This window comes from Vulpes lagopus, chromosome 13, assembly GCF_018345385.1.
Source record: "Vulpes lagopus strain Blue_001 chromosome 13, ASM1834538v1, whole genome shotgun sequence".
Classification (NCBI taxonomy): domain Eukaryota; kingdom Metazoa; phylum Chordata; class Mammalia; order Carnivora; family Canidae; genus Vulpes; species Vulpes lagopus.
Window position 1 is genome coordinate 47,163,126 of NC_054836.1, and position 247,914 is coordinate 47,411,039.

Consider the following 247,914-nt stretch of genomic DNA (forward strand, 5'->3'; position numbering starts at 1 on the left):
AGCCACCCAGGGATCCCCGTGTCCAGTCATAATTTGATTCTCTCCACCCACTGCTCTCTTTCACCAATATCTGAATGAAGGATCACAAACACGCTTCCTGGTCAAAATGCACTTGGTGCTGAATTAATCAAGACTCTGTGGTTGCAAGAAACTGAAACCCAGATCAAACTAGCTACAAACAAACAGTAAATGAAGATGAAAGAAAAAAGAAGGAAAGGTGGAGGAAGGAGTGCACTTATTATTTATTGGTTTATTATTTATTTGCTTCTTGCAATGGGAAGTCTAGGAGGAGCAGACCTCACGTGATTACAGGCATTTAGCAAGGCAGACAGATCTCTCTCTCTCTCTCTCTCTCTCTCTCCTTTTCATCTCTCTGCTCTGTTCACTTTCTCTCTACTGCGGATGGGCTTGCTCTACCTTGCTGCAGAGAGGAAATGGAGCATGGTTTAGGCGGTTCTTGGTTATATCATCTCAGTCTAGTGACACCAGCTTCCTGCTCCAAAGCTGGATATAAAGTCCCAGAGAAAGACTAGTTGGCTCAACCCAATGTCTAAACACATTTCTAGCCAATCACTGTGGCCAGTTAGATAAACTCTATGGTTGGCCATGTCTGGGTCTCAAACCACTGAACTGGTTTGGCAGCCCACTAAAACTACAAGGAGAAGGTGTGGATCATCTTACCCCAAATGAGATGAGGCATTATTGTGCCAAAAGAAGATGGGGGAGGGGATGCTAACAGGCACAGCTGACAGGTGTCCTTTATAAATCCTTTGTGTCTCAAGGTCTTGTTTGGTTTTCAAATGAATGTCTCTGAAAATAGAGACTTATAATTGCAAAGAAAAAGTTTTGTTGACAGAAAGAGGAGAAAATGCACAGAAGACAGGAGATGGGTAAATAAGGCTGTCATTAAAACTCTTTGGAAGAGGGGCTCCTGGTGGCTCAGTCGATTAAACGTCCAGCTCTTGATTTCGGCTCAGATCATATCTCAGGGCCATGAGATGGAACCTGCTTAAGATTCTCTCCATCTCCCTCTACCCCCCCTCACCCAGCACACATGCACGCTCTCTCTCTCTCAAAACAAGCAAACAAACCGAAAAAACTCATTGGAAGAGTGTGTCATTTCTTTATGACTTCAGGTATTTGATCTCTGGGAGTATGACTCACCTATCTCCTTTTACCAGCCCCTAATTCCAGTCCCTAATCCTCAGGGGGTAAAAGTATCACCTACCTTACAAGGGTTCTGTGAGATTTATATGAATTAATGCAAGCAAAACATGTAATACAAAGCCCGATGCACAGAAATCTATTTTATGAATAAAAATACAATTTGTGTATATTCATATACCACCTGTATTCTTACTACATACTGAGGACTTCTTACTTCAAATACCTGCATTTCTCTGCTTAGGCCCAGACAGACCCATTCAGAGAATTAATGCCCCCAATTTAATTCTCACCCACCAGGAGTTAGTGGACAGATGCACGAGCTCCGAGTCCCCCAGCCTGACTGCATTCCAACGGTCTCATTTGAGAACATGCCCTTTTCTTGGGCTTCCTTTCCTCTGTGTCTTATTACTTCTGCTCCCCTGTCAGTGTTTCCTGGAATCACCTCCTAAATAAACTACTTCCACTTGAATCTCAGGACTCGCCTCTAGAGAACCTAAAACTAGGACAAAACATTTGCAAAAAAAAAAAAAAAAAGAAAGAAAGAAAAAAGCAAGACGAAAGAAAATGCAAAAAAAAAAAAAAAAGAAAGAAAATGCACTGGAAGTCTCACCATCATTTCAAGACTGGTGGAACTGTAAATGATTTTCCTATTTATTATCTATATTTATTTTTTTTAAGATTTTATTTATTCATGAGAGACACACACAGAGAGAGAAGCAGGCTCCCTGCAGGGACACCAATGTGGGACTCGACCTTGGGACTCCAGGATCATGACCTGGGCCAAAGGCAGATGCCCAACCAACAGAACCACCCAGGTGCCCCTATTATCTATATTTAAAACCATTTCCACACATATGAACATGGATAGCACCTAATTATTACAGAAACAGTCTAACAGCCTGGTGGTTAGTCTCTGCAGGACTTCACCACCTTAGTCTTCTATCTGCTTCAAACTCTACATACTTTATAAACAAGTTTTACTTTTGCACCCTCTGAGTCCATCTCTAGTCGCATGCCTTCACTCAGCACTTTTTATTAATCCTACCACTTCCATGAGGCCTCCCGATTCCTTCCAGCCCATGAGGCCATCTTTAAAAATTATTTTAAAAAAATCTATTTGAGAGAGAGAGAGCAACGAGTGAGAGAGAGAGAGCACCAGACATGGAGAGGGGTGGAAGAGAAGGAGAAGAAGACTCCCCTCTAAGGAGGGAGCCCGACCTGGGGCTGGATCCCAGACCCCGGAATCATGACCTGAGCTGAAGGCAGATGCTTAAACCCATTGAGCCCCCCAGGTGCCCGTCCCCCATGATGCCATTTTATGTCCATTTTTTCCGTGAATCATTTCATTGGCATTATCTGCATGCCCTACATTATTTGAAAGATACACCTAAAGTACTTCTTTGGTATGGGTCTCTCCACTTTCTGGGATATTTGCATCACAGTAGAACTATTTCCAACGTGAAACCAGCTGAAACCAGCGTTGGGTCAATTCAAGATGAAATACTCCCTCTCCCCAAAATTATTTAAGATAATATCTGAGCTGCATCTGCTGTTTCAGTCTTTCACAAAGTGTCTTTTTCACTGGACGGCAGCAATGGGGGAAGAAAAGGAAAGAAACAGAAGCTGGCTCTCATGCACTCATTCCACCACCCATAAATGATCTTTTCATGAGGACACAGCCGATAAGGAGAGAAGGAAAGACAAAAAGCATTCTTGACTTGGGAATGGAATAGCAGCTCCCCCTCTGTGTCTGATTCAGTTACTCAGAATGGCTTTCTTATGGCTGCGCCTCTGGTGAATTATGAGTCTCTCTCTCTCTTTCTCTTCCCCCCAGGCTTCATATTAAAGACAAGACGCAGCTGCCAGGGACTCCAGAGATTTCCCAGCAGTCTACTATGGTGAAATAAAATACCATGTTATGCTGGAAAACTCACCAGTCCTTTCTTCACATGGGCTGTGCTATCTCATGGCCGGGATAAAAGATTCCAGGCCTGGACACTGACTGCTCCTTCTGAGATTTGTCACGTCGTCTTCTAGACAGTACTTAGATCTTTTTTGCACTCCAGCTTCCCAGCATGCTACTGATAATTATCTTCTAAAGGGCTCATATATGTTTGTACAATACAAGTATACTCTACCTTCTTGAAATACTGTCCCGAAGTGGGGCATTTAGTTACCCTTAGAACAACTGCTTTACTTCCAAGGAGAGGGAGTCTCTGTGGCCCGGTTGCCACAGATGATTCGGGACATTAGCAGCCTTGTGATCTTCCCTATTTGTATCTCTCGTGTCATTACTACCAGAAGGGTTGCATTATACAAATGGGCTGAGGTTTATACATAATGATTGGTTGAACTGCTTGTGATGTTGCAATCTCAGCTTTATCTGCCCCAGAGGAGAATGGAGCCAGCTAAACTAGGTCTGTAACTCTGCATGGAGACTTGGAGTACACTACTGCAATGTTGGGAAAGTATCATATTGGAGACTATCTCTAGTTAAACAGTTTAAACCTTATTAGAGACTGAAGATAAAAGTAAACATGATGCCCCATCCTCATATCGGCTTTCAATCTTTAAATAATAGGATAGGCAGGGGCGCCTGGGTGGCTCAGCGGCTTAAACATCTGCCTTTGGCTCAGTCATGATATCAGGGTCCTGGGATCCAGCCCCTCATTGGGCTTCCTGCACAGCGGGGAGTCTACTTGCCCTTGCCCTCCTTCTCCCCGCCCCCAACTCACTTGTGCTCTCTCTCAAATAAATAACATCTTTAAAAATAAAAAATAAATAATAGGACAGGCTTGAAATCCCAGCAAAAGCTTGGGTGAGCCTATAGCAAAAGAGAAGGAATAATGTGAGATATTACTGAGTTCTTGCTCATAGCAGTAGCTCTCCAAGAGTCAACAGATCATCCTCTCTACACCCTCCTTTCTCCCTCTCCCATTTTACTCCACTTACTGGCTAGCAGAGGATAAAGGAAGATCCCCCTTTCTGTCAGAATGACCTGGTATTCAGAAGTCTTTACCAGAATAAAATCAGATACTAAGAATTGAATTTCTTTCCGACCTCTCTGTGAGGTGTACGCGGAAGAAGAGGTGAAGATCCAATTCATGATACAAATGTTCCTTTGTATATTCCATCAGACAAACAGGTCCCTTTGGGAGTACACAAGTACAGTCTGAACGTAGCTCAGTTTACCAACCGAGGGGCAAAGGTGAAGTCTTCATTGTCTATCTTTTTTGTCATAGCTGATCAATAAATATAGTTGAGTTGAATCATTAAATCAAAAACAACTGTGCCCATTTTGAAGAACGTAATTTGAAAGCAAATTACCAAATGTGATACAGATATGAATTATACTTTGAGCCCCTTCTCTGCTTTTCAATTGTGAGATTAACATGCTTACCAAGTTTAACTTGTTAATTTTTATCAGTCCTAAGAATCCCTGAAGGAAAGGTGTAACAATCAGTATCATTCTGTTTACAGACCTGAAGAATAAGGTGTGAGTCAAGGAGTCACGCTCAGCCTGACCCTAGTGAACTCAGGTCGAATGAAAGAATGAATGGATGATAATTTGTGACTCCCATTTTGGCGTTCAAACAATTAATTCAAATTTCTTAAAATGGTACAGTTGGCCCCATTCAGAAGAGAAAAAAGCCCCCCCCCCCCCATCACTTATCTGCAATTGTTCTTTCAAAAACCACAGTGAGACTCTCACCAGGTTGATAAGGGACCATATGCATTTGGTGCTAGTGATGCCCTTTTCTAATTAAGCAAATACCTAAGCACATACACAATAAACACAAACGCCATATATGAGGAAGGAAGGGTCTTCATTTTGTCATAAAGTGAGAACGCTGTAAGACAGTACTTCCACTGGACTGTTTTTCAACTCATTACCTTGTTCAATCTTCACAGAAACTTTTTGAGATGAGTGATCTTTTTTCGTTCCTTTTTATAGATAAGGAGAGAAGTGAGGTAACTTGCCCAGAATCATACAGCTTTTGCAAATGAGAATTTAAAGCCTATTCTGCTTGAATCCACAGCCTGATATCTCACTGCCAATCTCTGGTTCTTCCATCCACTTTAGCTTCTTGACTCCTCTCCTCCTTCTCTTTCTTCTCTTTTTTTTTCCCTCTCTCTCCCCGTGTCCCCCTCCTTCTCTCTGCCCGTGTCTCTCTCTCCCCTTTCTACCACGTATGTTTATCTATGCATAGCTTTCCTCACATTCTCCAAGAGGGCCATAATTTAGAGAAGTGTCATTGCCAGAGTGCCTTGCCAGTACTGGATTTAAAGGCCAAGCAGGACGTCTGATATTCCATCCACCAGGCCACTGCCTGAGGTCACTGCCCAGCTGCTAAGCACATCCCAGCCTCACAGACTCTGCCTCGGCTGGGGCTGTCCACACATTTTGTACTTGGAAACGGCAATTATTAATTTTAGAAGCAGTGTTTAGAAGTGGCTGTCACTTAAATGTTGTCGACTAATTGGTATAAACATCTGCTATCAATATAAATAATTTGCATCAGAGATTTGCTTGGGTTCTTCTGGAGAAACCCTCTTCGCGCTCCAGAAATTCTGAAGGTCAAAAGACTATCCAAGCAGCAGTTAAACTTCTTCCTTGGATTCAACACATAGATATGTACTTCTAATAGCTCACATTTTGAGTAATGACTCTTTACAAACAACAACAACAACAACAACAACAACCAAATACACACTAAGAGGTCTACATACATTATCATATTTGACCAAGGCTTATAGGGGTTAAACCATCGCCCAACTGTCACTTCGCAGTATGTGGCAGAGCCAGCTTCCCAACAGAAGTGGGCCTCAAGTCAGGGCCTGAGCTCTCAACCCTTCTGCTCCCACTGACAAGCCCTGGGCCGTCTCTGCAGAAGACAAAGATGAAAACAGCCTAGCAAGGAACTTGGAATCCAGCAGCAGAGATTTTTAAAGCTTCACGAATGTAATAATAAAGAGCAGAACACAGTCTACTATCATCTTCTTGGTCCAACAGGTAAGGAGCAGTAAGGATTTCTTAAAAAGAACAAGCCTTTAATTTGTGTGTGATGCTTTTTTAAAGAGCTTGGAGAAAAGAGGAAACCACAGATCATGCTCTGAGACGGGCTGCCTTCCAAACATCACAATTACTTCTGTGGAAAAGCAGAGCTAAGACTGAGGAGGTAAAAGTCCAGAAAGCCAGTGGCCCGGAGTGGGTTTAAAACTTATGTGCATCTGGAGATAAAGAAGTCAGAGGGGCCAGGAGAGATTAGAGTTAATGACCCACATGGCAGTCACCCCCTGATACTGGCGTGGTGGCTGTTACCATCAGAAGAGCACAGACACCGAGAACGTAAGAATTAGCCGCTAATACTGGAAGGTCTTTGGAGGCCAAGACTTTTTCTTGGTTTATTTTACTTTGCTATAAATCATTTACTAAATACACTGTAGTTCTTAGGGTAGTACACACTGTATTAATTTGGGACCATTATCGAGTTGAGAGAAAACACAGTTTGTATACAAAAGAAAAAAGAGGGAAAAAAATTCCCCAAATTGTTTTCTTTAGATGCATGGCTGTGTGTGTGTGTGTGGGGGGGGATTAATGCCAAGACTCATTTTTGAAGGGTTGTCTAAACTCCAAAAGTTTTAAACTGATTCCAAACCCCAGTCAAATTGGCAATGGAATGGTCTACCCCGCTGAAATTCTACTTTTTATAATGTCTATCCATTTTGACTTTAAAACATATTTATTTAAAGGTTTTGAAAGATTGCAGAGGTAAATAATTCAGTAGTTTGGTGGGGGAATCACAATAACATCACCCGCTTCAATATCTGTTCATCAAGGACTCTGTTTTTTCAACACGAGGACATTTTTTCTACTAACTCATTTTCTGCCTGCAATCATATCTCTTAGTTGAGGTGCTGCCTGGAATAGTAAAAAAAAAAAAAAAAAAAAAAAAAAAAGCTGTAATGCAACCATTTCTCAGAAAAAATTAAGTTTGTTTCTGCTACATTCACTCTTTAAGGGTTATCTGATTGCAATTATCTTTCTCTAAAAAAAAGTCTTGCTGGAACTTGCAAAGTTCTAACAGAAATTGGAATGAAGCAGTCAGGCAATGGCAAGTCCAGGAGGGAAAAAAAACAGTGAGTCCAGACTTTGAAAAGTATTTACATACATTCCAGCACATTCCAAGCACATAAAGACTAAACTGAACAGGGAAAGGCATTCCATGCCCCAAATCGAATCTTTGTTAAAGAACTTTATGTTACTGCTCCACATAGAGAAACAGAGTAGAAATTGTAGGCCCAAAGGAAGTGTTTGTGCAAGATTTGTGAGGGAGAAGGACAAACATACACCAAGGAGATGCTTCTCATAAGGACATGCTTTGCAATTTGAGCATTTTTGAGCTTGCAATGGAATTTTAAAGCCATCCAGAAACAACAGATGTTTGAACCCAAATGATCCAACTTCTTGATGCCAAAATTAGGGCTCTGAAGAGCAACTTAGAATTGTAACATATGAAGAACAACGTCACTAACTCTTTTCCAGGCAACAGTTGAAAGAGATTTATTCTGTGGCTTGCTGACCCTACCCTTTTATCTGTGCCCATTTATATTCTCAGCGATAAAAATTTCTGTCAAGTGGAAATATTACTAACTGAAATGTAAGCCTCTTTTCTAGGTCTCACTTGGATCTCCTCTCTCTTTTGAGCACTCAGTCTCTAAATGGAATTATGAAACCAGGAGGAGGACCCTTCTGAATATTACTTATCCCTAAATTTGCACATGGGAAAACCAATAACACGTTGTGGTTGAAGCTACACAGTGCAGAATCATCTAGCAAATGTTGCCCTTGTAAGCAGCCAGATATTACAAGCAAGGAAACAAAAACCAACCATTATCAACTCCCACCAACGATAAATAAGCAAAGCTCCTTTTTTTTCCCCCCAGAGTAAATAGATAACAGATAAATGCCAAATCCCTCTTTACTTGGTTTAAAGGATATCGAAGGTTGTTCATTTCCAAAACAAGGTTGTTTCTTCATTAGTTTGAAGGATTAACTCCCACCCCCCCCATCTTGAGGTTAAATAAATAAATGAATGCGACTTAGACATCAAATCACTTTATTCAGCTTTCAAAGAAACTTCTTGTACCTCTTCGTTCACCAAATAAACTTCCCAGCAAGGTGGCAAGGGTTATTGGTTTCCAGAAGGATGTTAGCATAAAGATGTTTCTTCTTTCAGCCACATACATACTGTAAAATAGCACCGATGAGAAGAAAGTGGCAGTATGGTCCTGGTTCTAAAAGGAAGCCAGGAACTCTAACTGTAACTGCATTTTAAAAATAGCACAGCAGCGATGATTATAATTTAGCTCCACAGCACATAAGCGTGGTATGAACAGGAAATGGGAGTACATCTTCTGAGTCTGATAAGATTCTCTAATGTAAGACATATGCTCTGTTTCTTAGCTAGAGAGCTAGGCCGAGGCCGAAAGAAGAAAAGCATATATGTTTGGCGTTCATTTATGAACCCAAAAATCAAACTTACGAATCTTGGAAGATTTTTTTTTCTTAATTTTTATTGAATTAAGGGATGAAGTCAAGAAATGTGCAGCATGGGTTCTAAGGAGAAAAAATTGGTTTATTAGAAAAATAAAAATTTGAAGTAACTTCCAGAGGAAAATGAATTGAGTGAGCTATACTGTCTCAGGGCAGCCTCTGCAGGGCAGAGCCACTCCTCAGGGAAGTCAGTGCTAGTGAAGGGGACATTCCTGAGAAAAGAATCTCTGTGGTCAAAAAAAGGTCAAAGTTGAATTCACTCAAGACTGTACGTCTTAAGAACACTCTACAATGATGATTATTCATAATTCTACTTACGACAAATAGTAATGTGACAAAATGCCCTTGGGATTACTTTTATATTCTAGGAAGAAACTGATGGTTTATGTGTTTCCAGATTAGCGTTTAAGAGAGAGGATCAGATAGGGCAACACAGCTCAGCATTGGCTACGTGACAGTACATAAAAGTCCAGACGGACTAATCACATCTCCCAATTTTATAGTCCACGTTAGGGCCAACGAAAAGGAGATGATATCAGCGCCTATCATCAAAATACAAATTGGATTTATTATCCCTTGACACAGATGATTGTAAGGAAAACTTGTAACATCTGGAAAAGAAATCAAAAAAGTAGTTTAGTTTCTAGGCTCTCTTCCTTTACAAACAGAAAGCAAGGGAGATTTTTCTTGTTATTCAGAAGAAGAATAAGTTCACTCATTCAACAAGTATTTCCTAAGTGTCTCTCATGCATGAGGCACTGTTGTAATTGCCAGGGATACAGCAGTGGGAAAGACAGACAAGGAGCTTACATTCTAGTAGGAAATGTAAGTCAATAAATACATAAACAAGAGAACTTCAAGGATAATTAATGCTATTAAGGGAATGAAAGGGTGACATGTAGAGAAAAACCAAAAAAATGGAAACCACTTTAAATAAGATGGTCAAGGAAAAGTGCTTGAGCTGAGGCCAGAATAATGAGAAGAAGCCAATGGATGGATACACAGGACAATGTGCTAAGGGTAGAAATGAAAGCTGGTACAAAGGTCCTGAGGTTGGAACAAGCTTGACTTCTTCAAGAACAGGAAAAAAAAAAAAAAACCAATGTGGTCAGAACATGATGATTGATGGAGAAATAGGAAGAGATGAAATTAGAGAGATAGTGAGGCTCAGGTTATATAGGACCTGTTGTATCTTGGTAAGAGGTTTGGATTTGTTTTAAAGAACAATGAAAAAAGAAAAAGAATAATGAGAAGTCACTGGAGAATTTTCTGTGACTTTGATCTCATTTTTATGTTTTTTAAATTATAAAATATCTCAGGCACCCAAGAATGTATAGATAACATTAAAATGAATACCTCGAGAAATTGTTTTCTTGAAATCTCCATGTTACCCTTCTCTACCTTATTCCCTTCCCCCTTTAAAAATAACTCCTATTTTGGGGTACGTGGGTGGCTCAGCTGGTTAAGCCACTGACTCTTGATTTGGCTCAGGTCATGATTCAGGGTCAGGAGAGGGAGCCCTGCATTGGGCTCTGTGCTGGGTGGGGACCCTGCTTGGGATTCTCTCTCTCTCCCTCTCTGTCTGACCCTCTACTCCCCCTCTACAGTGTGCACACACACGGACATGTACTGTCTCTCTTTCTCACAGAAAAAGATAGCCCCTATTCTGAATTTTATAATTCCCATGCATGTTTTTGTGCTTTTTAAAAAAGATATGTTTATTTATTCATGAGAGACACACAGAGAAAGGCAGAGACACAGGCAGAGGGAGAAGTAGGCTCCCTGCAGGGAGCCCAATGTGGGACTCGATCCCAGGACTCCAGGATCACGCCCTGAGCCAAAGGCAGATGCTCAACCACTGAGCCAACCAGGTGTCCCATGTTTTTGTGTTTTTAACACGCACACTCATACATATCCGTGAATAATATATGTAACACTGCTCTACATTTTTTATTGAGATATAATTGACACTGCACATTTTAAAATTTGATATGAATGGTACCAACCTGTACACATTCTTCCACAATTTGCTCTTTTCCCACTCTAATATATTTTTTGAGATTTATCCAGGCTGCTATGGAGAGTTCTTAGTCATTAATTTTTAACAAATGTTTAGTATTTTCTTATATTAAAATACCACAATTTATCCATTCTTTGGTTAATGGGCATTTCTGTGGTTTTCAATGTTTTTGTTCACATCTCCCTGACAGGTAATGGGATATGGAAAGATGAGAATGGAAATACAAAAACCATTTGGAAGGCTCACTGGTAGCACAGCAGAAAGCCAGTGGTGGCTAAGTATAGGATGAGATGAGGATAAATGGAGAAATTTGAAGATGTGACTGATTTAGACTTGAGGATGGCTTTGACAAAGAGGAGGGGTTGCTGAGAAAAGGTGAGAAATTGAGGATGACTCCTGTCTTTAGGTCCTCAGCAATTTTTGAGGCATCTAATGGCCCAAGTCTTAGAATTTTAAAAGGTACCAAGTGATGTGAAATTTTAATTTCTTAAGGTTACTAAAAATCTTATTTATAGTGCCTTACAAAATATAATATTAGGTATATCATAAAATTTTAATAAATAAATAGACAATTGAATAAATAACAGACTTTACAATTGGTTCTCTAGGGTACACTGGGATTACACTTAGATTCAGTTACATGACAATCTCGAGTATTTTCAGATGAAATGAAATGATGCTGGGTTTTGTTAAAAGAATAGGAAGGGGAATGTGTGTGTTTGGGGATTATTAACAAAATGAGATTGGCTCTATGTTGAACATTTTCAAAGCTGAGTGATAGATATATAAGGGTTATACTCCGTGAATGTTTAAAAAATAATAAGAAAAAATTTTTAGTCCTCTTCCCATCAGGTTAAGAACTGCCCCACTGATGCCTGGGTGGCTCAGTCTGCCTTTGGCTTAGGGCATGACCCCGGGGTCTTGAGATCGAGTCCCATATCGGGCTCCCCTCAGGGACCCTGCTTTTCCCTCTGCCTGTGGCTCTGCCTCTCTCTCTGTGTCTCTCATGAATAAACAAAAAATTTTAAAACATGAATAAATGGATAGAATCTTAAAAAAGAAAGAACTGCCCCAATTAGTCTCTTCAAATAAACAGCCAAATAATAACCACTTCAAGTAAATAGGTTGCCAGAGAATTTAAAAAGTCCAGTCAGAGTTCTTAACCTCTTTGGGTTTACAAACTTCACGAGTAGCTGATGTATACACAATTTTGCATAAATATATCAGGATTTTTAAAAAAATCTTTTTTGAAAGGGATCCCTGGGTGGCGCAGCGGTTTGGCACCTGCCTTTGGCCCAGGGCACGATCCTGGAGACCCGGGATCAAATCCCACGTCGGGCTCCCGGTGCATGGAGCCTGCTTTTCCCTCTGCCTGTGTCTCTGCCTCTCTCTCTCTCTCTCTCTCTCTCTCTCTCTCTCTCTCTCTGACTATCATAAATAAATAAAAATTTAAAAAAAAAAATCTTTTTTGAAGCTGGTGTCACAGACCTGGTTAAGAAATCCAGATAGATTCAGTTTAAGATCTCATTGAAGGTCTGCCTCAGTACTGCGAGTTCTCAGGTAATTTATTAATATGGAATTTTGTCACATTAGTTTTTAATATTCTGCTTCCCACAGTCGGTACTTATATTCCAACCTAGAGTTTGCAGCTGGATGATTGGGGTTTGAGTTTTGTTTTTGTCACTTTTAAGCTACATGACCTTGGAAAGTCACCTAGCTATTCTTAGCCTCAGCTTTTTAATCTGTAAGTTTGGAATAGTAATACACCAGTCTATTGGTGATAAAAATAAACTAATACAGTTGGAAACGTTTATAATATTTAAAGAATACTATAAATTGATAGTAAATTTTTTCACTTATTATATGCTAATTACTCTTCTAAATGCTTCTAGTACTACTGTTAACCTCATTTGGACTCATGTGATGAAACTGGAACCCAGAGAAGTTAAGTAACTTGCCTAATGCCTACATGGTGGAGCTAGAATTTGAACCCTGACTCTAGATGGTCAGAATGCTGTGGATTATATTGTTATTCACCCTAAATATAACACCCCTTTACTGCTCTATGATATAACGTTGTGATTACCTGATGAATACTGTCAACTTAGCACTGAGAGGAAAATTGTAATTCAAGTAGCAGCCAAGTCCTAAGGAGAAAAAAGAATCATGCCACCTTTATCTATGTTCAACCTTGTCTCCTATTTTTTAATTATTAAAATTAAAGTTGTATTTTTAAAAGAAAATTTTAAACCTAAAATTTTAATTTATGTTTAAAATTTTTTTCCATGTTTAACATTCATACTGTAAGATTGTTTTATTTTATTTTAGAATTTTTTTGAGAAGTGGTTAGATCCAGGGCTGGGGCAGGAAAAAATACAAGGTGAATCTGGAGCATCTTGTGATACCAAAAAAGTAAGGAAGCTGTTTTTTGCTCAAAAAACAATGTCAGCTTGTCAAAAGAAGCTCCCAGTGACCAAAGCTGGAACAATCTGAACGAAAAATAAATAACAATTGCATTGGGTTATAATCCATAGAATAAAATAAATATCCATAAATCATACTGAGATGAACAAATAATTAAATTTAAAAATACATAGGAGAGAAGAGACAGCCTATCTTACATAAAAATTCCAATTAATAAATATGGAAGAAATGAGAAAAATAAAAAACTGAAAACAGAACACCACAGTAATATTTGTCACAGGCAAGATTCATCAATGGATGCTAAAATCAGTGGAAGAGAGGGGCACCTGGGCGGCTCAGTGGTTGAGTGTCTGCTTTTGACTCAGGTCATGATCCCGGCATCCTGGGATCGAGTCCCACATCAGGCTCCTCCCAGGGAGCCTGCTTCTCCCTCTGTCTATGTCTCTGCCTCTCTCTATATGTGTCTCATGAATAAATAAATTAAATCTTTAAAAAAAATAAAATCAATGGACTAGAAAAACAGAATATTTTCATAATCTCAAAATGTCTCCCCCAAATATTTACTAACTACAAAAGTAAAAACAGTAACTTTATAGTGGAGAAACCTGGCAAATAGCCCTCTAACCAAATGATGGGAATGAACACCACTAGTAATAAGACGTCAGCATTATGAACTCCTGGATTATGATGTCCTGTGAAAGCCACATCACTTTTGTATATTCTGATTTTTTAAATATATGCATAAACTCAACTTAGTCATGAGAAAACAGCAGACATAGCAAAACTGAAGCACATTCTGCAAAAACTTAGCTAGTACTCTTCAAAAGTACCAAAGTTGCAGAAGACAAGAAAAGACTGAGGAATAGTCCACATTGTCAAGAATAAGGAGCTCTGACAGTTAAATGCAATGGGAGACCCTTGATGGGACTATAGAAAAGGATGTTAGGGAAAACAGGGAATTCCAATAGTCTGTAGATTAGTTAATAATGGCATTATGCCAACGTTCATTTTTTAGTTTTGATCATTGCACGATGGTCATAGAACATAATGTTGGGGCACCTGGGAGGCTCAGTCAGTTAAGCATCTGTCTCTTGATTTTGGCTCAGGTCATGATCTCCGGGTCATGAGACCCACATGGGACTCTGCTGGGCATGGAGCATGCTTAAGATTCTCCCTCTCCCAACCCACCCCTCCCCCACTCCTGCACAAGTGCTCTCTCATTTTCTCTCTCTCTCTCTCTCATACTTCCTTCCCCATGTACTTAATACCACTATCACCTGGATCATTATTTACTTACTGCTTGTTGAAAATGGACTCCATTTATTTTAAACTTTAAAAAAAACCAATAATTAAACAAAACAATAAGCTATTTTTTTTAAGATTTATATTTATTTATTCATGAGAGACACAGAGAGAGAGGCAGAGACACAGGCAGAGGGAGAAGCAGGCTCCATGCAGGGAGCCCGACGAGGGTCTCGATACCGGGACCCCAGGATCAGGCCCTGGGCTGAAGGCGGTGCTAAACCACTGAGCCATCCAGGGATCCCCAACAATAAGCTATTCTATAAGGTTCTCAGGGCAGGGATTTTTGTCTTATCCACTGATGTACTGCAAGTTCATTGAAGAGTGCCTGGCACACAGAAAGTACTCAATAAGCATTTATTGAATGAATAAATGAAAATGTTTACATCACAACTGGAAATGGAAAGCCAGCATTATTTGCCAGGAATAGAAAGTAATCTTCAAAATAAATACAATGTAAATAACACATTAAGTGCTATTGCTTCCTGGATGCTTTGAACCTGAGGCCCAAGATCTCTATATTTTAAAAGTAATGCAAGCATTTGAAGATATGAAAGAGGATACCGGTTACTAACAGACCTTTTCCTTAATTTAATCAGAAGGATTCAAAGAGAATAATTTCTTGAGTAAAGCAATTTAAAGGCGTATCAGTATTGCCACCTACAATCATCCCACAAATGACCAAGGTAGATGCCATTCTCTGGGGAAGATGTCCTATTCTAAAGAATCAATTGAGTCACAGCTCATGTAGGATTGGATCGCTCAGTCTCTCAATCTTCTCACCTCTTAAATGTCATCTCTTCTCTTCTGTAATCTCCTACCTCCTCTTACTAACCTCTCATTCCCATCTCCAGTTCCCTGTAGAATGATTTGTAGTCCCTGTAACAGTCTGTTGTGCATACCTCTTTTAGCACTTAAAACACAAATTCATAACTATTTTTCTCCAAATCTTTCTCTCATTTAAATTATAGGTGTAGAGGACATCAGGGACTGTGTCACACCATTTTTATCTCCCTAGAGCTCTTACCAGGATCTAAAAAGATGATAAGCCCATGATAAATGGCTGAATTGTTAAATTAAGAAAATTACAGAAATTAGAGGAAAAGAAAGAACTGCATGACTTGAGCCTATCCTTAAAGCTGTGATTTTGTGATCACCTGTGCTTGAAAAGCTTATTCTTGAGATCATTTATGAGCTTGCCCCAAACACACATGAGGGTTCTCTATGGAGATGAAAAAGTAGATAGCAATCCTTTTTTTCAAAATCTTTCAGAATTAATTTGCTTCCTAGAGCAATTAATCATTCTTCGTTTGCAGAATAAATGCAAAAACCTGGAGGATGGGGATCCCTGGGTGGCTCAGCGCCTGCCTTTGGCCCAGGGCGCGATCCCCGAGTCCCGGGATCGAGTCCCACGTCGGGCTCCCAGTGCATGGAGCCTGTTTCTCCCTATGCCTGTGTCTCTGCCTCTCTCTCTCTCTCTCTCTCTCTCTCTCTCTGTGACTATCATGAATAAATAAATAAAACCTTTAAAAAACCTGGAGGATGCCTCCATTGTAGACATTACAGCTCCATTTTTGTGGCTGGCTGATAAAGACAGGAGTAGTACTGAGGTCAGTTTTCTACGACCTAGGTGATGATCTCTGCTCTCCACAGAAAGGCCAATACAGTTCCTAGCTGACAATAAGTTTAAAAGGTACAGGATGGCAGAGGCACCTGGGTGGCTCAGTCATTTGGGCATTGGATTCTTGATTTAGGCTCAGGTCTTGATCTTGGGATCTTGAGTTCAAGCCCCACATTGGGCTCCACGCTAGCTACCTGTGGAGCCTACATTTAAGAAGAAAAGTACAGGATGTAAAGGAAACACTACAGAACAACATTCTTACAAGAAGTCAGAATGAACCTTCCTTGGACAACCCTTGAGATGGACAGCAACAGTTCCTTAGGAGTATGTAACTATATCTAAGTAGGAACCAGCCTGCTGACGACTATTGCATTTGAGAACAGGATTCAAACCCTTAGACCGGGAATAGGAATCCTATTTCCGGTCTAAGGGTTACATGCATAGATCTAACATGGAAGTGCATGGCAAGCATCCTTGAGATACTGAGCTGAAATTATCTCTACATTATCAAATTATTATGCAGAAATCAATAGCTTTCATATACATGACAAAAGTGCTTAGGAAATACAGTGAAAGCAAAGAATCTATTTTTAACAAGCAATAGCATATGTAAAATTCTTCTTTCTCATTCATAATAAATGTTATTAAAAGTTTTAAACCATCCTGGTACCAATTTCTTCTATCAGGTAAAAATACAAAAGTTTTACAACACACTCTGTTGGCAAAGCGGTCCAGAAACACTACTCTCATATATACAGTACAAAGTGACACCGTCCTTGTGGAAGGCAATTTGCCAATAGTGTCAAAATTATAAATACACTTACTCTTTAACTTGCCAATGCCATGTCTAGGAATTTACTCTCTATACCAGCAGCATGTGAAGTAGCTGATACGCACTGTTACTCATCGCAGCATAGTTTATAGTGGCAAACATTTGGGGGTTGGGGTGGGAAAGAAGCATTCATCAAAAGATTTTTTTGTACAAACATAAGTTATATGAATCTCAGTGGAGACATTTTGCAAAATACCTAACCAGTGCTCCTCAACACTATCAAGGTCAACAAAACCAAGGAAAGTCTAAGAAACTGTCATAGTCAAAAGGAGCCTAAGGAGACATGATGACTAAATGTAATATGATCTCCTGAAACAGAAACAGGAAAACTAAAGAAATCTGAACGAAATGTAGACTTTAGTTAATAATGTATCAGTATTGGTTCCAAAATTGTAACAAATATACCAAGTGAAAGTAGAATGTGAGTAATAGAAGGGCATATAGGAATTCTCCATACCATCTACACAATTCTTAAAAAATATATGACTGTTGTTAAGGCATGAAAGTTATTGATAAAAACAAATTATAGGACAGTCGTACAATGTTTGGTTTTCTATGTAATGTTCAAGAAGGAATAAAGAAGCTTTATCTGAACTGATAAGGAAAGATCTCCAAGGCTGTTAGAAAGTGATAAAAGCAGTCATATAAGAATTTGAATCTGCCTAGAAGAACCCTGCATGCACATACAAGTACTTAATAACAGCAGTCATCTGTCAGGGATACAGTAGGAAAAACAGAGAGGATACAGAATAAGGTGGAAAGAAAAAATACAGACACACACACACACACACATTAATGATGTGAGCTAGAACACCCGATTTAACTAATTTTGTCAGCTGCTGACTATAGTACCTTCTATGAATAAACAATGTTGAGTAAACTGTGATTATTGTTAAGAAGCCACCTCCCCTCCTGAATGATGAATCTTTCTACACCTTGCATTTCTGTGGATTCATTTTAAAAAAACAAGTACAAAATGAAAACCCAACTGATTTGAGCCTGACAAACTTCTATGAACCAAAACTCCTTAAAGGCTTTGCTTAAAAGATTGCATTGTCCTCCTGTAGTATCCTCACTTTCTTTTTCTGTAAAGTGAGGGTAAGCTTAAGTCAAAGTTTCTGTTTTTAAAAATTTGTGTGATTGAAAGAGATAATTTATGGATGGGGAAAGAAGGGGGTGAGTGTAGAATGGCAGATCTATAAAAAATGACTTAAAGTGAAGAGCAAGCTATAAAAGTTTTTTTTCTAAAGAGATTAACAAAGTGAAGTTCTACCTCTAGTAAGATATTCCTTCACTGAATATTCCAACAACAGATATATGAGAGACAGAATAATTTGAAATTGGAAGTTATTCACTTAAAAAAATAGTGACTTGAAGAGTAAGATTCATTTTGCATTTTTTCAAAGAGCTGTTAGAAAGCACAGTCCAAATGGAAAGGGATTTCATCATATGAGGTCCACAATGACATCATCCTCAAATCGGGTCTGCCTTCCAACATATCAGGGAGTCCAGAGCAAAAGTATATATTAAAGTCAATATTTATATATTTAAATATTTTTAAGTTATAAATCAAGGGAGCAAATTGTTAAATAAATATTTAAATCCTCCTACCTTGACATCTGCATAACAACCTAAACAATTAGATCTGAATTTAGATTTCTTAGACTGATGTTCAGAGTTCCATGCCAGGAGATAGTAGGAAGAAGGAGGAAGAGAGCTGATATGTAGTCCCAACCCTTGGCCTACCCAGCCTTGTGAGCACAGAGGTTGGGAAGAAGCCATGGATGTTGTTTGGACCATGTGAGCTTGGAATTCCTCTGTCCAGGCCACCCCAAATATGGTCTGGTTGAGGGCATACAGGCTCTGAGCATGTAGGTCCCCTTGACAACACAGACCCCCTCACCACATGGGGAGAAGCATGGCCAAAGGAGAGCAAGAGTAGGACCTTCAAAAGCTTGGGGTTCAGAGTCAGGGACTTTTCTCATCCTGGTCTAAGGGTGAAACTATTTCAGGTATTTCTTAGTGGTTAGTCATCAGATGAGGGAATAAAGAGTAAAGCTTCCATTCTTCTGGACCCTTCGAAATGTCACCTTGAAACAGATTTTTGTTATGATGATATTAACGGAGAAAAATTAAAAGATGTAATGATTCATCTTCAGGCATCATGCAACACTGGGATTTTCTGAAATTCAAGGTCATGTGTAAAATAAAGTGAAGCTGGTTGATTTGTATTATTTAGCACAGTTTTTACGTAGTATGTGATTCAAAAGACTATCTCTAGAGAGGAGGAATGGGGAATAGGGAGAATGGAGTAGACTTTTACTCTTCAGTTGATACTATTCTTAACTGTTGAATTTTTTATTTTTATCATGTAGATATAATACATTTACATTTGAACAGCAACAAAAAAATAAAGATCTTCCAATGGTCTCTTAAGCAAATATAGAAGTTTGAATGTTGAATTTAATTATCAGGCATAAGTCTTTTGGTCCCCAGATGAAGCATTGCCAACACAACATATTAGGTAATGTGATAAATACAGAAACTCTATTTTTTCTTAATGGCAACATTCACATTTGAATCAAGCTGTCAGTAGCAAACAGCTTTGCCTGAGTTGCCTGGTTTAGCAGATGTCTTTGTTAGGAATGTGACAATTATCACCATTATTTATTTCACTGAATATCAAGTGGTACAGAGGGAAGCCAAGTCTTCATCAATAGTGCACATGGTTAATTACATCATGCTATCTCCTCACATGCCTTATTCTTTGCTACTTGCTTTTGAAATTATCCTAAAAACACATATCTGACTGACTTAAAACTGAATGCGGTTCAAAGTTACTATCAGCTGTCACGCAAAACTGTGGACTACGTGGGATAAAGGACATTATTTTTTCCAGCTACTTTATTTGATGTATAATAATATTAGATAACATTTGCCAAGTGCTTACTCTGTACCAGATAAAGAGTAAGCACTTTACATATATTCTTTCAACTACAATCAGAAACTCCCCTGACACTTGCATATATTCTTTCACTTGCACTGTGTCTTCCTTTTAACACTTGCTTTTATATGATGAATGTCATGATTTATTTTTTGTCCATTGAATAATTCCTACTATAGAAGTTCTATATAAATGGAAGAAATTTATATTATAATAAAGACCAAGTCATTGAGGTAAACAAAATAAATGCTTTACCAAATAAGTGAATTTTATTCCTTTTTTAAAAAAATATTTTATTTGGGGGACCTGGGTGGCTCAGTGGTTGAGCGTCTACCTTTGGCTTACTTAGGTCGTGATCCCAGGGTCCTGGGATCGAGTTCTGCATCAGGCTCCCCAAAGGGAGCCTCTTCTCCCTCTGCCTATGTCTCTGCCTCTCCCTCTCTGTGTGTCTTTCATGAATAAATAAATAAAATATATTTTTTAAAAAGAGTGACTCCTTCAAAGAGGTCTTTAAAAATATTTTATTTATTTATTTGACAAAGAGGGATAGTACAAGCAAGGGGAATGGGAGGTAGAGGCAAAGCGAGACAGAGGGAGAGGGAGAAGCAAGCTCCCTGCTCAGCAGGGAGCTTGATGTGGGGCTTGATCCCAGGATGCTGGGATCATGACCTGAGTGGAAGGCAGACACTTAAATGACTGAGCCACCCAGGCACCCCTGAATTTTATTCTTAATTTTACAAATTAAATTAAGGCAACTCTTGCTATAGAATTCAATAAATGAGAAATCACCTACTATAGGAGTGCTCCTTAATCATTGGGTTGGATACAAAAACGAATTAGACTGTCCCTCTCTTCTAAGTGTATGGTCTAACAGAGAGGAACAAGAAACAATTGGATGCCGAGAAAGATAGTGGTAAATCCTGTTACAGATATCAACCAAGTATTTAATAATGTGGAGAGGCTCTTGTTCTGACTTTGGTGATAGGGAGATAGCATTTTGGAGGAGGAGGATTTGGAGTGGGCTTTGAGAACAGATAACTTACAAAAGCTCATCTGAAAGGAAGGACACCTGAGAGAGGTAATACATAATTTAGGAAAAAGCAACTGAGCATAGGAGGACTTGTCACAGACCAGGCTGCAAGAGTTGAGTGTGAGATAAGGCTAGAATAATGGATTTGGACCAAATCATAGAGGGCTTTGACTATAGAAGGCAATGTTAGAAAAGGAAGGTCTTTGAACTCAAAGGCACATGCCCAGATCTAAACCTGTGGAGGAAGACTCTAGCAATGTGCAAAAAAGCAAACACTAAAGGTATTGATGGGGAAAGATAATTAAACGAGTCAAAGAATGGGAGAGAGTCTTTTAAAAACTTTAACATGTGAAGTAACAAATTTGATTTGCTATTTTCCTACTAAACAAAGGAAAAACAAATTGAAACCAGGGAGACCATTTAGGAAAAATATGCAGTGGTTTCAGCAAGAGTTAATGAGTTCTGAAGAAGGGTGGGGAACAAAAGATTGATTAGAAAGATAATGGTGGAAGGAGACCATTGGATTGATTGGCTAAGATCAAAGACATAGGAGTGAAAAGCGATGAATTTAATTTAGATCAGAGTTTAAGGTGTCTACAACACGTCAGTGTGGATGTTCAGAGTATAGTGAGGGACAGGGTCTGGTTAGGGGAAGACAGATGAGGGTAAACAGGCAGGGCTGGGAATCATTCTCATAACAGGGAGAGCTAGATAGAGCTGTAAGATAGGATGAAATTACCAAGGGACTGTCAAGAGTTAAAACAGAGGGCCTGAGAGTGGACCTTCTAAAAGCTTGCATTTAAAGAGTTTGTTTCAAGAGAAAGGGGAAGGGATAAAAAATCCTGTAAGGAAACTGAACAGAGGCAGTCTGGGAGGGAGGAAAGCCAGAAGAATGTCCCATGGGCTCTGGCAGGAATGAAAGTTCTAGTAAGGAAAAGCTTGTAATTCTGCTGAAAACGGAATTTGAGCAGAGGATCTATAAAGAGGTTTCGGCTTTAGGAGTTTCCATAGGCTGATGGTGCTAAGGATCAAGAAGGAGAAGAAACTAAGGTGGATAAAGTCTGTAGTTGAAGAAGCATGAGAGAGACAGAAATACCATACACAGAAATTAGAAAATTAGAATCAAGAGAGCATAAAGGCCAGGAGAAAAAGGTGTGTTATATATCTAGGGGGATTGGGGAGGGGGGGATGAGAAGGAAGGGAGATCCAGCAAAAGAAAGAGGAAGGCAAGTAAAGTCAAGAACGATATGGGGGAGAGAGAAAAGAAAAGGACAGGGGGACACCCTGGCTTTAGAAGGAAACCATGATCATCCTTCAGAGACTAAAAAAAAGATAAAGGGATTGGGTAATAACTTGGACAAAATGCAATTTATATAGGATTCATAATAGATGACCTCCAGCTTCTCATAAGCAGGTAGGTGTAGAAGCCCAACAGGAGCGCAGAAGTCTGAAACAACAGCTCTGTGTATTTTAAGAGTAGATTGGTGAGAGATGAGAAAAAGAATCCCCAGTGTTGTTGACTTCCCCGATTGGAAGGAATACAGTTTAGAGCATCCAGTCAGTCTGCTCCTAATACTTTCTCCAGAAATGCTTTCTACAGTCCGTGAACCCAGACCTCCAGCCTCTCTCACGGCATCTCCCTCTGGATTGTCACTAGACTAGCTTGGCGGTGGTGCAATTGGAGCTATCGAATGCAAGAACCACGGCAAACTGGGCTCACTGGTCCTTTGTACTCCAGATGGGGACACAACCACAATTTTCTAAGGTTCTAAAAATAAATAAGTTGTTTTTTTAGAGACAAGTACAGTGACTCTATTATACACACTCACCAGGAGATTGTGCGGAGTTTGGGATGTTGTAATCCTCTAACTCAAAGAGGAATTGTTAGCCAGATGTCGAAAAATATATGTAAATGGGCTCTGGGAGTACACGCTATCTCTAAATCTTTTCAAAGAATGTTGACCTAGTCCTAAAGCATTTATTTACACATTCTTTTCAAACAATCTTTTAAGTAAACTCGGAAGCACTATTTTGTATCACATAGGTTAGTCCAATATAGACAAAATGTTGATCATTGTTGCAGCTGTGTGACAGAGATGAGAATTTATTATACACTTCTCTCTACTTGGTATATGTTTAAAATTTTTCATAATAAAAAAGGAAAAGGAAAACAAGAAAAAAAAAAGGAGATGAGGGTTTTTATTGTGCCTATATAGCTAGAAGCAATGAGACGCCTTTCTTGCTTTTCTCCTTCCAGCTGACATACACTATATCCTTTGAGAAGTGGTTTACCCTAGTTTCTTTTTCTCCAGAACAAATTAGAATGTACTGGCCCTGAGATTTGGATGATATACCATCATTATTATTCCACATATTCCTTCACACTTCATAAAACTCTTTCATGTGCTGTCATTTCATTTACTTCCGTGGAATTTCTGTACTCACAGACATTCTTCCAAATAGCTGCCCTCCCAAAATCCATCCCAAAAGAAAACAGGCTTTAATCACTGGGGAGCCAATCTTTATTGAACAACTAGTATGGGCTATTACTTTAAAGTTATTTTAAAACTCCATGGCTAAAACATCTTTGTAAGGAAAAAAGTAACACTTAATAGAAAGTCTTCATTTGCTCAATACACATTTATTAAGCAACCACTATCTGCAGAGCTGTTGCCAAGGTCTTGGTAACACAGCATTCTGCGAACTTCTGCACGCAGGCAAGAATGGGTGAAGACTTGTGAATGGCCCTTGCAGTGAGGGAAGGGGAGCTTTTAAAAAAAATGCAGATCCCCAGACTCTGCAACCAAGGTGTTCAGGTCTGGGGTGGCCTCAGGAAGGATGGAAAAGCACTGGTCTAAATCCTCACCAGGTCTATGGGGGACCAGAGCAGACTGAAGCTGGCATTGCCATCCATGGAGTGTAGTTGATGAGTGTAAGGAAAGCAGGATCCCTGCTAGAAGTTGCATCTCGATGCCAGAAATGATGTGAAAACAGGGTGTAAGCCTAGAGAAAGGATTCAGCAGGATTTGGCAAAGCGAGAAGTACTTGGCTCACTAGGTTTAGGTTCAAGCCTGGCCTTCGGTCCTGGTGGAGTTCTCCACAGGGACCTAGAAAGGACTGATTGCATAGTGGATCCCTTTTGTGTAGCCAGCACTGTACCAAGCTCTTTAACTTATGTAATCTCATTTCATCCTCATGACAGCCCCACGAGCTAGGTTGATTGGCCCAAGGTCTGGTGAACAGTAAGTCAATAAGTTGTATTTGAACCTAACTCTATTCTTTTTTTTTTTTTTTTAAGATTTTATTTATTTATTTGACAGAGAGGGAGAGAGACCATGCATAAGCAGGGGGAGCAGCTGAGGAAGAGGGAGAAGCAGGCTCCCCACTGAGCAGGGAGCCCAACGATCCCAGGATCCCGGGATCATGACCTGAGTTGAAGGCCAATGTCCTACAGACGGGGCCACCTGGGTGCCTGGAACCTAACTATTCTGATCGAAAGCCTATATTCTTTCTGTCCCTCTACGGTACCTCCAGGAACAGGGGCAAAGGCTTGTCAGGCTCACTGAGGGCGATAGCTCAGAACACTGCGTGAATATAAGAGGCTCTGCTCACACAAGGCATCAGGCAGCTATTTCTACACTCCACTCACTGGTGGGTAAAATAAATTCCTGGTGACTCCTGACTGACAGGGTTCTGGTTATTCCCAGCATTATGTCTTAGGCAACAAAGGAAAATCGGCAGGTTTGTCTTTGTGGCCCCAATACTGTCCCCTCACCAATTTTACCCGTTTCTTCCCCAATCCCTGATGCAGGGCCTATTGTCCTCATGTTCTTCATCTCCATTCACACCAATAATACATGACTGAGATATGAAAATGTGGTGCTTTGGGGACCTACTGTTTGAAACAAAGAGCAGGACTTTAGAGCAATGAATTTAGTATCAGAGGCAGGAGCTAGCAAGGATTTGGCTTCTCTGAAGTCACGATCATAGATAGGCCATCATAGATAGGCCGTATGTAGCACATTCAAAGGGATCCCATTGCTATCTGAAGAGAAATGATAGGAATGTCAGGAGATGAGGTCATCAAGAGTCCTGCTGCTTCAGAGATTCCCTCGAAGCACTTTTCATACCGCTCTACCAGCGAATCTGTACAAAGTCCTCATTTTCATGGGGAACAATACGTATGTGTGTGTTTCTCACAGAGACAGTAAGCAGTGGGCATAATTCATCAGAGCCTCTTTCTTTTGATAACTAAAGTTATAGACCTAGACATTGCTTTATTAGCATTTCAAACACCAGCACTGCCCTACCCTGCAACAACCAGAATAAACAAGAGTGGCTCTCCTGGCACACCCCCATCCACATCTCCTGATCATCATACAATGAGGGCTCAAGTCATGGGATTTTCCTCTACTTATCAAAAATCACTTGTGAGTTCAAAATTGTTGTGGCAAATACTTGAGATTAGTGGTTATAAAATGTCGATGGGTGGATAGATAGATATTGATTTAGACTTAGACTAGAGGTGGTAATTTATTTGTTGAGAGAATACAGTGATGACCTGTAAATGTGATACTAAGATAACATCAAGCTGGATTGTAATTGTCTGTATCCTGTGTAACAACAGAAGAAAGTAATTTTACAAGGCAGCATGAGAAAGTAGACCAAAGACCTGGCTTTGTGACTTACCAACTGCGCAGTTTTTATAAATTACTTGTTTGAACCTTGTTTTCTGGACTGATAAGATCAAAATAGCAAGACTTTTTGTGAGAATTAGGTGTAATATATGCAAATTGCCTAACAATGTCTGGGACGTAGGGGCTCAGGAATATTTGTTGAATGCATAAATAATAGATGTTCAATAAAGGTAGATAGTGTTTATTATTTATTACAATGTTCATCAAACTTTATAGGCTTTATACCTGCCTACTTCATGTTCCTCAGGAATAATAAAAAAAATTAATGGTTTCATTTTTAATTATAAGAGCAAACACATCTGTTGCAAAAATTGATATTACATAAGCGTATTTTTAAAAAGTGAGAGGCTCTACTCCAAAGCCCATACCTTAGAGGTAACCACTGTTTACAGTTCAATATATGTCCTTTCAGATCTTTTTCTAGGCCTGTGCAAATATATGATATAATTTCTAAACATGAAGTTATTCAATTATTGGACTATACACGGTGTTCTATTACTTAAGTTTTTGATGTAACATCTTGGACATCTTTCCAGACCTAGTATTCTATTCGTATAGTCAGACTTTAATTTATGATGCAAATACCCTACTAATGGAAAATTAGGTTATTTACTATTTTTTGCTGTTTTAACTGTGCTGTAAGGAGCATCCTTATGTAAATATCATTTTGGCATACATACTAGCTATTTTTTCTAGGCTAAACTTCAGAGGAACGGCCAAGTTAAAGGGTCCATATATTAACTAGACTCTGCCATGTTGAAGGGAGAGAGTATTATGGGCTGAATTGTGCCCCCACAAAATTCATACATTGAAGCCCTAACCCTCAGAATGTGACTTTATTTGGAGAAAGGGCCATTAACAGGAGTACTGAAGTTGATGAGGCCATTAGGGTGGCCTCTAATCCAATCTGATTGGTGTCCTTATAAGAAGAGGGAGATTGGATGCACAAAAAGACACCAGGGATGTGCACGCAAAGAGGAAAGACCATGTGAAGACATAGAGAGAAGGGAGTGAGCTCGAGGAGAGAGATCTCATGAGAACCCAAACCTGCTAATACCTGTTAATACCTTCATTTGGACTTCTAGCCATAGAACCAATAAAAAACAAATTTCTGTTGTGTAAGCTACCCAGGCTGTAGTATTTTGTTATGGCAGCCCTAGCAAACTAATACAGAGGTGTTATTCTCAAAGTGTTGGTGGCCCTTCTGCTTTGAGCTGAGGTCCAGGTGGTGTGAGCAAGCTGTTCTAGTCACTATTCCCTACTTTCTTGATCTCATGCTCTCACGGTCTCTTCCTTCATTGTCCTTACCCTCCTTCTTATCGCAGTTTATTTAGTAAGGGAGCATTTATTATGAACCTGGGGGTATCTCAAGAGTTTGGGATGTTTGTAAATAATTTGCTTTTTTTTTTTTTTTAAATAATTTGCTTTTTAAAAAAGATTTTATTTATGGAGGAAGTGAGCCAGCACAAGTGGGGGAGGGGAAGTAGGAGAGGGAGAAGTAGACTCCAGGCTGCATGGGGGAACCCAAAGAGGGGCTCCATCCCAGGACCCTGCGATCATGACCTAAGCCAAAGGCAAATGCTTAAATGACTAAGCCACCCAGACAGCCCGATAATTTGTTTTTTGATATGTCTCATTCTGGCATGGCATTAAGATAAGAGGAAGTACTTATGAGGTATTTTCCCACCGAATTATCCTCTTTTTTATTATATGAACTATGAAACAAAGAGAAGAAAATTTTTCTTATATAATTTCCTCCACATTTCTTCCTCTAATGAGAGTAAATAGCTCCCACTTTATAGATTACTTTAAATTCATTAGTCAAATCTTTAGATTTAGATAATGAAATCACCCTATATCAACTTGGTGGCCAGGTAGGGGTAACATACCCTTGAAACACATTCCCTCTCCCTGACCAACCTTCCTTCCTCAATCTTCATTACATCTGGGGTGTGTGCTTCTGCAAGAAAGAGACAGGAAGGCAACTTGAAATTACTGGAAGATCCACATTCTGCTCTGTAACCATCCTCAGTAACCTCCCCATATTTGACGTTCCTTTGATTTCCTGAAGAAGAGTGACTCACCCCGCATTATGTGGCCACAGTAGAGGGAAAAATTGGTCTCAGGGTCTCCTAATATTTATTTCTTCCTTCAGCAACTCTCTTTACTTGTAAAGTGAAAGATCATTTTGCTGGAGACTATTGCATGTTGGTGACAAGAGGAAAGGAAAAGGGAAAGTATCTGCCTGTGATTGATCTCACTTTCCTTTGTGAACTCTTCCTTCCCTGATCTTTCTTTTTTCTTTCTTTCTTTCTTTCTTTTTCTTTCTTTCTTTCTTTCTTTCTTTCTTTCTTTCTTTCTTTTCTTTCTTTCTTTCTCTTTCTTCTTTCCTTTCTTTCTCTTTCTTTCTTTCTTTCTTTCTTTCTTTCTTTCTTTCTTTCTTTCTTTCTTTCTTTCATTTTATTTTTTCATTTGACAGAGAGTGAAAGAGAACAAGCAGGGGGAGCGCTGGGCAGAGGGAGAGGGAGGAGCAGGCTCCTGGCCAAGCAGGGAGCCTGATGCCGGGCTAATTCCCAGGACCCTGGGATGATGATCTGAGCCAAAGGCAGACACTTAACCTACTAAGCCACCCAGTCACCCCTCCCTGGTTTATTTTCAGTGTTCATTTTGGTTGCCTAAGCATCATAGGTCTGAGAAGCTTGTGCTTAATTTTCCCTAACAGTTTAGTATATCTTGGGAAATTAAGAGTCAGGCCTGCCTCTTTTCTAGCACTGATCTAGAGAAAAAGAGAAGGGCAAGAAGGAGCGGGGCTGGGAGAAGTAAAGATGGGCCGGTCCTCTTGGCCCAATCTTGCCAATGGCAGTGTCAATTGTGCCTCTCATTTGACTGACGAGGAGATGTCAAAAAACCCAAACCAAACCAACACAAAAGCCTCATGGTGATGCTAAAAACAAAATACACACACAAAATCCCAAAACCAACCACCCAATTAAACACAGAAATCTCTGCCATTTGAAATCTGGGGGAAAATTGTGTAAAAAAGCCCCCCCGCCCCCAATGTGTTTATATGTGTATGCAGCTGAAGTTGGGATAAGTTAAAGAGCAAATATGAAGATAATAGTCTCTTCCTTTTTTTTTAAGGATTTTATTTATTTATTCATGAGAGACAGAGAGAGAGCGGCAGAGACATAGGCAGAGGGAGAAGCAGGCTCTCTGCAGGAGCCCAATGTGGGACTCAATCCCAAGACCCCGGGATCGCGCCCTGAGTCAAAGGCAGAGAGATACTCAACCGCTGAGCCACCCAGGTGTCCCTAATAATCTCTTCCTAATTGCAACACTCAAGTTCTATTTTATTTTTGCCCCTTTTGGGTGTTGCTTTTTCTTTTTTTTTTTTTTTTTTTTTAAGGATTTTATTTATTTATTCATGAGAGACACACACAGAGAGAGAGAGAGAGAGAGAGAGAGAAAGAAAGAGAGGGGCCAGAGACACAGGTAGAGGGAGAAGCAGGCTCCATGCAGGGAGCCCAACGTGGGACTCGATCCTGGGTCTCCAGGATCAGGCCCTGGGCCAAAGGCGGCGCTAAGCCACCGAGCCACCCAGGCTGCCCAGGTGTTGCTTTTTCTATTCTATTCTATTCAGTTTCCTAAACCATATATGATCCCTAAAGGTATGTGAAACTATTTCCAAAAAATATTTGGGTGCCTACTATGGGCAAGGCTAGATGTGTACAAAATGAAAATAGAGCTAATATTTAGTCTATCCTCAGGCTCTGCGGTTTCATAGCAAAAGTAATTCATAATCATGTTTGCTTACAGATTTGCAAAAACAGTAACTTTTACAAGAGAAACCATTTTAATTGCCTTGCATTCCTTGATAACATTTAAATGTCATTGACATTTAGCTCAAACCAAAAACGTAATTTGAAATAATAAGCAATTAAATGAACACTTTGATCACAAACATGGATTTTAGAAGAATTGGCTTACTTATGTGTTATAAATTGTAAAAGGGAAAGAAAGAGTTACACCCATGCCACATGTGAACTGAACTATGGGGCTATAAAATAATATATCATCTGTAAGACATCTGCTTCATTTAATTCAAACTCGAACATTTATAGTTTCAATAGTTGGTACTGTGGTCTTACACATGACATGAAAAAAATAATATTTGAACAAGTTCTTGAATTTGGTAGGTGGCTGTTTAGAGTTACAATGTGTCTTCCAACTCTTAAGTTGGAACTCTTAATATCCAACTCTTCCAACTCTTAATATCCAACTCTTAAGATATTAGATTCTATTATGACACAAATGTAGCCTTTAGAATAGAACTCGAGGGAAATATCTATAGTTCAATACTAGTGTTTAACGCTGCATTACTACGATTTTGGATGCTAAAGATGGCCATTATTTTGGTTTCATAAAATCTGTTTATCTGTTTACAGCGATTGACTGGCAAAATGTTATCACTTACTGCCAAATTTCTGGAAGCAAATCAGGGAAAAAAAGAGTATTAACTAAAAACCATAAATAGATTTCAATCATGATTCCTTCCATGAAATGGATCAAATCATGGGCAACAATCACAAACAGATGCTATTTTTTATCAAATGTTTAACTATCTCCCTAAAATAGGATCCAAACAACGTCAAATGATTAGAGGTATAGTATAGAAAGAGTGCAAGTTGTCGGGAGTCTCACAAAGGAAGGAAGAAATGACACACTATTTTAACTATTACTAAGCATCTGTCCTCCGCCCGTCAGTCTCCATGGTAATCCAGTACAATTGCTCCACATAAAATAAGCACATTAGTCTGGCACAGGCATTTGCTTCCTCCCTGAATTTCCTGTTTTCCTAGATATGAGGTCTGTGAGGTGTGCCTTCAGGAAATAGTCACTCACTCAGAGGTCTGCTAGGAAGAGTGATTTGGAGAGGGTAGGTTCCTACTGCTTGCTAAAATGATAGCTTTATTCTAACCTAACACGCTCCATCTACACAAACTTAAGTTCAATTGAATTCACTTTCACTAACCTCTTATATAGCAGGAGACCTCAATCATTGCCAAAGTCATTATATTAAGTCTAGCTGTTGAAGGCAGCTGCTTTATCATAGAACCATGTTTCCCTACCCCCCCTAGATCAGTTAGCTGATGATTCAGTGGTAGGAAATGCCAAAAGGAGCTGGCAACTGTGGCCTTTTCCACTTACAATAGATTTTCTTTTATGCACTTTGGATTTTTCTCCAGTACTGTGCTCAATGGTATTTCTACCGTGTAATCAGATCGGATGGCTCCACAAGGTGCTGATTGGCAAGAAAACATGGAGGTAAATGGTTTCCTCTCTTCCTGCAGCCCCAGGGGCAACTGTGATGCCAGTCTATTACCAGGGACTTCCCCAGAGGGAAGTGGGGCTCTCATCTGCAATTGGAATGAAGCTTCCAGGAGAGCTTTGGAATTTGAAAATTCCTTGAGCCTCCACTGATAAGTTGAGATAAATTAGGCCTCCTGGGGCAGCCTGGGTTCAGACATCCTATTTCTGTGCTTTCTCCTCCACTCCTCCTTGGCTGGTGGGAAAAAGGAAAACTCCTTTTTCTAAGATAAAGAATTTAAGAATGGGAGCTATTTGCTGTTTAGACAGCTATTTTGCTGTTTGTTTAAATCTCCGGTCTTCAAGTTGCGTGGTTCTTTCATTTTCTTCTGTTTTGTTATTACTACTGTGTCTTTTGGCTTCTCTTCCTCTGTGGGGTAAAGTTTGATCTTCACAAAGGAAGAGGAAGTACGAGGCTTGATGTTTTCTAATTTTTGTTCATTAGTTGTATAACCTTGCAAGTGTCATCTGACTTCCTGTACAATATGGATGCTTAAGTCTATAAAAGGGCTTGTCAATATCTATTCCCTTTCATTTGCAGAACATTAACACTGTCAATTTTTAGTTGGATTGATCTCAACAGAACTTTTCTCTAATATCTATGCTATTTAATCAAGAATTTAACACTAGGATGAATACACTAGGATATTAGTTTTCAAATATTTAAAAGTTAAGTACAAAATTTTAAACCATACTTACCTTTATTCCCTGTGTTTGTATTTCATGATACTTAAATGAGGTTTTGTGGATGGCAGAGTATTTCTCCTGAGGGATATCTTGAATTATGAGGTTTCATATTCTAAGTTTAATTTGAACAAAATATATTCCCATAATCATTCATATGAAACTAAATTAGTTTCAACTTCTGCAAATAAGTTATATGTCTTTAATTTTCACAAGAAATAAAGTTTTACTTAATCAAAGGCTCCCCCCCCCAAAAAAAAATCATTTCTTAATCCTCTTCTACTGTCCTTCAAAGGAGGAATAAAAAGCACTCAAGGGTTTTTGGATATTGGATACTACTGTTAATGGGGAATATTGCAAATTGCCTAACCTACTTCACAAAACACACAACTGAAATCTCAAGCTCCACCCCTACCACCTAACCTGACTATGTTTGCTAAGTTTTGGCAATACTGAGAAGTGTTATCTCCCTGACGCTGTCATGTTCTGAGTTGGCTTCAAGAAAAACCTTCATATATAGATCTAATACCATTGGCTTCTTTTTGTTTTTAAGATCTTGTTTATTTACTCATGGGAGATGCAGAGAGAGAGGCAGAGACATAGGCAGAGGGAGAAACAGGCTCCCCATGGGGTGCCCGATGTGGGACTCAATCCCGGCACTCCAGGATCATGACCTGAGCCAAAGGCAGATGCTCAACCACTGAGCCACCCAGGTGCTCCTACTTAACTTCTCTAAACATTGGTTTCCTCATTTAAGAAATGGGAGTAGTACCTATTTCACCAAGCCATTATGTAGATTAAATTAGATTGATGTGAAATGACAGACTATAAAAATTCTCATTTTCAAGTCAACCATCAGAATATTATAAGTAGTCCTGGTTACAAAATTGGCCCATATTCATCATAGATAGCTACCAAAACAATGATATTTCCCTAGTTTACAAAGCACAGTCAAGTTAAGAAAATTTTCATTTATAGATACTCAGATATTAATCCGGGTTTGTGTGTGTGTGCACGTGCGTGTGCGCCTATTTAGACATTAATTCTGGGCATTTTGGGGAAGCTTTGATTAAGAAACATTAAGCAGCTGTGTGCTAGAATTTTGGCAAACTGACTTTTATTAATTATTTAGCACATCTACATCGAACACATATAATATGTGCTAGTGCAGCATTTCCAAACTTTTAAGAAGGACCTCATTACATTCTTACAAATGTTGAGGACCCCAGAAACTTTTTCTTTATGTGGAATATATATATGGATATTTACTCTCCTAAAAATTAAAACTGGGAAAGTTTAAAAAATATTACTCATTCATTAAAAAATGACAATAAACCGATTACATGTTAACATAAATGTTTTTATGAAAAATAACCATATCCTTCAAAAAATTAATTTGAAGACTCATTGTTTTATATTTCTGCAAATGTCTTTCATGTCTGGCTTAATATTAGACAGTATTGGATTACTTAAGTGTTTTTGCATTCGATCAGTGGCAATTATCACACTTCACATAGTCCCTGGAAAACTCCTCTATATGCTTGTGTTAGAATGAAAATGAAAAAAAATATAAAAAATACTTAGTATTATAACTAAAATAATTTTGACCTCATGGATACTCTTGCACTTCAGGGGACCTCCTGAATGATTCCATACATCAAGCACTGTGCTAGTGCCTTGTACCCAGTTTTGACTCACGAAATATTTGTTGAATGAAGTGATGAATATCATACCCTGTACCATGTGCTGGGGTTACACGAATGAACAAGACAAGAGCCACTGCCCTTACGAAGCTTAGACTCCAATAGAAGAGACACATGTTTACAATACTTTGCTATTAGGACCACTCTAGGTGTGGTCACTCAAGATACTGTGGAGGATAAGAGGGCACCTTGCCCAATCTTGGGAGATCAGGAAAGGCTTTTAGAGAAAATGATGGCTATGCTGAAACCTTGAGAAGCCAGGTGAGGAAAGCAAGCATAAAATGAGAATGAAAAAAAAACAAAACAAACAAACAAAAAAACCAGAGAAAACAGCAAGGCTTGCTAGAGTTTAGAGGGCAAGGCATGGTAGGTTGGCCAGAAATGAGGAACTGTATGACTTGTTTCCTGAGGGAAAGTTTGAAGACTTTAAACAGGGTAGTGACATAGTTAAAGTTTAGAAAGGTTACTTTGCATACAATATGAAAAATGAGATGGAGTTGAACAAGGCACCAGGTAGAAAGGCTACTGCAGAGAGTTGAGGCAGGAGATGATGTTGGCCTAGGCAGATCAGTAGTAGTGGAGATGGAGAGAAATGGAGAGATTGGAGGTTTATGAGAAGTAAAAACAGACAGGACTTTCTGATGGCTCTAGGAGATGACAGGGAAAGAGGGTGGGGCTGAGTATAACACTCCTATATCTGGGTTAGGCATTGAGTTGATGATACCATTTAGAAATAGGGAACATAAAAGTAAGTATAATGAAAATGAGGAGTTTAATTTGGGACACATTGTTTTTGAGATATCTTGGAATATCAGGACATGTATTTTTTTTTTTTAAATACAAATTGCATTTATTAAGAAATTTCAAGGATGGGCAGCCTGGGTAGCTCAGCGGTTTAGCACTGCCTTTGGCCCGGGGCGTGGTCCTGGAGACCAGGGATGGAGTCCCACGTTGGGCTCCCTGCATGGAGCCTGCTTCTCCCTCTGCCTATGTCTCTGCCTCTCTCTGTCTCTCATGAATAAATAAATAAAATCTTTAAAAAAAGAGAAATTTCAAGGATATACATTTTTAAAAAGATTTTATTAATTTATTCATGAGAGACAGAGAGTGAGGCAGAGACATAGGCAGAGGGAGAAGCAGGCTCCCTGTGGGGAACCTGATGAGGGACTCAATACCAGGATCCTGGGATTATGACCTGAGCCAAAGGCAGACAATCAACCACTGAGCCACCCAGGTGCCCCAAAGATACACATTTTAAGGCCACATATATTTTCCCTTCTCTTAGCACATAAGACAAGTATGTAGACTTCCTGAGTTTAGAAGGACATTTGTTACATGCCAAATACAATGCAATGTCTATCAGGACATGTATTTTGAAGGCAGTCATGTATGCAGATTTGTAGTAAGGAGAGAGAACTAGACTAGAAATTTGTACTTTGGAGTTATTAGCATATATATAGTCACTGAAGCCATGGAAGTGAATGAGATCACCGTAGTATAAAAAATGAGATAGGGATAAACTGACCAAGACACAATGCTGAGGTATCTGGACATTTGAGTGACAGGCAGAAGATGGAGGTCCTAGAGGTAAAATAAAGAAGCCAGAGATCCAGAAGGAAAACTAAGTGGATTTCATATCCAAGGATGTAAATGCAGCAGGCCATGGTCACTAGTATCCAATGCTATAGAGATGTCAAGTAAAATAAGGAAAAGGATCCACTACAAAAAGGAACCCTCATGCACTGTTGGTGGGAATGCAAACTGGTGCAGCCACTGTAAGTAGATAGTATAGGGGTTCCTCAAAATATTAAAAATAGAACTATCATATACCCCAAATACCCAAATACTGGGTATTTGCCCAAAGAATAGGAAAACACTAACTTGAAAATAATTATGCACACCTATGTTTATTGCATCATTATTTACAATACTCAGATTATGGAAGTAGCCCAAGTATCCACTAACAGATGAATAAAGAGATGTAGTATATATACAGAATAGAATATTACTCAGATATTAAAAAGAAAGATCTTGCCAATTGCAACAATATGGATGGAACTACAGAGTATAATGCAAAGTGAAACAAGTTAGAGAAAGACAAAGTACCATATGATTTCACTCATATGTGGAATTAAAGAAAAAAAGAAAGAAGAAAAAAGAGATAAACCAAAAATGAGACTCTGAATAAACTGATGGTTACCAGAGGAGTGGTGAGTGGGGAGATGGTGAAATAGGTGAAGGGGATTAAGAGTTCCCTTACCATGATCAGCACTATATTAATAATGTATAGAATTGTTGGATTACTATATTGTGCACGTGAAACTAATATAACTGTATGTTAACTACACTGGAACTAAAATATTTAAAAATTATGTGAAAAAAAAAAAAGAAAATGGATCTACTGCATTGAACAGAGATTGTTAGTGACCCTTTTGAGAATTTCAGTGGAGTGGTAGGGACAGAACCCTGAGGCTTACTGAATAAATAATCAATTGAGTGAAGTTGCTGGGAAGGCAGGAGACAGAATCCAGAGGATAGGCACCAAAGAGGGGATACACGTAGAAACGTGTGCCTCAGATTTGGGTGACACTTTTTCATTGTGACATTTGAAAGTATAAACAGGTACCATAGTGTAGTGGTTAGCACATCTGCTTTATGCTCAGAAGGTCCTGGGTTTGAGCCGCAGTGGAACCACCGAGAGGCAATTATGCCTTGAGGATCCCTGGATGGCTCAGTGGTTTAGTGCCTGGTTTAGTGCCTGCCTTCGGCCCATGGTGTGGTCCTAGAGTCCTGGGATCTAGTCCCATATCAGGCTCCCTGCATGGAAACTGCTTCTCTCTCTGCCTCTCTCTCTCTGTGTCTCTCATGAATAATAAACAAAACCTTAAGAAAAAAAAAAGTATAAATGTGGATGCAGGTAGGCTTATGAATGTGGAAGTAGGAAGTGGTTGGGAGTTCCTCTCTGATAGGTTTTATTTTTTGCTGAGAATAAATGAGGGAGATGGATTGAAAACAACGGAGAAAATCTGAAGTGGCTGCTGTGAAAATGAGAGCTAAGTAGGGAAGCAAGTTGCGTGGCACAGTTGAAGGCTCATTTGAGGTCGGACACTGTAAATATGTGACGAAAAACAATCTATAGTGTCCATGCAGGATTTCAGATCAGTTTTTAAAAAAATCTGTTTTTGAATCAGAAGGTTAAGGTCTAGACTATTTTTATTAGCAAGTAGAATACTGCAGACATTAGAGATCCTAAAACCAATACTAAATTCTCTCTCCACCCCCAACATAAAATTTATAATACACGAGTGCATGTGCATACACACAATTATATAACACTATTAGAACTCCTTCTGGAGAAAACTCTATAGGTTGTCGTCATCTTGTTGCTTATAACCTTCCACATAATTTTCAGTGGAAAGTAGTGCAGTTATTACTTTGTAGGAGAGCATGAAGAAACCTCAGGCAAACACCTTATTATTTATATAAAGAATTTATCCATTTTCATTGAGCAAAATAACAAAATTCATTTCTTTCATATCCATTAAACGATCCACCTCAAAGAAATATATCAGTAGAGATGGGAGGCAAGGGTTTTCTTCATTATAGAGTATTAAGCAATAATAGGATTCTGGATAATTTTATATTTTAAAATGTGCTATATGTAGGTAATATTTATTAAATATTTACTATGGACTGGGCACATTTAACTTGCACAGAAAACTCCATCGGGGCAGCCGGGTGGCTCAGTGGTTTAGCGCCGCCTTTGGCCCAGGGCTTCATCCTGGGGTCCTGGGATCAAGTCCCACGTTGGGCTCCCTGCATGGAGCCTGCTTCTCCCTCTGCCTCTCTCTCTCCTTGTCTCTCATGAATGAATGAATGAATAAAATCTTAAAAAAAACAAAACAAAACTCCATCAGGTAAGTATTATCCCCATTTATAGCTGAGGGAACTGGGTTACAGAAAGGTTATGTAACTTGTCCTTGGGTATATCCATTGTAAACGGTGGAGCTGGGATTAGAAGCCAGGCAGTCGGACTTCAGAGGTCACATGTTTAAACTCCTGCCTATACTGCCTTTTCAAGGTAGAAATTTAATGAAATTTCCTAAAGCAAAATGCCCTTTTGAAGTTTCAGAAAATTAACACAATGATTGGACAAATGAGCTGTGAACAGAACTCATGAGCAATTCAGTACAAGTGGAGACTAAGGAAACCATAGATAACAAGACTCAAAATAAGCTGTTTCCTTAGATAAAATTTCCTTCCTTAAAAAAAAAAAAAATACTTGGAAACATTTTAAGTATTCAAAAGAGTAGAGAAAACAATGACAATTTAATACCCAAGCATCCTCCACCTAGACCTAGGCTTTAAGGTTTGTCACATTTTCAACAGATTACTTTTGGCGTAAAATTAAATATTATAGATAGGAGTGAGCCTTCCCTACTACACCCCCTTCTCTCCTCAGGAAGGAATCACTATTCTGAATTTATCTATCATTTCCTTACAACGATTTCCCCAATTTGATCTCAGTTTTGCCTTTTTAAGCCTTTATGATATACCATATACATCTTTCTGCAACTCGCTTTTTTTTTTTTTTTTTTGCTCAGCATCACGTTAATGAACTTTCTCTAAATCAATACGAACAGCTTTGGTTCATGAATTTCCATTGTTTAGTATCCCGTGTATGTCGATTTGTCCAACCAAGAGCCTGACTTACTCGTCCCTTCTCCTCTAAGTGGACATTCACATTGTTTCGCTATGAACAGTCTTGCACGGGCTCGTGATGATTATTTATATATCATATACATGTGATCCATTATGTAACAATATATTAGATACATTTAATTCCTTAACACGCGGTTTAGCAGGAGAGACACTAACGTGCACGAGCCACACATGCAAAGACAGGCATTAAGTTTCCAGAAAGGTACAAAAGACCGTGGGTTGTCCCGAGCAGGAGGAGGCCACACTCCGGCAAAGCGAGCGACACTTATGGCTACAGTAGGACACCACCCAGTTTCAGTCCTTGATTGCTTTCTCTCGTCCGTGGGTTCCACACGTGCCCGTTCATTTTTTTTTTTTGCAACCAGAGCGCATGCAGCTCCACCGGGAGGAACCCGGGACCGACGGGGTGAGCTAGCACGAGGGTGGCCGTGCAGAGTCCGCAGCACCGGCTGCAGCCGGCGACCTCGGGGCAGCGCCAGGGCACCGCAGTGACAGCGCCGGGCGGACGCCGGGGCAAGCGCCCCCGGGAGTCCCGGAAAGCTGAGCAGATGGAGATGCACGGAGGGCTCAGACACCTGCCTCCAGGTGTGTCTGCACCCGCACCCACCCTGCCGCCAGGTCGGCGGCTGCAACGCGAGGCTCGGACTCGCCCCCCCAACCCCGCGCCCAGAGCAGCAGCATTACAGCCCGGCCTCTTCCCGCGGCGCCTCCTCGCTTTACGCCAACTCCGTAGGCGCGCGCTCAGGCCGACCCCGCCGCTTCCGCAGCGCCCGAGCCCGGCGCGCAGTCGCGCGGGGCGGCACTCGCGGGCGCCATCTTTAATTCGGGCAAAACCCCACCCTCGGCGCCCACCGGCCACTCCCTCTCCTCGTCCCCAGGCTTTTCACCCACACACCGAACGCGCTTTAACCTCAGAAGCAGTGTCGAAGAAACACGCGTAAAGGCCTGACTACCCACGCCCCCCCGCCACCCCCCCGCGGAGGGGGGCCGAACCCCGCCGGTTTAAACATGGCGGCTAAACCCGGGCAGCGAAAGAGCGCCGATGCCGATGAAGTCATGTTCGAAATGGAGAGAGTCGGCGGGGCCGGGCGGGAGTGATCTCGCGAGAGCGGCGCTGGCGTTGGCTGGGCCCGGAAGCCTCGTCGGAGGGGGAGGGGGCAGGGGCGGGGGCGGGGGCGGCGGAGGGAGCGGGAGTCGGGCGCGAGCCAGTGGAGGAGTCCGCCCGCTGTCGCCTGCGTAAGCGGGGCCGCGACGCGGGGCGGCTGCGCCGCGGAACCGGCGTAGGCGGCTTTGGAGAATCGGCGGGCTGCGCTGCGCCCGGGCTGGTCGCGGCGGGGGGAGGGGATGTCGGTCAGTGCGAGATCCGCTGCTGCTGAGGAGAGGAGCGTCAACAGCAGCACCATGGGTGAGTCTCAGCTTCGGGCCGCCGGCTCCGGGTCGGCGGCGCCGGGCTCGGGGCCGGGCGGGGGGTCGCGCCGCGGGGCCCGGCCGGGGGAACGCCCTGCGGCGGTGCGGGGAGCTGGCGGAGGCGGGGTGGGCCGCGGCGGGCCCGGGGCGCGGCGGCGGCGGCGGCGGCCCGGGGGGAGGGGAGGGGGCGGCGGTGACAGTTTGAATTGATGCGGGGAGAGCCGAGGCGGCGGCGTTTCCTGCGCGGGAGCGGGGGGACGTGAGCCGCGGCCTCGCCCGCCCCCCGCCGCCCCCGCCCGGCCCGGCCCGGCCCGGCCCGCCGCCGCCCGCGGCCCTGTCTCCTCCGGCCGGCGGCTGCTGCCCCCGCGGCGCGGCGCGGCTCGGCTCGGCTCGGCTCGTGGGGAGCGGAGCGGGCCTGGCGAGGAGGGTGGGGACGTGTGTGCGCGCCCGGGCGGCGGCGGCGGCGGCGGCGGCGGGAGGGAGGAAGGAGGATGCACCAGGCTGGAGCGGCGGCGGCGGCTGCAGAGGCTCCAGCGGCCGCGTCGCCTCCTCGCTGCTGCTGCTGCTGCGGCTGCTGCGCCTCCTCCTCGCCCCTCGGGGTTTCCTTTCCCCAGGCGCGGCCCCGCAGGCCGGTGGATGGCGGGCGAGGCTGCAGCGCGGAGACCCAAGGCGCTGCTTTGGGCTTGATTTTTAGGAAAAAGGGGCGAGAGAACGCCTGGGGAGGGCTTCCCCCGGACCCCCGGACCCCGCGCCCCCAGGCCTGGAAAGGGTGGGGAGGGTCGCTGGCAAAGGGAGGGAGTTGCAAGGACCGGGGATGTTGAAGGACGTTGATCCTTGAACGTATTTCAGTGTTCTCAGTTCTTCTCTCCAGAAGCCCTTGCATTTCCTTTCCTCCCCCACGTATTGGAAAAAGAACAAGGCCGTTTCATTCACATTTTCCACTCCTGAGTTCCATTGCCTACGGTGCGTATAGTAAGGAAATAAAGCAACCGAGAGGTTTCTGACACGTTTCCATTTGCTAAGTCAGGTTTTGGGAGTGCACGGTTTCAAGTCTGCTTGGTGTGTGTGTGTGGGTTTTTTTCTTTTTCTTTTTTTTTTCCTTTTTTTTTTTTTTTTAAATATAGCGTAGGGAAAGGATTTGTGGCGTCCAGGTGTTGGCTTGATTACTGAAGTAGCCGATTCCAGCGAGTTTACGGTTATAGTTGAACTTTAGGAGTTGTTTGGGCTGTGCTATCTTGATGGAATGGAAGAGTACTTTCCCGACTGCCCTCGAGAACCTAAATGAACAGATAATCTAGATCGGAAAGCATTTTACCTTTTTAAAAATTTTTTTTTTATAGACACATATTTACGTGATGCGTAGAGTCAGTTGTCGTCTCCTCCTCCCCAAGTATTGAAGCAAGTTGAAGAGGAAACTTTTTTAGGTATTAAGTGTACAGGTGTGGATGAAATTTATGGAATCCCAGTAGACCAAAGGATGGTGCCTTAGCAGGATAAAAACGATTTCTAATCTGGTTATTCCTCCAAATAGCAAGTGAAGGGGCAGGGGGAGGGCAGGAAACCATCTTTCATCCCACCCAGCTGTTCAGTGGGTGGGGCCAGAGGAGATAGGGTTGAGTGCAGCTATGAAATAAATGTGGAAGCCGCTTAGATGGTCTGTATAGTAGTAGTGTGTCTTTCTGTGATGGGACAACGTGGTGGAGCCAAGTCTTCTTCTTTTTTTTTTTTTAATTTTTATTTATTTATGATAGTCACACAGAGAGAGAGAGAGAGGCACAGACACAGGCAGAGGGAGAAGCAGGCTCCATGCACCGGGAGCCCGATGTGGGATTCGATCCCGGGTCTCCAGGATCGTGCCCCGGGCCAAAGGCAGGCGCCAAACCGCTGGGCCACCCAGGGATCCCAGCCAAGTCTTCTTAATAGTTATTAAAAAATATCACACACCCTCTTAAGCTTACAGATTTGAAGATCATAACTGATGATAGAGATTTATTTTGTGTTTATGTCAAGTGGATTTTAATTTACAGAAAGGGTATTATATTTTTGTGACTTAGTTAAGAATTTCTGGTTTTGATCTGGAGATAAGATTTTTAGTACGTTAACTACATGGAACGTAGTGTTATCAATAGATCATGTTTCAAAGGCTTGGTGTAAAATGGGTTGTTTGCATTTGTGCATTTTTTTTTCGTAGAAATGATCTTAATATGTTTACACCAGAACTTCCAGTCTAGTCTAACCCAAAGTAGGACTCCTGACAGACCTTAGAACAACTGTAGAGACATAATGACAAAAACACAGACCCGCATACAAGCGTGGGTAGTAGGAAGAATTAGATCTGTGGTTTCCAAGGTCTCAAGAATGGGGGAGTGGCCAGATGCCATCGACCAGTCAGAGTGAAGATAGTGGTAGAGCAGGTTGGTTTCAGACTTCTCATAATTTGATGAAACACATATTCACTATAGATTCTATTCTGGGAACTGCCAGTAGAGTACTGCTCTATGACTAAATTACCAACTGAGAATCATGTCTCACATTTTGAGCCAATACACTCTCGTCAATTTTTGATTAGAGGTGTAAAGCTTTTTAACATTTATGAATTTTGCTGAATTTTGAGACAAAATGAACTCTTTAAAATGTGTATAGGTTCCCCCCCCCCCAACTAAATTTGGGCTGCAAATGACATTAGGTTTATTGCACCGTGAAACTGATGTAGGAAAAAGAAATGTTTTTGAGAAGTAGAATTTTAAGGTAGCATGATTATGGGTTAGGCTTGCTAGTTGAGAGCATACTGTTAACTGTAGAGTGTTGGTCTCTACAGCGGTGTTTTCACAACCTGCGGATTAAGCCCTATTAGTGGGTCTTGAAATCAATTTTGTCGACTTCTAATAATTTTTAAAAAGTAGGAAGGAAAGAGAAAATAGCAACATACTGCACTTAGTATGAATTTTGGGGGTTGGGTTATAACATTTTTATTAAGAATTGTGGTCAAAGGGACACCTGGGTGGCTCTGCAGTTGAGCATCTGCCTTTGACTCAGGTCGTCATCCCGGGGTCCTGGGATCGAGTCTCACATTGGGCTCCCTGCGAAGAGCCTGCTTCTCCCTCTGCCAATGTCTCTGCTTCTCTCTCTGTCCTGTCTCATGAATAAATGAAATCTTAAAAAAAAAAAAAAAAGAATTGTGTTCAAAAATAGGAAAACAGGTGGGGGGATGTACAGTATGGATGGGTCAAGACTTTATTAAATGCTTTTAAGTCCATGTGGCTTTTTCTTATCTTGGATTCATTTATTCTGTACTCTATACATGGAGTGTGGTTGGAGAGGACTGGGACCTACTCCTCCTTGAGAGGAGGTCATCATAGAAACCAGGATAGTCCCTAAAGAAGATAGTATTGTTCAGTGACTCTGCTCTAGGCCTGGAGGAGAAATATATATATTTTTGTCTTTTCTATTTGCATCATCAGAAATTAAGAGAGCCAAGTTTTGGGCATGAGCCTGGGGAAAGAGGGCCAAGGAGGCAGCTTGGTTTGCTTTCCATGTTGAATGCTTTAGGCCACACATACAGAAAGTCCTTTTGATTTGTGCCTGGTGCAGTCCAGCTCTCCAGAGCTAGGGATTACGTACAGGGATTTGAGTTCAAAGTAATAAGAGACAAATATAGTATAATGGTTAAGAATATGGGCTTTGGTGTCAGGCAGATGCGGGTTTAAATCCTGGCATTGCCAATTACTAGAGGTATCAGGATACAGTTAGGTTACTGCTTTTCAAACTGATGAAGGACTTTTCTTTCCTTTTTCTTTTAAAATCCAATCCACTGTTGGGATCCCTGGGTGGCTCAGTGGTTTAGCGCCTGGCTTTGGCCCAGGACGGGATCCTGGAGTCCCGGGATCAAGTCCCGCATCGGGCTCCTGGCCTGGAGCCTGCTTCTCTCTCCTCCTGTGTCTCTGCTTTTCTCTCTCTCTCTATCATAAATAAATAAATAAATCTTAAAAATAAAATAAAATCCAATCCACTGTTGACTGATAGTGTTGTGAAAAGTTCTGCAAGATTTTAAAAAATGAAGATGAAATTCTAAAAGGGGGAATAAAGTCCTCGTTTTTTATTCAATCCAAGAGATAAAGTTATTTTGCTATAAAAGTTTTCATTTCTGTGCTTTCAGTTTCTATACTTTGCTGATATAAACCAGTAAACAGTTCAGACTGGCTTACTGGTCCACAGACCACACTTTAAATAACACTGGGTTAGGCTATGCTGCAGTAAGAAATAGCTCTACAAATCTTTTTTTTTTTAAATTTATTGTCTCACAGTTCTGGAGGCTAGAGTCCAAGATCAAGGTGTCAACAAAGTCGATTCCTTCTTTTTTTAAAAATTTTTAAAATTTATTTATGATAGTCACACAGAGAGAGAGAGAGAGAGAGAGAGAGAGAGAGGCAGAGACATAGGCAGAGGGAGAAGCAGGCTCCATGCGCCGGCAGCCCGACGTGGGATTTGATCCCGGGTCTCCAGGATCGCACCCTGGGCCAAAGGCAGGCACCAAACCGCTGCGCCACCCAGGGATCCCCCTACAAATCTAAATAAAGCTAAAGATGAGTTTTTGCCTGTCATTCTAAAGTTTATGTACTTTATTTAGGCGAGTATTTCTTAACTTCAAAGGTATTTGTAGGCTTAGGAAAGTAAATAAGTATCCCCTGAGGTTGGGGAGTAAAGCCTGAAGTTGCTCCTGTTCACATTATTTTGAATTAAAAAAAAAAAAATCTTAGTTATTCATGTGACATGTGTTTTATTTGTTTGTCTTACATGCAGTATAAAGAGGATTTCTCCTTCTTCCTACCCCACCAATCTGGAAGTAAAAATTGATTCTCCTGACAAGAGGTGACACATTAATTCTGTTCTGTTTACTTTGGGGACCACAACTCCATACTTTCGGTAGCTTCATTTGAGAGGCAAGGCTCCAGATGAGAATTTCTCAAAACTTGGCACTATTGTAATTTGGATTTTTATTTCTTTGAGGTGCTCTCCTTCGCATTGTACTATGTTTACCAGCATCCCTGGCCTCTAGCTACTTACTAGATGCCAATAACACTTCTCCAGTAGTGACAAAAAAAATGCAAACCTTGTCAGATGTCACGGGGTGGGAGTGGAGGGGAGAGAATCACCCAAATTGAGAACTACTGTGCCAAGTGTTGGTGAAGCCTTTGAAAGATTATAGGAGTTGGAGAAGAAGGAAGTCTTCCTTAACTATCTAGTCCATAATTCTTCCTTCTGGAGCTCTTACCATATTTCCCTAACTTGGGGATCAGAATCACCTGGGTAGCTTGTGTGTGTGTGTGTGTGTGTGTTAGTAAGTTTATCATTTAATTCATGGCTTTTTGTAAAATGTGGTCAGTAATTACTGGGTACATAACAATATGCTAGGTCAGTATTTTCCCAAGTATAATTGATAAACCTTGTGAATGAGGGTCAACACAGTCTCTTGTTAAAAATGCAGATTAAGGGCAGCCCGGGTGGCTCAGCAATTTAGCATCACCTTCAGCCCAGGGCCTGATCCTGGAGACCCAGGATTGAGTCCCATGTTGGGCTCCTTGCGTGGAGCCTGCTTCTCCCTCTGCCTGTGTCTCTGCCTCTCTCTCTCTCTCTCTCTCTCTCTTCTCTGTGTGACTATCATAAATAAATAAATTAAATTTAAAAAATTTTTTATTTATTTATTAATGAGAGACACAGAGAGAGAGAGAGTGGCAGAGACACAGGCAGAGGGAGAAGCAGGCTCCATGCACCGGGAGCCCAATGTGGGATTCCATCCGGGGTCTCTAGGATCGCGCCCTGGGCCAAAGGCAGGCACCAAACCGCCGCGCCACCCAGGGATCCCAAATAAATAAAATCTTAAAAAAAATACAGATTAATTAGTTCCTACCACACATGCCATGATTCACAGTTTCTGAAAGGGGCCCAGGAAACTGCACTTTTAAATGCTTTCCAAATTAAGTAACTTTATTGAGGTACAGCTTTCATTCATATACAGTTTTCATACAGTTTTTTAACATGAAAAATCATATTTTATTAAAATATATTAAGTTCACACATAGACTAAGTTATACATTTCAAATCTACTCCGTTATCATTCTTAAAATACAGAAGACAAGTATTGAAAAGCTTCATGTATTGATATCATGATGTGCAAACAGTGATGATCATCCATTTCAGGCCTGAGTTCAATCTTAAGAAATGTGTGTGTTCAAGTGAAATGCATTGTAGGGAAGAGTTAGCAATCCTCTTTCTGATATCTTCAGGATTTCTTCATTTTAACCACTTCAACTCATACTGTCTACTCACTCTACTGGTTGCTCTAATGAAGATTTGTCAGTAGCTTATAGGACTGCCAGCTCTTTTTCCTTAAAGAGCAAATAATAAAGCCTTGTATTTCTTAGGAAGTTCTTTAGTTTTCATGCATGGAGAAGAATGATGTTCTGACCACCTCTTTCATGGTAAATGACATCAGTATTGTAACCATAAACAGCATCTCAATTTAGATGTTCTTTTCATACTCTCCTTCATGTTCTATGGAAAATTAGGTATGCATGAGTCCCATCAAATCCAGAAAGCATCTCATATCTTTGATGCAGAAACAATCAGCCACATGGCTTCACACACCTACTAGGAATAAATGAATTTTCTGAAGTGATAGGAGAGTAAAATACATTACTATTTTTTAGTCACATTCTAACAAAGGGTCAATGTAAAAAAAAAAATATCACATGTTGAAATTGATTATATCCAACAAACTCCACCCACAAAGATGCAGAGTTTCAGTTCACAAAATGTTGAGCTCAACGAATTTTGACAGATACTTACACTTTGTAGATTTTATTCAAGATAAAGAACATTACTGGGGCATCTGGGTGGACTCTTGAGTTTTGGCTCATGTCAAGATCTCGGGGGTTGTGAGATCAAGCCCTGCATAGGGCTCTGTACTCAGCAGGGAGTCTGCTTGAGATTCTCTGCCTCTAACTCCCTGCCTTCCCCTTATTATTATTTTTTTTTAAAGATTTTATTTATTTATTAGAGAGAGAGAGAGAGGGGCAGAGACACAGGCAGAGGGAGAAGCAGGCTTCATGCAGGGAGCCCAATGTGGGACTCGATCCTGGGTCTCTAGGATCACACCCTAGACTGAAGACGGCACTAAACCATTGAGCCACCGGGGCTGCCCCCTGCCTCCCCTTATCCCCTTACACCTGCCTCCCCTTGCAAGCATGCCAGAGCTCTCCCCCTATCACCTGCCCCAAATAAATAAATATTTTTTAAAAAAAGATAAAGAACATTTCTGTCACCCCAGATTTTCTTGTGCCCCTGTGCAGTTATCCCCCTCCTGCTCCCAGGTAACCGTTGATCAGATTTCTAATATCCATAGATGAGCTTAAAAATTTCATTTATTTATTTTATTTTATTTTAGATTTTATTTATTTATTCATGAGAGACACAGAGAGGCAGAGAGACAGGCAGAGAGAAGTAGGCTCCATGCAGGAAGCCTGATGCGGGACTCAGTCTTGGGACTTAGGGATCACACCCTGAGCCAAAGGCAGATGCTTAACCGCTGAGCCACCTGGGCGTCCCTAAAAAAATTTTTTTTAAGAGAGAACCTCTTCATTGAGGTATAATTTACATGTAGTCAACTCATTTAAAGTGTTTTTTTTCTGGATATTTTTATTTTTTATTTTTTAGATTTTATTTATTCATGAGAGACACAGAGAAAGAGAGAGAGGCAGAGACACAGGCAGAGGGAGAAGCAGGCTCCATGCGGGGAGCCTGACGTGGGGCTCGATCCCTGGTCTCCAGGATTAGGCCCTGGGCAGAAGGCGGTGCTAAACCATTGAGCCACCCAGGCTGCCCTGGAAGTTTTTAAAGACTTTTCCTCCTAATTCTTTAATTGTGAAGGATTTGAAATGTGAAGGAAACATGAAACAATAGTAAAATGATTATCTTGGTACTTTTAAAAGCATACAGATTGTAGTAGTCTTCCAGAGTTTCATAAACAGTAGACTTGGGATAAGGCCCTGTTTGTTTTTTGGAAAAATTAAAACTATTTTTTTTCCAGTTTTACTTTGTAAAATATATTTGAAATATTCCTGTAGTGGCAATTTGAAATTTTTGTTAATGTAATAAATACTTAACTGCCAACAAAGTGTCGGACACTGCAAAATAGTAGCAATCAAGGAAGCTATGGCCTGCAGCCTATGGATGTTACATAGTATTTGTGATTTAATTTCTGAAAATGCCTTTTATTCTATGGAGGAGTTTATATTTGTCAAATAGGCAATAAAATCACTTGACTCAAAATTCAAAATGTTAAAAAGAGATATGTAGTAAAATCTTTCTTCTCCTATTCCCAAGTAACCCAGTTTCCTACTTTTCAGGCAACCTATTTAACAGTTTCTTTTATGTTTCTTTTAAAGGTGGTTTTTACATACACAAGCAAAAAAGATATTCCTCCTGTCCCCACGCATAGTAGCATCAGATATACATTCTTCCTCACTTTTTAATTTTTTTCCCAGTGTATCTTGGATTATTCCATATCAGTACACGAAGAGCATTCTTATATACAGCTGTATAATTCCATTACAAGTGGGCATTGATTTAACATGTCTTTTCTGGTAAGACATTCATTTTCAGTATTTTGCTATTATAATAACCATAACATGGTGAGTAACTTGGGACATTGATTATTTCACATGTGTTAGTTATCTCAGAGCTGTTGAAACCTTTTGACACGAGACATTATCAGCTAAAGTGGTAGTTTGGAAGTTAAGTCATTACTATCTTAGGACTTCAGTGCTCAAGTTCATTCATTTAACAAATATGTGTTTTGTGCCTTGTGCTGTGTGGTGGACACGGGGGATACTGAGTTAAATGCTGTGACAGTCAAAATAAAAGGCATGGTGCTTAAGAGCTTATGTTCTGGAGTCAGAACTGGATTCACATTTCTAAATCTTAATTGAATCTTGGGCAAATAATAGAATTTTGTTTCCTTCTCTATAAGTGGGAGTCATAAAGTTACTGGATAATTAAGTGAGAATTAAATAAGATGATAACGTGGCAAGTTCTTAGCCTGGCATACTGAGCAGATGTTAGCTTTAAAAAAAAAAAAGTTCTGGGACTCGTGGGTGGAGTAGTCAGTTGAGTGTCCAGTTCTTGGTTTCTGTTCGGTTCATGGTCTCAGGGTAGTGCGATTGGACCCTGAGTTGGGCTTTGTGCTGAGTCCTGAGTTGACTTGAGATTTTCTCTGCCTCTCCCTGCCCCTCCCTCTGATGCTCTCTCTCTCTAGAAGAAATGAATAAATCTTAAAAAAAAAAGTTATCAAACTATATGGCAATTGACTACTTTCCTGCCTTCATTTTTAAATTTCTTAAAGTCAAGGACTATATTTTGTTCACTTTTCTCCACCTGGCATTTACTTTGTAAATAATTTGTGATATGCTTTAAAGGTATATAGAGTATACAGTGAAAGTACAGAGCAGGATACCATTTCTAAGTTAGAAAAGGTAAATCGTTAAAGGTAGATAGGAGTGATTAGGCAGAGGAGGAGGAAGGATACTTATTCTAGGCTGAGAACTCATGGTAGTTTATGAGGCTAGACAGGTAAGCAAAGATCTGGTGTCCTGTGCTCAGAATTAAAAAAAAAAAAATCTCTATTGAAGAATTTTAAAAGAAGAAGAATGGTAACCATAAACATCATGATGATAAATCCATTAGGTATAGATAGAACAGCAAGGTGGGGCCAACTGATTGAGGGAGGTTAACATAGCAGTCCTAGGACTAAAAGATGAGGGACAGAACTAGGGTCGTGGCAAAGGGTATGAAGTATAGGGGATGATTGTAAGGTATGTGGTATGTGAGGGGATGTCTGTGGGGAGTAATGAATCCAGAGTGTCTGAACCTGAGTAAATGGGTGATTAGTCAGTATCATATATCGAAATAGATTATTTAAAATATGAAATTGAGAGGCCTGGAGACCATTTAAGTATGCATGTCTGGTAGTCTTAATACTAGGAGAGATCTTTAGGATGGAAAATAAAAAAATTAAAATTATTGTGAATTTATTCATTTGTGCTTTGAATTTTTACATTTACTAACTCAAGCTATCATATTGAACAAAACCTGTACTGTAGTTTGGTTAGTAAATCTGTTGGTACTTTTTTTTTTTTTTTTTTTTAAGAGTAAAGGGGAGGGGCACAGGGAGAGGGAGAGGGAGAATCTTAAGCAGGCTCCATTGTCAGCACAGAACCCTGACAGGGCTCTGTTTCACAATCCAGAGATCATGACCTGAGCTGAAATCAAAAGTTGGATGCTAAATTGACTGAATCACTCAGGTGCTCCTGTAGGTATTATTTTTTAAGACTTGGCATTTGTGGCTTGGTGAACAGAGTTGAAACAATTTGGAATAAAATGGTTTGTGTGAAACTTCAGTGTCCTTCAAAGTTAAACAGACTGAGGTCACCAATATCTTAAGTAATACTAAGATGTTTACTTATTTAAAATGTCTCCTGATACATTTCACAGCAGTAGCTCTTTCACACTACAGATAATGCTAGTGTTTCTTTACATGAATAACATTTTGTATCCTTATATGTTCAGATTGTCCATACAGAATGTAATTGGAGTTCTTTTTTTTTTTTTTTTTGGAATTCTTTTCTTTTTGAGGAAGATTTTGATATGTGTTGTTAATTTTAGACAATACTGTAAATGCCTTGAGTATCATTTGTGTAAGAGGAGGTGGAATCTTCATGGTAATTTTATCTTAGTGCTTTTGTTTATGCTATTACTAAAGTAACCAGGATGTAGCATTCTGGGATGTGACATGGTCTAAATAAGAAAATCTTTTTTCAGTGATAAATATACCTTAAAATGTCAACATTTCAAACCATTTTTAATTTTAAGAAGTTTTAATAGATCTACATAGTTGCTTTTATGATGAATTTAAACAAATTAACCAAGAGGTGGGAAAAGCCATTAAATTATTTCAATCACTGAAGGTTAATTTGTGTTCTTTCTTAATTACATATGTTTTTCATGGTTGTAATTAGTGGTATATTAGTGGTTAGTGGTTCTTAACCCTGGTCAGACATTGGTGAAAACCCTTCCGGTGCTTAACATACTTGGAAGCTTATTAGTTCACTAGGTGTGAGGTAGGGCTCAGAAATTTGCATTTTAAGTATTTTAGGTAATTTTGATGAACAGTCAGAGTTGATAACCTCTTGCATGGATTATGTATTCTGAGGTAATATAACTAAAAGTACTCTGTAAACTCTTAAGTTTTATGCAAAACCAGGGTATTACTCATCTAATATTTAATACAGTTTTTGATATATTAATCTACGTGCAGGTTATTTTAATATGTATATGGTATTCCAATGTTGATATTCTAACTGGTGTAGCCATTTTATTTTATTTATTTACTTATTTATTTATTTTTAGATTTTATTTATTTATTCATGAGAGAGACAGAGAGAAAGACAGAGGCAGAGACACAGGCAGAGGGAGAAGCAGGCTCCATGCAGGGAGCCTGACATGGGACTTGATCCTGGGACTCCAGGATCATGCCCTGGGCCAAAGGCAGGCGCCTAAACCGCTGAGCCACCCAGGCTGCCCACCATTTTATTATTTTGAGACATTTTGTAGTTTCATAGTTTAGTGTTGTAAATATTTGAAACAATATTTTTAAACAAACCTCTTCTGCCTTCCCCTGTTATTTTCCTGGGGGATTTGTTAGTACCCTAAGCTTGTTTTAATTTATATTTCTTATATTACTGTAGGGAGATATTTGTTATGTATAAACTAATTAGCTTCCCTACTTTCAGTGGGGTATAGTGAACTTGTTAAAATAACCATCAGGAAGATTTGGTTTTATGTTGTGAGTCGTGGAGCCATTAGGAAAATGCAATATGAGTGGTTTTTATTTTTTAACAATATATGTAGCTTTTCAAATATTTCTGATCGTATGGATGTACCTACCTTCTTTTGTCCTTGAAATTTGTAGCTATCTAGTTTTCTGTTACAAATCTGTGTTTTAGTTGCTCAGTTTTTATTTCTTGGCTCATTTCTTTATTGAAGGCCTGCTATCTGTTAATTAAGCATTGAGTTAGATTTCCATTTCTGGTTCCCAGCTATGTTCTGTAGAATGGGTATGCTGAGTGAAAAAGAAAGAAGGAAATGATTCCTGTTCAATGGATGTATAAAATAGTGTGCAAATAGAAAAGAGCTACAAAAATTCTTTATATAGACACTGTATAATTTGCAAAGACCATAGTTGCTCAGAGGAGGGCCTGTAGTCTGTTAGTTTTCTCTTTGCTGAGAAGGGTGAATTGGGTAAACATTTCTCTAGTGTAAGTTTGGAGACCTGAGAACTTGGCATGAAGGGATGAAATTAGTGATCCCAGCTAGAACTGTAGTCAGTCCTATCTTGGGATTCGTGTTAGAATATTAAAGTCAGCCTAATACAGTACAACTAAGAGTTATGAGATGGATAATTCAGCTGTGAGCCAGAAAGATAACTGGAATGACTGACTTAGCTAGCAAGCCAAACCACCAAAAATACTTAAGTTTCTGTTTTACCATGGTGCTGTGCTGTTAAAATGATAATTACACAGATGTAATATTTTTCTTGTCTTTTTTTTTAAATTCAGGGATAATTTTAGACTTGCTGAAAAGTTGCAGCCCCTAACTTCTTGAAAGTTAAATATTTGGCCAGTGTGGAGGAAATGCAGAAATAGTACCACAAACATGCAAATGCAAGATGTTATATGAGGTAAATGCATCATCAATATTAGTGCTGGTCAGGGAGTAAGAGAGGAGTTCTGTGCTTGATGGAAACATTCTTGATTGGAATCTTTGTTGAAAGTTTTTGGGTAGGACTGGAAGATTCCATTGTTTTTTAATTGAAGGATGGGTGTTCTAAGTATAGTCATTAGTGGATTCCATTTAACAAATTATCAGCAAGTTTCTTATTCACTACTTCTAGGCTGAGGCCTAGGTATCTGTTTTTATCAAGCTCCTCAGGTGTTTCAGATTACAGCCAAGATTGGGAATCACCTGTCTGCATGATAAGAGTCCAGAGAAAATGATAGCTGTCATCTATTGCACAACCACTGCAATGACCATCATATATTATATTTACTATATGTGAAGTGCCAAATAGTTCATGTATCCCTTGCAATAACCTTATAAAGATGTTATCCTGGTCTAAGGCTTAGAAAGATTATGTAATTTACCCACCAGAGTGTAGTTCTAAGTTACGGCAGGTATTGGAATTCAGATTTCTAGTTATATTTATATTGCCGCCTTCTTCTTCTTCTTTTTTTTTTAAGATTTATTTTTATTTATTTATGATAGAGAGAGATAGAGAGAGGCAGAGGGAGAAGCAGGCTTCATGCTGGGAGCCTGATGTGGGACCCAACCCCGGACTCCAGGATCGTGCCCTGGGCCAAAGGCAGGTGCAAAACCGCTGAGCCACCCAGGGATCCCCGCCTTATTATTCTTTTATGTGTTCTGTCGTTAAAAACTTAGGCAGTCATTTTAGGGATTTTTTGGTTGGACTTTTTTCTTTTACTCTGATTGAGTCATATTCTTTGTATTTTTGCCTCTGCTTATGATGTTCTTACCTAACTTGAAGTCCTATCCATGCTTTAAGAAAGGCCCAGCTCAAAACTACTCATCCAGGGAATTTTTTTCCAGTTATCTGAGTCTTTGATGATCCTTTCCTTTCCTTGAACTCCTAGAAGACTTCTCTTTTAGTAGGTAACAGCACATCTTTTCATGCATTATCAGTTATGTATGTTATGTATATCTGTTCTAGTTAATGTTGATGTTTAATATTACATATATTGATGGTGGTGTAGTAGTTGCAATATTGCAATGTGTGGTGTGCTTTTTTGAGCCCCCTACTGCTCTGTAGCTTCATTGTGTATAGAGTACTAATCTTGAGTAGAATTTTTTTAAATAATGAAATGTAAGTTGAAGACCTTGTTTATGGGTTAAAATTAGAAATTTTGAGATCAAATTATTTTGGTTACTTCAGTAGCTCAATAAGGAAGGCTTTTAAAATCTTTGGTTGTAAGTTTATAAACATACAGATATACTTCTGATTTATCAGTAATCTCAACAGTAATATAATTTGGTTTGCAATACAAATTTTTAAAAGATTTACTTAGAGTGCATGTGCGTGATGGGGGAAGGGCAGAGGAAGAGGGATAGAATCTCAAGCAGGTTCCCACTGAGCATGGAGGTGGCAGATGCAGGGCTCCGTCCCACAACCCTGAGATCATGCCTGAGATCATGTCCTGAGCCGAAATCAAGAGTCCGATGTTCAACCAACTGAGCCACCTAGGCACCTCTACAATACAGTTTTTTAAAAGTACTTTCTTGGAATTGTGCTACTCTGCTACTCTGCTAGGGCTGCCATACTACAGATTGGATGAATACTACAGATTGGGTGGTTTAAACACCAGACTTTTATTTTCTCACAGTTCTGGAGGCTGGATGTCCAAGGTCACACAGTGTGATCAGGGTTGGTTTCTTGTGATAGTTCTTCTGGGCTTGCAGACAGCTGCCTTCTCAGTGTGTCCTCACATGGCCTTTCTTTCCTCTGTGTGGAGAGAGTGAGATATCTTGCATGTTTCTTTTTTTATAAGGACATCAGTCTTATGTAATTAGGGCTCTACTCTTAGGATCTCCTTTAACCTCGATTACCTATTTATGTATGTATGTATGTTAAAGATTTTATTTATTCATGAGAGACACACAGAGAGAGGCAGAGACAGATACAGGCAGAGGGAGAAGAAGGCTCCCTTTGGGGAGCCTGATACAGGACTTGATCCCAGGACTCTGGTATCACGACCTGAGCTGAAGGCAGATGCTCAACCACTGAGCCACCCAGGTAGGTGTTCCTTGATTACCTCTTTAAATGCCCTGTCTTCAAATATAGTTATATTGTAGTTAGAGCTTCAACATATAAGCACAATTCAGTCTGTAATAGGAATTGAATTTCTATTTTTCTATGTAGTGTTGTAGGTAAACTATAGAAAAATTTTTAAGAAAACATAACAATATTTTTATTGATTTCTTTTTATTAGGTAAGCAATGCTAGGATGAGTGCCAAACATTTTGTAAGCCATGGGATTCGATATTCTGACAAGAAATGGCTTTGATGTCTTTTAAGAAGCTAGTTTGGGAGGATACATACTAGAAATAATTTTAATTCTTTGATGAAATTGCTATGTTGTGTTCAGAATGAATTCTACAATGAAATACAGAGTTTGTGTGTGTATGTATATGTCTGTGTCTGTCATGAGTCTACAAAGCAGAATAGTGACTTATTAGAATAAAGTCAATCCTTTGAAAATTTTGAGTATGTTCTTGATACTTCTTTTGTTAACTATTTTGATATTTTTACAAGATCTCAGGATTGGGCGATGTATCAAGTCATTTAATCTAATTATGCAGAAAGTGCTCTAGTTTCCCCTGCACCGTACTTGTCAAGTGGCTGTGTAGCCCTCCTCTGTCCAATACTGTAACCATGAAAATTCATGGCTATTGTGCACTTGAAATGTGTCTAGTCTGAAATGAGATTTAGTATAAGTGTAAAATACACAGAGGATTTTGAAAAGACTTACTTTGAAAAAAAAGAGTATAGATGTTTTTATATTGATTAAATGTTAAAATAGTGTTTTGAGTATATTGAGTTAAATTATATATTATAATTAATTTTACTGGCTTCTTTTTGCTTTTTTAAATGTGGCTACTGGAAAACTTAAAATTGCATATGTGACTTGTGTTGTATTTCTAATGGATAGAGATGGTCTAGCCTGTGTTAGAAACTCACTACTTTTTGAGGAAGCACATTTCATCTGTGAATAGCTGTCATCATTAAATTTTTTCTTCCTGTTTTTGTGTATATCTGAAGTCTGTCTTTGACATTTGTATTCAGATGTTCTCATTTACTCTTTGAGACTAAAAAAAAGTAGGTCTTATTTCTCTTTTTAATATTATTGTTTTATAACCTGAATACAACTTTCTCGAATCTTTCATAGAGAGTCTATGAAATTTTCTTTAAATTTTCTTTAACTACGTTTCTATGACAGGTGGTTATATCCCTTCAACCATTATTGTTATTCCCCTCTGAACTTTGTTCATTTGGTACATAGCCCCGCTGACACCAGGAACTGAATATCTTTCGATCTTAAAGTTACAGATCAGAGTAAACATCTTTTATCTTGTTGTACATGCTGTATTAGTCTGTTAGTGAGGCAAAAGTGAAACTTTTTAGGGTGACTTTTAATTTCTTATTGCCTATGGAGCAAGTCAGCTAAGGTTTTTCTACCTTTTCCTCTTGTGCTGCTGTTTTCTCTTGCTGCTTCACTTTTTTAAATTTTTATTTTTTAGGAGGAGCCTGTTGATTGATAGGTGAAATGTATTCCACCACCTATTCCTTATTTTTGCAGTCTCATTTTATAGTTCTGAACTAATCTGAGACTTTTCTTCAGATTCCATTCAAGGGTGGTGAAAAGGACATAGTTTGTATCCACATATTTCCATATTAAATTTCATTATGATTTATTTAGAATATTTGTTAACTTTCTCAGTTTTTATCTTACACAGGTTTAACAAGTGTTAGCGTTATGTTTTTATCAAGGCATAGAATAATGTTATCTGGGCTCAATTAAGGATGGATCCTTGTGGTATATAATTATGCTGAAGTTGACATACATCTAGTCAGCTATTAATACACCTTATTTTATTAGTATTCCAGCCTTTGTTTCTCTGCCTTGCTCAGGTTCACATCATGATTGAAACCTTGTGAGAATTATCTCCTATAATTTCTTTCTTTGCAGTCTAATGAACTTGTCAGAAATGGAGAATAAAAAACATCTGAGTTACTTAATAAAAAGAAAAATCTGTACTGATTTGTGGTTAACATTACTTCATTTTCTTTCTAGGTGATCCTTTTGTTTTTTGTTTTAGTGGAAATGCTTCAAGTTCTCTAATAATAACGTGGAAAATAGAAGATAGTATAAAGTCAAATTACCTCCAAGTCCAATGAACAAAATACAACCTATGTTAAAATTTGGATATATAACATTTTTCTTGGGTAGATACTTAGGCTTTGTAATTGGTATATCTGTGTTTAACCCCCCCCCCCCCTTTTTTTTGGTGCTTAACTTTTAAAGAAATTCCCAAACTGTTTCACAGCTAGTTGTAACATTTTACATTTTCCATCAACAGTGTATAAGAATAGTTGCTTCACACAACTCAGCAACACTTGGGGTGGTTACTCTTATTAATCCTAGCTATTCTAGTAGAATTGTAGAAGTACCTCATTGTGATTTTAATTTGTATTTTCCTAATAACACATGATTTTGAGGGTCTTATGTGCTTATTTTCCATTCATAAGTCTTTGGAGGTCTGTTGAAATCTTTGGTCCTTTTTTTTTTTTTTTTTAAGATTTTTATTTGTTTATGAAAAACAGAGAGAGAGAGAGGCAGAGACACAGGCAGAAAGGGAGAAACAGGCTCCATGCAGGGAGCCTGACATGGGACTCAATCCTGGGACTCCAGGATCACGCCCTGGGCCAAAAGCAGGTGCTAAACTGCTGAGCCACCCAGAGATCCCCCTTTGGTCCATTTTTAAGTTGGGTTATTTATCTTACTGAGTTGTGTATTTTAGATACTAGTCCTTTGTTGAACTATGCAAATGAACATCTCATACTTTTTATCCACTGTCAGTAATTTTTGCCTGTTAGTTATTACTGTGCTGTTAGTCTTCATATGATTTTCTGTTTCCAGTATGCTACCTTTTTTAACCGGAATTCTTTTGTAAGAAAGAGCTATTGTGTTTCGTGTTCATTTATTCAGTTATTTATATTTGTATGGACATATGAAATTAATTATATCAGTTTTGTTGTTCAAATTGTCCTGAATTTGACCATTGGGAGCTCTTTCAAGTTGTCTCCTATTCATCCTTTCAACATGCCGTATCAGTTTTTGGGAGCACTTCCTTACTTTCTGGTTCATCTTGTATTTTTCCTTCCTAAGTCCTGGAATTGGTCTCCGAAGAGTCCCAAGTTCCTTTTACTTGAGAACAGTATTGAGAAACCAAGATCTGAGCACTGGAAGTGTTCATTTCTAATAGGGGGTCATTGTCTTCTAGGTGTTTAGAGCAGATCTAGGAAATTGTATATTTATATACATTCACACATCTATATGTATACATATCTGTGTGTAAATGTATATGTATATATTTCAAAGCCATGAATTCATACTGATAAACCAGTTCTTTTATAGTTCTAAACTAATCTGAGCCTTTGGAAACCTTGCAGTAACACAAGGTTCAGTTTAGCCTTTTTTCCCTCCGTATTTGTGACTCCTTTCTCAAACAGTGGACAACCTGGCTCTCATCCACAATTTATTACATATTTGTTTAGTTCTGATATATACATAACTGTAGTTTCAGAATTGCTGTTACAGATATATTTATTCAGTAGACCATAGTATTTGTGTATAATTCTTTCTGTCTTTAGTCTTTTTTTTTTTTTTAAACATTTTATTTATTTATTCATGAGAGACACGGGGGTGGGGGCGGGAGGGGCGGGCGGCAAAGACACAGGCAGAGGGAGAAGCAGGCTCCATGCAGGGAGCCGGATGCGGGACTCAGTTCCCCGGACTTCAGGATCATGCCCTGGGCGGAAGGCAGGCACTAAACTGCTGAGCCACTTAGGGATCCCCTTTTATCTTTAGTCTTAACCTATGCAGTCAAAATACTGTTTTCCAAAGTTATTTGTGTTCTTCTTTTCCTTACCATGTTCAGTGGAATTATGTTATTCATTTGAAATATGGTTTGTTTTATTTGTTACCTTCTAGTCCATTTTGAGCTCTTCTCACATCTTGGCTCATTTGGGTTATTTTTTACTGGGATAATTGAAACATTAGTACAGTGTTAACAGTCAGCTTACAGGGGTAACCTGGGTGGCTCAGTGGTTTAGCGCCGTCTTCAGCCCAGGGCCTGCTCCTGGAGACCCGGGATGGAGTCCCACATTGGGCTCCCTGCATGGAGCCTGCTTCTCCCTCTGCCTGTGTCTCGGCCTCTCTCGCTCTCTCTCTGTGTCTCTCATGAATAAATAAAATCTTAAAAAAAAGAAAAAAAACAATTAGCTTATAAAATCATATGTCCAGAAGTATTTGTCCCACCTCTCATCTCGTTTACCTTATTCTCATTTCCCCTTTCTATCACTTTTCCACCCATTTATATGGGTAACCAGTGTCAATAGTTTCTGGTTTAGTTTCTTCCTATCTTTTTGCACAAATGAGATACATTTAAGAAAGAAGATATAAAGTTATATGTAAAAAGTAGTGTCTTGTAGACATACCTGGTTCTATAAACAGCTTTATTGAGATGTAATTCACATGTGCCATAAAATTCACCCCTTTAAGTTTACAGTTGTTGTTTCTGGTGTATTCATAGAGTGTGCAGCCATCCCACTGTTTATTTATAGGACATTTTCATCAGGCCAGAAAGAAACCCTGTACCTGTTAGTAATTAATACTGCTACATTCCCTCTGCTTTCCAGGTTTTGGCAACCACTAATCTATTTTCCATTTCTGTAGATTTGCCTGTTGTGAGCATTTCATATAAATGAAATCATACAGCATTTGGTGTTTTGTGACTAGCATCTTTCACTTAGCATGATCTCTTCTCTTCTCTTCTCTTCTCTTCTCTTCTCTTCTCTTCTCTTCTCTTCTCTTCTCTTCTCTTCTCTTCTCTTCTCTTCTCTCTCATTTATTCATCCAGGACCCTAGGGTCATGCCCCAGGCCAAAGGCAGGCGCTAAACTGCTGAGCCACCCAGGCGTCCCTAGCATGATGTTTTCAAGATATATACATGTTATAGCATGTATTGGTTTGTTCTTTTTAATTATTGAATGATATTTCTTTATATAGATAATACAACATTTTGTTTATCCATTCTCCTATTTGAGGATATTTGTGTTGTTTCTACGTTTTGGCTGTTGTGAATAATGCTGCCATGCACACTTAAGTACAAATTTTTGTGTAGACTTCAGTTTTTGGTGCTCTTGGATATATATATCTAGGAATGGAATTGCTGGATCAAAGGGTAACCCCATGTTTAACTTCTGAGGAATTTTCAGACTCTTTACCAAAGCAGTTGTTGCATTTTACATTCCCACCAGCAGTGTATGAGGGTTTCAGTTTCTGCACATCTCTGTCTACACTTGACATATCTTTGCCTTTTTAATTATTTTAGTAGCTGTGAGGTGCTGTCATTGTGGTTTTATTTTGTATTTCTCTAATGACTAATGATAAGCATCTTTCTGTGGGCTTTTGGCAACTTCTGTGTCTTTGGAAGAATGTCTATTTGAGTGCTTTACTCAATTTTTAATCAGGTTATTTGCCTTTGTATTAAATTGTAAGAATTCTTTACATATTCTGGATATAAGTACAGAATAGACTATAGATGATTTGCAAATAATTTTCTGTCATTTCATGGGTTATCTTCACTTTCTTGACAGTATTCTGTGAGGCACAAACATTTTTAATTTTGATGAAATCCAGTTTATCTTTTTTTATTGGTGTATTTTTGGTGTCATATTTAAGAAACCATTCCTAATCCAAGGTCATGAAGATTTATGACGGTATTTTCTTCTAAGAGTTTTATAGCTCTAGGTCTTAAAAATATTTAGGTCTTTGATCCATTTTGAATTAACTTTTGTACATGGTGTGAGGTGGGTATCCATTTTCTTTCTTTTGTATGTGAATATCCAGTAGTCCTAGCATCTTTTGTTGAAAAAAACTTTTCTTTCCTTAAGTTGTCTTGGCAAACTTGTAGAACAGTTGACCATAAAATGTAAGGGTGTATTTCCACCATTGATTTGTATATTTGTCCTTACGGTTGTACCACTTTGTTTTGGTGACTAGAACTTTGTAAATGAGTTTTGAAACTAGGAAGTGTGACTCTTCTGGTATTTTTTTGTTTCAAGATTGTTTGGCTATTCTGTGTCTCTTGAATTTCCACATGAATAAGAGGGTTAGCTTGTCAGTTTCTGCAAAGAAGTCAACTAGGGACTTTGATACACATGGCCTTGAATTCGTAGATCAATTTGGGGAGTATTGCCTTCTGAACAAAATTGTCTTCTAACTAATCTACGAATGCGAAATTGCTTTCATTTACTTGCATCTTCAGTTTTTTGAACAGTGTTTCATAATTTTCAATGTGTAATATTTGCTCTTTTGTTAGATTTATTCGTAAGCATTTTATTTTTTGATGGTATAACAAGTGGATTTTTTTTTTTTTGAGTTTCATTTTGGGTTGTTTTTTGCTAGCGTATAGAAATGTAATTGGTTTTTGTGTGTTTTTGTTTCCTTACTGTATTAGTTCGCATGTGTGCATGTGTGTTTTTGTGGATTCTCTAAGTTATTTTATTTATAAGATCATGTCATCTGTGTATAGAGATAGTTTTACTACTTCTTTTCCAATTTAGTCATCTTTTATTTCTATTTCTTGCCAAGTACCTTGGCCTCAGCCTCTAGAACAGTGTTGAGTAGAAGTGGCACTATACACCACTGTCTTGTTCTTGAAGAGTGAAAGCATTTAGTCTGTGATGTTAGCTATGACTTTTCCTTAGATGTGCCTTACGAGGTTGAGGAAGTTCCCTATTACGCCTGCTTTGTTAAAAGTATGTTTAGTTTGAAAGAGTGTTGGATTTTTTGTCAAGTGTTTTTTCTGTGTCTATTGGAGTTGATCATGTGTTGTTACTTTTTTTTTTAAATTTAGTTAATATAGTGTATTACATTGGTTAATTTTCATTTGTAGAACGAATCTGGATAAATTCCACTCGTCGTGATGTATACTCATATTGCTGGATTTGGTTTGCCATTATTTTGTAGATGGTTTTTGCATGTATGTAAAGGACATTGGTCTATTGTCTTTCAGCAGTGTGTGTGATATGGTATTAGGGTAAAACAGGGCAGTGTTCTGTCCTCTTCTGTTTCTTGGATTAATTTGTGAAGGATTCGCCGTCATTAAACATTTGGTAGAATTCACTATTGGAATCATTTGGACTTAGGCTTTTCTTTATGGGAAGGTTTTTGATTACCAGTGTAATCTCTTTATTTATTTATTTTTTTTATAGGACTTGGGATTTTCTGTTTCTTCTTGAGCCAGTTTAGGGTAGTTTGTAACTTTCTATAAAGTTCATGATTTCTCTAGGTTATCCAGTTTGCTGGTGTGCACTTGTTCATAGGTTTCTTTATAATCTTTTTTGTTTCTGTAAGGTTAGTAGTGATTCGCACTCTTTCATTCCGAATTTAGTGAGTGTTCTGTTTTTTTTTTTTTCTTGGTTAGTCTTGCTAAGGTTTGTCCAGTTTTCATCTTTTCAGTGAACCAACTTATGGTTTTATTGATTTTCTGTATTATGGTTGTAATATATTTTCATTTCTTCTCTAGTCTTCATTTCTGTTGGCTTTTGCATCTAGTTAGCTCTTTTTTTTTTTTTTTTTTTTTTTTTTAGTTTCTTGAGGTGAGTGTTAGGTAATTGATTTGAGATCTTCTCTTAAGCATAGGCATTTGCACTATAACTTTTTTCTCTAAGCCTTGAATTAGCTGCATTCAATAAGTTTTGGTATGTTGTGTTTTTAAAAATTATTATTAATCTCAAATTTTTTAGTTTCCTTTGTGATTTCTTCTTTAACCCATTGGTCAGAGTTGTAGTGTTTAACTTTCACAGATATCAAGTTCTCAGATTTGTTACTTTGCCGAGCTTTTGATGTGTAGACAAATGTTTTTCTTCAAATTTGGTAAGTTTTTTTCTATTATTTCTTCAGACATAATTTTTGCCCCTTCATTCCTTGCTTTTCCTTTTTTTTTTCTTTCTCTCCCTGCCTCTTTTCTTCAGCTTGAGGGTCTCCTTTTATGTATATGTTAGTATGCTTGATTATGTTTCACAGTCTGTTTTTTTTTCTTTAGTCTTTTTTTTGTATCTTTTCTTGAGAGCAGTTAGTGTTATTTTTGATATGTCTTCAGATTTGCTGATTATTCAGCTAGCTCAGATATGTTGTTGAGCCTCTCTACTGAAGTTTCATTTTAGTTATTATACTTTCTAACTTGAGACTTTCGTTTAGTTCTTTTTAATACTTTATGCTTTTTTTAAAATTGATATTCTCTATTTGGTGAACATACTTTTTTTTTTTTTACACATGGTTTCTCTTAGTTCTTTGAACATATTTAAAATAGTAGATTTGAAGTCTTTGCCTAATATCTGGGTTTTCTTAGGAAATAATCTCTATTGATTGTCCCCTTCCCCATATGGGACAATCTTTTTTTTTTTTTTTTGAAAAGTGGACATTTAAAATACAACAGGGCAGCCCGGGTGGCTCAGTGGTTTAGCGCCGCCTTCAGCCCAGGGTGTGATTCTGGAGTCCCACATCGGGCTCCCTGCACGGAGCCTGTTTCTTCCTCTGCCTGTGTCTCTGCCTCTCTCTCTCTGTGTGTCTCTCATGAATAAATAAATAAAATCTTAAAAAAAATAATACAACATGACAACTCTGGTCAGATCCCCTTCCAGGGTTTCTTATTGCAGTTTGTTTAGTGACTTTCTGTAAGTTCTATTTTCTTTGCCATGTGTAGTCACTGAAATCTCTGGTTTCTTTGTGGTTATTTATGGAGTCTTCTAGGGGAAATACCAGACAGGTCAAATAATGACAGTTCCCTGGGAATGGGGCTTTAAAAGAGCCTGTTCTACCTGCTGATTTTTGCCATGATTGTGTTCTGTTGGTTTTCAAGGCTACTGTGGAGCTTGGAGGGGAGATGAGAATGGGCAAGTTAGATTCAGCCCCCGTAGTTTGAATAAGCTCTCTGTGAATTGCTGCAAGCCTTTTTGTTCATTTCTAGCGTTCTGAAGAAGTTGATTTTGACAGTTTTCTCGTTGCTTTTAAAGGAGAGGATTTGCAGAGATCTTTATCCATTCTATGTTCTTTTAGTTGTTTTTCAGTGGGCGCACAGAAGAATGATTAAAGGTACATAATATTGTCTGAACTGTCTTCCACTCAATATAATGTTAATGTATCATGCTTATTTTTTTAAAACTTAAAAATCCATGGTATTTTTACATATGGAGGTAAATACCATGGTATGTTGTTTTTTTCACTTGTTTTTGGATCTTGGTTTTTATAATCTTTCACTATTAGCTTTTCTGTTGGATGCTCTTTTAGCTAAATCTTAAACATATTCTGAAAATTACAGATGTGTGGAAGTGGATTGTGTTGAGTCTGAGAGCGTGAAAACTTAAGCTTCTGGTCTGCAAGGCCTGATTGCTCTTCAGGGATATGGTTTAAATTTATATTCCACCTGTCATGTGGGAGAGTGCTTATTTGCCAGCATCCTCACCCAGTACTGGGTACTACTGTACATTTCATTTTGTGCTCCAGGAGATCTTTTGGTATGTTGAAAATGTTTTATATCCATGAGACGTTCTATATCTTTACTAGTATGGTAGCCACTAACCACATGGAGTCTGAGCACTTGAAATGTGACTAGTACTAAATGAAGCATGCTGTACTTCAAAGGTTATTACAAAAGAAAAGAATGCAGAGCAATGAATATGTGAAATAAATCATAATAATTTTACTGTTGGTTGCATGTTGAAATAGTGTTGTATATACATTGATTAAACAGAAATATTTTTAGATTTAAGTTCATTTTTTACTCTTGGTTCCTTACTGTGTTTAGTAAAATAGTTCAAACTGCATTTGTGATTTACTTTGTTTTTATTAGGCAGTGCTGATCTAGACCATTCTTTTTTAAAAAAAGCCCTGCTTCTTTAAAGCTTATGGTATTTAACAGCAGCAGCATGTTCTCACCCTTTTTAAATTTGCCATTTTCTATTTATTCATTCAAGATGTCACCAAACACTCAGTTTTCTTTCCTCCCCAAGCTCTGTCATCATTCTGGGGGCATTTTTAGTGCCCGTGTGTACAACTAGTTCAGTAATTTAGCCTTACGATTTCTGGGTTGTGTTTGGGCCATCATTTTAATGGCCCCATGTGGTTATCATCTGGAACTTTGTTCCACCTCTAAAATCTTAAGGTATGGCCCATTCTAACCACAAGTTCACATTCTTTTAGCTATTTCATTTTGTTGTTTCTTACCTTCCATTCTTGATCCTCTTCATTTTTGTTCACTGAATCACTTCAGCTACACTTGTCAGCTCCCTTGATCCCTTGTACTTTTGTGCACACTTTCTGCAACCTAATAGTTGCAGATGACTCCTGTAGCCTATTGGTTTATACTTAGGTTGCAGATCACTACTGGACAAAAAGATCCTAGACATTCACGCAGATTTGTGGTCTTCAGCTTTAACCTATGTGTAGGATTGCTTGACTGTCTCTGTGGACTCTTGGTCTTTATTGCTGTTCTTGTGGTTTTTCATTCAAATGTTTTACTTCAAAAACAAACAAACAAATGTTTTACTTTATAATGTTGCTGGCCTTCCTCTCCTCAGTTAGAATTAATGCATGATTTTATCTCTGGCCCTTAGAGAAAATCTCATCCCTCCCTCCAGAACATTCTTTGTATCCTAATTTGCCTTTTTTCAGCCACTTGTCTACTTGATCTTTTTTCTTTTCTTTTCTTTTCTTTTCTTTTCTTTTCTTTTCTTTTCTTTTCTCTTTTCTTTCTTTCTAGGCTTTATTTGACACACACAGTGAGAGAGAGAGAGAGAGAGAGAGAGAGAGCATGCACACAGGCAGAGTGGCAGGCAGAGGGAGAGGGAGACTCAGGATCTGAGTAGAGAGCCTGAAATGGGGCTCCATCCCCCTGACCCTAGCTGGAGGCAGATGCTTAACCGACTGAGCCACCCAGGTGCCCCTGTTTGATCTTTTTTATTAGCATTTAAATAGGTGCAATTATATCTCTTTTTTTCTTTTTTTTAAAATTTATTTATGATAGTCACAGAGAGAGAGAGAGAGAGAGAGAGAGGCAGAGACATAGGCAGAGGGAGAAGCAGGCTCCATGCACCAGGAACCCGACGTGGGATTCGATCCCGGGTCTCCAGGATCGCGCCCTGGGCCAAAGGCAGGCGCTAAACCGCAGCCCACCCAGGGATCCCTATATCTCTTTTTTTCTTAAAGCCCTCCCTTGACTCTGTTATTCTTTAGGTTCTACCTTACTGCTCTTCAAAGATAGCATTCAGAAAGAATTGCTTAGTTAAAAACAAATGTTTATACTCATTCTCTGCACTTACTTTATTTACTTCTAAAATGTATTTTTCTCCTATCTTTCCTGTGATTTGACAAAAGTCCCTGATAAGGATAAGTAGATTGTTCTGTGTCTTTATATTGACCACTCCAGAGCATTTGGTACGGTTAACCACTTCTTGAAGAAGACCACTACAGTTGATCTCCTTGAACTACTTCTAGAATCCACTTTTTTCTTCATTCTTATTTTCTCTCATCTTGTTCTAGGTTTGTATAGGTGGTGGGATGTTAGTGTTGGTTCTGGCCTCCTTTCTACTTTGTGTAGTGCATTTGGATTCATACCCATGGTCTTCATAACTTTTAAATGTTGGTCGCTTAAAATGTTAGTATCTGTCTCTTAGACATTTCTAGAACTTCTAACTTTTTTATATATGCAAGCTGTTTTAGACATTTGTCTTCCTAAAGTTCAGTTAACACCTTAAACTCAGATGATTCCTACTTTTAATGATTGGTACCACCATTAATCTAGTTGTTCAAACCTAAATTCAGAAATCCGAATTTTACCCCTGCCCAGGTTAGTTATATAGAGACCTATAAATTCATCTCATTAATGTCTAATCAGCACTGTCCAGTAGAAGTTAATGTAAACCAAATATGTAATTTAAGCTTTTCTAGTATCCACATTTAAAAAGTAAAACGAAACAGATGCAGTTAACTGTAGTTCATATTTTAGGTCACCCCGTATGTCTAAAATTTTATTTCCGCATGTAGTCACTATAAAAATTAAGATATTTTTCATATTTTTTTTCATACAAAGACAGAATTTTAGCTTCTATTTCCTCTTCATCTTCACTGCTTCTTTCTTGGCCCAAATCCTGATGTTTTTTTCCCTAGGTTACTGCACCAGCATTTGGGATTGCTAGCATTCTGAGAACTCTTCCAGGTTCATCTTCAATATTCTTGTTAGTGCTAATTTTCTAAAATAAGAATGTGATTCTGCATGTGAATTAATGTGATTGTGCATTCTTATGCTTCAAGTCCTTTAATACTTTCCATAAGCTTTCAAGATGAAGTCTAATCTGAGTTCTTTAGCATAGCTAACAAAATCCTTCATGATCTGGCTTTTGCTCAAGTTTCCTATGCTATAGCTCACAGGCCCTGAAAATGAGATGTATTAAATTGTTTGTAGTTCCTATAGAGAACTGTGCTCTCCTTGAGACCCATGTTTCCCAGCACCCGTCTACATCTTACTGGACTAAGGCCTACTAGTCCTTCAGGATCTGAAGGATCTGACTTTAGGACCAGGCATCCTCCTCCTTTTTTGTTCTCATAGCCATGCTTCATGTTTGCCTAGATAATAGTATTTAATCACTGTGTTATTATAATTGACTTCTAACTTACCTGATCTTAGGTTCTGAGTTTCATAAACAGGGGCCTTGTTTTTATTAACCTTTTCATACCTAATTGCTAGTACATACATTGTGAAATCCTAGTAAATATGTTAATTGAATGAGAGTGTGGTCAGTAGTTCTCTAAGTAGAGATCTAAATTCCAAGCTCAGAGTAAGAAAGAGAATGGTTTTAAATTTTATATTATCTTATTCTTACATATATTTATAGAATTAAATATTAAAATATTGCAAGCAAGTTAACTAAGAATCCAGAATACAGAAGATAAAAGTTGGTTTCATCAGTTACATAATTGCTCATCTTAGTGAAAAGGGAGGAACTGGGAGCAGGTGAACTAAGACATGAACAAAAAAGTTTGGGGAAGGGAACATTAAAGTCAACATTTAGGGCATGCCCATGCAATCTTGTAACATTTTAGTGTTGGTGTTATACTAAATCTGAAATCTAGGTATTTTTATACCGTTATATTCAAAACATTTAAATGGCAACATTAATTTTTCCATTGGGTTATGTAAGACTAAGTGCTGGACAGTTACATGTATGTATATAGTATATGATATAGGGCTTTTGTTAAGAATCCCAAGGAGTTAGACAAGTAAAATTTTGAATCAATATCTTTTCCTTTTGTAGTGCGTAGTTTTTTGTATTTAGAATTAACTTTTTATTTTTTTAAAGATTTTTTATTTATTTGAGATAGAGAGAGAGAGAGAGAGAGAGAGAGAGAGAGAGAAACAGAGGGAGAAGCAGGCTCTCAGGCTCCATGCAGGGAGCCTGATGTGGGACTCATCCGGGATCTCTTCAGGATCACACCCTGGGCTGAAGGTGGCGCTAAAGCGCTGAGCCACTGGGGCTGCCCAGAATTGCTTAACTTTTTAGAAGAAAAATATGTTTGTCCCTGTGTAAAACAATGTACAATATACTTAGGTTTTAAATTCCAAAGGGCACAAATTGAACTTGAAGTTCATTAGGGAAAGACCAAGTGTTTATCTTTGAAATTTAAAGTTCTGGATTAAAAACCTTGAATTTTTGTAGCCTATTTTTTTTTTTTTTTAATTGCAGCTTTTAAAGGGAGAAATAGAATTCTGGTGATATTAAAGTAATTTGGGACTGAATATCTCGTTTTGTAAAGATGAAGGAAGTTGAAGGTTTGTAGTGTATTTTAGCATGGGTATGTTTTAATTTTTCTCAAATTCTGGTTTTTGTCAGGCTTTCTGTTATAGTTCTCTTTGCTCAATTTTGTTGTTATTGTAGAAATGTATATTTGGCAGTTTTCAAAATAAATTGCTTCTTTTCTCTTTTGGAAAATTTATTAAAACATATTAATATTCAGACCTTTAAAAACGATAATGGATTTCAGATGCCAAGATTTTCATGACTTTATTTTGTGGAATCAGAACAAATGGCAAGAGAATGTGAAGCATTCTTGAGGGTTGCAATAATCTATCAGTTGGAGCCTGTTTGAAGTTTCTTGTTCTTTAAAATATAATTGATTTCTAGAAATAAGGTTAAATAAGTTAAACACTGAGATTACTGGATATTGTGTTTAGGTTAATTTTTCCACAGGCAGTGTATTGTTCAGTTTGATTTTCTTAAATAAGAATTTTGACAGAGATTTGGCATAGTAACTAAAAGATCTTTGTAAATATATGCGTCTAGAAAAGATGATTTGATAACTGTTTCTTCTTATGTAACTGATGTTTCAAATCAAGGAATACTTTTCAGACCTTAAGGTATTTTGGTAGAAGCCTGCATGAGAATATACTTTTATCTATATTCACATGCTTATAAGTGTCACAGTTATATCACTTACATCTATAAATAATGTTTCTTATCCAGAGATTATATTTCACACTGGTACTGTGAACATTTTATTTGCCCAGGAAAAGAATCAGTGGGTGGTTAAGTCTTCTGAATTACAGACTGTGGTTGATTTTAGAATTTGGGGTAAGGAATGATTCTTATGAAATCTGAAAAGTCGGTTTTAGTCAACCAATGTTATATTATTAGTATATTCCCAAAGTCTTTTTTTTTCTTCTTTTTTTTTTTTTGGTCTTTGGACAGTTTTTTTCCTCAGAAGGAATTTTCCTAAAAGTATATATTTTAGCCATTTAGCTTTTAAAAATATCTCCCATATGTCAGTACTTCGCTAGGAATATAGAGGAGTCTGACATGGTTTTCTCCTGCTGTGAAGTAATTCTAGGGGACTGATAAGTAATGTGTTTAATTGTAAGATAATTTAAAGATTTATTGTAAGATATTTGTAAGATAATTTAAAGATAAATATTTATTTATTTATTTATTTATTTATTTATTTATTTATTTATGCATGTATTCATTTATTTATGAGAGAGTGAGAGAGAACAGGGTGGGGGGTGGAGAAAGCAGAGGGAGAAGCAGACCCCCTGCTTAGCAGAGAATGTGGGGCTCAGTCCTGGGACTCCAGGATCCTGACCTGAGCAGAAAGCAGATAGATACCCAAATAACTGAGCCACCTAGGCTCCCCGATTTTGAAATAATTTAAAGTGTAAAACTGCTTAAGATGTTATAATACTGTTGTGGAAAGAATTGTTTACCCTCAGCCTACTCAATCTTCTTCCTCATTATGTTACTGCTCTTGTCCACTGTTACCAGTAACCTTCCTATTTTTATGCTTATGTCTTTGGTATTTCATTTGATATTTCAGTGGCATTTAATGAAGTTAAGTGACCTTAAGTCATTCCTGGTGTTCCTTTTTCACTAATTGATCTTTCTCACTCTTTCTCTGCCTAACATCTCAAAAGCTCCAGGACTTTGGCTAGACCCCCTAAATGTATAGTTTCCCTTGAGAATCCATCCCTCTGCTAAACTGCCTGTATACTTAAGATTCCTAAAGCTATGTTCTCAGCACCAACCAACCCTGCAATTTCTGGACTTATGTTTTCACCTGCCTATTGGACATTTCTTCTTGAATGTATAATGGACACATCAGACTTAACATGTTCAAAACTGTTTTTGATAAAGACGATTTTGGCCCTCACCTGGCCTGCCCAGTCTTTTCTTCGCCTTATTATTCCTGTTTGTTCTTAGAGATATCACTCCATTGAGTTGTTTAAGCCAAAAGTGTGGGAGTTATCTTGGTCGATTTTTCCTTCACCAGTCACATCTAGTGCATCAGCAACATCCTGGCAGTTTTAGCGTCAAAATGTATTCTGAATCCTTCTTATCTCTTTTTGCATCCACACCATCTAAATTCGGTATACCCTTTCTTTCTTGGACTATTTATTGCAGTAGGCTCCTTATTAGTTTTCTTGTTTCTACTTCTTCTCTTACCTGTGAGAGCTATCTTTAAAATACAAATCAGGTCAGGTCACTTGCGTGTGTACAACCCTCCAGTGGCTTCCCATCATGCCTAAAATAACAACTAGATTTCTTACTTTGGCTGGGTCCCCTATGATCTGGCCTCTGCCTGCCTCCCTGACCTCATTTTACCTGCCTGATCTACCACCTCACATCGTTGTAGTTCATGGTTTTTTTTTTTTTTTTTTGGATTGAAAGTACTAAGTTCATCTCTACTTTAGGGCCCACCCCTTTGCCTAGAAATCTTTTCTCCCTTTTCTTAATTCACTCCCAATATTGTACTAAATGCCATAGACTGTTCTAGGATTTGAGGATAAAGTAGTGAATAAGACACAGGGACAGACTTTCCGACATTTTTTTTATGCTTTTTGTCTGGAGGATTCCTTGGATAAGCAACCTAAAATGCTCTCTGAAACTTTTTCAGCTTTCCCAGATGGCTTCTTCTTTTTTGATGCCACAATTTTTATGTGATTTATGTAATCTCTACCTTGATGGAACTTAAATTGTAATTGGAGGTGGAGTGGGGTGGAGATTGCAATAAACAAGATGAGTAAAACATTGTTAGGTGGTAAAAAAAATGCTAAGGAGAAAAACATTAAGCTGCAGCAAAGTGATAAGAATGGAGCTGTAATTTTGATAGGGTGGTTAGGGCAGGCCTCTCTGTGAAGTTAACTTTTTTTTTTTTTTTAAGATTTTATTTGTTTATTCATGAAAGACAGAGAGAGGCAGAGACATAGGCAGAGGGAGAAGCAGGCTCCATGCAGGAAGCCTGACATGGGACTTGATCCCGGGTCTCCAGGATCACACCCTGGGCCAAAGGAAGGCGCTAAACCGCTGAGGCACCCAGGCATCCCTGAAGTTGACATTTGAATATCATCATCATCTGTTCCAGATTGTGATATAACTAATAGATTTGTGTCAATATACAATATAATTTCACAGACATTTTGTCCATAGTTAACTTTTTTCTCTATGCTTCATTAGTTGCTTTCAGTTTTCACAGCTCACATTAACTTCATCTTCCTTTTATTTATTTATTTATTTATTTATTATTATTTTTTTTAATTAATTTTTATTGGTGTTCAATTTACCAACATACAGAAAAACACCCAGTGCTCATCCCATCAAGTGTCCACCTCAGTGCCCGTCACCCATTCCCCTCCAACACCCGCCCTCCTCCCCTTCCACCACCCCTTAACTTCATCTTCCTATTTGTTGCTTGTTGTCTTTAACTTCTTTGCCTTTCCTGTGTCCACAAGTCTGTATTTCTTCCAATTCTGAACTTTAATCAATAGAACTGAAGATATAGCACTGTATAAAGATTTTTAGCTGAAAACATTTGCATTTATCTGATATGAGCAAAATTATATGAAAATTGTTTTTTTTTTTCTTGGAATTTAAACTCGGTCCCTGTATACCTTGCTGAAACTTCATACTTGACAGCTTTTCTACCATTTCTTTGAAAACTTCAGGTGCAGGACATAGTAATTGGCTTTTATAAAAAGATAAGAGGTCTTTTGTTCCATATTTCATCAGGAATGCTGCTGAACATGGGTTAAAACTACTGGGCCTTATATCCCATTAAAAAAATTATTATTTTAACTTGTGTAAAGTCTGTCCTCACTTTGTTCATAATTTACTTCTAATTTGTTGCGTTACATGTAAGTAACTTTATTTTTTCCTCTATTTTTTGCTATGTTCCAATGGATTTGCCTTTCCTGTTTGGACCGAATATGTCATATACAATTCTTGGAATGCCTCATTTACTGTTCCTCTGTGGATCTGTTCTGTTGGAATCTGGAACACTGGAATGATGGAAATGTGTTCTTTACAAAGTAGCTGTGAGTATCTGAGAAATTTATACAGAGATGTTTTCAGTCTAAATTAACTTAAATTTAACTTACAGTTGAATGAAATATGAGCCAAGGAAGCCTTAAATTTGATACATATTTTTAGCTTTACACATAGTAGGCTTTCAAATATTTGATTTTAAAATACTATACTCTGATCAATATTCCTAGTTAGTATATTTAAAATTAGCTTCTCCATTTAATTGGCTTGGTTATTCTCTCAACATTTGACCTAAAGATTAGTTTATATGAATGCAATAAAAAGGCTAAGAGGTGGTGGAGGGAATATTTTGTTACATGTGATACTAGTGAGAATGCAGATTGCTATTTGTTAAATCCAGGTGTGTGGAATTAATGCCTTGATCTCATGAGGTTTTTTTTTTTTTTTTTTTCATTTTTAATAAGAAATTAAGTGTGTCAAAAAATTTTAATGATGACTAAGACCTACCTCTAAGTAAAATTAACTGGTAAGACCACTCACTCAGATGGTCTGAACTATGGGCAGTTTTTCTCACCGTTGGGTAAGTTATAGGTCAGACTTATTCACTACCTCAATTTAAAAATAGGTTTCTTTGACTTACGAAGCTATTGTTGAGGTCATCAAAGAATCAAAAACCATGCAGAAAACTGAATTCTAATTTTCTTTAAAATCTGGATAAATCTGATGTCCCTGATGAGGGAGACAGCAGGATCATTTAAATGCTGATGTGGCATAATTGGACTTGATATTAATAGCTTGAAAGATATTGCTTACTGATGGACATTGTGAGAGCTTGTAAGAATTTATGAGAAAATTGTTTTAAACTCAAGATTTGATTTCATTTCATGAATAAGAAGACAAATATCAAGAAACTCATACCTGTGGTAAATTCATATGAGCAAAAGGGATAACTGAAAGAGTTCTTGATATTAAGGGGATTTGAATTTTTTTATTGTGAAAATCTATGTTGTTTTTTAAATGAAATCTTTGCTCTCAGGTAGTGTCTTTGGTTATTTCATGCTCTTGGATTTTTAAAATTGACCATTATTTTGTCAAATCAACTCATACTCCCAATTTATTTTGTCTGTTGCTGCAATTAATACCTTTACTGATAACACTATAAAATTAGTCTGATTTGCCATGAATAATAGTTTATATAGTTTACTGAAATAGGTTATTGACAGAAATTTGAAACATGTGACAAAAGAGTTTTGTTGATACATAATAACTTGGCCCTTTTTGCTTTTCTCAGCAACAGAAGAACCTTGAAGGCTATGTGGGATTTGCAAATCTCCCAAATCAAGTATACAGAAAATCAGTGAAGAGAGGGTTTGAATTCACACTTATGGTTGTGGGTAAGATAATATTTTCTTATAAAATTGGATTTTAACCTGAGCTTTAAGTTATTAATCAACTGAATGAGTTTAAAAGACAGCATAAATGACTATAGGAATTGTGTTATGATGTGGATACATTTTTAAAAAGATTTTATTTATTTATTTGAGAGAGAGAGAGAGAGAGAGTGCATGTGTGCACGAGCAGGGGGACGGGAGAGGGATAAGCAGACTCTCCACTGAGTGGGGAGCCCTATGCAGGGCTTGATGCTGAGATCATTATCTGAGCTGAAGTCAGATGCTTATTTGACTAAGCCACCAAGGTGCCCCTTATGTGAATACATTTTAAAATTTAACTTGGTGGCATGATAGGATTTATGTATTTTCTTGCCTCTTTTAAAGGTGGCATAATTTTAGAAACTAAGTAAAAGGTGAAAAACAGGGATAGTGCAGGAATAGAACACTATAAAGAATTTCTCTTCAATTGGTAATGCTAGAAAAGAAAATAATATTTGGTGGTTACTTAATACTCCAGGATAATTTTATTCTCTGGCTCATATACTGTAGTGGAGTTACATCACATGAAGATTTAACTTAAACATGTATGTTCTGAATTTGAAAAAGAAGGGTGAGATAGAGGTTCATAATCATGCAAGTGATTACCCTGGAAGTTCATTTAATGAATATAAGCTCTGTAGTGAGTGAAATATGGTTCTCATTTTTCTCTAATTCAGTCTCATTTTTCTTAGTGTTTGATGCTATGAATACTATACCCTGTCTGAAGTCTGTTTTAAGAGATTGTCAAGGGTTATTTTGACTGTATATTGGTACCATCATTGTTATGTTTGAAGACAGAGTGTATATATGATTAGTAATATTAATTGTATAATATTTTCACCTCATATAGGCTGCCTTTAGAACGTAAATCCTAAGGATGGTGAAACTTGTATTTCTCTATATGTTTTAAGAGGTTGAAAGGTGGATTAATGGATTCACTATCCTTGACAAAGAAAATTGAGTTGATGCTAGGTCTTTTGTAGTGTTCATTAATTTTTACTAATTATATTCAACTCCTGGTGTTTTTATTTAGGTGTTGAATTTGATAAGTTGAATTAGCTCTGAAATACTCCAGCATTTAAAGGAAGAACAGTTTATCAGTTGACCGGAATATTTTGCCTGATGGTCACTTTGTGGCTGTTTGGAAATAACTGTGTTGTAATAATTTGAATACTTAAAACATGATACAAAGTGTGCAAACTTGATGTTTGGTAGAGTTGGTTAACTTGCCTTTTTCTGGTTGAGTAGGAGCATATTACTGCTATGAAGCAGGAGTGAGTCTAGATAGATGGATAGATGGCAGCAGGTACTTTTTCTTTTGTAGGGTAGTTAACGTGATCATTGTATGTGAAGAAATATTAAATGTTATCTTTACCTATATAACATTTGTGATCTTAAATGACAAAGTATAAACAAATATAAAATCATTTTGTTATTTGTAAGGAAAGTTTTTAGGTCTATTAGGAGAACTGTAACTACTTTATTTTATTTTTTAGAAGATTTTATTTATTTATTCATGAGAGAGACAGAGAGAGAGGCAAAGACATAGGCAGAGGGAGAAGCAGGCTCCCCAGCAGGGAGGCCCGATGTGGGACTTGATCCCAGGACCTGGGGATCACGCCCTGAGCCGAAGGCAGATCCTCAAGCGCTAAGCCACTTGGGTATCCCGAGAACTGTAACAATTAAAAAATTTGATATTAAAATTTTAGTTTGAAGAATAACTTTTTTTTAAAGATTATTTATTAATTTATTCATTAGAGACACAGAGAGAGGCAGAGACACAGGCAGAGGGGTAAGCAGGCTCCATGTGGGGACCTGATGTGGGAATCGATCCCAGGACTCCAGAATCATGCCCTGGGCTGAAGACAGGTGCTAAACCACTGAGCCACCCAGGGATCCCCAAAGAATAACTTTTTAAACATATATTTAGTAGAATAATATCTGGGGATAAAGGCCAGATACTTGGTTTAAAATCTCTGATGGTTTTCCAGGTGAAAAAAAAATTTAAGTAATCTGAAATAATTTTTAGAGGAAATATGCAATTCTGGAAGTATCTCATCTATTAGTTTTTCCTGTCCTTTTGTGAACTAAGCTTTTGGGTTTTTTTCTTCATTGATACAACTTCAGCTGATGTTAAAGAATGGGTGTTTTTTAAAAGTTTTATTTATTCATGAGAGACACACAGAGAGAGGTAGAGACATAGAGGGAGAAGCAGACTCCCCTCTCCCCACATTGTGGGGAGCCCGATGTGGAACTGGAAGCCTGGATCCAGGATCAGGCCCTGAGCTGAAGTCAGACGCTCAACCACTGAGCCACCCAAGCGCCACCCTTTTTTCCTCACTTCACCTTGAATGTTCTTGTTTAATTACCTGTTTCTGTATAGACTTGTTGAGTGCAAGGACTAAATCTTTTCATATACATAGTTGCAGTGTCTTATACATAGTCACCTTTTAAGTGTCTAATAGATGGTTGGTTTTTCTGACTTTAGGCCAAATCTAACTGCGTAGTTTGCAAATCACAGAAAGCTAAACCTAACCTTACTTTAATATTCTTAATTTAGAGACTGCAAGCTCTTCCTTACAAGCTAAGTCCTCTTTTTTTTTTTAATTTAAATTTTACTTAGTTAACATGTAGTGCAATCATGGTTTCTAGAGAATTCAGTGACTCATCACTAACATACAACACCCATTGCTCATCACAAGTGCCCTCCTTCATACCAGTCACCCATCTAGCCCATTTTCCATCAGTCTTCAGTTCTCTGTCATTAAGAGTCTTTCATGGCTTCTCTCTCCTTTTTTCTCTCCCCCCCCTTCCCATATGTTCATCTGTTTTCTTAAATTCCACATATGGGTGAGATCATATGGTTATTTCTTTTACTGACTTATTTTACTTAGCATAATATATTCTAGCTCTATTCATGTCATTGCAAATGGCAAGATTTCATTCCTTTTGATGGCTGAGGAATATTCCATTGTATGTATATACCATATGTTCTTTTTATCCATTCATCAGTCAATGGATATTTGAGTTCTCCATAGTTTGGCTATTGTTGATGATGCTACCATAAACATTAAGGTGGATGTAGCCCTTTGAATCTGTATTTTTGTATCTTTTAGGTAAATACCTAATAGTGCAATTGCTGGATCATAGGATAGTTCTATTTTTAACTTTTTGAGGAACCTCCAAACTATTCTACAGAGTGGCTGTACCAGTTTGCATTCCCACCAACAGTGCAAGGGGGCCCCCGCTTTCTTTGCATCCTTGTTGGCACATGTTGTTTCTTGTATTGTTGATTTTAGCCATTCTGTAAATCCTCATTTTTGAGATTTATTTATTATTATTATTTTATTTTTAAAAAAAGATTTTTATTTATTTATTCACGAGAGAGAGAGAGAGAGAGAGAGAGGCAGAGACATAGGCAGAGGGAGAAGCAGGCTCTCTGCAGGAGCCCAGTGTGGGACTTGATCCTGGAACCTGGTATCGGGTCCTGAGTCAAAGGCAGACACTCGACTGCTGAGCTACCCAGGTGTCCCTATTTATTTATTTTAAAGATTGTATCTCTTTACTTATGAGAGACAGAGAGAGAGAGAGAAAGAGAGAGAGAGAGAGGCAGAGACACAGGCAGAGGGAGAAGCAGGCTCCATGCAGAGAGCCCGATGTGGGACTCGATCCTGGATCCTGGGATCACACCCTGAGCCAAAGGCAGATGCTCAACCGCTGAGTTACCCTGGTGTCCCTGAATATTAATTTTTTAAAAGATTTATTTATTTATTTATTCATGATAGACATAGAGAGAGAGAGAGAGGCAGAGACACAGGAGGAGGGAGAAGCAGGCTCCATGCCGGGAGCCCGACATGGCACTCGATCCTGGGACTCCAGGATTGCATCCTGGGCCAAAGGCAGGTGCTAGACCACTGAGCCACCCTGGGATCCCCTGAATATTAAATTTTAAAAAGACCAAGTACTATATGCATCGAAAGGTGCTTAGGACTTTAAAGACAAGGTAATTGAAGGAAGCACTTGTCAGTGCAACTTATTTACAGAATTCTCTTGGCAAGGCAGGCTACCATTTCTTGATCCTTAAGGGGCAATTCTGAAATCATCCATAATCTGGGGCATGGAGATCAAGTACTATTCATTGGTCAGATGGATCCATTCTTTTCTTTTTATTTATTTATTTATTTATTTATTTATTTATTTATTTATTTATTTATGATCCATTCTTTTCTTAGGTAATTGTATTTATGTCTCTGAAATCATTTTAAATATGAAATAGTATTAATGTCTCTTCTTTCTAGCTATGACCACAGATAGCTCAGGAGGTCAGAATTGCCCCTTTTTACTCTTAGTACATTTTTCTCTTCAGAGCATTTATAGATTAAATGATTTTTGTATTAGGAACCAAGTTTACTCCGTCCCAAAGTAGGAAGTTCTCTGTCACTTCATGCTTTGGTACACAGCAGGTAGATTTTGTTGGGAAGATAGTTTTATGCCAGTAAATCATACTTGTTTCACCATTGAACTTCAGAACCTCAGAATTATTTTAAAGGTTTGGAAGGTATATATAACCTGTCTACCAGGAAAGACCTTACAAAGATGGTTAAAGTTGGTAAAATTAACATTGTTAATTTTATTTCCATTTTCTTTTTGAATGAACAGAAACATATTTAAGTATATAATTTTCATGCATTTACATTTGAATCTTTGTAGGAGTTATGAAAGATTCTGGACCACTTTTTTTTTTTAGGGAAAAGAGGGCACAATATGAGTTCCCTGAAACATAACACATTTTTATCATGTATTTTTTTTCTGGGGATAGTTTGCATATTTAGGTTCTCCAGAGGGGTTGTTATTCATCTAAAAAAGTAAGAACTATAGGTGCAAAATATTTTCTGTAATTAGAAGTACGTGGCATTGATTTATAGTGATTCTTGTGCTAAAATAATGTTTTTATTAATTTTGAAATAGTTGTAAGCACAGAAGTTACAAGTATGGTATACAGCTTTCTTCTCCTTCCCCTTAATGCATGATACTTGTGTATTTCCCAACCTCGGCATATTCTTTTACATAACCATAATACACTGTCAAAACCAGAAAATAACAAATATATGTTTGTATACATACATGCTTACATGCAGGTACATATACATTTATATTAATCTGTATTTCTCATTCTCTATATGTATTGAAAACTGTTAAGTTCATACTGATATTTCCAATTTCAGTTTGTTACCACAGAGGTTCTTCTACTTTTCATCTTTTCTTTAGTTGTGCTTCTGAGGTAAGAAACCACTATCCTAATATGTTTACTTACTTGATTAGTTCCCCCTGTATTTAACTTACCAGCTATATTCCCCAGGTTCCTCCTCTCTTTGCTCTGATTCAGTGGTCCTTCTCACCCTTCTCAAGTGCTGTGACACCCCATGCCACACTGGTCTTCTCATAGAGATGACCTCCTCATTCTGTTTAGGTTTAGGCCTTTTCCCAGGACCCCTTTGGAAGCTATTTTCATTTTGCTGTCTCTGACACACTGCTCTTGGGCCACCATAGCTCTCCATCCAACATGGTCACCTTCCTTTCTTTGACTTAGATAATAATTTTTGGACTGAATTTTCAGGGAGGAAAGTAGAAGAGAAATAGGTGAAATAACTTTGAAGGGTTTAAAAACTAATTACAGATTTTTAAAAAAAAAATTATTTTTTTAAAAATATTTTATTTATTTATTCATGAGAGACAGAGAGAGAGAGAGAGAGAGAGAGAGAGACAGAGACACAGTCAAGAGGGAGAAGCAGGCTCCACACAGGGAGCCTGACATGGGACTCAATCCGGGGTCTCCAGGATTAGGCCCTGGGCCAAAGGTGGCGCTAAACCGCTGAGCCAACCCGGCTGCCCCTAATTACAGAATTAACTGGCATATGAGTAGAAGAAATAATTTGATTTTTTTTGATGCTTAAAAAAGTAGTAAAATGGGGCAGCCCCAGTGATGCAGCAGTTTGGTGCCGCCTGCAGCCGGGGGTGTGACCTGGAGGCCCGGGATCAAGTCCCATGTCGGGCTCCCTGCATGGAGCCTGCTTCTCCCTCTGCCTGTGTCTCTGCCTCTCTCTCTGTGTCTATGAATAAATAAGTAAAATCTTAAAAAAAAAAAAGTAGTAAAATTATAATTTGTGGCTGCTAGAGAAAAAAATGACTAATGAGGATAAAACTCTGGAAAATTTAGCTTGGAAATAAATGAAAATTATTTGCAGGTGTGTGTAGTGTTGTAGAGGTACCATTGGCTATATTTACATACATTTTGGCAAACTGAACTTGTAGAACTTTTGGATGACCTGCAGATTTATTAACAATAGTGACAAATAGATTAATATTTAGAAGGAAGAAAACTTTAGATCTTGGGAGTTCTTTTCTTGCACTTAGGACCCTCAAGCAGATGATTGATAGTACATGTCAAGGAATCAAATGTGGATCATGATTTGTGGTTCATTCTTAACTAAAGTGATTATAATAGACTGTGAATTGCTTATTATGTTGCAAGTGGCAACAATTGCAAGTGGCAATAATTACAGGAAAGCATAATGGTGAGATTTTCATAGTATGTTGTCATGGTCCTTAGAATAGATTTTAACTGAATAGTCAGTAATTTACCGGACACAGCTGATCAGCAATAAAGTACTAGGAATTATGGATTAAGCTTATAATATAAAAAGGAAAATGACCACTTCAATCCTCAAAGGAATTCTCAGGGAAATGCATGCTACTAATAACAATTTAATTTAATAAATGCTTTGGTGTAGTATACATTTAGAGTGCCATATAAAGAGTCGGGGGATTTATTTGGGCTTAATGGGGATAATATTTTATTTACCTGATGGGATAGAGTTCTGAAACCAGTAACTCCCTGTTGTGCTTAAATTTCAAGTGTATCATTTATTTTGGCAACTTTTTAGAAGCAAGTTACAGTTACGCTTTTTATGTTTTTAGCATACAGTGAAAATCAGGTTTTATATTTAATGGAAATCTACCTTATAATACTTAGTACAGCAGCTATTACACTAAAACAGTATATACTTATCCTAGTTTTAAACTCTAATTTCTGCCACACATGAGCTTAATGACCTTGAGTAGATCCCTTTGAATCTTAGTTTCTTATCACAGCAAACAATTTACCTAGTTTTTCTAAGTCAGGCATAGGGCTAAGATTAAAAAAGAGAGAGACATATCCCCTAAGAATCTGAGTATTTGGGATGGTGGTAGAATAGAAACAGTTGGAGAGTAATGCTGTGTGCTATGTGTAACTAACTGCTCCTGTCTCACAGACAGCTTGAGATAATTGTGTATATGAATATATACATATTTTTGTATATATAATGTATCTAATAAACCTGTAAATATTAAAATCAAATTTTTACTTAAAATATTTTTACTTAAAATATTAATTTTAAGCATATACTTATCAGTGCATTCTTTAAGACTTTAGTTTTAAGATCAAATATCTGTGATGAAGAGAAAAGAAAGATCAGGGGTGGTTCAGAACATATAGCACCTAAGAGGTTAAATACTTGATTAATTTTTACTTTGGACTTTTGCATTGGTTGAATTCCTTTGATTATAAACATTCATGGCACATATGTTATCCTTTTACTTTGCAATTCAGTATAGCAGCAAAGCTCTTTTCTAGTGAAAGTCAGACTTCGCTAATTTGAAAGATAGTTGAGAATTTGTTATTTCCTGTTTTGAGGTAGCTTGCATTCTTGTTAACAAAATATGATTTTTGCACGTGCCTGTTCTGTGCATTTCAGTAAAGATACGAAGTTTAGTGTTTTGCTCAAGTTACTTATGTGACACTACTAATTAAGGGTACACTTTATAGTTGCTGCAGCATTAATTGTGTCCTTTGCAAACCTTTTGAGTATCTTATTTTCCTTTGAGTGTGTCAGGTACTTAATGTCGGTGATATAAACTATCTTAGGGATTGTTTTTAGGTTGACATTGAGATTTTAATTTTGAGGGGCACTTGGGTGGCTCAGTTGCTTAAGTGTCTGACTCTTGATTTTGGCTTATGTCATGATCTCAGGGTCCTGAGATCGAGCCTTGTGTTGGACTCCATTGCTGGGCATGGAGTCTGCTTAAGATTCTCTTTCTCCCTCTGCCCTGACCCCCCCCCCCCCCCGCTTTCAAAAAAGATTTTAATTTTGAGTCTTAAAATTAAATTTTCTCATATAGGTTGGTGTTTGCTTTTGTTATTGAATCATGTTTTAATCAGATTTAGTGTCATTCAGTAGTTAACAGTATTTTTGGCTCATGCCATCATTATAGATAATTTTGATTAAGGAAGAAACATAAAATTTTAGTCATCTAAAAGGGCAAATAAATGAAGAAATTAAATGAACTACATTTTGATTGTTTTCAGTCTGTTACCCTGACTTCTTTAATCAAAATCATCTGGGCTTCCTGGGGCACCTGGTGGCTCAGTCAGTTGAGCATCCAGCTCTTGATTTTGGCTCAGGTCCTGATCTCAGAGTGCTGGGATTGGGTCCCGAGTTGAGCTCCATAGCATGGGGAGTCTGCTTGAGATTCTTTCTCTCTCTGGTTCTCTCCCTGCTCTTGTGTGTGCTTTCTCTCTCTCAAATGAATAAATAAAATCTTTTAAAAAAATCATGTGGAAGTCTGAATTTTGACAAGAATGGCCCTTACTCCCAGTTCTAAAGTTTAAAGAGCCCTGCTGTAAATCTACTTTAATGTCCAGAGAAAGGAAATATATATTTCTTTGAAATTATATATTTCTTTGAGTTGTATTTTTAACTCATATTTTTTGATATAACATATTAAGATGCGGTTTTAAAATATTTTTCCTATAGAAAATTATTGTTAAAAATAGTTTTCCATTAGGAATGTAATACAGAGGAGCAGATGGAATGTTTTAAGAAGAAAGAAGAAATCATTATTACTAATTTTGGTGTATTTTTTGTGTTTCTTATGCATATCTGTAGTGCTATATTCATTTTATATTCTTCCTTCATCTAATACTAAGGCAAGCATTTTTCCATGTCAAACAGGTTTTTAAAAACTAATTCTCATCACAAGCACCCTCTTTAATACTTAAAACAGTTGTGATGAGCACTGAATGTTATATGTAAGTAACAAATCAGTAAATTATACTCTGCACTATATGTTAACTAGGATTCAAATAAAACTTGAGAGATAAAAAAGATTTTGGTAAGATAAAATAAAAAATAAAAACTAATTCTCAATGGCTGATTAACTTTATTTTTATGAGTATATCATAGTATACTTAGCCTGTGTCCATTGTAGTACCTAAAAGATCCCCCTCTTCCCCCCAACTATTATTGCAGTGTTTTTCCCTTGTGTGTTTGATTTCTGAAAGTAGATGACATGGTAAAGAATGCAAACTAAAAATGTTATACCAACTTAGAGTTATCACAGATGTGCTAATGCTTATTTCATCTTATTCTTGGCAGAATTGAGTAGAAATCTTTTTAAAATGCCAAATAAAGGAAAATGTGATGTTGCTAAATTAGTATTATACAGAGATTCTGTGCTTTAACTTATAGGCCCTTAATTATTGATGTGAAATTTTTTGTCTAGCTTTTTATTAAACATATTTACACCACTAATGACAATTTCTTTGTATGTATAGTCATGATTTTTGTTTTGGTTTGTTTTAAGAAATACTGGTGAGACAGATTAACACAATCACCAATATAATTCATACAACCCACCACTGGTCCTTAGTGTATAAATTTTGGTATATAAGATTTATAGAACTTGAAAGAGTAAGTCAGGCATGTAGTTCAAATGACTAAAGATTACCCACTTTGGCTTTGAAGGCCACTTCTTCAGAACCACTTTATAGAATGCGCTCCCAGCTCAAGAATAAATCAGTTCATTGCTTCACCTCTTCTGTCCACTAGATCTCCAAGTAAAATCCTTTCTATAGTATGTTTCTATTTCCTTTGCTGATATTTTCCTTTTACTTACTGTCTAGTGTGGCCATTGACTTTAAGCTGCCCTCTAGTTTCATAAAGCCCTCCACTCTGATATTCCCACAAAATCCTTACCTTCTCTGATGAACACATTTCAAACTGTCCCAATTTTCCTCCAAATTAAAGCACTTATTTCCTTAGTGAACGCTGGTCATGACTAGAAATTAGAGGAGAAGCCTGATTTTTTTCCCCCCACCAAGATACGAAGGACTACTAGTATTCACAAGAGTACTTGATTTTTAAGAGGGAATGTATACCGATCATTAGAACTTAGGCAATAATATGAAGAATTTGGAGGAGTATGTGAGGAGAGCGTGTAAAGAGTATCTGTCAATTTCAGCTCTTTTTCAGTTTAGCAGAGGAACTTAACAGAAGCTTGATGTACAATCTAGGAAAAATTGCAGACCCTAGTCTAAGTAAAGGCAGTACATTTTAACTAAAATGTGGTAATCCATTTTTGAAATGATCAAGAAAAAATTTCCAAGTAGACATTTAGATTTTTTTGTAACAGGAAGATAAGAAAAAAAAAAAAAGGTAGTTAACTGCTTAAACTGAGCTGTATAAAGAATACTTTTATCTAAGTATAGCAAGAATTTCATAAACATCCTCCTTAAGACCTCCCAGCTTTAGACAAATGGCAAGTGAGTTTTTTGACTCAGTGGATGAGGTAATTATTGAGTGGCTGGTTGGAATGTTTGCTACTGGCTACACAGCAGAATTATTATTTAGCTCTTAGTGCTTGTGGTCAGTTACTGCAATTAAAATAAGTAAACCTTGTTTAGATAATTGCAGAACCAGGTCGTAGGGGACCTGTTCAGCTTGCATTTTAGTATTAGTCTGTACATCAGTCCTAATACATTTTGAAGAGGTGAAATAGTCTTATAGCAAATCCCAAATCACATGTTAATGGAATACCTTGCAAGAAATAATCAATATTTAGTGTAGTCTAGACTGTTCTTGATAGATTAAATCTTCATAGATAAGCATAGTAAAAGGTAAAACAAAGAATATTCCCCTCCCTTTATAACATATTTTTATTTTTCTTATGAGCGGCATCTTCTCTTTGTTTCTCAGCCAGATGTAGAGAAAGAATAAATCTGTACTTTTTAATTTCCCATCCATTTTGTAATTCCTCATCATTTGGTTTCTCTTAACACAGAACTGCTTTTACTAAAGGTCAGTAAGAGGACTTCTCATTGTCCCTGGGCCACTTTAACCTCTTTGAATTGTTGATTATTTTTTCCTTGCAATTCTTTCTCTCTTTTTTTGTGGTGCTGCCTCCTGGTTTATCTGTTTTTTTTTTTTTTAACATCCTTTTCACTGGCCATCTTTAAATGTTAGTGAATCTGGCATTTTCTCTGTTAATCATATACTTAGAGTTTTAAAATTTCATCTACCTTTCAAGTTTTGGGAAGCATCTCCCTATGGAAATACTTGCCTGGATATTCTGGGCTTTAGTTCTGGGATGGAGTATAGTCTTCTGTTTTGAAATAGCTGCTTAAATGACATTGGTGCATTTTGGTTAAGAACTGAATGTAGTTTGACACTGTCTCATCTCTACCTCAGCTGAAATGAATACCTGTATCTTAATAATATGTAACATTTGAGATCTTTTTAAATGTTACTTCCTGTGCTAATAAATTTTATTAAAATAAGTTTGTTTTCTTATTTTGATTAAGGTCACATACTGTATTGTGGTCAGTTTAGTATTTGAAATTATATAAAACAGATTTTAAACCCCAGGATAAACAGGAGTAGGCAAGCAATGAACAAGATAGAAAAATTCTACAAGGTGGTCTTCAGCATCTCTCAAGCACCAGGCTTTCCTCTTGTTTAAATTCCAACATGGTTAGACCTCCTGAAAGGAGTAAAAGATCCTGTTTGTAATAAATCCTTTGCTTACTTTCCCACACTGTTGCTGCAGGATGGTTAAAAGTGGTCCCTTATACCTACACATATTCCAGATAGTTGAAATGCTCCTCCAACCCTCAAAGCCTCATTGAAATATGACGTCTTTTCTAGGCTGTTGAAATTCTCAGTTCTCTGAAATTCTGTTACTGTTGGATATCTCATTCATGGTCTTGATCAAATTCTACCTCATAGGGCAACGTTTTCTCTTTGCATTCTCCATTCATTTTTTTTTTTTTTAGTACAATTTAATGACCAGCTACAAAGTGCCAGATGCTATTCTAGTACCTGAAAATCTAGAGACGGATAAAACCTGTTCCATGTCATTAAGCTCCTGGTGACAGATAAGAAATTAGGATCCAGATTTGTTTATTACAGCATAATGCAGAATATGCTTATCTGACAGCAAGCGTACTTGTTCAGTTAATGAAACCTATCAGAGCAGGGAATCAAAAATAATACCATAACCTTTTTATTTTAACAAAGCATTAGCCAGTCCTTTAATGTAAGGCCTTTTCTTTGATTGTGTTTGCTCAGTGGCATTCTATGTCCTTACTCTTTAATAAAGCTTTACCTATAATTTATTGCCTGTGACTTCCAGTTGCAGTTTTTAAAGAAAAGCAAAAACCTTTGATACTTGTGAAACTTTGTGTATGCCCCTTGATTTTTATTTTATTAGTTTTGTCTCTAGTTAAAATTATATTCAGTTGCCTTTTTACTCTTAATAGATGCCTTTTATTTCTCTAAAAGTAATTTTTATCCTCCTTACTCCTAAACTTATTTGTCTTCCTATGCTTTCTTTTCTCTTCCAAATGCTAAACCAGAGGTTGGAGATTCCACTTTTCTAAAAAGCCATTCCACACTAAGCATTTTTTAGATGTTCACTGGTTTGCTTTGTTAGTTCCTGTGCATGTCTTAGTGAAGTGTTGCTTGCTTTGTGAAGTATTCCTTGATTCTTCAAGCTGTACTGAAGTGTTCCTTAGGTATAACTCCTGTACTTTTTGTTTAACTATTACTTGTTTCTCAACATTAAATTTTTGAGGGCAAAAATATTCCCAATTCTGACATTTAGCAGCTGTTAATAATAATCATGCAATGAAATTATTTATATTCTGGGTTTTCTGTTGATTGTAATAGTGCATCAGAGAATAGCTGCTGGGATGGAAAAGTTGTAGTATGTTGGGAGTGAGATTATTTATTTGAACGGACCTTTGGATCCTCCTTGGCAGGTGTTTTCAAACTGGATCATTTTATCAGCTTAGTGAGTCATTTAAAAAATGAAAAATAGAAATGATTTGAAAATAGAATGTATTTTGCTTAACATGAATATTATTTCATGGAACTTTAAAATTTGTATGCACGTACATTTATATAATACAGATAAATATACTTGTATGTGTAAATTGGGTTTTGATGCAGAATACGTGTAGGAGAGGCTTCTCTATTTTCTGTCAACTGTGGTAAAATAAGTTTGAAAACAGCTATCCATTGGGGGAGTCCATGGAGAATCTCAAGAGACTTCCTTTAGAAGATTAACATGAATCCCAGCACTTGGAGATTGGAACAGGGATGTTTTGGTTCTCGCACCTAGCTGTGCTCTTGGCATTAGTTAACTTCTATTTGGCTTAATTTTCTAATGTTTAAATGGTTTGATTTGTATCCCTAAGGTCTATTCCAGTTCTAATGTTCTAAGACTCTACGTAATTAGCAAATTGATGTTGATAATAAAACCACATTATGTGTGTTCATTACATAGCTTGTGTAATGAAGTGAGTTTTTCTAAGCCACTAATTGATTGAGGAGCATTGGTGCTTCAGTGTTTTTGTGCTATAATCAAATGATAAATCCTCAAGGTTTAAGCTGTCTATGTATGCTTTACTTAACTACAACTAAGACAATACTATTATTTTATTAGGTCCTATAACTATATATGATTAAGGAAAAATAATTTATAAGAACACAGTATAATATCTCAACATACGTTTCATATGTTAGATGTTACTAGATATTTTAAGGTTGGGGGAAACATTCTAGGGCTGCAAAGTTGAGGAGCTGCTGGGTATAATAAAGATAAACAGTTTCTTTAATTATAAGACTTCTGAGAGCCTTTATAATCCCAAGGACCTAACGGAACCTGACCCTAACTGCTGTAATTATTGATGTGACTTTTTTCAAAACCTTGTGAACAAACATTTCATGAATGTTTGGCTTGAAATTTAGTATTCTTGAATGATGGAATATGCATGACTTTCATGGGCTGGGTTTCAAAGAGGACCTGAGTTATTTTAACTTGCTTTTAAGGTTTAAGTATTGGTGAAATATTATAAACTCAGTTACTCTTACTTTATAATTTTCTTAAAGTGTTCAACATATTTAATTATAAATATTACAATATTTTGTTTTAACAGGAACAAAAAATTTTATATTTATTTTTTAAAGATTTATTTATTTATTCATGAGAGACACAGAGAGACAGAGACATAGGCAGAGGGAGAAGCAGGCTCCATGTAGGGAGTTCTGGGATAGAGTCGTGAGCTGATAGCAGATGTACAACTGATGAGCCACCCAGGTGTCCCAAGAACAGAAAACATTTTAAATTGAATTATTTCTTAAAGTCCAGTAAAATGAGGGAAAGATAATGACTTTGTTCCCGAACATATATAATGCATTTCAAAGTCAAATAAATGTAAAGTAGTTGTTAATTTGGATCATTTAACAAATCTTAAAATATTAGTTAAAAGAAAAGAAAATATTACATCTTTCATACATATAAAGAAATAATATAAAACGTCACAGGCATTCTCTTTGTGTTTTATTGAATAATTTTGTTTTCTTAAGCTAGGATGTAGAATTCTGAATTGTGCTCTTCTAAAATGTTTCCTAAATACTTGATTGAGGTTGTTTACACAAATTCTGTGTTAGAGTTTGAGTTGATGGGACTAATTTTATATCTTTTATTTTGCATTCATGGCACTACTACTTTCCCTTTAGTAAAGCACAATGAACAAAACTTGATTTTAGTATTTTTTAAGATTTTATTTTTAAATAATTTCTATACCTAACTTGGCTTAAACCCACAACTTTGGAGATCAAGAGTCACATGCTCCACTGACTGAGTCAACCAGGTGCCCTAAGAATTGATTGTAGTTTTAAGTCACCTTGAGAGTATTAGGACAAGGCTGTTACATTTTTGTCTTATGATTGTAGGATATTTGATATCTTGGTATGGAAGTAAATTTTACTCTACTAAATATAAGTAGGAATTAATAATTTAATGTCCAGAATCAGATACTGCTTCACTACATTCAGCATTCCTTTTTATTTTGAGGCTAGAACCTTTTAGAGTCATTGTGTTGCCAACTTTCTACTACATTCTGCTATGTCTCACGTATTTATTCCTCCTCAAAAAAGAAAAGTTTATAAAAATAAATATTTTAGTTTTCTAAAAAATGTAAAGTCTAAAGACATTTAGCAAAAAAATGAAGTTCCTTTTTTTTTTTCTTTCAGTATCATTCCCCTTTCTTGTGGCATCATTAAGTTGTTACAAATTTTCTGGCATTTTCCTGTGATTTTTATGTTTGTCAGTCATTCCCTTGTAGATTTCTTTTTTATATATATAAATGGTACCATACCATAAATACTGTTCTGCAAAGGTACCCCCCCATCACTTAATATATTGTGCATACATCTGTATCCGTACATATGGAGCTGCCTCATTCTTTGGAATTGTGGTGTTCCATAGTATATATTTGTCAGAAACTATACCAGTTTACAGTTTCACCAAGAGCCACTCTAAAGCTTAATCTATTTTCTTTAGGCTTATTTAAGCACAAGTTTTTCTCTGAACACCACTTTAGTCATAGCTCTTAGGTTTTTATATATAGGACTCATTTTGTTTGCATAATTTTTCAGATAAGTTAAAGGGAAATACTGTTTTATGTCTGTATGGGCAGGTGGATTGTGTTACTCTTTGGTTGTTAATTTTTTCTTTTTTTAAAATATTTTATTTATTTACTTGAGAGAGAGAATGAGCAGAGGGAAGGAGAAGAAAAAGGGAGAGGAAGAAGCACACTCTCCGCTGATTAGGGAGCTCAATATGTGGCTGACATGGGGCTCGGTCCCAGGACTCTGGGATTATGACCTGAGCTGAAGGCTGGCGCTTAACCGCCTGAGCTACCCAGGTGCCCTTGTTGTTAATTTCTAGTTGAACTGTGTTGTAGTCAGAGAATATGATGCATAGATTTCCGTATTTTTCAGTATTACATGATTTTCTTTGTAGTCAGATATATGATTACATTCTATCAGTAATCTGTAGGTGATTAGAAAATATGTTCATTCTCTGGGTAGGAATTTTGAATTTACTTTTGACAAGTATATTAATTATTCAGAGCATTTCCATTTTTCAACCACCTGGTTTATCGGTACCTAAGAGGCCTATCAGTCTTTCACTGTGGATATTGTTAACTCATCGTTTCTTAAGTTTATGCCTTGTACATTTTTTAAAATTTTGTTGCTATTTTCTTGCCTTTATCATTTGAAACTTTCAAATCAATATAAAGTTTGTAAATGAGAGAATTAGTAGAATCTAAGGAAACAGCAACAACTTAACACTGAATTTCTGGCTCTTCTTGCATTAATTCATACATAATAGTATGTATTTTGTTGATATGTTGTTTATTGCATTAATATTCTTAAAAATGTATTTTTTAGGGCAGCCCTGCATGGAGCCTGCTTCTCCCTCTGCCTGTGTCTCTGCCTCTCTCTCTCTCTCTCTGTCTCTCTGTCTCTCATGAATATATAAATAAAATCTTTAAAAAAATGTATTTTTAAAAAATCTTGGGTAGTTTGTGTCTTTAATTTTTTCTCTTTCTGAAATGAGACTTTGAGGGTTTTGTTGTTACATTTGCTTGTCTTATTATTTGGTTTAAATTTGACTATAAATAATGGAACCTTAAAATAAAATGTATGAAAAAGAAATTTATTTTTCCTCTGTCAAAATCCAGAGTTGTATAGTTCTGGATTGAAGTGATAGCTCTGTTTTAAGTTCTTAGTATACCAGATATTTCCTTGTTTGTTGCTTCATTGGGCATGTTCTTTCCTCCCAAGATATTTCAGAGTGTCCGATGGTTAAGTCCACTCTCAGCATCATGATTAAATTTCAGTCAGCAGGAACAAGGAAAGAACAAGAGTCACTACCCTTAGAGAGACCTATAAGAAGCTACCACGTGACTCAGACTCTGAAGCCATGTTTAGAATGGTCTTAAATTCAAATCCTCCTCGCTTTAGGGAAAATATTAGTCTGGTATCTTTGAGCAACTAGGTTAGCATGAGTAGCAGTTACAACAGGTCTAGATACCAACCTTGCCTATTTGGGTATTTTCCTCAGGACCCTTGTGGCAGCAACCATTCACAACAGACAGTTGATACGGTGTTGTGCAGCTAAGAACCTATGTTGGGTAGTTGAAACAAGGTGCCATATTTAAGAAAGTTGAAGTTGTCTAGGTTTTTAGGTCAAATTTTGTTCCATTTTGGGAATATTGGGAGTACTGCGTAAATCCTACTCCCCTTTCAAAATTTAGGTTTTACTTCCCTGGGAAACTTTTCCTTGATCCATATTGGTCTTAGGTTTCTTGCCACTCCTATGTGCTCTAGTGCCTTGTGCATTTCTTCATTATACCATGTTTGAATGAAATGGTAAATTGTAATTTTCTACCACCCAGATAGAGAGTATGTGTTTGGATATGTGTATAGATTTGTATGAGGGTGTGTATGGTAGAGAGGGATAAGAATGAATACTTCTTTTTAAATCTTTGTGTCCTAACCCTCTACTACAGTGCATTGTACATAGGAACAAATGGTGTACACTTGTATATAAATTTGCATCTATTTTTGCTAATTCATCCATTCCTGTTTTAAGATTTATACCCATCTTTATTTTTTTAAATATATATATTTTAAAGATTTTATTTATTCATGAGACACACAGAGAGAGAGAAAGGCAGAGACACAGGAGAGGGAGAAGCCGGCTCCATGCAGGGAGCCTGACCTGGGACTCGATCCCAGGTCTCTGGATCACGCCCTGGGCCAAAGGTGGTGCTAAACTGCTGAGCCACCCAGGCTGCCCTATACCCATCTTTTAAAGGTTGGCTTTTAAAATCTACAAGGTCTAGATTGAAGTTGTTAAGTGACTTTTCATTTATCTAAGTCTGTATTGATGTAAAAATCTCTGACTTTTAATTTGAATGGGGTCTTAAATTAAATGTCCTTATCTTAATTCATCCTGTTTCTTCTCACATTTTCCTGTATTCTTAATCTCATTAAATGATATCACAGACCTCTAATAACTACAGAACACTTCCTTTTTGTTTTTTAAGATTTTATTTATTTATTCATGAGAGAGAGAGAGAGAGAGAGAGAGAGAGAGAGAGGTAGAGACACAGACTCAGGCAGAGGGAGAAGCAGGCTCCATGCAGGGAGCCCAACTTGATCCCGGGTCATCAGGATCACGCCCTGGGCAGAAGGGGGCGCTAAACTGCTGAGCCGCCGGGGCTGCCCCAGAACACTTCTAAAAGAAATTGAGGAAGACACAAATACATGGGAAAACATTCCATGTTCTTGAACAGGAAGAATAAATATTGTGAAAATGCCTATGCTACCCACAGCAATTTACACATTTAATCCAATCCTAATCAAAATACCATGGACTTGGGCAGCCCCCATGGTGCAGTGATTTAGCGCCGTCTGCAGCCCAGGGTGTGATCTTGGAGACCCGGGATCGAGTCCCACATTGGGCTTCCTGCATGGAGCCTGCTTTTCCTCTGCTGTGTCTCTTGCCTCTCTCTTGCTCTTTCTGAATGAATAAATAAATAAATCTTTAAAAAAAAAAATACCATGGACTTTCTTCACAGAGTTGGAACAAATAATCCTAAGATATGTATGGAACCAGAAAAGATCCCAAATAGCCAGAGGAGTGTTGAAAAGGAGAACCAAAGCTGGGGGCATCACAATGCCTGACGTCAGGCTGTATTACAAAGCTGTGATCATCAATACAGCATGGTACTGGAACAAAAACAGACACATGGGTCATTAGAATAGAGAACCCAGAAATGGGCCCTCAACTCTATCGTCAACTCATTTTTGACAAAGCAGGAAAGACTATCCCCTGGAAAAAAGACAGTCTCTTCAATAAATGGTGTTGGGAACATCAGGCAGCTACATGCAGAAGAATGAAACTGGACCATTGTCTTACATCATACACAAAGATAAACTCAAAATGGATGAAGATCTAAACAAGAGACAAATCCATCAAAATCCTGGAGGAGAAAACAGGCAGCAACCTTTTTGACCTTGGCCACAACAGTTTCTTGTAAGATACGTCTATAAAGGCACGGGAAACAAAAGCAGTAATAAACTATTGGGACTTAGTCAAGATAAAAAGCTTCTGCACAGCAAAGGAAACAGTCAATAAAACTAAAAGGCAACCTACAGAATGGGAGAAGATATTTGCAAATGATATATCAGATAAAGGGCTATCCAAGATCTATAAAGAACCAATCAAACTTAACACCCATTTCACTTCTCTAGTGAAGATCTACACCTGGCAAAAAAGCACATGAAAAACTGGTCCACATAACTTGTCATCAGAAAAATACAAATCAAAACCACAATGAGATACCACTTTACACCAGTGAGAATGGCTAAAATTAACAAGACAGGAAACAACAAATGTTGGTGAGGATGTGGAGAAAGGGGAAGCCTCTTACATTGTTGGTGGGAATGCATGCTGGCGTAGCCACTCTGGAAAATAGTGTTGAGGTTCCTCAGAAAGTTAAAAATAGAGCTACCCTATGACCCAGCAATTGCCCTACTGGGTATTTACCCTAAAGATACAGATGTATTGAAACAACAGGACACCTGCACCCCAATGTTCTTAGCAGCAATGTCCACAATAGCCAAACTGTGGAAGGAGCTGAGATATCCTTTAACAGATGAGTGGATACAGAAGATGTAGTGTATACGCACACACACACACACACACACACACACACACACACACACACAATGGAATATTACTCAGTCATCAGAAAGGATGAATATCTACCATTCACATCAATATGGATGGAGCTCTGAGGGTATTATGATGAGTGAAATAAGTCAGTTGGAGAAAGACCACTATCATTGTTTCACTCATATGTGGAATATAAGAAATTAGTGAAAGGGACCATAAGGGAAGTGGGGGAAAACTGAGTGGGGAAAAACTAGAGGAAGACAAACCATGAGAGACTCCTATCTCTGGGAAACAAACAAAAGGGTTGCAGAAGGGGAGACACATGAGGGGATAAGGTAACTGGGTGACGGGCATTAAGGAGGACATGTAATGTCATGAGCACTGGGAATTCTTGTTGGCAAATTGAATCTAAATTTAAAAGAAGAGACTAATAAAGAGACAAAAGCATTACATAAAAAGATATCACAGAAAAAGTGCCTTTTTTTTTTTTTAAAGATTTTATTTACTCATTCATGAGAGACACGCAGAGAGAGGCAGAGATATAGGCAGAGGGAGGAGGTGGCTCCATGCAGGGAGCCCTATGTGGGACTTGATCCCAGGACCCCAGTATCATGACCCAAGCCAACGGTGTAGACATGTTCAACTACTGAGCCACCCAGGTGCCCCCCCAAAAGTACTTCTTACTGAGCGCTTACTATGTACTAGGCACATGCTTAGGTATTATCTAGTATGTATTATCTAGTTTATTTCTCATAATTCATGTATTATGTTTAATTTGGTATGCAAAGAAACATAAAAATTCAAGTATCTTACTTGCTGTAATCATGCTATAAAGTTAAAATTCTCATCCAGAAAGCCTGAAATTAAATGCTATGCTAATAACCACTGTAATATTGCTTCTGCTAGTTGTTTAAAACAAAAATCTTTAAGTTTTAAGAGTTTTCCCTCTTTCTTTTACCCCCTCCCCCCCATTTTAGCCCCAGGTATGTTTTAAATTCTTCTTTTTTGTTTTCTTCTTCTAAAGCCTTCTCCTCTCAGTGTGCAGGCCAGTGGTTCACCTACCTTTAGCTGCAAAGCAAAATCACTTTTGGTTCCCAAGCCTTGGCCCTGGAGACTGATTCTGTAGCTATTAAGCTAAAACCCAAACATAGATATTTTACCAAATAAATTGCATTGATTCAGACTTCTGTTTTCTGTCTGTGAGTTCTTCCTTTCTGTACATTTCATTATTTTGCAAGTTTTTATTTGTCCTTCAAAGTCCAACTTTGTTGTTACCTCTTTCTGGAAACTTCCTTTAACTCTCATCTGATTTAGAAGTTATTCTTCTGTGTTTTCTACCATCTAAACATATCTAAATATAGAGTTCATAGCCTTTACTTACTTGTTTGTCTCTCCTACTAGTCTGTAAGTTCAGTGAGAATTGGAGTCATGTCTTATTTTGCCCCTTTAACTCCTCGTGCCTGCTACATAGTAGGTGATTAATAGATATTTACACAATTGTATTTCATTCAAAGCATTATGTAATATTTCACATTGCTTTCTAAGGATATTTTACAATCAGAATTTGACACTATTGGGGCACCTGGGTGGCTCAGTCAGTTAAGCATCCACCTTCAGCTCAGGTCCTGATCTCAGGACCCTGGGATTAAGCTCCATGATGTCTAACTTCTTGCTCAGCAGGGAGTTGGCTTCTCCCTTTCCTTCTGTTCCTCCCTCCCCCCTGCTCCTGTTCTTTCACTCTCACTCTTTCCCTCTTGCATGCTCTCTCTCTCAAATAAATAAATTTTAAAAAAAAAGATTGACACTTTCAGTTTTCAGTATGATCTTAGAGTCTTTATCAGGGCAGGTAAAAGAAAAATTATTATGAGAGGATATCATTAGTCAAATGGTCATGGATTTCTTGTCCACCTGGGACTGTATTTGTGTATTATTGATTGTGATCTTATGCATGATGGGGATGCATGATGGAGAGCAAACTAAAAGTTTTAGTTAGTTTTTAGATAATTAAAAATTAACTTGTTAGAATTTTAGTTCTTTGTAATGTTACCTATTTTGCAATATGCTTTTTGATTATTCATAATGAGGAAAATACATGTTTGTTTTAGAAAGATTTGAAACTAGAAAATATTATTATAAGGGAAAGAAAGCTTGGGTCCAAAACAGAGCTCTGAGTTTCCATTCTAGGTCATCAATGAGAACATCCCCTCCTTTCTTTAAGAAGGTATTAAAGCCTCCATACCTAACATTTAGTCTTCCTTTGTCACTGTGTTGGGTTCTCTCCTATATTCCCCTTGAAGGTTCTCATCCCTTTTTCAGCTATCTCACCAACCTTTCTAGTCCTTCATCTGGATCTCTCATTGTACATTCAACACTGTACCTTATACTGAATTCTTAACTGCTGCTTAATACATTCCTTTAGTGTCCTTGTCCTGACTGAAACTTGGATCTTGAAGGACCTTTTGTCCTACAGTTTGTAACTTTCTCTGGGGGAGCTTTGTTCCTTCACCTCATGAGTTAGGACGGGAGGGAGATGGTCTTAGTTACCTTCTTTATGTTTAAAATCTCCTGTTCCATTGTAGTCCCACAAATTAGAAAAAAAAAAAAAACAGAAATCATTTTAGTACAGAGTAACTCATTCTAAAAATTAAATGTCAAATTCTGAGTTTAGGAAAAAATAATTAAGGTCTTCTTCCTTAGATTTGGCTCTTCTAATTAAGTTTGAGTTTAAGGGAAGAAGTGTTTTGATCTTATTCCTTGATTCCAAGATATAGTTTATGAAGCATATAATCAGATTTGATTTGGGGGAGATAAGTATAGTAACCCCCAAAAAACTGTTAGAACTGATAAATGAATTCAGTATAGTTGCAGGATACAAAATCAATGTATGGATATATTTCACATTCGTATGTACTAATAATGAAGCAGCAGAAAGGAAATTAAGGAAACAATCCCATTTATAATAGCAAAAATAATAAAATATCTGAGAATAAACTTAACCAAAGAGGTAAAAGTCCTGTACTCTAGAAACTATAAAACACTGCTGAAAGAAATTCAAGACAACAGAAAGAAATTGGAAGACATTTCATGCTTGTTGGTTGGAAGAACAAATATGGTTAAAATGTCTTCACTGCCCAAAGCAATCTGTAGATTTAATACAATCCTATCAAAATACCAACAGCATTTTTCATGTAACTAGAACAAAAAAATCCTAAAATTTGTATGGAACTTGCAAAAGACCTTGAATAGTGAAAGCAGTCTTGAAAATGAAAAAAACCGGAGGTTAGTGAAAGCTGTCTTTAAAAAGAAAAAACTGGAGGTATCACAATTCTAGATTTCAACTTATATGAAAAAGTGGTAGTAATTAAAACTGTATTGTATCGACATAAAAATAGACACATAGATAATGGAATAGAATAGAAAACCCAGAAAGAAACCCACAATTATGTGGTCAGTTAATCTTCAACAAAGGAGGAATGAATATACAATGGGAAAAAATTTGTTCAACAAATGATACTGGGAAAACTGGACAGCTAGATCCAAAAGAATGAAACTGAATCACTTTCTTTCTCCATACACAAAAATAAACTCAAAATGGCTTAAAGACCTAAGTGTGAGACCTGAAACCATAAAAATTCTTGAAGATAGTACAGGCAGTAATCTCTGGCATTGTTCATAGCAACATTTTTCTAGTTGTGTCTCTTGAATCAAGGGAAACAAAAGCAAAAAAATGTTGGGACCATCAAAACAAAAAGTTTCTGCATAGTTGAAGGAAACTGTCAATAAAACTAAAAGGTGGGACACCTGGATGGCTCAGCAGTTGAGAGTCTGCCTTCAGCTCTGTTCCCAGAGTCCCAGGATCGAGTCCCGCATTGGGCTCCCTGCATGGAGCCTCCTTCTCCCTCTGCCTCTGTCTCTGCCACTCACGTTCTCCCTCCCTCCCTCCCTCCCTCCCTCTCTCCTTCTCTCTCTCTCTCTCTCTCTCTCTCTCTCTCTCGATTAAATAAATGAAATCTTAAGAAAAAAAAGCCTAAAAGTTAAACTTGCTGAATGGGAGAAGATATTTGCAAATGACATTTTCGATAAAAGGTTATTATCTAAAATATATAAAAAACTGATAGAGCTCAATACCCAAAAAACAATCTGATTCAAAAATGGGCAGAAGACATAAACAGACATTACTCCAAAGAAGACATCCAGATGGCCAAAAGGCATGAGAAGATGCTCATTACTCATCATCAGGGAAATACAAGTCAGAACCACAATGAGATACCATCTCCTACTTGTCAGAATGGCTAAAATAAAAAACACAAGAAACAACTATTGTGGAAAAAAAATGAATCCTCAGTTGTAGGAATGCAACCTGGTGCTGCCACTATGGAAAACAGTATGGAGGTTCCTCAAAAAGTTAAAAATAGAACTACACTACGATCCAATAATAGCACATTGGGTGTTTACCCCAAAAATACAAAACCACTAATTCAAAGAGATATATGCACTCCTAAGTTTATAACAGCATTACTAACCATGGGCCCAAGTATTCATCAGTAGATGAATGGATAAAGAAGATCAGATAAAGTATATATTATATATATATATATATAGTATGTATTATAAATATACATACAGTATACATATATACTTTATATTCTAATATTCCATTATATATTATACAATTATAATTTATATATAATGGAATATTATTCAGCCATAAAAAATGAAACTGCCATTTGCAAAATGGCAAGAGCTAGAAAGTATAATGCTAAGTGAAATCAGAGAAAGACAAATACCATGTGATCTCACTCACATGTGGAATTTAAGAAACAACAAATGAGCAAAGGGAAAAAGACAAATCAAGAAATTAGACTATTAACTATAGAGAACAAACTGATGATGCCAGAGGGGAGGTAGAGTGGGGGGATGGAGGAAATAAGAGATGAGGATTAAAGAGTACACTTACATTATGAAAAAATAATTTAAAAAAACCAAAAAGGTGGTGAGAAAAATAGCACAATAAATACACATTTTGACTATGAGAGATGCTCATTTTTAGAAACATTGATGGGGGAAATGTATATCTCCAAATTAAAGAAATTGAGCAGTTTGTGAAAAAAATTTTACTTTGCCTAGAACAACTTGGAAATAAGTCTAAATAATTTAGAAGCAACTATAAGCATAATGTGGAGAGGAGAGCTAGAGGAAACCAGTTATATGTGAACAATATTAAATTGGATTCTGAAATTCTTTTCCTTGGCCAAATGATACTCTGTATTATTTGTTGTGTTTATTTTGACAGATCACCTAGTTACCATAGTTATGGTTTACATTGTAAATCAGTCTAAAAGAATATAAAATATACAGAATGAGCTGTTCAATAGGAAACTTATTTCCTTTTAAATTGAAGGTTAGCTACCGCTACTTCTGTCTATATGCTCACTAATAATTTACTCTGATATTTTTTAAACCTCCGTAATGGTAAAGTTTCCTGAAATGTTTGTCTTGATTTTAAGCAAGATAGCTATATTTTGTTGTTATAACCAACTTTCAGGGACATTACATAAGATTTGAATCTTAAAGCTTTAATTTCGATGTGAGTGTCTAAGAATGGATGAAAGTTACGTTTAGATATTATTAGATATATTAGATATATTAGATATATTAATATATTAGATATACTTAGGATATTTAGATACCTCCTGCCCAACATGTCAAAAACTGACCAAAGCTAACTTTTAGTTCAGAGTATACAAGCTACTACTTCATATAATAAATAGCAGGAGTTTCAGTGAAGATAGAGAAAAAATTTACTAGAGGAAAAAAAATCACAAGTGAAAGTATACTTAGGTGTTTTCTGATTTTTTAGTGAGTATAAAAAAGCAGGCAGTATTTTGAAGTTTTAGAATATCATAAGATACATGGTATTTAGAGTTAAGGGAACAGTCTTGATCATTGTTCCCAAAACAAGAATTGCTCAAAAACAAAAAGCAAATAGTCTTGTCCTTTAATAGGAAAATCATGAGCCTAAGTTCTCTAGTCATATATATACTTCTTTATTATGTATTTTCATTACATATTTTATTTACCAACTGTAAAATAACTTTCTGTGAGCGTTTAAGGGTTGAAGGCAAGTCTATAAACATATGTACGTATAATTACTATATTATTCAATTTTTTTATGATGGAGGAAAAAAACATAGGTATTAAATCAGCTATGACAATATAATTCCCAAATATGAAATTTACGCCCACCTCCTTTAAAACTTAGGTGAAGAAATTGATCAGATTTCTTTCCAAAGTAATTATCATAAAAATCAAGGTGGGAAGTAAAGACCCTAAAATAGAAATACTAACAAGTATGGAAACTTAAAAGCTGGCTTTATTTGGTATTTATAAAACAGTTTGAAATTTGATTTTTGTGGTGAGTGATCATATTTTAAAGATAGCCATTTTTTGAGGAAATTAGTTTTCTTGACAAATCATGTTTGTGAGGAAGAGGGATAAGTAAAACCTTGATTTGGACTAATTGGACAGGAAGTTTTCTGAATTTAAAACCTGGGTATTGGGATCCCTGGGTGGCGCAGCGGTTTGGCGCCTGCCTTTGGCCCAGGGCGCGATCCTGGAGACCCGGGATCGAATCCCACGTCAGGCTCCCTGCATGGAGCCTGCTTCTCCCTATGCCTGTGTCTCTGCCTCTCTCTCTCTCACTGTGTTCCTATCATAAATGAATAAAAATTAAAAAAAAAAATAAAACCTGGGTATTACCATATGAAAAAAAATGTATACTAGATGTTAATTTTATTTCTTTATTGCTCACTTCTCAGTAAGTAGTGTTTTCTTCATTTTGGTGATAAGCATACTGAGCCAAGAGATTGCATATAATGGTAAAGGTTGCACATCCATTAAGTGGAAAAGTTAAGATGTTTTAACTTGTGCATTTCTAAAGATTTTTAACGTTTATCCTAATTTAAACTATAGGGAACTCTCTGAACTTTAATTGGTAGATAGAAATGTTTGGAATTTAATACCAGTTTTCTGTGAATGTCTGTTTGTAAATTTCTTTCCCAAATACTTAGGCCAGCATTATTACTTGGGAGTCGGAATTCTTGAATTTGGAAGAAAGAAGCTTGGGTGGACTTTAGTCTGAGTTATAACACTAAAATGCTACATTATCTTTGGCAAGTCACTTAACATCCCTGAGGTCTTTTTCCTCAATGGTAAATAACTATCTCAAAAGGTTGTTTGGCAGTTTTGATGACAAAGAGTACCTAAGGAAAAATAATGTAAACTGAATGGGGGGAAATTGGGATGTCAAGTCATTTACTACACATTTAGAAAAACACACCCCTTTTTTCTCTGAAGGTCAGAGGACTCATTATTCACTTTATTAGGCTTTTGTATCCTTTACACTCCTAGGTACTAGACACAAGGATATTGGCAGCATCCTTGAAGCCTTGCATTTGTGAGTGCTATTCTTCATTGTTTATCCTACATTCTTTCTCTTTTTCCAAAACATGTCCTACACCACCTCCACATTTAAAAAAAATATTTTTTCAATCCTCTTTATAATTTATTCCCTCTGTGTTCATAATTTAAATTAAGTGCAACTGGGCAACTGGGTTGCTCAGTCAGTTAAGTGTCTGCCTTCTACTCAGGTCATGTTCCGGGGGTTCTGGAATAGAGCCCCTTGTTGGGCTCCTTGCTGTGTGGGTAGCCTGCTTCTCCCTCTCCTCCCTCTGCCACTCCGCAGCTTGCGCTCTCTCTCACTCTTCTCTCTCTCTCAAATAAATAAAAATCTTTAAAAAGAAAAAAAAGATAAATTAAGTGCCCTCAAAGGATCTCATATACAGCATCATACAATTATTCATGAATCACAAATATGAGTTTCTCATACATAGATTTTTCTTGAGTTAATTGCTATGACTTTTTAGAGAAAGTATCTGGGGTTTTTTTTGTTTTTTGTTTTTAAAGATTATTTATTTATTTATTTATTCATGATAGACACACAGAGAGAGAGACAGAGACACAGGCAGTGGGAGAAGCAGCCTCCATGCAGGGAGCCTGACGTGAGCTGGGTCTCCAGGATCACACCCTGGGCTGAAGGTGGTGCTAAACCGCTGGGCCACTAGGGCTGCCCTGAGAAAGTATCTGTTTATCAAAATTGAAAGTATACATGTTCTTTGAATCCAGAATCTAATTTCTGGGAGTTTATGTGGCAGATAGAAGTAACAGTATATAAGATATAATATGCAAGTTAACAGTATATAAAGATATATACATTCTTGGTTTTTTAATGACATTATTTGTAGGAGCCAAAAATAGAAAATGTCTTGCATGTGCATTAAAAGGAGGGGATGAATAAATTATGTCTCTAGTATGGAGTATTTGACACCTATTAAGAGTAAGTTAGCTCAATATGTTTTGATTGAAAAGGATGGCCATGGTATGTTACATTTGTTAGAAAGGAAGTTAGAGTATAAAATGCATGTAATGAGTCAATTTTTATTTCTGTAGGTATTTAATCCATTCATGTATATATTTATATTTTTATTTGTGAAAGAGAAAGCATGGAAATATACACATTGAACTGATAAATTATTTTGAGAACTGAAGGAATTATTTAGAAGATATTTAAGGAAAAATTACTTTTACTTTTTATTGAATTATACAAACAACAGGAGCTTATAAAATTTAATAGTTGAACTATAAAATAGATTAAAAAGAATATATATACATATGTATTATTTTTGATATTAAAAACTCTAGACATGGAAGTAGAGCTTCAGCAATTATTAACTCATGCCATTTACCCAATTCCTGCTACTGTTAATGGCACTAAGTTATTTCACACTGTTGTGTAGCTGTCACCACTATCGATGTCTAGAACTTTTTCATTAGGCCAAACTGAAAATCCATACCCATTAAATAATAACTCTCCATTCCCCTTAGTCCCTGGTAACTACTATTCTACTTTCTGTCTCTATGAATTTGATTAGTCTAGGTACCTCATTTAAGTGGAGTCGTACAATAGTTATCCTTTTGTGTCTCATTAAGTTCACTTGCAGTAATGTGTTCAAGATTCATCATTGTTGTAGTGTATATCAGAATTTCATTCCTTTTTAAGGGCAAATAATATTTCAGTGTATGTTTATAGCATACTTTGTTTATTCGGTTGTCTATTGATGGGCATTTGGGTTGTTTCCACCTTTTGATTATTGTGAATAATCCTGCTGTGCAAATTGGTATACAAATGTCTTTTTAGTTATCTGCTTTCAGTTCTCCTGGATATATACTGGAAGTAGAATTATTATATCATATAGTAATCCTGTGTTTAAATTTTTGAGGGATTGTCATACCATTTTCCACATTGGCTGTGCCATTTAACATTCCCACCAGAATGCTGTTGGGTTTCAACTTGTACATCTTCACTGATATTTTCTTTTGTGTTTTTTAAAATTTTATTTTGGTTTGTTTTTTGTTAATAGCCACACTAATGGATGTGAAGTAATACTATTGTGGTTTTGATTTGTATTTTCCTGGTGACTAGTGATGTTGAACATCTTTTAATGAGTCTATTGGCCATTAGTGTATTGTCTTTGGAGAAATGTGTAGTGAAGTCCTTTGCCCAGTTTTAAATTGAGTTTTGTTTTTTAATTGTTGTCTTTTACATACATGAATATTAATCCACTGTCATATTTATGATATACAGATATCTCCTGTGGTTTATTTGACAGTACCCTTTGATGTACAGAGATTTTAATTTTGATGGTCAGTTTGTTTTATTTTCTTTTGTTACTATCTTGATTCAAGGAAAGGTTCAAGAAATCCTTGCCAAATCCAACATCATTAAGCTTTTCCCTTGTATTTTCTTTTCAGAATTTTATAGTTTTACTTTCGATCTAGTTTGAGTTAATTTTTGTTAGGATGTAAGGGATGGATCCAGTTTCATTCTTCTACATGTGCATATTCAGTTTCCTCAGCATCATTTATTGCAAAGACTGTCCTTTCCCATTGGATGGTTTTGGCACCCTTGTCAAAAATCATTTTAGCATTTATATAAGAGTTTATTTCTGGAGTACTCTATTTTACTGCTTTATATGTATGTCTTTATACTACTACCACACTGTTTGGGTTCCTGTATATATATATATATTTTAGGAAGTTTTGAAATCAGCAAATGAGTCCTCCAACTTTCTTTAAGATTATTTTAGCCATTTGGGGGCCTTTAAGATTCTATATGACCTTTAGAATAGCTTTTTCTATTACTGCAAAGAGAAAGTTGTTGGGACTTTGGTAGGGAGTGAGTTGAATCTATAGATTGCTTTAGGTAGTATTGACATAGCAGTATTAAACTCACCACCCAACGAAAGCTGAGTGATTTTCCATTTATTTAGGTTGCTTAAAATTTCTTTCAGTGGTGTTTTGTAGTTTTCAATGTACGAGTCATTAACCTCCTTGCTTAGGTTTATTACTAAGTACTTTATTCTTTTTCATAGTGTTGTTAATAGAATTGTTTCCTTAATTTCCTGTTGGGAATATTCATTGTTAATATATAGAAATGAAATGATTTTTGTATGTTGATTTTGTATCCTGCAACTTTGCTGAATTTGTTCATTAGCTCTAACAATATTTTTGTAGCATCTTTAGGATTTTCTGCTTATAAGATTGTATCATCTGTGAACAGAAATAATTTTACTTCTTCCTTTCCAATATGGGTGTTTTGTATTTCTTTTCCTTGCCAAATTGCTTTGATTACTGTGTCGAATGGAAGAAGAGAAGGTGGATGTCTTTTGTCCAGTCTTTTGATCTTAGAGGAAAAGCCTTCAGTCTTTTACTATTGACTGTGTTAGCTGTGAGCTCTTTATATATGGCCTTTATTATAGTGAGGTAGTTTCCCTTTCTTCTGTAGTTTATAGAATTTTTTTGTTATTATGATAGGGTGCTGAATTTTGTCAGAAGCATTTTCTGCATCACTTGAGATGATCATGTGTTTCCCCCCCCCATTAGGTTAATGTGATATATTATATTGATTGATTTTTGAGTGTTGAACCATCCTTGCATTCCAGGAACAAGTCCCACTTTGTCACAGTGTATAATTATTCTAGTGTTTGCCATTGAATTTATGTTTAATACTTTGTTGAGGATATCTGCATCTGTATTCATCAGGGATATCAGATTAAAATTCTCATCTGACTTTGGTGTCCGTGTAATGCTGACCTAATAGAAAGAATTTGTAAATATTTTCTCTTCAGTTTCTTGGAAGAATTTAAGGATGATTGGTGTTAATTCTGTATGGTTCATTGATGATGTCATTTGGCCTAAGGGCTTTTCTTTTTTGAGGAGTTATTTATTTATTTATTTATTTAGGTTTTAAATTACTGATTCAGTCTTTACTGATTATAGGTCTGTTCAGATTTTCTATTTCTTTATGATTCAGTCTTAGTAGACTGTATATTTCTAGGAGTTTGTCCATTTTGTTACCTAATTTATTGGCATGCAGTTATTTATAGTACTCATTTTTGTAACATCAGGAGTAACGGCCACATTTCCTTTTCTGATTTTGGTAACTTAAGTCTTCTTTTATTTTTAATCAGTCTAGCTAAAGCTTTGTTAATTTTTTTCTTAATCTAAGAAATAACTTTTGAGTGTGTTGATTTTTCTCTATTTTTCTAATTTATTTGGTTGATTTCAGATCTTCATATTTATGTGTTTAAGTTATAAATTTCTCTCATAGGACTGATTTTTCTGTATCCTATAAATTTAGGTATTTTTTATTGTTATTTCATAGTATTTTTAAAAATTTCCTTGAGATTTCTATTTTGATCCATTAGTTGTTTAAGAGTGTTAGTTTTCATGTAATTGTTAATTTTTCCATTTTCCTTCTGTTTTGGAGTTCAAGTTTCATTCCATTGCAATGGGCAAAGATACTTTTTATGATTGCAGCATTTTTAAATTTATGAAGACTTGTTTGTTTTGTGGTCAGTGTTGGAATGTGCTTCATGTGTACTTGAAAAAAATGTGTTCTGATGTTGAACATAGTGTTAGTGTTTTGTCTGTTTTTCAGGTACATTTGTTTTTATAGTGTTATTCAAGTCATCTTGTTACCTTCTGTATAGTTCTTCTATCCATTATGAAAGTGGAGTATTGAAGTCTCTGTAATTGTAAACTGTTTCCCCTCAATTCTGTCAGTATACTTAACGACATATTTTGGAGCTTTGATGTTTGGTGTGTATGTTTATAATTCTAATGTCCACTTCATGAATTTACCCTTTTTTCAATATATAATATCCTTCTTTTTTTTTCCTTGTAACAGTTTTTGACTTAAGTCTGTTTTGTCTGATAATAGTATAGCCACCTCACCTTTTTTTGGTTACTACTTGCATGGAATACATTTTCTGTCCTTTTATGTTCAACCTGTGTGTGTATCTTCCAGGTAGCATATAGTTTGATCATGTTCTTTTTAGTAGTTCTGGCAATCTGCCTTTGGGGAGTTGAACCATCTATGTGTAATTACTGATAATGAAAAGCTTTTGTCATTTTGTTGTTTTCTATATGTTTTAAGCTTTTGTATACTCATTTCTTCCTTTACTATCTTCTTTTGTATTCAGTTGATTTTTTGCAGTGTCACATTTTGATTCCTTTTCTCATTCCCTTTTCTTGTATATTCTTTAGATATTTTCTTTGTGCTTAGAGAGATTACATATAACATCCTAAATTATAATAATCTAATTTGAATTCATACCAACCTAATGTTAATGACATACATAAACTACTCACAGGTAGCCCCCCTTTTATTATTGATGCCACAAACTATCTTTAAACATTTTGGGAAAAAAAATAAACATTTTGGACTCATTAAGATAGTTTTATAGTTATTTTTTATAGTTATTTTTTATTCATTTTCTTTAAAATCTTAACAGAAAACATAAAATGGAGGTACAAACCAAAATACACTAATACTGGTTTATATATTTGTTCATGTATTTACCTTTACTGGAGAGCTTTATATCTTCACATGGTTTTGAGTTAATGTGTAGGGTCATTTCCTTTCTACCTGAAGTGATTCCATCAGCAGTTCTGTTTTTTTTTTTTTAATATTTTATTTTATTATTTTATTTTTTTATTTGAGTAAGAGAGAGTGTGAACATGATGAGCAGGGGGAGAGGCAGAGGGAGAAGCAGAATCTCCGCTGAGCAGGGAGCCCAATGCAGGACTCAGTCTCAGGATCCTGAGATCATGACCCAAGCTGAAGGCAGATGCTTAATTGACTGAGCCACCAAGGCACCACCCAGGCACCCTACCCTGCTTTCAGCATTTCTCATAGAGCATGTGTAGTGATAATGAATTTCCTTAGTTTTTGTTTATCTGTGACTATTTTAATTTCTACTTCAGTTTCTAAGCACAGTTTTGCCAGATACAGAATTGTCATTTGATAGTTGTATCGTGACACTACATCAGGCCTCCTCAAGTTTTAAGAAATTGGCTGAAATCCTATTGAGGATTCCTTCTGTGTGTTATGTTGCTTCTCTCTTGCTGTTTTCAGAATTCTCTCTTTGTCTTCCATCAGTTTGTGTTATAACATCTGTTGCCATGGGTTTATCCTGCTAGGAATTTGTTGAGATTCTTAGATTTTAGTTTTATGTCTTTTATCAAATTGGAAAAAAATTTTTTTTTCTTCAGTAATCTCTTTGATCCTTTCTTCTTCTTCTTTTTCCAAAAGTCCCATTATAATACACACACACACACACACATTATATATATATATATATATATAATAGGTCCAGTTGCTGATGTCCTACAAATCCCTTAGGCCTTGTTTACTTTTCTTCATTCATTTTTCTTTCTTTTCCTTAGACTCAATAATTTTAAATGTCCTGCCCTCAAGTTTGCAGATCCTTTCTTCAGCCTGTTCAGTTCTGCTGTTGAACCTCTTTAGCGAATTTCTCAATTCAGTTCTTGTATTTTTCAGCTTTGGAATTTTTGTTTGGTTCCTTTTTACCATTCTTGATATTTTGATTGTATTGTATTGTTTTCCTGATTCCTAGTACTTCTTTGTCCTTTTATCCTTTAGCTCTTTGAATATATTTAACACAGGGATTTTAAAGTCTTCATCTCGGTAAATCCAATATTTGTGCTGCTTCAGAAATGGTTTCCAGGAATTTGTTTTGTTCCTTTCTGTCGACTTTGTTTTTCTGTTTCTTTGCTTGCCTTGTGATTTTTGTTCTTGTTGTTGTTGTTGTTGAAAAATGTGCATTTGGAACAACAGTCACCTTTCCCCATCTTTGCAGACTGCCAAGATATCAGGGCAGTTATCTGATGATTGGCTGAGCATGTGCCTGAGCCTATAGATCAGCCTGCAGTGAAAGTTTGGCCTGGGCCTGTGTATGAATTTCTTAGTTCTCTCTGTGTTCATGGCTACTTTTGAATGTCTTAATTCTCCAAGGGATCTCACTCTACTTCTTCTTAGGGCCTTAGGTGTCTATTGTATCTATTCTCCCCTGCTTTTCTGTGCCAGGCATCTATAACATATATTTATAGTCCCTCTTAGCTTCCACCATTAGTGTCCAGTGCTGCTTCTACTTAAAATTCCAGTTAGACAAGACAGATCAGTTCCTTCTGGCAGACCCTAGAGAGGTTAGAATGTTTTAAGTCAGCCCTATTCCGTTTGGTTTGAGGGGAAAATGTGGAACTGGGCTGCTATCTCCTTCAGTCCCAGGCCTACCATATAGAGAATAGAGCAAGAACAAATGAAAATGACCTAAACTTTGTTGTTCATGACATTTTCTTGACTAGGCATTTATTTGGTTGTTGTAAATCTTTGACTTTTCCCAGAGCTCCTATAAGGTTAATTCAGCCAGTTTCTAGTTGATTTTGATTTTTCTGTGAAAGCTTGGAACTTCGTAGTCTGTCATTTTGCTGAAGTTGACACTCAAGAGTGCTTTTTTAATTATAAAAATACAGTTAGTGAAGGAAATTTAGAGCATGCAGAAATGTAGAAAGCTAAGAAAAAAATATCTTTTTTTTTTTAAGATTTTATTTATTTATTCATGAGAGACACATAAAGAGAGAAGAGAGGAGCAGAGACACAGGCAGGCTCCATGCAGGGAACCTGATGTGGGATTCAATCCTGGGTCTCCAGGATCAGGCCCTGCGCTGAAGGCAGCGCTAAACTGTTGAGCCACCTGGGCTGCCTCCCCAAAAATTTATCTTACCTACAATTCTACTTTGTAGTAACTGCTATTAACATTTTGATGTGTTACCTTTCAAACTCTTTTCCTCCCTACATCATGCCTTTCATTTTGTCCTACTTTTTCTTGTTCTTCTACCCTGTACCACCAAAAAAACCAAAGATCTAAACATACTTTTAGTCACTACAGTGTTAATTTTTGAATATAGTGTACTTTTTTTTTTTTAATTTTTATTTATTTATGATAGTCACAGAGAGAGAGAGAGAGGCAGAGACACAGGCAGAGGGAGAAGCAGGCTCCATGCACCGGGAGCCCGACGTGGGATTCGATCCCGGGTCTCCAGGATCGTGCCCTGGGCCAAAGGCAGGCGCCAAACCGCTGCGCCACCCAGGGATCCCTTTTTTTTTTTTTTTTAATTTTTATTTATTTAGAATATAGTGTACTTTTACATTTGACATTCCAAAATATTTTTACAAGTACTCAAATTTTTCATTTATGTTTCTAAATGAAAATATTGTAGATTCTTTCTTTCTCTTTCTTTCTTTCTTTTCTCTTTTCTTTCTTCCCTGTCTTTGTCAGTCTTTGTCTGTCTTTTTGTCTTTCTTATAAAACACAAGTCAAATTTACTAGATTTGTCCATAGTCAGCAATGGTGATCTTCTTGCTGGTCTTGCCATTCCTGGAACCAGAGTGCTCCATGGTTTACACAGTATTCATGCCCTCTTTTTTCTTGCCAAAGACCACATGCTTCCCATCCAACCACTCATTGTTGGCAGTGCATTTGAAAAACTGGGAAGCGTTTGTGTTGGGTCCAGTATTTGCCATGGATGAGATGCCAGGACCCTTGTGCTTCAGGATGAAATTCTCATCATCAGATTTCTCCCCATAGATGGACTTCCTGCCAGTGCCATATGGCACGTGAAGTCATCACCCTGGCACATGAATCTTGACATAATCCTATAAAAGCAGGGACCTTTATCCTTTCTCCGTACTGCTCAGACCATGAAAGTTCTCTGCCATCTTTGGAACTTTGTCTGCAAACAGCCTGAAGGAGATGCATCCCAAAGGCTCACTGTCCACAGCAATATTGAGAACACAGTGAGATTGACCATGGCTAGTGTGGGTGGTTCTGGGGTAGCAGCATCTGCAAGACCTAGATATTTCTGATTATTCCCCAGAGACTTGGGTTTTATTCTAGTCTTTACTCCTTTATTCAGTAAGATTTAAGTAAAAAGCAAGTATGATGAACCTATAATTTATTTATTTATCTTAGAAATTTCTGGAGTTTTTACATCTAGAAAAAAGTGACATCCCCTCATTCAGAGGGGTAAAATGTGACAACCTTGTATGGATCTTAACTTTCTTGAGAGCCAATATAAAAAGAAAGAACTCAACCTAGACAGAAATAGTATTATTAATATTTGTGACATCAGTTATTTAGGCTAAAGATGCCTATTAAACTAACTGAACTGTTAACAATAACTAGATTCTTTAATTCTGCACTGTATTAATTGGTAATTACAGTATGATTTTTAATTTATTTAGCCTTGTATAATGTATATCTTTAAGCTATTTATATTTTGATAAAACTTGACTGCATATTTGATATGTTGTACTAAACTAGACATGGTAGGTCAAAGAGTATGTGACTTTAAGTGGAAATTGTGTTCTACCTTCTTGCATTACTACCTCTTACCTCAATCAGAAGAACTATAAAAAGTAATTACCTATGATTTTTTTGGAATTTGGTTTATGGAAAGATACCCTTTATACTTAAGCTAATTGATACATGGATGAGTAAATTGTGGTTCACTTTTATACTGAGATGCATTGTGATTAATTTTTCTTTTTTTATCAGCAGATTGCTACTTTTTATAGTTGCATGATTTCTTTTGGTCATTCATTAATTATTGACTATAATAAATGCTTATAACTAACTAACTTCTTTTGTGCTTTATTTCACTGAGGCAGCAATATATAATCCAACTTGAGTGTTTCTTTCATAACTAACTTTGGTCTTTAGGAATACATTACTGTTAAAAATGGAGACTATTGTATTAGATACATTACTGTTAAAGAGCACAGATCGTAGAATTACAAAGCTAAAATGATTCCTTGGAAGCATGAATCTAATTTGAAAAGAAAGAGAAAAAAGAACTTATTCTAATACAGAATCTTTACAGTATGTTCTAATGTCACTTCTTTGTTCCACCAGGAATTACTTGTATAAGGCAAGTTTGATTGTAGTATTGGTCGAATATTTGAGGTTGATAAAATGGCCGAGTTTAACGCATTTCCCTCCATCCCCTCGTTTCTTTTAGGTGAATCTGGATTGGGGAAGTCAACATTAATCAACTCATTATTCCTCACAGATTTGTATTCTCCAGAGTATCCAGGTCCATCGCATAGAATAAAAAAGACTGTACAGGTATGTATGTTGGTATTGTTAATTGATGATAAGCTGGAGTAATGTTAACACAAAAAACACATGCTATACCTTTTATTATGCTTCCCTAGAGATAGCTTTTATATTTAGCCTCAGCCAATGTAAAGTGGCAAACCTGATTGATGATTAAAAAGAGAGCGAGCACAGGTAGTTAGAGGAATTATCTCGATTAGAACCTTCTAAATTTGTCCCTAGGAACCTCCTAGAGATTATACTGTGATGTAGTAACCTAGAGTTATGCTGTTTAACATGGTAGCACTGGCTGTAGTTAGCTATTAAGTTTGAATAAGATAAAAGTAAATAAAATTTAAAATTTAGTATCTCAGTTACACCAGTTACATTTTAGGTGCTCAGTAGACATATGTGTCTAGATGTATTTCCACTGTTGCAGAATGTTCTGATGGACAACGTAGAGAAAACATGATTTGTAGAAAATCCATTGTTATTTAAATACAGGGCTCTGTATTTTCAGTGATAATATCATATGATAGATGAATGGTAATTGTAATTCGTTAAGGCTCCCAAGTTATGTATAGTCTAGTTTAGAACTTCTCAGTCTTCAGTGTGCGTTCAGATCACCTTTGGGAGCTTGTTAAATTTAGTTCAGTTTTAGTAGGTCTGAGATGGGCTGAGATTCTGCATTTCTGAAAAATCATAGATGCTGCTGCTGCTGCTGACCCATAGACCACACTGCATATGACAGAATGCTCTAGGCTCCAGGTCTGTACTTACTGTTTGGTAGCTAAATGTGCCTCTTGAGCTCTTAAAATGTGGATAGTCCAAATGGAGATGTGATGCAAGTATAAAATACATCCCATATTTTGACAATTTAATATATAGAATATAAAGGATCTTATTACTAATTTTTATATTGATTACATTTTGCAATGATAATATTTTGGTCATATTGAATTAAATAAAATACGTTAGTTTCACCTGTTAATTACTTTTTAAAGTGCCTCCTGAAAAGTTCTAAATTACTTATGTGACTTACATTTTTGTTACACAGCATTCTTCTAAACTGTTAATTGAAGAAATTGTTGGAGGATTAATGCAGTAGTAATACATAGCACATACACAGAGAAGGAGTGAACAGTTTTGGCAGGAGCAGGCTTTATTAAGGCTGGAGATAGATTTGAAAGATTGGTAGGGATTATCCTGATGCACAAGGTAGAAAGACAGTCCGAAATACTGGGCAGAAATTCATACATATCAAACTGCAGCATGTAGTTTAGTAATTATATCCCTAAGAAATAATTCTGTACAGTGAATATTTTGAATAATACAGTGAAACTTTTTTTAAAAGTTTTTCTTGGTTTTAGGAATTTTTTTTTGTTTCCTTCATAGAGCTTGAAATTTCAAATTACTTTAAAAAATGTATTCTAAAAATTTGACACTACATTGCTTATTTATCTGGTGATCACTGTTTGATATTTTAACCCTAAGCAAGAAGAGGAACTTTAAACTTCTTAATTTAGGTATTTAAATTCAAGATAAATAAACTCTGTACGTAGAAATGTTCAAGAAACCCCACAGTGTAGATTCCTAAGTTGAAGAATATTTAGTCTAAAATATATTAGATCTTAATGGTCGTGTACTTGCCAGTAGTGTTCTTGATAATTACTCCTGGTGGGGGAATTTTCAGAGTCCTCTTTGTAGTTTTGGCATATAATGTAATACCAGGCTTGCATTAGTATATCATTAGCATCTTCCATGTACTATTCCAAGCAGTTTAGATGCATTAACTTATTTAATTCTTACAGTAAGTTTATGAGGTAAGGAATGCCTGGGTAGCTCAGCAGTTGAGCGTCTGCCTTTGGCTCAGGGCCTGGTCCCGGATTCTTGGGATCGAGTCCCACATCAGGCTCCCTGCATGGAGCTTGCTTCTCCCTCTGCCTGTGTCTTTGCCTCTCTGGGTCTCTCATGAATAAATAAATAAAATCTTAAAAAAAAAAAAGTTTATGCAGTAAGTAGTAGTATTACTCCCGTTTTACGAATGTGGAAATTGAGGTACGAAGATGGCCATTTCCCTGAGATAATATAGTTAGAGTGACAGAACTAGGACACAAATCTAAGCAGTCTGCTTTCGTGTGTATTCGGTCAAGTTAGGCTGTCTCTATACTGTTGCTATTTCATAGGTTAACTAGTTCTTAATAGGTGGATTAGCTTTCCTTTACTACATCTCTTTTTTTAAAAAAAAGATTTTATTTATTTATTAATGAGAGAGAAAGAGAGAGCGTGGCAGAGACACAGGCAGAGGGAGAAGCAGGTTCCATGAGGGAGCCTGATGTGGGACTCTATCCCAGGTGTCCAGGATCAGGCCCTGGGCTGAAGGTGGCGCTAAACTGCTGAGCCACCTGGGCTGCCCTACATCTCTCTTTTTAATAATGTTTCATCCAACAACTTTTTGGTTTTCTTTTGGTTTCTTTTTACATTTTCCTTTAAAAATTTTACATTGGGGAGATATTTTCCCAATTAGACAATTTAGATGAAATGAAGACAAAGTGATTTGATCCACAAAGTCTTCTCTTCATCATGATTAAAAATATGTGAAAATAGTTAAAATAATGTAGAAAATGCCTCTGTAAGCAATAAGGCTGATTCATCTGATACTTAGCTAGTAGGGATACTTACAGGAAAGGATTTTTTTGTTGTACTTTTTAAATCGCATATGGTATACACATTATGTTTGCTGTTGCTTGTTAAGTTTGAATTTGAAGTCTTGACTCCAGCGGATAAGGACTTCTCTTTAAGTATTAGTCTTGAAGGAATGCCTAGGTGGCTCAGCAGCTGAATGTCTGCCTTCAGCCCAGGGCGTGATCCTGAGGCCCCAGGATCGAGTCCCCCATCATGCTCTGTGCATGGAGCCTGCTTCTCCCTCTGCCTGTGTCTCTCATGAGTAAATAAATAAAATCTTAAAAAAAAAAAAAAAAGTCTTGAAATTCCAGTAAACAGCTGGGTGGATGATGGAAGTCATTTTAACTCATGAAAATTTTGTATCTTACCGTGTTTTATTTTACTTTGCTTAATAAAGACAAAGGAGCAATATTCTTTCCTATTTTGCTTAATAAAGACAAAGGAGCTTTCTTGATTTATCCATTCAGTGATTTTTGCCAGTGTCTGAACACATGAAAGTATCAGCACTTGCAGTCTCATGAATGCAGTCTCATGAATTCAACACACAGAAATCTAAATTGTCATACTCTGTAGCCAAGTATTTGCTCAGATTATTATAGTTACCTCCTAATTCACCTCTCCGACCTGATCCTTGGTCACCACCCCAATATTTTTAACAAAGCAGTGAGAATCTTCTTTTACAATTTCAGAGCAAGGCCAAAGTCCTTACAATATCTAGGAAACCCTACAAGATTTGCCCTCACCCCCTCTGTAACCTATTTCCTATACTTTTCGACTTTTGGCTTATTCTGCTCTGGCTAAACCAATATTTTTGCTGTTCTCTGATCAGGCCAGTCCTACTTCAGAGCTCTCCCTCTTCTTGTTTTTCTACTTGCAGTGTTCTTCCCAGAGATCTCTCATGGCTTACTCCATTAATCATTTCTCTGCCTAAAATTTGATTTCTCAATGAGGCCTTGCCTCAGTCCCTACTCTGGCTCTAAATTTGTAAGCTCTGTGAAGGTAGGAACTTTATTCACTCCTGTAAGCTCAATTCTTAGCAATTTATGTGTTATGTATTAACATCCAGTATTGAATGATTGAACAAACAGTTTTAAAAATATATGACTTAGTGTTTAGTTGGAATATTTTCAAATTTGGTGATCTTTGAAGTTTTGTTAATATTTTTTTCTTCATCTGTGAAATTTTGTAAATTACTAGAATAAGTGAAATAATTTTAAATTTGAACATTTTTTTAGTTTTTACTTTGACAGGTTTTAAAAAAAGTTTTGATTATTTTCATTTTTTTTCTTAAACAGAATTTTAATTTTTTTTGTTTTGTTTTTTTTTTAATTTTTTTTAAATTTTTTTAAATTCATTTTTATTGGTGTTCAATTTACCAACATACAGAAAAACACCCAGTGCTCATCCCGTCAAGTGTCCACCTCAGTGCCCGTCACCCATTCCCCTCCAACACCCGCCCTCCTCCCCTTCCACCACCCCTAGTTCGTTTCCCCGAGTTAGGAGTCTTTATGTTTTAAACAGAATTTTTAAATTTAATTTTTAAGGGACGCTGGGTGGCTCAGTGGTTGGGCATCTGCCTTTGGCTCAGGGCCTGAACCCGATTCCCAGGATCAAGTCCCACATTAGGCTTCTTGCATGGGACCTGTTTTTCCTCCCTCTGCCTGTATCTCTGCCTCTCTTTCTGTGTCTCTCATGAATAAATAAAGTCTTAAAAACATGTTTTTTTAATTCTTAAGTTAATATATAGCTTTATACTAAAAGGGCACAAATTTTAGCATAGCTTGATGAATTTTTGTATATATATTCATATATCCAGGTAGTTACCCTGCAGATTAAGATACTGTAAGTACATTTTTAGCACCTTGGAAGGCTTCCTTGTGCCTCCTCTCAGTCAGTTTCACTCAATTCCAAATATAAATAGCTTTTTGACCTCTATCTCCATTGATTAATTTTACCTATTCTTGAACCTCATTTAGATATATACTCTTTTTTGTCTGATTTCTTTTACTGAAGATTAGGCCTGTGGTATTGTCCACATTGTGTAGCTGTAGTTCTTTTTCATTGTTGTATAATATTTTTTATGAATATATCATAAAATTGTATTCTATTGTAGATAAGCATTTGGGTTTTCATTTTTTTACCAGTATGAATATTTTTGTATATTCTTTTAGTGGATCTAGACACTCATTTCTGTTGTATGTCTGTGCACATACGTTGTATGTCTGTGTGCATATGTCTATGTGTATTTTTTCGGTTAATTTTCTTTGATTTCTTATGAGGTTGAACATGTCTTTTATCCTCATTAACTATTCAGATTTCATTGAAGTACTTTGACCGTCTTAATATTTCCTATCTTTTTCTACTGGATTTGGAGGAGTTCCTTATCTAGATAATTATCCTTATATTTCAGACACAATAATTTTTCTTAGGCTAGCATCTATTAAAGACAATGGAAAAGGCCCTCAATTTGTTAGAATTCTTTTTACATTTGCTTGGCTCTAAGATAATCCTGTGTAAACTTACTTTCTTTTAAGGTGGCATTTCAAAAGTGCTCTCTTCTTCTATTGTGAATATCTTCCCAACTCTCCCTTTTTTTGAAAACAAAGGAATAATTAGGGCTTGAGAATATCTTTAGTAAGATTTTTAGGACAAAAACCTGTGTATAACTGTTAAATCTCCTCTTTTTACCAAAAGTTAAGAGCTATAACATCTGAGAACTGGATTCTGACTATAATCCCAGAGAAGTACTCTTTCCTAACTGTCCCACGGAGATATTCCTTGATATACTGGAAACAAGTTGAAGATCCTGTAAACTCTTTGCTCACTCACCCAGGAGAGAACATAAAATGTTCTGAGTCATTCCATGTATTTAGAGAATGGAAGATAGTTTTCTTTTATAGTTAACTGGCTCTTCACCAAACCCAGTAATCTTGCAGATAATCTCCTCTTGGAAGCTCATAAATTGTTTCAGCGGAGGGTAGTCAGAAGTATTACATCTTTGCCCAGACATATTAGACCAGGAGAAAACATAAAATCCTGAATTTCAAAAGGCAAATGTCTGCAATTTCCCTGACCTGAAGGTTTTCTGGAACACTTTCAACTGTCCCCCCCCCCCCCCCCACCAAAAAAATAAATAAAAAGGCCGACAAGAAGAAAAATTCTGTGATGTAGTGAAGTAGGGAGTGAGATTTTATTTTTTTAAATTTTATTTATTCATTCATGAAAGACCTGGAGAAAGAGGCAGAGACACAGGCAGAGGGAGAAAAGGGTTCCATGCAGGGAGCCCGACGTGGGACTCGATCCTGGGTCTCCAGTATTATTACACCCTGGGCTGAAGGCAGCGCTAAACCGCTGAGTCACCTGGGCTGCCCAGGAGTGAGATTTTAATAAAGACTCTGATCTCATAATCTCCTCCCTGAGCATTACTTATTTATAAGAGACTCGTGTCATAAGAAATTCCTTCACATTTGCAGTCTTGGAAGAAGGAGAAGCTGTCTACATTGAATAGAGAGATGATTCTGAGTTTCCTATATTTCAGTGCTTCTGATTTGAATGAATTTTTAGTATTAAATAGAAGTCCTTAGAGATTAATTCCCAGTATCCCATCTTGGGCCTCAGGACTCTGGGCCCCGCAGCTCCAGATGTGAGCCAATACTCTAGCCCTGGAGTTCTTTTATACCAGTGGTTCTCAAACTTGAGTCTATATCACAGTCACATGGAAGGCTTGCCAAAACAGATTGCTGAGTCTCCCTCCCCTCGGAGTTTGTTATTTAGTAGGTTTGAGGCAGGGCCCAAAGAATTAACATTTCTAAGTTCCCAGGCAATGCATTTGCCGGTCAGGATACTACACTTTGAGAACCACTGCTCTGTAGTGTTTCTAGCCAGATACAAATTGGTTTCATCCTGTCTTTCTGGGAAGAAGTTAGAGAGGGTCCTTCATTCTTTCAGAATGCTTCATATTGAATGAAATAGTACCTGTAAATTTTTTTTTGTATTTTTTGTTGTTAATAGACTAAAATGAAGTGATAGAAAAAAATTGAACACTGGTTCCACTTCATGTTCCATTCTCAAATGTAGATCCTTAGATTAACAAAGTTTAAGGAAAATATTATATACAGTGTGTATGTGTAGTAGCAAATTTTTATAATTTTGTTAGACTTGAAAATTTTTGAATCGTATTTCAAGTCGGTGAAAGGTTGCCATCTGTCTCCAAGGAAAGATTGTCCTTTATTCTGAGACCAAATCATTTCAATTTCTTTGTGAAATAAGAATGTTAGATTTTTTTTTTTTTTTTTTTTTTTACAGATTTATTTCATTTGAGAGAGAGTAAGAGTTGGGGAATAGGCAGGGGAAGAGGGAAAGAGAAAATCTCCAGCAGACTCCATGCTGAGTGTGGAGTCTGATGTCGAGCTCCATCTCATGATCCCAAGAATATGACTTGAGCCGAAATCAGGAGTCAGATGCTCAACTGACTGAAGCATCCCAAGAGTGTTTTTTTAAGTTCTTAGTTGGCAACCTTATATTGATCCCTTTAAAAACTTTTTCTCTTGATTTATGAAGTCCTACAACTCACTATTGCAGATTAAGTAGGTACAGACATTTTGGAAGTGAGACATGGTGAAAGCAACGAATCCTATCCCTAGGATAATATTTTATAGACTCCTTGAGACCTTTTTATAAAGATCAGTTAGGAAACTCTCTTTTGGGGCACCTGGGTAGTTAGTTGAGTGGTTGAGTGTCTACCTTTAGCTCAGGTCGACACCCCTGGGTCCTGGAATCGAGTCTTGCATAAAGCTCCCTGCAGGGAGCCTGCTTCTCCCTCTGCCTATATCTCTGCCTTTCTGTGTCTCTCATGAATAAATAAATATTTTTTTTGAAAAAAGGGAAACTTTCTTGTTGATGTTGGTCCAATATTGATAGTTTTTTGAACCATTTATAGAACAGACATTTGAATTCTTATGCCAGGTTTTGGGGCTACAGTGATGATAGACACAGTCAAAGTTCTTAAACCAATCATGTGAAGGATATAGCAAATAGGATGTAATGAGAGAATATGCTGCTCTAAGCTGCTATAGATTAGCTTAGCAGAGTAGATTCTGGTGAAGTAGTAGGAATGGAGAGCAAGATGAGAAGTAGTGTGAGAACTGAGTAGTAAATGAGGCACTGATGATAAGCATGACTATGGAGGAAAGGACAAGTGTGAATACCTAGACGTTTAGTGTAGGGTACTCAGAGAGTCCTTTGGGTTTTATTTCTAAAAAAGACCTGAGAACGTTTATATCCTATGCGGAATCAATCCCTAAGAGATGAGAGGTTGAAAAATAAAGAGGAAGTAGTCTAAGCAGTTGTCAAGACAATTCTAAAATGGAATAATCAGATTCCTGGTGTAGACTGAGAAATTAGCCTTAGAAGGAACGGGATCTGAACAGAAGGAAAGACTGTTGCTTCAAAAACATTGAGGATGTTCTTGTCTTCAAGTAAAGATGAGATTTTTTGCTGAGCATGGTGACAGAGATAATAGAGTAGAACTAGAGAAGAGCCATACTGGGAAATGAGAGAGGCATGAGACTATTGAGCACATAAGAGGGATTATTGGATAGCAGGGAAATTCCTTTCAAATTGAAGTTTGTGCATGTTGTGGAACAGAAATATCTGAGCTGGAAAAAAAAGATAAAGGGTTTAGGAGGAGGGGTTGGTAATAGAAAAAATGAAAGGGACAAGGAACTTAGGATCTCAGTATGAGGAGGCAAAGGAAATGAATGTAGTGATTTTTTTGCTCCTCCCTCCCCCCTTTTAAAGATTTATTTGTTTGAGAGAGCAGGAGCAGGGGGCAGGGGAGGAGGGAGAGAATCTCAAGTGGACTCCAAATTGAGCATGGAGCCCAATGCGGGGCTCAGTCTCAGGACCTTGAGATTATGACTTGAGCTTGAAATCAAGAGTTGGATGCTTAACTAACTGAACTATCCAGGTGCCCAGAGGTGCAGTGATTCAGAGTAGAAGGCAGAATTCAAATCTTTGGATCAACTTTCTTACTTAACTAGGTTAGAGTCTTGATGAGAAGGAAATAATCTTAAGGTATAACTATTCTACTATTGGTCATTACCTCTTAGTTTCTTGTGGAACATAATGAAGTATATAAGATAATATCTTTTCAGGCATTAAATCAGATAGTTTTTGTGTTTGAACTAAGTGGAATATCTCAGGTCTGTTGTTCCAAGTCCCTGCAGAGCTTTGGCTGTAATGCCACCTCCTGAACAAGTTTGAGTAGAGAGGTAAGCTCCTAATGGAAAAATTTAACCCTCTCCCGGAAATTTAATACGGTTAATTAAGTAACACTTGCTACTTACCTTAACAAATAGCTCTTAAACATTAGGTTATAAAACTTCTATTTAACAGTCTTTTGAAAATGAAAGAAATGAAGCTGTGGAAAAACTGAAGGTTTGACTTTTTTCTCAGATTGGAAAATGAAACAGTATTAGAAAAAAGAGTGCCTTAGACTAGGAGTCCAAAAGAGGCTTCAGTAAATTAATTATATATAAACAATATAATGGGCTTTAGTTTTATTTTTCAGAGAGAAACATAATTGAAAATTCTCTTGATTCATTCCTTCAGTATTAAATTATGCATTTAATCTTAGAGAGCTTTGAGTGATGCCATAAAATATGCTGATGTGACCTGCTTAAGTAGAGTGCATGGGAAAGTGGCCATTTGGAATAGATTTCTTAAGAAAAGTTTGAAATTCCTGGACTTGAACTAATTTGTTTTCCATGGATCCCATGAGGATACATGTAAAACCAGATGATAGGATACAGTTGGATACTGTGAATGGCACTAGTTTACAGTTAAGTTTTCTGGATCTCTTCCATATGTTGCCTTCTTCTTTCTATTTGACCATGTATGGATACATAGAATTTCATAGGCCAGAAAAGACCTTTTATAAACAGACTCTTAAAGTATTTAAAATACAGATCTTAATTTTTCTTATGTCAGTAAACAGTTAAGTTGTTAAACTAATTATAAACACAAAACAAACAAGGATCTTAAAATTTAAGCTGGTATGGTGTGTGATTAGTATACAGCCTGTTATTGAAGATAGACATGGGCTTTGCTTAGTAATAAGGGAACCAGAAATGGTTTGGAATAAAATTGGGAGAGGATTTATGAGGAACAATTATGTTTTGCATCAGTTTCTAATATAGAGTACTATGTCATTTAAAAGAATTATTAGTAACTGCTAATTAGTAACTGCTCATTATTAGTAACTGCTTCAGTGACAGTTATCATAAATGAATAACCTGTCTTTATGAAGGAGATGGAAGCAAATTAAAGATCTGTTGAGATGTTGGAGATTGTCCATTTAAAAAAAAAAAGATATATAATGGCAAGTAACTAGATTGTCCTTTGACTAGAGGACAACCAGATATATAAAATATGAACTTTGTAAGACACATGACATAATACCGCTTTTTTTTAGGTTTTGAAAATCTAACACTGATAAGTCTGATTATGTCTTCATTTTGCCTTCCTCATATTATGAGAGAAACATAGTATCATAGCTAGCTATGTGGTGTGAAACAGTCGTCTTCTAAGCAGTGCACATCATGTTGATACTGAAAATGGCCAGAAAACATTAAGAACCCGATTTATTGATATTTACTTTTTTAATCTATATAGAATTAATAGTATTAATACTTTTAACAAATTTTCAATTGTATATATTTGGTAGGTACAAATAAATATATTTGGGACATTCAAAATTTCCACTGATAGTTTACACCAGGATTAAAGCCGTGAAAAGACCATTGGTCTAAGAGATAAGACCTTTGCCTCTTATTTGTCTAAAAGTTTAGAAGTCCCTCCATGGACATACATGTCCAAATCTTAGGTAGTGTTTTCAATTTTAGCAAGATTTTTTTATATCATTTTTTAAACAAAATAACTTTTGATTGCCATAGATCTGCATTGTCCAGTGTCACCAAACCACCTGTGGCTATTTAAATATATGTTAATTCAAAGTAAATAAATACTCAGTTCTTCAGTTGCTTTAGTCACATTTCAAGGGCTAAGTAGCCACGTGGGCAAGCATCTACCATATTGGACAGTGCAGATACAGAGCATTGGCATCATCTCAAAAGGTTCTTTTGAACGGCACTGCTACAGACTTTCTTGCTCAATAGTCTTAGTCTCAGTGCGTTAGTCTCTTCATGTGAGCTAGCCTTTGTAAAAAAAAAAAAATGCCATAGGAAAGTGGAAAGACATCATTTCTATAACACCCAACTTTTTCTACCTAGAAACTAGTCACTTTTCCTTTCAAAACATAAATAGTTGGAAGTTGCTTTTCACATGTTGATGATTACATTTTCCCCTTAAGTCTTGTATTACTTAATTCATACCATCTTACAGCAATTAACACTCAAAATTTGAGTTTAATTCTTCTCTCTTAAGTTAGCCTGTCCATGTACCTAGAGCTTCTAGTTCTAGTCTTAGGAAGCCCTTGATATAAATGTACATTGAGTGAAAGCCTGTGTTTTTCTGGGGGACAGTTATTTCCCTTTTATGTTTGAATCTGTTTATTTAGCAGCAGCATATGCCCAAGATGAATGAGTTATCTGTTCTGATACAGAGCTTGGGGTTACAAAAAATCTTAGATTGTAGGAGGACCTGTTGGCATTGTTTAAGTCCAAATACCCTTTCTCAAAAAGAATATTTTTACTAATTGTAGAGAGATTTTAATCAGAGTTCTAGGATTTTTTTTTTGTTTTTTTTTTTTTTTTTTTTTGTTTTTTCTTTTCTTTTTTTTTCAGTGCCAGTACCTTTGCTGATTGCTTTGTTCTAAATGTGCAGCATAATATTTGAGAAGAGAATTGGATCTTAGCCATATACAAACACAAGTGTAAATAATTATGGCCATGCTGAAAAAGGTTTGGGAATGATAATAAGTTAACTTGAGTAATTGATTTGGACCATACTCGTTGGAGATAGTCCAGGAAGACATTTACTGTAAATGGTACATTAGATGTACTCATCTGGTTAATTGAATTTGATTTCTATGAATTACCAAATCATTCAAGCACATTGTTTATTTGTATTATTAGATACGCATTTAGATCATATGGGTATTATATGGCTTTAGTCACTGTTATTATTTTATTAGTTCCTGTTTTCCTTCTTTATGTCAACTATAAGCCATAAACTCACTATTTATATATGTGCCTTTCTTTCAAGTGACCAGGACTGCTGATATCCACAATAATTGATTCTAAAGAAAATGTAGGGGTGGGTATTTTGTTTGCAAAAACTTTCCCAGTTGGATTCAATGCTCATCTCCCTGTCTCTTACCTTGTAGGAAACCAGAGGTGTAATGTATGGTATTAATATCTGTACCAATGACTCTTATAGGTGGAACAATCCAAGGTTTTAATCAAAGAAGGTGGTGTTCAGTTGCTGCTCACAATAGTTGATACCCCGGGATTTGGAGATGCAGTGGATAATAGTAATTGGTAAGAAGGGTTGTCATCACTGCTTTACATTGCATTTGGGGTATTGGTCGTTAGACTTTTTCTGCTTAAGATTTTTAAACTTTTCATTTTAGCAAAAGTCACTGAACTTTTAAGTGATATGATTTGAGTTTTTATACCAGTTTTGCCACTTATTTGACAATGTTGTTGAACTTTTCTGAACTGAGTTCCTTTTCTATAAAATGGAGATAATACTACTATTACAGAATTATTTTGAAGACAAATTCTTTTTTTTTTTTTGAAGACAAATTCTAAAACAACACAGATATAAGAATTCTCATAAGGAAGTTAAAACTTTTCATTTTCTACTATAATTTTCTCCACTTATTGTGTATATTATTTTCTACCACATCCTAATTTAAACCTCATTTTGAATGTTCAGTTTTTTTGTAAGTTATAAAATTTAAGAAAAACAGCCATGACATTCTATTTGGAAATAATACCTTAGTATGTTATAAAAAATATTTAAGTTTTTCTTAGTGTCTTATAAAAAATATTTAAATTTTCTTTTCACATTATTTTTGAAGTACATTTCTGTGTCAGCTTTTAAAAGAGCTAAGTAAGTTCATTGTGAGGTTTTTTGTATTTAATCTTTTCATTTGAAATATAAAACTATACTTATCAATGCAAATAATATAATTTGGTTGTACTTTGACTCTATAGAATTTTCTTTCATTTGGAAAATTTAGAAATAATTGAGATTTATTCAGTGTAACTAATGCTTAAATCAGTATACATAGAATAATTTGAGTTCTCTTCCACTGGTTTGATTAGTTTTACCTATTTAAAAATACTAATTCCTCCACTTTAATAGTCATCAGTTGTACATTCATATGTAGAATTGCAACTTAATTATTTTATTTATCTGCTTTCTATAGCTGGCAGCCTGTTATTGACTACATTGATAGTAAATTTGAGGACTACCTAAATGCAGAATCTCGAGTGAACAGACGTCAGATGCCTGATAACAGGGTGCAGTGTTGTTTATACTTCATTGCTCCTTCAGGACATGGGTCAGTACCTTGATACTTCTGATAACCTGCTGTTGCTTATTATTACTGAACTTTGGGTGCATATTTTAGTAATGCATATATATCTTTGTGGAGTACATTTAACTACACCAGTTGTAAAATTCCAAATTCTATATAAAATGGCTTATAACAAACACTCTTTAGGTCCGAGGTAAGCTAACTGTAATTTTACTTTAGTTCACACATAAGGCTTTTTATCTGCTTCATTGTAAGGAACAGTGTTTCCATCATGGTTTAATGTCTCAAGTGTGTCTAGTTTTAGCTTCCTTTTGACCTCTCTGCCACAAATTGAACTACCAAATAAGGAGAAACAGCTGTAACAATTAGCTTAGACATATTCTAAGAAACTCTAAAGATGTTTTTACTATGGATCTAATGGAAAAGGTTACCAAAAAAGTTAAGTACCTAAGTTCTTAAGTACCTATGTGCAATATCTTTCTTTACTATTTCTTTGGCTCTTTTTTTTTTTTTTTTACCTTAGTTACCACAGTCATTTAAGTTTCATATCATCCATACTAACCTTTACTTATTAGGAGTTCAGATGTAAGTATCTAGACATTCATCTGATTTTGTATGGCTTATTCCTTTTTTTTTTCTTTTATTGTTTGTACTTCCTCTGCCATTTGAGTAGATATGTTTCACTGTCACCTGCAAATGTATTTTCTCTTCTTCAGTCTTTCTTTGGGTAGATGACTCCACATAGCTAAGCCACTTGATGATTAGAGCCACTATCTACTCAAAGGAACTGGAATATTATATAGCAGCAGACTTAAATAGCATTACACCATCTCACACCCAGATTACAGTAGTCTAAACCAGTTCCTTCATAACAGTACCTTTCTCTTCTATTTTCTGTTTCTTTCTCTACCATTTTCTTAGATAGGCTAATGCCTGTCGTTATCGTTATTGTGGTTGAGCAAAAAGTCTTCATTTTAGTTTACCATTTTTGCACTGTCAGATTATAGTGGTGAAGATGTTTCTTCTTTTATTTGTAGTAGTCTTCTATAGTGTTCTTAAAAGTTTATATATTTTTAATGTGCAAAATTGATTCATCTACTTAAAAGGCTCAAAAAAAGTAATCTCAAATACACAACACACTATATAGCCTATTATGAATACCTGCTGGCTTCTTCCTGAATTTATGTGTTGTTGTTTTTTTGTTTTGTTTTGTTTTGTTTTAAATCATTCTGAGTTAACTTGTTAAGGCTTTTTCCTGAAAGCCAACAGAATAAAATCTTAATCTGCACTTTAGTCAATAGAAATTTGTCAGTTTATGTCGAGTTTTATTATTTTAGATCTTTTGGACTCTCTCCAAGATTTAGTAATTCTCATGAAATCACATTCTTTCTATCCCTGGAGGAAAGTATATTTCTTAAAATTGCATGGGAAATAAGATTAAAAAACATTAAAAAATTATTCAAATGATGTGTAGTAGCTTTGGGGGCATTTCTTATTTGTCACGAGGAATAGGAGTTCAAAATTTTTATTTTCTAGATATAAAAATGTGCTTTTGAATAGTTTCTCAGAGAATCTTAACTACTTTTAGGCATGGAACAAAGTTTTGCCCATTGATGTGTTACTGTGGATTATGTGAAAGAATAAAACACTGAATTTTTTATAGAGAGTTCCTGATCTGTTCCCTGCAAACTGAAATTCTAGGCAAATAGATGAATCAGGGCCTTTTTATCTTTTCTGTGTAGTCCCTAGATTCCCTTTTTTTGAGGGGTTCTGTTTTGGAGTAATTATAAATTGGCCCAACATTGTATTTTCAGTGTCCCTTACCTCACCCCCAGCTCATGTCATCGCTAAACAAAGGACTGATTTGTGACTTCAGGAATTGTTGCTTCATTTTCTGTTCAGTGATTGGTAATAGTTATTAAAATTAAAAACTGACTTGGAACTTAAATTTTAAAACGGTATTTTTACCCTTTTAAATATTGATTGCCACTTAAAAATATCACTGTCATTCAGTGAGTTATATATAGGTTTTTCCTTTTAGAAATACATGTATGTGTATATATTATAAATATTTGTCATTTGCCCTATAGTCATTTTATTTTGCTGTAGGCTTTGAGGTTAAATAGTCTTTTCCCTCTAATGTGGGTTTATCTTCTAGAAATTCTATAAAGAACTTTCCATTGTTTAAAAACAACATTTAAAAACTAAATTTCTTGGAAAAGATGACCTGAAATAAAACTAAATGGACAAAGGAAAAATTTCAACCAGAATGTAATCTACATGTGAACTAAATGTTTTCTGCTGTTGACATTTTGTAAGCTTCTGAAATTTGTATTCTAATTTAAAAGGGCAGAAGGGTTTTATCAGGGCTTTTATAAAGGTTTTACCTGTTTTTTCTAAAGTTTAATTTTAAACTGATTTAAATGTTCTTCGGCCTTGTGTTATATTTAAGAAGTTGACTTTACCATTTTCCTTTTCATGGTTGTTTTTAGTGTCTTTCCCTTGAAAAGTTGAGATAATATTCAGCAAGTGCTGTTTTAAGTGTAAAACTTGGTCTAACTTGGGTTTTTATTTTAATATATTAAATGCTTTTAAAATGTATTAAAATTTTAGATCAACTGAATTCTGTTACTGGTTTAATGACATGGTATTCGTGATAAACTTGTCATGAGGATAATCTGGAAAGTGAACCATAAAAATTTACAAATCAGAGATTGGGCCATGGCTGGTATATTTAGTGTTGTATGTAATGACTGATGAAAAAAAGCAAAACTTAAATTTTTTTCAAAGTTGAGTATGTTTTTTCAGTTAGCACCTGTGAAGTAAGGGTGCTATTTACAGATAATAGTGTTATTCTAGCAACAATCTCTTTTCTGTAGTGTTCCCTATTTTCTGAATGTCAGTATTACATTTCAATGGATTCAGGATAAGGAGAATTAAAATAGGATGTAGATGTCTTTTTTCCACACCTGCCTTCCTACTCCATATCCCTGTCTTTCTGTCAGTCAGTGTCACTATAACTAAGAGGTATAGTATTATTTATTATTTGTTAGTCGAAAGTATTACCCCTTTAGTCTCTGGGCCCTTGACCTTCCAACCACTTACATACACACACGTGTCTATATATATGTGTCTATATATATATATATATATATAACTATAGTACTCTAAGAGAGCTCTAACAAGGGTTTTCTCTTTATTTTATAATACTAGTAAAATTCATAATGAGACTAGATCTTTATTCCATTTTTCTCATGATTTGTAAGTTAAGGAATATCAATTGAGACTGTTATTTCTATGTAAAATATTCCCATCATCTTCATTTACTTTTGTGGAATATTAATTTTTAGCAGTTCGGTGCCTGCCTTTGGCTCAGGGCATGATCCTAGGGTCCTGGGATCGAGTCCCACATCAGGCTTCCTGCATGGAGCCTGCTTCTCTCTCTGCCTGTGTCTCTTCCTCTCCCTCTCTGTGTCTCTCATTAATAAATAAATAGAAGAAATCTTTAAAAAAAAAAATGTATGGTGCTTTCAAGGAATCGTGAGAAGTTCAAAAAGACTGATACATTACAAGTAAGAGATGGCAGAAGAAGCTAAGGGATGCTATAGACGACAGCCAGAAAGACTATGTCTTCACAGGCCTTATCGGCCATACTAGCCAAGAATCAGTAAGGTTTTCAGTTAGAGAAATGACTCATTCAAACTTGAATTTTAGAGAGACGTTTCTGACTATTGTGTGCATAGTTTGGAGGTAAACGGATTCTAGTAATTGTCCATACCAAAGGTCCTAGTGGCCTGAACCAAAGTAATATATTTATTTGTTCAGCAGATCTTGGGAAATCTTTGGGAGTGAGAATTAGAGGAAAGAGGAACCTTGGATTTCAGCCTTAAGTAATTGAATGGGTTGTAGTACCATCCTCAAAAATACCACAGAAGAGAAGGGAAGACTTGGGGGTTCAGATGAGCTTTTGATTTTTGAGAAGCTAAAATGGAATGTCCAAGTAGTATTTCCACCGGGTGAACACAGTCTGGAATGTAAGAATGAGATCTGGGCTGGATGCGACGATTTGAACCTTTAGAGGATGATAGAAGTCACTGTGGTTGAAGATAAACATACTGAATGTAAAGAGAGAAGAGGGCCTAGTAGAGTACTCTGAGGAATGTAACTTTTAAGGAACTAGCTTACAGAGATCTTAAGAAGTACCCTAAGGGAACAGCTTATGAGAGTAATGTCAAATGCTGCATAATGGGTAAATTTAAAAAGTAATGATAAACAACACACTATTTTTATATATTGTATTAGCAGAACAGCAGTATTTGATGACCTTCTTAAAAGTATAACAGCAGAGTGAAGGCAGCAGCAGCAGTCAGATTGTAATGGGTAAAAGGGATGGTAAGGAAGATTCTCTTTTGAGCCTTTTATCTGAGACATAAAGTTGGCAGCAAGAATGGAATGTGGGGTTCAAAGAGGACTATCATTTTATTTAAAAACAGATTTCCAAATTTTGAGTAGTAGGTATAGAGGCTATTCTAGGAAAGCCTATTAGGAGCTTTTCTGGTTTTTCTAATTCTTCTTTAGGGCCAAAACCCTATGACCAGGGTGTTCAAGGGCAAGAGTCAAAGCCTTCTTAGCCACTCCACTGCTTATTGAGGTCCTGTTCTACCTAACTGTTGCTGGCCCAATAAATCTTCAGAGAGTATTCCTAATAAGTAAGTAAAGTAGTTCCAGTATATTTAATTTAGCACTGGGGATATAAGTGATATATTCTCCCAAATTGATCAATTCAGTCATATTAAATGTTGTGTATTTCAGACTTAAACCATTGGATATTGAATTTATGAAGCGTTTGCATGAAAAAGTGAATATCATTCCACTTATTGCCAAAGCAGACACACTCACTCCAGAGGAGTGCCAACAGTTTAAAAAACAGGTGAGCAAAAGGAGCTTGAACTCAGGTTTCTATACCACTTGTGTATTTTGCAGTTTTTTCAGTTTACTATGTTACAATGTATTTCTCTTGCTACTTTACTGTGTGGTCATTTATACTGTATTAAAAATAACTGTTGGAAAAAAACCCCTTGAAAATAATCTGCTTTAGTTTTCTCAGAGCTCTTATCCATTACCATTATCATAGTACCCTTATCCTTTGTCAGTTTAAAATAAGACTCTTTTAGAAGTTTCTGTTAACAGCGTCCACCACTACCCTCTCCACAACGTTTAGAATTGTTTTTTTAGATTGAATTCCCAGGACGAGGATTACTTTTTAAAAGTGTAGGATTATTTTATAGTTTTTTTTCCCCACTTTGTCATGGTACTTTTCCAATAAAACAGATTTTTTGGTAATGGGTATATTTTTTCAATGCTTTGCCAACATTGTCGTTTTATTTTTAAAACTTCTTTTTTGGAATTAAGTGACGCTTAATTATTTCCTTAACTTTTTAATTTTCCAGAAAGACTGAATACTTTTTTAAAACGGGTTTACTTTTTCCTTATTGTGTTTGGTTTGTTATGTATAATATTTTATGAAATGTATGTAGCATGAATTTCTGGAACTATACTTCTATACCAATAGCCTATTTTTAATTTTAAGCCAATGTTATATTTTTTAGACTGCAGCTATTTAAGTAGACTCCATACCCAGCATGGAGCCCAATGCGGGCTTGAATTCATGATCCTGACATTAAGAGTCCAATGAACAACTGAGCCACCCAGGTGCTCTGTACTGTAGATTCTTTGTATAATACTTAAAAATAAATCTTAGAGTTAGTAGTTATCTCTTACTGTCTTTGTAGTCCCCTTTGTAACAAGGTACTTTGTTTTTTCATTCTTTTCAACATAAATTTTAGAATACCTTGAAACCTACCACAAAAACAGAAATATGGGGGGTGGGGGCTGGGGGAGGCTTAGTTGGTTAAGTGGCCAATTCTTGATTTTGGCTCAGGTCATGATCTTAGGGTCCTGGGATTGAGCCTCACATCGGGCTCTGTGCTTGGCAAGGAGTCTGCTTGAAGATTCCCTCACCCTTGCTCTCTGCTCACTTGTGTGTGCGCGCTCTCTCTCTCTCTCTCTTAAATAAATAAATAAATCTAAAAACAAAAAATAAACCCCAAATCTGTTGAGATTTACTTTCAAATTGTGCTAAATCTGTATATTTTGGAAATATTTTAGCACATTTTTTACTGTATTATTTCTACTAGGAGAATATGTTTATTCACTCTCATTTTTATTTTGTAATGTGCTTTTTCTAAGTTCAAATACCGATTGTTCTCTGAATCAATTACTTCAGGTAATGAGATGGGAGAGTGTTTGTTCCTAAGTACTGCTATGCATAATCTTTAAGATCCAAACAAAAATGTGTTTTCTTTATCTTTTTATAAAAAATAGCCAAAACCTATACCAACATAACTCCCCTTATGTCTTGGTTTGTGTGTACCTTGATATGGAATTGTACTAAGAACTTAGAGATCAAAAAGATGAGTAACTAGTATTTCTACTTCCAAATTGGTCATATTGTAGTGATTATACAATATTTTTTTATATGCTTTAAAAGTTCTTAATTATGTGTGATGCCTATCAAAATCATCTGGAGAACTTTAGAATGAGTTGCTGGGGGCACGTGGGTTGGCTCAGTTGGTTGAGCACCTGACTCTTGATTTCGGTTCAGGCCATGATCACAGGGTTATGAGATGGAGTTCTGCATTGGGCTCTCCCTGTGCTTGGAGCATCCTTAAGGTACTCCCCCACCCCCACCCCTATTTACTTATTAGCTCACTCTCTGAAAAAGAATTTAAAAAAGAAGAGAGAAAGTGAGTTTGGTCTGTATCCTTATCAATTGGTATTATAGGTTATGGTGGGGCTTTTGAACCACTGCTCTTAGAGCTAGCCACTAGTGTTCCTTTTTTTTCCTCCTAGTCGTGTATTTGACACTTCATCATTTATTCTCATGTTTTTCTCTATATAGATACATATCCCAATTGTAAAAAATGTGTGGTCCTGTTTTTCTCTCTGGAAGTGTTACCCCTACCTACTATAGTAACAATGTAGCACATTTTGCTTAGCGACCCCCTTTATGTTGCTGGACCCCTACAGTGATGGTTGTGTTAAAGTGCCAGTATAGGCAAGGACTTAGTCTAGCTGTATTGGCCATTGGTTTCTTGTGAGTTTGAATAGGGTAGGTAGTTGAACATTATACACAAATATATATGCAAGAACGTTTTCTAATCAAAGTACAAATTTTTCTCCTGGAACCAGTGTGCTGTACTTAGTCAAATTTTATTAAAATTTAGGTGAGTTGAAGCTATGTTGATTCAGCTGAATAAAACAGTTGGTGAGAGTTATAGGTAGAGAAAGAACCTTAGTCATTGTAAATAAATGATGTAAAACCATTATTGTAGAAATCAACTAGAGAAAGCCCTTTCTGTAATGTTGCATTCAATTTTACATCTCTTTTGGTATAATAACCATGTAAGTTTATTACTTCTGAAGTAATTGGATTTTTGGGAATGGTATTTATTTATAAAGTATATACTTTATACTTAAAAAAAATCAGTGTAGTACTTTGCTTTTAGATTTCAATTTTGCATTACTCAAAAATAGTGAAGGAATTGGAGCTGAGGAATCAGGAATTTAAGAAGAATATAATACAAATAAATGTACTAATTATATATGGTGCTCTATTGCTAACATCCTCTTTCATTTTAGATAATGAAAGAAATCCAAGAACATAAAATTAAAATATATGAATTTCCAGAGACAGATGATGAAGAAGAAAATAAGCTTGTTAAAAAGATAAAGGTAAGTTTATTCCCATACATACACTAAAATGTTCTAGGGCCTTAAAACCACTCAACTATCCACTGAAAAGGTAAAAAATATCAGTGTCTTTAAGTAGTTGGCTTACAAAATAGGGAGATATGGATTCAGCGTTGAATTCAACTTTGCTAACTATGTTGATTGGCTCTTAATATGTAACAAGACATTGTGTGGAATAGATGAATAGCATAATCTCAGTTGTGTATAATCTTTGTCTTCAATTTTCAGTTAACTGATTTTATGTCATTTTCCTCCTTAAAAAACAGGTAATGAGAAGGGAGAGGATTTGTTCTTAACTACTGCTATGCATAGTCTGTGTTTAAGAGCCAGACAAAAATATATTTTCTTTTGTCTTTCTACAAAAAACAACCAAAACCTATGCCAACGTAATTTTCTGTATTTTTAATTTATGGTCATTTCCTAAGTACCCTGAACCTAAAGATGATGTATTCATTAATGGCCTTATTTAAGCAAATAATTATCTTGGAATAATGAAATACATGTACCTGACCAATGAAGAATTTCTGCAGTTTTATAAAATGGTCATATATATATTTTATGTATATGACCATTTAATATATAAGATTTAATATACAAGATTTTTGATAAAATAAGATATATTTAATATATAAGATTTTATATATTCTTAAATATTTCTGGAAGCTACAAGAATTTTGAAAGATTGTACTCTGAGTTAGTCTGGATAAATACAAATCCAGTCCCCCAAATCTGGAGCCACAGATAGAGTTTAGCATGTATAATATTCCCTGCTTCCAGGGCTATTAGGATTGGTTTGTGATCAGATAGGCAGGCTAGTCACAAACCTCATTTTTTTCCTCTAGCTGCTTTATTTTTTACCCTTTCTAATTTGTTCAATATGGGACAGCTTCTTTTGGGGATGATTTTTTAACAGATAATTTGATGAGTGGTGTATAGATACCTTAATTGTGTTAAGTTTTCAGAGAAACTATAATTTTATTTATTATTTACATTGATGAGAATACCATGTAATGACAATGTTAATAATAAATAGTAGTCGAATGGCCTATAAAAGTAAATAAAGAAACTGTCATGGTAGTTTTTTTTTTTTTTAATGTGTTGAATAATGTAAACTTCTTTATTCTTGAATTTGTGAGGACTACAGAAATATATTTGAACAAGAATACTTTGTTTTGTAGGACCGTTTACCTCTTGCTGTGGTAGGTAGTAATACGATCATTGAAGTTAATGGCAAAAGGGTCAGAGGAAGGCAGTATCCTTGGGGTGTTGCTGAAGGTAAGGTTTTCCTCATTGAATGCCTTTCTATAAGATCTCACAAATGTGATAAAAATTTTGTATTTCGCATTGATATAGTCTACATTTTCAGATAGTGCTTAATTCAATTTCATTTAGGTTCATTTGCTCATAAGTTCATTCTGATTTTTCAGACCTTGTGTTCTACCAAATCTGGAAAGTATGTGTTAAATCCTAATTGTAATAATTTCCACGTCACTTGTCAATACCCCACTCTCCCATCTCCGTTCTATCATTAAATCTACTCCTGTTTTCTTGTTTGAAAACATACTTAGTGCAAGAGTTTTTTACCTGGGGCCCAAAGGTTTCTTCAAAGGGATGTGATAAATCTTCTGAAATTGAAAATAATTTCAGAGAAAAGGACTCTCATTTTTATCCGAGTCTCAGATGGGTTGAGGATCCTCAAAAATGAGAACAACTTCTGTTTTAAGCCAAATGAAAACATTCATAATATCCTTAAATTGGCATAGAAGTCATCTTTTTTTTTGGCATTGCATCTTTTGAGTAAACAAACAAACAAATTTTAAGTATTAAGAGATACTCTACTAATTGTGTAAGGAGTTTTAAATACCAGTAAAATTTAGTTTATAGCATTAAACCTCAGAAGTCTTCTTGGCAATAGACTTGTTTCCCCAAGTTTGTATTTATGATATTGGTTTGACCTACTGTTTAATCTTCTGTTATGGCAACTTGGAATCAAGATTGAGTTATGATTGTGTTTTATCTACTTGTTGGTATTAGTTTGAAAAATTCTGTAATTTTTAGGATATTGTTCCAAGTTATTGTCCTTATCAACAGTTTTCCCTATTATTGAGAGACTGTACTTGTTCCTAGCTCTCTGTTATCCCGGTAACCTTCAGTTGCTGAGCTGAGGCTTTAGAACTTACACATTCCTTGGAAATCTGTGCTGATGAAATTGCTGTTTCTGTAGTTTTAGTCCACCCTCACCAGAATGTTATTATTAGTGGTACATTTTTTTAAAAATAACTTTAAAGTTTTTTTTTTTAATTTTTTTTTCTTTATTTATGATAGTCACACACACACAGAGAGAGAGAGAGAGAGAGAGAGAGAGGCAGAGACACAGGCAGAGGGAGAAGCAGGCTCCATGCACCGGGAGCCCGACGTGGGATTCGATCCCGGGTCCCAGGATCGCGCCCTGGGCCAAAGGCAGGCGCCAAACTACTGCGCCACCCAGGGATCCCCAAGAACTTTAAAGTTTTTAGCTCCTGTTTTCATTTTGGCTACCTTTAGGTGGCTTTTCTAAAGTGCCTCCCCTGCACACCAACACTAAACTTTTTTAAAAAATTTATTTTATTTTTTTAACACTAAACTTTTTTTTTTCTTTTTAAGATTTTATTTATTTATTCATAGACACAGAGAGAGAGGCAGAGACACAGGCAGAGGGAGAAGCAGGCTCCACGCAGGGAACCCGATGTGGGGTTCGATCCCAGGTCTCCAGGATCGCACCCCAGGCTGTAGGCGGTGCCAAACTGCTGCACCACCGGGGCTGCCCAACACTAAACTAAACTTTTAAGATACGTTTTATTGTGAAATAAATATATGCTCTTGCAAATGAATACATGATCTCCTCTTTCAAAATTTCAGAATTGTTTGTTTTTGTAGAGCTCACTTACTGGGTTTATATATTTTATCATTGAGGATTAAACTACAGCAAATAATATTACAGTACACTTGTCTGGCATACCCTTAAATTAACTACTGTGTTACAGTGTTTAAACTGAAATGAAAAGTTAATGAAATTTTGCATATTCTCTCATTGTTACCCTCCAATATTCTGTAAAATTTTCTCTTTTTTTTTTCCTGTGAAATTTTCTTTGAAAAGACTTGGCTTAGTAGAAATAATGTATGTTTGTGTTTTTTTTTTAATAGTTGAAAATGGTGAACATTGTGATTTTACAATTCTAAGAAATATGTTGATAAGGTAAGTTTGAGCAATGATGAAAATTTTTTTTCTTTCTCAAAATATGTTTATTTTTTTGCCTTCTATAAATATATCTAATTTAAATTGGTATTTTCATTTTAGCACTCAAGTACTGCTTGGAGACAACTTGGATTATTTTGCCAAGGTTTTAAAGTTGTTAGCAAAAATACAAAATAAGCTGTGTTGCTAGAGATGTATGGGAGAATGAATCTCTTTATTGTTAATACTAAAAGAGGAAATGAAGAGGCTTTTGCTCTTTCTTGTCAAAAACTTGGGAAAACTGGAAGGGAAGGGTAGGTTTTGAGTCAAAAGCTAGACTTTGAATGTTAAAAGGTGCACAGCTAAAAATAAATAAATAAATAAATAAATAAATAAATAAATAAATAAATAAATAAATAAAAGGTGCACAGCTTTACCAAGCTGGTGACTAGGGTGTTTTTGGTACTGGAACATGACCTTCCTCCTATGCAAGAAAACGTTACTCCTAAATTGTTCCTTGTGCAGCTGATGAAAGAGAAGGTAAGCCTATGAGAGTGTAGGACATTGTACTAATCCTAATTAGAGGACCAGTACTTGAATTGGAATAGAAACATCAAAGAGGAAACCAGAGACAATAGTGGGCAAGAAACAAAGGGCAAGGAAATGAGCCTCAGTGTTTTCATGTTTAGACTAACTCCTTTCTCTTTCCACCTCACACCCTTTCCCCACTTTGCTCCATCCCCATCTTGCTTGTTTCTCCAGGCCCTTACCACATATTCTCTTCAACCTCCAGTTTCCCAATACACAGGAATATCTTTATCTATGTGGAAGTATTAACATACATATTGATGATAATTGGAAGTTATTGAATAATAAGGTTATAAGTTATTGAACAATCAATAACTTGAACAATAAGGTTATTCTTATGAGTAAGGAGGAAATTTAAGTGAGTCAAGCTGCTACCTCAAGAAGGACACTAAATATCAGAGTAAAATTTGAAATCAAAGAGATTGCTATTTAATAAAGGAGCTTTTAACCAGGGAATTTTGGTAGAAAGTAAATGATAGGGTTGATTTCAGCAGTTAGGGTTGCCAGGCCTCACAGAGAAGAACAAATACATATGAGAGGGAGGTCATCTGTCTCCTTTAGAATATATAGCATTTCATTTTCTATTATGAACTGTTCTCTTTCTCTTCCATTTTTAAGATGTGACTTCAAAAGAGCTAATAATAAATATAATTGTGTATGACAGTGTATATGTAGGGAATGTTTTATAAATATTGTCAGTGCATTCTCTGATTTTATTCTTTTCCTTAATTTTAAATATCCTATGTAGTTTGCCCAATGTTTGACACGGTAATATTCTATAACTTTGTCATGTGTATTTTTAAAATATGCTGTCAGTAATTGCCTGCATAGCTAAAATACTGAACGGTAAACTAGACTTTGAACATTTGGAGGTGCATAGCCTGGCAGCTGGTGAGTGGGACTCACTAGTATAAAAGGATTACAAAGCAAATGGACCATTCCTACAGGAAGATTGAACATAAGAAATCTATAAGAGAGTCATATATATATGAAAATATAAAAATTCTGATGTTATATAATATAAAGCAGATGTGCCATAAAATGAATACCTAGATGTATTAAAGGAATTCATAGTAAGTGGTATATTTCATGGAGTCGGCCAGATAAGAAAGGATTTGTAGAAGTACGTGTTTTAACGTAGATTAGGATAAATATAGTTATTCACTGATGTTTGTGAGATTAGGAGTGGTCCTGTTTAATATTTTTATCAGTGAGTATGATGAAGACCTTGGTTTCAGCTCCTTGAGGTAGATGGTTATGTGATTTTACTTAAGGAAAAATTTAGTTGTTCAGTTTGCTGCAGCGCATTTGTTTTTCTTTCCTAAAGCATGAATGTTCACTTATGCTAGATGGTTTTACTTTGCTTCTTAACTCAGTTTTTCATTTACAATTTTTACATTTAAGTGTGTAAAACATCTTTAAAGAGTATTATAGCTTAAAAATGAAAAGCTTGGGGCGCCTGGCTGGCTCAGTTGGTTGGCCTCAGGTCATGATCTCTACCAAGCCCCATGTTGGGCCTCTGCTTAGTGGGGCACCTGCTTCTCCCTCCCCCTCTATAGGCCCTCCCCCCTCAGATAAATAAGTAAAATCTTAAAAAAAAAAAAAAAAGAAAAAAAAGGTTAAGAATATTTTATTACTTTTCCTTGTGAGTTTGGAGTAGAAGTAAGGAAGATATATTTTTAATCTAGCTCATATCTTTAAAGGCACTTAGTAGATATTTAATAAATACTTACAGGAAGGAAATAGCAACACCAGTATTGTAGACATTTATACATTCCAAGTAATTGAAATCTTGCAGATTAATGTTAGGAATATTGGTTACTTCTATGAAAGACCCAAGTTCAAAGAAGTGTCATTTTGTTCATTAAAAGAACTGGCTGTTGGAGACAAACCAAGGAAGACAATGGAAAGGAAGAAAACTTGATATATAGCATTTTAAAGGTGTGGTGATGGACAGTGCAGAAATCAAATAGAGAAAGAAAACAAAGAATAGAAGAGAGGGCTCTAATATCAGCGGGGAGAAATGGAAAAGATGAATAATTTCCTGAGACTGGAGAAAACTCTACCGCTAATTATTGATTTTAAGAGTGGAGGACTGAATTGAATCTTAAAAAAAAAAAAAGTGAATATGTTTAAATAATTGGAAATAGAGACTTTTATATCCTGGGGTGGGGGAAATCAGAAGTAGGTAATTGTAAAGGTTATTTTAGTGAAAGGGAAACTTATTCCTTGTCAAAAATGTTAGATGGCATTAACAAAAATTGCTTAAACAATGAGAAAGTCTGTCTTATTTTTTATTTCATGCATCTTGTATTTCAACTATTAAGTACTATACCTCAGGTCCTGTAGTGATTTTTCAGCAGTTCAGTGATGAAATAATCTATATGTAAAATTATAAAACATTTTATATTGGCACAGTTATTTCTTTTTATTCTGTACTTAGAGAAACTGGTAATCTGGCAACAGTAATTTATTCCAGAAAATCAAGTGTATACCTTATCTCAGCTTTAATACTTCTGATTTTTTTTAAAGGGGCCTATTATGTGCTATCTGTATCAAGAATACAAGAAGTGATGGCAAAAATGTTTCTTATAAAGGAGAGCTTATAGTAAAATTGAAGAGGTTGTATGTTACCCATAGTATAACACATACTGATACTGATAAATGAATGACAACCCAGGAGAAAATTGTCATGGGATAGGGTGACTTGATTTCAAGGCTGGAAAGAAAGCTTTCAAAACAGACTCTTAAGTTTGAAGAGTCAGTGACAAATTAGCATGAGCTATTCGATCTTAACCAGGGGATATGCTAGGAGTAAGGACCTGCCTGACTTGACTGAAGTAGAAAGTAGTGGTTATGAAGAGGATTGGTTCATCAAGGATGACTGTAAAGGAACATGAGACTTGTAGAAAACCCAGATTTAGAAGTACTCCTTAGGATGAGTAAACAGACTGTCAGAGAACTATATAGAAATGTCGTTAGTAGGAGATAAATCCGAGTAATTGAAAATCACAGTCTGTTCACAAAGGGAAAGTAATAGTAAACATTTTCTGGATATCAGGAAGAGTAAAAACACAAAACACCTTGGGTTGCTTGGGTGGGTCCGTTAAGTGTCCAGCTCGATCTCAGGTCAGGTCTTGACCTCAGGGTTGTGAGTTCAAGCTCTGAGTTGGGCTCCACACTGAGCATAAAGCCTACTTAAAAACAAAAAACAGTAGTTTTATGTTTGTTTCCCTGTAAGAGAGGTGGAGGATGGCAGAGGCAGGTATGGATGATATGAGAAAAGGGAGAATCAGATGATATGGAGTACTTCCACACCGGGTGTGTCCTTTCCCGGATTTGGTAAAAGACGTCATAGAACAGCTCATAATGTCTTTTGCTTCTAGAATCATTAAGTAATGATGAAATTGTCTCATGTATTGTATAGTTTATTTCATATATGTATTGACATATATATATATATAAATGCTATGAGCAAAATTCATTTAACCAAAAATACCACATTCACTGAACAGTTTGATAAAACAGAGATCGGCTCTAAATTATTTTCCTGTTTGAATCCAACTTGATATGTGATCTAAAGTATTTGTATGTATTACCTTAGTAAAAACTCAAATACTAATATTACTAAAACAAAACCAGTTTCTTTTAGCTTTTTTTTTTTTTTTAAGATTTTATTTACTTGGGGGAGAGAGAGCATGAGCCTGTTGAAGGGCAAAGGGAGAAGCAGATTCCCCACTGAGTGGGGAGCCCAGTGTGGGGCTCGACCCCACCAGGATCACAGTTGGAACAGAAGGCAGATGATTAACTGAATGAGCTACCCAGGTGCCCCAGGTTTTTTTTTAGCTTTTATGTGTTTCATCAAGAGCTAATCTCCTTTCTGTAGTAAAATAAAATATATGCTAGAGGTAAATATTCTTCTGAGGAAATGTCATCCTTTAGTAACTGCTTTGAGGAAATTTAGAGCTCTTAAACTCTCATTTGGAACCTAAATATCCATTGGTTTCAAGTTTAACATGTTGTATCTTGTTCTGCCTTGAGTGTAAATGAAGACAGAGGAATTCTCTTCCTTAAGAATAGTCTTTGCCTGTTTTAAGTCTAGAAATTTTGTTTTGGTAAAATTTTGAATTTCCATCAAACTTTTCTTCATGGAAACAAACTATTGTTATGTTATTTATTTATGACAGAACACACATGCAGGACTTGAAAGATGTCACTAATAATGTACACTATGAGAACTACCGAAGCAGAAAACTGGCAGCTGTGACTTATAATGGAGTTGATAATAACAAGAACAAAGGGCAGCTTACCAAGTAAGTATACATTGTTTCCTCCAGAAAAGGTATCATTTATGTAGTAAATAATCATATTGTTTCATCTTCATCAAATTCTTCTTGGCTACTCAATAGAAAATTGAGATAATATTCTTTATGTACAATAGCAGAAATTTATTACTGTTAAGCTTTGTTTTGGCAGTTTTATATTTTACTGTTTGTCACAGGAAGTGTTTTATTACCTTGTTCCTTAAGTGAAAGAGCCATGCATTCATTCTCTTCTGGTCATTTGCTGTCATATTTATAGTCCATATACCACACATTTAATAGATCCCCCAGTTAGACATGACTCCTACAAATACATTTTTTAAAAGTTTTATTTTAATTCTAATTAGTTAACATACAGTGTTATATTTATGTCAGGTGTACGATATAGTGGTTCAGCAATAACATACATCACCTGGTGCTTATCATGACAAGTGCGCTCTTTAATCCCCATCACTTATTTCACCCGTCCCCCCACTCACTTCCCCTCTGGTAACCCATCAATTTATTCTCTATAGTTAAGAGTTTCTTAGTTTGTCTCTCTCTCAATCTCTTTCTCTTTTTCCCTTTGCTCATTTGTTTCTTGAATTCCACATATAACTGACATCATATAGTACTTGTTTTTCTCTGACTTATTTCGCTTAGCGTTATACTCTCTAGCTCCATGTGTATTGTTGCAAATGGCAAAATTTCATTCTTTTTATGGGTGAATAGTATTCCATTATACACACACATGCGCGTGCATATCTTGTTTATCCATTCATCTATGGATGGACACTTCGGCTACTTCCATATCTTGGCTATTGTAAATAATTCTGGTATAAACTAATAGGGGTACATGTAACTGCAATTATGTATTTTAAAGAGGTCTTCTCTTTAAAAAACAGTTACTACCAAGATCTCTTAACCCATTTTACTTTTAAGAAAACATCATACAATGTCTTTAAGGAGACTAAATACAAAGCTTCTACCTTTTATTATGTCTGTTTTAAATAAACCATTTTGGTAGCAGAGTTTTCCCTAACATTGTATAAAAACAAGGGACAGGACCAAGCTAAAGGAATATTTAGGGAAATGTAGTCTTGGTTACCTTCTTTTAAAAAATTTTTTTAATTAATTAATTAATTTAGTTACCTTCTTCATTCTTTTTTTTTTTTTTTTTAAATTTTATTTATGATAGTCACACACACACAGAGAGAGAGAGAGGCAGAGACATAGGCAGAGGGAGAAGCAGGCTCCATGCACCGGGAGCCAGACGTGGGATTCGATCCCGGGTCTCCAGGATCGCGCCCTGGGCCAAAGGCAGGCGCTAAACCATTGCGCCACCCAGGGATCCCACCTTCTTCATTCCTATTTTGTATTTCCAGGGAGTAAATTAGATTGAGTTTTGATTTTTTTTCTCTCGGTTTTTTAGAGTAATGTGAATGACAAGTGTGTAGCTTCACACTACTAAGCTACTACGTATCTCAACCTGTGGTTGTTTATGATGGAGTAGGAAGATGTGTGAAGAGGCCGGTTAGTTAGCTGGTATAATTCTTGGTAACAGTTTATGTGCCCCATTTTCCCTTTATTTGGGACTGTTGAAGATCATAAGTATTATGAAAACCATGTTAACAACGTGAGTATATTTGTAGCCAGATGTTATCTACTATTAGAGAATAATCCTGAAAGATCATCTGTACAAATAATGAAAAAGGCAAGTTTGCAAAGTAGCAGTACAGTACTGTATTTTACAGTGGTCAACATTCCTTATAATGGAAGAGTGTTCCTTTTTTCCTTTTTAGTTATGTCTCCACAGTGGCCCTAAATTCCAGAAGAAAGCAAAGAGGATTAACAGTCACTGGCAGTCACAAGCAGTTCTCTCTTAAAACTGATCTTAGGTCTAACTCTGTGTTTATCTTCTATATTTTTCTAATGGTGTTGGGGTCATAGACCCTTTGAATTAGATTTCTTATGTTACTTTGAATTTCTTCTTATGCTACTAATATGCTTATATTTGAGGAACTTTACTGATCAGTTCCTAAGTTTTCTGGTTTCAAGGATCTCGACAGTGATTGTTAAAAAGGTAAATTTCTAGGTTTAATCATTGACAAGATATTCTTACTTAGTTGATGTGGAATATAGACCTCAGAGTTTGTAATTTTTTTTTTCAGAGTTTGTAATTTTAATAAGTGCCCTGTGTGGTTCTGGTACAAGTCATTAGTCAAGTGTATGCTTTGCAAAACCCTGACTTCTAGTAATTGATTACTGCTTTTTAAAAAATTGATTTGGTTAGTACTTAACAATGTTTATATTTAAAATACAAGATTCTATTTGAGGTAAGGTGTAGTGAAGAAAAAGCTTTATTTTTAGCAAAAATTTTTTATCAGAGAACTTTATTTAGCACAAAAACATAAGGATCCATCATAGTAAATACTGTTCATAGTCCTAATCCATTTTAAATACCTTTCACTAGCTTATGGACTTTTTTTAACTGTTTAAAAGAAAAACATGAGTAATTAAAGCCATAATTTTATATGTGAAAAGGAAATGTACTGCCTTACCTATTATTCATTAAATGTATACAGTTAAAGTTTGAATTTTTCCTTCTACACATTTGTTCATGTCCTAGAAATAAAGATTTGTTTCCATATTTCAAATATAAGGCTTTTAAAATAGTGCTATTGCAGTATTTCTGTTGTTGGATTCTGGTAAGGCAATCCAGAGAAAAATAGTAAACCTTACAGTGTTGTTAAAAATTCTTTTGTATAAATAGAATTTTAGTGTGGATTACTTGAGTTGAACTCTAAACCCAGGTAAAAACATAAAAAGTAGAATACTACTGAAAATATGTTTCATAATGAGATGACTCATGTCCAGACTTTTTCTATGAAAATGATAAAAACGTTAGTACTGCTAAAAAGCAAATTGCCCCCCTGGAGGTAGTATATTATTTTATGTTACGAGTAAGTAGAAAAACAGCTTTAAAGATTGAACCAAACGGAGAATGGCATGATTCGAATATTGATAGGATTTATTACATTAGACTTTTACTACTTTATGGAATAATATGCTGAATCAAAAAAGTCACTTGGAAGTTTTATCCATTGGTTGTATCGTATATTATCTTGAAAATGATAGCAATTTCAGAAAGCATTCCAGCAGAATTTTTTGTTGTTTAAATCAGTATCAACAACTTCTGGTATTCTAGCTGATGTTAAAGTGCTATAAGCTAAGGACTCATCCATGAGTAACTGAAAAGAATGGCGATTATGTGATGTAATAAGCAAATGTGAATTTAGGCTTCTTAGTGATATTCTGGTTGTATTGCTTTCAAGGGACCCTCCCTCCATAGCATTTGTATCCTTTGATAATATTGTCAGAGAGAGGTTGAGGCTTTGGAATGGAAGAAGCAAAGTCATTAAACAAAAATTGCCACTTCTCTAGCCACCTCCTTCTACTGTGTATCTGAACTCAGAGCATCCCAGCATGGACCCAAATACTGCAATTCTAACACTGAACATCACAGTTAGTTCTTAATAGAAGCATGTTTTAATACTGGGAGATACAGATACCCTGTGGGATTATGTTATAGCACTTTGATTAATCATTGAAAGAGATTATTCTCTTGTTACCTGCATGTTTCATAGTGTACCTCACATAAGGGCTGGTTAAAAGGGAGTAGGTCTTCTGTATAGTAAGAGATGAGCTATCTGTAACTTGGAAATTTTCAGGCAGATCATTTTAGGCTAGACTTCGTATGGAAGTTGAAGATCTAGGAATTGATTCTCTTAATACTGCACAGGCTCAAGTAACTCTTGGAAGACTTCATATAGAGAGCCCAGTTTGAAGATCATGGAACTGGATAGTCTCTTTGGTTCTTAAGAAAAGTGGTCATTTTATCACTTTATCACTTTGGATTGTCTCTAAATAGCATTTTAGTAGCATCAATAGTAGGCAGTATGAGGAAGAAATAAAATTGATAGTAAGGTCATTTATCTGCTGATTGCTACTGGACCTATGTTTTTTTCATTGCCTTCATACAATATTTATACATATACAAATCTGTTAAAATTTACAGTTATATTAACCTTTATATGGCAGTGTATACTCTACAAAGTGCTAATTACAATTTAGTTTTAGAATATAAGCTATTTCATTAAGCATTAGGTAGTAAAGTGGGTTAATTAATCTTTAATTTTCTGAGGCAGTTTTTTTTTTTTTTTAAGATTTTATTTATTTATTCATGAGAGAAGAGAGAGAGAGGCAGAGACACACAGACAGGGAGAAGCAGATTCCTCGCAGGAAGCCTGATGTGGGATTCGATTCCGGGACCAGCATCACACCCTGAGCCAAAGGCAGATGCTTAACCACTGAGCCACCCAGCCATCCCTCTGAGGCAGTTTTGGATGGACTGTAGAATGTACTGACCAGTGGTTAAAAATATTTGGGTTGTATATCTGAAAACGTGCCTTTCTGTTAGATTAGTCACCCTAGAATGATTATATTTTGGAATGACCTAAAACCAGATTTAGACATCACATTGTACATCTTAAATTTATACAATATTACATGTCAGTTTTATCTCCGTAAAGCTGGGACAAAACCAAGATTTAGATTATGTGGCTAAAATCTGAAAAGTAGCGGAGCTTATCTCATGAAATAGTAATTTGCTTCAAGGCCAAAGTCAGGAAAAATGGGCATTATCCCATTTTGTATATCCCAAAATATCTATACTATTCAGGTATTGCCTGTATCTGCAAAGAAAATATCAAGTCATCTATTTTAAGTACTTTTTAAATCCTCAGGGAGAGTGTATCTTGTTCACCCCTGACTGGAGAGTGGAAGGTTGTAGGCAATTGGAAGTAACAGAAAGGGAGGTCAAGTTCCAGATCAAAGAAAATTCATCAAGGAGTTGTAAAGGAAAAGGAAGAATTAGCCACATCCAGATGGCAGATCTCTTTAAGAAAGGTGATCCCCCAATAAGGGGAAGGTTAACTTCTTTCTTTCTTTTATTATTTTATTATTATTATTTTTGATAAATCTGCTTTTTCAAGTTCCTCCTTCCTTGGTCTTCTTTTGTATGTTTTACTTAAAATAACTGATGACTCTTGATCAGTGACTCTTTTATGAACTGTTGTCTATCATAGGCACCAGTTATGACAGTTGATATCTTGTTCCAAGTTGGGCATACCCTGTTACCCATTTCCCATAGTTATTTTTCTGTTTTCTGTAGCCATCTCCATCTGTAAGCTTGGGAAAACTTTATGGATAACCAAACTCCTAGAAATTATTAAAAATACAAGTTTCCAAAGGCTGAGTCTTAGAACTTTTTTGGTACACGACAGTTTTCATTGGAAGAGAAATAAAGACAATTTTCTGAAGTTTTCCAAAGTTTTTTTTTAAAAAAATTACATTTATTCAAGTTGTATCTTTTACTGTTTATTCAACTGTCCTTTCACTAAAATATAATGATAGTATTGTTTTATGTTTGAGTATAATGCTCCCACTTGGCAAAATGATGTGTTCGTAATTGTTGTTTCCCAAAATTTTTGGAAATTTTTATTGCTCTTTGAAATCAATTTAAATGAAATTCCTTTGAAAATTATAGTATGAAAATTGCTACATGTCTCTGTACATAATGGCCTACTAACCATTGGAACAAAAATATGAATGTATTTATTTAATATATTTTTCAGGAAAGACCACAAATAATATAAATGAAATGTGGTGGTCTTCTGTTATACTCAAAATGTGGGTTGTGTAACACAACCACACTAGACCTTACTAGGTCAGGCTTGTGTGGTCCTTGCTGTGATTTTGCTGTTTGTCACATGAAAGGGTGAATCAACTGGTGACTTTCAGGAGGTATAACCCTTTAAAGAGATCCCTAGAAGGAGTTACATTAAATCTTTGTGTATGTAGCAAGACATGCAGGTTATGTTACACCTTTTTTTTTTTTTTTTCTTTTTAATCTTTTACCAGGCCTTTTCATTTCTTTGGCCAAGTTACTTTAAATTTCTCTGACAAGTTTAAGGGTATAAGCTTTAGCATATCTATGTATGTAAAGAAGAGTTTCCATTAAAAAGCAGCTAGGCTATAATATAATTTAAATCGCTTTTCCAGCCATCTAAAAAAGGTTTTATTTGGAAAAAAAATACTTAATGTGATGAAAAAGTGATACTCCTTCTTGTGTTTTCTACATTGTAAGCACAATTTTGTATTACAGTTTTCTAACTATCACGTTAATAAAGATGACTAGAAATGAGGTGTTAATTTAAAAATTAAAGAGATTTGAAAGATCATTTATACTGATGAGGTGCTTCAAAAATCCATGTTAGATATATATACAAACTTTTTTAATAACACTAAATATCATTTCATTTGGTCAGAAGTCAAGTATTTTTACAAGGCTGGAAAACTTAAAGTATCTCAATAGGAAGTATTGCAAAAAAATTTTTGAAAGTACATGTATTTAAATAGGTCTAGAAATTCAAGCAGACTGTCAGAACATAATTGCACAGCATGTTTATTTTCATAATGATTTGGTATAGTAATTACTAACAGAATTTTGGGAAAGAAATTAGCTCTAACAGATTTTGTCATGAGCTTATGTTTCAGGGTACTTACTTATGGTGAAACCTCTGAATTTGCCTTTGTTGCTTTTAGTGTGGTTTACTGTAAGTGTTCTAAGTTTCTGTCTTTTGTTCTTTTAGATATTACACAGTTGAAAGCATGTAAGTGGTATTTGTTTTTCCAAAGACATAAGCAGCTTTAGGATGTAGAGATTTTTAATATTTAAAATTTGAATTTAAAAGCAAATTTCAAAGCATGGCATGTTTGTCTGGAATCTTCTATTTTCCTCTTCGAGTTATTTAAATAAAGTCAGATATGACGGGCAGCCCGGGTGGCTCAGTGGTTTAGTGCCACCTTCGACCCAGGGTGTGATCCTGGGGACCTGGGATCCTGCGTTGGGCTCCCTGCATGGATCCTGCTTCTCCCTCTGCCTGTCTCTCTCTCTCTCTCTCTCTCTCTGTCTCTCATGAATAAATAAATAAAATCTTTAAAAAAAAATCAGAGATGACGCTGTTTGCTTTTGGTTAGTTGGTAGCCTTTTCATGTACAGATTATATGATAAATTCTTTAAATTTACGTGAATTGCCCTCTTCTTCTAAGGATAAAATTAATTGGAAAAAAAATTAATTGAGCATTTTATAGTTGGGTTATTATAAGTAAGAATATATATGTCACTTTAAAATCACTCAGTTTCTAATTTATTTAATATATTTATAGTTTCAAGGTGTTTTCAAATTGCAGCAATACTGTAGGCTAATCTCTCTTGCTTAAACATACATATTCAGTTAAGACTGTCAACTAAAAAATATTGTTTCTTTTCTAGAATCTAAAATGTTTTGGGTGGGAGAAGTGAGGTTTACAGACTCTGAAAATCTAACAAAAGCTTTGGACCCTCTCACCAGAAATGTTTGCATGGACACACGCATTTGGTTTGCCATTTCACTGGATTCATTGGCACCCTGCCCAAAGAGATCAGAAGCCCCTATGTTAAAAACACCTGCCATAGAGATGAGAACTATATTATCAGGAAGGGCCCTAACTTTTAATGAAATAATGATATTTACACTTAAAAATTTATTTCAATTGACTTCACTTTTTGAATGCAGGTTTTTGTTCTAAGTGAATATTTGGTTTAGTGTCAGAACTTCTGATGGTTAAAATATACTGCAGGTTTGTAAGTTTACTTTTGGTGAAGAAATATCCTTTAGTTAACATTTTATTTGAATTTATACTTATTGCAAAAACATCTTGATCACAGCAGTACTTTATGTCTTCCTCCTCCCTTTTTGCTAAGAAAAATCAGTAGTCAATGTTCTATCCTATTGCTCTTTTTACTATATTCCATCTGACTCTTTTGTCCTCCTTGAGAGGGAAGAAGATTGCTGTAAAAGTACTCAGCCTCCTTCAGAAAGAAGACGACTGCTATAGTCGAAGTGTGTCATATCATGATTAAACTGACTAACCCTAACGTTATAGGTGAAATCCAAGGCCTGATTTTGAACTTGTTTGTAAGCCATGATTTAATTTCTTGAAGTGCTTTACTGAGATAAAATTCACCAATTTAAAAAGTGAAACTCAGTGGTTAAAAGCCTGGTTATGTGGAGGCAAGTAAACATGTTTTATCAAGTAAGAAGAGAGCCTGTCTCTCTTAAGTTGTCCTGTGTGTTGAATAGTTTTCAGAGTCTCAAAGTCACACAGTACACGTTTCTTTCCTCTCTGGGACTATAGTGAGTTATTGATATTTTGACATTCACTTGTATCTATAAAAATACTAGCCTTAAGATAAAACTCATTTACAATATTTTTCAACATGAAAATTTTCATCAAAATTGTGCAGAGATTTGAGCCTGTGGGCTTTAATGTCAGTAGAGTGAAATACTTCCATTTAACTATAGTTGTATCTGTTTCCTGGCATTTCAAAAATAATTACCAAGGTATTTTGCTTCTAATTCTCTCTCATGTGTATCATCTTTGTATATGTTTTATCACCAAACATCTTTTTAAAATAAGACAAAAAATTAAGACAATGAAATATTTTAATTAAATGGAATGAATTTTCATGATCAGTGAATTTACCATAAGTGCCCTAGAAATACTCTACATACCTAAGTGAAAAATGTTCTAGAAATTGACTGGCAGTCATTTCCAATATGGTAATTCAGTTACTAAAATAAGTTTGAATTAGTGTTAATAAACTTATAATTGTGATGTCAGTAGTTGTCATAGAAGAGATTATAACACTTAGAAATTTATAGAACTGAAAATATTCTACATATATTAACATCATTAGCTCAGTTCCTTTTTTGACATTAAAATTTTAAATTATAAAATTAAATAATTTTCTTCTCATTTTCCATTTTGTGACTATAATTTGGGGGTGTTTCCTTTTTCATTTTCCTTCTAGTTTATGTGTCATCTTTAGATTTGATAGGCACGGGATCCCTGGGTGGCGCAGCAGTTTAGCGCCTGCCTTTGGCCCAGGGCACGATCCTGGAGACCTGGGATCGAGTCCCACGTCGGGCTCCTGGTGCATGGAGCCTGCTTCTCCCTCTGTCTGTGTCTCTGCCTCTCTCTCTCTGTGTGTGACTATCATAAATAAATTAAAATTAAAAAAAAAAAAGATTTGATAGGCACTAGGATAAGAGAAACATCCTGCTGTTTTTTATCTAGTTTCATAATAATTATTCATTAGAGATTCAAATTTAAATACAAGACTTCATGGAAGGAAATTCTAGATTATAAATATTTTATAAATGTGAAGCTTCTAAAGAATTTTTAATGCATTACATAAAACTTCAACTCTGTGCTCTGTCATTTAAGATGGTGTCAGAATTTAGTAATGACATAGATATTTGTTTTTATAACTTTTTCAGAGTTTTGTAGTATATGTTCATTTTTAGATTGATGATTATTTATTAATGTTCACAACAGGAGTCCTCTTGCACAAATGGAAGAAGAAAGAAGGGAGCATGTAGCTAAGATGAAGAAGATGGAGATGGAGATGGAACAGGTGTTTGAGATGAAGGTCAAAGAAAAAGTTCAGAAACTGAAGGATTCAGAAGCTGAGGTAATCAGCCTACCATTTTCACATCTTATAGACACGTTATTTCATTTTAAAATAATATCTTTAATAGTATAGATAAAAAACCTTTTTACACATATTTTTTTCAAGTTTAATATAATACCCTAATGTAGTAAAATGGAGAAATAAAAGGAAGTGCTTTGTTTTATAATCATATATACTTCAATATGTAAATGTTTAGACATATATCTACTTGGAAGGAAGACCAAATACTTATAATGAATTATCAGTTTTAATGAGCAAACTGTGAGAAATGGAATTCTAAGCTATTCCATATATTCAATGTGAGAAAAGTAAAGATCGGAGTTTTGAGTGAATAGAAGAATAACAACTAGTACTAGAATAATAATAATAACCCAGAGTTACTTGCGTATGAATGAGAGAATGAAAGAAAGAACTTTAACTGAACTAAGGGCTTGTCAGGATAATTATACACAGCCAAAGGGGAGAAAATGAAGAAATGTGATATTCTTCTAAATGATTTGGGCTTATTTGTAATAAAGTGTCAGAGTAATTGCCATTGTTAGAAAACGGGTAGAATAGTGACAAAACATCCCAGCAAGCTTATCTACTACCTTGGAATCCCTGTAGATGTTGAGGTATATATTTAGTTTCTATTAATCAAAAAGACCTTGAAGGGGATCCCTGGGTGGCTTAGCAGTTTGGTACCTGCCTTTGGCCCAGGGCGTGATCCTGGAGTCCCAGGATCGAGTCCCGCGTTGGGCTCCCAGCGTGGAGCCTGCTTCTCCCTCCTCCTGTGTCTCTGCCTCTCTCTCTCTCTGTCTATAATGAATAAATAAATAAAAAAAAAAAAAAAAAAGGAAAAAAAAAAAGACCTTGAAGACATTTCCTTACACTTCCTTCCAGAAGTGAAAGGTGGGGGAAAACCCTAACATGAGAATCTATCAAGTAATAGTTGGTTTGATACTAGTGTGAAATATTTTTAAAATGACAACCTTAAAATTCAGTGAGACCCTTCTGTATATGAGGCTTCACTAATATGTGTATCTAAATATATTAAAAAGGGATTCAGATTTATTTTCTTTACACCCTATGGTTAATCTCATTGCTTTTATAATTACTGCATAAAAGACTGAAACCCTCTTTGACTAAATCCGCTAAATGCATGCATGAAGAGAGTAAAATATTGAGTAATTTTGAAGAAATGTTTATATTCCACATTAGATTACTCTTAAATTACTAGACATTACATGTGATCTCTTACTAAAAAAGAAATAAAACAACCACTTTGTTATTACATTTATCATAAGCTTAATTCAGCAGAGATATGGAATAGTTCCTTCTAGTTTGAGACTGCAAAGCACTGCCAGGAATAGCATCTTTAGCATCTGTTATAAGATGACATTTTGGAGATTAAGTTTAGTCTTTTTATTTATCAACCTTTTATTATTAACTGTATTTGAGTTTCTGCTCTTTCAAGAACTAGCAAATAATCTGAAAAATCCGTAACAGAAGGGGAATAAAAAACAGAAACGAGCCCGTGTTACCTCCACACTTAGATTTTGTTGAAAATCTAAAAGTAGTTGAATTTGCATTTGCTTTAGACGTATTTTAGAACCTGCTCTTAAGAGTAAATATTATAAACAAATAATTATGAAACTGTAGCTGAAAAACCTTTCGAGGGTTTTTATGATTTCTCTGAATGTGGTGAAAACAGAGTTTTGAGGAAGTTTATTCTTTGAAGGATGAAATCTTAGCATTGAAAGAACCTTTAAAGAGATCTGGCAAAGTTTCTCCTAATACTGTCGCCATATAAGTATATAAATATATAGGGGAAGAAACCTATTTAACCTTGCTTAATACAGTTTTTTCTCAAGTTCATTAGTTCTAGAAATGGTTGTTTAGGTAGGGCACAGCTGCTAAATAACCAGCAGCACAGTACTGTACTAATAAGCATCTTTAATGTATTGTGTCATTAAATCTACACTATAACCTCATGAGGTAGATATTACTGTCCATCTCCCTTTTTTTTACATGGGAGGAAGGATAAATTAATTTGGTCAGTGCTGCATATAGTTGTAAGTTGCATCCACTTAACTCTTTTAAAGTTCACTGTTAATCACTGGACAAGTGCAAAATCATGTATCCACAGTTTCAAATCCTAAATCCTAACAAGCTCGAAAACAGCAAAACCGGACATTGAGCTAATAGTTTTATTCCACTTAATATGACTATTTATAAAATTTGCCGTAAAAAGTAGTGATGTGTTTGATGCTAAGGTCAATGCTACCCTAGACAGCCCAGGAGGTGTTTTGTAAATGTAGTATATACACCTTTCTAAGTAATGCTGCCTTTCTAAAATCTGAAAAAGTCCGAATTTTGGGAGACATCTAACCCCAAGGGTTCCTTGAGAAAGCTTGTGACTTGTACCTACCTACATGCAGTTAGCACAAAAGATACTTATAAATATACAGATGAAGAATGATGAACACCTGTGAACTTACTCAGCTTAAAAAATAAGACCTCATTAGTTTATGTAAGCCCCTGTGTGCCTCTTCCCTATGGTAGTTCTCTTTTTCTTTCTCCGAGGTAGCTATTGTGAATTGTATGTTTATGATTCCCTTGCATTTTTTTAAATAACGAGGCACATTTTTCTGTGTTCCTATTTTCTGATTTTTTTTGTAACTTAATTGCTATAGTCAGGAAGATGATATCTCAGATTTGACTCATATTTGCTTAAATTTATCTTAGATGGTTTAGTTTTGTAGGAATTGCATGTAATATTTGCAGTAGGAATAAATATGAAGTCACTCTTTGGTTTACAAAATAATTGAGAAAACAAATTATGTGCAAAGTTTTATTATAATCCAAATTCAAGATGTTAACTCACTGAATCAGTATTATGATCATTACACTGTTCCTGGGAATCTGAAGGTTTTGAATAGTTTTTAGATATTAAGTGTATTTAGATTCAATCTGATTTTTTTTTACTCGTGTGACTATTTTCTTCAGAAACAGATTGACTAGTGCCTAAATGAAACTATTTAATGAACCATTAGATAAGCTCTTTGTTTCTGCAGTTACTTTGCATGAGTGTTTCTACTTCTCAACCAGCATTCTTTACAGCATTAATTCTCAATGTAGGAAAAACACCTGCAGTGGAATCACTGGGGCTTGTTGAAAATGCAGATTTCTAGTCTTAACAGTCAAAGGTTCTAATTCAGTATGTCTGGATGAGATCCAGGGTTCTGTATATTTTGAACAAACACTCCTGGTGATTTATATGAAGACTTAGCATTTGAGAAACCACTGCTTCATACAAATCAGGGAAGCTTACTGTGGTCTTGGAGCTCTTTAAGTCTTTATCTATCTACCTGCTTTCTTTTCTACTTGTCTTAGCTTTCTAAACTTGGAATTAGGAGACTGGTTCAAATCCTGGTTCTTCAATTTTCTGGCTGATGATCTTGAGCAAGTGATGTAATAAACTCTGTGCATCTATACAGTGAGGACAGTGATGCCTTCCTTGCCTTGTTTCTGCATGCTTATGAGTAATGAAAAATGAAATGATAAATAAGATAGGATATGTCCATTGTAAAGTGCAATACAACTATAAACTTATTGCATGTTTTCCTCCCATTTCCCAAGATTATTCTCTTGGTCACTGGCCTTTTGGGTGGCAAGTCCTAGAGGAGGAGAAATCCTAGACAGTGCATTCTAGGTGGTACAAGAACTCAGTGCTTACACTTTTAACATTAGGATGTGTGGGTGAAACAAACTTCTGCTCCTGGTTTCTCAAACGGTTTTATTTTATATATTGTGCTGTGATTTAGCTCCAAAGGCGCCATGAGCAAATGAAAAAGAATTTGGAAGCACAGCACAAAGAATTAGAGGAAAAACGTCGTCAGTTTGAAGATGAGAAAGCAAACTGGGAAGCCCAACAACGTATTTTAGAACAACAGAACTCTTCCAGGTAATTAATATCAGATTCCTATGAAATGTATGTATTAATGTTTTAAGGAATTATTGTCTTATTTATTTTAAAAACATTAACATTTTAGAAAACTTTACTCATTATCACACAAGCACATGGATGAATATTTTTATATAGATGGATGCAGTCTATCTACTTTAACAGTATTTCTTTTCATTACTAACATTTTCCATGAGTTAACAGTCTTCACAGTTATAATTTCATAGCTTCATGGCATTCTCCCCAGTTGAGTCACTATAATCAATTGCTTATCTCCTTCCCTCAATTGTTGGACTTAACAATTGTGTTTGATCATTGGCAAGCATAGAAAACACTGCTACAAAGATCTTTTATACATTTTAGGAGTATTATTAGATGTTGAATTCATTCTTTAGGATAAAACCCTTAAGATAAAATTTTGGATATCTAATTCTAAATACAACTGATCAGTTACTTGTTAATTTACACAAAGTCAGTAATATTTGTACCTTGCCTTTGTTCTTTTCCTTGTTCGTCCCATCGAAAACCGAAAAGTTGTATCTTTGTAAGAATGCTACAGTTTACCCTCCCTGTTAAATATTTCCAGGGTTAGATATTTGTTTGTTTGTTTTTAAATATATTTTTAAAAGATTTTATCTATGTATTTATGACAGACACAGAGAGGGGGCACAGACACAGGCAGAGGGAGAAGCAGGCTCTCTGTAGGGAGCCTGACATGGAACTCGATCCTGGATTTCCAGGATCACGCCCTGGGCCGAAGGCGGCGCCAAACCGCTGAGCCACCTGGGGCTGCCCAGATACTTGTTCTGTAAGACTCCTATTAAACTTTTCCCCAGCAAAGAGGAAAATGCATTGATTAAAGCAAACATAATTCAGAATGCAAATGGTAGTAAAAGAAAAAGATACTGATGTCAGTTGACCTTTTTTTAATTTGTACTGTTTCATTTGGGAAGAATTGTTCTCATATGTTAAAAATGGGTTTAAGAGAGTCAGGGTGGAGGGGGAGGGAGGCAGAAGGAGAAAGAGAATCTTAACCATGCTCCACACCCTGCCCGGAGCCAGATGCGGGGGCTTGATCTCAAGACCCTGAGATCATGCATGACCTGAGCCGAAATCAAGAGTCTGACGCTTTAACCAGCTGAGTCACTCAGGTGCCCCTTTTAATATTTTAAATAAAAATAGTAGTGTTTGAAGAGCTAAAATATAGTTGTAGTTGGATTAGCCATTGCTATCATATGTTGTCTGTAATGTTTATATTTATAACATGGCTACTCATTTTGATTATTTTCCTTTAACTATTTAGAACCTTGGAAAAGAACAAGAAGAAAGGGAAGATCTTTTAAATCCTCTATTGACCACCAGTTACGTATTAGTTGCCAATATGCCAGCTTGGACATCAGTGTTTGTTGGATCCGTTTGACCAATTTGCACCAGTTTTATCCTTAATGATGGATTTAACAGCATGACAAAAATTATTATTATTTTTTTGTTCTTGATGGAGATTAAGATGCCTTGAATTGTCTAGGGTGTTGTGTACTTAGAAACTAACAGCTCTAAGTACCTTTCCTACATTTTCTTTCTTTCTTTTTTTTTTTTTTTATTAAACAGATGTCTTCAATTTAATGCAAGAAAACATTTTACTGTTGTACAATCATGTTCTGGTGGTTGGATTGTTTACAGGATATTCCAAAAATAAAAGGACTCTGGAAGGTTTTCATTGAGGATAAATTGCCATAATATGATGCAAACTATGCTTCTCTATGATAATTATAATACAAAGGTTCCATTCAGTGCAGCGTATACAATAATGTAATTTAGTCTAACACAGTTGACCCTATTTTTTGACACTTCCATTGTTTAAAAATACACATGGAAAAAAAATCCTATATGCTTACAATGCACCTAGAGCTTTTTTATAACAACCTTTTTTTGTTTATTTGTTTGTTTTGGATTCTTTAAATATATGTTATTCTCATTTAGTGCCCTCTTTAGCCAGAATCTCATTACTGCTTCATTTTTGTAATAACATTTTATTTAGGTATTTTCCATATATTGGCCCTGCTAAAATAGAATATAGCATCTTTCATATGGTAGGAACCAAAAAGGAAACTTTCCTTTAATTCCCTTTTTACACTTTATGGTAAGTAGCAGGGGGAAAAATGCATTTATAGATCATTTCTAGGCAAAATTGTGAAGCTAACGACCAACCTATTTCTACCTATGTGCCGTCTCTTTATTTTACTAGAAATGGGAATCATGGCCTCTTGAAAAGAAAAAAAAAAGTCACCATTCTGCATTTAGCTGTATTCATATATTGCATTTCTGTATTTTTTTTGTTTGTATTGTAAAAAATTCACATAATAAACAATGTTGTGATGTAATAGAGTGTGGGCTCTTAAATATTCTACGGCTAATATACAAGGCTAGAATATGGGAAGAAACTTTTTATCATGAATTTGCATCCTCCACAATTGTAACTCTTCTTTTGCATGTTTATTTCATTTGAAATGGTTATGTATTGGTTTCTAATTTATGAGATATACAGTATCTCTACGCGTACTATCTCGTTAATTTGTTATTCCTCTGAGAAAAATCCCAACTCATTCATATTAGGTAAACTCTTAAGTCCCTGGAAACTGAATCATCTTACAGAAGTATAATTTCACTAGGTCAAATGATGTACATTTTAACATAATGCTTTATGGCATTTTAAGTGTAATTAATGCAACCCAGTTCATTACCTTAGCTTCACCATGTTTGTTACTTTTTAAAATTAATGATCCCAAGCAGAAGGAAGTAACTGCTAATTCTTATTTTTGTTGGCTTCATAGGCTGAAGGATTTAAATAAGTCCGTATGCTTGAAAGATTTTTATTGCTTTTCAAAGATATACAAATCTAAAATATAAAACCTAGATTTATTCATGTTCCAGTGTCTTGACTTTATATGTAAGTTCACTCCAGGTTGCTATATTTAAAGTAGATCTCATAAGGCATTAAAAACATGATTTGGTAATACCACAGTAAACATTTACTCTTATTTGATGGCCATCACTAAAAATTGTCTTGGAAAAGTTTTGTTAATCCTAAAATGCCTTCTAATAGTATGGAGAACATAACATGATAGGAATGGCTTTTTAAAAATAAATTGCCTGTTAGTCCAAGACTAGAAGCAGGTGTTCCAGAATAACTAGGTAAAATATGCAGGGTGTTTTTGTTGTTGTTGTTGTTGTTTTGCTTTGGTTCTTATGTTAAGAGAGAGATTGGGTTAACACACCTGTAACCAGAAAGTTTTGGTTTTAGGGAGTTGACCAATTGAATTTGGAGAATGCAAAATGGAAAACTTTATAGAGATTACCTAATTAGTGAAGTATTACTCCTAGAAATAGATCCTCATAGTTAACCATTTAAAAATCCTGTATATTGTGGTAAGTTTGTAAATCACCTTTATTCTACTACCCTAATAAAAACTTGCACAAATCCTCATCCATGTCATACCTAAGGTTTTACTTGAATCTGATGGGGACCTATGCAAACTTCCTGGGTCTCATGACTATTGACTCCAGGCTTTTCTCTTCTCTTCTCTTCTCTTCTCTTCTCTTCTCTTCTCTTCTCTTCTCTTCTCTTCTCTTCTCTTCTCTTCTCTTCTCTTTCTTCTCTTCCTTTCCTTTTTCCTTTTTCCTTTTTTTTTCCTTTTTCCTTTTTCCTTTCCTTTCCTTTTTCCTTTCCTTTCCAGGCTTTCCAAGCATATTGAGGGCTACTTTTGCTATATGGCCTATGGATTTCTGAGAACTGCTATATGATCATTCATAATACATGTAACATTCAGGAAAGCATAAGGAAAGGCCAGTTTGTAAATGGCAAAACAAGCAATGCCCAGTCTCCATTGTCCAGAAGCATAAAGTGATTGAAGTAACTTGGTAACCACTATCTAAGTGTGCAGGATTGTCAGGACGAATCCCAGTAACTGGTTTGGGCACCGCAGCAATAGGGCTTTACTGCCACCTAGTGGAATGAGATCTGCTGGTCTCGTTATCAAGTTCACAACTAATCAGGGAAGTTGATAGATGAATTGATGGAACATATGGCTTATTTCTATGTAGCTTAGGTCATACTCTTGAAAGCTGAAGATACATAGAGGTTCCTGCATCTCAGACTCATTAGTTTGCTGTCATGCCACCATCTGCACATTGTGAGCACCACGATCCCTTTTCCCCACCTCTCGTGCCTTTTATCCTCTTGGAGAAGCTGACCTAGGAATGTGGAGGTCAGTGCATAGTAGGTGAGAAAAAAGAAAGAGCAAAGAGTATAAGATGGCTTGATAATGCAGCAAGAGCAGAATGTTGACTTAGCAAGTCATCTAGATCACTATCCAAGCTTTATTCTGTTTCCTTGTTAAATATTTTTCAGCATGTATCCATATTAACAATTGTATAATAAATTGTATGCATGTACTACTACTATGTTACTGTGAATATTATGAAACAATTTTTAAGTGGAAGGAAAAAAATGTAGCACTCTTCTCAAGCCCCAGTGAATTAAATTATCTAGCTCAATCCACTTTGGAAGACATTGATCTAGGTAGTATATATAGATCATTAGTAATTTTTGTTGACTCCCCAAAGATGTCTTAGTGAAGACTGCTGTGGTATCCTATTTGATGCAAAAGGAACAATTATTGTCTACCACTCCAGTAAATTGAAGTCCTTTCTAATAAAAAGCTTGCAAATGTAAAAAAGTCCCTGTGTTTCATTCAGGACATTTTCCCTACTCCTTTATAATAATAATTATCCATGTATTGAACACTTAACTATGTTCCAGATGGTAAGTTAACTAGTTGTGCATTATCTTCATTTAACCCTTAATAGACACCAGTATCATCCTTTTACAGACCTGGAAACGCGTTTGAAGGTGTTCAGTGACTTACCTAGATAACTGGCAGAGCTAGAGTTTGAACCAGTCTTGGTGATGACACCAGGGTTTGTGTGCTTCAGTCTTATGCCATGTGACCACCTGGTGTGTCCTGGAAAACTCTGAACAAGCTAATCCCCTATGTTCAAATCCCATCTCTGTGTGATTTGGGCACATTACTTTTCCTTTCTGAGCATTTGCTTCCTGAGCTATACATTAGGGCCCATGTCTTCCTTGTTGGTTCAGAGTGAAGATTACAGTCTGACTGCACGTGTGAAGGTATCTGGACCTTGAGAGATTATCCTTGGCGCCTGATGGAAGCAGTGATGCTAGGCCCACGACAAAGTATTGGTTTTCCCCAACTTTAAGCGATGGTGCATTTTTAGTAAGTTCGCATGGTGCTTTGGTAAGTCTCTAGAGCTGCTTATTTGTAGACACGGAAAGCTTTTTGAGGTTACAAAGTGAAGTATGTTTTAACAATAGGGCATACCATGGAAATCAATTTTGGTGAAAAGCAGGGTGTTTTGGTTTTTTTTGTTTTTTTTTTTTTTACAGTGCCAGTAATGGGAGTTATAAAATATGTCATTCTTTGCAAGTAATGCTTGCTGAGATGGTTTATCGGAGTATCTCATCTCTGACATGGCTGAAAAAATTGCTTCTTTTCAAGCAAATTGGTTCCCATGATTTGGGATTAATCCATAGAATGTTCAAAGTTTAGTGTCAGCCGTTTTCAACAGAAAATAAGGGTTGACAATTTCCTGTGTTCTTTAGAAGTCTTTCAAAGCTTCACAGGAAGAATGAAGACTATTCTTGGCCTGAACATTTGCCCCATGGGGTGCTGGGCCCAGCCAAACAGCCTTGTGTTAGCAAAGGAGGGTCAAGTGAAAGGGGACCTTGTTCTGTGCCAGGCTCTCAAAGGATAGCCTGAAACCCCCTTGGCCACACAGAACCACTGTATAAGGTGCAGTATTTGCGGACCTGCCTAAGTCTAAAGCCATTTGCGGACTTGCCTAAATCTGAAATCCTTTGGGATGGGGAAAGGCAGTAGTTGACACTTCAGATCTGTGAAGTAGTGGTATAAGATGAGAAATTGATGTGGGGAATAAATAATAAGACTGCCAACAAATGTCTTCTTTTTTTGTTGTTTTGTTCCCGGCCTCTTCAATGTTGGCCCTGCTTATTAGCTTCCTAGCTTTCAGGTGTGTTTCAATGCCAACAGTTCAATCCCGGGGGCGGGGTGGGGGGCAAGGGGCTGGTTCTCACCAGAATGTGGGGTACTGAACTGACTTGGTCTAGCTGGGGCTTACAACTTTTCTTTCCTCATTTAATTCCAGTGTCTTTGAATTTCACTGGTTTCTTTGATATTTAAATATATGCTCCACTAGACTTGCACAGAAAAGTTCCCTGTATTTTGGATAAGCCAGTAATTTAAGCAACTTGGCAAGTGGTGGGTGAAGTGATGGCTGCCCTGGCAGCAGTCCTTGGTGTTAATGTGAACTTTTCCCCCCTGCTTTTCGGAAGTCAAGGAATATATATTTTGTCCGGTAGGAGTGGAGGAGCTGGTCAATTTTATCCCTAGGGATAACGCTCGTGATTTTATAAATCTATGGTTCAGCATGGTCACTTGAAAAAAAAAAAAAGTTCTTTCACCCAGACACCAAAATAAAATCTTGCTGAGACCCTAGGGTTGCTGGGTAGAGGTGCCAGGAACTCTGGTTGGCATTTTCTTTGTAAGTTCTACTTCATTAGTGCCTTGGTAGACCCCATCGCTCCGAGTTGGGTCCTTGGAAGGTGGAGTAGAGGTCACTAAGGCAAGCTCACCTCCTGTGACCCCTGCATGCAGATAGGTTTGGGCCAGTCCTGGAGAGGAGATGGGCTTTTTTCCCCATCTTATACTGTGAGAACAGATGGACTTGTCTTACCAGATGAGAATATTGTGACAATATTCAAACTAGGAAAAATACCTGTTTATCAGATGAGGGAAAACTGACCGGAAATCCAAGGGAAGGAAACGAACCCTAAGACAGCAGTAAGCATATTGAGTGCCCGCTTTGTACCAAATACATAAAGCTCACGTAGATCCTCAAAGCTCAGTAGCATTCTGTGATGTGGCTATTTAACTCCTTTTTGAAGAGAAGCAGACCAGGGGTGCCGGGCTGGCTCAGTCACAACTCAGTGTACAGCTCTGGATCTCAGTGTTGTGCGTTTGAGCTCCAGATCGGGTGTAGAGCTTGCTTATAAAAAATAAAATGTTTAAAGTCAAAAATAGGGGGCATCTGCAGGGCACAGTTAGTTGGGTGTCTGACTCTTGGTTTTGGCTCAGGTCGTGGGATCAAGCCCCACTTCAGGCTCTGTGCTCAGCGGGGAGGCTGCTCGAGATTCTCTCTTCCCTCTGCCCCTCCCCACCATGCTCACTCTTTCTCTCTTTAATAAATAAAAAATAGATTAAAATTTCACTGTATGATTATATAACATCTGTATTCGTTAACAAATGCCCCTCTTCTGGCTGGAGAATAGCATTAAAGATGTTGGCTTGGGGCTGTAGATCTGAGGGCTTGACTGGGGCTGGAGGGCCTGCTTCCAAGATGACTCACTCAAATCACTGGCATGGTGACGTCAGGAGACCTCAGCCCCTTGCCACATGGATGTCTTGGGGGGACTGCTTGAGTGTCCTTGTGACATGGTGGCTGGCTTTCTCTCAGAACAAGTGATTCAAGAGAGAGCAAGGTGCAAGTCACAATGCCTTTTATCACTTAGCTTTGGAAGTCACACGATGTCATTTCCACAATGTATTTTTGCAGCTTAGCCCTGTTCAGTGTGAGAGGCAGCTGTACAAGAGTTAGAGTACGAGGAGGCTGCTACCACATTTTATCCATTTTCTGGTTAACAGACGATTTCTTATTTTTTATTTTTTATTAAAAAAATTTTATTGGAGTTCAATTTGCCAACATATAGCATAACACCAGTGCTCATCCCATCAAGTGTCCCCCTCAGTGCCCGTCACCCAGTCACCCCTACCCCCCGCCCACTCCCTTTCTACCTACGATTTTTTATTTTTACAAATAATGCTGCAGTGAACATTTCCAGATACATCTTCTTGCCTAAATATGCAAGACTCTCTACAGGTTTGTGTATCAACATGAATAAAACCAGCAAATTTGTGGCTTTTAGGTTCCCAACCTCTGTCAAGTTTTCTGGACGGTATCACGTAGAATGGTTTATCCCCTGCCCCCTTCTCATTCAGACCAGGTATCCCCACAAGCCCAACCCACAGCCTTCAGTAAGTCCAGGCTTACATCTTTAGTCTCTTCTTGACCAGAGAGGAGAGCAGGATCTCTCCCCTTGCCTTGGAGTTTGAAAAACGTCAGAAAAGAACTGCAACAGGCCAGTATGGTGACTGGCACAGATGTGGTCATTGAGAGAACCGCTGAGCCAGATGGCACCTCTGCTCTCTCGAAACCTTATCTCCCCCTTGGGATTGTGGGTAAATAAGGTGCCAATTCTGCAGCCAGCCTGAGCCTTTGAGTCTGTTCAATTCACCCCCATCCCACACTCCAGCTCTGGGCCATTTGGGGCTTTGCCCAGCCTACGACCTTCTTTCCCACACGCAGGCAGCCCCTAAGCCTTGGCCCTCATGAGACTGCACCTCTCTCCCATCCCTCTGGCAGCCTGTCCTGGATGTAGGTTTCCACTGGCCTCCAGGGTCATAGATGCACCCAAAGCCCACATCCAGCACCAACCCCATCCCTCCCACCACCAGGACTAGATTCCTACTGGAACCCCCAACAGACTGTCAAATAGTCCTTCCTTCTGTATCATGTACTGATACAGAAAAAAAAAATCTGTGTGCTGATTTTTTTCCATGAGCTTTTTTCTTCTATTATATAATTCTTGCAAAAACTACTTTTTTCTGAACTATTTGAGTCATCTGCAGCTCCATGCTGCTTTTATTAAACACTTAGGTGTGTACTTTCTAGAAACAAGGAAATTCCTTTGTAGTAACAGTATAATAACCAGAATTTGATGAAATTTAATGAGCCTTTAATAAAACTTAAAAGCTATATTCTTTGCTACCTTATCTTCCAATATATCTTTATGTATGTATGTATTCATATTTACATACATCGCATTTTGCATTATGGCCCAAAGCCCCCAATTCTGGCCATTCGTTCTGCTTGCATTTTCCTTAAATTTAAAAGGGACCAACCACTGGAGCGTCCCTGGGCCTGGACCCCTTGGGAATTAATGAAGCCTGTGGGTTGACTGCATGGATCCGTGGCAGTGTTGATAGCAGAGTCTTGGGGCCAGGCTCCCAGTTCATTTCTCTCCACACCATGTGGGAGCAAATGCATTCTTTCCCCTCCCTCCCTCCCTCCCTCCCTCCCTCCCTCCTTCCTTCCTTCCTTCCTTCCTTCCTTCCTTCCTTCCTTCCTTCCTTCCTTCCTTCCTTCCTTCCTTCCTTCCTTCCTTCCATCAACCTTTTCTGAGCACCCAGTCCTCGGTGTGGGGCATCTGGGGGACACGGAGCGTGTGCGCCTCTCTGCGTGGGGCACAGGTGCCTGATGCTCCCGTTCTCCACGAGCCCGTGGCCCTGAGACAAACAGGCACGCAGTTTGAGGAGGGGACACTCCGCGTAGGGCCACCGCGACAACTGGGTGTGGTCCACATTCCAGCCTGCGGGTCGGGGGTGGCCGAGCCCCTCAGGCTCCCTTCCCCACGCCCCAGGTGTCCCCAGCCCCGCGCCGAGACCCCTGCTTGCGGACCCCCTCGGGCGGGCGGGACGGAGCTGGGGGGCGGGGGCGCAGGACCGGGGAGGAGCGGCGGGCGGGTGGCGCGCAGGTGGCTGCGCAGGTGGCGCGCAGGTGGCCGCGCAGGTGGCCGCGCTCCCCTGCGCCCCCTGGCGGCCGTGGGCGCCTGCGCAGGCCCGGGCTCCCCGCGCGCAGCCTCCAGCCTCCAGCCTCCAGCCTGGGCGCGCACCCGCCGCGTCCCGCGGGGCCCCTGTCGCGGGGGGGGGGGCAGGCGGGGCGGGGACCCGTGGGGCAGCCCCTGCTCTCCCCCCGGGGGCGCCCTCCCCGCGGCGGGGGCGGCGGCGGCGGCGGCGGCGGCCTCGGGACGGAAGGTGGCAGCACGTGCACGCGGGCCGGGCCTTTCCTGGGGGCGCCCGACCCACGCCGCTCCACTCTCTGGTTTTACTTGTTTCCGGAACCCTTGTGGCCCTCCCGTTACTTTGGCTTATTTCGGGGAGGGCTCTAAGGACGTTGCCCCGGTGGCGCAGCGGGTTAGCGCCGCCTGCAGCCCGGGGTGACCCTGGAGACCCGGGATCGAGTCCCGCGGCCGGCTCCCTGCGTGGAGCCTGCTTGTCTCCCTTCCTCTCTCTCTGTCATGAATAAATAATTTTAAAAATCTTGAAGAAGAAGAAGAAAGAAGAAGAAGAAGAAGAAGAAGAAGAAGAAGAAGAAGGAAGAAGAAGGAAGAAGAAGAAGGAAGAAGAAGAAGAAGAAGAAGAAGAAGAAGAAGAAGAAGAAGAAGAAGAACGTTGCCCCAGGAACTTAGCCTGCTTGTCTCCCTTCCTCTCTCTCTGTCATGAATAAATAATTTTAAAAATCTTGAAGAAGAAGAAGAAGAAGAAGAAGAAGAAGAAGAAGAAGGAAGAAGAAGGAAGAAGAAGGAAGAAGGAAGAAGAAGAAGGAAGAAGAAGAAGAAGAAGAAGAAGAAGAAGAAGAAGGAAGAAGAAGGAAGAAGAAGGAAGAAGAAGGAAGAAGAAGGAAGAAGAAGAAGGAAGAAGAAGAAGAAGAAGAAGAAGAAGAAGAAGAAGAAGAAGAAGAAAGAAGAAGAAGAAGAACGTTGCCCCAGGAACTTAGCCTGCTTGTCTCCCTTCCTAAAGAAGAAGAAGAAGAAGAAGAAGAAGAAGAAGAAGAAGAAGAAGAAGAAGAACGTTGCCCCAGGAACTTAGCCCCTCGAAGCAGAACGTTACCAGCAAACAGAGAGAGGCGGCTATTGGGGCAGCCGTGCCTCAGTTGGCCTCAGTCAAACGTGGGGTCGTCCACTTCGGGGCCTGTACTCAAGAGAAGTGAAAGCGAGTCCCCAGCAGATACTTGCACACCCACGTTCCCGGCAGCGTCATGCACCGGGACCCAAAGGTGGAGCACCCCCAAGCACCCCAAGTGTGCACCGACACCTGCCCTGATGAACCAAGCCCGGTCTCTACTGCAGTGGAATATTAGCCAGCCTGGAAAAAGAGCAGAGCTTCTGACACACGCTGCAACTTTGAATGAATCAACTTTGCAGGACATTAGGCCACATGAAAAAAAGCCAGACACCAGGCACAGAGGCTAACGCAGGGCGCAGGCTGGCTCAGTCCTTCAGCATCGGCCTCCTGCTCAGGTGATGATCTGGGGGTCCAGGGATGGAGCCCCTCAGCGCGACCTCCACGCAGCGGGAGGCCTGCTTCTCCCTCTCCCTCTGTCCCTTCCCCTGCTTATGCTTTCTCTCTCTCTCTCTCTCTCTCTCTCTCTCTCTCTCTTTCTCTCTCAAATAAATAAATAAAAATCTTAAAAAAAAATAAAAAGACTAGGCAACCTGAAGGGGACAGAAAGTAGAGTGGAGGTTACTAGGTTCTGGGTAGGGGCACTGGGGAGTTATTGCTTAATGGGTACAGAGTTTCTGTTTCGGGTGTTGAAATGTTTTGAAAATAGTGGTGACAGCTGCACAACATTCATGAGTGTAATTAATACCACTGAATGGCACGACTTTGGGTTTATGTCCCTTCCTCCCCGAGGCCGGGGGCAACGCAGTCACCTAACTAGGTCCTGGAGGCCCGGCAGCGGTGGCGGTGAAGTGCCTCTCCTAGCCTCACATGTCCCCGGGACTGCCACTTGCCACTTGGTGAATCAACTTTTTTTTTTTTTTCCTGCTTTCCTGTGGGGATCTGCCCTTGGCCTGGGCCTGCTTGGGGCTTTAGTATGCTGGTCCCAAGCTTCCCCGAGACTGAGTGACAGTGACTTTTGTGGAACCCAGCGTGGCTGGCTCAAAGCCCAGGTCAGCACAGCAGGGAGGAGGCTCTGGTGGCCTTGCGGAGGCCCCCATCCCACTGAGGTATGGCCGGGGCCACCACGGCCACCTCATCTGCGTGGACCCCCCCTGGCCGGCCACAGGCCCCCAGGCCCGGCCCCTCTGCGAGCTCGGGATCCCTCTCCCCTCCCACGGCCGTCTCCGCCCAGTCCTTTCTTCCCCCACAGGCTCCGGACCCCTGGGCCCACACTCAGCCTCACCTGCCTCCCTCCCAAGCCTGTGTGCGTTGCCCGGCGGGCACATCAAATGTCTGCTCATGTCTCCAACAACTGGGGAGGGGAAAAGTTTGAAATTTGAATTTTTTTTTAAAGATTTATTTATTCATGATAGACAGGGGGTGGGGGGCGGGGGGATGGGGAGCGGTGGGGCAGAGACTCAGGAGGAAGGAGAAGCAGGCTCCATGCCAGGAACCTGACGTGGGACTCGATCCCGGGACTCCAGGATCACGCCCTGGGCCAAAGGCAGGCGTTAAACCGCTGAGCCACCCAGGGATCCCCTGAAATTTGAAATTTAAAAAAACAAAGGCATTAAATGGCCTGTTCCGGGAAAACAGGGTTTGCTGGAATCCTGGATTTTGTTGTACGAGTTTGCAGTTTTCAGTTGTTTTTATTTTGAACTGTCGGCACGGGTGGTAGGAGGTGCTGGGCTTTAAGGGCTTCTCTCCTGGCAGCGTCCCGAACTGGCCCCGCCCGGCCCACCCAGAGGTGGCCACCTCCCTCCAGCTTCCCACCCAGTGTCCTGGGCCTGCCCACCAGCCGCGGGGGACCAGCCCAGGAGGAGCGGAGACCTGGCGGTGGAGGGAGCCCTCCGCCTGCCCCGGGGAGCCTGTGGTCCGCGTGTGGTGCGGGGTTTTGGGCTGCCCAGAGGACCCGCTTAGGGGAGAGGAGACCGGGTGAGGGCGAAGCTGGGGCTGAGGCCAGCACACCGAGGAGGCCAGGCACCCTAGGGGTGCCCAGTCGGGGCTCTGATCGAGGACAGGAGGGCATCTGCCTCCTGATGTCTGCGGAGGGGCAGACACCAGTGGGGTCTCCTGGCACTATCAGCTTGGCTGGGGGGATTAGGAGTCCCCAGAGAGCTCACCATGTCCCTCACAGATGAGGAGACCTCTTGCAATAAAAAAAAAAAGGTCTGATGGACATTCAGGTGCTCCTTCTGGAATTGCGACAGCACCCAGTGGGCTTGTCACTGGGTTATTTTGTTTTGGACACTTGAAAACCCTGTTGATGTGGTCTAGCAGGTGGCCTGGTTGTGGGAATGGGCGTGTAGTCCCCTGCCTGGGCCCTGCCCACTTCTCTGAAGAAGCTCAGAGGAGAGGGGCACGTCCACGCCAGGATCCCCCCTTGGGAGAGCCGGGCCCACAGCTCCCTGCCCCTGCACCGGGCCCCCTCTGCAGTTACCTGGCCTGGCCTCCGCAGGCTGCCGCAGCACCAAGCTCCTGCGACTGTATTAACATTTTCCAAAAGACAAAAAAACAAAACAAAAAACATTTTCTGATTTTAAGAAGTCAAAGAGCCTCAGTTTGTTAGTGGGTCACGCTGGAACAATTGCTTCCTGACCTACAGCGTAAGGAACTCTTGTGCTAAGAGGGGCAGTTGATGCAAAACGCTTTCCCTGCGGTCGAGGCCGTTGGTCCCCAGTCATTGGCCTTCCCGAGGTGAGGACAGGCGCCACCGTTGCCTCTGCAGGCCGATCCCCGAGTCCGCCCTTTGGAACGGATTTGCTGTAGATGGAAACACGCGGCAGGTGAGTGATGCTCCTGGCTTCTGCAGGTTAACCCTGCCAAGGGGCCACAGGGGCCAGAGCTGCAAACTAGTTTGGCCTCAAAAGAAAGAGCAAGAACCCAGAGTCAAAGTCGAACCTGGCCAGTGGAAGACCTCACGGCATCTGGGAGTCTGTCGTGGGGGTGGTGCGTGAGCATAAAGGGGCAGTTTGTGATACCTGCTGCTGGGCCTTCCCTTCAGGAGGGGTTCTACCATCTGGGCAGTGCCGCCTTCAGCCCAGGGCCTGATCCTGGAGACCCGGGATCGAGTCCCACGTCGGGCTCCCTGCATGGAGCCTGCTTCTCCCTCTGCCTGTGTCTCTGCCTCTCTCTCTCTCTGAATAAATAAATAAAATCTTTAAAAAAAAAAAAAAAAAAGGAGTGGTTCTATCATCAGAGAGAAAGGACTCCCGGGAAGTGAGAGGTGGAAGAAGCAGGAGATGGCTTTTCTTGGGGCTGAACTTTCTGTGAACCTTTTATGCAAAAGGACAGGGCTGTGCTCATCCCCAGGAAGGCAGGGAGGCCAGCACGGCACAAGACACGACAGGATGAATTTCTGGAGCTTTGGCGGAGCCAGGTTTGGAACACATTCCCCGGCAGGGGCAGGCCGTATGTGCTAGAATAGCTCAGCAAGGCCTAGCTTGCATACTGAGTCGTCCTTAGCTTCCACAGAGAAGAAGGCTTTGCAGACGGGATGCAGTCTTCTAGAAGGCACCGGGTTATAACAGTCCATTCAGCCCAGAGGACTGACAGCAGTCTCAGACTCGGAGCAAGTTCCCTTCTTCTGAAGTGTCACATCCCTCACGTGGAGGACGGAGAGACTCTTACCGTCCCTCGCAGTGTCCTTGTGAAGATAAAATGAGGTTGCTTCAATCAGCTGCCTGGCAAAGCACCTAGGACAAGGTAAGCGCTCAATTAACTCTCAGTGTCGTGGGATGCCGGCCGAAAGATGGAAGATTTTGGTTTTGTGGGTGTTTTATTTAAGTAATTCTGTTCATCCTCGAGGGGTAGGGGCAGAGTGGGCTCATGGCTGGTGAGGAGACAGTGAGAGGTATTTTTCTCCTTCTGGGAGCAGAACCAGACGTTACTGTTCTTAAGAGCTTGACCTCTTCTACATCTGGAAAACCTCTGTAGTTTTAAGGCTGATGACCTGTCCTGGCACAAGGAGCGTGTCGCGTTTTGGAGGCTCGGAAAGGGCACAGCGGCCTGAGCCTGCCATTTAGCCCCGAGGGCCAGGGAAGAATGAGCCAGGGGCTCACCTGCAGGAGGGAGGAGGGCCGCCGGGACCCGTGGGGCCTGCGTGGGGAGCCCTGGGTGGCCCGGTGGGGAGGGTGACGGCCCGGCCTCGGCAGGGCCCTGCCAGACAGAGGGAGGAGGCCGGGGAACGTGTGCTGTGCGGTGAGACGGCAGGAGCCTGTGTGGCCTGGACACCTGGATCTTTCCAGGATCTTTGGATGGATCTTTCCAGGGCTGTGTGACCTGCCACCCCGTCCAGAGATGTTGTGGGGTCCAAAGAGGAGTCCTAAAATGTCTGAGTTTAAACACCTCCCGGCCTTAATGCGGGGTTCATAATAAACCAGAGGGGGGACATCTACCATTGTCTGTGTCTCAAGGCGAATAACTCCTTGTGAATGAAACACAACGACAACGTGGGTACGTTTGCTCGGAATCTCGACAGGCCAGCGCCAGACAAAACTGCCCAGGTGTCTGCTTCGTCTGGTGGTTTTGGTTCTCTCGGCTCCCACCCGACAGAGGCCTGAGGGTCGACACGCCATACCCACCCGGGAACAACACGGGGCTGCGTGGTGGCAAGGAAGAAGAGAACCCAATACCACTCATATTAACTAAAATACATGTGAACACACGCTGCCCATGTATGGGGACACTCACATTCACGGGGATACGGTCTCATACCAGTGAAGGGGATGGGCGGGGAGGAGGGAATCTGTAGGTAAGGAGCGTGTCAGGAGAGGGCCACCTGCCCTGGCGGTGATGCCGGGGTCCTGAGCCTGGAAGGATGAGTAGAGCGGGTCCCTGCAGAGGCCGCCCAGAGAGCTGAGAGATAGGGAAAAAGATGGGCAATAACCATGAAGTTTCTGTCACAGATGCCATCGAACCTTCAGCCCGCGCATGAGGCTCCAGGGAATCTTCTGGCCTCACAGAGAACCTTCCAGGCTGACTGCTCTTCCGTTCATTCTGAGCATCCCGTGTTGACTCGTCCAGACCCTGGCACCTGGGTGGATTCGTATGGGCTCACCTGGCAATTTCTCAGTTTCCAAATAAACACAAACATCTTGTGTCTGAGGGGGATTTCCTCTTTGGCTTCTTTCAGGAATGACATTGCAAGTAAGTTGTTCTACATGAAGTGTTGAATCCTAACACATCCCACTGGTAAAACCCTTTTTCTGTGGCTCCAGAACTCTCCTTTTCTATCAGGCTTTGTGGATTTTACAGAAGAACCAGAACTGAGGGCCAGGCCGCACCCCGGGCCATCCTGGCCGTGTCCTGGCCGCTGACCCTTCGGTGATGGGAGCTGTCTGTGGATTGTCGTCGTTTGGGCAGATCCAGTGTGAGTATAGTGTTGGTCACTGATGCTGGGGACACAGATCTTCGCCCAAAGAGATACATTAGAAGCTTAATGCTGGGTCCTCCGAAGGGATCCCAGTCTTTCTGGAGGAAATGGTTAAGTCAATTATGATAGAAGCAGACAATGTGATATTTTACACCCATGATAAACCCTCCTTTGAAGCATTCTTATGGACAAGGGGTAAGGTTAACGTCATATTCATTCCAATGATCCTTACCAGTGCCTCTGCAGCATGCACCAGCTGATGAGAGAGGAGCAGAAGCACAATCAGGCCACACCCGAATCTACTGGAAATTACTCTTTGGCTGGTTTCCACTCCATAGCTAATTGGTCTGCTTTTCAGACCTTGGGAGCCAGAAGCGATGGCCCTGGGATCACACATTTTGCAATTACCGGAGCTCAGCGAATCCTGGTAGGGCAGGAAAGGCTTGGCTACACAGGCCCTGGCTCACTCCTACTGAGGGGGTGGGGAGTTTGCAGTCAGGGCTCAGAGTCAGGGCCTCAGGGCTGGGGACCTGGTGGGTCCCAGGCATGCTGTGTGCAAGGGCCGTGCCTTCCCACCTCCTCACACCAGGTCCTAAAGTCATGCCTGAAGCACAGTGTCAGGACCTTGCCTAAGGCTTAATGAGTTCCAGGAAACTAGACATTTGGGGATGTTGGACATTTGAAAAAGCCCAAGAAATCCAGGTGGCCCCTACGACCCCCATTGCTAACCTGGGAAGAAGGACATGGGGAAGCGTGGGGCCCCAGGACATTGCAGGCTTCCTCAGGCAGAGGGGTCCCCTGCACTTCTCTCCACCGAAGGCTTGAGCCTGGTTGGTTTGACGCCAAAGCATGAGCAACAAAAAAATAACAACAAAAAATAGATGAGTCGGAAAGAGGTGTTGCTGGTGCCATTATGGACCAAGTGCAAGAAAGCAGCTTTCTAAACTCCTTGAGGTTCAGCCAGGGGGATTCTCCGGCATGACTAAGTGTCCTGTGGAAATAATAAAGGAACGTGGTATCAAAAGGAGAGAGAGAAGTGGCGGTGTGTGTGTGGGCAGTGTGGTACCAGCATGCGGGTGGCCATATAGATCAATGAGGTAGAGCTGAGAATCCAGAAATAAACCTTCACTTTTACAGCCCACTGAATTTCAAGAGTGATAAAACAATTCCAAGGGGAAGGACTGAATAAATTAGACTTGGTCAAAATTTAAAACTTTTCTGCTTCAAAGGACACTATATGGAAAGGAAAAAGACAACCCATAGAATGGGAGAAACTCTTTGCAAATCATGTATCTGGTAAGGGACTTGTACTTAGATTATGGAAAGAACTCTTACAACTAATTAATAAAAAGACAACCCAATTTTTAAAAATGGGCAAAGTATCTTAATAGACACGTGTCCAAAGAAGATATACAAGGGCACAGGAAGAGATGCTCAACATCACAGGCCATCAGGGGAATGCAAATCAAAACCACAACCAGATACCAATTCACACCCACTAGGATGACTATTATTAAAAATCAGATAACAAGTGTTGGTGGGGAGATGGAAAAAGTAAAAACCCTACACACTGCTAAGGGGAATGTAAAATGGTGCATTTGCTAAAGGACAGTCTGACAGTCCCTCCGAAAGCTCAACATAGAATTACCATCTGACCCAGCAAATCCCCTCCTAGGTATATCCCCAAAGAGAACTGAAAACATGTGTCCCCACAAACACTTGACCGTGAATGTGCAAAGCAGCGTGATTCATAATAGCCAAAGGTGGAAAGAACCCAAATGTCCACCAACTGGTGGATAACAAAATGTGCTGTGTCCATACAATGAATTATTATTTGTTATGAAAAAGGAGCAGAGTACCGATAGCAACGTGCTACCTCATGGATGAACCTTGAAAACATTTTGCTAAATGAAGCCAGTCACAAAAGACCACGTGCTGTATGGTTCTGTTGATACAAAATGCCCAGAAGAGGCAAATCAATAGAGGTAGAAAGTGATGGGTGAGTGGTTGCCTAGGACTGGGAGGTGAATGGGGGCAGGCGGTGACACATGGGGTGGGGGGTGATAATTCGAGTGTACAGGTGAAGTGGTGGAAATGTTCTGCAATCAATGGTGGTGATGGTAGCCCAACCCTGAAGATAATAGAAACCATTTTAAATGGCTGAATGGTAAGGAATATGAATTATAGCTCGTTAAAGTAGTTACCAAAAAATCTAAGGACTCTTTTTTAAAGAGTCTTTAAAAAAAATAGTTCACCACGGAGTTTCTAATAGGTGCATTTTAAAATATGGTTCAATTCCCACAAATTTAAGGCCTTCATTGCTCTAAGAAGCAAGGGATACATGTGTGAAGTCACTCATCTGTATGCACAGCGCCTGCGAAAAGGTATCTATTCTTCAAAATAGTCAACTCCCATGTATGGAAAGAAAATAAGGCCAAAAAAGGCACAGTCATATATTCTTTCATAAATGCCATCTCCAAGGAGAGTGCCACGCCCTCTAGGAAAAGGATTTCAGGGGTTAGTACACGTGTAAAGAAACCTATTTCTAGTGACCTCTTGAGTGTGGCTCCTCCAGGGGACTCCATACCCTGGGAGCACACCTCCTCTCTGCCAACCCCGAGGGCCACTGAGAGTGCACAGGGACCCCAGTCCTGGGGACAGGTGACATCAGACAAAGGACCGGGCCTGAGGGTTTCCTGAACATTTGTTCTACTCACTGGCCACCTGATGCCTCCCCTGGGACATTAAGTGGAAGTTGCCAAGTCTAAGTAAACAATGAACCGAATATATTTGTACAGAAATGTAGGGAAGAGGTGAAGCACAGGGCCGGGCCTGCCTTGGGAGCCCAACGCAACAAATTCATGGCCCCAGAGTGTTTTGTAAGGAAGTGAGGATCAGACACTTTGTATGATGGTCCCGAGCGGCAGGGTGGGGGGACAAGCCATTCAAACCTGTTCCCTGGCTTATCAGCATATCAGCTCTGGAACACAGGGCTCCTCCTCGATGTCGCTTTGCTTCCAAATAACAAGGGTCAAAGGGCATATCTTTACCATGGGGAGACTTCTAGGTACCCCCATAGGACCTGAGTGGGTTTTGCTTGTTGGTTTGTATTTTAGGAAAAGGAGCACAATTGTTCCTATCTCCTTCAATTTTTTAAAAAGATTTTTATTTATTTATTCATTCATGATAGACAGAGAGAGAGAGATAGAGAGAGAGAGAGAGGGGGGCAGAGGCTCAGGCAGAGGGAGAAGCAGGCTCCATGCTGGGAGCCTGACGTGGGACTCGATTCCAGGTCTCCAGGATCACGCCCTGGGCCGAAGGCAGGCGCTAATGCACTGAGCCACCCGGGGATCCCTATCTCCTTCAATTTAACTTGAAATCTTGTCTTGAATCCTGGCTCACAGGCTGATGCTTTTTCACCAAACTGTTTAATGTATTCACACGTAGCACAGATAACTGATATTCCCTCCGCAGGGTGACTTTTCCATCAGTGCCTCTCCTGGGTACTGATGAATTCAGAACTGTACTCTAGAGAATAAAAGAACTTCTGAATTCCAGATGGATCTGAATTCAGATTAAGGCTCCTGTGGTCAGCCCCAGGGGTCATTGGCTCCCTGGCCATGGTGCCAGCTGGGCTCCCTCTCCTATTTGTTTACTCAGTGTCCCCGCCTCTTGTGGATGGCTGGTGCTGCTCTGGGCAGCCTCAGACGTGGCCTAACGCCTTGACTGTGTATTTATTTTTGAAACAGTTTTTTTCTTTTTAATTGATGATGATTGTGGAATATTTCTCAAATTACAAAGAAGAAAATAAAAACGTAATTCCATTTTCTAGACCCAATTACTGTCTTATGCATCTATATAGGGTTTTTTTCTATTTTTTAATTTATTTTATTATTTTTTACAAATATTTATTTATTTGTTTTAGGGAGAGACAGAGCATGTGGAGGGGGGCAGCCAGGCAGACGGAGAGGGAGAGAGAGAATCCCAAGCAGACTCTTTGCTGAGTGCAGAGCCTACAATGGGGGCTTGATCCCACACCCCAAGATCATGACCTGAGCCGAAATCAAGAGTCGACTGCTCAACTGACTGTTCCACTCAGGTGCCCCTCAAGATTTTTATTTTTTATTTTATTTTTAAAATTTAAATTCAATTTGCCAACATACAGTGTAACACCCAGGGCTCATCCCATCATGTGCCCTCCTTAATGCCCATCACCCAGTTACCCTATCCCCCCACCAGGTTTCTTCTATTTTTTTTTTCATGGTGGGAAATGATTTTATTCATTATTATTATTAAGACTACATTTTTAGAACAGTTGGAGGTTCACAGCAAAATTGAGGGGAAGGTACAGATTTCCCCTATGCCCCCTGGCCTCACACATGTCAAGCCTCCCCAGAGCCGGACATTCGTTCCAGCTGACACATCATTATCAAGTCCATAGCTCACAGTACAGTTCCCTGTTGGTGTCATTCCTTCTGTGAGTTTGGACAAATGTATCGTGACATGTAGCCATCATTATGAGATCATTTAGAGTATTTTCACTGCCCTAAAAATCCTCTGGGCTCTGCCTATTTCTGCCTCCCCGTGACCCTGCTCTTTTACTGTTTTCATAGTTTTGCCTTTTCCAGAAGGTCATAGAGTTGGATTCACACAGTATGAAGTCTTTTCAGACAGGCTTCTTTCACTTAGTAACATGCGATTAATTTCTTCCTTGTCTTTTCATGACTTGATAGCTCATGACTTTTTGACGCTGAATATAGTCCATTATCTGGCTGTATCTGTTTATTTATCCATTCATCCTACTGAATCTTGGTTGCTTCCAAGTTTGAGCAACTATGAATAAGGCTACTATAAATATAGAGCTTTTAAACATAATTTTGTAATATGTTCTTTCATTCAACAATAGATCATGAACGTTTTCTCAAGTCATAAATATTCCTGTGCAATCTTGTTTTAAGGATCACACTGTAATCCATCACATGGATTACACAAGTTAATACAAATAAAGCCCTTAAAATGATGAGTGACACATGGTAAGAACCCAATATACCTTAGCAATTATTACAATATGAATACGTGTATAAACTATATGTATAATTTAATCAGCCCTTTATTATTAGATATGAAGCTAGTTTTTACTTTTTCGCTAATGTCAGTAATTCCCCAGTGCACAGCCTTGTGGACAAATAACCAACATTTACAACAGGTCCATTCTTTTCTTTTTTTCTTTAAGCTTTCTACATGTGTCTTTAGAGTCTCACTTTCTAACCCCAAACAGGGTCGGTTTTTCTGTGGGGAAGCACCAAGCTAAAGGGAGCAGAATTGTTTGGGTTCGAATCCCTTTATTTTATTTATTTATTTTTTCGAATCCCTTTAAACCACCTTGCCTTACACACATGGTTCTGGGCAAGTCACTTTAGTTCTCTGTGCCTCAATTTCCTGTTCTGTAAAAAACAAAAAAGTCCTTATAGAGCATAAAGCATAGACTTAGGAAATCACTATGTTGTACGCCCAAAACTAATGTAACATTGTGCCAACTACACTTCAATTAAAAAACAACAGGTAAAAAAGTCCTCAAAGGATTGTAAAGAAGAGTAAATGACTTAATAATGTATGTGCCATCAGTGGACGAATGGATAAGCAAATGTGGTACATTCAGGCATAAAAAAGGAACATAAAAAGGAACATAGGCATGGTAACTGTAGGTAATAACACTTAATACATACATATATATATCTCGTATGTTTGGAAGTTGCTAAGGAAGTAGATCTTAAAAAGTTCTAATCACAAGGAAAGGACTTGGTAACTATGTGTGATGATGGATGTTACCTGGACATCGTGGGGATCATTTTGCAATATATGCATACATATGTTGGATGAGTATGTGCACATCTGAAACTATTATAATGTTATGTATCAGTCACATCTCAGAAAAAAGGATACCTGCTACAATTTGAATAACCTCGAAAACATTACACTAAGTGAAAAAAGCCAGATCCCAAAGGCCACAAATTATGTGATACCTTTGATAAGACATATGGAGACTAGACAAAGAGACATAGAGACAAGACAGATCAATGGTTACCAGGGGACAGAGAGATGGGCAATGGGCAGTAACTGCTTAATGGTAGAAGGTGTTCTTCTGGGGTGATTGAAAAGTTTTGAAACTAGAGAGGAAAGTGGTGGTTGTACAACATTGTGGATGCACTAAATGCCACTGAACTGTATTTCTGTTTTATTTTATTTTTAAAGATTTTATGTATTTATTCATGAGAGAGGCAGAGACAGGGGCAGAGGGAGAAGGAGGCTCCACATGGGGAGCCTGATGTGGGACCTGATCCCAGGGTTCCGGGATCACAACCTGAGTCAAAGGCAGACGCTCAACCGCCGAGCCACCCAGGTGCCCGAACTGTACATTTGTAAATGCTTAATTGTCTGCTATGTGAATTTCTCCTTAAAAAAAAAAAAGAAAAAAGCATTTTAGAGTTCCTAACATGTAGTAAACAATTAAAATATTATTAGTACTTGTCACCCCTCCAGCCAACATAGACTATTAATCTCAGCTGTTTTTCAAACAAGGAAAGAAGGCATGAAATAGCAGGCAGCGTGAGGGAGTCCCAGGCCCCACAGAGAGGATTTTCCTGAGGCCTGTCCATTATACAACTGCAAAGATAATAACATTTTCATTTTGCTTCAAGGAACACAAAGGGGAGACTGGGTTATGAAATAGAATTGGTAGCTCCTGGAGAGTCCCCAGTTTCATTAATATGGCTCCGGGAATTGAAAGTTGGAAAACAATTCCATTATTTAAATGTCTCTGGCAGCTACACCCTTCTTTCCAGCCTCATCATTATTCTCTTAGTGTAGCGTATCTCATTGCCTTTTTCCCCCTGAGATATAATTCACATGCCATAGATTGACCTTTTTAAAGTGCCCAATTCAGGTGTTTCATATACTCACAAAGTCATTGTCTTCTGCTTGGATGGTTGCAGTAGTCTCATGGCTAACCTTTCTGGTGTACTGTGTACTTCCTAGTATGTTCTTTTGGGTTTTCTTCCAACTTCACCTGGTCTGATCTTTCTGAAACGCAAATCTGATCATGTTCTCTTCCTCCTTTACCTACCTCATTTACAATACCTCACCCCACAGTAGAATGTCTGAATTCCCAACGTGCTATCAGCCTCCTTTCCAGCCTGTCCTCTTCCACTGCCCCACTCTCACTATTATAAACCACTTCAATAAAAGATCCTTGCACACATGTCTCAATGAACTTGTCTGAAAAAGCAAGACTTCTAGATCCAAGAATAGGCATATTTTAGGATATTGCCAAGTTGCCTAACAGTGGTACTTGAGTGGACCTGTTTGCCCCCACCTTCAACAGCATCAGGTATTGATGATTTAAAAAATCTTTACAATTCTTACAGATGCAACTAATGTCTTTGCTTTAATTGGGACTTCTTAGCGAAGTGTTCACAACGTAGACTGTATTTCCTGACGCATGAGATGCTTGTACACGTCCTTTCCACTCTCAGGTTGTTCATTTTCTTTCTCATTGATTTGTAAGAACTTTCTGCTTATTTAGGATATTAGGACTTGTAATAGGTGATGTAAGTTTTCTCAGGTTTCTCAGGTTGTGGTTCGTTCCTTGCCTTTGTTTTGGGTGTTCTATTGTTGACCGAGAAATTTCCAACCTCTGTGTAGCCCAATGTATCAGTCTTTTCTTTTGGGTTTCTAGCTTTCGTGGCATACTTGCGAGGCCTTTCTCATCAAAGATTATAAAAATATTCACCCGTGTTTCCCTCTGGAATGTAAATGGTTTGACTTCCTCCACTAAGCCTTCCTCTGCTTTGAGTATTTATGCTGTTGTGAGGAGGGAGGATGGGGGGAGATAAGATCCCAGCCATACTGTGCAGCAGCTACTAAGAGCCTTGCTTTGGGAACCTAAGGACAATTGTGGACACGATCCCATGACTTCCGGCAGGTCACACTCTCGGTGACCCTGTTCCCTCTTCCGTGACATGGGAGAAACCGCAGAATGTAAGTGTGTGGTGAGAAGTCGGCAAGATGATGTGTGTGGAGCAAAGAACGCACTGTGTGTGCGTGTGTGTGTGGGGGGGACGTAACCCCTCGGTGGGGTTGGCTATTCTTCTTGTCTTTCTTCAGAGCTAGCCTTCCTTCTAGCATCACTGCTGGAGGGAGCCACCCTCTTCCCACAGCTGTGAGGTGCCACCATGCGCTCCGGCCCCTGGGGTCACCCATCAGTGTCCTGGGGGCAGTGCCTCCTCAGGGCCCTTCACGCGGGCCCCGTCCTGGCCAGGGCGTCTTCCCGCCCCACGGGGCACCCCAGCCACCCTCTGTCCCCACTCCAGAAAGGCCGGACCTTCTGTTTCACCCGCTTTGCAGAGGCAGGAAGCCGAGGCTGGGAGAGTGGTGGTCAGGCCTGGAGAGCTGCATTCTGCTCCCCGCTCTGGCCCACAGCGGGCGCCTTAGCCTCCCGGAGCCCCACTTCCCTGTGACACAGGCCAGGCCTCCCTAGCTTTCGGGGGTCCAGCTCTGAATCCACGCTGCCCCCGCCCCCCGGGACGGTTAAGGGCTGCGGAGGCCCCGCGGAGGCCTTCAGAGTCAGCACAAGCTCACCCAGGCCTTCCCCGGGCGGCGGGCGGCCTCTCCTTGGGCCGCAGCCCCCCACTTGCCCGGGCTAACCAAGCAAGGTGCTCCGTGCGGGGGGCACGGCTCATCCCCGTGTCATCAGGCAGCTTCAGCCTCTGAACACGTTCCCTTGCCGCCCGTGTCACCAGGCCGGAGGGGGCCCGGCCGGCTGTGACTCTCAGGACTGGGCGGCCAGGGCTCCCTGCCTCTGGACCGTGGGCTGGCGTCCTCTGGAGACTTGTCCCCTGGGCACCCACAAGCGCACCTTTCCGTGACCTCAGCCGGCTCAGGGACAGAAAGCTCCCCAGAGAAGGAGAGGCTCCAGGTGACAGCTGCAGGGCCCCCGCTGAGTCAGAGCACGCAGGCTTCTGCGGGGGTATCCGGGAGGGGGTGGCTTGCTGGTGGCGGGACAGATCCCGGGGGCACCCACAGGAACCCTCTTTCGGAAGGTTGTCTTCAGGGTGGAGCCAAACGTAGGTGCCTCTGGAGAGCCTCTTGCTTCTGCTTTTTTAAAGATTTTATTTATTCATGAGAGACACACAGAGAGAGGCAGAGACACAGGCCGAGGGAGAAGCAGGCCCCATAAAGGGAGCCCCAGTTGGGACTCGATCTGGGGACCCCAGGGTCACGCTCTGGGCCGAAGGCAGACGCTCAACCGCTGAGCCACCCGGGTGTCCCGAGCCTCTTGCTTCTTCTTTTTTTTTTTTTTAAGATTTTATTTATTTATTCATGAGAAACTCAGAGAGAGAGAGAGAGAGAGAGGCAAAGACACAGGCAGAGGGAGAAGCAGGCTCCATGCAGGGAGCCCGATGTGGGACTCGATCCTGGGACTCCAGGATCACACCCTGGGCCAAAGGGGCAGGCGCTAAACCCCTGAGCCACCCAGGGATCCCCGAGCCTCTTGCTTCTAAGGAAACTGGGAGACAAGCGATTCCTCCTCAAGGCTCTCGGGCTCCTCGGGGCCGATTGAATGAGAATCTTGAGGGCGGCGGCATCGGTGGGAGTTCTTGCCAGGTGACAGTCAAGAGGCCTGATGCAACCTCCAGGTGGGGCTCTGAGGATTGTCACGTGCGTGGGGGATGCTCCCAGAATTGGGGGTCTTCTCGAAAGGCCAGCGAGGAGGCTCTGACCGCAAGCCTGGCAGGACTGTGCTTCTGGCGTTGAGAAGGCCTGTGGGCCGCAGTCCTGCAAGTGAGACGGGAGGAGACTTAGGACTTGGGGGTGGGTGAGGCTCCGGGAAGAACAGGGGGGACGGGGCTCGGGCAGCCTCAGCCCTGGCTCTGGGCTCTGTGCTTTAGGGGGCCCTGCTCTGGCCCTCTCCAGGCCACCTCCCCAGGAGTCCTCCGGAGCAGGGAGGACCCTCTTGCCCAGAGTCTGTGCACTCCTTTTGAAGCCACGCCCTGGTCGCCTGGGATTCTGGAACGCCCACCCCAAGTGCCCTGAGCCTGCTTGCAGCCGTGGAGCCCTCCGCCCTGGGTTCGTCTTCCCCCAGGGAACACTGTGCAGCAGGTGGTGCTCCCGAGGGGCAGCCCAAGCGCGGCTGCCAGCAAGCTGGTGCGGAGACCCCGGGCGGAGCCATCCACACACCCACGACTCTTGAGGCCATTTGTGGTTAAGTGGGTGGTTGAGATGGGCCCGGGGCCGGGGCCAGGGCAGGGCTGGGGTGTGCCCTTGATTTGGGGTCAACTCAGCTTCTCCCTTGAACACAGTAACTGTTCTCCAGATCACCCCTGTGTCCACCCCCTGAAGAGCCTGCCTCTATCTGCCAGTGGTGCTCCCGCTTTGCCTCCAGCCCTCCTGCCCAGGCTTCTAGGCCCAGCCCAGGGATGGCCTCCTCAGCCACATGTCTCCCCAGGTGGCGTCCCCGCCCCGGCCCAGTGCTCCCAGTGCTCCCAGTGCTGTTGCTTGTCTGCTGCCCCTGAACAGTCGCTCTAACCTGCACATAGGGGCAGAGAGCTTCAGCTCTCCGATATGTTGCACCTTCTTTTCCTTTGGGTCCCAGCCCCTGGACACCGCACCTGGCGTGGGAACACTATTTAAGGACGGGGCTCATGAACTGGATTCAGTCATTTGGGTAATTGTGGGAGGAAGGCTCCGGAGGCCTCCTCCAATATTTACCTCAAACAATGGTTTTTGTTTTTGTTTTTTTTGGAAATGACAGCGCTTGTTCTGAAGGCTCAGGGGCCTCTGTCGAAGGGCCGGGTGGCTTGGTGCCCATCTGCGCGGGCGTTTCCAACCTCTGAGCTGCCCCCCTGCATGCGGAGCCTCCCCCACTCCTCCACTGGCCACCAACTCCGTAGAGGAAGCTGGATGAGCAGGTGCGTCCCTGCTGCCAAAAATCCGGGTTGCTCAGCTGCCTGTGGAGGAGCTGACCACGTGTCCCCGTTTGCCCAGGACAAGCTGTGTGTCTATCTGCTGTTCTGGAATGATTATTAATAGGGCTCCTTTCACTCTCAGAAGTGTCCCATCACTTGATAAGATAAATTAAGGGACCTCTAAGCAGCAGAATCTGTGTCACTCTGCCAAGCTCATCAGCCTGAACATGTGCACTGCTTTACTTGAGTTCTGGGAATTCTTAGATTTACTGTATTCTCAGAACGGTTGGCAGGAAGCAGGGGAGATTTTCATGGCCTCATTAAGAATCCTCTTAAAATCCAAGAAAATGGTTATAAATACTCTGGCCAATCCAGTGGCTCTCAGGCTGTGTTTCCAGAGGACACTGAGGAAGGAGTCCTGAAAGTCTGTCAAATAATGATGGCTGTGTCCCATGTCACAAGGAAATAATGAGTCAGTAAATAGAATGGACTCAAATTCAGTTCCTTCTCCAAGTTTTTGTAGGCCTTCGGGAACTGCTCCTCCTTGCCAACTGGTGGATAAATACACAAATAGGAAGTGGAGATGAATTTTTAAAAATTTAAAAAAGTGTGTGATAACTTCCATATTTTTAATGAGGTAAGAATTGCTGCCTACCTGGGATATGGTCCTATTTTCATTTGATAAAATTAGTTGTAGCTTATACGATGGAATTTAACATAACATGTCCTAGTGCTTCAGTATGAAATTTATGTCCAACATCTGTTGAGTCCCGATAAGTGGCAGGCACATGCTGAATGAGTCCTGTTCATAATCTCTTTCATCCTCAACCCATGCTGTCGGCGCTATGGCCACCCCGTTCCACGGAAGAGAAAACTGGGGCTTTGGGAAGAAAGAAAGCTTACTTCAGGTCTTATAACTTCCAGGTGCTCTGACACCTAAACTCCTTTTGAAATCCTCCTTGAAATGTCCTAGTCTGTGTGGTAAAAAAAAAAAAAAAAAAAAAAAAAAAAGTTTGACCTTTGCCCTTAGGCCATGTTCCATAGCAATTAGAAAAGACTCCTAAAGCTTTAGTGATAGCATCTGAATTTTCCTCTTGACTCTGAAACAACCTCTTGTTTTGCTATAGTTTTTTTTTTCTTTTAAGGGATGAGGTTAATGAATCCGGAAAAACTGAGGCCATCTCATATTAAGGAAGCTGCTCATCAGCCTGGGGACCTCTCCAAGCAGAGGGCTTGGTGCACTTGGTCCCGTCCGGCCCTACAGAGCTTTGTTTCCTCCAGACCCTGACTTCAGTCTGCTTCCTCCCTTTTTTAGCTTGTCTGAGAGGGTGCTTTGGGATACTCTCAATCAGGTACATAAAAGGTGCTCAGCAAACACTGGTTTTAAAGCATGAATGTGTTAAGTGACGGAAGCAATGACTCAACATCACTTTCCCCAAGACTGAAATGTTGCGTGCGTTTTGCCAAATCCCCTTGCTGGGAGTTTCTGGGTGACTGCCAGGAAATTGAATGTCTGTGTTCTCTGGCTGATGACAGGTAGGAGATACCCTGGTCATGTAGAGCTTCACCTTGGTCCTATGACCCCATCAAGACCATTGGACAGTGGAAGAGGGAAACTTACCGGCTGCATCTTGCCTACTGAGTTTGCCTTTCACATCCCGGTTGCTTTTAACTCCCTGCTGAGCCTTTCACTGCTTCTTACACTTGCTGGTGTGCCCCCCCCCACCCCAGGGCTAAGCTTCATTCCGGGACCTGGCCTGTCCTTGTCAGTAGGCAGAGTGCCCACTTGCCCCACTCACTGCCCACCTTCCCATTTGTCCTGCTCACACTGAGCATGCTCTGCTGTTCTTGTTTCCCCGATTGGCAATAGGCCACCTGAGCCTGGAAGACTTGTCCTGCCTCCTGGCTGTCTGCAGGGAGGACACAGAGAGGTGGCTGACCCAGCTGAGATGCTTTTCTTGCTCACACAGGGAGTGCACTTACTGCCAAAGGTTCTGAAGGCCTTTGTATCCCCCTGTGGCGTTGGAGCCTGAGCCCGAACGCACTTTGCATTCCAATGCTGCACTTTTCCTGGAAAGCTCCAGGCTTTCTCTCCAGCTCTGGTCTCATTTCCTTTCAGCTCCAGGCAGGATTACAACGGACGGTATCTTCTGGCCTCTAGGCTTTCCCCCATCCAAAACCAGAGCCTAGGTCACTCCCCCACTCAACCCAACCCCGTATGATTTTTGAGTAAGCCCTATGCCCACTTGAACTCAATACTTATCAAAAGTGCCAAGGTCATGAAAAACAAGGAAAGACTGAGACATTTACACAGATCTCATGACCCTGAGATCAAGAGTCACATGTTCTACCGACTAAGCCAGTCAGGGACCCCCTCCCATATGATTTTTAAAATAATGTTTACTTTTTAAAACAATTAGTACAACAACAACAATAAACACACACACACACACACAGACACACACACACACACACACAGATTCATGGAAGGAAATTTAGAAATACCGGAAACAAAAAACCTACCACCACCTTATACTAATAACCATTGGCACTTTGCTATAGATGCATCTACTCTCTTTTTTTTTTTTCCAAACTGACTGCTTTATTGATTATTAGGAAAAAATACTCCCAATAACATTATAATAATCTATTAACTGTTGATTCATTTTTTATGCATTCCCACCATCAAAAAGTTTTTAATTTTGTAGTAATTTTAGATTTCTAGAAAAACTGCAAAAATATTACAGAGTTCCCACCTACACACTTCACCCAACTTCCCATGTGTTAATGTCTTACCTAACCATGGTACATTGATCAAAACTAAGAAATTCACACTAGTTGCCATACTATTGACTAAACCACAGATCTTATTTGGATTTTACCCATTAACGTTCTTTTTTTTTTTTTTTTTTAAGATTTTATCTATTTATGTTAGAGTATACAAGGTGGGACAGGAGAGGAGGGGAGGGGGAGGGACAAGCAGACTCAGCTTTGAGCTCAGACCCTGAGATTAGAGCCGGAGCTGAAATCAAGAGTCAGAGTCTCAACCAACTGCACCACCCAGACCCCGCAACACCCCACACCCCCCACCGCCATTAATGTTCTTTTTCTGTTCCAGGATCGCATCAGAACACCATGTTTCAGCCTTTGTGCTTTTTAATCTCAAATCTGTGTAAATGTCTCAGTCATTCCTTGTTTGTCATGACCTTGGCACTTTTGATAAGTACTGATCAGGTATTTTGTAGGATGTCCCTCAATTCAGGTTTGTCTTACGATCTTCACATGATTAGATTTGGGCTATGGATTTGGGAGAAGAATACCACAGGAGTGAAGTCCCCTTCTTCCTGCATCACATCAAAGGGTCTTTATGTCCTTGTTAATGTGTACATTCATATAATTTTGATAAAAATAGAACCTTTTCCCATATCATTATGGGTGCTACCACAGGGACGGAAAGTGACCCATCAATTATGATGGTGCTCCAACCCAGGTAAGACCTCAGATTGCCTCCCAACACAGCCCTCCAGGCAGCCTACTTCAGGAGGCCTATGCATTGAAACATTGTGCCAGTTCTGTTCTACATCATTTTTAAAGGCTATAAAAAAGTTTATAGGATGGTGGTTCTCTGATGTGTGTTACTTATCCCATATTGGGTCACCATTGGTTTTTTTTTTTCTCTTCCCTTTCTCCAACTTTTAAAGGAAAGAATCCTAGTACTATTTATTATTGGACCAAAATGAATAGATATTTTTAAAGGCTTTTGATGTGTATTTTAAAAATTGGCTCCAGGATATTTTCATGGATTTATATCCCCCATAGCCATGAAAATGTTTTCCTAAAACTTTGTCAAAATTCACCATTATAATGAAAAACTATCATTTGGCAGTTAATACCTTTTTATTTTTTATTTATTTATTTATTTATTTATTTATTTATTTATGATAGTCACAGAGAGAGAGAGAGAGGCAGAGACACAGGCGGAAGGAGAAGCAGGCTCCATGCACCGGGAGCCCGATGTGGGATTCGATCCCGGTTCTCCAGGATCGCGCCCTGGGCCAAAGGCAGGCGCCAAACCGCTGCGCCACCCAGGGATCCCAGTTAATACCTTTTTATTGTTTGTATGCATACTTCCTCAATTATTGTAGAGATTGAGCTTTCCTTTACAGGTTTATTGGCTATTTATATTTAATATTTTTTAGACTACTTATGTATATCCTTTGTCCATTGGGAGATGTTAGCATTTCCTCATTGATTTTTAAAGAGCCCTTTAAAAATCAAAACTATCTATTATGTATCATATTTGTTGCAAAAATCTCCCAATCTGAAGGTTGCCTTTAAATGTTGTCATGTTCTTAATGTACAGAAGTTTTACAGTTTTTTATTTACTGAGGATCTAAGTCCAATTCCCCCCCAAAATGAACCAATCATCCCAGCCTAACTTATTAAACAAACTTCTCATTGACCACTAATTTGAAGGCCATGTTTGTCAAATATTTAATTCTCCTATAACTCTAGTTTTCTTTCACCGGTACCTATTTCGTTCCATGGAGTTATGCACCAAATTCTGCACCTCTAATTTCTAACATCTTTAGCATTGCTTTGTAATACTGTTTAATGTCACATAGAACAAGATCCTCTCATTATTATTCTAATTTTTAAAAAAATTCTAGTTATTTCAATGATGCCCTTTTTTTTACAGATAAATTTTAGGATGACGTAGACACCTTTTTGAACTTCCACAGGAATATTTATTATAATTACATTAAGTGTATGCTATGGATTAACTGGGGGGAAATTGTTAGCCTTACCATATTCCATCTTTTTATTCAGTTACCTGGTCTCTTACTTTACTCACATCTTTTATACCCTTTGGAGAATAATTTTGCTTTTTTTTCCCCCTGAGTTTTCTATGTCTTAGATTCATTAGTCAAGTTCTAACTGCTCAAATGAAGCAATAGCATGGAAAAGTAAATTTTCCAGCAGAATGGTCTTTTAACTATGTCAGTATGGGCTGGAGATAAGGAGGAAAATGACTAAAAGTTCTGGTCAAAGGAGAAGTAGCTTGCAATAATTTGCAATTTGACAGGGTGTGGCAGATGGAACCAGACAGGCTTGGTTGGGGTCAGCTCCTAGATTTACATTCACCAGCCTAGGATTTACACCTATGGGCCTGGCACCTCCACTGTGAGGTGGAGATAGTGACCCCACAGGGATGCTGGGACTGGAGCTCCTGTGGGCAAAGCATCCAATAGAGTACGTGTCACATTTAAGTGCTCAATAAATGATTTGTTTAAAAAGTTATTCCACATTCCCCCTCTCCTCAACCCCCAGCACTATGCAACCACAAATCTATTCTCTGTCTCTGAATATGCCTATTCTGGACATTTCATTTAAGTGGAACCATGCAATGTATGGTGTTTTGCGTCTGGCTTCTTTAGCTCAACATTTTCTTTCCAAGCGCATCCATGTGGCACCATGTAGTAGTACTTTGTTCCTTTTTATGGACAAGTTTTTCTGTATAGATACACAACATTCTATTTATTCATCCATTGATGGACTTCTACATTATTCCTACTTTTTGGTTATTAGGAATAATGCTGCTGTGAATATTTGTGGACATGTTTTTATAGGGATGTAGGTTTCAGTTGGTTCAAATGATAACTTTATGTTTAACCCACTGCCGAACTGTTTTCCAAAGTAGTTGCAACATTTTATATTCCTATCATCATAGTATGAGGTCCCATTTCTCCACATCCTTGCCAACAATTGTTGTCTTTTTATTTTAGCCACTCTAGTGGGTGTGAAGTGTTATTTCATTGTAGTTTTGGTTTTCATTTCCTTGGTGGCTAATGATGTGGAACATCTTTTCATGTGCTTGTTGGCTATTTGTATATTTTCTTTGGAGAACTATCTATTCAGAGCCTTTGCTCATTTTAAAAATTGAGTCACTTAGTTTTTTTTAAAATTTATGTATTTATTTTTAAAGATTTTATTTATTTATTCATGAGAGACAGACAGAGAGAGAGAGAGAGAGAGAGAGAGAGAGGCAGAGACACAGGCAGAGGGAGAAGCAGGCTCCATGCAGGGAGCCCGACGTGGGACTCGATCCTGAGTCTCCAGGATCACGCCCTGGGCCGAAGGTGGTGCTAAACCTCTGAGCCACCTGTTTGTTTGTTTTTTAATTATTGAGTTGTAAGTGTTCTTTATATATTCTAGATTCAAGTCCCTTATCAGATACATAGTTTGCAAATATTTTCTTCTATTCTGTAGATTGTCTTTTTACTTTTTCATGGTGTCAAACTAGCTTCAGCTAAAGTTGACTTTTATTGGAAAGCAATTTTAGAGAGCCCTGGGCACACAGATCTTTTTAGTGGTCCCTCTTTCATTTCTCCATTCTTTCCTTCTCTCCCTCCAAACAGATTTCACTGCTTTGCCAGAGCTAACCAGCCCAGGCTGAGACCAATGCATTTAGTCCCAATCCCAAGCTCCAAAAACAGAGAATCTGATCGTTTTCATTTAGATGAGTTGTAGCCAGGGAAGTCACTGTCATGTAAGGGGAGGACAGCTCCAGGGGATTATTATTATTGAGGGCTGCAAATATACCCTTAAAATTATCTGTTATCAAACTGAGCATGTCCCTCCAAATTTTTGCACTTTTCTGTGATGAGGGATGGCGTCTCCTGCTCCCCCTCTTCTCCCACCACCTGTGTTCAGGCAGTCATTCCAACCACTGAAATCCCTAGTATGGGTGAGATATTGTACTCGGTGCTGAAGATACGAAGGTAGCCCCAAACATCTTTGGGGCTCTATATGGCTCAGTTTATATATTGAGACATATTTTAAAACATATAGTTCAGAATTAAACTTAATTAAAACCAAATTATAATTTTTTCCTTGCAAAAAAGATTTAAGGAATATTAATGGGGAACAAATCCATTACTCCTCAAACCCTTTCAAAATCTCTTTTCCTTTTTTTTTTTTTCTAGCAGGCAATAGATGCCCCAGAATATCTCACTTGTCAAATTCTGTTTGAACTTTTCACGATGCCCACTTTCTTCCTATAGCTCGGGGTCTATTTCTCTCTACCCATGTTCCCAATGTTGCCACAAACATTTATAACTTGGCCGATAAAGACTAAACTCTTTTGGGGGGGATAGAGAAAAGGGAAAATATGAGTAGGCAAAGAGAAATTATCTTCAGCTGGTGAGGGGTGGGAAGAGAGAGAACATCTCTCTATCATACATAGGTGAGTGGGACCAGCTACTTACTCTGTTTGGTCAAGTAGCCTGACAGGAACACAGATGAAAGGCCAGCAGACCTCTTCTTGGGACTGGGGAATATATCAGGGAAAGCCACACAGAGGTTTGAGGGGTATGTCAAGAAGAGTAGCAGTTTCAAGAGGGGTAGGATCCATCACTTGGCCAAAGCAGGACTTGGGGAGAAAGTTGCATTGCTTCTGATTTAGAAATGGAAAAAATTAGGTCACGGATAAACTGCAGCTTGCATATCCATTACCACCCAATTGATAAATGGCAGAAGTAGAACTAGAATCCTCTGACTTTAAAGACCATGTTTTTTCACTTGTTTTAAAGATTTCATTTATTTATTCCTGAGAGACGAGAGAGAGAGAGAGAGAGAGAGAGAGGCAGAGAAACAGGCAGAGGGAGAAGCAGGCTCCATGCAGGGAGCCTGACACGGGATTCGATCCCAGGACCCCAGGATCACAACCTGAGCTGAAAGCAGATGCTCAACCACTGAGCCACTCAGGCATTCCCCAAAGACCACGTTTTTTAACCACTGGACCATGCTACTGCTCTCAACTGAAACATCACTTTCTCCAAATCTTACCAGCTACGTGCAGACCATGGGTGTCGGCCCACAGAACCCGTTGGGCCTCACAATGATTGTCATAAAGGACTGGACTCTAATTTCAACACATTGTCATTTTCCATCTTCCATCTGGAAGGGACGATATAGCACAGTAGTTTGGTTTTCTTTTGCAAGGAACGAAACTGGAATTTGAAAGAGATTTACGGCGGCTTGACAGGGAAGCCTGGCTCTGTCCTCTGGGACACTGTCTGTCTTAGTGCACAGGAGCAGCTCTGCCTGGAGGCCGTTTGCAGCCTGCCCACCCTCTGTGACTGCCGGGAGGGAGCCCTTCTTGGACTTGAGCTGCTGAGCCTTTGAGGCCGCTCCTGGGGAAAGTGCTCTGATGAGTGGAGAAAGAGCAGCACAAACCGCATTTGAAGTGTAGCTGTCAGAAGGCCATCCATCCCTCTATATGTTTACTCATGATCTTTTCGGATTTTCCCATCAACCAAACTTGGAAGCGTGCCTGTCAATGCCACAGTGGAGACTCTCTACTCAGTCTCCGACCTAGAAATCAAAGCAGTGCTCCATTCCCTGCCAATGCACTGTCTGGGACACCAGCCAGGTGCCCCGGGAGTGGGAATGTTATTAGATGCTTGCTAAATATTTGTTGAATCTTGCATAAATTCACTTCCTGAAACCTGCTCAGGGATGGTGAATGGGCAGAGGGGAGTGAGAAAAAGTGCTCTCCTCTTCTAGGAGATTGATTTAGTTATTTTATTAGAAATAGACGTGCAAATTAGCATGTGCTCAGAGCTGGATAGAAATCCATCCATTAACCCAGATAAAATCTAATATATTCCATAACTCTTCTTGCCATCATTCGGTTGTGTTTTTAGGGATTTAAAAGTAACATATCTATAAAACCGAAAGCTGGAGAAATTCTAAAGCGATCTAAGGTCTATCTGAACAAGGAGAAGATATGGTCCTGACCCTCAAGGACCCCCTTGAGATGCCAAATCATCTCCTCTATATATACTGTCCTGACCCTCCAGGACCCACCTGAGAGATGCCAAATCATCTCCTCTATATATACTGTCATGAAGAACACCAGTCCTATGAAAATTTGGAGGAATTAAGTTAGGAGGAGGGACGCCTGGATGGCTCAGTGGTTGACTGTCTGCCTTTGGCTCAGGGTGTGATCCTAGGGTCCTGGGATCTAGTCCCACATTAGGCTTTTTGCAGGGAACCTGCTTCTCCCTCTGCCTATGCCTCTGCCTCTCTCTGTGTGCCTCTCGGCAATAAATAAATAAAATCTTAAAAATAAAGTTGGGAGGAATGAGATCATTTGGGTCAGAGATGGAAGTTATTTATGCAGGGGATGGACATTCCTTCCTTCCTCCCTTTCTTTATTTTTAAAGAAATATAACTGGGCACCACTCCTACTAAGCACTGATGTCTGAATGAGCAAGATATGGTTCTTGGCTCTGCGGTGCTCACAATATTGGAAGAACAGCCAAGTCAACCAGCACTTGCGGTAGTAACTGCTGCCATTCTGTGAGCCATGCTGGGGGAACATAGCAGGGGAGAGGGACCCAACTGAGCTAGCGAGGCTCTAGGGGAGGCTCTCTGGAGGAAGTGCCTCTGGAACTAAATCTTGAAGAATGGGACAAAGACCATGAAGGATAATTCCAGGCAGAAGAAACAGCAGGAAAGGGCTTTGGGAAGGGAAAGAGGTTTGGTTTTGCTGTAGTGAGAGATCTCGGAGATGAGGCCTTAAGAGCTCGAAGGGCAGATCACGAGGTTTTGTAGACTTTGCTGCAGGAACCTGCCAAGCAGAGGCTGGAGGCAGGGAGTCCCATTAAGACACTTGATGTGACTAAATAGCAATGCAGTGCTATCTGGCTTTGACGGTAGAAAAGAGACAAATGGAGAGACCTGTGGATTCTTTGGGTGTCAGAGTCTGATGTAGAAATTTCCTGTGTTTCTCGGTGTAGTAAGTGGGCTTGGTAGCCAGATGTGGGAGTGACTAATGCCAGATGCCAAGGGCTGTGAAAGGGCTGAGACTTTCCCTACTTGCAAGGTCAGGAAATAGCCTGTCACCATTGCGTAGATGCTGACAGAAGACCGAAGACTCCTGAGTCAGGGGCCAAAGACTTATTACTCATGGTCACAGCAGGATCCAGAGCGTCAACAGTCGTGTCAGTTCCCTGAGGCCGGGGGCCCACGTGGGCTGTGCAGCTGGGTCTGTTAGATGTCCCCACACGCAGTGGGTTGCCCACAGGAAAGGAATGGTGGGCCTGGGGACCCCAGCACCTGATGGCAGGCCCATCTTTGTCCACGAGGAAGACGTGACCTCCTCCCTCAAGGGTGCTTGCTGCAAATACCATGTTGGGAAACAGCCTGGGACCAGCTACAGAAAGAGCGAGGCCCGGCGAGATGTGTAGAGGTACCAGCTGAGAGTAACAAGGATCCCAGCTCTGGCTCTGGTGAACTGGGGCGACAGACTTAACCTCTCTGAGCCTTAGTTTCCTCATATACAAACTGGACACTTTATAGACTTTGGGGGAGGGTCAAAAGAGGCCATACGTGTACAATACGGTACAAGAGCCGGTACACAGTGAGAGCTCAGTAAAAGTTAGCTGCTAGAGTCATTATTCTCTCTCAAGCTCTCTCTCACACAGTGTCTCAGCATCTCTCTTCTGCAATTCTGCAACCTTCTGGATTCGGTTTCCGTGTGGCTGCCTCCATCAAGTCCTGCTTTGCCTACCCTCCTCAGGCTGAAACCTCTAACTGGACAGTGCAGAGGCCAGCCTCCTCCAGCAGTGGTGCCTATGAGCTGCTCCCTTCCCTCCAGACTTGTCCTTAGCCCAGCGGGAACCACCTCAGCCAAGGGGCACCCACCCCCTCTTCAAAACCCAGCTAATGACTGATGGGCACCGAGTACCAAAGTCCGGCCTCCCTGTCTCACTGTGGCGTCAACTCCGTGTAGCAGTTCTTGCTCCAGAGCTCCCTGTGGGAAGGCTGAAGCTAGACACGAGCGGAGACCACAACCCTGCCTTCCTCCTTCACTCGCCTTGTCTTGAGAGTGCTCCCTCAATAAATCAAGTGCACCGAATCCCTGCCTCAGGCTCCTGGCAGCTCCTTGGGGATAGGGCTCAGGACTGAGAGTCTGCTTAGTTCTTTTTTGTTTTGTTTTGTTTTTTAAGATTTTTATTTATTTATTTATTCAGAGAGAGAGAGAGAGAGAGAGAGGCAGAGGGAGAAGCAGGCTCCACTCAGGGAACCCGACGTGGGACTCGATCCCGGGTCTCCAGGATCACACCTCGGCCTACAGGTGGCTCTAAGCCGCTGAGCCACCGGGGCTGCCCTCTGCTTAGTTCTTGATGCAGGCTTTGCTTCAAGCACCTTCTTTCAGGGCTTGGCTCCATGCTGTGGAGCCCACCAGGGCAACTCTTGCTCCCAACCCCAGCCCCTGGTCTCTGTCATGGGAAGAAGCACCAGGGTCCTGCTGGAACAAGAGGGGAGTTTAGATTATACTCAAATCATGAAGCGTCCAACCCCTCTTCTAACTTGTCCGGGCCACGTTTGTACCCATTCTGCCTGTGAAGTTGCTGCTCCGTGGCTTCTTTTTCTGCCTTCTCCTTTGGCCATGAGCGCCTAGGGGGCAGGAGGTAGCTGAGTGGTGGCTGCATCCTCAGCATTCAATGAGGGCCTGCACACAGTAGGTGTTCAGCCAACATTTGAGGAACTGCATTTACACGGGGTGAAAATCAGTGACAGGCAGGACCACCAAAGAAAGCAGATGGCAAATGGCCAAGAGACCCCCCCACCCCGCCCAACCTGGGTAAGATGGAAGATCTCAAATAGAAGCAGCTGCCAGTTCCTGGGTGTAACATGTGCCAGACGCGCTGCGGTCTTAAAATCTTCCTTCGTACGTGCTGTTATCCCCATTTTACTAACGAGGTCATCCAAGCTCAGAAAAAATAAGTCCCTTGACCAGTATAAAGCGTGAGAAAGTGGCAGCGTTTGATTGTGAGCCCTGGTCTGGCGGTTCTCTTTCCGCCATGGCACGGTCTCAGCATCCTGGAGAGTTTGAGTCGCTCTTCCAGGAATCTGAGTCCCTACAGATGCTTGTGCTAGGAGGGTTGGTGGTGGGGAGTCGCAGGTGGGCTCCGTGGGCCGCTGGCTGGAGGTGGATGGGGGTGGGTGGGTTGGAGAATCAGTCTCTTCTGTTACTGGGACCAACGGTCTGGAGCATCACAGCTGCCGTGAGGATCCAGTAGCAGAGCCGGAGCTGATGCAGCAGGTTGTGCAGCACCCAGGCTGGGCTGGGCCCCCGATCCGCTCAGACCCTCTGGCTCTGGGCAGGCAGGGGCCCTGGGCGCTGAGCTGTGGGACTCTCACGGGGCTCCGTTTCTCATCATCTGAAGGGACAGAGTGGCTGTGAAGCTTTCTTCCAGCTCTGAGTCCCTGGTTCTCAATCAGTGAAAGGTCTGATGCTTCCCATCCCTCTTTGCTCCTCTCTGTGTAAATCCTGGGCCCATGACCAGCGATCCCAGCCCCTCAGTCCCGCCAAGGCGACAGAAAGCCTGACTTTCTCAGCCTTGAAAAGAGCTGAGAGGCTGTTCTCTGGGCTCCCCTCTGCAGGCAGCATTGACAAGGGCTGGAAGAGGGGGGCTTTGGCACGGGAGCCTTCTCGAGTTGTTCCACAGAGGACCTCTTCTCTTTCCCAGGCATAGTGACAAATACTGCTGCTCCCTCTGGCTGTAAGGGCCAAGGGGGTGCAGCCAAGGTTCCCATGCTGGGCTCTTAGGAAAATTGCAAGCGAAGGAAAAAAATGCGCATGGGCTTTTGGCTCTGCTTCTTGACCTGATGCCAGATGGCCACTAGGTTCAAAATTACATCACTATTGACTATCTGAGTAATTTCTCTGTTTGACCATCTTGAAAGAATAGCTACCTTGGCAACAGATTGTTATCGGTTCCTTAATGATTTGGGCTGAGGAACAAGTTTCCTTTATGCTGGAAACCAGTGGCCTGAGAGCTGGGACTGGCCAGCCTCCCCTCCCAGGTCACTGATGGATGCTGCGATACTAACAGACGGAGCTGGGTCTGACAGCCACGTTTGCCTGTTGGGCAGCAAGGACCAGGTCGGCGGAGCTGGGATTCCCAGTGTCACCTGCCCACCCAGCCGTGGGCTGCTCACTGAAGGCTGCTCAGTGCTGCGGGGGGATCTGATGTGACACAGCCGGCACTGCCCCAAGCGCAATCGCCTGTGGGTCCTGCCAAGGCCACTGGGGCTTCTGTTCCTGATGCTTCTGCTCTCCTTAGCTTCTTGCTGCATCTATCTCTCACTCCCTGGATGCCATGCATTGTCCTCTGTGCTTCAGATGAATTTAAAAAGCAAGATGGATTATCCAGGCAGTATCTAAAAGAAATCAAAACCAAAAACAAACGTCCTAGGAGATTCACAGCAAAACAGTTGGTAGAGAAAGGTGCAGCGGGGTTTTTAAGGACCATGTGGAGTTGTAGGGGGTGGGAGGGGAGTTGAAGGTGAGGAAGCGATGCTTAGAAAGTTGAGGGGGTTTGGCCAAAGCAACACAGCTGCCAAGTGGTGAGACTGGGATTTGAACTCAAGTGTAGGGCCTGAAATACTGGGCTATATCAGGGAGCTCTAGAAGAGTCTGAATGTGTCTTTAAAAAAACCAACTCTGTATAATAGCAACTATCTCCATGCCTTTGACCATGCAGGGGATCACAGATGCTGGTGAATGAACGAGCAATTGGCCAGTACGTGCCTCTGAGGTTCTCTCGCTGCACATAGGCTCGGGAGGATAGAGCTGCCCTGCCTTCTCCTGACTTTTGATCTTGGGCTTCAGGGAGAGCAAAGCTCCTGAGCTCCAGGAAACCTCCGAAAGCCTCCCAAAGGCTTCCTGTAGGTAGCAGAAAGGCTGCCCGGACAGCTTTTCCAGCTCTGGCTGACAAAGAGGTGACATCGAATCCTCTAGATCCAGAGAAGAAAAGGCAAAGGGGACCAGAATTTTTAGAGGACAAGTATTCTGAGAGCTTATGTAATCTAATTTCTAATTTACCATGAACCTGTAGTTATTGTGTCCATTTTACAGATTGAAACGCTGAGGCCCAGAGAGGACAAAGAATGTGTATTAATAGATTAAGCGTGTATTGTATGTAGCAGACACTGCAATATGGACATGGTCTTCATCTTATAAACACCTCTTTGGGTTGGAAGTAAGAGCACTCACCAGGGGAAGCAGTGGTCATATCTGCAAAACAGAAGATGGAGGAGGAAAATTCTGTTGCCTACAATGAAGTAACTGAGAGCTGGAAAAGGAGTTTCCTCTACACTGTCTTTAGGAGAAGGCCAGTACCCTGGACACCCCCTCCAGAGTCACTGCACGGCTGTGGCCAAAGGCACGGGCTGGAGCCGGACCACTGGGATGAGAATTCTAACCCTAAAAGTCTCCTAACCAAGCAACCTTGAAGCAAGTCACCTACTGTCCCCAAATCTCAGTTTCCTTAACTGTAAAGTGGGGATAATAACAATCCTACCTCATAGGGTAACATGAAGCAATTCATGTGAATATTGAAATCATTCAATACATACTAGCGATCGTTATAATTATTCCTTTGTGGGATAGATGGAAAAATTCTTTTAGCAACAAATCCATTGTCCTGTATTTTGTTAAAATACAGGGGCACGTGGGTGACACAGTTGGTTAAGTGTCCAACTCTTGGTTTCAGCTCAGGTCCTGATCTCAGGGTTGTGAGATTGAGCCCCACTGTCGGGCTCTGTGCTCAGATCGGAGTCTGCTTGAGATTTTCTCTCCCTCTTCCTCTGTCCCTCCCCACTCTCATATAAAATACATAAGTCTTTTTTTTTTTTTAAATGACTCGATGTTCTGCTCAAATCCTGTGTCAAAGGCATTTTCCACATTACATGGAATCTCTGAATCCTTGAAATAGTTTGAGTGTTGGAAGTGACCTTTGTTTTTGTTGTGGTAGAAAATTTATGTTTGCTTTTAATTGGTTTGAAAGGGAAAGATGACGGAGGGTGGGCAGGAGAAGGCGTGAGGAGGTCCTGGATGCCTGGTTGGCTCTCCGTGTCCCCACCCGTGCTGGGAGCTCAGAAATGACGGACTGCTTCCTGTGTGTGGCCCCAGGCCCACCACCGACAATAGCACTTTGAAACTTTGGATTGAAAAAGAGAACACTAGACAGCAGTCTGGAAGGACTCCTGACACAAGAGCTAATTCCTCGGAAGGACCTGGACCGTCAGAGATGAACACAAAACAGGGAGAAGCAGTGACAAAAACGACCTCTGTGTCCAAATGAGAGAATAATCTGGCATCCCTGGATTTCATGTTTAGAAATAAGGCCTTTACTGGAGACTGTGGTGTAACAGTGAACAAATGGTGTCTGATGAAGTGTGTGGTTTTCAGAAACATGTCACAGTTACAAGCTCCTGGTCAGCAGTTCGAAGCAATGGCCCAAACTGCTGTGCTCAGTGCAGGCGAGTCTCTGAGCCTCTTTGTGGATACATTTTTTCTCCCTCAGTTTTTATATGAAACCAATCAAATCTCAGGGCTGCGAAAAACCTTTCCCTCGTTAAATCCCCCAGCCGTGACTACGTCATGAGATGAAGAGACTTTATCCCCCAGGCTTTGTCATGGAGAGAACACCAGATTGTTTGGGAAGAGTTTTCTTGACACGCCTCTTGGGAAGGAGAATAAGGACCCAAAGACATAGTCAAGCGCTGAAGCAAAAAGGGCAAGAGAGGTTTGTGTTGCCCCTGAGAGGGAGGGCGGAGGACAGTGAGCGAAGGAGTGTGTGGAGTTGGTTCCTACCTTTTTTTTTTTTTTTTTAATTCCAGTATAGTTAACATAGAGTGTTACATTAGCTTCAAGTGTACAATATAGTGATTCCACAATTCTCTACATCACTCAGTGCTCATCCTAGTAAGTATCCTCTTGAGCCCCTTCACTTATTTCACCCTTCCCCCCACCCGCCTCCCCTCTGGTGACCATCTCTAGAGTTAGAAGTCTGAATTTATACCCTTCAGATCCATCTGTGTCGTTGCAAATGGCAAGACTTCATTCTTTTTTGTGGCTGAGTAATAGTCCAGTGTGTGTGTGAATCCACTCATCTACTATGGACAGTTGGGTTCATACCACTATGGGTTGCTTCCATAAGTTACCACCATGCTTTTATACTCACTACAGTGACTGATTTCAGGCTGTCCCAGTGCAGGTGAATTTCTAATTTTGTAGGGTAGAAACTGGCAAAGGGCCTGAGCTTTGCACTGGAGTGATGTGTGCAAACCTGAGAAGGCAGGCCCTGGGCTGGAGGGGCAGCTGGGGTCCTGGGTTACAGTTATTATCCACCTGCCACGTCTGCCATCCCATTAGCAACTCTGAAAGCCAAGTGAGGCCCTGCTCAAGAGTCTGAGCTGCGGATGGGCATTTAGACAGGCCTGGCTCCCTGGAGCCAGTTATAGAGACTACAAGATTATCATCCACTACTACCAGGCAGGGCTGTTCTTTTCCCAAGGCTTTTGGGTGGTTAGAGCCCCGTCCACTTGAGCCAATGCTCCCTCTTTCAGATACATTTAAAGTGAACTTCCAGTTCACTCTAGAGCCATATTGCACATACTATTTGGGTTTGAACTGGGGCTGCAGTGATCAGTTCAGTGAGATACACATACCAACTTTCTTCCGAAAGCATCAGAGATCCTACCAACCTTTCACTGGCTGCGCGTTCCTCCGGCACCAACTCAAGACTAATTCTAGAATTGCGCCTCCAGCTAACTACAACCTAGTCCCAGTTACTGATGCCAGCCAATAAGAATTTAGAATCCCAGCTTGGCCACTTTCTGGGAAAGTGTGGCCTTTGGCAAGTGACTTGACCATTTGGGACTTATATTAATTTTCTTTTTTTAAGACTTTATTTATTTATTCATGAGAGACACAGAGAAAGAGAGGCAGAGACACAGGCAGAGGGAGCAGGAGGCTCCATGCAGGGAACCCGATGTGGGACTCGATCCTGGGATTCTGGGGGACACAGCCTGAGCCGAAGGCAGGCATTCAACCACTGAGCCACCCAGGCGTCCCCAGTATTAATTTTCTTAACTGAAAATGAGACTATGTGAGAAGCCTTCAGCACATGTTTGGTACATAGCGTATCCTTAAGGAATGGTACGTTTTTGGGAAAGTTTGAAGAATCTCAAACCACGAATAACTCATAATTAAACTAGCTGACATCTACCTACTATTCATAGAACAAATCGATGAAGTATGAATTTATTGATAAACTACTTAAAATTTTCTTTAAGTATTTTTTGCATAAAGGATTCCCCTATAACTTTCCAAAATCGTTCATATCTAATTGCATTCAAATCTTCCCAAAACACGGCTCGTGTTGTAATATTGTCACACTCAGATGTTTTCATTTTCCTTTGTGCTGGCCGAACACTGGGGCCTGGCACTCTTGGTCCACCACAGATACAACCCTGCCCATTTATGAAGCGCTTCTCATCGCACCCCCGCTGCGGGCACATTTGTCAACCTACTCATCTTAAAATCATGCTCTGTAATCCAGAGAGGAGGCCCATCCTGCTTCTTAGGCCGCCGGACTTGGATGAAGTTGGTCACAAGAAGGGGAGTGAGAGGAGGGAGGGCTGAGTGGAGACGGGCCCCTGCACAAGGGGGGCTGGGGCTGGGGTGCGGGTAAGGTGGGGGAGGTGGGTGGTCACGAGTTGGGGGAGTTGCCAGCAATGACTGTTGGTTGGTAATGAAGAAATGAATGCAGAAACTAGGAAATACAGCTACAAGAGCAAGAGTTGGGTGGTGGTGGTGGGGGGGGCAGAATCCTAGGTATTTATTTTCATGGCCCATAATCTCTTAGTGGCACTGAGTTGAGGGTCTAGTTTTTATGTTCTTCTCCTGGTCTGCACTGGAATCTTCTTGTGTCACCCTAACATGTCAGGAAAGACAGTAAATACACTGTCTTATGTCAACTGTACTTGAGAGAATAAAGGAAGGGACCTGTGAGGGGCCTTCAGGCCTGAAGTTCCCACACCTCATTACACCCCACAATACATGGAGGAGCTTTATATATATATATATAAACCCCTGGACCTAGGAGAGGGCCCCAGAACAGAAAAGACTGGATCACCAACAGAAAAGCCTACGCGGGATGGGAGCAGTGGTCCGGGGAGAAGAGGGACAAGCAGACCTCAACCCCAGACATTCCCATGTTCCCTTTTGGCTTTTCCCTCCCTCTCCCATCCCTTGCAACCTCCCTGTCACCTTTGTAATTTGTGCTCTGTTTTGTTCCCTCCCGTGAGAATGAAGGTGCTGGACGACAGACCTGAGAGTCATTTTGACAATATCTAGAAGCGAACTCGGGGATCCCATGCCCCCGCCCCCAGGTCACTCACTGTGCTATCTGGTCTTGATGTTGCCTTCCCGCTGGAACAGTCCAGAAGTCTCTGCTGATTTTGCAAGAATAGGTAGTTGTGGCTCAAAATCTCTTGCTCAATTTTTCAGATCTGGAGATTTTTGCCACAGAACTGTCCCAACGCCAAGAATTCGTACCCCAGAGGCTTTCCTCTCATCATTTAAGATTTTCAAGAAGATAATTTAGCCTCAGTACTGGTTGCCAGATTGACAGCCTTAAAAACAAGAGGTGAAATCCAATCTGGATGGAGCCTGTGCCCGTTGTCTATTTTTAGGGAAAAGATTATTCACCCATATGGCTAGCTGGGAATAGAGTGTGCCTGGGGGGGGGGGGGCGGGGGCAGGCTAGAGATTTAAACGGGCCTTGACCCTAAATCTCTTGGTCTCAATGGAGGGGAGGGGGGAAGCAAGGGGAGGAGTGGGAGGTGGAAGGGACAGGAATTGTTCTCAGTTTAGGGGCATGCAACCCAGAGTTTCCCAAAAACAACTGGATACTTTGCAGAGTGATAAAAATAATCCCTCTTTCTAAAAATAGCCCCCCCACCAGAGGCCTGGATTTAATTACAGTCGCTATGTATTGAGCATGTACCAAGGTACTGAGGCCCGAGCTGGTTCTTTGCAGATGTTATCTCATGTATCCCTGCTCCGACCCCATGAAGCAGGTATTTCTATCCCCACTGACAAATGACATTGAGGGTCTGAGCAGAAAATCAGAGCCAGCTCACCACTTAACCTCGATGGTTTCCGTTTTCCCCAAATCTCCTCGGCCAGAAGTTCCCACACCTCATTGCACAGCAGAATAGACGGAGGAGCTTTAAAATATATATATATATATATAAAGCCCTGGGATCTGCTAAACCACAGGGTTGGGCAGGGGCAGAAATATTCTTTTTAGATTCCTGAGATGATTCGGATGGACAGGCCGCTTTGCTAACAGCTGTCTGAGATGCGGACGGGGACAGGGGGACTTCAGGAGTGCTCGAGGAATGCCACCTCCCTGTTCCTCAGCCTTGGACCCTAAGTGTCCTCCCGTTATTCTCTCAGCCCCTCCACGGAGCCAGATTCCCTCTGACCTCAGGGCTGTCCCATCCATCCTCACGACTCTGCTCGAATGCCACCTGTTCATGGAAGCCAACCCTGTCCACCCGAATGGTGTGACAGGTCTTTCCTCCTGTCTCTCAGAACACATCACAATCTGTAATTATACATCTCAGGAATCTAAAAACAACAACAACAACAACAACAAAACCCAAAAAACAACTGGTGTGGGCCTCATGGGTTAGTAAGCACCAAAAAGGTGGAGACCAAGCCCATTCCACCCAAAATTGAACCTCCTGGGCCTTAGATCCTGAGGGAGAGAGGGACCTGGGAGAAGCGGGAGGCCGGGGTAGGGGACGCAGTTCCAGTCCTGGCTCTGTGCTAATTTCCTGCACGACAGTTTGGCGAGCCCTCCTCCTCTTGGAGGTGCTCTTTTCTCACCTGATAGAAGACAGGCTGGGTTAGACCCAAGGATGTCAAACCTCAGGACGTGTGCGAGTCACTTAGGGAGCTTGTGTCAGGTTGAGTCCAGCTCTACTGCAAGCTCTGCATCCTAAAATGAGCCACAGAGATGCTGACGCAGGTTGCTCAGGTGGGCAGCGAGGAGGCATTTTTTTTTTTTAAGGATTTTATTTATTCATGAGAGACACACACACAGAGAGAGAGAGAGGCAGAGACACAGGCAGAGGGAGAAGCAGGCTCCATGCAGGGAGCCCGACGTGGGACTCGATCCCGGGTCTCCAGGATCAGGCCCTGAGCTGAAGGCAGACGCTCAATCACCGAGCCACCCAGGTGCCCCTCGAGGAGGTATTTTAAAAACCACAGCACTGGGTGAATTCCGAGGGCCTCTCTAGCTGTGGCACATGGTGTAACTTAGCAAACCTGAGCCATGAGGGCACGAGGAAGAACTTGCCCTCCTCTGCCTGAAATGCCATCTCTCCATAACAGATGGAGTAGAGACCTCGGTGCCGCGCTCCTCGTAAGCTCACCGTGCTTGGGATCACCACTCCCTAACACACGGAGATGCAGTATGAGGCACTTCATGTTAGAGATGTCCTGGAAATACTGAAATGCCGTTGGGTGGCCCTGGCTACCATTGAGGACCCCGATGGCCGAGACCACCGCTGTGGCGAATGCAAGTTCCAGGGGGAGAGAAAAGGCTAGATAATTCTCTCTCTCACCTCCTTCCCCCTTTTAAAAAAAGGTTATAAAAGACATAGCAGACCATGTAGCTTCAGGAGCTGTGAGAGGACCATCCCTTAATCGCTGCTCAGGTCAGGAAATAGAGCTTCGCTCGTTACCCCAGAGGCCCCAGAGGCCCCTCTACATCCTCTCGACCCCTCCTTCCCTTCCCCTAAAAGTACTTTCCTGACTTGTCGAGCGTCCACCTCCTGGTGTTTCTTTATAGTTCTAGCACCTGGTCGTGCACGCCTCGTCTCTACAGTGTCGTCTTGCCACATCAACACATGTGTTATGTCTTGGGGTCTCATGAGGCTTACAGGTCCCCTCCCGGCCCTCTCAGGTAGAGGGGCATTTGACCTGCAGGGTTTCTCACAGTCTGGACTTGGCTGGTTGCCTACTCGTGGTGCAAATCAGCGTGTTCCCCTGTGCTGTGTATTTCCCGAGGGCTGGCAGCTGAAATCAGAGGTTCCATTCGTCTCCCTTCTAGTCCCTTTGGCGAGACTACAGCTGGTGGGTTACTCCTGCATCAGGTGGCGGGTTATTCCTGCATCAGGTGGCATATAATGCCTGGTTTTCTCTCCTTTCCCTTCTTTTTCCTTCCTCCTCCTCCTCGTCATCGTCTCCCTCCTCTTCTGCTTTCCCCACCCCTCCTCCCCCTCTCTCTCTGCCACCAGCACCCCGTCTGTGGTCCTCTGTGAGGGCAGCCCCAGGCCCCAGGCGTGTAAGTGGGCAGGAGCGGAGCTGGCCATGGATCATGCCCACGGGGACACAGTCACCACCTTGGCCCTAACAGCTGACCCGAGCCCAGATTCCTCGGCCACAGCAGAATTAACATTTTTAAGGTTTTTTTTTTCCTTAAAGATTTTATTTATTTATTCATGAGAGACACACAGAGAGAGAGAGGCAGAGACTTAGGCAGAGGGAGAAGCAGGCTCCATGCAGAGAGCCTGATGTGGGACTTGATCCCAGGATCCCAGGATCACACCCTGGGTCCAAGGCAGATGCTGAACCACTGAGCCACCCAGGTGTCCCTTTAAGGGGTTTTATTTTATTTTTAAAAATATTTTATGTATTTATTTATTCTTGAGAGAGAGAGAGAGAGAGAGGCAGAGACACAGGCAGAAGCAGGCCCAATGCAGGGAGCCTGATGTGGGACTCGATCCCGGGTCCCTGGGTCACGCCCTGGGCCGAAGGCAGGCCCTAAACCGTTGAGCCACCCGGGCTGCCCACCTTAAGGGGCTTTAAGATGAAGTCTTGCCATGGCCTCGGGTCAGCTGAGCCTGGCTGCAAAGGGTGGCCCCACTCGGCGCCGCCCAAGGGCCCTGGGCGCAAGGCCCCCGTGGCTGGCGTGGAGTGGGGTGGCCCTCAGCCCCCGCTTCTGGGTCTTCACTCAGGGCAGCTGGCAGCTGACTGTTCTCGGCCCCTTCACAGAAATGGTTTCTGCCTTTTGGGCTTTACTCTTTGGAAGCCACGGACACACGGCGTCCACGAAGATTCATGGGAACCAAGTGGCCTTTTTTGGGTTTTCCTTTTTTGGCAGATGCTGACGTTCTCTTGCTGTTTGTGCCACAGACGTGCTGTCAACGTGTCTCTGGGTGAACTTCTGCGTGTGCCTGTGAAATTTCACGATCTTCCAAGTGAACAACCTGGCAGTACAAACACTGATACCGAAGAAAAGAACTGCTGGAAGTTTCTCCCATAAGGTGAGAGTGAGGGTGTGCAAACACGCCCGCCGCTGTGAGACCACACGTCAGAAACACAAACACCAAGGAAGACTTCTCTGACTCAAGCGGTAAAATCGTTTCTTTCTTCTTTGTAATTGCTGCTGGCCTCCTGCTAACAAGCACTCACGGAATGAGTAGTTGATCCAGTGCAACCGTGTCTTCTCGGGCGAGCACGGTGGTGTGTATTCGTGTGGGGTCGGCCTTCCCCCTTGGCGTCGTATTTTCCAATCCCCATGAAGATGCAATTACTCTTCTACTCAGCAGGCTCTCGTCCTAAGCACTGGAGGTTTGTCCTGGGTCTCCTGTCGGGCCTGGAACTTCACCAGCAGAGATAGAAGAGGTTCCATGTGGACCCTTGTCAATCTGAGCCCATGCACTGTGGGCGCTGAGAGAAGACTAGAAAGAGGAAGCGAGTTGGGCATATCAACGTCCTTTGGTTTTGTGGATCTGTCGAAACTCGCTGCTGTGACCAGCTCAGTTGGTGGTGTTGACTTGATTAGCTTGGATTCGAGGGCTCTGCATTTCCTACCAAAGCAGTGTGGTTGTGCCTTTGCACTAATGGCCTGCGTTCTGGTGGCGGGGGCCAGCCCTCTTCGCTGCTGACAGGTGCCCCCCGCACCTTCTGGAGGCGTGCTCGCCGCAGCACGCAGTGCACACAGGGGACAGCTATCTCGAGCATGTTTGGCAAGGGCTATCTTTGTGCTTCCTCGTTTTTCTTGATAGTGTTCTTGTGCCACGGCAACTAGGGCCCAACGATTGTGCAAGGGGGACTATTTGCCTTTATTTGCAAAACACAGAATTGCGATGGGTGATGGGAGTGCACCGTTCACATGCAACGGTCTTGCAGGAGGGCAGAGTAGCCGGCAGCTGTGACTCACTGTGGCATGGCCAAGAGACGGTCCTTGTGGTCTCTTGGTCTATGAAAAAATAATGCTTCAGAGACCCATCTGCATCACAGTAACAAAATTCAGTATAACAGTATGCTGCGTGGTAGTAACAAAAGTCAGTTCTTTGATAATCTAAATAATCTTTTTTTTTAAGATTTTATTTATTTATTCATGAGAGACACAGAGAGAGAGGCAGAGACACAGGCAGAGGGAAGAAGCAGGCTTCCTTCCCGCAAGGAGTCCGATGTGGGACTTGATGCCGGATTCCGGGATCACACCCTGAGCTGAAGGCAGATGCTCAATCGCTGAGACCCAGGCGTCCCCTAAAATAATAATCTACTTGTATACTTGTTTTCTTCATTTTCACAATGAATAACTTTGTCATGTTCATCTCACCACAATTCCAGCAAGTTCCTGCCCAAGCCCATTTGAAGGATCAACTTTGCCTTACATATCCCAGGGAATCCAGCTGAGGACATCAGTTGAACTAATCCAGAAGTAAAATGCTAACATTCTAGAGCTCCGCTTCCATCTCTCTGTCACATGCTGCACCGTATCATGAAAAGATGTCCAAGACACCATTAAAATTAGTAATAGCATTTTTTATGGTCACATGCTAAAATGAGCTGTCTGTAAGAGGTATAGCCTATGTTTTTGAGTTTTATGGGGTACGAAAGACCAACATCATAGAAAAACAGTTTAATTTAAGCATGTTCATGCAAATCTGAGGAGGCTTAAAAAGACATTAATCCTTGAGACAAAATGTCTGGTTCGCTTATGCTCCACATGCTGTACTATCCTTGCAGAAACTTTCACAGCACTGGATGGCTGGTGTCATAAATCTGTGACAACCCAATGATGAGTCTTATCTATTACACAGTTAAAAGTATTCTATTGCCGTAAATTTGGTTTGGTAAAGCTTTGCTTAATTTAGAGGTTAAGAAGAAATGTTCTTTTTTCAATGAAGTAATTTCCATGGTGAAATGGTTTAAATTGAAGTGGCATAAAATAATTATTTTCATCCTAAAATCTATTATATCACAGCTGAAATTCAAGTAGAGAATGCTGCACTCTTGTCTAATTAGCAGCTAGTTTAGAGATTTGGTGATTTCCCTGAGAAAGTTGAGTAGTTCTACCAGGATAGAAGGTCACACATCTTGTGTGCACAAACACATGCCTTCAGCCTCGTACACCTTTGCTTCCGGTCCCTTATCCTTTGAGGCTGATTTCCAGGCCTTTGCACCCGGGTAGAATTACCTCTTCTTCCCTGAACAGCAGCCCCTCCCGTCACCCCCATCAAGTCCATGTCTTCGGAAAATGAAACCGAAGTCTCTACTGTGCAAATCCTCACCATTGCCAATCTCACATGACAGTTCACCTCCGGGGGGACCAAGCTAAGAGGCTCAAGGTAATTTGTTTGAGATTGTTTGAAGTCAAATACAAGCAAAACCCCCCAAATAAAAAGGAAAGGAGCAGGTTACACGATAGAGGTACAGAGTATCAAAGACCAGCCACTCGTTTCTCAGGACGGCAGCACTATTGAGCAAGCCCTGGATCTGTCGGCCTAGGAAGCCCAGCTACCAAGGGTAGGCCCTCAGGTGACCCTCAGGGGCCGGGCTGACCTGTCCGGCTACTCCATGTCTTTTATGTTTGACGCCTGTGACCTAAACACATCTGAAACGCCTAATTAATGCATCGCCACAGAAGCCAGCGCACAGGGCCAGATTATCTGAGGGTCGTTTTTCATGATCTCTAGTGTTGAGCTGTCCTCATGTCTGAAATTCCGTAACGACAGGTTTAACCTTCATTTCTTGGTATAAAGTTATCCCTGCTGAGAGAAAAATGATATGTTGGATCATTCCTTTATCCCAGCGCCTCACCGCTGTGCTGAGAAACGATATTCATTGTTTCACATACCTCTTTGTCTTGTGGTCTATCCATCTGTCCTCAGCCTGGATCTACAAAGTCCCTGATTCTTTTGAGTGATCTGGATCCCAGGATTTGGAAGACAGATTGGCTAAGAGAAAAATTCTCAACCATAAAAAATTAAAAAAAAAGTGGGGGGGGGGGACCAAAGCAATTAAAGCTTTAATTTTTTATGAGCCATGTTTCCATAAATGTGAATGACTGATAGACATCGTGAAATATTAACCAAGTCAGTAATCCAGGATTATGTATGATGCCAAAGTGCTCCCTATTGTCAATGAAAAAGCTGTCAGGCAGCAGTTTCTGAAAACAAACACAAGCTTCCAGACGTCCCAGCAGGGGAGTGAGAGCACACTCAAGGGCTCATTTTTCATAGGGGCCCATCTTGAACAGATCAGAAAGCTACTCTAGACTCCAGGGCAGGGCAGAAGAGGCAGCGGGCAGGAGAATGGGGGCCTACAGAAAATCTGCGGGGGGCTGTGATCTGATGTAGCAGGTGCCTTTGTGTGTGTGTGTGGGGGGGCACCTCCAAACAGGATTAAATTCTAAAGCCATAAGTGTTCATGTACCAGTGGGTTGTATTAGAGGGGAGGCCCTGCTAGAGGTTCAACTTGTTTTATCATTTTCTTTTCTTCAGCAACATAGGTTATAAGCCCTGTCACACTGTGGTGAGTGCTGAGAGCAGTCTTGGAGGCCTGAGGGAGGCCTCTGGAAAGAGTGTTTGGGGCCCTGGCAGTCACATGTATGGCCTCCTGTAGCAGGCAGGCTGCCCTGGGAGACAGGAGAGTTCATTTAGAGGAAGGCAATGTGTGGCCCTGCATCCCAGCCACTTGGAACTCGCTTCAGCCCTGGGAAGAGGTCAAGCATGTGGAGCTGACATTTGAGGAGCAGAGATTAGAGCACCCTTGGTCGGCTTAGCACTGAGGGTGTGTGATAGTCTTCCCTGAGAGAACCAGTGCATCCTGGACAGGCTTCCCAGCCAGCAAAAGGCGCTTCTCAGGAGGGGTGGACAGAGCTGGAAATAGTTTTCAACAGTGACGCCACTGTTGGCTCTACTTCTCTCTTCTCCTGGCATTTGCAAGCTGGGCCAACCTACTTGGAGGACAGTTAGGGATGGAGCAAGACAAGAAATCTCAATAGGGAAATACATTCTGATAATGGAATATAAGGTATGAGCAATTATTTTGTGGCAGAAACCATTATCTGCTGACCCAGTAACCCTTCTCCGAAAGAGACCTTCCTGGAAGAACCCACCTCCCATGTCAGAGACTTCAAATGCCAAGTGCTCACTCTCCCAGTCTTGGTATGTGGTGCAGTTTTGGGCAGTAAGACCATGGGATAATTTACTAGGAGCTTGAGGGGATTTTTTTTCCCTCCTGATAAAAAGAGAGGAATAGGCAAAGAAATTTTGCGTCTTTCTTACACGTCTTACACAGTTTGAGTGTGGACATGACATTTGGAGCTGTGGCAGCAGTATTGTGACCATGAGGGAAAGGCCAAGAGAATCACATGTAAGGCAACCCAGAACTCTGACACTGCACAGCCACCACTCCAGCTACCTACCTCACGGCTGCCTGTTACGTACGAAAATGCCTTCTCCCTTTATAAGTTTTTTATTTCCTAAGTTGGGTATTCTACTAGTTTTAGTTGAAAATATTTCCATCAATCAGTAATGTCTTTGTTTGTAAATGACAGAAAATCCAGTTAACCTGACTTAAGTCATGGGGACATAGACTATTTACTTAACAAGAAGGACCATCTACTAAAGGTAGATGATCCTAAAGTGGGTTCACTAGCTCAGCCATATCATCAAGAACCTTGATTCTTTCCATATGTGTTCAATAGATGTTGACTTCTGGTTGTTGTCTCATGGTCGCAAAATGGTTGCTGCAGCTCCAAACATTCCATCTTGGCATAGGATGGGATGAGAAGAGAAGAGCAGAAGGAGTCCTTCTCCCTAACCAGCTGGTTGTCAGGTCAGAATATCTTTTCCAGGATCATATGACACCCGTAGACCAATGACATAGCCATTATTGACTTCCATCAGGTACTATTGGGCATCTGCTCTTCTCTTTTTCCTCTGCTCTTCTCCTTTATTGGCATGTTCACTGCCTTTGCTTGCAGCCATCAAAGTGGTCTCTTGGTAATAGTCTGTTTTTTGGATTTCTGTTAAAAATTAGAAAATAGTTGCTACCCTTTGCGCTTCATTCTATCAGTTGGGCCCATCATGGACTCTATGCCCCCCAATTCTAACTATTGGTTAGAGCAAACCAAAATAATTATAACTATATGTTTGTAGGGCAAACAAAACCAGAGCCCTAAACACAACTTCAGGGGGCTGCTTCCATTGGCTTTTCCCCAGCCAGACCCTAGAACCATGGTCCTTAACAAGGGCTCATTTTGCACGTACACCCCAGTGGACATCTGGTAATATCTGGAGAAATTTTTTTATTTTCTACACCTGGAAAGGTGGTAGTGTTACTGGCATCTACTGCGGATAAGCCAGGGATGCTCTTCAACATCCTTCCATGCACAGGAGAGCCCCCTAGAATAAGGAATTATCTAATAAAAAAATGCCAGCAGTGCCAACATTGAGAAGCTTGGCCCCAGAGGGTGGGCCAGGCCAGAAAGCCAACTCTCCTCCTTCATGCCCTCTTGTTTGTGCCTCAGGCCCTTATAAAATAAGAAGAGTGTCCCTAGTCTATGCCTTAGGATGCCAACATGCCCCTGGGCAGTAGCAGTGACCAACGAAGCACAACCAACCGAGTAATTGTGTCGATTCACTAATTAAATAAACTCATGTCTTCTGAGTCTATTTTCACTTTTGGTCCAATTGTGGCAATCACCGCATGACTTTTATACAAAATTACAGAGTGTTGCAGTATTGGCAACAGGGTCTCCAAAAGCCATTGCATCAGAGACAGGCTCCGTGGAGGAAGGTGACAGATTCATTCCACTGCTGTTGATAAGCTTTGGAAGTGAGCGAAAGGGCAGCTTAGAAGCATTCTGGAATTGGAACTTGTGGACAACGGTTTTCTGGGGCTGGGTCTACCCACCCCCGCCCACTCTCATTTTATTTCCACCGGCTTGAGTGAGCACATAAGGTCACCTCCTCTTTAGAATTGTCATTCCTTAATTTTCTCTCTTATAAGATACCTTCCTATTCTTATCCCATTTTCATGCAGAGAAGAGAGAGAGAGAGAGAGAGAGAGAGAGACCAAGTGAGGAAAGGGAAAGAAATCCTGCACATAGGCAGGAGTCTCTTCTTTCCAGGGCTGGAGTGGACGGTTTCAGGAGACATTTCTGAATTTTCTCCTAATCATTCTACAGAGACTGTAAGGCACAAGTTTGGCCGCTGTTACGAAGAGGTCCCCATGCCAATACAATGTCGTAAACCAGTTAGAAATCTTTCTCTTGTGTAACCGTCTGAGTAGGCGGTCTCAGGCCAGCAGGGTGGCTCAGGGGTGTCCTATGCCCTGTGTGCTGCTCCGACCTCATTGTCAGGGCTGGCTGTGCCGTTTCCCACCGTCACGTCCACGTTCTAGCCAGCAGGAGTGGAGCATTGCCCTTACCTTCAAGGGGCATTACCTGCAAGCTGCACTCAGCACTTCTGCTCCAATCCCATCGGCCTGAACTTACTTAGCTACATCAAGCTACACAGGGTGGAGAGTAGAAAATACAGCCTTTATTTTGGGGGCCCGGGTTGCTGGCTACAGCATGAGAGTTCAGTTACCATAGTGCTTGCTAAGTGTCATGCTCTGTGTTGGGTTTTACAAGGATTAATTTAATCGTCACAATAAAAATACTCATCTAGTCTCCATTTTACAAACGAGGAAGCTGAGGCACAGAAAGGCCCCATCCCAGGGGCAGATCCTTATTTGCCAAGGGAGTGCTGGTGGGCAAGATGGGAAAGTGGAGATGGACATGATGGGGAAAAGAGAGGAAGCTGGCAAGCGCTCGGTTTTTAGGCAAAGTCCCAGCCCCAACCTGCTTTTGCTCCTGCTCCTGCTCCTGCAGAAAGTTCTAGAACATGAGTTGAATCTTGGCATCTTCCCTTGAGGCAAGGGAGCTGAACATTCACACCCACACTAGTCAGGTGCTGACGGTCACCCTGGAGGGGATACCCAGGTGCTCCCAGTGCTCTGCATCCGCTGCCCAACCAACTCCAGGAGCCCAGGGGCAGTTCTCCGAAAAGGATCACAGGGATGAGCCCTGAGAGCAAAGGTTAAGAGTGAGGTGGACCCCCAGAACCAGCAGGAGGGGCGAAGGGGATCTTGGCAGGGCACCACAGTATCTACTACACTATCTGCTCAATGGCACCTCCCTGCAAGCTCTCCTGGCACCTGGTTAAAGACATCCCAGGAGCAAGGCCACTCGGCCGACTTTTGCACATGAGCAGCCGGTCCTGCTTCCCCAACCCCCACGCATACCATTTTAACTGGTCACACTTAGAAGCTGTGTGCTCTGAAAGATGCTTCATTAAGTCACTCAACAAATATTTATAGAGCACCTTCTATATATGCTGGGTCTTGATTACGTGGTGGGCATATGAAGAAAGACCAATGAGACAGAGTGATCCATTCGCCCCAGGAGTTCACAGGCTACAGGACGACAAAGGCAGAAGAATGAACTGATTTTCAGATTCAGAATAATCGCCATAATAGAGACCTGCTATGTTCAGGGCTTTCAGAGGTGAGAGAGAGAAGCAGAAACCATATGACAGAAAAGGGGACATTTGATTCTGGGTTTTAAAGGATGAATGAGGGCAGCCCAGGTGGCTCAGTGGTTTAGCGCCGCCTTCAGCCCAGGGCGTGATCCTGGAGACCAGGGATCGAGTCCCACATCGGGCTCCCTGCATGAAGCCTGCTTCTCCCTCTGCCTGTGTCTCTGCCTCTCTCTCTCTGTGTTTCTATGAACAAATAAATAAAATCTTAAAAAAATAGAAGATGAACGAGAGCCCTTTTGAGCAATGTGTGCAAAGCCATGAAGCTAAAAGGAGATACATCTGTGCTATGAGCCACAGAGAAGTTGCTGAATGGGTGAGGGTATGAAGGAGTTAATGAATGAACTGTCCCAATGCTTGGTGAGTCTCAGGGGGAGAGAAGATCATCTCAAAATCCTTGTTGTAAGTAGATTTCTGCCCAAACTACACAATCCTCTCCCTCTCATCCTCTTGCACCCCGCAAAGATTCTAACACACTCTTACAGGGCAGGAGACTAAGAATGTGAACACCTGTTACTCTCAGGTGTGAGGGGCAGAAGGAAAAGTGGAAAATTAGCCCTGTTGGCCTGTAAGAGTGTTCTTTTTCCTTCCATCATTGTCTAAACCTGACTGACCTATAATTTGGCTACAGCATTATCTCCTGAAGATAGATAAGTACCTGGAAGCTTCACCTTCCCCCTATGAAACCAGAGGAAGAAGAATAGTTTGTCCTGGTCCTGAAATTACCTCACGATGTGTGGGCAGCAGATATCCTTTAGGATAAAGCATACATTAATCTTCCCTCTCCCAAACCAAACGTCTTCAAGGTCAGGTTCACAATCCTATATGAAGTGTGAAGCACGGTGGGTCATCGGGCAGGGGCAGGGGCCTGGGGTGGGGGGGCTCTAATCACCTGTGCCTCCTGCCAGCCCTTGCACAATTAAAGACTCCAAATAATTTTTATTGATTAACTTAAGGAGGCCATTGGTTTAATGACAATAATATAAATCAAGGAAAAGACCCAACATCTTCTAATAAAAATAGGCTGAATAAAACAGATCGTGTGTTCTAGATCTTTTGCTCCCTCCAGCATCATATCCTAGGCCCTCTTTCTGTGTCAGGAGAGAGGTTCTCGTGAAATCTTACCCTGCAAATCCCCAGGGTCTTTTCACACTCCCTGCCCAGTGTCCTGTAGAAATCACTTCCTCCAGAGTCCCCTGGGGACTCCAACGTGGTGACATTTAAAGGACATTTAAAACAGATACCTCTTTTAATAGTCAAACAGATTAGTCAGGAACAAGTCTTGGGGTGGCCTTTGCTGCCCTTGATCTCGCCCCCAGATGTGCTAGGGTGAGCCCTGGAGGCTGGTAGAGGCCTTCAAGTCCTTGGGTAATTTATTGTGAAACCCTTGGCAAATGGAAAGTCTGATTAGGACACTCAGACTAATCTGTTGGTTCCAAGTGTCAAATATCTGTGGCTGAAAAATTGGAAAGCATATTATTTTCTCTCTGAGAATTTGCAGTTTGGCCAGCTTTGCAGGGATTTCACTAAGCAGGGCGGGGAGGGGGGCGGTATGTGTGTGTCTGTTTATGGAGTTACTGTGCTTTCCCTTGCACATGCTCCTCTAATACTCCCACCCACACAGCCCTGCATAGTGGGTGCAATTCTTCCCATTTTACAGATGTTTTACAAATGTTACTGTTTAGGTGCAATAGAGGCATGAACTTTTAAACTTCAGTTTGCACCCAGCTCTCCCTGACTTGAAAAAAATCCCACTTTTTCCCCTTACTGCTGCCTTAAATTCAAATTAAACCTTTTTTCAAGAATTAAACATCTCCACACTCACCCTCTCTGTTGGAAGTAGGAGACCGGGTTTGCTCTCTGTCCCTCATGCATCTAGTCCTTCTTAGGCAGAGGGTTGGCTTGGAGAAAATAGAACAGGACCCCAGTCACTACCCTGCAATCCCTGGGGCACATAGATACGTTCCAAAATCAGAAACTAAAATTCAGAATTTCCAGATTTTATAAAGCAACTGGAGTGATGTCCTGTATTACATAATATCCGGTAGCATCTGGGGAAAGCACCCTGAAATGAATCACACTAATATTTCTGCAGTGAAATCTTCACACCAAGGAGGACAGATATAAAGAGTTGCATGGGAATTTAGGTCAGGCTTTTGCTCCCAAATTAGAAATGCCAAACTTTGGGTTTTCAGAGCTTTGGGGATTTGAGAATCGCTGTAAGGGACGGTGGACTTGTAGATTAGATTTATGGGCTCTTCTGCTCATGTAAATCATCTCCGGAGGAACCTGGCAGGGAAGGGCAGGAGTGACATCTTGGTCTGAAGTCCTTTAAGCTGTGCCAGGGGAGGAAACCCCATTCCCTGAGCATTTCCAAGACACAAGGAATGAGGAGCCAGATGAGCTGGGCTCTCCCACTGCCCGCCAGGTAGAGGTGTGCTCCTCAGAGAGAGAACTGCACCCCCCTGGTCTGCAAAGCGGGGAGGGGCCGAGGGGAAGCCTCAGCCGCTGCGGGTGGTCCTGTGTGGCTCTGAGGCTCACCGCGAGGAGGCGCAAACCTTCGGGCCAGGGCTGAGGCTCCGTGCCCTCTGTGCCCTGAGCACGCGTAGCCAGGACCACTGCCAGCCCCCAGCCCCCGACTCATCACTGTCTGGGGGCCTGGGGTGTGAGGCTTGACTGTCTGGGTCAGAGTTTGACCCACTAGGACACCAGATCAGTTGGGACCTGATGACTTATCAAAGCGTCTGTTTCTTTCCAGATGATGGACATAAAAAGACTTACACCCTCCTTGGAGGGTGAGTGAGAGGCTCAGTGGAGCTAGTGCCTGTTCAGCTTGATGCCTGGAACATTCAGGATGCACATCGTGCAAGAAATGGCTCCTACAACCCTCACTATGGAGATCAGGCCCGTGTCAAAATCCTGGGGCTGCCGTTACAAGTGACTGCAGCCTGTATGGCCAAACATAATGGAAATGGATTCTCCCGCAGTGCCAGAGGCTACGAGTCTAACCCCAAGGTAAGCAGGGTTGATTCCTTGAGGCTCTGAGGGACGATCTCTGCCCTGCCTTTCTTTCCCTTCTGGTAGCTTCTGGCAATGCTTGGCATCCCCTGGCTTGTAGTCATGTCACTCCTGTCTCCGACACCATCTCTTCATGTGGCCTGCTTCTTGGGTCTCTGTGTGTCAGAGCTCCCTTTCCTCTCATCAGGGCACCAGTCATTGGATTTAGGGCTCACCCTAAATCCAGAATGATCTCATGTCAAGATCCTTAACTTCATTACCCCTGCAAAGACATTATTGCCAAAAAAGGTCACATTCACAGGTGCCAGGTGTTGGGACTTGGACAGATCAATTCACCACCCCCCTCCGGGGTGAGGCATAGGGTTTGTGGGGTTAGGCAAGGGTCTATCGCAGCACCCACCTACATGCGATGGTGGATTGTTAGCCACCCCCTGGGGGAGTCCCTTGATGGGGAACCCTCGTGTATGGGAGCCCTTGTGATACAGTGTAAAGGGTTGGGGTTTTGGAGTCTGGCAGATGTGGCTGCAAGCCCTGGGAACACTGGGCCAGTTTACTTAATAAGAGCAAAGCTCAGTTTCATCATCTCTGAAATGGACACGATAAGCGCGATCTCAAGCTGTTTTTGCAAAGAATAAAAACAACAGATCTACAGCATCCAGCCCATAAAGCAGTCTGTAAGTGGGATCCCCCTTCCTCCTCTTCCCCCTTCCCTATCTCATGATATGGGTGCTGTTGGTGCCTAGACTCTTCTTTGAGATCTGGAGCTGCAATTAGGCCCACCCATCCTGGGGGCACTTGGGTGCCGGCTGTGGTGTCATCCGGGGGGTCTTCTCCAATGCCAAGCAGCCTGCTAGGCCCGGGTCTGTGTTTCCAGCAACGCATGTCTGATTACTGGGAGCCCACCCCCCAGTCAACTACCAAGTGCTGGGGATTCTCCGGTCAGAAATCCTGTTAACAACTCACCCCAAAGCCCCCCAACTTTTCCAGCGCCCAGGGAGGCCATCAAAGAATGTGTGAGAACCATACAAAACAAAACAGTGTCTGGGAACAGAGGCCTTAAGCCCCTGTGCAGGGTCACAGACCCAGCTCGCATGCTAACGGTCATTGCCACTTGGCAAGGCATGTCTGTCCTTCTGGGACAAGCGTCCCCCAGTGCGGCAGGGCCCCCAGTACGGGTGGGTGGGGAGGCTGGGCCCTGTCGCACGGGTGACGGGGCTCATCGGTCGCTCATCATGCTCCTGGCATCTGCTTCGTCTCCTTGAGTGTCTCCTTTCCATTCCCGACTGACTCTTAGGACACAGGTGAGGTTTCAATTCCTGCAGAAGGTGAAAGAAAACCTACTCTGCACACCAGGCACTGCATTTTAACTCCTGAGCTGGTGATTTAATTCTTCACGAATCCTTAAGTGCTAAGCAGTAAGTTTTTGTCTATTGAGGTCTGCTTTCATTTTTGTCATGAGACCTCAAGGAATACAGAGGGACGCTCCCTTTTCCCAACTGAGGTGGGGCATCGAGAGGCCGGATGGAGGTCCTTGGCACCCCAGCCCCTGGGGGACCCTGCTTCTGCTGCCCCATGGAAGGGAGTCTGGCTGTTGGGCGTTCGCCTCGGCTCTTGCATCCTGCCTCCCTCGTTCTGGGGCCTGCTTTCTTGGGGGATCCTCCCTAAATTAAACAGTTTTTTTCCCCAAGGGCAAAGGGCACCGTGACCCAGGAAGGCCCAGATGTCATTTCCCTCCACCCACTCACCCTGGCTCCGTGCACTGGAGTCAGGCAGGTTCCCGCCACCCTTCCTGTCCTTGCTTGTGGCCGACGCCCAGCAGGTGGGATATGCATAATCGCACCACAAGAATCCCAGGCTTGGCTTATTTAATGTTCTGAGGCACTAAGCAAAATGCCTTCAACATATTCTTTCCGTTAAAATTTATCCCTTTTACAGATAAGGAGAATGAGCCACAGAGAGGTCAAGAATAGGTTCTTTGGGCTCCCACCAGGTGGACGTCTAATGGGGTCCCTAAGAGGGAAAGAGGCACTGGAGACAGAAGACTGATGTTGCTCATGGACTTGGATGATTGAGAAAGGTGCACCAGGAAGGAGGGAAGGGAATGGGACAGACAAGTTGGCCCTGCGGGGCCTGCGGGGCCAGGGGGCAGCCCCCAGTGGTCAAGGCTGGGCAGGGGGTGTTCAGGACTATGGGTGAATCGGGCCAGGGCACAGCTAACCACAGCGCCCCAGGCACGGCTCACCACGCACACAGCCTCCTCCCCTCGTCTCACCAGAGCTCAACCCCAGCGCGTCATCTGACTTTCTTGATTGGAGAAGCTCATCTTTTCAGGGGTGCGATAGGACTGGGGCTTACCGAGAAACCTGGCCATCCATCATTCTGCAAAATTACCACGTCCATCTCCAAATTCCCAGTGATTTCCTCCATTTCCTCTGGCTCCCCCTGTCCATATAGCAGAAGGAGTGTGTGGATGGGCTGGTGGTCAGTGCCACCCCATCCAGAGCCCTCTCTTTGTTTGTGCCACCGTCTATTTTCTTAGACACAGGTGTCTGCAGTGTCCATTCATTGAACTGACTGCTTGACCAGTGGGAATCCAAGATAAAAAAACAACAACAACAACCAGTCCCTGCATTCAAGGGGAGAAAGACACACAAAAGGGCACTAAAGGGAAAGGGCAGATCCTTCCCGTTTACTAGGGGATGGGGGTGGGGGGGGCAAGTTAGTGACTACAGACATTTTTAATAAGTGTTAGTACTTATTATTAATATTAATTATGATTGGGTCATGGGGACATCAGAATGACTTGGTGGGATTTTCCCCATGGCAGTAGAAATGCCTTTAATGGAAATACATTTTAGTTCACACTCAATTCCTCAGGGTTTAAATCCTAACCAGGGAAAAGAAATGCAGACAGCATCCATCTGGGCAAACTGTTGGGTAAAAACACCCACAGTACCACAACCGAGAATGACAGCCCAGGCCTGAGGTCACTTGGGGGTTAAGACTGAGTTCTTAATAATATGGGAGTTGTCAGTGATTGTGGAAACTCAGAGAAAATACACCCATCACTTGACATAAACTCGTATCTAGACGTCTTGGTTGAACTGAGCTCCCCAGAACAGAAAACCCTCAATTCTATAGTAGTTAATGCTACTTTGGGATTTTTCTTTATTTTGTAATTTAATTTTTAATTTTTTAATTTTTTTTTTTTTGCCAAAATGAGGACAGTAACAGGGGCCATGGGGTTTTCTTTATTCAGTGATGAGTGACGTCCCAGGCATCTGCAGGGCGTGGATGGCCTGTCACTGTGTGGGCTCCCACATGCGCTTCCGTCCTGCCTGCTGGCGTCACCTGCACGGTTCACACCTGCCACTGGAGTAAACAGGAGGAGGCTGGGCCCAGGAAGTGGCTGGACGGACCAGCAGGAGGACAGAGATCCCTGCAGATGTGAGTCAGTGCTCGGGTGGAGGAGTCAGAGGTGCAGAAGGGGTGTGAAGCTGTGGGCAGCCTTGTAGCTCCAGGTCTGGAGAGAGCGATCCGTCCGCGGGGCACCGAGTGGCCTACACCTGTTGACCACAGACAGACGGACATCGCCGGGCTGGACCTCCCGGAGATGGCCCCACAGGACATTCCCGAGGAACTTAGAGTCCTGAGGTGGAGAGAAGTCCACGTGGGGGAGAAGACCTCGTTGGCCCTGTGTTGGTCCCACCAGGCCCCCTCCCCTCTCACGAGAGCCCCAGGACAGACCTCCAGCTGGTCTTGCTAACTGCCCCCCCCCGCCCCCGGGCCTATCTCAGTCCCCGCGTCTAGCAGCCACTGGAGAGAGGGACCTGCACTGGCACTCTCCAGACCTCAGGGTGCACATGACGTCCCCGGGGATCAGGTCGAGGTGCAGGTTTCCTGAGGCTCTGCACGTCTACCACGTTCCCAGATGAGGCCAAGACTGCTGGTCAGTTGAAAAGCAAGGACTTGGGCCGCCCAGGTGGCTCGGTGGTTTAGCGCTGCCCTCAGCCCGGGGCGTGATCCTGGAGACCGGGGATCGAGTCCCACGTCGGGCTCCCTGCATGGAGCCTGCTTCTCCCTCTGCCTGTGTCTCTGCCTCTCTTTCTCTGTGTCTCTCATAAATTTTAAAAATCTAAAAAAATTTTTAAAAAAAGAAAAGTAAAGCAAGGACTTGAAGCCCAGCGAAGAGTTAAAAGCATGTGCTCTGGGGCAGCAGCGCTGTGACCTTCGGAGAGGGCCTCGGTCTCACTGTGCTGGCTCCTTGTGTGTACAGCGTGACTGTGGCGGAGATTACATGGCTCCGGAGACGAAGCCTGCCCAGGCCCCGGCCTGCCCCGGCGCTGGCTCTCTCTGTTGCAACCTGCGCACACTCCTGCTTCCAGCCCTGCCTCCTCCCGCCTTCGCCTCCCTGGGTCGTGCGTGCCCTCTTGCCCTCTTTCCCATCCACCCGGCAAGGGCTTCATCCTTCCAGGTTCTGACCTCCCAGAGCCCACCTGCTGGGAGACTCCTTAGATGTCTAAGTAGCACCCCCACCACCCCGTGAGCTCTAGGAGGGCAGGAAGTTTTTTCCCCTTGGTATCCCATCTCGGATGACACCTGACACACACCGGGTTTCAACTGGCGAGTGAACAGATGACAAATACTTCAGGTTCTTCTTTAACTGCTATGCCTGGAAGTGCTGGGCCCTGCTCTAGATCTGTTGAGGCAGCATTTCAGTGGGTGAATCTCTGGCATGGGAGAAATACTATATTATATTATATTATATTATATTATATTATATTATATTATATTATATATAGTATATATATGAGCATTCTCTTATTTACTTGTTCAGCTAATTATATGAGTATGCACTGGGGTGCTTGGGTGGCTCAGTGGTTGAGCGTCTACCTTTGGTTCAGATTGTGGTCCCAGGGTCCTGGGATTGAGTCATGCATTGGGCTCCTTGCAGAGAGCCTGCTTCTCCCTCTGCCTGTGTCTCTGCCTCTCCGTCTGTGTCTCTCATGAATAAAGAAAGAAAATCTTTTTAAAAAAATATGAGTATGCACTAGTGACTTCTTTTTTTTTATTCAGTGGCTTATACACCATTACTATCACTGCTTATTGCAATGCTCAAATTGTCCCACATTTAGCCTTCAATCTGGTGCCCATGTCATTTTGACATGTTCTCACCACTCTGAGTAATTCCCTGCTTTCTTGTGCACCAAAGCTATCCCAGAGTCATTTTCTGGTATAATTCTTGCAAAGCACAACAGGTGATTCTGATGCACCCCTGGGTTTAGAAGCCATTGTGCCTATCAGTAGCCTCAAATCACCATCAAGGTTAGCTCTGTTCCAGAGCCAGAACCTGTAGCAAATGACAGGGGGAGATTCTTAGGCAGGAGCCAGTGAAGGGAGCTCAGTGTCCCTAAGACTCCCAGGAAGCATCCCTGAGGACGGCTGGCTCACCACACAGGCACAGATGACTCAGGAGAATTACCTGGAGAAGGTTCTTGGGTACGACCCATCCAGCCAGTTATAGGTGGCAAAAGCCTAGAAGCACCTAAGGCAACGACTGAGGGAAACAGGAAGGAGGTGACACAGAGAAGGACTTTCTGAGTGGAATGTGTTTCCCAACAGGTAGAGAGAAGTTGTTTTAACTTTACCTGACTGCATGAGCTAATAATGGCCATGAAGTCTGGGTCCTGTCCTCCAAGGAATCAGCCCCAGCAAGTTCCCAGGGGTGGAAGATGCTGGCAAGAACCATCAAGGAACACTGTGTGGTTTTCCTCTGAAGGCAGCCAGGATGTCACAAATGTCTTGCACTAAACAGCAAAGTTCTTTTCTCAAAGAACACAAAGCACTTTCACAGACAGCTCATTTGTTTTCAACTATTTTTCTTTTTCTTTTTAAGATTTTATTTATTTATTCATGAGAGACACACACAGAGAGAGAGAGAGAGAGAGGCAGAGACACAGAGGGAGAAGCAGGCTCCATGCAGGGAGCCCGATGTGGGACTCAGTCCCGGGTCTCCAGGATCACGCCCTGGGCTGAAGGCAGCGCTAAACTGCTGAGCCACCCGGGCTGCCCTGTTTTCAACTATTTTTCAACACGAAAACATTTATACAACTTAAGCAGAGATGGAAAAAAAATGTTTTTAAGCGACTTATTAACCTGTATTACCTTCACAACGTTTCTGTAGATCTAAAATTATTACAAAATAAGTTCTTTTTAAAGACTTGTCATTTGCAACACCGTGGTAGAGAATAAAGCTCTCACGTGCCCCCCCTCATGATTGCTCACATCCTTATTCCCTGAACACGGGGTTATGTTACCTTACTTGGCAAGAGAGACTTTGAAGATGAAAGTAAGGTAAGCATCTCGAAGCGGAGAGATTATTTGGGATTATCTGGGTGAGCCAGTGTAATTATAAGAGTCATTGTAAGGGTTAGGCAAAGGTGTAGTGATGGAAGCAGAGGGGTGTGTGTGTGTGTGTGTGTGTGTGTGTGTGTGGAGAGAGAGAGAGAGAGAGAGAGAATGAGATCGATTGAGACTTGAAGATGCCGCCCTAATGGCTTTGAAAATGGAGGAAGGGGCCACAAACCCATCTCTAGAAACTGGAGATGATAAGGAAACAAATTCTTCCCTGGACCCTCTAGAAGGGATGCAGTCCTGCTGACCCCTTGATTTTAACAACTGGCTCAGAATTCTGACTACCAAAATAAGATAAGAAAATTGTGTTGGATTATTTTAAGATTTGTGTGGAATCAGAAAAGACCCTGAATAGCCAGGGGAATTTTAAAAAATAAAACCATAGCTGGGGGCATCACAATGCCAGATTTCAGGTTGTACTACGAAGCTGTGGTCATCAAGACAGTGTGGTACTGGCACCAAAACAGACACATAGATCAATGGAACAGAATAGAGAACCCAGAAGTGGACCCTCAACTTTATGGTCAACTAATATTCGATAAAGGAGGAAAGACTATCCACTGGAAGGAAGACAGTCTCTTGAATAAATGGTGCTGGGAAAATTGGACATCCACATGCAGAAGAATGAAACTAGACCATTCTCTTGCACCATACACAAAGATAAACTCAAAATGGATGAAAGATCTAAATGTGAGACAAGATTCCATCAAAATCCTAGAGGAGAACACAGGCAACACCCTTTTTGAACTTGGCCACAGTAACTTCTTGCAAGATTCATCCATGAAGGTAAAAGAAACAAAAACAAAAATGAACTATTGGGACTTCATCAAGATAAGAAGCTTTTGCACAGCAAAGGATACAGTCAACAAAACTCAAAGACAACCTACAGAATGGGAGAAGATATTTGCAAATGACCTATCAGATAAAGGGCTAGTTTCCAAGATCTATAAAGAACTTATTAAACTCAACAGCAAAGAAACAAACAATCCAATCATGAAATGGGCAAAAGACATGAACAGAAATTTCACCAAAGACGACATAGACATGGCCAACAAGCACATGAGAAAATGCTCCACATCACTTGCCATCAGGGAAATACAAATCAAAACCACAATGAGATACCACCTCACACCAGGGAGAATGGGGAAAATTAACAAGACAGGAAACAACAAATGTTGGAGAGGATGTGGAGAAAGGGGAACCCTCTTACACTGTTGGTGGGAATGTGAACTGGTGCAGCCACTCTGGAAAACTGTGTGGAGGTTCCTCAAAGAGTTAAAGATAGACCTGCCCTACGACCCAGCAATTGCACTGTTGGGGATTTACCCCAAAGATTCAGATGCAATGAAACGCCGGGACACCTGCACCCCGATGTTTATAGCAGCAATGTCCACAATAACCAAACTGTGGAAGGAGCCTTAGTGTCCATCGAAAGATGAATGGATGAAGAAGATGTGGTCTATGTATACAATGGAATGTTCCTCAGCCATTAGAAACGACAAATACCCACCACATGCTTTGACGTGGATGGAACTGGAGGGTATTATGCTGAGTGAAGTAAGTCAATCGGAGAAGGACAAACAGTGTATGTTCTCATTCATTTGGGGAATATAAATAATAGTGAAAGGGAATACAAGGGAAGGGAGAAGAAATGTGTGGGAAATATCAGAAGGGAGACAGAACATAGAGACTCCTAACTCTGGGAAACGAACTAGGGGTGGTGGAAGGGGAGGAGGGTGGGGGGTGGGGGTGAATGGGTGATGGGCACTGAGGGGGGCACTTGATGGGATGAGCACTGGGTGTTATTCTGTATGTTGGTAAATTGAACACCAATAAAAAATAAATTTATCAAAAAAAAAAAAAAAGAAATTTGTGTTGGTTTGAGCCACTGTACTTGTGGTAATTTGTTACAGCAGCAGTGGGACACTAACACCAACGCTAATTTGAAAATTCTTTTGCAAAATTCCCCACATTGTTCTTCTATCAACCAGTTTGCTTTTCAGTCATATCCTATTCACGGGTCCATGTCACATTTCATGAACTGTTTGCATGAAAACGCAGCTGTAACCAAAATACTCTCTTTCCCCACCATCGGAGACCTCACCACCCACATTTTTATGGTTGCTACTGCTGTCGTTCTGCACTGATAAAGCTCATTAGCCTGAGGTTACCTACTCAACATAAGCCTCAGGCTCTAACACCACTAGGAGTTAATTGAGCATCTATTATGATCCTTTTCTTGAAAGCAAATACAAATGGGCAGTCACTAGTGCAGGTGCCATAAACATTCCCAAATGCAGGCTGTCAGCTGTCTGCAGGATTTTCCTCTCCAGATGGGGCACAGATCCCCTCCCCCATGGCAAGCCACCCTCCTCTGCTGTAGGCAGATGGCATCCCAAAGTTGACCTGGAAAATGAGCTATCTGTAGTTCCAAATCCACTTCTCCCTTTTGCTGGTGGCCACACAGAAGCCACAGTGATAGTGGTCTGTCTGGAGTGCCCGGCAGCGTATTGGCTCCAGAGCAATACCCGGGTGAAGCCAACAGGTGGGCACTCGATGCTCATGTCATCTGCATTCTCGTGTTACCCGCAGATGACCCAATTTCCCATTTGCCCATCACAGGCCCAGAGACTTCTCTGCCCAGGGGAGGAATGGGCTTTCAAAATAGGCAAATCTGTATATAAAATAGCCTGATTGAGTTATGCTCTGGGAGCCAATCACACGCTACAGAATAAACGAATCATTAACTTCAGTGAGAATACATCAAGGACAAATAAAGACAGAGAGTAGCTCCCAGATTCACTTCCAAGCCCATCACACTAATGGCTGGTGAAACCGTAGCCAGATGGAGCTGTGGGAAATATTTCAGCCCCTTCCGGTCGACAGTGTCTTCTTTCATTCTCTATTGATCTTCTGCACCCACACACTTCTTGTCGCCCTGCAGTCTGCCCAGGATGGCTCACCCCTCCTGCGGGGGCTTCATCTATAATCGGAAAGGGGTGTCTTTCTCTCCAGCTACAACGGCTCAAAGTTTGGGTCTCCAGGCCTGTGTTCAGGAGCCCCGCTCTCCTGGCGGCTACATACTACTATGCAGGTCTGTGCAGGTGTAGATGCTCAAATGTGGGCTCAGCAAGGTGGGCTGCCCAAACCCGAGGTGACCTCATACTCTGTGCTGCTCACCCACCCTGACTGCCCTGTCTCAGTTAGGCTATGTCTGGTTGGCGGAATTTTCTTGTCTTTACACTCTGTGCCTCAGAACAACCTGAAAAAGCCTCTTTGGAGAGGAAATGATTGATTTTGTGGTGCTTCTTGTATTTTGACCTCCAGCCTGCCCTGGTTGCAGCAATGTGTCGTATCACTACTGGATTGTTCTATGCCTCGACCTAAGTGGACCACACAAAGAGACTGTGCAGAGTCTCAATTAAATGAACCACACTGATCTGCTTCTTTTTGCCCTTGTATAGGAAATCTGCCTTAGGTTGAAGATTAACCTGAGAGCTCTTTGTTATCAAGAGAAGTCTTTTAATATAGGCAGTACTGAAGGAAGGGAAAACAAGTTCTCCCAAAATAGAAGAAATATAAGGGATTTTCAAGCAGGTAAGCTCTACCTGGGCGAGCCTTTCTTTCCATTTTGATTTATTGTAAAGGAATTAGTACGTCTTGGGCTGGAGGGGGAAGGGAGAAGGATTAGAGAGAATGGGGGCTCGTCTGGCTTGTGGTTGCAGTGCCTCCAGATGGATCAGATGGCTTGGGGTCACCACCATGGGCTGTCGGCCACGAGCTCTCAGAGCAAGCTCACAGGGGACCAACTCCTGCGCTTTCACGGAAGACCGGTGTCTGTGGCCAACTTTTCAGGGAACACAGAATTCCTGGGCCTTCTTCCGTCCAGCCAGTGCCCCTACTTGATGTCAGACACAGTCCTGAGGCGGGGGGAATCTTGGGTTCATCAGAGGCGGATAGAAATTTCTGAATGCACAACCCTGGCCGTTCTCCTTCCTCCATGAGAAGGGAGCCTGACTGGTCTGGCTGAGTGGACCTGGCCCAGCCCTGCACCACCAGCCCCCAGCCAGCTCCCCGGGGGCCTCTGAGGTGGTGAGAAGAACAGTGGAGAACTTGAGCCAGGTGTGGTGTGCAGGTTGGACCTTGGTGTCTGGAAATTCAGGTGGGGGTGGGACACACAGAACAGGCCGACAGTTCCTGTCACGGTTCTAGCTCTGGTTTTGAGTGATAGTTTTTTGGTCCTTATGACATTGTTGGTGTGGACCAACAGCAACAGGATGTCGTGAACGAGGATGGTGATTCCTCCATAATCCAGGTCTGCGTCCCTGAGAGTCGGGAAACCCCGCGCAGGAAGGCACGATGGAGGGCCATGCCTCAGGTGGCCTTTGCCAAGTTGGGGAAGGTGGAGGGGTGTCGTCTGGAAGCCTTGCTGCCCCTCGCCCCCACCCTGGCACCCAGAGGGGAAAGGACAGGTGTTTGAGCAAAGTGGGGCCGGCAGAGGCTAGTGGGATGCTCCCAGGTCACCCACCTGAGTCCAGAGTTTCCTCTTTTGACACCCCCAGAAAAGGCGGGGTTGGTCTCTGCCCGGGAGAAGCCGGACTTCGGGCCCTTTGGAAGTTTGCCCAAGTTCACGGGCCCATCAATGGGGGAGGGGTGCCTGTAAGACCTGTTCCAACCTCCCGGCCCCCTGGCCACAAGGCTTCCCTCCGGTCCTGGAGCCGTCCTGGACGACCTCGACATGACATCTCACATTCTCACAGCACCAACCAGAAGTCAGGCTAGTGGGGCCCAAACTGTCCCCAATCTGGGGAGCTGTTTTAGAAAATGAACACAGACTTGCCAACAGGAAAATGAGGTACAAAAGCGGATACTTATTTAGAAGTGAGGGCTAGCAACCTGTTCAGCTTCATTAGCTTCACAGTAGATTTGGCTCTGGGTACAGCGATCATCACTCCCATTTTAAAGGTCACGGAATTGAGAGTCAGATGGGTGAAGTGACTTGCCCAAGGTCGAACCCCGGGCGATGAGTGAACTGGCTTTATAACCCAGATCTGTGCAGTGTGGCCCAAATTGGTAGTAACATCCCATGACCTGTAATAGTGGTGGCCGTGATAGCAGTGCCACTGTTCTAGAAAGACTGGTTATCTAATTTGCATCATAAAATGATTCACGCCATCAGTCACTTAGGTTGTGTTTTGTGCCAGGAGCGGTGCAGGGCTCCTGGGAAGATGGCAGTGATGGAGATGGACACAGGCCCTGGGCTCCAGGACAGGGAGAGACCACTGGTGCCACCGCCCTCGAGCACTGGCAGAGGAGGGATCGTGGAGCAAAACCGATAGATTGTGTTCTATCAGCTGGTCCCAGAGGCCTTTGGGAAAGAGCCCCATGGCTTTAGGAAAGAGGAACCTTTGGATGTGGAGAGTGAGAGGCCTGGGGCTGAATCGGGAGAAGGCTGCAGAGAGGTGGTGGGGGCTGTTCAGGGTAGGAAGGGTACACTCGCAGGGCCAGCTGGGGTGCGAGGATGGGGTGGGGGGTGGGGATGGGCACAGATGTCTGAGGACAAAATCCCCCAGCAAACCAGGCTGTCTGTGGGCTGTTTTGTGCTCTGTGCTTTTATGATGTATGTCTCCTCCATATCCCCAAGGCATCAGCACTGTGGGGCCACACAGATGGCCATGAGGGATAGGGAGAGAGAGAGAGAGAGAGAGAGAGAGAGAGAGAGAGAGAGTCTGGAGCTGAGTTCCACATCTGGGTTAGATTTAAAAACTGAGGGAAGTATCATGGAGTGGAAGCGAGAAACTTGATGCCCAGGGTTTCTCTGGGAGCCCCCGTTGGCACAGGCAGGGTGGGGATTTGGGATTTCGCTCCTAGATCTTGGAGGCAGTTAAGTCCCATTGGACATCTATGCTATAAAAAAAAAAAAAAAAGGCACCAAGTCCCCCGCCCTCCCCCCCCCCCCCCCCCCCCCCCGGCTGGGCCACCCTCATTGCTGCCTCATTTCATCTCCACCTTGCCCCCCACCCCCGCCCACCTCATAAGAGGTAGGCGCTTGCTTCCCGGCTCCGCAGGCTAAGAACGCGAGGCTCAGACAAGCTGAACAACTTGCCAATAGCAATAACTACTAAGGACAGATTCACCTGATGTCCCCCACCTTCCCGATTTCCACATCTCCATCAGCCCAGCTGTGATACTCCTTCGGCTTTGGTTTGTGTCTAGACCCATGTGGCCGAGGTTTCCTGGGAGCACGCACAGCACAGAGGCTCCATAAGTGGCCCCAGTGCAGTGGCTCCCACACTCCCCGCTTCCTTCTCCTGCCACCATCCTTGCCGGGTTGCTCAGCCAAGGCAGTGGAATATTACTGCCCTCGTCACTGGCCACCACCCCCCCGAAGTGGGGACACTACTCCTCCTCGTTGCCCAGACTATCCCCAAACTCTTGCCACATGCGTGGAAGCTGCTTTTAAGTGTGACCTCACAACGTTAAGTAAAAATGCTAGAAGAAAATACATATTATCTTTCTTTTCCTCCTTGCCTCTGCACAGAAATTGAGAGAAAAACATTTTAATGGAATTGTTTAAACACGATGAGGTCTCTAAAGCTTGACTGTAGGTAAAGGACTGGGTCGTGCCAACTAATTTTAATGTGTTGGCCATCTGACTGCCACCAAGACACAGCTGCTTGTTTTTTTTTCTTGGTAAAGTGTTAAATAGCTGTCGAGTCAGATCTTAGGTGATAACAAGCATCCAATTATCACTAAAAATGGAGTGTGGTCCCGACACCTGCCAGTCCTTGGAGATTCAAGGAGAACTCTATGTGCTGGTACAGCAGAGCCCACACATCTAGGAGAGACAAACAAAAATGGTTATTTGCTGAGTGCCCCTGGTGTGCCGGGTCCTGGGCAAAGCATACTGCATCCATTACCTTGTCTGGGTGGCACAGCAAATGGGGCACCGTAGTCATCCCCATTTTACAGAAGAGGGAATTGATGCTCTTGGTCACGAGCTGCAAGTTTCTCAGCCTCAGGAGCACCTATCAGGGCAGAGCCTGCCTCAGCCTCCTCTGTGGTGGCCAGAGGGCCCAGTCCAGCAGGAAGAAGGCAGCTAGTAGAGGCCACGTGAAGGCAATCCTGGCAATTAGTATTGAGCATGGTGCCTGCTGTTTAAGCAAAACATTTACTGTTTGTAGAATTGGATTAAAAAGTATATATTAGAAGGGGTGCCTGGATGGTTCAGTTGGTTGAGCATCTGACACTTGGTTTGGGCTCAAGTTGTGATCTCAGGGTAGTGAGATCCACTCTTGTGGGCTTGGTACTCAGCAAGGAGGCTGCTTGAGATTCTGTCTCTCCCCCTCTCTGCCATGTGCACATGTATGTACACGTGTGCACACCTGCACTCTCTCTCTCTCTCTCTCTCAAATAAATAAATCTTTGGGAAAAATGTATATTGGGGTTCTTATTCTGAGCAAGGTGGGATAAACAAACTCCAATATGCCTCTCCCACTGAATGCAACAATAAACCCTGGACAGACTGCATGGAGGAGCTATCTGAAGACAAATGAAAGGAAACAGGAGCCGGTGGATTGGGAATGGAGACGAGAATTTGATGTGCCACCAAACCTGTGTTAAGTCTCCCATTTTCTCCCCTCTGGGACCATCTGGCCTCTCAACTCATAGGCAGGTCGAGAATTAGAAATGCATGCCAGATGCAAACAGAATGTGCTGTTAAAGGAACCCTTGCTTTCTGGCCCAAGGAGTGGGAAAAGAGACTCCTGAGGGGATAGCCTCTGGTTGGTCCTTTCCATTCTCCCACCCAGACCCCCAGCTAAGCCCATAGCAGCAGTACCAGTGGTGACAACAGCCAAGGAGGTGCCTAAAGCTCTGAGAGAGGAAAATTTTCCTTCTGACCACAGAAGCTCTGTTCTCAATGGGGTAGGACAAAATCCCATTGCTTTTTTTCTCTCCTTGCCTTCCACTGCTGGCCCCACACTCCCAGGGGGAGTGCAGTGTAGCAGGGAAATGAATGCCCCAACTCTCTGGCCAGAGGGCCACAGGGAGTGAGAGCATCAGAATGATCTCAGAAAGGGCAGCAGTAAAGAGAGAAGCCCCATATGAACTCCTAGGCTTAGGTCTAAACTCTGTGTGCTTTGAGACCTGAACTGTGGATTACAGCATCACCCAGGTCCCCAAGTGGCCCCTGGGTAACAAATAGAGACCAGATCCAGACAGCACTGGCTTTGAAAACTGAGCTGACATTGGAACCACAGTCCCCAGAAGGCAGGTCAGGACTTGAGGCTGCAGCTTAGCCAGTTCCAGTTGCCTGCTAAAATAAAACAAAACAAAATCTAGCATTCTCTTTAGGATTTAAACAAGATATAGATCCTTATAATGTAATATTCAAAATTATTAGGATATAATCTGAAGCTACTCAGCATATGAGGAATGAGAGAATATCATCTGATAAGGGAAAGGACCATCAAGAGACACCCACTCTACGAGGATATACTTGGTGAAATTATTAGATAAAAATGCTAAGGCAGTATAACTATGCTCCAAGGAGTAAGGGCAAATTCTCTTGAAATGAATGGAAAGATTTTTTTTTAAAAATGTAAGCAAAGAAATAGAAGCTAGAAAGAAGAACTAAAAGGAATTTTTTGTTTGGAACTGAACAATGCAATAATTGAAATAAAACATTCAATGAATAGGATCAATAGGAAAATAGAGAAGAGTCAGTGATCTTGACAGATCAACAGGAATTATCCAATGTGGAAACAAAGAGAAAAATTAGAAAAACAATAAACAGAGTCTTGAGGATATATGAAGCAATACCAGGACATCTAACATTCATCTTTCCAGAGTCCCAGAGAGAGAGGGAAAGGAGTACAGTGGGGGAAAAAAAAAAAAAAGGTATTTGAAGAAATAATGGGTAAAAACTTCTCAGATTTGGTGAAAGACGTAAACTTACAGATTCAAAAAGCTCAGTGAATCTCAAATAAGATGAATCCAAAGGAAAGGATTCCATGCCCCGAAGCAGCATAATCAAACTGCTGAAAACTAAGACAAAGAAAACCTGAAAAGTGACCCAAGAGAAATGGCACTTTGTGCAGAGGGAAACATCAATTTGTATTATTGTGGATTTCTCATATAAAATAATGGAGGCCAGAAGGAAATGGAGCAACCATTTTAAAGTGCTGAAAGAGAAAAACTGTCAACCAAGAATTCTCTACCTGGCGAAAACATCCCTCAGGAATAAAGGTGAAATTAAGACTCTCCGTGAAGGAAAACAGATCGTAGCACCCACAGATCTGCTCAAAAATAAATATGAAGGGAATGCTTTCCCCCTGAGAGTTGGAACAGAGCAAGGATGTTCTGGAAAAGGAAAAAATATATAGCCCTGGGGAATGAATCAGTGGTTGCCAGGGAGTAGGGATGGTGAGTGTGTGACTGCAAAGGGAGACCGCAGGGAGTTTTGGGTGTGGTAGAACTGTTAGGTATTCTGTTGTGATTACCCAAAACTGTGTATACGGGAAAACTTGGAACTGTTAAATCCAAAAAGAAAAAAATTACGTTTATTTTTATTTTTTAAAAAGATTATTCATGAGAGACACAGAATGAGAGGCAGGCTCCCTGTGGGGAGCCCAATGAGGGACTCAATCCCAGGACCCTGGAGTCATGACCTGAGCCGAAGGCAGACACTCAACTACTGAGCCACCCAGGTGCCCAGAAAAAATGCTTTTAAAAGAAAGAAAGAAACACTAATGTTAGTGTGCATATGGTGTGTGTGTGTGTGTGTAGGTGGGGGTCTTGTATGTGGTGTGTGAGTACGTATGTTTGTGTTTTGTGCCTTAAAACAACACAAAGTTACCATGTTATAGTCCCATAGGTTATAATTCCAACACAGGTCTCTCTGGGCTAGAATCAAGGTGCTGGCAGGATTGTGCTCCTTTATTTATTTTTTAATTTTAGATCAATTATTCGTTTCAGATGTAGATTTCAACAATTCATCAGTTGCATTCCTTTTTGGAGGTGCCGGGGGAGCATTTGCTCCCTTGTGTCTCCCCACTTGTGAGGGGGCTCCTCAAGTTCCTTGGTCGGCAGCACCTCCCTCCACGTTGCAAGCCTGGAAGAGTGGTCAGGTCCCTCTCATGCTGCTTTACTCCACCTTCCTCTTCTGTCTCCCTCTTCCATTTTGTCTTTTTTATTAAAGTGAAATTCACATAACATAAAATTAACCTTTTTAATTAAAAAAAGCTTTTATTCATTTTTTTTAAAAAGCTTTTATTTATTTATTTATTTATTTGAGAGAGAGTGAGTGCAAGAGAGAGCATGAGCAGGGAAAGGGACAGAGGGAGAAGCACTGAGCAGGGAGCCTGATGCAGGACTCAATCCCAGGACTCTGGGATTGTGCCCTGAGCCGAAGGCAGACACCCAACCAACTGAGCCACCCAGATGCCCCTTCACGTTCATTTTGAAGTGAACAGTTTAGTGGCATTTAGTGCGTTCACAATGTGAGGCAACCACCACCTCTACTTGGCTTCAGAACATGTTCACCACCCCACTGAGCAGTCACTTTCCATTTCTCCCAACCCCGGTCCCTGGCAACCACCAATCTGCTTTCCATCTCTGTGGATTCACCTGTTCTGGGTGTTTTGTGTTTCCATTTGGGCGACAATGGAATCATGCAATATACAGTCTTTTGTGGCTGGCTCCTCTCACTGAGCATGTGTTGGAGGTTCACCCACATTGTAGCATATACAAGTATTTCATCCCTTTTTATGGCTGAATAATATCCCACTGTACCACATCTTTTTTAATCCATTCATCCTGGGTATTGGTTTTAAAAATACAATTTTAAACCATATACATGAAATGGTGTTTCACCCAAGACCGATCAAATCAGAATCTTGGAAGGCCTGGGGCCCTGGGTCATGGCACTTTTGGATTTCCGCATGGTTGTGATGTGCAGCCAAGACTGAGGCTCTTTGCTTTCAGATCGTGTTTTATCAAGAGATGCATAATAAACTAAAATCAGTGTCATAGAGCAACAACTATTTTATTGTGACTCTACAATCTGGGCTGGGCTCAGCCGTGCAGCTCCTCGGCTTGCTGCCCGGGGGTCCCTTGGGAGACACTGAGCTGGTGGCTTGACTGGAGCCTAGGTTCAACTCCAACACAAGGCATTTGGGCTTTTCTCTCCACATCTCAGGGACTCCCTCTCTATTTGGCTAACTGGACTTCTTAGATGGTGCTTCGGGGCTCCCAAAGCACAAGGTTTAGTCCCAGAACTGGCACAGCCTTGCTGCTCCCACATTCGTTGGGTAAGACACGGAGTCCACACTCAAGGTAGAGGACCACATGGGGCATGAAGATCAGGGGATCTTCATGGGGGGCATGGGTCAGTGGGGTCACCAAGGTAACAGACCCGCCGCAGGAAATCTCCTGGGCAATGCGAATGTATTTTCAGTAAAATCAAGGGATTCTTCACACACAAAAGCAAATGGATTCCACATACAGATGACGGAGACAAAGTGACACAATGAAGGTGACACCTGGTTATTCTCGGCATGATAATAAGTGAGACATTAACATTTTGAAAATGTGAGTTATAACTCATTGCCTGTGACCCTGAAGGAGTCCTGAGCCCTTCCCTCAATCAGGTGGGCAGCCACATTCTGGAATTTTTTGGAACCCTGAACAGTAAATAATGTTTAAAAAGGATTTTATTTACACACCTTGCTGTCTGTTTACCAGCTAATCACAGCTGTGGGTGACAGTCCTGGAAACAAGAACATTTTTACTTTCACTTTAAAAACAAACAAATGAGCTCTAGGCCTCTCTCCGCCTCCGCCTGGGCCCCTTTCCTGTCACTTTCACAGCACAGGCCACATGTGGGAAGAGGAGCAGGGACAGCTTCACAGATTTTCTCTAGGAAGGAAAAGGCTGTTGGGACACTGGGGGTTATGCCCTGCTTATGGGGCGGGGGCGTGAGGGGTGTCTCCATCCTGACCAGCACTGCAGGAACCTTGGAAAAGAACTGGGGTGGGATGAGGAGGAGATAAAAGGAGAATGAACCTCCCTTCATCTCCACACGCTCATCTGGAACTCTCCACCGAGTTCTGGAAACATCTCACCTGCCATGAAAACCTTGCTCACTGATCAGCTAGTTTCCTATGAATTAGGCTCCTCCTTTTCCTGTTAGAAGAAATGATCCCAGGAGCAGCTGGGTGGCTCAGTCAGTTAAGCATCAGCCTTCGGCTCAGGTCATGATCCCAGGGTTCTGGGATCAAGTCCTGGGTTGGGCTCCCTGCTCAGTGGGGAGTCTGCTTCTCCTCCCTCTGCCATTCTCCCTGCTTGTGCTTGCCCTCTCTCTCTCTCTCTCTGTCAAATAAATAAATAAATAAATAAATAAATAAAATATTAAAAAGAGAGAGAGATGAACCCAGAGCCTAAGACTAAGCAATATTATGCTCCTTGTTCATTTATTCAAAAACTGATGCTGGAGCTCCTACAGTATCTCCAGTAGCTAGGAATACAGATGTCAACAAGAGGAGTTGGTTCCCTACTCTTATGACACTAAAGTCTAACAGGATAGGAAGAAGAGGGATGCCTGGGTGGCTCAGTGGTTGAGCCTCTGCCTTCAGCTCAGGGCATGACCCCGGGGTCGTGGGATCAAGTCCCACATCGGGCTCCCTGCATGGAGCCTGCTTCTCCCTCTGCCTGTGTCTCTGCCTCTCTCTCTCTGTGTCTCTCATGAATAAATAAATAAAAATCTTTTTAAAAAGGATAGGAAGAAGAGCATATAAAATAAACACATAAAGCAGATGGTGATGGGGATGAATGGGGACTAAAATGGAGTGATGGGCTGGGCTTCTGGAACCCATCCACTCCCTCCCCTACTAGGCAACTACCGTGTGTGGGCACGGCCTTACCTGCTCCGTGCCTCGCTAACTTACCTGCCAACTGGGGGTAACAGTAGGACCTGCCTCCTGAGGTGGTGAGAATTTTGCAAGATCCTATTTCATGGGATTACTGTAGTGCTCATTGTGTGCGATAGTGTTAGGACCCTAATTATTGATAGTTTCAAAAGAACTGTATTTAGAATGGCTTCAAGCTTCAGAGAAGTCCTCTGAGCAGGTATGAGTTCCTCACCCACCTCCACCCCACTGGTTTCAAGCTGTTTTCCCATGTGTCAAGGAGCTGGAGATGTCATGAATCTTAGACTCATTCACCTCTGCAGGCCCTCCTGAAAGGCAGTCTCTGCGTTAAAGGAGCATAACTCTTTAAAAGCAAATAAACATTACTCTCTTAGTGAGAGTGTAGAAAGTTCTTTGGGTTAGAAAAACCTGAGTTTGGAACACGTGGATGGCTCAGTGATTGAGCATCTGCCTTCAGCTCAGGGCATGATCCAAGGGTCCTGGAATCGAGTCCCACATCAGGCTCCTGGCAAGAAGCCTGCTTTCTCACTGCCTCTCTCTCGGTGACTCTCATGAATAAATAAATAAAATCTTTAAAAAAGGAAAGAAAAGAAAAGAAAAGAAAAGAAGAAAAGAAAAGGAAAAAAAGAAAAGAAAAAAAGAAAAGAAAAGAAAAGAAAAGAAAAAAAGAAAAGAAAAAAAAGAAAAGAAAAGAAAAGAAAAGAAAAGAAAAGAAAAGAAAAGAAAAACCTGAGTGTGAGAGCTGGCTTTGCCAGTATTTGCTGTGTGATCACGGGCAAGTGGCTTAACCTCTCTGAGCTTCCTTTTTCCCACTCCATAAAATACTGGTTACACATGATATTCAGAGTTGATTTGAGGTCAGGAAAGTACATCTTATTAGAGTAGCTATTTTTGTTATTATTAGGTCATGTAATGCGGGATCTAAGCAAAGGTTTATTCTGGAAACTATATTAAGCAAGCAACTTCACAAGCAGGATGCACAGCCCTGAGGTGGAAATAATTGATGGGAAGACAAACTCCGCCCCCCCATCCTGTTATTGTAGAAGACGGATGGATCCCCAACCATGGGGTTACCGAGGGATCAGAGTGGAACAGACCCTTAAAAATCAGTGGCCTGACACTTCATTTTCAGACAGGAAGGTGGACAGTGGTGACCTGCCCCTGTGAAATCAGCGGGGTCCCCTGAGTTTGGGAGTGTCACTGGGCTGCTGTAAGCACCTGTGAATCCCCTCCTCCCCGAACAGTTACTGTGACGGAGGACAGGGACAATGGCCCCTGCAGTGATGGATGGGCAGGATGCGGCAGGTGGGACGAGACAGCCTGCATGTGGCTGGGACGAAAGTCCAAGCATGCCATGAGGATGGTCCCTCCCCAGCAACAGGCTTCTTGTGTTGTTTATCATTTGATCATCCTTTGATGATCGTCCTTTGCCAGATCGTCTGTGTGTGTTCATGTGTGTGTGCATATGCACGCAGAGATGCACAGATATGCGTATTTTGTGTATACATATAAAATATTTTCCTCTAGCCTAAGACTTGTTTTTCATTTTCCTAAGAGTGCTCCTTGATAAGAAGTCTTTAAAAAAAACTTAAAAAATATTTTATTTATGTATTCATGAGAGACACAGAGAGAGGCAGAAACACAGGCAGAGGGAGAAGCAGGCTCCCTGCCCCCCTGCAGTCCCCCTGATGTGGGACTCGATCTCGGGACCCAGGGATCACGACCTGAGCCAAAGGCAGACGCTCAATGGCTGAGCCACCCAGGTGCCCCAATAACTTTGATGGAAGACAATTTACTGATTATTTCTTTTATAACAGTGTTTTTCAGCCCGGTTTTAAGAAACTATTCTGCTATGTTTTCTTCCAGGAGCTTTCTAGTGTTAGCTCTTCTATTAAGATCCATCCCACATCTTGAAGTGCATGTGTGTGTGTGTGTGTGTGTGTGTGTGTGTGTGTGTGTGTGTGTGGTTTGAAGTGGGGGGGGGGGGTCAAGGTTCTTTGTTTCTATGGGTATGTCCGGTTGCTCCAGAACGATCTGTGGAGAAGATGCTCTTCTCATGTGGGCTCACAGACGGCACCTGGGGGTTGGCTCTCCCTGTCCCCTTCCACTCGTGCGCCCCACTCCACGCCAGCGCCACCCTGTCCTAGTGATCGTAGCTTTACAGTCAGTCTGGGACTCAGGCAGTGTGAAGTCCTCCAACTTCAATCTTCTTTGCCAGGGTCTTGGCAGATCTAGGCTCTTTGTAATTTCCACTAAATTTTAGGATCAGCACATCAATTTCTGCAGAGTCAGCTGGGATTTTTCTTTCATACCAGGTTTATTTTTTAGAGAAGTTTTAGGTTGACATAGAAATGGAACAGAAAATACTTCTGGGTTTCCATGTACTTCTTCCTCCCTCGACCCCCTGCACCTCCACCCACCTCACCCTGGCCACAGCCCCCCTCTGTGTTCCCTTGCTGTGAACATGTGGCCTGAGTGGGGTATACCCATAAAAATGGATGAACTCAGATCAATATATTATAATTAACTGAAGTCCAAGGTTTATATAGGCAGGGCTCACTCTTCGTGTTCTTTTTTAAAATTTTTTTTTAAGATTGTATTTATTTATTCATGAGAGACACAGAGAGAGAGAGAGAAGCAGGCTCCATGCAGGGAGCCAGACGTGGGACTTGATCCCGGGACCCCAGGGCCAAAGGCAGATACTCAACTGTTGAGCCACCAGGCGTCCCTACTCTCTGTGTTCTTATAGCTCCACAGGTCTTGACAAAGGCATAAGATCATGTATCCACCATCATAGTATCAAGCAGAACGGTTTATACTGCCCTGAACCCCCTCTGTGCCCCACCTATTCATCCCTCCCCACCTCCAATCCCTGGCAATCACTGATGTCTCTATAGTTTCGCCTTTTCCAGAATGCCCCGTAACTGCGATCAAACAATACACAGCTTTTTAAACTGGTTTCCTTCATCAAGCAGTCTGCATCTAGGGTTCTCCCAGGTTTTTTGTGGCTGATAGTTCATTTCTTTTTATTGATGAATAAAAATGCATTGTCTGGGTATACTACGGTTTGCTTATTCCCCTACTGAAGGACATCTCGGTTGTTTCCACATGCTAGCAATTAAGAATAAAGCTGCAATGAACATTAAAGTGCAGTTTTTCCTGTGGATGTAAGTTTTTTTTTGTTTTTTTTTTAATAAGATGATCTTTCTAATTCTCTTTTTTTTTTTTTAAACTTTATTTATTTATGATAGGCACACAGTGAGAGAGAGAGAAGCAGAGACACAGGCAGAGGGAGAAGCAGGCTCCATGCACCGGGAGCCCGACGTGGGATTCGATCCCGGGTCTCCAGGATCGCGCCCTGGGCCAAAGGCAGGCGCTAAACCGCTGCGCCACCCAGGGATCCCTGGATGTAAGTTTTGACCTTATTTGGGTGTCTCTATGTTATGCCACTCCTTGCTTCCTGTAATCCTATCGTGATGAGGATAAAATTGCTTTAAGGAGAGCAAGAAATAGGGCGCCTGGGTGGCTCAGTAGGTGAAGCTTTTGCCTTTGGCTCAGGTCATGATCCTGGGGTCCTGGGATCGAGCCCCGCATGGTGCTCCCTGCTCGGTGCAGAGTTTGCTTCTCCCTCTCCTTCTGGCCTTCCCCCCAGCTCATGCTTTCTCTCTCTTTCTGTCAAATAAATCAATAAAATATTTTTAAGAAAGGAAGAAAGAAAGAAAGAAAGAAAGAAAGAAAGAGAGAAAGAAAGAAAAAGAAAGAAAGAGAGAGAGAAAGAAAGAAAGAAGAAAGAAGAAAGAAAGAAAGAAAGAAGAAAGAAAGAAAGAAAAAGAAAAGTAAGAAATTTCTTTCTAGAGGACAGAAAAGTCTGTTGAGCAGAATGCCTTGATGAGCCTTTGTGGTTGTGGATGGACAGCCCGGGGGCATGGCCAACAATATATGAAGTAGAGAAAGCACAAATTTCTCTATACAAACCAGGACACTTTAGAGGGCAAAAGGGACACGATTCATTTCACGGCACAGCAGGCATAACCTGGTTTTGTTCTCTGTACACCTAAGAATATGCTGCCCCCTTGGTAGAAATGAAGCCAAAGGGAGCAAAACCACTGTGCCTTGAAACAAACAAAGGAGCAAACAAACAAAACCACAACAAGATGACTAAATTTAAAATGACTGACCATACCTAAATGTTGGAGGGGATGAGGAGCCATTGAAACTCCCATGCATGGCTGGTGGGAGTCTAAGGCGGTACAACCACTTTGGAAGTCAGTTTGGCAGCTTCCTAAAAAGTTAAACATTCCTACCGTAGGACCCAACCCCTCCACTCTCAGGTATTTACCAAAAGAAATGAGAGTGTGAAACCTCAAGACTTACATGTGAATGTTCCTGGTAGTTTATTTGTTATAGCCCCAAACCAGTGTAGTATATTCCAATTATTCCTCTATCAAGTTGGAAAACTGTCTAAAACAATTTAAAATAAAAAGGAATGCTCTTAAAAGAGAGGTTTGTTTTTGTTTTAAGTTGGTGGGGTTTTTGGAGTAGCTGAGCCAGGGTGAGGAGGAGGGGGGTGAAGGGGAACAAAGGAACCCAGGAAGAAGTTGAGTCTGGAGTTAATAGAAGACCAAAGAACATTCCCTGTTAGGGATAGGGACCCAGGAGAGGGGATACCAGAGGCTTTCAGACTAATGATGTCTGACAGTCTGTTTAATCTGCTCTCCTCTGATGTAACCCCCCCCACACACACACACATTTACACCCTTAAAAAGATTATTTTACTTATTTTTTGAGAGCAAGCCAGCATGGGTGAGAGGAAGGAGAGAGAATCTGAAGCAGACTCCACACTGAGCACAGAGCCCAACATGGGACTCCATCCCACAAGCACAAGATCGTGACCTGAGCCGAAACCAAGAGTCAGAGGCTTAGCCCACTGAGCCACCCAGGCGCCCCCCCTACCCCCCACCCCCCGCCCGCCGAATCTTTAATAAGAAACGCAATGGCCTTGAATGAGTGCTGTTCAGGGGCAATCAGCTAGAGGAGCTGAGTCTCTCTGGGTGGCTCTGGGATAGGAGAAGGGGGCAGCTGAAATATGCAAGAGGAGAGAAAGATCCGGGATTCACTGGAAGCAAAAGTCACAGTCTGAGTGGCCTGGTGACATGTCTGACTTTCAAGAATCCCCACTGACTGGGAACTTGGCTGTCCCGCTACCTGTACCCAGGGAGTGGAAGTTGGAGCCAGTGTCATTTGACCTCCAAGCACTGGAGGTTAGGGCCTGGCTGGCATGTGTGTTATATGAGAATGTCAAAGGGCAAGGGTTCCACCGTTCCTGCTGAGCACCACATCCTGTGGCCACTGCTCCTTAGCACAGAGATCCCACCTGGGACCAATGCCCCAGAGGGACAGAGTGATGGAGGACACTGTCCTGCTTCTTAATTGGCAGTTTCAGAGGTAAATGATGGTTCAGGAAAGGGAAAAGGTGGTGGAAGGGAAGAAAGGAAGGCAGTTTTTGATGTTCAACTTCAACATCCATGGCTCTGAAGATACAGTGATGAGCATCATGATCTTTGCCAACGGCCTTGGGAGACCAACATTCCCTATATATGGCCTCCTCATCAGCAGAGATGGTCAAGAGGCCCTGCGGTGCATAGGACTTACTGCTAACAACACTAACTTACTGCATTAAGAAGAAGAAGAAGAAGAAGAAGAAGAAGAAGAAGAAAAAGAAACTTTAAAAAAAAGAGAGAGAAATGAGAAAAACGAAAAGAACATTAAAAATGAGAAATAAGCCAACAGTGAAAAAGGATTAAAAGAATAAAGAAAAAATTAAAAATCAAAGAAAGCAAAAGGTGATAATAAAAGAATAATGCAAACAAAGCACCACTGCAAAAGGACTAACACAAGAGTAAAGAAAGAAAATGTTTTAAAACTAAAATTAAAAAAATGAGATAAATACAAATTTAAAAAGAAAAAGAAAACAGATTTGAGACAAAAAATGAGAAAGGGGGGAAAAAGTAGAGGAAGAAGAAGAAACAGTGACAAGCAACATACACTATGACACTGTGATGTAAGAAGTAACATATATTTCATCTCATCTTCTTCCCCCATCCCTGGCAGGAGCTTCTAAACCTCCAGCTATTTCCTGAGTGTTAAGGGTGAAAGGAACATCTTTTGTTATTCATAATAAGCCCCTTCAAAACCAGAGAGGAGTTTATGTTAATTAGATGAGTGGCAGCTTAGAGCCCCTCCATAGCTTTGGGATGGGGGGGGGGGTGGGCAGGTTGCCAGAGGAACCAGCCACGTGATTGGTTGGAACTTCTTTCAGCCACTCTCACGTGTCACCCCTTCCCCACCACCACCGCCACCACCACCCCCACCCCCCCACCTCTTCAACCTTCCAAGGAGAGAAAAGGGCCTGGGCATTAAGCACTAATGACTGATGATTTCATCACACATACCCATATGGTATCTCCATGAAAAACCCTAAGGTGAGGGGTGAGAGCTTCGGAGTCAGTGAACACACCCAGGTGCCAAGAGGGTGGCACCCCCCAAAACTCCTGAGCTTGCAACCCCTCCATGTTGCCATGTGCGGCTCCTCATCTGTGAGTCCGTTGGTGTCCTTTCTAATTAACCAGTGATACCAAGTAAAGCGTTTCCCAGAGCTCTGTGAGCCATTCTAGCAAATTACCAGCCCCGAGGAGGGGGTTGTGGGAACCACCAAATTGCAGCCAAGTCAGAGGTAAACCAGAGGCTTACTACTTGCAGTTGCCATCTGAAGGGGAGTCGGGTTTATGGGACAGATCCCTTTAATCTTTGGGGTCTGTGCTAATTCTGGGTAGTTAGAGTCAGAATTGAATTAAGTTACAGGACATCCAGTTGGTGTCTGCAGAGAATTGGAGGGTTGCTTGGTGTGAAAACCCCACACGTTTGGTGTCAAAAGCTTTGGAGTAGAGAAACAGTTTCCTTTTATAGACAAAAATTGAAGAAGGAAAAAAAAGTTAGCTTTGGCGAAAGTCCCTCAGGTGAGCAAAGCCAGCTTCCTAAAGCTAGAACGACCAAGAACCTAGGCCCAGCCGGGGACTTTTATAGACACTTGGAATTAAGTAACCATGGCTCCTTATGAGTCACAGCAAGAAATGCACCTGTCAGAGCCAGGGAGAGCCACACTGGTTTTCTCACTTTTTGAAGTCCAGAAACTTCTAATCTTAAAACCCAAAGAGACTTTTGTTCATGTAGATCAGAGCAGTCAATATTTACCTGATTAGAAACACCTGTGGGATGTTTCCGTGGCCTTTTTCTTTCTGGTTTGAAAAGCTATAATAATTTTTGGCTTTTAAAGAGTTCAGAGGCGGGCGCCTGGGCGGCTCAGTTGGTTAAGCATCTGACTCTTGACTGTGGCTCAGGTCATGATCTTAGGGTTGTGAAGTCGAGTCCTGCATTTGTCTCTGCGCTGGCCTGTGGAGCCTGCTTAAAATTCTCTCTCCTTCCCCCTCCTCCCCACCCCCTGCACCCTTCCCCGCTCCCCCGCTCCTGTGCGTGCACTGTCTCCTCAAATAAATAAATAAATAAGTAGCTCATAGTATTTACATCTAAACTATTTAATTCCCTTTTCTTTAAATTCCGAACGATTGGTCCTAAGATGCCACAATTTAAATTGAACTGGGATCATGATAATATACAAAACTCTTCCTTCACATAAGATACAATAAGGTGCATTCTTTTTTTAATTTTAATTATTTTATTTTATTTATTTATGATAGTCACAGAGAGAGAGAGAGAGAGAGAGAGAGAGAGAGAGAGAGAGGCAGAGACACAGGCAGAGGGAGAAGCAGGCTCCATGCACTGGGAGCCCGACGTGGGATTCGATCCCGGGTCTCCAGGATCGCGCCCTGGGCCAAAGGCAGGCGCCAAACCGCTGCGCCACCCAGGGATCCCTCTTTTTTTTTTTTTTTTTTTAAGATTTTATTTATTTGACAGAGAGAGAGAGAGCACAAGCCAGGGGAGCGGCAGAGGGAGAGGGAGAAGCAGGATCCCTGGTGAGCAGGGAGCCCCATGTGGGCCTGGATCCCAGGACCCTGGGATCATGACCTGAGCTGAAGGCAGACACTTAACCAGCGGAGCCACCCAGGTGTCCCCAATAAGGTGCATTCTTAACACGTATAAAACTGAGGCGAAGATGGTTTTCTTCCTATTTTTATTTATTTACAGTTCCGCCCAGTTTCTTCTGAGCATATTCCTGCCTCTGGAGTCTAGGTAGGAGCTGCATCTGTGGTTTGAGAGAGTAAGAATTCTACTTTGTTTCTTTGAGTATCTGATAGACACTTTTTAAAAAATAATTTTATTTATTTATTTATTCATGAAAGACACTGAGAGAGAGAGAGAGAGAGAGAGAGAGAGAGAGAGAGAGAGGCAGAGACGCAGGCAGAGGGAGAAGCAGGCTCCACGCAAGGAGCCGGTCCTGGACTCGATCCTGGGTCTCCAGGATCACACCCTGGGCTGAAGGCGGCGCTAAACCACTGAGCCACCCAGGCCACCCCTCTGATACACATTTTTAAGAGCAGTTTCAGCCCACAGCAAAACTGAGTGGCAGATACGGAGATCTCCTGGGTACCCCCTGAGCCCACACATGCGCTGGCTGCCCCACTAGCATCACTCCCCACCAAAGTGGCACATTTGTTACACTCGATGAACCAACATCGGCACATCTGCAGCACCCGAGTCCACAGTTTGCATTCGGGTTCACTCCTGTACATCCTATGGGATTCTGACAAACGCATGATGACACGTATTCACCATCACAGTACCATACAGAGTAGCTTCGTGGCCCTTAAAACCGCCTGTGCTCCAACTACGCGTCTCCTCCTCCCCCGGCCCTGGGCAATCATGATTTTGTTCTTTTACTGTCTTCACAGTTGTGCTTTCTCCCCGAATGTCATAGAGTTGGAATCAAGCAGTACGTAGCCTTGGCAGATTGGCATCTTTCACTTAGTAACACGCATTTAATGGTCATCCAGGCCTTTCCGTGGCTAGAAAGCTCATTTCTTTCTAGTGCTAAATACCATCCCATCGTCCAAATGTACCCATGCTCAAATGTACCCATTCACCTACTGATGGACCTCTTGGTTGCTGTCAAGTTTTCAGCAATCATGAATAAAACTGCTATATTCATCTGCATGTGGATTTTTGTGTGCACATAAGTTTTCAACTCCTTTGGGTAAATACCAAGGAGCATGATTGTTGGATCACGTGGTGAGAGTGTTTTTAACTAAACAGTTTTGCAAGACTGCCAACTACCCTCTAAAGTGGCTGTGCCATTTTGCATTCCCACTGGTGTTTGATGGTGTTCCACATGCTCACCAGCATTTGGGGTTTTGGATTTTAGCCATTTTCATAGGTATGTAGTGGTATCTCGTGGTCATTTTAATTTGAATGTTATGTTCGGCATCCTTTTGTATGCTTATTTACCTTGTGTATAATATATATATATATTTTTTTGGTGTCTTCTTTCTGCCCGTTTTTAGATCGGGTTGTTTGCCTTTGTACTATTGGATTTTAGGAGTTCTTTGCCTATCTTAGGTAATAGCGTTTTATCAGATATGTCTTTTCCAAATAGTTTCTCCCAGTCGGTGGTTTGCTTGAGTGTCATCGGTGTCTTTTCCCTACATTCTGCTGGGATCTGGTTTGGGGTTGGATTGGACCTGTAGATCAACTTGTGCTGATAATAGATGACTGAGGAGAAGCCTCTAGGCATCAGTGAAGAACACATTAACGGACAGCCTGGCGTCAGAAGGGAGTGGTGAAGGCTGGCATCTTGCTGGCCCAGGAGACAGGGCTTGTTTTCCTATTAATGGGTGCCGTCTCCTCTCCCAGCCACCCTTGGGCCTGAGTCATAGCGTCCGTGGTCATACATTTCCCTGCGCACCCCTGGGACAGCTGTGAACACACCTCTCTGCACAAACACACTCACACACTGGGGCATATTACTCCAGACTCCCAGCGAGGCTTCCTGGGACACCACCTCTTACAGCCTGAACACTGCCAGCCCAAGGAAAACGCAGTCAGGGTTCCTCCCAGATCAACCGGACTAATTAGTCCTTTCTGCTCTGAAGGCAGAGACCTCATTTTATGGCTACAAACCCAGGCGGGACAAAAATAAGATACACATTCCAGAGACTTGTGTCACCCTCCCCAGAGCTGGGTAAATACAGTTGCTGGGTGGTGGCATAAAATACTGTCACTCAGACAACATGGGGGCCTTCTGTGGGTTTGCCCACACGAAATCCTCCCCATTTTACCTCGTGTGCTCCCAGGGGCCTGGAGTTCCTGGCTTCCACCAGCCTCCTTCTCCCAAGCGAGGCTTCTGTACATTTCCTTCTAAATCCAAATTTCTCGGGGATAAAATTAGATCAGAGATCTGGGGCTGCTGGGAAGCTGACTAGGGTGTGGGTGGCTGTGGACCATTGATGGTAAGAGTAAGTTAAGCCAACACTAATAACAATGATGCTGATGTGGGGAGCAGAGCCCTTGAGAACCGGTTATGTCTTTCTCTGGCCCCTGCTGATGATCTATCTGTTTTGCTACTTGATTCTGACCTCAAAATTGTGTCTGCGAGTTGGTGCTTTAAACAGAAGCTAAGGCTAATATACACGTGCTGTCCTATAAACATCCTGCCACTGGCAAGGAAGTTCAGCGAACATTCCCGTCAACTGAGCTTGATGGTGTGTGTGTGTGTGTGTGTGTGTGTGTGTGTACGTGTGTTCATGGAGGAGGGGGCTCTGAAACCTCCTGCAATGAAGCTCTAACCACCAAGCAAGACCCAGGGCCCCAGCCCTCCCTTGGCCCCCCAAGAAAGCCTCACCAAGAACCAAGGTTTGAGGTGGCATTTGGCCTAGATGACAGTTTTCACTGGGGTCACCAGCCTCAGACCAGGAGAATCGGATGTCGGTGGTCACCCGCTCCCTACCCCTACCTCTTGGAAAATTTGACCTGAAACCTGATTAATGCCCTGGCTCTGTGGGACGGGGCATGCCCTGTGATTTCTCTGCAGTTTTCTCTTTAGTCTCTATCCCCCATGACCAGCCTCAGTTCTGGCCATCCGTCACCATTTTCCATTAGGAAATCTCCACACACTCAAGTATTTCATGAGTTGAAGAGACATTGAAGTTTCTGGGGTCTCAGGAGGGGTCACGTTGCAGCCCATGTGTGGCCTTCTGTCTGTCCTCTGGCTCCACCCTCCTGCCCCCCAAACAAGTTATTCACCACTAAGTGGTTCACCTTGCACTTGAGCTGCCCTGAGCTCCAACCTGCTAGCCCAAGCTCCATTTTTTGAAAAGTCCAAGTTTGCCTACTAAGGAAAGTTCCAGGGGAAAAATTCTTCCTTTGAATTAAAAGTGACGGCGTAGGATGGGTAAAGCAAGGTTTTGGAAGCAGGGGAGTTTTACATTCTCCTGCCACCAAGAATAATTTGGGGAAGCTATTGTGAACCTCAGTTTTCTCATCTGTAAAATGGGACCAAGGATAATCATCCTTTCAAGGTCATTCAAGATTCATGGCACGTACCGGTTCCTCAGTAATGTTATACCTTTCCCCTGTTCTGGTTAATAAAAACACCACCGCATGAGCAAGAAAACTGAGGCTTAGTCCCTGTGCTGTGTGACCTTGGGGTAACCACATTATGGACCTGAGTGTCAGGTTTCTCTCTTGCAAATGGGGTGCAGATTGACTGATCTCTGGACTGGACTTTATTTTGCTGTTAAATTCTCGAAAAGAATTGTTTCCTTGCTGAGCATTTCAGCTTTAGGATGGCAAAGGAGTCCAGAGAGAGGAAAGGGCATCAGCTTTTCAGGGATGGATTTGGGGCTGAGGGTGAGGCTGAGGTCTCTGTCCCTGCCCTGCTGGGATCTGCAGGAGTCACTGAGCATTTTCAGAGTCAACCCCTCCCTGGTGGGAGAGCAAAGAGGTGAGGCTGGTGCAGCGCTGGCAGTTCTGATGCTGGATGGGGAATGGGCCAAGAGGGTCAGGAGAGAAAGTTAGGCAGGTGTTCTCCAATGGCCAAGTTACTCTAGAATTTCCAAATGGTGCAGGTAGACGTGATCTTCGGAGACCTGGTCTAGTGCTCCCTCCCCACAGATGTGGAACTGGCAGTTCCAAAGGTCTGAAGGATTCACCTAGGCCTCCTTCCCGGGAGCTCGGTGATTCCCCCTCACTGTGTCCTCCCCACGGAAGCCACTTCTTCCAGTTGGCTGTGACTCCAAGAAGGGAAGCTTTGGTGCATGTTTTGGCCCCAATAAATGGCAGGACCAGTTTTCTTTAAAGAGCTTTGGGGGGGGGGGGGCGCTGTTGGTCTCATGCAGTTTTCATAGAGGATTGTGTTTCTATTTCTCAGCACTGTCAGTTGCCATGAGTACAAACTTTCATTTTTAATGTAGCATGATTCACAGCAATGCTGGGTGTAAAAATGGGAGAACTTCTCTTCTGGAGAAAATCGTAAGGCGAAACTAAATGGGGGTAGGAAACAATCATTTCTTAAAATGAGATAAAAAGAAATATCGATTAGGCTTTCATTTACTTAAAAAGTGGAACCCATCAGACCAATCGTTGCGATTCAATTTCTCCACATTGTTCTGAATATTTTAAGCATTTCCCCCTCTTTCTGTTCTCTAAATAACCACTAGCTGTTCCAAAGCAGTTAACTGTGTATATAGGGAAGGAGCTAGAAAAATTGTGAAAAGAGAAGCCCAAAAGGCAGCTGTTGGTACAAGCCATGGAATCTCCTTCGGCCCTTTCTGTTTTGGGAGACACTTTGATAAGAGACCCATGTCCTTTGTACCCCCCCTGCCTCTCACGTCCCACTCCCCTGCCCCACCCCCTGCTCCCCATTCTTTTCCACTCCTCAGGAGTGGGAATCCTCCTCTCCAGGCATCGAGCACAGACACAGTGCCACACAGGGACCTTGGCTATGGGCAATGACAGAGGCTGAGGGGTAGCGGCTTTCCAGGGGCTCCCTAAAGACCACATGAAGGCCTCGCAGTGTCTACTCGGAATAACCGTGAGAGCCAACCTCAGTGGGGTGGTAAACGTGCGACAAGCGCGGTGATAAATGTACGACAGCTGAGAGGATGGACCATTGTTACTATTCCCATTGAACAAATGAGAAAGCTGAGGCAGGGAGTTGGCCAAGGTCGCACAGCTAGGTAAAGGGGGAACCGGGGTAAGGAGCTGGGGTGTGAGGTCCAGAGTCCACACTCTTCACTGCCACCCAGACTGCCTCAAAATGAGACACCCAGAGTGCCTGGTGCAAATAAGCCAAGTATTGGCGAGGTAACCCATACGCTGCAGCTGGGAGTGGGAATCAGTACAACCATGTTGGGAGACCATTTGGCCTCTTCTTACAAAGTTAAACATACCTACGTGCTATAGCCCAGCAATTCCACTTCCGGTCATGCACCTGAGAGAAATGAGTGCAAGTAGCTGCCAAAAGACGTATATGAGAACGTCCACATGTTCGTTGCACTTGTCGCAATAGCCACACCCTGGCAGCCACCCACGTGTCCACCGACAGGTGATGGTTAATGAATTATGGTAGGTCATTCAGTGAAGTACTGCACAGCAACAAGGACGGACAGACTACACCCAACAGTTAGGGTGAATGTCGCCCCCAGTGTTGAGACAGAAAGAAGCCCAGCACCAAAAGTACATATCGCGTGTTCATGCGCATAAACTTCAAAACACTCTGAGGCAATCCCTGCTAGGGGAGGTCAGAGTAGTGGTCACCTTTGGGGGGAATGTCTAGAAGGGGGCACAAGGGAGGCTTCTGGGGTGCCGGTAATTCACTACTTCTTGAGCTGAGTGCTGGTTACAGGGGCCTGTTGTCTCTCTGGAAATTCATCAAGCCATACACTTAACGATCTGCACACTTTTCTGCAGGTTTCTGTATTCGTTTTACTCGAATACAAAGTTAAGTTTAAAAGTGAAGTGTCTAGTACAGCGCCTGCCGACCCAGAGAGGATAGCAGCGTGAGCCTCTTGCTTGTCTCCCTTCTGGCTGCCTGTACCTGCTGATGGCTGGATGTCCCTTGCTGGTTCCTCTGGTCCAGGCACTGGCCTTCCAAAGATGTCACAGGGCCTGGGGTCAGGGTCTCTGGGTCACTAGGGGATGCCCAGAGTCTGAGACCTAGGAGGTCCATGAAGGGCACCTCCTGTCTGGGTCAAGGGCAAGACAACAGGGATCCCCTCAGTGGGGGCTGCTCAGTAGGTCCACAGGGGGCCTCCGCAGGTGTCAGAGCTGGCTGTGGTGTCCTGGGAAGCGTTCATAGGCCAGCAGAGTCTGGTTCCAGTGTAGGCTCTGCTGGAAACTTGCTCTGCCATTGCGTAAGTCACTCGACACAACTGAGCCCCCACTTGCTCATCACAGCCTTCTCAATGACCTAATATGGGCAGAAGTACAGTGTTTGCTCCCAGAGTGATGTAAACACAGGGTCTTGTCCATGACACTGTGGGGTTAAGGGAAAGAGAAGGAAGCCCAGCCTGCCTAGAGTAGGGCCCAGCCATGCAAAGAATGCAGCATTATCCATGTTCTCCTGTCTTAGACTTTCATGCTCCTTCCACACACCTGATTAATAAAGGCATACGCTTAACTTCT

General features: G+C 40.6%; 1 protein-coding gene and 1 long non-coding RNA gene across 4 annotated transcripts; both read left to right on the forward strand.

Moving 5' to 3' along the window:
- Window positions 1–39,230: 39,230 nt before the first annotated feature.
- On the forward strand, window positions 39,231–156,259 carry SEPTIN7 (septin 7). 2 transcript variants are annotated; one of them, XM_041727479.1, is made up of 14 exons: window positions 39,231–39,476; window positions 41,060–41,061; window positions 73,551–73,653; window positions 111,109–111,215; window positions 123,270–123,370; window positions 124,267–124,401; window positions 129,190–129,307; window positions 132,079–132,171; window positions 133,368–133,464; window positions 135,373–135,424; window positions 140,179–140,304; window positions 149,797–149,932; window positions 153,739–153,878; window positions 155,182–156,259. In XM_041727479.1, the coding sequence occupies exons 1-14, from the start codon at window positions 39,416–39,418 to the stop codon at window positions 155,219–155,221; spliced, it is 1,311 nt and encodes a 436-aa protein (XP_041583413.1). In that variant the 5' UTR covers window positions 39,231–39,415; the 3' UTR covers window positions 155,222–156,259. The 2 variants fall into 2 exon arrangements, with proteins under 2 accessions (XP_041583413.1, XP_041583412.1); XM_041727478.1 differs by lacking the exon at window positions 41,060–41,061 and adding an exon at window positions 59,779–59,783.
- Window positions 156,260–213,091: 56,832 nt separating this feature from the next.
- Window positions 213,092–219,860, forward strand: LOC121474493. Of its 2 annotated transcripts, none has more exons than XR_005983416.1 (3): window positions 213,092–213,347; window positions 213,678–213,934; window positions 215,873–219,860. It is a non-coding gene; the product is annotated as an uncharacterized LOC121474493 (long non-coding RNA). The 2 variants fall into 2 exon arrangements; XR_005983415.1 differs by having other exon boundaries at window positions 217,197–219,860.
- Window positions 219,861–247,914: the final 28,054 nt, after the last annotated feature.

Coding starts and splice junctions, on each gene's coding strand:
- SEPTIN7 (XM_041727478.1), top strand. CDS start 39,416: ATGTCGGTCAGTGCGAGATCCGCTGCTGCTGAGGAGAGGAGCGTCAAC. Junction 124,402..129,189: donor ATTGCTCCTTCAGGACATGG/GTCAGTACCTTG, acceptor TGTGTATTTCAG/ACTTAAACCATTGGATATTG. Junction 153,879..155,181: donor GAACAACAGAACTCTTCCAG/GTAATTAATATC, acceptor TTAACTATTTAG/AACCTTGGAAAAGAACAAGA.